The sequence below is a fragment of the Acanthochromis polyacanthus genome, chromosome 17 (assembly GCF_021347895.1).
Source record: "Acanthochromis polyacanthus isolate Apoly-LR-REF ecotype Palm Island chromosome 17, KAUST_Apoly_ChrSc, whole genome shotgun sequence".
NCBI classification, from domain to species: Eukaryota; Metazoa; Chordata; class Actinopteri; family Pomacentridae; genus Acanthochromis; species Acanthochromis polyacanthus.
This window is the reverse complement of record NC_067129.1, coordinates 37,900,699-38,116,357: the sequence shown is the minus strand read 5'-3', so window position 1 is coordinate 38,116,357 and position 215,659 is coordinate 37,900,699. Positions and strand designations below refer to the sequence as shown.

The 215,659-nt window shown below is 40.5% G+C and overlaps 5 protein-coding genes and 1 long non-coding RNA gene across 6 annotated transcripts in view; 3 read left to right on the top strand and 3 right to left on the bottom strand.

Annotated features, from left to right (window-relative positions):
* LOC127530709 (ribonuclease inhibitor-like) overlaps positions 1-20,080 on the bottom strand; it is a 30,755-nt gene extending 10,675 nt beyond the window's left edge. Inside the window, exon 1 of the mRNA XM_051938061.1 lies at positions 19,713-20,080. Within this exon, the coding sequence (XP_051794021.1) occupies positions 19,713-20,080 (368 nt within the window). The remainder of the gene's footprint in view (positions 1-19,712) is intronic.
* Positions 20,081-31,378: 11,298 nt separating this feature from the next.
* supt4h1 (SPT4 homolog, DSIF elongation factor subunit) lies at positions 31,379-39,449 on the bottom strand. The gene is made up of 5 exons (XM_022214993.2): positions 39,263-39,449; positions 38,307-38,413; positions 38,171-38,226; positions 31,826-31,879; positions 31,379-31,709 (listed from the first exon to the last, which is right to left on the bottom strand). Exons 1-5 carry the CDS (start codon positions 39,329-39,331, stop codon positions 31,642-31,644), a joined length of 354 nt encoding a protein of 117 aa, XP_022070685.1. The 5' UTR covers positions 39,332-39,449; the 3' UTR covers positions 31,379-31,641.
* Positions 39,450-40,002: 553 nt separating this feature from the next.
* hsf5 (heat shock transcription factor family member 5) lies at positions 40,003-44,048 on the top strand. Its single transcript, XM_051937485.1, has 4 exons — positions 40,003-40,130; positions 40,584-40,813; positions 41,300-41,554; positions 41,827-44,048. Exons 2-4 carry the CDS (start codon positions 40,600-40,602, stop codon positions 41,862-41,864), a joined length of 507 nt encoding a protein of 168 aa, XP_051793445.1. The 5' UTR covers positions 40,003-40,130; positions 40,584-40,599; the 3' UTR covers positions 41,865-44,048.
* A 500-nt stretch (positions 44,049-44,548) lies between these two features.
* LOC110965831 (E3 ubiquitin-protein ligase RNF43) lies at positions 44,549-171,522 on the top strand. Its single transcript, XM_022214994.2, has 9 exons — positions 44,549-45,906; positions 129,623-129,736; positions 166,372-166,446; positions 166,569-166,700; positions 167,001-167,102; positions 167,194-167,364; positions 167,463-167,565; positions 167,904-169,400; positions 169,589-171,522. The coding sequence occupies exons 1-9, from the start codon at positions 45,688-45,690 to the stop codon at positions 169,612-169,614; spliced, it is 2,439 nt and encodes an 812-aa protein (XP_022070686.2). The 5' UTR covers positions 44,549-45,687; the 3' UTR covers positions 169,615-171,522.
* A 9,354-nt stretch (positions 171,523-180,876) lies between these two features.
* Positions 180,877-190,021, bottom strand: hpda (4-hydroxyphenylpyruvate dioxygenase a). Its single transcript, XM_022208653.2, has 14 exons — positions 189,946-190,021; positions 189,706-189,732; positions 189,353-189,415; positions 188,785-188,889; positions 188,656-188,698; positions 188,493-188,575; positions 186,898-186,987; positions 186,696-186,802; positions 185,087-185,164; positions 183,878-184,040; positions 183,646-183,717; positions 183,412-183,534; positions 183,209-183,325; positions 180,877-181,205 (listed from the first exon to the last, which is right to left on the bottom strand). The coding sequence occupies exons 1-14, from the start codon at positions 189,946-189,948 to the stop codon at positions 181,092-181,094; spliced, it is 1,188 nt and encodes a 395-aa protein (XP_022064345.1). The 5' UTR covers positions 189,949-190,021; the 3' UTR covers positions 180,877-181,091.
* Positions 190,022-192,160: 2,139 nt separating this feature from the next.
* On the top strand, positions 192,161-193,155 carry LOC127530573 (uncharacterized). Its single transcript, XR_007937148.1, has 2 exons — positions 192,161-192,346; positions 192,506-193,155. It is a non-coding gene; the product is annotated as an uncharacterized LOC127530573 (long non-coding RNA).
* The last annotated feature ends 22,504 nt before the right edge of the window (positions 193,156-215,659 follow it).

The following is a 215,659-nucleotide window of genomic DNA, read 5'->3' as shown; positions in this document are numbered from 1 at the left end:
ATGTGATGCATGACACAAGTGCCTCCAAAGTCACCATCTGCATTGTGATGCACTGACACATAAGTGCCCTCCAAATCCCCATTACATGTGATGCATGACACTAAGTGCCTCAAAGTCACCATTGCATTGTGATGCATGACACAAAGTGCCTCCAAAGTCACCATTACATTGTGATGCATGACACAAAGTGCCTCCAAAGTCACATTACATTGTGATGCATGACACAAAGTGCCTCCAAAGTCACCATTACATTGTGATGCATGACACAAAGTGCCTCCAAAGTCACCATTACATTGTGATGCATGACACAAAGTGCCTCCAAAGTCACATTACATTGTGATGCATGACACAAAGTGCCTCCAAAGTCACCATTACATTGTGATGCATGACACAAAGTGCCTCCAAAGTCACCATTACATTGTGATGCATGACACAAAGTGCCTCCAAAGTCACCATTACATTGTGATGCATGACACAAAGTGCCTCCAAAGTCACCATTACATTGTGATGCATGACACAAAGTGCCTCCAAAGTCACCATTACATTGTGATGCATGACACAAAGTGCCTCCAAAGTCACCATTACATTGTGATGCATGACACAAAGTGCCTCCAAAGTCACCATTACATTGTGATGCATGACACAAAGTGCCTCCAAAGTCACCATTACATTGTGATGCATGACACAAAGTGCCTCCAAAGTCACCATTACATTGTGATGCATGACACAAAGTGCCTCCAAAGTCACCATTACATTGTGATGCATGACACAAAGTGCCTCCAAAGTCACCATTACATTGTGATGCATGACACAAAGTGCCTCCAAAGTCACATTACATTGTGATGCATGACACAAAGTGCCTCCAAAGTCACCATTACATTGTGATGCATGACACAAAGTGCCTCCAAAGTCACCATTACATTGTGATGCATGACACAAAGTGCCTCCAAAGTCACCATTACATTGTGATGCATGACACAAAGTGCCTCCAAAGTCACCATTACATTGTGATGCATGACACAAAGTGCCTCCAAAGTCACCATTACATTGTGATGCATGACACAAAGTGCCTCCAAAGTCACCATTACATTGTGATGCATGACACAAAGTGCCTCCAAAGTCACCATTACATTGTGATGCATGACACAAAGTGCCTCCAAAGTCACCATTACATTGTGATGCATGACACAAAGTGCCTCCAAAGTCACATTACATTGTGATGCATGACACAAAGTGCCTCCAAAGTCACCATTACATTGTGATGCATGACACAAAGTGCCTCCAAAGTCACATTACATTGTGATGCATGACACAAAGTGCCTCCAAAGTCACCATTACATTGTGATGCATGACACAAAGTGCCTCCAAAGTCACCATTACATTGTGATGCATGACACAAAGTGCCTCCAAAGTCACCATTACATTGTGATGCATGACACAAAGTGCCTCCAAAGTCACCATTACATTGTGATGCATGACACAAAGTGCCTCCAAAGTCACCATTACATTGTGATGCATGACACAAAGTGCCTCCAAAGTCACCATTACATTGTGATGCATGACACAAAGTGCCTCCAAAGTCACCATTACATTGTGATGCATGACACAAAGTGCCTCCAAAGTCACCATTACATTGTGATGCATGACACAAAGTGCCTCCAAAGTCACCATTACATTGTGATGCATGACACAAAGTGCCTCCAAAGTCACCATTACATTGTGATGCATGACACAAAGTGCCTCCAAAGTCACATTACATTGTGATGCATGACACAAAGTGCCTCCAAAGTCACCATTACATTGTGATGCATGACACAAAGTGCCTCCAAAGTCACCATTACATTGTGATGCATGACACAAAGTGCCTCCAAAGTCACCATTACATTGTGATGCATGACACAAAGTGCCTCCAAAGTCACCATTACATTGTGATGCATGACACAAAGTGCCTCCAAAGTCACCATTACATTGTGATGCATGACACAAAGTGCCTCCAAAGTCACCATTACATTGTGATGCATGACACAAAGTGCCTCCAAAGTCACATTACATTGTGATGCATGACACAAAGTGCCTCCAAAGTCACCATTACATTGTGATGCATGACACAAAGTGCCTCCAAAGTCACCATTACATTGTGATGCATGACACAAAGTGCCTCCAAAGTCACCATTACATTGTGATGCATGACACAAAGTGCCTCCAAAGTCACCATTACATTGTGATGCATGACACAAAGTGCCTCCAAAGTCACCATTACATTGTGATGCATGACACAAAGTGCCTCCAAAGTCACCATTACATTGTGATGCATGACACAAAGTGCCTCCAAAGTCACCATTACATTGTGATGCATGACACAAAGTGCCTCCAAAGTCACCATTACATTGTGATGCATGACACAAAGTGCCTCCAAAGTCACATTACATTGTGATGCATGACACAAAGTGCCTCCAAAGTCACCATTACATTGTGATGCATGACACAAAGTGCCTCCAAAGTCACCATTACATTGTGATGCATGACACAAAGTGCCTCCAAAGTCACCATTACATTGTGATGCATGACACAAAGTGCCTCCAAAGTCACCATTACATTGTGATGCATGACACAAAGTGCCTCCAAAGTCACCATTACATTGTGATGCATGACACAAAGTGCCTCCAAAGTCACCATTACATTGTGATGCATGACACAAAGTGCCTCCAAAGTCACCATTACATTGTGATGCATGACACAAAGTGCCTCCAAAGTCACCATTACATTGTGATGCATGACACAAAGTGCCTCCAAAGTCACCATTACATTGTGATGCATGACACAAAGTGCCTCCAAAGTCACCATTACATTGTGATGCATGACACAAAGTGCCTCCAAAGTCACCATTACATTGTGATGCATGACACAAAGTGCCTCCAAAGTCACCATTACATTGTGATGCATGACACAAAGTGCCTCCAAAGTCACCATTACATTGTGATGCATGACACAAAGTGCCTCCAAAGTCACCATTACATTGTGATGCATGACACAAAGTGCCTCCAAAGTCACCATTACATTGTGATGCATGACACAAAGTGCCTCCAAAGTCACATTACATTGTGATGCATGACACAAAGTGCCTCCAAAGTCACCATTACATTGTGATGCATGACACAAAGTGCCTCCAAAGTCACCATTACATTGTGATGCATGACACAAAGTGCCTCCAAAGTCACCATTACATTGTGATGCATGACACAAAGTGCCTCCAAAGTCACCATTACATTGTGATGCATGACACAAAGTGCCTCCAAAGTCACCATTACATTGTGATGCATGACACAAAGTGCCTCCAAAGTCACCATTACATTGTGATGCATGACACAAAGTGCCTCCAAAGTCACCATTACATTGTGATGCATGACACAAAGTGCCTCCAAAGTCACATTACATTGTGATGCATGACACAAAGTGCCTCCAAAGTCACCATTACATTGTGATGCATGACACAAAGTGCCTCCAAAGTCACCATTACATTGTGATGCATGACACAAAGTGCCTCCAAAGTCACCATTACATTGTGATGCATGACACAAAGTGCCTCCAAAGTCACCATTACATTGTGATGCATGACACAAAGTGCCTCCAAAGTCACCATTACATTGTGATGCATGACACAAAGTGCCTCCAAAGTCACCATTACATTGTGATGCATGACACAAAGTGCCTCCAAAGTCACCATTACATTGTGATGCATGACACAAAGTGCCTCCAAAGTCACCATTACATTGTGATGCATGACACAAAGTGCCTCCAAAGTCACCATTACATTGTGATGCATGACACAAAGTGCCTCCAAAGTCACCATTACATTGTGATGCATGACACAAAGTGCCTCCAAAGTCACCATTACATTGTGATGCATGACACAAAGTGCCTCCAAAGTCACCATTACATTGTGATGCATGACACAAAGTGCCTCCAAAGTCACCATTACATTGTGATGCATGACACAAAGTGCCTCCAAAGTCACCATTACATTGTGATGCATGACACAAAGTGCCTCCAAAGTCACATTACATTGTGATGCATGACACAAAGTGCCTCCAAAGTCACCATTGCATTGTGATGCATGACACAAAGTGCCTCCAAAGTCACCATTGCATTGTGATGCATGACACAAAGTGCCTCCAAAGTCACCATTGCATTGTGATGCATGACACAAAGTGCCTCCAAAGTCACCATAACATTGTGATGCATGACACAAAGTGCCTCCAAAGTCACCATTACATTGTGATGCATGAGACAAAGTGCCTACAAAGTCCACATGACATTGTGATGCATGATACAAAGTGCCTCCAAAGTCACCATTACATTGTCATGCATGACACAAAGTGCCTCCAAAGTCACCATAACATTGTGATGCATGATACAAAGTGCCTCCAAAGTCACATTACATTGTGATGCATGACACAAAGTGCCTCCAAAGTGACTATTACATTGTGATGCATTCCACAAAGTGCCTCCAAAGGCACCATTACATTGTGATTTTTGACACAAAGTGCCTCCAAAGGCACCATTACATTGTGATGCATGACACAAAGTGCCTCCAAAGTCACCATTACATTGTGATGCATGACACAAAGTGCCTCCAAAGTCACCTTTGCATTGTGATGCATGACACAAAGTGCCTCCAAAGGCACCATTACATTGTGATGCATGACACAAAGTGCCTCCAAAGTCACATTACATTGTGATGCATGACACAAAGTGCCTCCAAAGTCACCATTACATTGTGATGCATGACAAAAATTGTCTCCAAAGTCCACATTACATTGTGATGCATGACACTAAGTGCCTCCAAAGTCACCTTTTCATTGTGATGCATGACACAAAGTGCCTCCAAAGTCACCATTACATTGTGATGTATGATACAAAGTGCCTCCAAAGTCACATTACATTGTGATGCATGACACTAAGTGCCTCCAAAGTCACCATTACATTGTGATGTATGATACAACGTGCCTCCAAAGTCACATTACATTGTGATGCATGACACAAAGTGCCTCCAAAGTCACCATTGCATTGTGATGCATGACACAAAGTGCCTCCAAAGTCACATTACATTGTGATGCATGACACAAAGTGCCTCCAAAGTCACCATTGCATTGTGATGCATGACACAAAGTGCCTCCAAAGTCACCATTGCATTGTGATGCATGACACAAAGTGCCTCCAAAGTCACCATAACATTGTGATGCATGACACAAAGTGCCTCCAAAGTGACTATTACATTGTGATGCATTCCACAAAGTGCCTCCAAAGGCACCATTACATTGTGATTATTGACACAAAGTGCCTCCAAAGGCACCATTACATTGTGATGCATGACACAAAGTGCCTCCAAAGTCACCATTACATTGTGATGCATGACACAAAGTGCCTCCAAAGTCACCTTTGCATTGTGATGCATGACACAAAGTGCCTCCAAAGGCACCATTACATTGTGATGCATGACACAAAGTGCCTCCAAAGTCACATTACATTGTGATGCATGACACAAAGTGCCTCCAAAGTCACCATTACATTGTGATGCATGACACTAAGTGCCTCCAAAGTCACCATTACATTGTGATGCATGAGACAAAGTCCCTACAAAGTCCACATGACATTGTGATGCATGACACAAATTGTCTCCAAAGCCCACATTACATTGTGATGCATGACACTAAGTGCCTCCAAAGTCACCTTTTCATTGTGATGCATGACACAAAGTGCCTCCAAAGTCACCATTACATTGTGATGTATGATACAAAGTGCCTCCAAAGTCACATTACATTGTGATGCATGACACTAAGTGCCTCCAAAGTCACCATTACATTGTGATGCATGACACTAAGTGCCTCCAAAGTCACCATTACATTGTGATGTATGATACAAAGTGCCTCCAAAGTCACATTACATTGTGATGCATGACACTAAGTGCCTCCAAAGTCACCATTACATTGTGATGCATGACACTAAGTGCCTCCAAAGTCACCATTACATTGTGATGTATGATACAACGTGCCTCCAAAGTCACATTACATTGTGATGCATGACACAAAGTGCCTCCAAAGTCACCATTGCATTGTGATGCATGACACAAAGTGCCTCCAAAGTCACATTACATTGTGATGCATGACACAAAGTGCCTCCAAAGTCACCATTGCATTGTGATGCATGACACAAAGTGCCTCCAAAGTCACCATTGCATTGTGATGCATGACACAAAGTGCCTCCAAAGTCACCATAACATTGTGATGCATGACACAAAGTGCCCCCAAAGTGACTATTACATTGTGATGCATGAGACAAAGTGCCTCCAAAGTCACATTACATTGTGATGCATGACACAAAGTGCCTCCAAAGTCACCATTGCATTGTGATGCATGACACAAAGTGCCTCCAAAGTCACCATAACATTGTGATGCATGACACAAAGTGCCCCCAAAGTGACTATTACATTGTGATGCATGAGACAAAGTGCCTCCAAAGTCACATTACATTGTGATGCATGACACAAAGTGCCTCCAAAGTCACCATTACATTGTGATGCATGACACAAAGTGTCTCCAAAGTCACCATTACATTGTGATGCATGACACAAAGTGCCTCCAAAGTCACCATTACATTGTGATGCATGAGACAAAGTGCCTCCAAAGTCACCATTACATTGTGATGCATGAGACAAAGTGCCTCCAAAGTCACCATTACATTGTGATGTATGATACAAAGTGCCTCCAAAGTCACATTACATTGTGATGCATGACACTAAGTGCCTCCAAAGTCACCATTACATTGTGATGCATGACACTAAGTGCCTCCAAAGTCACCTTTTCATTGTGATGCATGACACAAAGTGCCTCCAAAGTCACCATTACATTGTGATGTATGATACAAAGTGCCTCCAAAGTCACATTACATTGTGATGCATGACACTAAGTGCCTCCAAAGTCACCATTACATTGTGATGCATGACACTAAGTGCCTCCAAAGTCACCATTACATTGTGATGTATGATACAACGTGCCTCCAAAGTCACATTACATTGTGATGCATGACACAAAGTGCCTCCAAAGTCACCATTGCATTGTGATGCATGACACAAAGTGCCTCCAAAGTCACATTACATTGTGATGCATGACACAAAGTGCCTCCAAAGTCACCATTGCATTGTGATGCATGACACAAAGTGCCTCCAAAGTCACCATTGCATTGTGATGCATGACACAAAGTGCCTCCAAAGTCACCATAACATTGTGATGCATGACACAAAGTGCCCCCAAAGTGACTATTACATTGTGATGCATGAGACAAAGTGCCTCCAAAGTCACATTACATTGTGATGCATGACACAAAGTGCCTCCAAAGTCACCATTGCATTGTGATGCATGACACAAAGTGCCTCCAAAGTCACCATAACATTGTGATGCATGACACAAAGTGCCCCCAAAGTGACTATTACATTGTGATGCATGAGACAAAGTGCCTCCAAAGTCACATTACATTGTGATGCATGACACAAAGTGCCTCCAAAGTCACCATTACATTGTGATGCATGACACAAAGTGCCTCCAAAGTCACCATTACATTGTGATGCATGACACAAAGTGCCTCCAAAGTCACCATTACATTGTGATGCATGAGACAAAGTGCCTCCAAAGGCACCATTACATTGTGATTATTGACACAAAGTGCCTCCAAAGGCACCATTACATTGTGATGCATGACACAAAGTGCCTCCAAAGTCACCATTACATTGTGATGCATTCCACAAAGTGCCTCCAAAGGCACCATTACATTGTGATTATTGACACAAAGTGCCTCCAAAGGCACCATTACATTGTGATGCATGACACAAAGGGCCTCCAAAGTCACCATTACATTGTGATGCATGACACAAAGTGCCTCCAAAGGCACCATTACATTGTGATGATGACACAAAGTGCCTCGAAAGTCACATTACATTGTGATGCATGACACAAAGTGCCTCCAAAGTCACCATTACATTGTGATGATGACACAAAGTGCCTCCAAAGTCACATTACATTGTGATGCATGACACAAAGTGCCTCCAAAGTGACTATTACATTGTGATGCATTCCACAAAGTGCCTCCAAAGGCACCATTACATTGTGATTATTGACACAAAGTGCCTCCAAAGGCACCATTACATTGTGATGCATGAGACAAAGGGCCTCCAAAGTCACCATTACATTGTGATGCATGACACAAAGGGCCTCCAAAGTCACCATTACATTGTGATGCATGACACAAAGTGCCTCCAAAGTGACTATTACATTGTGATGCATTCCACAAAGTGCCTCCAAAGGCACCATTACATTGTGATTATTGACACAAAGTGCCTCCAAAGTCACCATTACTTTGTGATGCATGACACAAAGGGCCTCCAAAGTCACCATTACATTGTGATGCATGACACAAAGTGCCTCCAAAGGCACCATTACATTGTGATGATGACACAAAGTGCCTCGAAAGTCACATTACATTGTGATGCATGACACAAAGGGCCTCCAAAGTCACCATTACATTGTGATGCATGACACAAAGGGCCTCCAAAGTCACCATTACATTGTGATGCATGACACAAAGTGCCTCCAAAGTCACCATTACATTGTGATGATGACACAAAGTGCCTCCAAAGTCACCATTACATTGTGATGCATGACACAAAGTGCCTCCAAAGTGACTATTACATTGTGATGCATGACACAAATTTTCTCCAAAGTCCACATTACATTGTGATGCATGACAGAAAGTGCCTCCAAAGGCACCATTACATTGTGATGCATGACACAAAGTGCCTCCAAAGTCACATTACATTGTGATGCATTACACAAAGTGCCTCCAAAGTCACCATTACAGTGTGATGCATGACACAAAGTGCCTCCAAAGTCACATTACATTGTGATGCATTACACAAAGTGCCTCCAAAGTCACCATTACATTGTGATGCATGACACAAAGTGCCTCCAAAGTCACATTACATTGTGATGAATGACACAAAGTGCCTCCAAAGTCACCATTACATTGTGATGCATTACACAAAGTGCCTCCAAAGTCACCATTACATTGTGATGCATTACACAAATTGTCTCCAAAGTCCACATTACATTGTGATGCATGACACAAAGTGCCTCCAAAGTCACCAAAAATAACCGAGCAGGAATGTTTTTTTTACACGTTTGAAAGAATCAGGCTTCACTACTACTCGTAGGCCTCACTGGTTAAAGGTTTTTAAAAAAATTCAAATTAGTGTTTACATTCAAATTTAATGTATGCCAGACATTTTCAAGTCTGGCATACAGGTTAGAACAAGGTTGAATTTAGAATTTGGTCAAATCTTGGATCAAGTTCAGGTGTGTGTGTGTGTGTGTGTGTGTGTGTGTGTGTGTGTGTGTGTGTGTGTGTGTGTGTGTGTGTGTGTGTGTGTGTGTGTGTGTGTGTTTTCTGATTATCTGCTCCTCGGATCACCATGATCTGGATGTCTGATAATCTGCAAGGACACAACGGGAGAATTAGATTAAAATTAGGATTACGTTGAAGTGTGTTGGACGGTCCTCTGGGAATTCAGGCAATCACATTTCTAAGAAATGTCTTTTCTGAATCATTCAAATAAATTGCAGGTTTTTACTTGGAAGTCTAAGGTACTTTCAACTTCTCCGGTCATCGTGAAGTTTCTGGTTCGTTCACTTGTTCGATGACGGCGTTCACATTAGCCTCTATATCTAGAACCTGTGCAGTTTGGTCCAAATTGGTGAAGGAATGTGTGAGATTTGGACCTTTTTAGCCCGTTTTGAAGCATTTGGACATGAAAGGGTTAACGGTGGAGTGAGAAACGGGGCCGTGCTCGCTCCCCATTTGGGCTAACTCTATGAAAAGAAATATGCAAGGTCAGGGGGTGGTCTAGTAGGAGCGTGTCCGATTGGTGTCGCTAGACCCAAAAATGACCGAGCAGGAATGGTTTTTTACACGTTTGAAAGCATCAGGCTTCACTACTACTAGTAGGCCTCACTGCTTAAAGGTTTGATAAAAAATTCAAATTAGTATTTACATTCAAACTTAATGTATGCCAGACTTGAAAATGTCTGGCATACAAGTTAGAACAAGGTTGAATTTAGAATTTGGTCAAATCTTGGATCAGGTTCAGGTGTGTGTGTGTGTGTGTGTGTGTGTGTGTGTGTGTGTGTGTGTGTGTGTGTGTGTGTGTGTGTGTGTGTGTGTGTGTGTTATCTGATCCATGGTGATGTTTCAGCTCCTCCAGGTTGGACGGTCCTCTGGGAATTCAGGCAAACACATTTCTAAGAAATGTTTTTTCTGAATCATTCAAATAAATTGCATGTTTTTACTTGGAAGTCTCAGGTACTTTCAACTTCTCCGGTCATCGTGAAGTTTCTGGTTCGATCACTTGTTCGGTGACGGTTCTTCAGTGAGTTACTCCTTAGTACCTGGCGAATCTGTCAGATTTGAGCTGAATTCCTCAGAAATTGGACTGGCTGTAGTGACATCATCACTTCAGTACCTTTGATGACAAAGGTTTTTTTAAAAATGCAAATTAGTGTTTACATTCAAATTTAATTTATGCCAGACATTTTCAAGTCTGGGATACAGGTTAGAACAAGGTTAAATTTAGAATTTTATCAAATCTTGGATAAAGTTCAGGTGTCAATGTCAAAAAAAAAAAAAAAAAAAAAAGTCAGTTTTAGCTGAATCTCGTATCGCTTCTTTGAATTAAGAACAAGGAGAGGCTCTTTGCGCATTTCTGGATGGTAAAGATGTTTGTGCTTTTTTACCAACGGGTTTTGGTAAGAGTTTAATCTACCATTTGGCTCCGCTCGTTGTGAAGGTCCCGCGATTGGCTAAAATCAAACCTGTCAGAGGCGTGACATACTGTTGCATTGTCCAATCCGTGCCTTTTTCCTCCGAACGGATTTACATGGAGCGGTCCCAGATTGATATTGTGGAGTACTATCAAGTACTACACAATTATTAATCTGGCTATTGCCAGGTTAATTAATGTGGGTTGGTGGAGCTCTGCATGCACCAGTGCACCATAAAGACCCGCTGTGTTGTGTTACATGTACAAATGTGCATTTGTTTCCAACAAGCTGTTCTTCATCACAACAAATCTCCTCATTTGTAGCTGTCTCCTCTCACAGAAGGACAGGTCCTGCCAAAAGAGATCCTTGGTTTGTTACAGTGCACAGCAGTCACTGGAACCGACAATCACATTTTGCGAAGCTGAAGAAGAGAGTCCGTCCTGGTTGCGCCACATTTTCTACATAAATCCACCGAAAAACGCACCAGAGCGTCAGCTTGAACTTCAAAGGCTGGGCTACAGGTTGCCGCCGCACGACTGCAAGGCATGCCGTCGGATAAAAGGTGCCCAAAAGTTGGATAATGTTTTTTACAACCGAGAAGTTGCGAAAATTCATCTTCGAAGAAACTGTTAAATGCAGCACACCGCTGTCTGTAATTATTAACCGAAGCAAACGGACCGTGGCTGTACTTCACTTATAACTTTGTAACTGAATTTGGTCCCGAACCCAAAGCGACAGTCACTGAGCTCCTCACAGTCGGTCCTCATTTAAACCTGCTCAGCTAAATAAAACGCAGGCTTCCCCGAGTTCAGAGCCTCCGCTGCTTTGGGACAAATTAGAGCTCCTCCAGAGAACGCCGAGGGAAAAATCTATCGTTTATCAAAATTTATCAACTCGTTCGGAGAAGAAACGCTGCAAAAAGTGTGGAATAGAAGTAGTCCAACTTCCACATGGTCTCCGGTTAGAGTCGGTGAAGTGTAGAGGAGCAGTGTTCAGTTATGACACCGTCCCAAAAATCTCCCTCCCGGACTCTGTCGCTCCCCCTGGGATCTCATTGACAGTCTCTACCTGCTCACTGTCCCGCTGCCTTCAAGGCCCTACGGAGATTGGACGCTTATAGAAACTTTGCTACAGAGCCAGCAAATAAACATAAGAGAAAGGGAATCATACAGATAGGCCGTGTAAGTGAAATCTTACTACAGACATTTTATTGTTATACTTTTATGCCACTACGGGAAAAGCGACCTAAAATGTATAACTGTCTGTAACTTTTTCTAGCGTCCGCCAAATTCACTTCAATAATTAAACTGTCATCAAGTACTAATTTTTTTTACAAGCTTTGCTTTATCCACCAAACGTACTTTGAAGTTATAATATATTATTTTAAAGTTTTAAGTTAGCATTGTCAGTGTTTCCGAGTAGTACCTCAAGGCAGCATAAGACAATGAGGGCGGAGCAGCAGGGCTCATCAAAAACAAGTGAATGGCTCCCTCTAGTGTCACACAACCAGCAAACTCCATTAATAAGTCAATACACAAAAACTGCCCATCCAGCTGCAAACTGTAGTCCATTTTACTGATGCTTTGCACAACTGCCCGTTAAACTTGCTAGTTAAAAATAACACACCCATAAGGAAATGCAGTGGGAAAAAAGGTGGAGAAAATACCGCAGCCTGTCAGTCTTACAATAAAGAAAATAATCCATAGTGCATAAAGAACTGACATTTTTAAATATTTCAGTATTTTCTCTAGTTAAAAGATGGTGTCTTCCTTACACGGCACTTTGTTCTGAAACAAACTGTAAAATATGTGCTTATTAAATATATTATGCACAAACTTTACATTGCTCAAAAATTTTCTTTAAAGCCTAAGCCTATCATACATTTTTTAACGTATTGTGGTACAAGTAATTCAAAATCTTACAGAAACAAAATACAGTTTTTCAAAATTAATGATAATAAATAACAATAAAACTAAGTAAAACTCTATGATGTTCAACTAATTTGGCACAGCTTTGAAAGTAAGGTTTAAATTAATAACGTCAACAAATAATAAAGAATTACTAAAGTGAAAAATGATATCTGATCATTATGAGAATTCAAGATCACATCCTGGGGTGGACCAAGACTCCCTGTCATATGGCAATGAAATAAACCACTTGAGATCGAAAAACAAGAAAGACAACAAGCTGTTAGAGAAGTCATCACAATGAGGAGGGGGGCATTGGGTCCAAGGAAGAGTACACCTGTCACATCATAACTGCCTAAATATACTAACTAGCTAAATGTCAACAACTTCCACAACCAGACTCCAACTTTAAACATTCAACCACATCTTACCTAAAGCTCTGCCGCTCTTCCTGTGTTGCTGCTGTTCTGATCATGCCTGGTATCTCCGACTGCATCTGTGCTAACCTCAACACTTACAACCTCAGCCTCCTTTGCATGATCAAAACACAGAGGAAAACCACAGAAAATCAAGTACACGGCTTCTGTTTGGCTATATACATTACATAGCCTGTCAAGCAGGGATGCACAATACAGTATTGGATATTTGCCAAATGTTTTTAGCTGATTGCAAATGCTGATATGTACAGATATTTTTGCCGCCTAATCGCAGAGAACAAAAAGTTTCTCCTATAGTATAATTAACATATAATTACACTTACTCCTACTATGTAGACATAAAATGCAATGCTTTTAATGCTAATGGGAATATTTCTATTTGCAAATCTTTCCTGGTAAACCTTCTCTATTTAATTAAAGATACAGCCTAATGCCTTCAGGAAATCTAACCTGAATATGCTTACCTCAAAGATAACATCATTAGGCATCTGCTCAGGAATTGAAACCAAAGACTGCTCCTCCTGTTTGTATGTAGTTAGATGAGAATAGTTTGACATAGCCATTAGAATGGGTTCAGCACTGAGAGGAATTACTTTCAAGTTGTTGTCACTGTTTTTGGTGTTACAGGTGTTGGAGGAGGGCTCTAACTCAGAGACTGGCTTCTCTGGGATTTTAACTTTAACCAGGCAGTTAGTGCGTGGAGTTTGCATCACGTCATCTGAGTGAATAAACTAAAAATCCCCTACCTGATTATAACCTTGAGGGGAAAGCATCCCCCTCTGAAGGCCACCACCTGACATATTCGGTCCCACAGGGTTCGGATAGTAGCAATGGAAAACTTCAGGAAGGACAACATATAATATTTGGAAAATTAATTAAAGGGTTTGGGCTCCTGTTGAAGTGAAAAGCATTTTTTTTGCTTCGAATTTCATAAATAATGTTGATTAATAATAAATGATTATTACATGATTAAACATATAAATGATTGTGAAAACATTTTAGTACAATACAAACACATTCTTGCCATGGTAGTTATGTCTTCTCACGTATGTCTAAGGTAATGATATATAACAACTGTAGTTTCTCCCTTGTTCCACCTCTAATGATGCCATGCTCACCTGGAGAATAGAAGTCAGGCTGATATGGGGCAATATGAGGATTATAACCAATGAAATTTGGATTTTCTTGGTTTGCAAGGGGCAGTAAACCCCGCTGCGTGCTCACAGCATTTGGGCGAGTGGTAACCCCAGCATAGGGGTGGTCTACAAATGCTGCTTTGTCTATGTTACTAGGAGAAAAAGCTGCACCAAGACCCCACATCAGGTATCGCGGTGGGACTGGGGTTCCATTGAGGGCATTCTATCTCAGTTGTTCATGCGTGTCATTCTTAGGAAAGTGAAGATGATGGTACCCAGATAGAAGAGCAGACAGCAGAACCTCTCACTCTGGCACAGGTGAGACAAAATTGCAGTAGTATACAATAGACTCCCTCACCCTGTCTCTGTTTCTCTTTAATGAGTTGATTATTTGTGTCCTTCTCAGAAAAACAATGAAGATGCCATCCAGATACAAGAACAAAGAGCAGGATCTTCCACAATGGTACAGGTTACAATTACATATCATTACATATAAGGTAATGGGGTTCCATTGAGGGCATTCATGGCAGTTGATTGCTGATGTCTCGGGCAGTGAAGGGCCTTCTGCAGAAACAACAAAAAACAAAGTAGGATCTGTCAGAACAGGACTGTATAAGTAAAACTGCAATTAGATGTTTGGCTGGAATGAAGGTGGGATTCGAGGACCGTTTTCTGTGCTTAAAACGTTTGAAAAATAGTAAATTTTTACATTATTATTTACTTTAACACTTAAGGGAAATGCATGTGATTACTATTACTGTAGGTTTCTTCTATCATGATTGAAATGATTATTCATCTGCAGTGATCCAGTTACACCAGTCTCCTTTCATTGTACCTCTGCTATCTTCGCTCCCACTCACACGCTGATATCTACCAGGAGGAGGTCGACAGTCCACGTACAGACCAGCCTGGAGTTTGGCCTTATTGTCCACGGTGAGCCTCCTCAGTCTCGCAACAAGTTCAGGGTGGCTGCGCTTGAAGTTTGCGTTGAAATAATAATGAAAAGTCGAGTTGCCCAAATTAGGCAGGCTAACATCTACATCTGGCTCGACTTTCCTGAACCCGTACAGATTGAGCTGACGGACGAAGCTTGAGAAGTTGGTTGTTTTGAAGGCGTTGGGGCTGTGGGGGGACATACTCCCCGGAGACAGCACCTGTCTCTCGAAGCGCTGTTGATCAATGACGATCACCCCTCCGAGACTGTCCCAGCGGATAGCCTTGATAGCCGGGCTGTTCACCAAACGCCACAGTTTAGCAGGAAAAGTTTCGGGGTTGATACTGTCAGGAAGTGGATTTTCACCGGCATCCATAGTTTAATCTGTAGAACTGGAGACAATGTTTTCAACACTGAGGTTAGCTAACCTTGCCAGCATAACATCGTTAGTGTACAGTCATAAAGTAGATAATTGAGCTATCATGTCACAGTTTAATAACGGTAAAGTGGTTAAAAAAAGAAACACAAACGCTTAATATTTGAAAGTTATCACACATTATCAAACTCGGCCATTCTCAAAACTTAGAAATTAATGTTAATTTTGTTAACTACTGTGAATATCTGAATCGCGTCTCTGTTAGCTCACCAACTAACGTCTGACATAATTTTTTCGCGCAGTAATGATTGCTGACGTGCACAAAAACTCTTTTGAGACTGCTGCACTGTATATTTTAAGTTATCCTACTGCAAAAATAAATCCGACTGATAACTTTACCTGGATCTTCAAAGAGGACTCTCTCGGTCTCATAAAGAACCGTTTAACAGTGAGCTGTTCGTGTCCTAACGGCTGTATGTGACCGTCAGTATAGACCCCGTCAGAGCCTACGTCATCAACAAGCTGCGTGCGCATCATGGAGCCGGAAGTACTGCTTCATATCATTTACCTGGCATTGTTCGCACCACACGAAGTAGCAAAACTAAAAGCTAACACTGAACTATCGGCATCATAATGTTAGGTTGTTGTGTTTTTGGTTGTATGAACTGAAATACTCAAGGAGGACTTAAGTTCTAGTGCATACCAAGGGGCTCTCGGCTAGGGTTGCCAACTTTCTCACTACTAAATAAGGGACAGGTGCACAGTGCCACTAAAAAACATCCTCTCAACTCTCTATCGTAACTCAGGTAGCAATACTCCTTCCTGTTCAGTGCTAAAGTTATTGATCTGCATAAGCAGCACATGGCTAATTGAATATTCATGAGATAAGCACGGTGGAGCCAGTTAGCATTCTAAAGGCTATCCAGGCTAGCAGCGGTGAAGACGTAAAGCTGATTGGAGGGATAAAAAACAAAGGGACAGCACAAAACTATCAACAAACAGAGGACAACACTGTTGTGTCGTATCGTAAAACAGCAGAGAGAGCGGGAGCCCTGGAGGTTCTAACTTCAACTTTTATTTTCTTACTTCCTGTCTTCTTCTCCCACATCCGTACATACATATATGTTGTATTCCACTGCCACCTAGTGAAACATACGAGACAACACCACATATCCCTCTCATTTAGAACAACCTTCCAGCAATAAGCATTTTTTAAAAAAATGAACACTTGAACTAAACAACTCTGACTTGTCAATGATCAATTAACTGACAGCATATCAAGTATGGCAGGATTATGTCAGAAATATGTCAGAGATTCTTGACTCATAATACAGAAACGCCTGTAATGAAACCCTCTGAGAACGTCAGTGATTTGGCCACAGAATAATCAGCAACAAATGAACAGCAAACGTGCCAAACACGGCAGGTGTCCATCCCGTCCCCAGAATCACCTCATATCAGAACAGTATGAGTTCACGTGTCTTCCCCAATAACAAGTTATTGTCTTCCTTCGTTGCCAAAACAGTCAAACTTGTGAGAATACAGCAGTCCATTCCAAAGGCGAAGAAATGTGTGAGGTGTAAACAGTCCATAAATGTAAACAGTCCATATAACTGTGAAGTGTAACAGTGTGAGGTGTAAACAGTCCATAAATGTAAACAGTCCATATCACTGAACCCATCCCGCTGAAGCTCAGGGAACATAGTCCTCCAACCAAGCAGGAGGGCGAATCCGCCTACGGCCCCGCTGGGGAACAGGAGAGGCACGAGGGAGTGGGGCAGCAGGAGCGGGCATGTAAACGTCCTCTGGCTGAGCCACTGGCTGCGCGCATGCACCAGGGGCTGGGGCAGATGCAGGTGACAAGTGTACAGCATTCCAAACCCTGCCGTCCGACAGTTTGTAGGTCGCAGGGCCTTTCTGCGCCACCACCTGGAGGGGCTGAGTGAACTTGAATTGTCCTTTCTTAGTGATGCCAGGCTTCCTAACCCGGACATAAGATCCAAGCTGAAACGTAGGAGACTGCGCACCATGACGCACATCGGTGTATTTCTTCACTTTGGTTTGCTTCAGCGCCACCGTGCGTCTCAAAGTGTCACACCGAGTAGAAACAGGAGAGGGCGGAAGACCTTTAATGTTCAAGCTGGTGCGGAAAGGACGACCATGCAGCAGCTCAGCAGGAGATATTTGAGTCACTGCATGGGGAGTAGCGCGATACGCCAGAAGGAAATCAGTGACAAAGGGCTTCCAGCGCCTGCCCTCGATGTCAGCTGTCTGGAGACAGTCTTTAAGAACTCTGTTCCATCTCTCAACTTCCCCATTGCTACGAGGATAATAAATGGAACTGCGGCAGTGTGTAATGCCCTGGGCTGTCAAGTAATCCTCAAAGTCAGCAGATACAAAGGAAGAGCCGTTGTCCGTAACCAGTTCAAGGGGGTTGCCTTCACGGCTGAAGACGGTGGACAGGAAAGCAATGACAGTGGCAGACGTCACATCTGATGTGAAAGCTACTTCTGGCCATTTGCTGTAATAGTCCACCAGCGTGATAGCGAATCGGCAGTCGGGTGGAGCAGAGTGGAATGGACCCACTATATCCATAGCAAGTTTTTCCCAAGCAGCATTGGGAAGGGCAACAGGTTGCAGGGGAGCAGCCCGTGTTCTGGCTGTTTTGTCATGCTGGGAACAGGTAACACATGACTTGACGGCAGTTTCAATGTCAGAGTCCATTCCAGGCCACCAGTAGAGTTCTCTCAGCCGCTGTTTGGTCTTGACAATGCCTTGGTGGGTATTGTGAGCCAGGTGTATGAGTTGTGACTGAAGAGACGATGGAATCACAACGTGGTGAGTGCCTCGAATCAGGTAGCCATCCAGCTCAGCCAACTCAGTACGTACACGATAATAGGGTAACAGGGCCGGATCCAGGCCCTTAGGAGTGTGTGGCCACCGCCGGCGAACGTGCTCGGTGACCTGCTGCAAAACAGGGCTGTCTACATAGGCGGTGCGTAACTGGTCAGCTGTGAGAGAAGTGAGGTCAACAGTCACTAGTGCTACAGTGTCCTCCTCCAGCTCCAGCTGATCGAGAACAGGCAGGGGCAGGCGCGACAGACAGTCCGCTACCACATTTTCACGGCCAGGCTTGTATTCCACACTGTAGTTGAACCACATGAGGCGGGCAGACCACCTCGCGATCCTCATTCCTGCTCTCCCGAAGCCTTTTGTGGATAGGAGAGTTGTAAGCGGGCTGTGATCGGTGCGCAGGGTAAAGTGTCTTCCCCACAGGTATGTGCGCCACCTTTCAGCTGCCCAGACACAGGCGAGAGCCTCTTTTTCAATGATGGAGTAGTTTCGTTCACTGGAGGTGAGGGCTCTGGATGCAAAAGCAACAGTCAATTCAGTGTCCCCGTGCATTTGGGTGAGCACGGCGCCTATGCCGTAGTCACAGGCATCTGTAGTGACCATCGTCGGAAGAGTAGGGTTGAACAGCGCGAGTGCTGGGCTTGTAGCAATTAGCTCTTTGAGATGAGTGAAAGCTTGTTGTGCAGCATCAGTCCATTGAAACTGTGCGTCCCCTCTCAGGAGAGCACGTAGGGGCTCCACCACAGACGCGTAGCCGGGGATGAACTTTGAATACCATCCTGTGAGGCCCAGGAAGGATTGGAGGACCGTAGCATCCTCAGGGGCAGGGGCCTTCTCGATAGCAGCAACTTGGTCTGGGTTGGGGCGGATACCTGAGGCAGAAACAACGTGGCCCAGGTAGAACAGTTCAGTCTGCCTGAAAAGGCACTTGTCCATATTCAGCTTTAGGCCACTGCTGTTTAAGCGGTGTAGTACAGCCTTTAGCCTACTCTCGTGCAGCGACGGGGTGTCGGCAAACACCACAATGTCGTCCAAGTAACATTGTACACCATCCAGGCCTGACAGGATCTGTGACATCATGCGCTGAAATGCACTTGAGGCTGAGGCGAGACCGAATGGGACCTTTGTAAAACGGAAAAGTCCATCATGTGTAATAAAACTGGTAAGATCTCTACTTTCAGGGTGAAGAGGTACCTGGTAATACGCATTCTGCAGGTCGATGGATGAAAACATCTGTGCTCCTCGCAGCTCATGAAACATCTCCTCGATGTGTGGCAAGGGGTGGCTATCAATAATCACCGCCTTATTGGGCTCACGGAGATCTGGACATATTCTGAGCCGGCTGGACTTGCGTTTCACCACCACAATGGGCGAAACCCATGGTGAGGAGTCGATGCGCTCAATCACTCCATCCTTCTCCAATCTCTGCAGCTCCTCAGAGACTTGGTCACGTACGGCGAAGGGCAGACGACGTAGCTTCATCTGCACAGGCTGCACATCAGGTCTCACCTTGACTTTGTGGACAAAGCCTTTTACTGTCCCAGTACTCTCTGCATTGACAGTTGGCTCCATCTTGACAGTAGTGTAGTGCACAGGAACCGTAGGTTTTGTAACAGGTGATGTTTTACTCACAGTCACTTTTCCATCTGAAATCTGTAGCCGTAGCGCATTGAAAAGGTCCATGCCCAAGATGGGTGTTCCCGCTGGCATCACATGAATGTGTGCAGAGGCACTGTTTGTCTCGTAGGTCACCTTCAGCTTCATGCAACCAAGCACCTGTATAGGTTTCTGTGTGTAAGTGGTAAGTCTCTTTTCTGGCTTGGAGAGGGTCACATGACTGAAGTGATTTCTGTACATTTGCTCAGGGAGGATGGAAACACCGGATCCAGTATCCACTATCAAATCAGCAGTAACTGTGGGGCCGTCAGACGCCTCCAGGGAGACACAGCACATCAGCTTATTGCACTGTGTCACGTCGTCAATTTGTAATATCGTCACAGTGTCGACACTCTCAATAGCCGTAGTGGACACCTCCCTCACCTTTTGTGATGCAGACCTTCCTTTACAGACTTTGGCATAATGTCCAGTCTTGTTGCATTGTCTACAAAGGACTGATTTAGCTGGGCACTTGGCGTCGTTTGCAAGGTGGTTCGTGGAGCCACACCGGAAGCAAGCCTTACCAGCAGCAGGGCGGGAAGCGGAGGATGAGGCATGTAATTGACGTCTGTGTTTCGCACCACGGAACGTAGATCCGCGCACCATGCCAATTTCTGCAGATGCATGATGTGTAGTCATAGCTTTAGCGCCAGCTACTGCATGTTCGATCTGGCACGCAATTGCAATGGCTTTCTGCAGAGTCAGATTTTCCTCGAGCAGCAGACGTTCTCTTATCCGGGAATTGCACGTCTTTTCAACAATCTGGTCTCTCATCATATCTTCAGCAAGTGCACCAAACTCGCATGTAGTAACCAGTTCACGCAGCGCAGCAGCAAACTCTGCAGTAGACTCACCAGCCCTCTGAGATCTCTGACGAAATTTATTCCTCTCTGCCACGACGTTCAACTTCGGAACAAAGTACGTTTTCAATGCTGCCACAGCATCCACATAGGAATCGCTAGTCACTGGCAGCGTATAGAAGATACGTTGAGTCTCCGCGCCGATGGAATGAATCAACAGCGCGCGCTTCCTCTTCTCCTCCATGTTGTCAGCGAGGGCAAGCACGTAGTTGTCAAACATACTCATCCACGTATCAAAATGGACAGTAGGCACACCCGGGCTGTGCAAAAATGCCGGAGGTGGCGGAATAGCAAGCAGAGCCATTTCCCGTCGTCGCCAATATGTTGTGTCGTATCGTAAAACAGCAGAGAGAGCGGGAACCCTGGAGGTTCTAACTTCAACTTTTATTTTCTTACTTCCTGTCTTCTTCTCCCACATCCGTACATGCATATATGTTGTATTCCACTGCCACCTAGTGAAACATACGAGACAACACCACAAACACCTAACTATTACTGGACCGGAGGAGCCATTTTTCACGGCTGGATGTTTAAGTTTAAGATGAACAGCGGCTGCAGCTAAATTCATTGGCTTATGAAGATCGTAAGATCGTCAATGGGTGAGCGACACAGTTCATTTAAAATGCAGAGTTTGTGTTGGTGTTTTGTTTGGAGGATATGTGGCTGTGAGCTGCTAATCAGAGTTTAAAGGCTATGGGCTAACTGGGAGTTTACTCAGGCTTGGTTACTTAATGTGTGAAATGAAACCAAAGACAGATATGAAGCAGATTGTCATGCTGAATGATCTATTCTATCCAACTTGCAAGCAAATAGATGGAATTATGACTTTTCCAGTCATTTTGGAGTTGTGTTTGTGTGTGATCTGTGTTCACAGACGGGCTGTAGAAACAGGACGGTCAGCTCAGGCTGAGGTTTGGTTTGTTATCGTCTTAAACTCTAGTAAACTAAAATATGTGGCTCCAGCCTTGTTCTTGTGAGACATGATGTTGGATCAGTGTTCGTGTTTCTGTTTTGTTGCTGTTGATTATGCCTGGTAGTTGTTATTGACTGAATTCTGGAGTGTGGTCAGCTGCCAGAGTGTAGCGTGAGCTCTAGACCTATATATTTGACAGTACTCTTGTGGTTCTGTAACGTTTTGATTACAAGCATGTCTGCCGCTGTCTCAGCAGGCAGCATTTGGGAGTAGACGCGCTGTTACACCACAGTAATGGCGGCGCCCACAAATACGGGACATTTGAGATCCCGTATGAGACAAATCAATTTAGCCCAATTTACGGGATGTCCCGGCTGATATGGGACAGTTGGCAACCCTACTCTCAGCCGTTTCAGAGCAACTGAAGGCGGCTGTGGCTCCAGGCTATCAAGCGAGTGGATTGGACGGAGGATACCATCAACAATGCACGTGTGCGCTCTGTTGTGGCAAATAAAGCGAAATCAGTGCAAAATATACTGACGAGCTGTCGGTTCCCACACGATTAGAGCCACTAATAAAAGCCCTGTCGACTGTTGTGACAGGGGGACATAAACAATAATGTGGCTGGAGTCGCCGCCATACAGGTACAGTTTGCTGTGTGAATGTAGTTCTCCACTTTGTTGATGATCACCCATGCCTCATACATCGTAGTCTTCTGCCCTTGCCTTTGGCTGGGTAGGATTTCAGACATCAAAACACAAAACTCTTAGTCAGTGTCCTTGTATAAATTGCATAATCATAGGCCTCTATAGATTTGTATGCTCGCAGCTTCTCTCTAGTGTACATGCTAGGTTTTTCAACTAAATATAAATAAATATCAGGCCACTGAATATTGGGCCACTTACTAACGTCATAGTCCCATTTGGTAAGTGTACAGGGATGTGGGAGCCTCTTGCCATTTGTTAAAGTGAGTTTTTTGAAGTATTTTTCATGATCTTTTACTGATAATGCACCCGCATGGCTTGACAAGCCACTGCGAGCCGCCATACTTCCGGGTCCAGGATGCGCACGCAGTCCTCTTTATTTACCAACAGTAAATGGGTCTATTCTGTCTCATCGTCCAGTGAGTATGCATTTATTTAAAATGTTTTAGTAATTTATATAAAAAAAGATAGCAACATTGCACAGAAGGTAAAGAAAAAAATCTTCTATTAAGCCTGTTCTCGATATTGATACAGAGTCGTGTTTATATAGAAAACAAGAGAGAGTTTGCAGATCAACAGGCTTTTATTAGAAACATAATTTATCAATAACAGACCACAAAAATAAGCAGCATAGCGCACAAACCTCAAATTGTTCAAGTCTGCCTTAGAATACAATTATTATCGGGTAAGGCAATGACGGTCTATATATCCATCCGTCACTTGTCCTTGCTTTAGTATTTGAATAACTGAGAAGTTCTGTTTGGTTGAAATACACTAATTAATGGCCATATAAATAAACATCACTTCTCAGTAAATTCATGACAAATTTCCAGGCACAGCTGAACAACTGTATGGTCTTGACCATAAAAAAATAAATACAAAAACAGTCCCTCCAATTCAGCTCTGTGTGTTGTAAGAAGATTTTTTGGTTGTTTTGTTTGAAAACTGTAGAAATGGTTAAGGTAAGAGTAAATATATTTAAAAGATTTTTTAAAGATAATTTAAATACAGTAATGTAATATTATGGTCATGCATTGTAAAAGAACAAATTTTAAATGTGTACATTATTTACAGATTTGGCCATTTTTTTTGTAGTTCAAGTATTTTTTCTGTGATTTTACTTGTTCTGCTTTTATTATCTGCAATTTAACCAAATGGAGAAAATTCGTAGCATGACAGTAAATTGTACAAAGATATTAAAGTTACAACCTGTTTTGAAAAGCTTTTTTCTTTTGAGTGCAGTACCTTCCTAACCAAGCTTGGAGGTGCTTTACATACCACATACACTCCCAGCCCTCTTTATTAAGTAGATTTTAAATTATTTCTTCCAGGATGAAGAAGAAATCTTATCTTAACTCTACACCAACACAACAGCTCTGCTAAAAAAATAAATACTTTAACAAAGCTTCTACATTTTTTCAGAACAAATGGTGTTAACTGTGCATTAGTTTTGGGATTAAGTTCATAGTGGGTGGTGCTGGTGTTCTGGACCGTGTTACATTTACGTGTTCCTAATATTTAGTACAACTCACTGACATACATCAGGTGGGCAAATATTTGGAACACTTTTCACCACCCACGACAACTTCAGTAATACAGAGAGCAAAACATAGGGAAGAAATACCACCTTTTTTCTTTTTGACAACAAAAACTGAGAACTTAGACGCTTCATAAAAGTGGGATTTATAGCAGAGCTGTTCTGTTGGAAATACATTAGATTTTACAGATGTACTTAAAAAAGTGACTGATGAGTCTCGCTTTCATGAGTTAATACATGAGAAGGTGGAATGTGTCAAATATTTTATCATCGTTTTTATGGAAGGTCAATGTTGAAATTCATTTTAATACTGGGTTTCTATGAGAATACAGTATATTCACAGTACAAACATCTACACTCATCAGCCACAACATTAACACCACTGACCGGGCATCAGTTTGTTACAATTAACGCTCTGCTGGTAAACTTTGGGTTCTGGCAGCAAAATCTGTGTTGACTTCAAAGTGTCGACTTATTCTCTAAACTCCTCTCGTCGTAATCTGAGCATGCATGTATTAGATCTGCTGAAACCAGGCCGACTTACAGAGGCCAAACCCCTCAACTCACAGTAGCCAGAGGTTCCACTGTCCTCTTTCAGACACCACAGGACGCCCTCAGACGTCCGAGTCCATGACTCAGTGGGTCAAAGCTGTCTGCTGTCACAGGAGGGGGTTTTAGTGCTATGGCTGATCGGTGAACATTACACAGAAATGCCTCCCACATTAACATACCATCTGCTTTTTTCTACTGGTCCTCTGGTCTTTCACATGGTGGCATCAATGAGACATTTTTTGGATCTATGCAGGAAGACGATAGTCGCAAAGCTAATGGGTGGAGGAACAGAGGAAAGGTTACAACAAAATGAAACAACTGAAGTAGACAACAGGACCAACAACAACAAGATGAACATAAATGAAAGGTTTTGTGTATCAGCACATGCAAAGCTGCTAGTTGTTGGTTCTGACCTCTGACCTCAGTGAAACAGCAGAAGGAAAGAAAATGTAGCTTGCAATTGGTCTTTTTATTCTTTAGAGCAGAACAGATTTCCTATTTTCATCCTTTAATTTCGTGTGTCTGTTATCTGCACTGCAAGATTAATGTTGACCAGACTTTTCAAATGCACTTTTGTACTCTGTCAGCGTAATACATTTGTATTAATTATACTCTTCTGCTCGTATTCATACACACCTTTAACTTTTATTGGAACCTTGTTTGCGTGCTGATACTGATACTTTTATATATCAAAATAAGTCACCAGTGCAGGTGGAGGATGTGAAATAAGGTGTAGCTGTTGCTTAGTTGTGTGTTGTTTTTTTGAGTTGTAGTTTGACATGTGACCTAGTTCCTTATATGACATGTATCTGCATCTTTTCTCGTAAAGAGATTCTGTCATCATTAAGAACAGATACAGAGATATTTCCTTCTACATTACTTAACCCAGAAACGGCTTCCTTGTTCGTGACAGTTTAAAGAAAGAGTGGTGTTTCAATAATTTAGGTCATGGCTTATGTTTTTGGTCATTCCATCTCTTCCTCCTCTCTCACCCTCTACGAGCCATTGTTGTCTGTCCAGAAACGTAAAATGAGAAATGTTCCTGGATGCAAGAAAATGGGACGACTTTCCTGAATATCATTTTACACATGCATTTCTCTTTTTGTGCAATTTCCAGAACAATTCCATAAGAATAAATAATGGCAGTAAAAATTCATAATAATTAATTTTATTAATTACTTATATTTTTTCTGACTTCTCCATCACTTGTGACCCGTTAGTGTCATACAGTGGATTCACTGTTAAGGTCTAACTACAAAATACCAGCTGCAGATTCCAGTGCAATGAAGCGAGACTGTAGTAAACATGTAAACCATAACATGTAAACCATCACATAAGACAGTGTGCATGGCCCCAATCCTTCAAGTTACACTGAAATCACACAATGCCAGGACCCTCTGGCATTAAACAAGCTTCCTAATTGTAACACAATCCAACAGTACAGAGCTATACCTGCACAGCACCCGATAGACACAGCAACTTACGATGACAACCTTTAAACCTGAGTTGTTTTTCTGTGCCAGCCTTTGTGCAGAGAAACAGTAACCACAGAAATGACTGGAACAAAAGGTCTGACATGTTTAACTGAAGACTGTATTCATGAAACACTGCAGGTGAGAATGTAACCAGATTTACAAATGAATAGTTTGGTCCATGGTTCCCTTCGTCTAAATTGAGGACCCAGTAAAAAGCACCATCTAGTGGTGCAGTTAAGCAACTACAGTCTGTCCAGCCAAACGTAATGAGAAGATCTCTGAGGCCTGTTGAGCAATGAAAGATCACTCTATTAGCTCATGAGTCAAGGATCTAAACATCATTCTGTGGTGATGCATGAGTGTATTTAACTCATTGAAACCATGAAGGAGTGCTTTAAGCAAAAAATATTCAGTACATTGGATCAGTGTGCACACATGATGATGATATCATTAGTTCTGCAAGTGCTTGTTGTTGTTGTTAGAATTTTAGCCTTACTAATCAAAACATTTAATCTGGAGTAGAATGATATTTTATTGAATAATTCCATGTTAGGCACAAAATAACAAAGGACCAGACTTTTCAAGATTGCAAAATCTGGATGACCAGTGCTCTATATGGGACCATAAATGACAATGTAAAGTACCAACTGAGAAAGAACAAGCAGAAGAGCCAGCACAAAAACAAGAAATGGCACAATAAAATGATATAAACATCTTTCATTTTTGCTTTCTTTAAAACAGTTAGACCCCCATCTGACCCACATAAAAATCACAAATACAATATGGATGTTTATTGTTTAATCATCATCCTAAAGTTAACAAGATAAAGAATGCTCAGAGTAGACCGGCCAGCTTTTAAAGCTCTGCTGTTATTGCTGCCATTAATATACAGTGATAAATGACAGTTACAGTGTTTGGTATTGACATTTGTTTAGTGGATTATTTATCAGAAATAAATACAAAAAATGTGTTCCTTACTTTGGAGAGTCTAGTGAGCTAAGCTACCAGTTATACAATAGAAAGTGAAACTTCACTACACCGAAGCTGTCTCTAAAAGAAATGTAGCAGAGTAAGTCACACTAACATGGCCGAAGTAGTTTATTACATTGGAGGCCACTATATTTATATATGTATATTTTATGTTTTGAGGATGGTGGTGAGAGGGCTGTCCAACATATCAGTCCAAAATCTGCCATAGGTATTCAGTTGGGCTGAAATCTGGTATCTGTGAAGGTCTTAACATATGATTCACATCATTTTCATCAAAATGTTCATTGACGCTTCATCAATGAATGTGGGGAATGGATGGACTTTGCATTGATTTGTCGTTACTCTTTCTTCTGTAGTCGACCTAAAGTATTCCAGTCAAATACCCAACAGTGTAATAACAGAGTTACTTGACTCCTCACTGTAGGGTCCAGGGTTCTGGATTTCCCTTAGGTACCTATCTGTATGTGTGACATAATGCCTCATGGCATCATGCACGGATTTTTAATTTGTCCCTTTCAAAATTTCATAAATAAAACTCTTGAACAGCTGCAGCTTTAAGTTCTTTACGATAAATGAAGAAGGAACTTTTAAAACAGAAAAAACAGAAAGGCATGTCTGTATGTAATTATCATCACCACGAATAAACTGTGGATTCAGGGTCAGTCTGGTACAGTTCAATTAACTCATGCTTTAAGACAGCAATTTTAAATAATCTACTTTGCTGGTTAATAACACCTTCTCTGACCTCTCCTTCACCTTTTCTGGCCCTCCTCAGGGCTGCGTCCTCTCACCTCTTCATTCTCTATATCAGTGACTGCAGGTCCATCCACACCCATCGTTGAAATGGTTCCCATCAGGACGTCAGCTCCTCTGTCCTGGATGCAGGAGTCAGAAGTGGAGAGCAACCTTTGTTCCCAGGGATGTTCAGCTCCTCAACTCTCAACCATCACTGCCCCCCGGCTCCAATGGACCCCCTTTGCTCATCCTGCTTGCCTTATATCAAGACATAGCATATGCCATACATTACAGACATGCACCTGCACCTTAAATTACTTTGAAGTGAACCAGCTCTTCTAGAGACAGAAGACCAGGAAAGCATCAGGCCCAGATGGAGTGTCACCCTCCTGTCTAAAGCCTGTGCTGACCAGCTGACTCCAATCTTCACCAGGATCTTCAACAGTTCCCTGGAGCTATGCAAAGTAACATCTACATTCAAACATTCCACAATCATCCCAGTTCCCAAGAAACCCTCCATCACAGGACTGAATGACTACAGACCAGTAGCTCTGACATCTGTGGTCATGAAGTCCTTCGAGAGACTGTTGTTGAGCCACTTGAAGTCTATAGTAGGACCCCTACTGGACCCCATGCAGTTTGGTTATTGCGTAAACAGGTTGGCTGATGATGCAGTCAGTCTGGGGCTGCACTACATCCTGCAGCATCTAGATGGCCCTGAGAGTTATGCAAGGATCCTGTTTATGGACTTTTCCTCAGCATGCAACACCATCCTCCCTAAAATCCTCTTGACCAAACTCTCCCACCTCAATGTGTCTCCATTCATATGTCAGTGGATCACCAACTTCCTGAAAGACAGGAGGCAGCAGGTGAGGCTGGGAGATGTCACCCTAGCAGGGGTGTGTCCTGTCTCCGCTACTCTTCTCCCTCTGCTCCAATGACAGCACCTCCAAGCACCCAGCTGTTACATACCTGAAGTTTGCAGATGACACAACAGTCACCGGCCTGATCCAGGATGGTGACGAGTCTGCATATCGGCAGGAGGTTGAGCGGCTGGTGATATGGTGCAGCCTGAACAGCCTGGAGCTGAACACGCTCAAGACTGTGGAGATGACAGTGGACTTCAGGAGACAGCCTTCGTCACTCTTCCCCCTCACCATCAGCAACAGCCCTGTGCCAGCTGTGGAGTCCTTCAAGCTCCTGGGGGCTACAATCTCTCAGGACCTGAAGTGGAAGACAAACATCGGCTCCATCCTGAAAAAGGCTCAGCAGAGGATGTATTTCCTGCAACAGCTGATGAAACACGGCCTGCCACAGGACCTGTTGATCCAGTTCTGCATTGCAGTCATTGAATCTGTCCTGTGCACCTGTCACTGTGTGGTTTGGATCAGTCACACAGCAGAACAGAAACAGACTACAGTGCACAGTACAGAATGCAGAGAACATCATCGTAGCCCCCCTGTCCTCCATCCAGGAACTGTGCTCCGCTAGAACCAGGAAAAGGGCAGGGGGCATCATCAGAGACCCCACTCACTCCAGACAAAAACTGTTTTCCCCCCCTTCCCTCTGGCAGGTGCTACAGAGCCATGTTCACTAAAACCATCAGACACAAAAACAGCTTCTTCCCTACTGCCATCACCCTAATGAACAGCTGAGCCATTCCTCCACACCTGTGTAACAGACAGTATTCCAATGGACATTTACAGTACCTTTTGCACCATGAACAGTATTCCCTGCTTTTTTTCCCACTGCAGTATGCAATTATTATTTGCATGACTGTGTTCATAGCAATTATCATTTTGCACTACTGTCTTTATATTTTCCTTTCTACCTTGTAAATATCGGTATTATTGTGTTATATTTAATTTCATTACTTCTATTCTTTCTCTCTGTTCTTCTTTCTATAGTTTCTTAATTTTTATTATTCTCATCCATATTCAGGGCTTAAAGTGAAAAATATTCCTGAGCCTGAAGTTTTTTGCTTTTGGGCGGGGGTCGGGGCACAATCTAGCTAGTGAGGATAAAGCGGTGTATAGAGAATGGATGGATGGATATTCCTAGGGTGACACCAATAGCCAAAACCGAATTCCTTGTATGTTGTGTACATACTTGGCCATTAAAGCTGATTCTGATTTGTTGATTCAACTGCTTTATGTCTGTTAAATCCCCCCAGGGGACAAATAAAGTTTTATGAATTGAAAGTTTTATTTAATTACAATTCATCTTAAGAAGGATATGAATATCTAAGTCAGATTCATTAATAAGCCATCTGCTCACTGTAAACAAAATCACAAATGTCAATCTCACGATGACAGCAGAGAAAACCTCACAGGACTACCAAAACCTGTAGGATTCATTATCTAGGGACCTTGAGTGTCTGTAACTACATTTCCTTGCAGTCCGTCCAATAGTTAATACTAACCGGCACTGCCATGACTAGAGCCAAATCACATTTATATACAGTGCCCGGTCAAAAAAAAAACTTGCACTCTAATATTGTGTTGGGCTGCATTTAGCTTTGAGTATGGCACTCATTCGCTGTGGCATCCTTTCACAGCATTTATGTCTCTCCAGAGAGGGATTCATTTTTCACCAAGATCTTATATTGATGATGGGAGAGTCGGACTGCTGTGCGAAGTCTTCTCCAGCACATCCCAAAGACTCTCAATGGGGCTGAGGTCTGGACTCTGTGGAGATCAATCCATGTGTGAAAATAATGTCTTATGCTCCCTGAACCACTCATTCACAATGTGAGCTCCATGAATCTTGGCATTATCATCTTGGAAAGACCTGGTCATTCAGTATATCCAGGTAGTCAGCTGACCTCATTCTTCGGGAACATTACGTTGCTGAAACTGACAAACCCCAGAACATAATCTTAACTCCCACAGGCTTGTAGGCACTAGGTTTGAAGAATGCATCACTTAATCTGCCTCTCTTCTTATCCTGACACACCACTTTGGAACAGGGTAAATCTGGACTCATCAGAACACATGACCGACCACATTTGTTCCTCGAAGATGATGGTTCACCATGGTCCTTCCACGTTTTAACAATACGTTGGACGGTTCTTAACCTGATTTCAGTAGTTTCAGAAATCTCCTTAGTTATTTTCTTTGCTTGATGAGGCCATTAAGTTGACTTTTCTGAGACATAATATCCTTTCTATGACCACTGGATATGTCTTGTCTTCCAACATGGTTGTTTAAGAAATAAGAAGCTACTTACTGTATCAGCTAGGATTAAATAAGTTGTTGCAGCTGAAACAGTAATTATCCAATGGAAGGCTCTTACCTATTTGCTTAATTAAATCCAGGTGGCGACTTTTTATTAGGCCAGGCAGTATATTTGTAAATGAAGTAAGAGCTGTTCTTTTCATGACTCCATTACTTTATTTCTCTTGCGTATGTAGTAAAATTTGTCACTCAATGGTCATTGTTTAGATAGATAGATAGATAGATAGATAGATCCTTTATTAATCCCACAGCTGTGTGCAGCATACATAGCAATTCTACACATACAGTTTTTTGGCAACTGATCAAGTATCTTATAAAACAGACCTTTATTTTTCTGTTAGTCAAAGGAATAAGAAAGATCCACTTTTGATTTTCCATCACATAAAAAAAAACAAACCACCAGATCACAAAGACATCACAGCAGTGGTGTTGCAGTGTGGTACAGCTCTGAAAACATAAACTGAGACAGTCAGAGTTATGACTTTACTGCTGTGTCTCTGGATTTGTACATCACTCCTCTGCTTTTCAGCTCCCTCACCACACCTTTAGAGAAGAAAAATATAATGAGTAACGTAAACTGCAGGGATGTAAAGCAAATTTAATTTTTAGCAAGGAAAGGAATCCAATCAAAGTGTGTGTGTCTTGCTATATGAGTGTACCTGGAGGTAGTCGACCCGTCACAGATACTGCGTATACACCTGGCTTGAAGTTGCCTGCAGGAAGGAGCATGAAATATAAAATAAATTGCGCCTCACCAAATAACTGAAATGTAAAATTACTTGTAGAGGCAGAAGAATTAAAATTTTGTGCTTCAGTAAAATTAGCAGTACCACTATGGAGTTAGAACAGTCTCATAATTCACAAATGCACACAGAAGAATTCACAAATGTAAACTGCAATCCACAAATGCACACAGAAGAATTCACACATGTGAACTGGGGTTCACAAATGTAAACTGCAATCCACAAATAAATTAAGAAAGTTCACAAATGTATTTCTGCATTCACAAACTGCTTTTGTGTGTGAATCTTTTTTGAGACTGCTCTGCCGTCAGCTCGATCCACAAATGCATTTTTTTTTTCAACACGGAAGTTTCTGTAGCCAATCAGATGTCTCCCTCCTTTCAGCCAATCACAAAAACTCACCCCACGTGGGGGTGGGTGTACTGTTCAGCCAATCATATGAACGCGTCCGCACAGCGTTATGCTTGACCGTGTCATTGGGCTGAAGAGTGAAGCTGCCCGTCGGAGAGACCATGGCGTCTGATGGGGACAATAGACCCTTTATTTGTTTACAAACATTGTGACGTTTTTTGTGGCCGGGGCTTATGCTGGAGGCAAAAGCTGAGCGAGAAGTCAAGCGGGACTGGGAGTATATAGTTTGCGCTGGGAGTTTGCAGCGCAAACTCGAGCATTTTTAACCCGTTAAACTTCAGTGTACCGCCGGCGGTACACTTACTAATTTGCATAGGAATTTAAAGAATGTCCGACGGCTGCAAACGCGAATATATAAACATTATACGCCGATGGAAAGCTTAGATTCTCATGAATCCGCCGGTATAAACCACTTTCAGATGTGATTACCACAGCGGGTAATATAAACACACTTGTCCGACAAACAATGAATATCCATCCATCCGTTCTCTATACACGGCTTCAACGTACACAGCGCGACTCACATTTCCGGGTTCATTATTACACACACAAAAAAGATTCCACAAAAAACGGCCATAATCCAACCTTGGACATCCAGACGACACAAGCCAGTAAACTATTTTGTCCAAAACATGTCTTGAAGTCGGTATATAATCCACGAATCGGTCGTTTTCAAGGAAATACACCTCGCGATGCGCGTCCAATATGCCCTGTATTTCTCGTCATATTTTTTTATTTACAAATAGAATATTAGCGATTTTTTGTACTGAAAATGGCTGGAATTGACTGCAATTGATCGTCTCTGGAGAGACAGCAGGTCCGATTTGTGGCACTGGCAGCGAGCAGTGACACTTTTTGTGGCACCGCTGCGGTGCCACGGTTAATGCCACTGTTTGGGCGAGATGCCACTGCCGCAGCGACATTTCCAGTGGCCTCTGGAGATGCCAGCAGAGATACCACGGTTAATGCCACTGTTTAGGGAACATGCCACGGTTAATACCAGTACTTTACCGCTGTTTAGGCGAGATGCCACGGTTAATGTCAGTATCATTGTCACATTGAGCCTAGTCTCAATGTGATAGAGACTAGGCTCTATCAACTTTTCTAAAATGTCGTCCTGCTGTGTTTTTGGATGCCAGAATAGGAGGAATTACATTGGCGAACGCAAATTAAAGTTTTATAGGATTCCACCGAACACTCGGGCTCAGAGGGAACGAAGACAGTTGTGGTTAAATGCACTGAGGCGAAAAGACTGCACAGAGACGATCAGCTGCAGTCAATTCCAGCCATTTTCAGTACAAAAAAATCGCTAATATTCTATTTGTAAATAAAAAATATTAAATTCAATTCAATTCAGTTCAGCTTTATTCCAGACACTGGGTCCAAATACACACACCATAAGGACACAACAAGACACACACACACAAAAATACAATCAAAAACAATAACCCGTTAAATATGACGAGAAATACAGGGAATATTGGACGCGCATCGCGAGGTGTGTACGTTGAAGCCGTGTATAGAGAACGGATGGATGAATATTTGTTGTTTGTCAGACAAATGTGTTTATATTATCCGCTGTGGTAATCACATCTGAAAGTGGTTTATACCGGCAGATTCATGAGAATCTAAGCTTTCCATCGGCGTATAATGTTTATATATTCGCGTTTGCAGCCGTCGGACATTCTTTAAATTCCTATGCAAATTAGTAAGTGTACCGCCGGCGGTACACTGAAGTTTAACGGGTTAAAAATGCTCGAGTTTGCGCTGCAAACTCCCAGCGCAAACTATATACTCCCAGTCCCGCTTGACTTCTCGCTCAGCTTTTGCCTCCAGCATCAGCCCCGGCCACAAAAAACGTCACAATGTTTGTAAACAAATAAAGGGTCTATTGTCCCCATCAGACGCCATGGTCTCTCCGACGGGCAGCTTCACTCTTCAGCCCAATGACACGGTCAAGCATAACGCTGTGCGGACGCATTCATATGATTGGCTGAACAGTACACCCACCCCCACGTGGGGTGAGTTTTTGTGATTGGCTGAAAGGAGGGAGACATCTGATTGGCTACAGAAACTTCCGTGTTGAAAAAAAAAATGCATTTGTGGATCGAGCTGACGGCAGAGCAGTCTCAAAAAAGATTCACACACAAAAGCAGTTTGTGAATGCAGAAATACATTTGTGAACTTTCTTAATTTATTTGTGGATTGCAGTTTACATTTGTGAACCCCAGTTCACATGTGTGAATTCTTCTGTGTGCATTTGTGGATTGCAGTTTACATTTGTGAATTCTTCTGTGTGCATTTGTGAATTATGAGACTGTTCTAACTCCATATACCACAGTTTGGTAATATTTTGATACAAGTAATATCCATATATTTAATATTTTCCTAACTAAAACTACAAAAATCTTATCATTAAAATTACTCACTATACATAATGTCATACCTCAGAAGAATGTATATTGTAACAAAAAAAAATTGGTGCATTACCAATTTAGTATTGAAGCTTGCAAAGGTAATTTAGCTTCTTTACATAGTTTGCACAACAAAGTTTTCCATTACTGTGTAATATGTCATAATTTTCTGTAGGGCTGGACCCGAATATCCCGAATATTCGTTCGCTACGGCACTATCCGGATATTAATTTGGTATCCGAATATTTCGGCTTCTCCATTCGTTTTTGTAAACACCACCCGAATGGCCGGGTGGCTGCCGACTCTGAAGTCACGCTTCACTTCATTGCATAAACACAAGACAAGATGCTGAAGACCGGTGTTTGGGAATTCTTCAGTTTAACCAAAGACTAAACGAGGGCAAAATGTGGACCCGGGAGACCACATGAACGGATCCAAATATTCGGGCCGTCTCCGCCGCCGCCGCGCGCAACCCCCCCCCCGTTCGGACGTTACGGGGCGGAACGAATATCCGGATATTTGTCTTTAATAGGGCCCGAATATTCGGAGGCCAGAAACCACTATTCGGGCCTGCCCTAATTTTCTGTCTATTATAATTTGCATAGTTAAACAAAATCTGTCAAGTAACCAGTAATTAAATCTATTTCGTTACTTTCCACCATTAATTACTTCACATGATTTCAAAAAACTGAACAAGATCATGAATAAGATTGGGGTAAAACAATGCATCAACATTTTTAAAATTGGGTCATTCCATGTCAAATCAACCAATATCCAAATAAATTTCCAGCAGCACCACCACTTTTGATTTCCACCATATTCAGTCTGTGTGTGCCATTAGGTCCCAAAGGAAGGTAGGAAACAGGTTCTCTGTAATATGTGTATGCATTTTGCTTTTACACCCCATTATATGGGGGTAGGTTTAGGCCTACAATTGATAGCCATCATTCTGGTAGGTACTTCACATTGCCATAGTTCTTGAAATATAACAGCTAAAGGCCTGAAATTCACAGGATCATCTCATTTTTCACTACTGATTACAAAACAATCAGACTTTTAGCCCGAGCCTGAGTGAAATTTTTTTTGGAGGGTTGATTTCTTGAAAAAAACTGAAAATCTTAATTTCGCCCATGTCTTTATAGCTCTCTGTATGCCATTTAAATCAATAAATTATGACTCATAGTATTTAATCATTGAGTATGGGTCTTGACTGACATTTTAGAACCACTGTTGAAGTACTCAGCTGTTTAGTTTGTCTGCAGGACCTATTTTAATTAGGGACGAATCTGGAATTTTGTGAAATTCAACCATATTTTTCACCATGTGTGATAAATAGCACCACTCTGAAACTTTCAGCAGTGAATCTTCATATTCCAGTAATAAAAATTTCAAAATATTGAATTGGTGTTCTGGCTCCTTCATATAGAAAATCTATGTCAAATAGGGGCCTGAAAGTGCCCTCGAGCAGCATTTTTGCCATATAACATATATTATTTTGAAGTATCAAATGTGTCATATTGCACCTCAGGTACATCAGCAGATGTTATTAAACCACACTTATTACCTGTTGAGGCCAGCACTCCCAGTCTAGGGACACCACAACTATTTATACTGATGTTGTACTTTAAGGGGAGGGTTTGATACAAGCTCTGAAAATCTCTACCTCAGTCTAATAACTCCCTGCTCTTCTGTGTCTGCATGTAGTCTGACACTAAAAAAAAAGCAAAAATTCCCCATTCATTCAAGTCAACTCACTGCTCTTATCATGCATACATGTATATGCCAGGCTGAATTGATGAAACAGTTTTAAATATGTGTCCTTTGGCTAACATTAGGCAAAAAGAATCTGATATGATGCAAATTTTTTCATCAATGAAAACTTCTCTTCTTTTTTGCTGGCACTGGTCAGTGACTCCGCATATGACAAGCTATAGATGTCTGTTTTCACAAAGGAATTTTGAAGCTTTATCTTTTATCTTTAGAATTTCGAAGCTTTATCAACTTTTCTTTAGGTGTAAGTTTTTCTTCAAAAAAAAAAAACCCTGGCCGAGGGCATTTTAGGCCTCCTTTTGGCCTAGATTTTCAATATGAAGGTGACAGAACACCAATTCAATATTTTGAAGTTTTGACAACTAGTACAGAAAGATTCTTTGCAAAAAGTTTCAGAGTGGTGCTATTTATCACACATGGTGAAAAATGTGGTTGTATTTCATGAAATTTCAGATTCCCCCCTAATTAAAGTAGGTCCTGCAGCAACACTAAACAGCTGAGTACTCCAACAGTGGTTTTAGCATGTCAGTAAAGACCCATACTAAAGAAAGAAATGCTGTTTTAATATTTTTTTTAGATTAACCCTTTAAGCTTCAGTCAATTCCAGCCGTTTTCAGTACAAAAAATCGCTAATATTCTATTTTTAAATAAAAAAATTACGAAAAATACGGGGACTATTGGACGCGCATCGGGAGGTGCATTTCCTTGAAAACGACCGATTCGGGGATTTTATACCGACTTCAGGACATGTTTTGGACAAAATAGTTTCCTGGCTTGTGTCATCTGATGTAAAAGGTTGGATTATAGCCGTTTTTTGTGGAATCTTTTTTTTTGTGTGTAATAATAAACCCGGAAATGTGAGTCGCGCTGTGTGCTTTGAAGCCGTGTATAGAGAACGGATGGATGAATATTTGTTTTTGTCGGACAAATGTGTTTTTCTCACCCGCTGTGGTAATCGCATCTGAAAGTGGTTTATACCGGCGGATTCATGAGAATCTAAGCTTTCCATCGGTGTATAGTGTTTGTATAATCGCGTTTGCACCCGTCGGACATTCCTGAAATTCCTATGCAAATTAGTAGGTGTACCGCCGGCGGTACACTGAAGCTTAAAGGGTTAAAATGGCATACAGAGGCCTTTCAAACATGGGCGAAATTAAGATTTTCTTTTTTTTTTTTTCAGGAATTCCACCCTCCATAAAATTTTTCACACTCAGACTAGGGCTAAAAACATGATTGTTTTGCAACTAGCAGTGAAAAATGAAATGTTCCTGTGAATTTCATGCTTCTAGCTTGCACATTTCAAGAATTATGGACCTCTGAAGTATGTACCTGAATGACGGCTATCAGATTTAGGCCGAAACCTACCCTCTTATAATTGGGTGTAAAAGCAAAATGTGTACACATATGACCAAAAACCTGTTTGCTATCTTCCTTTGGGACCTAATGGCACACTGAAACTGAATATAATGCAAATCAGAAATGGTGTTGCTGGAGCCATTTGTTGACTTGAGATGGAATGACCCAATTATCATCACCACATTACTACATGAGAAATCCACATAGTTCATTGAAAGAGAAACCCACAGGCATTAAGGACCTAACTTTACTCTCTTTCAACTAACTGTTTACGCTTCACAGCTGTTTTATGTGTGGTTCATCTCCTTACCTATTCTCTGCCATTTAGCGACCCAACTGTCTTCAGGACTCATCATGGCTATAACACTGCAGACAATAATGGTAAACAGTTTAAAAAAACTACATAAACAATACGAAGACAGAATCAATGCAAAATCAATATTTACCCATCAAACGACGAACTTGTGCATTCATAAACCATCTCTCGGTTTCCTTTCATCTGAAGGTAAGACTCGCAGTTGTCGCAACCGTCATATTCAAACTGGTCGATGGTCTAAAAAAGAAAAGGAGACGAGAGAGTTGGTAAAAGATGATATGAATCCGAGTTTAACATCCAAGTTAAACACTTGTTAATGATTGAGATTGAGAAATCATGCACATGTTAACTGTTGACAGTTACAATGGTTAATATATTTATGGAAATCTTCTCAATTACTAATGACTACGAACGCCATCTGTACTTCCAACATGTCCTTAGTCCATCTTGACCAGAATTGTCAACAGCGTCTTTTTGGTGGACAACATGAGAAATATCTGCTACACAATAAAGCTGAAAACGTGTTAGTTTTTTGATAGTCTTTAGCAGACTTAGTGGTTTAACGTGTAGGACGGGTTACAGACAAACCTGTCGTCCTTTTAAGCAAGAGGATTGAAACTCATGTAATTGCATTTATTATTTTATTAATCCTTGCCAGGGCTTTATATCGTCTAAAATGAAAGGTTATAACACGGCCAACACCCCGTGCATTCAAGGTGTTCTATCATTTTGAATGTCAGTTTTTTGCATAATTTTTACGAATATGATTGGCCTGTGACTACTAACATCTGAGGTTCAGTTTCCTCAGCTAAATCGTAATCACACATCGACACACACCATGGTCCCAAAATAAAGTGAACATGGTGCTACATACAAGCGTATGACGGTACAAGAAAGACGAACAAACAAGGTCAAGTACCACGGTGTGAACAACTACATAAAGAGTTTAGCATATCTTTGGGTATTACTCGTTGAATAAAATTTGGCAGAAAAGGATTTAATTCACAAGTGAGACGAAACAAAAAGCTGCTACATGGTAGCACAGAAGCTAGCATGAGAGTTTCATTCTCGTAAATCAAGGTTTACCTTCACTAGAGAACAGAGAAGACACGCACGCAGATGGCGAAGGTCTTTAGGGACCGTTTCCAAAGCCATTATGATATTCTCCGACAGAAAATACGGCGAAAATACTAAACAATCAGACTGACTGCGGTTTTGATTTTTTTTTACGTCGCTGGGCAACTGCGTCACTCTGTGAGGATCTAAGAAAGGACCCACAAAGAGGTGTCCCTGCTGTGTGCCTGAATGAAATTTTCTATGACATCAAACACACAGAGCTGAATTGGAGGGACTGTTTTTGTATTTATTTTTTTTATGGTCAAGACCATACAGTTGTTCAACTGTGCCTGGAAATTTGTCATGAATTTACTGAGAAGTGATGCTTATTTATATGGCCATTAATTAGTGTATTTCAACCAAACAGAACTTCTCAGTTATTCAAATACTAAAGCAAGGACAAGTGACGGATGGATATATAGACCGTCATTGCCTTACCCGATAATAATTGTATTCTAAGGCAGACTTGAGCAATTTGAGGTTTGTGCGCTATGCTGCTTATTTTTGTGGTCTGTTATTGATAAATTATGTTTCTAATAAAAGCCTGTTGATCTGCAAACTCTCTCTTGTTTTCTATATAAACACGACTCTGTATCAATATCGAGAACAGACTTAATAGAAGATTTTTTTCTTTACCCTCTGTGCAATGTTGCTATCTTTTTTTATATAAATTACGAAAACATTTTAAATAAATGCATACTCACTGGACGATGAGACAGAATACTGACGGTTGGATCCAGAGTCAGTCACGTGCAGTCGCATGCAGCCGTTAGAACACGAACAGCTCACTGTTCAACGGTTCTTTATGAGACCGAGAGAGTCCTCTTTGAAGATCCAGGTACAGTTATCAGTCGGATTTATTTTTGCAGTAGGATAACTTAAAATATACAGTGCAGCAGTCTCAAAAGAGTTTTTTGTGCAAGGTCAGCAATCATTACTGTGCGAAAAAAATATGTCAGACGTTCGTTGGTGAGCTAACAGAGACACGATTGTTAACTCATGCTAGCTGGGTAATCAACGCTAAAAGTTTGTGTACTTCTCTCCTGGTCTAAACAACATTCAGATATTTACAGTAGTTAACAAAATTAACATTAATTTCTAAGTTTTGAGAATGGCCGAGTTTGATAATGTGTGATAACTTTCAAATATTAAGCGTTTGTGTGTCTTTTTTAACCACTTTACCGTTATTAAACTGTGACGTGATAGCTCAATTATCTACTTTATGACTGTACACTAACGATGTTATGGTGGCTAGGTTAGCTAACCTCAGTGTTGAAAACATTGTCTCCAGTTCTACAGATAAAACTATGGATGCCGGTGAAAATCCACTTCATGACAGTATCAACCCTAAAACATTTCCTGCTAAACTGTGGCGTTTGGTGAACAGCCCGGCTATCGAGGCCATCCGCTGGGACAGTCTCAGAGAGGTGATCGTCATTGATCAACAGCGCTTCGAGAGACAGGTGTTTTCTCCGGGCAGTATGTCCCCCAACAGCCCCAACGCCTTCAAAACGACCAACTTCTCAAGCCTCATTCTGGCACTGGATGCCCGGGTAGATGGAACTCGTTAGCTCAGGCAGGCAATTCATCTCGGAGAGGGACAACTTTGAATAAGAAACCCGGTCCTTCCGGGAAGGTTGGGCGTGGGGTCAGCACCCTCACCCCGGAAAAAAAACTTTTTGCTACAGAAGCATTCACAACAGCCCAAGAAAATAGAACTCCGGTTCTGGGAGAGGAAGGTTCTGCTCCTGCAGGATGTATGACGCGCAGGGCCAAAGCCGAAAGGACGCTTCAGTGCCGACAGCCCTTCTATCGCCCAATAAGACCACTACCATCGCTACATGGAACGTCAGGACCATGTATGAAGCAGGGAAGGCAGCACAAGTGTCAACAGAGATGCGCCGATATAACATCGCCCTGCTAGGACTGAGTGAAACGAGGTGGCTGCAGGCTGGACAAAAAAGACTGGCTAGCGGTGAGCTCTTGTTGTACTCCCTTGTTGTACTCTCTCAAGCTTTGTCCGTCAGCTCAATCTGTACGGGTTCAAGAAAGTCAAGCAAGATGTTAACCTGCCTAATTTGGGCAACTCGACTTTTCATTATTATTACAACGCAAACTTCAAGCGCAGCCACCCTGAACTTGTTGCGAGACTGAGGAGGTTCACCGTGGACAATAAGGCCAAACTCCAGGCTGGTCTGTACGTGGACTGTCGACCTCCTCCTGGTAGATATCAGCGTGTGAGTGGGAGCGAAGATAGCAGAGGTACAATGAAAGGAGACTGGTGTAACTGGATCACTGCAGATGAATAATCATTTCAATCATGATAGAAGAAACCTACAGTAATAGCAATCACATGCATTTCCCTTAAGTGTTAAAGTAAATAATAATGTAAAAATTTACTATTTTTTCAAACGTTTTAAGCACAGAAAACGGTCCTCGAATCCCACCTTCATTCGAGCCAAACATCTAATTGCAGTTTTACTTATACAGTCCTGTTCTGACAGATCCTACTTTGTTTTTTGTTGTTTCTGCAGAAGGCCCTTCACTGCCCGAGACATCAGCAATCAACTGATCCTTACTATCCAGGTGATACCCAGACCGTGAAAGCCCTCAATGGAACCCCAGTCCCACCGCGATACCTGATGTGGGGTCTTGGTGCAGCTTTTTCTCCTAGTAACATAGACAAAGCAGCATTTGTAGACCACCCCTATGCTGGGGTTACCACTCGCCCAAATGCTGTGAGCACGCAGCGGGGTTTACTGCCCCGTGCAAACCAAGAAAATCCAAATTTCATTGGTTATAATCCTCATATTGCCCCATATCAGCCTGACTTCTATTCTCCAGGTGAGCATGGCATCATTAGAGGTGGAACAAGGGAGAAACTACAGTTGTTATATATCATTACCTTAGACATACGTGAGAAGACATAACTACCATGGCAAGAATGTGTTTGTATTGTACTAAAATGTTTTCACAATCATTTATATGTTTAATCATGTAATAATCATTTATTATTAATCAACATTATTTATGAAATTCGAAGCAAAAAAAATGCTTTTCACTTCAACAGGAGCCCAAACCCTTTAATTAATTTTCCAAATATTATATGTTGTCCTTCCTGAAGTTTTCCATTGCTACTATCCGAACCCTGTGGGACCGAATATGTCAGGTGGTGGCCTTCAGAGGGGGATGCTTTCCCCTCAAGGTTATAATCAGGTAGGGGATTTTTAGTTTATTCACTCAGATGACGTGATGCAAACTCCACGCACTAACTGCCTGGTTAAAGTTAAAATCCCAGAGAAGCCAGTCTCTGAGTTAGAGCCCTCCTCCAACACCTGTAACACCAAAAACAGTGACAACAACTTGAAAGTAATTCCTCTCAGTGCTGAACCCATTCTAATGGCTATGTCAAACTATTCTCATCTAACTACATACAAACAGGAGGAGCAGTCTTTGGTTTCAATTCCTGAGCAGATGCCTAATGATGTTATCTTTGAGGTAAGCATATTCAGGTTAGATTTCCTGAAGGCATTAGGCTGTATCTTTAATTAAATAGAGAAGGTTTACCAGGAAAGATTTGCAAATAGAAATATTCCCATTAGCATTAAAAGCATTGTATTTTATGTCTACATAGTAGGAGTAAGTGTAATTATATGTTAATTATACTATAGGAGAAACTTTTTGTTCTCTGCGATTAGGCGGCAGAAATATCTGTACATATCAGCATTTGCAATCAGCTAAAAACATTTGGCAAATATCCAATACTGTATTGTGCATCCCTGCTTGACAGGCTATGTAATGTATATAGCCAAACAGAAGCCGTGTACTTGATTTTCTGTGGTTTTCCTCTGTGTTTTGATCATGCAAAGGAGGCTGAGGTTGTAAGTGTTGAGGTTAGCACAGATGCAGTCAGAGATACCAGGCATGATCAGAACAGCAGCAACACAGGAAGAGCGGCAGAGCTTTAGGTAAGATGTGGTTGAATGTTTAAAGTTGGAGTCTGGTTGTGGAAGTTGTTGACATTTAGCTAGTTAGTATATTTAGGCAGTTATGATGTGACAGGTGTACTCTTCCTTGGACCCAATGCCCCCCTCCTCATTGTGATGACTTCTCTAACAGCTTGTTGTCTTTCTTGTTTTTCGATCTCAAGTGGTTTATTTCATTGCCATATGACAGGGAGTCTTGGTCCACCCCAGGATGTGATCTTGAATTCTCATAATGATCAGATATCATTTTTCACTTTAGTAATTCTTTATTATTTGTTGACGTTATTAATTTAAACCTTACTTTCAAAGCTGTGCCAAATTAGTTGAACATCATAGAGTTTTACTTAGTTTTATTGTTATTTATTATCATTAATTTTGAAAAACTGTATTTTGTTTCTGTAAGATTTTGAATTGCTTGTACCACAATATGTTAAAAAATGTATGATAGGCTTAGGCTTTAAAGAAAATTTTTGAGCAATGTAAAGTTTGTGCATAATATATTTAATAAGCACATATTTTACAGTTTGTTTCAGAACAAAGTGCCGTGTAAGGAAGACACCATCTTTTAACTAGAGAAAATACTGAAATATTTAAAAATGTCAGTTCTTTATGCACTATGGATTATTTTCTTTATTGTAAGACTGACAGGCTGCGGTATTTTCTCCACCTTTTTTCCCACTGCATTTCCTTATGGGTGTGTTATTTTTAACTAGCAAGTTTAACGGGCAGTTGTGCAAAGCATCAATAAAATGGACTACAGTTTGCAGCTGGATGGGCAGTTTTTGTGTATGACTTATTAATGGAGTTTGCTGGTTGTGTGACACTAGAGGGAGCCATTCACTTGTTTTTGATGAGCCCTGCTGCTCCGCCCTCATTGTCTTATGCTGCCTTGAGGTACTACTCGGAAACACTGACAATGCTAACTTAAAACTTTAAAATAATATATTATAACTTTAAAGTACGTTTGGTGGATAAAGCAAAGCTTGTAAGAAAAGTAGTACTTGATGACAGTTTAATTATTGAAGTGAATTTGGCGGACGCTAGAAAAAGTTACAGACAGTTATACATTTTAGGTCGCTTTTCCCGTAGTGGCATAAAAGTATAACAATAAAATGTCTGTAGTAAGATTTCACTTACACGGCCTATCTGTATGATTCCCTTTCTCTTATGTTTATTTGCTGGCTCTGTAGCAAAGTTTCTATAACCGTCCAATCTCCGTAGGGCCTTGAAGGCAGCGGGACAGTGAGCAGGTAGAGACTGTCAATGAGATCCCAGGGGGAGCGACAGAGTCCGGGAGGTAGATTTTTGGGACGGTGTCATAACTGAACACTGCTCCTCTACACTTCACCGACTCTAACCGGAGACCATGTGGAAGTTGGACTACTTCTATTCCACACTTTTTGCAGCGTTTCTTCTCCGAACTAGTTGATAAATTTTGATAAACGATAGATTTTTCCCTCGGCGTTCTCTGGAGGAGCTCTAATTTGTCCCAAAGCAGCGGAGGCTCTGAACTCGGGGAAGCCTGCGTTTTATTTAGCTGAGCAGGTTTAAATGAGGACCGACTGTGAGGAGCTCAGTGACTGTCGCTTTGGGTTCGGGACCAAATTCAGTTACAAAGTTATAAGTGAAGTACAGCCACGGTCCGTTTGCTTCGGTTAATAATTACAGACAGCGGTGTGCTGCATTTAACAGTTTCTTCGAAGATTAATTTCCGCAACTTCTCGGTTGTAAAAAAATATTAGCCAACTTTTGGGCACCTTTTATCCGACGGCATGCCTTGTAGCCGTGCGGCGGCAACCTGTAGCCCAGCCTTTGAAGTTCAAGCTGACGCTCTGGTGCGTTTTTCGGTGGATTTATCTAGAAAATGTGGCGCAACCAGGACGGACTCTCTTTTTCAGCTTCGCAAAATGTGATTGTCGGTTCCAGTGACTGCTGTGCACTGTAACAAACCAAGGATCTCTTTTGGCAGGACCTGTCCTTCTGTGAGAGGAGACAGCTACAAATGAGGAGATTTGTTGTGATGAAGAACAGCTTGTTGGAAACCAATGCACACATGTAACACAACACAGCGCGTCTTTATGGTGCATGCAGAGCTCCACCAACCCACACTAATGACACTGGATAGAACTTAATCAGAGCTCGGTTTATCTCGGAACATATGTGAGAGTTATGCATTTGTTTGACGAGCCTAAATAACTGAATGGAAGTTTCAGGACATTCACGCGTGACTCATTATGGAAGCCCTCCAGCTTTAAAAGTTTGGATTGTATCCGTTAAGCTGTAACAGAAAGAAGTGGGACCTGTGTGGCATTTCTGTGTAAACATACTGAGTTTTTCGGTTTATCTGTGGTGCTTGCCTGCTTTGAAGTCCACCATGTGCGGCTGGGCACCGCCGCTACAGCCGAGGCCATGACCGTCCCCCGGCGCCTGGCCGGGCTCTGGCCGTGGCTGCTCATGGCGGCCCTGCAGGTGGTGCTGGGCCAGCCGGGCCTGGAGTCCGAGCGACCGACCCTCCGAGCGGTCATCAAGGTGACACTGCTGAAGCACGAACCGTCGGGAAAGCCCATCATTTTGGAAGGGGTGTTTGTGGGAGGGAGCGCCGGCAAGGCGGAGGGAAAACTAATGCAGGTAAGGTGTCACTAAACGGTGGTCACATATTGTCACCATGTACCTCCAAACACATCCACCTCTGCACCTCATATCTGAGCTGATTACTGAGTAGCACTAGGGTTGCAGGAAATGTAATGCCTTGCTCAAAGAGACATTAACATAGTTTACATTTGAGTATTTGGTCTTTTAGTCTTTTGTCTGTTGGTCTTTTTTAGTCTTTTATCCGCAACACTTCTCCATTAATTCCCTCCTATTTACTGTTTCCTTCAGTTACAGCAGGATTACTAGACTTAAATCTAATCCTGCTGATGAAACTAAGTGATGTCATGTTTTGGGATCCCCTCTATGGCTCAACAACTTCAATCACCCTGTGGCTGTGCCACATGGAGAGTAACCAAGTCCATAGACTGGAAGGAGAACATGCAGATATAAAGAATTCATATGAAACTATCCTGTCATTCCGTGAATCTGCCATGTTTCTCTAACCTAATAAGCAGTTTACATAACCAAATCTTGGTAGTACCTGCACTTGTGCACAATCAGAATCCTGTCGTGACCATGTGTCAGAGCTGCTCACAGTACCGCACTTCTTACTGAGTACTCAGCATGTGATGACAGAATATCTAAATTCCTTTAACAATAGTGATGACAAACAGGTGTTAATAGGGTTACTTTGTTTTCAATCTATTTTTACCGACCCATGAAAAACAGCGGTTAGATTTAGGCTGCCAACTTTTTTAAGTGCATCTTTCGTTGCTAAGGTGTCAGCACTGTTTTGTAGTAACTATTTTTGGCATCTAGTCTTCTTCCAATCTAGTTAATGCCAAGGTGTGGCTGGTGAAGACTCGCATCATGTTGAGGCTCATGTAAAACTAAGCAAAACCTTTTTCTTTCTTTTTTTTTTTGTTACCATTTAGCTATAGACATGCATGAACGTTAACCCTGTAAAATGTAAAGTATGTGATCTATTCAGTGTGCATATTTAGGATTCAGGAGTGGATTAAGTTTCCTGGGCCATAAAGCTCAGCTATGTCAATTTATTTACTGTCTCCAAAGAAACAGGACCACAGATATGAGGAACTGTAGGATATTGTCTCTCTTCACTCACCAGGTGTGGGAAGTTTTGCGAATGGCGAGCCAGATGCTGCAGTTTGTCATAACTGATAAGGATTTACATGGCTTCTTGACAGAGAAAGCCCAGCATTAGGCACCTTGAAAAGCCACTGCTGTTTTCTTCTCTCGTTGAAGCTGATCTCACTTTAATGTGTCTGTGTGGGATGTTGACAACATGTTATGGATGGGTATCACAGTGCTGAGAGAAAAGGCACTTCCAGCTTTCTGGGATTTCCAGCTTTCTTTTTTTCCCACATAAAACCACACACTCTGCACAGTTTGCAGAGTGAATGGACTTAATGAAGGATGTAGAAGTTATATGTGTATTTTCCTAAAGGTGTGAAAGGAGATGCACCATTGCTACATTTAAACCGATATTTTTTATCTCTGCTAAAGTCAGAATGGCGACAACTGGATTGCCTCTTGATAAGATTCCTCGTGTTTCTTCTTTTTGCTCTCTAAATAGTGTGTATAGTTGATTATGTTTCCTCCTCTGTTTTCTTGTTTCTCTAAGTCAGTTAACTCACTGTGGTTCTGTCTAAGGCTTGGAGGGGCAGTTTAGTTAGATTTTCTTCCTTGTCGGGTTTCACAGTGCACAGAGGTAGTGTTGTGCTGCAGGATGCTCCTTGCTGCAGCTTAGACCTGTTCAAACAGGTCTCCACTGACTCTGCTGGCACCTCTGTGGTCCCACTTTATGTTCCTGTCTTACAATGGATGAGGGAGATGAAGGCTGTGCAGTAACATAGATTCTCTCCCTCACTCTGTCTTTGTCCTAGCTTTTACTTTTTCCTCTGGATGATGCTTGTCTCTGATTATGCTTCATTCTTGCTGGTGGGTATTTAGCAAGTGTTCTGGAAGAGTTTCAGATGATACCCCAGATTTAACTGCAGACCAGGCAGAATCATCACAATTGCTGTTCATAAGCTACAGTTAGTTTTTGTCTTTTGGCAGTTGTACATTTTTTAAGGGTAAAATGTCTCATGTATCATCAAGTCCTGTTTTTATCATGTTTACTGAGATGTGTGGGTCAAACTTTGACTACTTGGGATTGAAGAAGTTCCCAGGTTTCTTTACTGTATCCAAGTCATGAGACTTTACTTTGGTACGGATCTCCCTCTGATCTATTAAACTGTGATCTCCCTGGAAATATGCCCTGTCCTCTGAATGAACACGTTCGCTGGAACACTGGCTGGGCTCTGGCCAGCACTATTTGGACAAATACAAGTGCTGAGGAATTTTAACTGTCTCTTCCTTCCAAAAGGAAGCTTAGTGAGCAGAGGAGAACTCCAAAAGCTTCAGCGATAACTCTGAACTCGAGGATTTTTGTTGAGCTTTCCTGAAGTCTGTGTTGAGAGAAAGAGTTGAGTTTATCCTTTTATCATACACTGTGCCCAAATAAAGGACATCATTAAAGCTCCATCTATTTTCACTTGAAGCTATCTTGACTTTTTCCTTCCCTTTCTGTATTGTATTTTCGTGCCTGAAATGTTGAGTTGACCTTTCAGAACTCCCTCAAATGCATCAGCTGTAATTAAGATGGCCCAGGCACTTCAGTGAACACCAGTTGACTCTGCACCACTTGACATTCCTTCGTCTCCCTTCTCAGTGTTCCACAAGGTACTGAATACCTCCTTGTCTCCCTCCCAGAGGCCTCGGCTGTCTGAGGCTGCTATCTGCATGTCCCCACCCCAACCCACCCTGCCTCACCACCGACCCCGGCTGGCCCTCAGCACAGCCATTTGGGAATGAGAGATGGGAGGGCGGAGTGGGTGCTGAGGGAGAACATCAAAGTGTGTTCAGTTCCGAACGTGAGCTGGGATCATTAAAAGCTGAGGCTGTTTACACTGCACTTCCCATATGGGCCCCCTCCTCCCCCTCCCTCTAGATTTCCTGTCCATACTTCCTATCTCTCTGGATGAGATAACAGCCTGTCCAGGGCTCCTCAGGGGTCCGCTTGCTGCTTCACTTTGCTGGGGTTGCTTCAGTGTATAGTTTTGCTTATGTTTTGTATATGTGACTTACTGTATATATCAAAATTACCTATATGCTTTTCTTAAAGTGTGTGCAGTACTTGGTCCGTTTTTACTTCATATCAAGTGTCATGGTGAGGTTAAAAAAATTCTGCATAATTACATTTACATTGAGAATGGGCTTGCCTCCTATTTCACAAAGCTTTTAGGATTCGGGATAGTTAATTTGGGATAATTAGATGAGCAGCTAATTTTGATAATTGAGAAATAAATGTGCCGGGATCCTTTCCCCACCCCCCCAACAAGTTAAGCCACGTTTATCAACTTGGTAATAAAGTGTTCGTTCTTGTGGACCCCTACTTGCTTATGTATCTGGGACAAGCTTTCCCCCCTACATTTGGCAAACAGATCTGTTCCCTGAGGTCTGATTCCTGTATTTTTACACAATACAGCAACAGTGAAGAGGCCTTCTCTGAATTTTGCAAGAGCCCAGTTCACATTCATGGTGCTCATGTCTGGCACGCAAAGCTCTGCGTTGTCCACCAGTATGGACACCATATGAGACCTCGGTATAAACAGCAATGCAATCACCTCCCCATCCATCCCATCTGCCCTGCAGCAGCACTGGCAGTTACATAAAGGTATGAATGAAATCGCCATAAGCTCACAATTTCCCCCTGCCTTGCCACAGCGCCTGTTAAAAAGGGGGCTGACTTTTCTGTGATTATGTGCTGTTTGTGTAGAAAGGGAGGCCATTCAGGGACAAATGCCAACATTAAAGTCAGCATATAACATTAAAAACATGCTGGGGGTTGTTCATACAGAAATGATATTAATCAATTTATTTGATCAGCAAACACAGACCTGCTGTCGAGATGTTTTTCTTTTTTGTTTTATTCCATATGATCATCAGTTCAGCCTGCCTGTCATTGCTTTGCTACCATCTCCTTCCTTCAGTGAGACTAAAGTTCTATGTTGCCTCTGGCTTATGCCTTGAACAGACCCCCATGTGTGTCCAGGCTATCAGACAAGCTGTGGACTAATGGTTTCTCCTGAGCAGGGATCTGACAAAGCTGCAGCCTGCAGCACAGGAAGCAGAGGCTAGTGCTGTCCTGTCTACCCTCTTCCATCAGAGATGGCTGTTGAGATGTTTCTTAGGGCATTGGGAAGAGGGGAGAGGCAGGTAAGGGAAACATGGCACGTCTCTTAATCCTGCTGGCCCCCTTCTTTTTTAGTCATTAGACCAGGTCTGGAATTCCTGAATGTTATACAACACTTTCTTGTGTCCCTTTCATAGCTCTCTTCATGCAAATAATCAACGAAGACTCCACTGCTATCACTGTTTCATTCATACAGCCACTCCCTCTTAAATTTACAAAAAAATTGTAGACTTAATTCCATGTTTTCTTCTTCGTAGCATACCTATGTCACGCATGCAAAAGAAAAACCACACACACACATGCACACACACTCGCTATGTGTGTGCAGTATGGTAAAGGCATTACCACTGGACTTATGCGTGAACCGGAGCTGGAGGGGACAAAAGAGGAAAAAGGGGAACATCAGCGCAGAGACAAACAGCATTACCAAATTTTATATTAAAGCCAAGGCTTGTTCTTCTGCACCACACTGTTTCCATGTGTGCTCTCACTTTTCCACCCGTCAGGGACCTCTGATGGACTTGAAATGTACATTCACTTAGATGTTAATGATACAGACTTTGCCCCTTGCTTCATTTTGAGCACTTCTCTTGTCTGTCCCTCTAAGAAACCACAAATGCACTGAAGGAGTACCTCTTTTAAGTTGTGCCATTATGTAGCCACCCATCCATTACAATGGAGTGAGTGAGTCACCACCGACTATAAAAGAACACATGCACTCATATACACACACACACTTGCACTAAGCTTTCCTTTGAAGGCAGCGTACCTGACATTGGGCCAGGTCAGGTCAGCATGCTTTCAGGGTCTGTGGAATTCAATTATGTACAATGCCTGGGGTTAAACAGTCGAGAATACCTTGGCATTTTGGCATTCTCATTGAGATGTGTATCTTGTGTGACCTTTCTGAATTTGTCCTGACAGCTCAGGTCAAGTGAAGCACCTGTCTCTTTCCAGTTGAAACCGATCCACTGGGAGTACAGAGGAAAGCCTGCTGATCCATGGCGGGTGTGGAGGCCAAGCTATCCCTTCCCTTAGGATCAAGGCCACATTTATAGAGATTTACAGAGAACCATGTTGCAACAGATGACAATTGTACCACACAGCAGGAGAATCCATATGCTACTGGTGGGAAAGTTTACTGCATCTGTTTTTTTTAATCTTCCAACAGGTGAAAGGTTGTGATCACAGGGATAGGCTGCCTAAAAAGTGTTTTCACAATTATTTTCATCATTCATAATTTATGAATGAAGCTTCTATTATTGTATTTATTTAACTATGCCCCTCATCTGCATGGACTTACAAAAAGTATCAATAGATGCAACTGTAAATGTGTCAAAATAAAGACCATTCCAACCTTTATGCTAGTGACATGGCTGTCAGGATGACAGTGTTAATCGGTTCACATTAATATCTCGACAATCAATCATTGAAATCTGGTGCAGACACTCCTGGTGCCCAGAGAGTGATTCCTAATTACTTCAGCCATCCTTTGTCTTTTTAGTTCAAGATATCCACATCTTAACAATTGATACAAATTTTTTCAGAGACATTCATGCTTCTCAGTCAGTGAATCTTTTTGATCTTGACTGGAAGTTATGACTTCCTGTGCCTCTAAAATACATGAACCCTTTATCCATCATATAACTGCTTTGTTTTACGTAATCGCGTTGCATGCAGTTTAGTTTGTGGACTGACTGCTGTTTTGACACAGCGAGTCTGGCATTTGGCTGTCACCATTTTGGTCACAGTCTTTTAAAAGTAGATGTAGTGAACAAGGGGCTGATCGGTTGTGAACCCAAGGACACTATGCATGCATGCCAATACTGTAGCAACCTGTCAATCACTATGTAGCCACGCCCTAAAACATACCCTACTTTATCCTCCGTTTTACTCTAAATGTGATTATAATTTACTAAATTGGCATCATGCTGTATTGAAGAAGAGTTGGAACTAATGATTGAGAATATAAATCCTCTTTGGATAATTTCTGCTGATATGTTTGTTCTCATTTAGTTCAGAGCTCCACATTAATTATGTACAGCTTTGCAGCTTAGGACTTGGCTATAGATTTTCAGTCTTGTTGATTAGCTGTAGCCCACAGCAGATTGTTGCAGTGCTTGTCTCACCGTAATATGAAAAGTTTAGAGAACAGAGTTCACTTTCCACTTTAACCATATCCCCGGAATAATTCTAAAGTTTCTTCATGTTTGTTTTCACAAGCTTCTTTCAAAGCTTTGAGTAGTGCTAATATTACACCACAAATTATTCTTGTATATATATGGCATATCATTGAAAGTGTACATTTTATTGCAGACTTTTCTGCTCCTGCTAACATCAAAGGCTCAGAAGCTTCTCTGCAGTTTTTCATTTGGTTGGCTGTCCCCTTTCTCCCAACAGCACAGCCTCAAATTCCTCCTCCTCACCTCCTCTCCTGTGACCAGCCCTCTCTTGTTTCTTGACAGCTCTTTAAAATGGTTGTAATTCATTGCATGTGCTTTAGTTTCAAGGACAAAAATGGCTGCATACACTCAAAAGGCAGGAAGTGCTTAGTTTGCTAAGAGGTTGGAGGAAAAGAGTCATCACCATACCACAGATAAATGCTGTCTGACAAACTCCCTCCCTCTCTCTGGCTCCCTGTGGCTCCTTCGTCACTCTCAGACATTTTTTTATGGCTTTGTGCTTGCTGCTCTGGCAAATACAGTCAATAACACCTTCCAGCACAGCAATTTCATTTCCAATTGTTTGGGTTCTGTATGAGGAGCTGAAAATGATTTGTTATAAGTGTTTATGACAGATACATTTGCTTGAGAGCTGCTGAATGATATTAAGAAGCAGAATCTGCAGTGAGTGCAGAGAAGCAAATTCTCTTTCCTGCTTCAACACTCGGTTCAACAATCTGAATGAGGAAGAGCTTTTACCTGTGTGACCATCTGATTCTTTGTATATGTGTGTAAAAGCTTGAGCGTATGTGTGTATGTGTGTGCCCACGTGCACGTGTGCCCACAGGAGGCGGAGCTCCCATACTGAGATCATTTACCAAACTCTATTAAGCAGGATCAAAGTGACTTAGATCTTTCAGTGCCGCATGACTACAAAAGCCATATTGTAACCTCAGATCCATAGAGATAACGCTGCTGACAAAAAATGCTTTATGTCTCAGAAAGTCACATGGTCACTTCCAAACCACAAACAACACGTCCCATTTTTGACCAGTTTTTTTCTTTTTTGCTTCTTTCTCAGAAAGACTTCAGTGTTAGTGGTAATTATGGTCCTTATACTCTCCTGTTCATGCAGAAATGGATTTATTGAATTAGTAAAACTGAATACAATTCAGATCTTACCATGACAAAGATGCTCTGATTCAGCCTCACTGCACACAAAATGTGAAACAGCACTAAAATCTCTTTGGGACATCTTGGAATTGGCTGCTTTTGATTTTGGCCCTGCAGTCCTGTAATACACATTGCCACTTCCATGAAGGCCACAGACCACCCATCACACTTTATTAGTGTTAGTTGGTGCATAAGTGGAGTCAGGTGGGTGTATGCATTCTCTTCAACATCAAATATGTGGTAGCTAAGAAGTTAAACAATAACAACCTGTGAAATAGTGGTCAAAGCATGCAATTTATGTACCGCTTTTCTAGTGAATTGAATCCAACATACTTTCTGTGGTTTATGATTGTATTTATAATGTATGCCAACACCGGGATAGCAATTACAGAGCATGACGTGCATGCTGTGGTAGGTTTTTGCTTTTAGTGCCATGAACCTACAGTCCTTCTATGAAGGTCAAGGTTGTTGTTTTTTTTTTACCCTTATTAACATATCCACATAATGTTTTTGTATTATGGAAGACACATTATGAGCAAAATAAGCAGTCAGCACCATAGCTGAGTATTTCCACTTTGGCACTGCACCGATGACAGTCTCAAAAACAGATATTCAGGCCTCCAGGGCTTTCTGTATCATTCTTCTTCTTCAGAATCAGTTTCTGGTTCAAACATGTATGCCTGAATGACTCCAATATCACAACTTACTATTCTGAAGCATAAAGTAGATGTACAGTGTTTTAGCAGAGTTGTAGGTGAGCTGGTGTGCTTGAGGTACTTTCTCGAACTGCAGATTCTAAAGGTTAGAACTATTTTGAGTTACATCTAAGCCACTTTGAGACACAAAGAGATTGTTTTCATGGAAAAACGCCTTAATATGTAAATTTGATACATGAAGAAGATGTTTCGGGGTTTAGCCAATGACCAGAGAGTGATTCAGTAGTTTCTGGTGTTAACAGCTACTGGTTCAATATTTGTGCTTTGACAGGTAGGGATGTGCATGATTGTTGACTCAACAATTAAACATCGCTATCCTCAGTAATACTACTAACAGAAATGCTAGAATGTTAAGCTTTTTATTTATATTTTATAAATGCAAAATGGTGGTTAGTTTTCTGAAATGTTACACAGCCACTTGTCAGTATCTACAGCTGTTGCCAGGTAGTAATTGACTTTGGAGTTGATTGAACCTCCTATTGAAAATATCAACAGCCACATCTGTCCACAGTGCAGCAAATACATTGTATTTTGTGTCACTGCTTCGGCAGTTTCAAAAGAGTGTGCTTTTAAATGGAGAATATCTACAAAATAACATTATAGTCAAAATGGACTGACACATTATTTCCAATGAATTCTTTATGAGCAGGTTGGTCATTTGTGTGGGAACAGTGATTACTGTCATAAAAACATATTACCATGATTTGTAATTTTATAATTTGAAGGACTTATTCAACAGAATCTGATGTATGACTGCAACAAATTACTGTTTCGTGTGCATAGTTATAAAACTTGAAAGACTGAGATTATGATTTTGCCAGTGCACTGATAACAACTTTAGTGTTTCTCTTGTCTTGTTTTTTTTTTTTTTAAATGCCTGTAATCTACACTGCAAACAGTGAGTAGTAATTTCCCAATATAGCTGGCTATTATTCACTATGGAAAGGTAGTACATTGCAGTATGCAACACTAAATGAAAATAATCTTTGACTTTAATAGCTGTATTTCTTCCCTTTGCAGCTGATTGCCTGTATGTTTGCTGCTTCATTGGGAGGTGATTGTTCTCTGTGAACATAGTTGCTCATTATGCATCCAGTCACATGCCTGCCAGCGTGACAGATAGCTGTTCTCTCCGTTGGACTAAATGAAAAGTTCCTGCTTTTGAACCAGACCAAGAGATAGTACGTCTGCCAGACCATAACTGATGTGCTCATTTCTTTTCTGCAGGGAGAGCTTTTCTCTTCCCCCTTCAGGGAATTTTTGTTGCAAATGCACACTCAGGCCTACAGAGAAAATTCCCATGTGACTTGTTGAGAGAATATGAACTGGTGTCACATGGCCTGGGGCACTACTGTACATGCACCTATGCATGTGCTTACAAATGCATTTCATTCAGTTTTATCAATTCCCATCAATATCACTTTGGTACTTTTGTGAGTTAAGTTGCATCCATGTTACACTTCAGAATTTCAGATCCCAGATCCAAGTCCCACAAATCCTAAATAATTTTGATCAGAGAAGTTCTTTCAGTGAATCAGGTAGGATGTCATTCTGTTGCTACAGGTCTCAGTGTTTGCTGAATCAAATCAAATCAAATCAAACTTTATTTATATAGCACCTTTCATCCATTTAAAATGCAACACAAAGTGCTTCACAAAATAAAAGAATAAAACAACAGAGAGAATAAAAAACATAGTGTAACCAACAATATATATACATATATATACACAAATATACACACACACATATATATATATATATATATACATACATACATATACACATATATACATATATACATACACATACACAACATACAATGTATATACACATGCGCTCACACACACACTCACAAAACACACACACACACACACACATACACACAACACGGTGCTGAGACACGGTAGGGCACTGAGGAACCATGTGGGGAAACACCTATGGGAGCCCTCCACACCGAGATGCGCCACAGCCCACAGAGAGCGCCGCCACAGAGACGACCCAGACGCCGATGGGCGGGGGCAGACCCCGCACTGAATGCAGAGCCGCCCCAGCCCCGCGGGCCCAGGAGGCCTCCAGGGCAACGCCCCCCGCGGGCAGACCGGGCATACATCCCAGTGTGGAGGCCTCCCATGAGGAAACACTGAAGCTAAAAACTAAAAGACTAACGGAAAAAAAAAAAGCAGGTATAATGCATAAAAATTAAAAGCTTTAAGAAAGTTAAAAATGTAGCGATAAAATAGACAAATAAATAAATAATAAATAGTAAATAATAAACAATAATAATAATAAGGTTTTAAGATATAATACTGATAAAATGCAGAAGAGCTATAAGAAAATAAGAAGTAAAAATAACATAATAGAAGAATTAAAAGTTTAAAAGAAATCAGTTAAAAGCCAAATCAAAAAGGTGAGTCTTGAGCCTCCTTTTAAAAACATCAACAGTCTCTGCAGTCCTGATGCTCTCCGGCAGGCTATTCCATAGTCGAGGGCCATAATGGCTGAAAGCAGCCTCCCCGTGGGTTTTTGTATTGACTCTAGGAATAATTAAAAGTCCAGTGCCAGAGGACCTCAGGACCCGCGAGGGTTGATATGATAAAAGGAGATCAGATAAATAAGAGGGCCCAAGACCATTAAGACATTTAAAAACTAATAAAAGAACCTTAAAATTGATCCTGAAGCACACGGGGAGCCAATGCAGCGATTTTAAAATCGGTGTAATGTGAGCCCGCCCTCTGGTCTTTGTCAGCACACGTGCGGCTGAGTTCTGTAGTAACTGCAGATTAGAGATGGTCTTTTGGGGGAGACCAGAGAGCAGGGCATTACAATAGTCTAAACGACAAGAGATAAAAGCATGCATCAGCACCTCCGTGTTAGCTTGAGAGAGAAATGGGCGGACTCTGGCTATATTCTTAAGATGATAAAAACCAATTTTTGTTACATTTTTAATATGTGGAATAAAATTCAGCTCAGAGTCAAAAATGACGCCCAGGTTCTTTACACATTGTGTTGGTTTAAAATCTTGTAGTTTTGGTAAAAGTTTCTCTCTCTTGCCTTCAGGACCAATGACTAAGACCTCTGTTTTGTCCTGGTTGAGCTGTAGGAAATTCTCTGCTATCCATGAATTAATATCTAAAATACACTTAAAAAGAGCATCAATTGGCCCTGTGTCTTCAGGAGACACGGCGATGTACAGCTGTGTATCATCTGTTACAGAACTACGATCTGAATGCCAGTCAAATACCGACCATCAAACTGACTCAAAGGTTTTAAAATTTCCTGTTTGTGAGGAGCCAATCACGACTCAGGAAGTCAGTAGTGCAATTTTTGTAATTTTAGTGTAATTTAGATGATTTTTAAAGAAGTCAAAATTCTACGTTTCTGATATTTTCTTTTGCTCCTTTATGACTGTAAAGTGAATATCTTTTGTGAATTAAACAAGACATTTAGGGACTGCAGCTTTTGCCTTTGGAAAACACTGATTTCAAATTTCATATTTTAGAGCTCAAAGACTAATCCATTATCGAGAAAACAATAAACAGTTAAATTGGCAATGGTACTTATTAATAGTTCCAGCCCTATTAGTCACCAGTGTCTCTCTCTGTAGTCATTATTGTTTAGCACCTAGAGTGTCTGTGTACACTCAGCCTATTGAAGTTCCCTTGAGAGAATCAAGACCAATTAATGGTCGTGTAAGTTTTTAATCTTCCCAGATTCAGTCAGGATGCAGCAGCCCTGTCTGCACATACATCAGGAAAAGAAACTTTTTCTTACACTTTATGAATATGTTGTTTTTTGTTTTTTTTTACTATCATTGCTCCTATTATCAGTTGGATGCACTATTCTTAACTAACTACTCTTATGTTGTTCAGCTAAATATGATAAACAATAGAGCGAGTCTTGTTGCCATCATCTTGTCTAATGTGCATGCATAAACTACGAGCAACCAGCTGACTTGTCTTTCTAGGAAGCAGTTACATAAATTTGGTCAACCCCTCTAGAAAATTTCTGTGGCACCGCATGCTGTTCATTACAATACTTTCACTGGCAATAGTGAAGCTATTTTGGAGTTCTGCTGGCTTCAAACTTGAATGAGCAATGCGGCCACCAACCATTTATTTATTAGTGTTTCGCAAGGTGGAATAACAAATTCAGCAGAGCCATGCAGTGACCTTGTTGCATGCTCTAAAAACAACTAAACCCAAACTGGACTGTGTCTGGTTGATTGTCCCTGCAACTCCAGGAGAGGACTGTGTATCTAGGAGACCTACTCCAATTGGCCATGACCTCCTGACTAGCTGCTCCTAATTAGAACCAGTCCCTCACAGTGCCTCCCTCTCTTGTCCAAAGTAAATACCTTGGCACCCAGCAGGAATGCTGACAGACTGCTGTTTAGGGTGCTGTTACTGAGTCTTGGACAGTCACCGACTCCCCTCACATTTAACCCTCTGAAGTGTGATGCGGCCAACACCAACAACGAACATCAGTCGGCAACACAAATGATCTCAACAGTGAACTCAATCAAAGTATGCATTCCTATCTTGGCTTTTCCATGGCACCACGCTGTGTGGATTTTCCACTTGCTTTCAGATTATTCTCTTCAAATGGCCTTGACCAGAGAATGGGACTTTGTAGGGAAGTGATAGAGGTAGTGGAATATCATCTACATCTGCGTTACATAACTTGCGTATTTACATTTACTTTGCAGCATTAGGCTTCTGGCAGCCTACAAGCAAAAAAAAAAAGAAAAAACGAATCCTTTCAATGTCAGCTGCCCTTGGTGCAGTGCGGCTGACTGAAATAAGGTGGGCGGATCAAAAGATAGTCTGTATTTGAGCGAGCAGGGCCATGATGTCTCATCAGGGCCGTTCACCTGATAACCTCCTCTGTGGGAGCCATGCCAAAGCAACTTGACAGCTAGCAAGGCATGTTTTTAGGGCTGGTTGGAGTTATTTAGGCTCCGTTTCTCCTTTGAGATGGTCAGTTGGTGACTCAAGCTGCCAGGCCTCGTTGCCTCACAGTCTGCTATTTAAATTCCCAGGTTGCTGTGCACGAATGTAGTGCATGGTGTTGCTCTTTGTTCTGGGGCCTACGTTAAGGTTAGCACAGCATTATACCACAGCAGCCCTAAAAGCCAACTCTGAAGACTAAAGCAGAGCTGTGTGTGGTTTGGTCTGCTTGCTCTGAGATTAGAGCAGCAGGCTGGCAGAGGATAGGGTAAATGTCTACCACTTTTTAAGTCCATGCACTGTCTAAGACTGCAGGGGTACTCAACAGCAAGGAGAGCCCTTCTCGCTGTATCAGAGGACCGTGACTATGAATAATCACTAAGACAGTTTAACATTGTGGTAACAGTAAACAACACAATATTTATAATCTCTGCCTGACAAAATGTCAAAAACTAATAGTTTTGGAGAGCCAGATGAAACATATCATTCCATTCATGTCACTGAGTCAAAACTTTGTTTTCCAGAGTGTTAAGTCACAGCCAGTGTTTCATTAGTAAGAAAACAAAGCAATAGGACATAAGTGGAAGTGCCCAATGTCATGTTACTATAAATAAGGTTGTGCTAATAGTCCCTGTGGTACAAATTATGTAATAGGGACTATAATTTTAATCATTGTCCATAAACACAGTAGAGCTTAATGTGTGTTAGTAGTTATGCAGTTATGATTGATGCAATTCTGAATCTGATCCATCATGCTCAAATATCAGAAACAAACAAAACAGTACATCTTAATGTTAAGCCCTGTGCGCAAAGGATCAGGCCAGCACTGATGTGATGACCAGAGACCAGAGAATGTCAATGAATATCAGCATCGTGTAATGATAGAGTGCCAAACTAATCTCTACCAATGACAGCAAAAGATACAGTTGATTGAGGTATTACACCATCACTGAGTTCTCCAAATGTTTACCACAAGGGACCAGTGTACATACTGTGTCTATGGTTCTTTAACCCCATCAAAATGGACAAGAACCATCATCATCTCCAGCAAACCTGAATTGTACAACTGCTCTCACAATTCTTATAAGGACAAAAATATAAATTGTGATGCCTGGGTCTGTTTCTGAAATCACTGGAGTCATTGACTGTTTTTTGTGTCCGTTAGCTAGCTATGGATCTAATGGCCAATGTTATTGCATTCTTTTCCTTATTTCAAGACATGTGAGTTGTCACACTTTCAGTTTTGCAGTTAAATGACACAGCAGCTCTGAGGTTCATCGCAGATGTTGTGATTTTTTTTTGAGTAGTCTGTTTACTCGTGTGTAAACTAAAAGAAATTAAGTGTTGGTGAGTGGTCACTATTGAAGTGTAGACTATTTGACTTAAAATTAGGGAGGGGGAGTACACAACAGGGTTACCAAGGCAACCAGACCCTGAAACGCCCACTGACTACCGACTCTCGGTCACAAGGCGATGCGTGACAAGCAAATCGTATGTGAACAGGGCTGTAGGTTCTTAATTTACTGAATCCTAAAAATGTATCTACACCACATACAAATTTTTTAAAAGTAGACAGAGGGGCTGTTAGAGGACTGCCTACACCCTTCTGTATTTCATGAAGAAAGTTCTTTTGAGTGCTCGTCACATCACTGTGTCCTGTAGGAGTCAACAGCATGTTTATGAAGCTCAAGTCCAAACCTAAGAAGCAGAAACTGAGCCAAGAGCCCAAGCGCAATGCCAGATCTATCTGAGAGGGAGGAGGGGAGGGTTGGGCTTGTGGATAGGGTTGAGGGAGAAGTGGGGGAAGCGGTGTGTCTACTGCAGTTCTCTGACCTACCTCCATGCTGCTAACTTCCACTGTTTGCCCACTCTGTTAACTATTACCAAAAGGCTGTGTACCTTGGCTGCAGCCCAGCACTCTTACACATACTGTGGCCCATTATCAAAGAAGACCTGCACTACAAGCCCTGGAGTCCTTCCAAAAAAGGGCCACAACAAAGTTTCTGCTTCAAAACCTATTCCAGCACTGCCACACTATCTGAGCACTCCCTTCTGTTTTGTCTCCCCATCTCCCTCCCGCTAATCTCCTCCTCCCATTCTCCCTCCTTCTCTTCATCCCCTTGCTGCAACACGTACATGCTGGTTAAACTGTCCTTGGCAGATATCTCATCCACACAGACTTCTTTTTATAATCTCTCATATGTTTACCTTCATTTTCTTTGGTGTGGTTACGAAGTACAAAAACAGGGAATGAGTAAAGCCATGAGTGCTTCACCTCAACTCATGAAATGAAGGATTTAAATCACCTGTTGCAGTTTTGTATTATTAAATGGGCCTGTTGACTCTAATGCAGTGCCACAATATTTTTTACAGGGTTTACAGTCATAGCAGCAACAAGAGAATTTTACTTGATTGACCCTATTGTTTTGTTTTTATCAGAATTGGAAACATAAGAAATTAAAGCTTTTGGCCATAATTTTAAATACGAATGCTTATAATGATTATTTGTACTATTGATTCAATTCTTTCTTGCATAATCAACCAATTTTTAGGTTTATAAAATAAATATATTGTAATTACGTATTTATCCAACCGTCAGTCCATTATTATAAATATAACAGCCTACTTTTGAGAAACTGAAACTGTGAAATGATTGACTAATTTAACAGACTTTAAGTCATTTAATTTACCAGCCAATAATAACCAGATATACATACTTGGAGGCTTCTACCCTTGAACTCACATTTTTGTAAAGTTCCCCTTGAATAAGCACACCCAAACTTAGCTAGTAACTGATCCACAACTGTAACGTCACAGTGAGAAACCTTGGGCTTTATGGATAGGAGACACATTTGAAAATACCGTCATTTTCTGCGGCTTCAAAGCAGACCAGAATGAGATTTGAGAAAGTCCAGCAAAACTGACATTTTTACTTTCATCTCATGAAAACTTTAATGGTTTATTGCACAAACAGCCAGGTTTTCACCCTGTTCTAATAATTCTCAACTGCAGCTCCACCAAATTTAATCTAAAGCACAACAAATGGTACATCCATCTTAGTCACAATAGTATCGGGTGGCCTCTTCGCTGAATGGGCCATTTCTAGTAAGCTTGGCCTTACAAATTGTCAGTGCTGTAGTGGACAACTGTGTAATAGTGACACTGTTTCTACATGATCTCAAACATACCTGGGCATTACTTTAAATTTTTACTACACCGATATGTGCAGTACGCCTACTGCAGCAGTCCAGCTCAAGCCATTTATCCCAGATACTTTTATTCAGTATCGCAATGTTGGTGTATTATTATTATTATTATTATTATTATTATTATAAACAACTGTTTGCATGTCAGATAAGCATGAAAGGTTTTCAGCCTTTTTAATTTTATAGCTTAAAAAGTGAGAACAAAACAATCTAAACATATGTCATTTAAAACAGGCAAGTGCAAAACTAACATGCTGCTTTTCTAATAATGAGACTGTTGAGATTGTTGCTTTATATACTCATGCTGAAAGCACATGTAGTTGCTCACAAATGTTTTATGCTAGTCATCTCGTGTCACATCACAAAGGCACCATCCACAATCCAAATATAGAGACGCTCCACCTCCTGCAATCCAAAACACCAGACTGGGGCCTGCTATTACAATTAAATTATTATCCCAACTTTATTATTTCATTATTCCTTATCATAAATTACAATTTAGTGCATATCTAGCCCATCATTTTGAGATAACAGTTCCATTAAATTGTTGTCAGACACTAATATCTTACGGTCACGACTTTATTATCTTGTTATCTGAAGTTGACAATTTCATGGTTTTGCCACAATCAGCCCAGTAGACTTATTCATGTTGACAGAGTCTATCCATGAGGAAGTACTTGTAGACAGGGAAGTCCACCACTGATCAACAAATCTCATTTTATATCAATCATTCTCTGACTTAAAAGAGAAAAGATTACACAATGAGCAGGCCGACTTGGATAGAATATCCTTTGGCAAGACAGTGAGATACACAGATCACAAGAAAACAATTTTATCTGAAGCAATTACATAAGTTTGTGATTAATAAGGCTTGTGATGACCAGAAAATCCCAATGAGATATTTTAAGATAAGGCAGTAACGTCTAAGTTGAATTTTGAACAAATGTCGATGAAAGTATTCTGGGCATCCAGTTTAATTTTTCATAACTGTATAATCATTATATAATGGGAATAAACTGCATTGACAGACAGTCTTTCGTATTGCATACACAGAGCTGTAATGCATTTTACACTGCAAAAAAGGAAGCTGTTTTTAAAAAAAAAAAATCTTTTTACATAATTGACAATGCATGCTTCAAATAAAGGTCCTCACATAAAGTGTAATGTTTTAAATATTGTAAAATACATTTTATATCTTTGACTTTGGTGCCATCATGTCACAAGGGATTCATTACAACCAAATTCAAAATATTATAATTAAATTGGCCACATCATACAGTGTCACACTGTGGTCAACTAAATTCAGAGATCACAATTTAATGTATTTGTTATGCCCCCTGTTGGTTAGTACTGATATGTGGCTGCCATATTGTTGTAATTTTAGACTGCACAAAGACTGTTGTGTTGTGTGTGACAGCGCATTGATATTTTTCCTTGTTTTTGATTTATTGTGTTGGTGAGAGGAGCTGACAGCAGCCAGGTGAATACTGTGAATGTGTTTCTATTGTAGTGTATTGTGCAACTTATTTGATCAGGTGGCAGTCTGGTCATACTTGAACCAGGTGCTCCCTCCATATTAGGTTGAGTGTGTCTGTACACACGGCGCTCTCTGTGGCACGTAAACATCCCATACTTTAAAGTGTGGATAGTTGCATGTCTATCAAATTTGGACTTGGATTCTTTGTAATTGACATGTCCAGCAAAGGTGTTTTTGAAGCACACACACACACACACACACACACACACACACACACACACACACACACACACACACTGTTCAAGTGTGTGTGTGCGTACATGCGTGCGCGTGTGTGTGGGTCGGACTGTATCTGAAAGTGTGATGTCCTCAGGCGCTGCACTGCTCTGTTGGTTCGTAAGAGCTGTATAGACACACACCTATCACAATCCCTCTTGCTCTCCCAAGCAGGAAGTCCTGGTCTTTTTTGCCTGAACAAAGCAGTGGAGACTGTAGCTTCTCATCTGAGCCTTATCTCTGCAGCTTTTAATTAACTATGAGGTGTTTATTCCCTGTCCTGTCATAGCTGCTTTTAAAGCCAGAGGAGGGCTGATTAGGCGCACAATAGTGAAACTTTATTCCTCGTCTTCATTGTGGTTCACAATGTACACTCACTGGCCACTTTATTAGGTACATCTTGCTAGTAAAAGGTTTGACCCTTCAAAATAAAAATATTGTGGAAAAAAAAAAAGGTTTGACCCTTTGTTGCCTTCAGAACTGCCTTAATTAGGGTCCTAGACACCGACGGTCCAAGGAACCGCGGTGCCTAGGACCCTATTAAAACCCTAGGGTTTATTTATTATTATTATTATTATTATTATTATTATTGTTATTAGGGTCCGAGCACCAATGGTGCCGAGGACAGGCACTGCAAGGGCACCGACTGTCCAAGGCACCGCAGTGCCTTAGGATCCGAGCACCGACGGTACCGAGGACAGGCGGTGCAAGGGCACCGACTGTCCAAGGCACCGCGGTGCCTAGGACCCTATTAAAACCCTAGGATTTTTTATTATTATTATTAGGGTCCGAGCACCAACGGTGCAAGGGCACCGACTGTCCAAGGCACCACGGTGCCTAGGACCCTATTGAAACCTTAAGGTTTTTTATTAGGGTCCAAGCACTGAACGGTGCGAAGACCCTATTGAAACCCTAGGGTTTATTATTATTGTCCGAGCACCGACGATGCCGAGGACAGGCGGTTCAAATCAGCCTGAAACTTTACATGAGTGATCAGAGTCCAGCCCTCATCACATAAACTGTTTGAAATACACTCTCAGTCGCAGTGCCACCTGGTGGATGGACAGGAAATGCTCTATAACTAGTCTGAACATGCTCCAATCTGCCTGAAATATTACATGAGAGATCAGAATCCAATCCTGATCACATCCATGGGCCAATATACACTCTCACTTGCAGCGCCACCTTGTGGTTGGACAGGAAGTGCTCTATAACTAGTCTGTACTTGCACCAATTCTCCTGAAACATGCATGGGTGAGCAGAGTCCGGTCCTGACGATATCTTTAGGCGGAAATACACTCTTGGTCGCAGCGCCACCTGGTGGACATGCGTGGATTTGCCGACCAGCAAGGATGCAAGTACCCATCCAACGCTGCTTGCAGCTTTAATTATTATTATTACTCCGCTAAGGAACGGCGGAGTTATGTGACAATGAGCATACTTTTGTCTGTGATTCTGTTAATCTGTCTGTCTGTGTGAAACATTACTCAAAAATGGACCAACTGATTTGGATGAAATTTTCAGGAAAGGTCAGAAATGACACAAGGACCAAGTGATTAGATTTTGGCAGCGATGCGGCTTATTGTCTGGATCCACGGCTTTGATAAGGTTTTCCTTTTGGGAGTTATAGCTGCCAGCACGGGGTCGTTGTAAGCATGGCATGAACACTGTGTCTGTTACCTGCTAACGATCACATGATTGCGATCCTACTACAAAATGATCACAATTTATCAGTTGGAAATCATACAAGGAACAAATGATTAAACTATGGGGTGTTTCTGTTTTATCAATTCGTGCCGCCCGCTACATATTTAGGTCATGCAATGTAGCAAACTCCAGCCAGACAATGGTGAAGCTCTTGATATTTCAGAAAGCCTTTATTTACGTTCAGCCTTCGGCTTTATTTTGAACACAAATTGACCTTTCTGTCCTTCACTCATTTCTTCAGAGTAAGAGCTTTTTTATTAAAGATTTCATCCGTCAGAAATGAGCAGACTTGGCGGAGAACTGTGCTCTCCGAGTGCTTTTGTAGTTCTTCATAGTATACTTTCAACAAGGTGTTGGAAACATTCCTCAGAGATTTTGGTCCATATTGACATGATAGCATCTTACAGTTGCTGAGGATTTGTCGGCTGCCCATCGATGATGTGAATCTCCTTTTCCACCACATCCCAAAGGTGCTCTATTGGATTGAGATCTAGTGACCAGAGTCATTTTCATGTTCAAGAAACCAGTTTGACATGATCTGAGCTTTGTGACATGGTGAATTATCCTGCTGGAAGTAGCATCAGAAGATGGGTACACTGTGGTCATAAAGTGACGGACATGTCTAGCAACAGTACTCAGGTAGGCTGTGGTGATTAAACGATGCTCAGTTGGTACTAAAGGGCCCAAAACATACCAAGAAAATATCCCCCACACATTACACCACCACCACCACCAGCCTGCACCATTGAATTCTGACCCTACCATCTGAATGTTGCAGCTGAAATCAAGAATCATCAGACCAGGCAACGTTTTCCCAATCTTTTACAATCCAATTTTGGTGAGCCTGTGCAAACTTCAGTTTCCTTTTCTTAGCTGGCAGGAGTGGCACCCGGTGTGGTGTGGCCCCTCTTCTTCAAGGTTGGACATGTTGTGTGTTCAGAGCATAGACTGTATAATAATGGTGGACGTAGCTACCGTGACGTCACCCTTTGGTTTCTGCACTAAGACACTGAAGACCAGATTTTGCTACTTCCTGGTTGACATCTTGGATTTTTGGAGCCAGAGACGAAGAAAAGATTCTGAGAGGGTGGAACTTGAGAGCAGTGATTGGTCAGACTGATTGAGAGATGAGGACTCTCTGTCCCGCCCACATTTTACTGGCTTCTGCTGTTTACCAACGCTGCTGCTAACAATGTTAGCATCACAGGTAAGTATTAAAGTCAACTAGTTGTACTCTTCTTTACACCTGGACAATATCACATATAAAGCAGTGACCTATGTTACTGTAGCTGAAGTTACTGTAAGCTAACATCAGACTGTAACCTCTGACAGGGCTCCAGACTGCGACTAAATGGTTGCATTTTGCGACCAAAATTTGAGCGAGTGCGAGTACATTTTTCATCTACTTGTGCATGTGCAACCAGTACATTTGGTGATTTTTTTTTCAAATTAATATTGAATATTTTTTGTTGCTTACAAACTTCTGCTCCACACTTCAGCCCAGTAGACAGTAATTGCCAGTAAGCCTGGAGGAAACGTTGTTTTAACAATAGTAAAACAAAGCCTTTCCAAAATTGATGAACTGATCAACAGACCTTTACAAGAGTAATTTACACGCGATTTGGTATAAATACATAACATGCACATGCATGACACATGCCTAGCAAGCAATTGAACAGGTGCATCTTATAAAGTGGCCGGTGAGTGTATATTAAGGTTGTATTAGCTTTGTCATGGATCAGAAGCTGGATGGCCATTCACTTTTATTCACTCTTTATGTGATGATCAACAAGAGTATGTTTAATTCAGACTGAAATGACATATGATATACAATCCGATAAGGCCAGTTTCAGTACTCGATCCATGACCCTGCAGGCTCATAGCATGACAGCAGTTTATAGTACTGTGAGACAGGATTTTCCAACTCTGTGACATTCTCTTGGTGGAAATTATTTTATACTTCGTTACAATGATCACATAATTGGGCTGCATTTTTTTCATGCAGAGCTAAAGTTTGTCTGAGCATGGCTTATGAAATGACAATGCCAACATGCTCACAATAGCATTGCTAATAAAAGCTGAGCATGTTTTAATGTCGACCTGTCCAGGGTGTCCCCTGCCTTCGCCCAAGTCAGCTGGGATAGGCTCCAGCACCCCCCGTGACCCTAGTGAGGATAAAGCGGTGTATAGAGAATGGATGGATAGATGTTTTCATGTTAATTGCTAATTAGCACAGTACAGCTGAGGGATGGCTAGTTTTGCTCAGCACATCTAAGGATTCATCATGCAACAAACCATGAATGTCAGCTCAATACCTCATGACCATTCATTAAAAAGTTGTTCAGATTTTTCTGAACCAAAGCAGTGGATTGTCTGACTTGGCAAACAGAACCATAATGCCAGTATTTCTAGTAAGAGAAACTCTAAGCTGTAGTCAACTCCGGAAAAATCTCGATCAACTCAAATCGTCCCTGCTTTTTCAACAATTGAATGGTTACAGGAAATAAGTCTCCATGTTAACTCTTAATGAACCTAATCAGCCATAGTGCACTGAGTGCAGTTTAACTGCTTGCTTTATCAACTTAAATGAATAAAAAACAAACATAAAAAGCGGAGCAGACCAGTGTGCCCCTAGCCATATTCATATGATTTGTGAAGAGACAACCATGTCAACTCCTTATATGAACACAAGCACTATTAAGAAATATCAAGCAGACAATTTAGTCTACTGTTTTTTTGCTAATATGCTATTTTGATTCCTGAGCTGTTTGCAAAGTTTACTCTTGAACTTTTGGCCATCTTCCAGCACCAGTTAGTTTATGGCTGACGCTTGGTAAATGTTCAGTAAACTTTAAATAAGCCTTTATGAGGTTCAAAGTTGTGAAAACAGAGTTGCGTTCACAGATAGTTGCTAGAAATAATAGATTAATCCTGAAGGCTGTTGCAATAGTGCCTTTCTCCTCATGAAAGCAACACCTGCGATTGTCTGAGCAGTAAGAGTTTGGTTTAATCAAAGCGATCAATCAGTGGACCTGGACAGTCCAGTTAACTAACAGAAACCCTCAACTGACTTAAATATGTAGATGAATGTGCATAAACCTGCCCGATTGCTGTGTCAATACTTTGCGTGAAATATGAAAGTTAGGTAGAGATCTTCCAGGCTTTTGCTACAATTAAATTACTTGATTACCTCCGCCAAGGAGGTTATGTGACACCCGGCGTCTGTGTGTCTGTCTGTGTGTCTGTCTGTCTGTCTGTCTGTTAGCAAGATAACTCAAAAAGATTCAGATGAAATTTTGAGGGGATGTACACTATGGTAAGAGGAAGAGCTGATTTAATTTTGGTGGCAATCCGGATAGGATCCTGGATTCTGGATCACTTTGAATTTTTTAGTATGTTTTAGTATGTGGGCCAAAATAGGACAAAAACATCATAGGTTAATATGTTGTCCAACAAGTTGGAGCAAGGTGTCCAGATAGCTGAACTGGTTAAGAAGATGATTTGTCAACAGAACTGTGTCAGAGACGCAGGTTTGATTCCAGCTCATGATCCTTTACTGCATGGGTTTCCTGTTTTCCTCTCTGTCCTTGGCGGAGGTCTGCACTCTCTCAGTGCTTTTGTAGTTTATGTTATGTGGCTATCGGCAGTAATCCCATTTCATTTCAGATGCAGATCTCTTGGTAGCTTGTTATGTAACACTTTGTATATGGCACTGTCCTAAGTGTTTCTTACGTGAGGCCTTTGCTGAAGGGATGGTAAGTGGAGAGCCAGCTTTGACTTTGAGAAGGCCGGCATTATTTGACTCATGTTTGTTGGTGCCCTGAGGACAAACAGTCGCAGCACTTAACAGCTGGGTGTTGCTAAAGACTTCACAATACAGTATACACCACAATGTAGAGGCCACAATCTGGATAAATTACAATCTCCAGTTTAAATGTCTGCACTTTCCAGTGCGTAATTATGTGTAAAATATAGTTACTCACCACCTCTTGAACACAGAGTTATTTCTTTAAAGAGCCTTATTAAACACAACTTGAAAATTGACTGGTGAGATGTCACACATAGCACCCACACACACTGACAGTACAAAACAGAGACATAATATGCTCTGTATTAACCCAGTGGTTCCAGTGTTCATGGCGGGCATGGAACAGAGAGGGCAGTACCCTTCTGAGGGTTTCTCCTCCACGCCTACGACGCCTTTGTTTTCAAGCATAATGATTTCCTTTTGGGTCACCTCTCCTGCCTTTCAGGGCAGTGAAAGTGGATCTGTCCAGGGCCTCTCCATTACATAGCCCATCAGATAGGGAGCGCTAGATAAGTCCCCCCTGTATAATAAATGTCTCATATTTGATCTTCACAGGTGGGAGCGATCTCACAACACTGTAGCCAGGGTGTCTCTCCTGGGACAGCTAGCACAAACACCTGCTCTTTAGGAGGAAAAAGACACATCCACATGCCTTTTCACATATACTGTGTCAAATAAACACACTTTTACAGAAAAACGCACACCCCAATGCTGCTGTTTCCTGTGAGTTAACAATTTTGGTGCATAGAGAGGTGAAAGGTTAACATACCCATGCTTATTCAGCCCAAGCAACCTTTCAGGAAGCTTTATGGTGCGAATCGTAAACGAGTTAACCCCCAACCCAGAGCCCTCTTTGTATAGCTCACCTCCCTACAGTGTTGCCTCGTAGGTTCAAAGTTCAGACTCAGGGCCCGGCAATCATTGAAACAGTACAACAACACCATTTTAATAAAAGGAAATGTGCCAGGAAATCAAAAGGAAATATAAGACGTCTTGGCTCCAGAATAGACAAGCGAGCAGAAATACAGAGGAAAGTAAATAGTAGAGGCAGAATGTCAGACTGCCTTGTTAGCAGGTATAGTATTGCACAACTGTGGTCTGAATGGGAGGCATCGGAAACATGGGAGGCAATCTTAGCTGTGAGTTATGTTTCCCTAGCTGCTTGGGTATACAGTGCTTGTTCCCTCCTTAGCATTCAACAGTCAAAGCTGTGGCTTGTCAATCAGTTTTTTCAGGGTGGCATTTTGTTTGGGGATCATTGGCCACCCAGTGCTGGGGTGTGCTCCACTCACCTCAGTTAAAAGCTCTCCCTCTCAGCTCCACCTATTGCTTCAGTTGACTCTGGGACACTCTGTGCCCTGGTATGGTAGAAATGCAGTGACCTGCTTTTGTGCTGTGCCTGTTTGCCTGCATGTTCCTGACACTGTTTCACTTGTCATTTAACGGAGCTACACATGGCATACATTTAACTGCAGTCAAAGTGCTGGGATAAAGTGAATACTAAAGACAAAAGTGTCCAGAATTCATACAGTAGCACTTTGAATGAAAGGCTGTTGGAGCTATATCCAGATCAGCAGCATTAATTAAAACTATTGGAAGTCTCACAGACCTTTATTTACTCCACTTAAGATATGGCTTTGAAACTTTGCATTGTTCTTTGTTTTACTGTTATTCAGATGGCTTATCTAAAGTAAATAGATGAAAGATTGTCAATATCAGTGAGCTATTTTAAATCAAAGTTTGTTTTTCCGGCAGGGGAAATAGTCAGTTATACTCCCTCTTTAAAGAAACATGGATTAATAAAAAGTGCTATTTAAATAGTTTATATACTGCACTTTGTGTACAACATTATGTACAGGAATGAGTTGACTGTAGGATAATCCACATACAGGCTTCATTCCATAGCAAAGTTAACTGATGACCTCAGGCTTGTGTTGTTGTTGTCAGTGTTTGTATCCAGTAGCAATGGAAACAAGTATTTCCTAGTTTTATCTCTTTCCTCCACTACACAAATTCAGTCATTGTAACTTGCACACTTTTGTCTGTCATCGTCTACCGGCTTCTTTAGCCCCTTATGTTTTTAGATTTAGTTTTAGATTACTTAACTGATAGTGTCATGGCAATGCAAAATAAACAAACCATTTGGATAGCCACAGGTCTTTTGGTTGGAACCTGTCTGTGGCGGCTTTGATCAGAGAGGCCTTTTATTCTGCCAAGAAGCTTGAGACGCTGGGAGGGGGGCTGCAACCACAAAGAGACAGCCAGAAGAGCAGCGGTGTTGCTGAATGTGAACAGAAAGAAATGCAGCTCATAATTCTTAGCAAATTTTTAGCAAAATTTTATTGAACCACCTATATGAAGCTTCAAATGCTGGGATCAGGGTACACAATATTTAGGTCTCATATTATACAGATATTACGAGATGATATGTTGGTGACCAACCAGTCATAAGTTGCTGTCTATCTTCAGGAAGGATGTGTCAGACACCAATTACCAGAAACAAGCAAAGGTATGAATGAAACTAGCTGAAGAATAAAAAATAATAAAACCAAAACAAACTGTGGGTGTGGGGTGTACAGGACCTTTCTGTGACTTCGCTATTTTGTATGTGGCAGAACATTTTGGGGTTCTTTTGGTCAGTAGGTTCTCACTTGGACCAATGCACATGTTGTTGAAGTTGTCACAGCTTTGAATTGGTTCTTGCATCCTTGCTGGTCAGCGGAATCAAGCATGTCCACCACATGATGCTGCAACTGAGAGTGTATGTCGGCCTATGTGTCTGGTGAAGGCCGGACTCTGATCACACATGTAAACTTTCAGGCAGATTGGAGCATGTAGAGGCTGTTTAGACAGCATTTCCTGTCCATCCATAAGGTGGCGCTATGACTGTGACTGAATATTGGCTTGTGAATGTCACCAGGGCGGGACTGTTATCACATTTGTAAAGTCTGAGGCAGACTGAAGCATGTAGAGGCCAGTTACATACCAGTTCTTGTTTCATGATGAAACATTGAAATTCTGCGGTCCACCATTTCCATACCATCAGACTTTTGTGGAACACTGATGATTTTTGATCACCCACGTCTGGCTTACATCCTTGCCAAATTTCACTTTTCTCAGGGTTGCCCAGTTTGAGTTTACAACTTTTGAAAATGTAAAGAAGTTACCAAATATATATGTGTGTGTGTGTGTGTGTATGTGTGTGTGTGTGTGTGTGTGTGTGTCGAGGAAGAGGAGTCCCTCTTCACACACACACACACACACACACACACACACACACACACACACACACACACACACACACACACACACACACACACACACATATATGTGTGGGTGTGTGTGTGTGTGTGTGTGTACACTTTGTACACAAAGTTATTTGGGAGGGGGAGGCTGGCAGAAAAAATTGATAACCACTGGTGTAGTACATATAAATATATTTTCTTTCTGTACACAGAAAGTTGTACGTTCATGTTGATGCAGTTGGGTCCATGAAAACATGTAGCATGTGTTACCACAACATACAAGGTTAAGAAAATCCTGTCTGTCGTGCTTAAGGCATGTTTGGCTGGAGTTGCTGGAGTGTAAACTTCTCCAAACCAAACAAAGAGCAGTTACTCTAAACTCTGATGCAGCATCTTGGCTCCCACAGAGCAGATATTCCAGACCTGCACACGTCACCCCAGAAGCAGCCGAGCCTGAAAGCATTACGATTTCACAGACATGTGTAATACCATAAAATGGTAGAGTGATTACATTTTATATGCAGAATGTAAAAGGTCTGCAGGGACATGCATGTACACTGCACCTTGTCTGGTTGGTGGAGACATACAAGTGTGAGGCGATAAATTCAACTCTAATGTAACGAGTAACTGAGACAGCACAGTACTGGATTTTTCAACAGTATTCAATATGCTGCAGTTTGCCATATCATTTTGGCTGACTGTCAGTTCTGATATATGTACGTATTTTTTTTGTCATGCCTGCTCTTATTTTGATGCTGACAGGTGCAGACAAAAAGTACAATGCTTTTCATATTCAGAAAAGTATTTCAATTAACATGTAAACCATGCTATGTTTTCTAATGTGACATTTTCAAACAAAACTGTAATCTTTCATTCTACTTTAGCAAGCTTGGATGATGCTCTTCCTATACAACAGCCACAGCCTGGGTAAATTTGACCGACTTCAGAAGTTATAAAACAGGAAAATAAATAAACCGTTGTCCCAGGGATGCAGTGTTGAGCATTTTATCTGCCTGTCAATGTTGATTTTGTTCCGATGCCAATATTTCATAGTAAATGATTAGTCAGGCAATGTGATGAAGTGACGATATTGTCATGCATCTTCTGTGGCACTGCTGAATTATGTAGTTAGTTTGTAAGTTGTTCTACTGGAGGTAGGCAGTAAACTATTTAGTAAGACATGCTCACATTTGCAGTTCACACTAGAACAGATTACTACTACTACTAGGGCTCCTGGGAAGGGCAGGGCATCCCGTCCACATGCGCCGAGCCGACTAGATGAACCAGTTTCTTCCACTGCTGGTGGTCTTGTGCCAGCGGCTCTGCATCCTCCACAGCAGCGCCGTGTTGTTTGAGGTCGCCCGCAACGACGTCGAGTCATCGGGTGCGGGGCTTGCCTCGTGGTCATGTCCAGCCTGAGGCCTTCGGGTCAAACTTGAGAATGGCTCTCGTCAGATGGTCAGGAGGAAGGCGGAGGACATGACCGAACCAGTGGGTGCGGCGTTGCGCGGCCAAGCAAGATGCTCTGGGCTGGCAGGTGCGGGCTTTAAGCACTGCGTCGAAAACCTGCTGGGGCCATCTGATGTTTTCGATGGTTCTGAGAGCTCTGCTATTAAAGCCATCTATTCTTGCAGCCAGAGTTTCATTTAAGGGCCATGTTTCCGAGCCATAAAGCAGGATGGAGAGTACTGCTGAGTTGTAAATATGGAGCTTCGTTTTGCGTTAGGTCTGGCCTTGATGTGGCGAGGGGGCTTGTGCGTTCCAGTGACCCTGGAGTGCGATACTGTCTGGATCTTGCCCCTGGTAGGGTCACCCTTGGTGGGCCGGTCTCCAGGGTAGGTTCCAGACAAACAAAGACCCCAGCGTGTCAGTACGCTGCTAGGTGGCAGCCCCACCAACCGACTATCCTGCGGAGGGCTAACAACCAACCCAAGAGAAACCCCTTTGTTATGAAACTGACCAGAACAGATAAACACAGTTAATTTCTTTAGTCTTTGTTTTTTCCCCCTAACCCTCTAAGTGCCAAGTTTGACTTCAGGGACTCCTCTTCCTCGACATTTGGAGATATTAAAACCCTAAAAGGCTGGCCCTGATAGGGTATGGTCGCTATGCTATGACTGGACCATTGCCGTTTGAAGACTGGGCTCAGTGAAAAAATGGATCATGACATTCTGACAAACATTTCATGAAGATATAGTTATGAATTTGACTGTTCGCCTTCAGGTCATGGTAGCACTAAATCACACCTGGATGCAACAGAATGCAAAAATCAGCTGTTGTGCACTGTATCTGTGTCTGCTCCTCACCCACACATTAACCCTATTTCACTTTCAATCACAAAATAATGTTTACATCACTTGTTGCTAGAGCTGTCAGATATAGCAATTAAGTCATCTTGCCAACATCCCAATCACATCTACAGTATGTCCTGGAAACAGTTTGGTGTTTTGATTATGGTTGTTCAAAAGAACATCCTGTTTCTGACAAAAGGCATGCAAGCAACATTTTTTCATGTACCTACTTGTTTGTGCTTCTGTGGTTGCACCTATCATCGTAACTTAGAGCAACTGAGTGACACTGGTATGGGGCGCTGGTGGCAACGGTGGAGTAGGTGTACAGCTGTGAGCTCACAACTCTGTTTCTGTGTGCCAAAATGTAGGTTTTATTGACAATGTGTGTATGTGAAGTTGTGCATGAGGACCGAGCCTCTGCATGGTGAGGTCACCGCTCATTGGCCCTTTTGTGGGGGTAAGGTTGGGGAGCAGTGATGCTTGCTACAGAAGGGGAGTGTGGGAACGAGCAGGCCAGTGCACAGGGGATGGGGGTCGGGGTAAAAGATGAGGTAAATGTTCTGGAGCCCAACAATCAGCATGTTGATGTCTTCACTGGGTGGCCTAGTTCTATGGGGGCTGCAGGACAGAGCAGGTCGCTGGGTCTCAGTGCACTATGGGAGCACGGCACGGCGCTGCTGGATGATGGATGAGCTGAGATGGGGTGTCAAAATATGTACTCCATTTGATACTGAATCCAACAGTATTGATGAACTGAATCATTGTTGGTGTGTGTGTTTGTGTTTTGAGACTGTAATATAGACACTGTGATTTTATGTTAAATCGCCTGGTGTCACCAGGAAATGAAATTCCATTGTCTTTCATCACATAAATGTTTTATTCATAAATATTCAATAATGCTATTATAAAACAATAACAAATGAAGACATATGAAGTGACCTGTAGCTCTATTCTCGTGTGACTGTCTTTACAGGCATTAAGCTTTTTAGCCCCTGTTTGCATTATGATGTTAATACAAACTCAACACTTTCCAGCAGACAGAACCCTTCATTTCTGAACAGGCCTTACATTGGTGAATTTATTTTCATTTTTTAATTTATTTTATTTATTTGAATGGGACAGTGCATATTAATGAATATACAGTCTCATAGTGGTCTACACAAGGTTGCAGTAAATACGCCGGATTTAGCACTAGGCTAATTTCCATCCGTTGTCCCACACATAAGAGATAAAAACAAAAATAAAAAATACAGCGTTGCAGACAGACAAAAACAACATAGTAAAACAAAGACAATGACAATTAAGTTTAGCTAGCATGGACATTGTTGGCTGTCCTAGGAGTTTATCCACCCTTGCTTTCTCCCCAATCTGTATTTGGGGGCCAGCTCTTATTCATTAATTTCGACCATGCCAAAACCATCATCAGAGACCTGGATTTCAATCACCTAATGGTATAATTTGAGGAAATACAGTCAAAGGGTCTGTTGTGAATAAAACACCTGATGTATGTCTTACTGTATAGACAGAATCCTGTCATCGCTGTGCACACTCACTGATTTGTCATCATTCATGTGGTTTGGAAAAACAGCCTCTGAGCATTTTTATATAATACATCAAACAGGCCTCTGTTTATTCCCTCATTAAAAAACATATCCGCTGGTGTGTGCTTTTAACTCTGCTGACACGACTGTAGTCCACAAGGTCGGGCCTTTATTGTGGGTTGGGCAGTGCTATGTTGGCATAACATCACAGATTTTAGTCTTGGTTCTGTGATTTGTAGCTCTGGCAAAGTTAGTTTACAAATAATGATTAGCCTTTCCTTTTCTCTAGAAATAGCATCATTGTGGTGAGTCCTCCCAGCGACTCTGTTGAGGTGGCATCATTCCTCCTTGCTCAACAATACAATATCTCCATCACTCCTCAAGGCCACTCTGTCCCACAGCATATATTTTTATTTTCCAAGCACAGTTGGCTTCTATTGTGACGATGTCAATGCCCCCTCCCACACCCATCACCCCCTTTGGAGTGAAATCTTTACTGCCAGCACTCAAAGCCTGTCAATGAAAGGCCAGCTGTTCCCCACCCTCTCCTGGCCTGTGCGGGCCTCCGCTAGATGCTCGATGTTGGACCCCCACCCTTAACTCTCACACGCTCTCACAAACACACACTCACGCACTGACAGCCCAGGCTTGTGTTAAAGCATGAAATGCCATTACCAGTGAGCGTCAGGTTACGTGGGCACAGCACCAAGCTATGCCCCCACTGCTAGCGAAGGATGTGGTGAGAAACTTTTATGCTACATGCTACAGTTCTCAGCATGGCACTGTCACACACAAACACACAGCTCTCGAGGCCGCCAGCCGTTAGAGCAAAATTCTGTAAAACTTAACCATATGACAGAAATAGAACACAGCAGTCTTTAATGTTAGAGGCTCCTCAGGAAAACACAGGCTGCTGATGGGACCCCTTGGAATAAATAAAGACTTATGTGGCCACTTCATATGTTTCTGTAAGAGAAGAGATCTCTGACTGTTTTGAAGCGGTGGCTAATCAAACACACTGTGTGGGAATGTCGCTGCTAGACAGTTTGACATTTATAACAGCGTAGTTTCATCTTTTGGCTTTTCAGCCATGCTAGCAGCATGGCTAAGTACTAGTGAAACAGCCTCAGCTGTACTTTATTTGATTAAATCAAACTATCCGAAGTTTTTTTATGCAGGTGAAGCTAGAGTGTTCACAAATGTGTTTTGTTTTCATTTGTATACTTTCTGCACCTTCTGAAAACTTTGATGAAACATCTTAAATAAGTTAGGAGAAAAAAAATCACCTGAAGCTCCGTGAAGTCGAAGGACAGTAATACAACACCCCAGTTATATAGACCTGGACCCAAATACACTGCAGTGATGGACCATTTTAATACTATTATCATTTGCATTTGACTGATGGCTGAGGAAACACTGAAACTCCTGCCCTAAACAAAAACTGTCTAGTTATAGTAGCTTCTAGGCTCAGGATAATAAATTGTACTTTCATCGGCTGACTGTCTTTTGCCTTATTTTGTCTATACTTAAGTGGTTAGATCACTTGATACCACCACTGCAAAAACAGCAAAACAGCATTTTTTTAGCAAAACTGAAGCGGCTCTCTGATAATCTACTTCATATGCCTGAAGAAAATCTTTGGAGGAAACGATATTTGCAAGAAGTGAAAATGTGTGAACATGTCTTCTGATGTCTGGTTCATCCTAACCTCAACCCAATGACTTTACTCAGAAACTGTGAATCTGAGCAGCAGCTTATGTGAAGGAAAACTGTCCCTGTCTCAATTTGGAAACAGAATAGGTCTCGCTGCCCCTGTGATACTGCAGCTGTGTAGTAAAGCCAGAAAAAGATGACATTTTTTATTTGTTTGTTTACCACAATACAGCATCTATAAGTGAGTTGGGGATGTTGTGATACTAAAGAAGATAAAGCTGATTTCCAGCAGGATGTGATTTGGATGTCAGGAGATGAAGGTCAAATTTTAAATTACATTCTTTAAAAGTTTAATAGCAATTTCTAAGATTAGGAATCCCAAGACACAAAAGGTTTGTAGTGACCAAGAGGATATTCAACGGGCTTTTGAACTATATTATAAAGACCTATATGCACAACCGGACATGGCAGATATTACAACAATAGAGACTTTTTTAAATTCACTAGACCTACCATCTATAGGCGAACAACAGAATAAGGAAATTATGGCGGAGATAACAGCAGAAGAACTGAATAAAGCTATTTCAAGATTGAAAACTAATAAGGCTCCAGGATCAGATGGATACCCGTCTGAATGGTATAAAACATTTAAACTCCAAATAATACCTGTGTTGCTTAATTGTTTTAACCATACATTGAGAACAGGGGAAGCCCCCCAATCATGGAAGGAAGCGGTTATCTCTATCATCCCGAAAGAAGGTAAAGATAAAAAGGAATGCAGCTCATACAGACCAATTTCAGTTTTGAATATAGATTATAAATTATTTGCTTCAATCCTATCTAAGAGATTGGAATCTATTGTACCGGAGCTGATAGCTTTAGACCAAACAGGCTTTGTACTAAATAGACAGACACAGGATAATTTAAGGAGAACGCTACAAGTGATGAGTCATATTACATCAGAAAACATCAGTGCAATGCTGGTTAGTCTGGATGCCGAAAAGGCTTTTGACTCAGTGGATTGGAAATATCTGTACAAGGTACTTACAAGATTTGGCTTCAAAGATGATTTTATTAAATGTATTAGAGCGTTATACTTATCACCAACAGCCAGGATTAAGGTTAATGGACACTTGTCGCAAACCATTTATTTGGAAAGAGGGACTCGCCAGGGCTGTCCCCTTAGCCCGACTTTATTTGCATTTTTTATTGAACCCCTGGCCCAAGCAATTAGAGAGGACTCTGAGATAAAAGGGATTACGATCAGAGGAGAGGAACATAAGACTTGCATGTTTGCAGACGACGTCCTGCTTTTTATTACAAGGCCTGACTCAAGCATTGCTAAATTGATGTCCCTCCTAAACAAATATAACTCATATTCTGGGTATAAGCTAAACATCCAAAAAACACAAACCCTCACATATAATTATACCCCCCACCCAGAAACAAAAAGGAAATATGATTTCAAATGGGATTCGCCCAAAATAAAATACTTAGGAATAAACCTAACTAAAGACATGTCAAAACTTTTTGAAAGCAACTATGGCCCCATCAATAAAGATATCAAATCTGACATTTCTAGCTGGACCCTCCTCCCACTAGATATGAGCAATAGAATAGAAATAATTAAAATGAATGTGTTGCCACGGCTTCTTTATCTCTTTCAGTCTCTCCCTTTGGAGGTACCTCAAAAACAATTTGATGAGTGGAACACCTGGATCTCAAGGTTCATTTGGAACAATAGAAAACCTAGGGTTCAATTTAAGATATTACATTTGAAAAAAGAGAAGGGAGGAAGAGCCTTACCATGCTTACAGGATTACTATTATGCCGCACAATTGAAGCCCTTAATATACTGGTGCGCTCCAAATTATGAATCTAAATGGAAATTTCTAGAAATCTCACAGCTAAAAATTCCAATACAATCTATAATAGGAAATAAAAGCCAAGCCGAAAAACATTATAACCGCTTAAATAAGTGGACTTTGTTCACTCTCAAGCTTTGGTTTAAGGTCTTGAGGAAGTTACAAATAGAGAAGCAGGTTGGGGTCTTGAATTGGGTAGCATATGATCCAGAATTTGAACCTGCTAGATTAGACAGGGGCTTTAAACAGTGGGTTAAGAGAGGTATCACATCATTTTGTTCCCTCACCTCAAACAACAAATTTCAGAGTTATGAGTCAATTTCAGACAAATATGGATTGGAAAAACAGGACTTCTATAGATACCTGCAAGTCAGAGACTATTATAATAAAAAACTACAGACCAAAGAGGAGGGGGAATATAATCTGATTTCCATATTTCATGATGTGTATCAAAAAGAAGACAACAAAAAGTTGGTCTCAAGGATATACGGAAGTATACAAGCTTCTAAAAATCATTCTACGACATACATTAAACAAAAATGGGAGAGGGAGTCAGAAACACAAATATCAGAAGAGACTTGGATGGAAATATGCGAAACACAAGCGACCACTGCAAACTCAAGATCGTTGAGAGAGTTCGGCTGGAAGAATGTAGTGAGATTTTTTATAACTCCTAAAATAACAGCACGGCAAACAGGCGTACAGAGCCGAGGTGTTTGTTGGAGGCAATGTGGTAACTCTATGGCTAATCACTTTCATGTGTTTTGGGCCTGCCCGAAAGTCCAACCATACTGGAGGGAGGTGGCAGCTGAGATAAATAAAATAATAGGGGTGGATTTAGATTACTCCTTTGTTACTTTATATCTTGGTAAAATACCAGATACAGTTCTACATAGGGACAAATATTTATTGAAAATACTTTTGGCAAGTAGTAGGAAAGCTATAACCCGGAAATGGTTGCAGTCGGACCCTCCAACATTGGACCAGTGGCATGGGATCATTAAAGAAATTTATTGCATGGAGAGACTTACTTTTGTTTTGAGACTCGAACTGGAGAAAGGTATCAAACGCTGGAAAAGATGGATTGTGTATGCACCTTGAATGATGTGACATTATAATGTGATGTATGTGTAAAAGAATCTTTGATGTAATTGTGACACCCATGATGATCTCATGTTCTGTTTGTATGTGTAAATGAATAAAAATTTAAAAAAAAGTAAAAAAAAAAAAAAGTTTAATAGCAAATATGATAGATATGCTAACTGATATGCTTAATTGGCCTGTTATAATTATTGCTGTTACACCCACTTTTTTGTTGTAAAATAGTGCCTTCAAAAGTCATGCGTAACAGTATAGTCTTCAATACATGAATATTACCAGGCACACTGTATATTTTAGAATTCATTTTGGGACATTAAAACAACATCAAATAATATTGGCTACATGGTGAACCCTTATGGGCATGTCCACAGTGTTTTACAGCTGGGATTTAAAATCCATCAAGATAATTTTGGTGTCTTAATGAAATGATAATTGCACCCTTTCTGTGTTTAAAGTAGTATAGTTTAGACAAGATAACACAAGATAACTGTCAGTTCTGTTTTACTCTGCACATGTGTTTTAATTACATCATGCATGACAACAAAACTCCATCTGGGCGGCTGATACCACACTGTTGTGGCTGATAGCAGTGGTGGTGTTTTTGACAGCGAGGAGAGATTGGATATTTTTCCGCATGTGGGAGACAAACTCTGCATAGGACACAAACCCAGATATCTTTTCAATCTGATATCGGCTACTATCATTTCTTGAGTCTCGTCCATGACAGACTGCATATTGTCTTCTCACCAGAGCCTTTTCTCTGGTTCTATCTCTTATCTGTCAAAGATGAGTATTTCCAGAGTGAAATTTGTTTAGGATCAATTTAAGGAGATTTATTTTTTCAATACTTTTGTCCTGCTCTTAATCGCTCTCTGCGCTTGTCTTTGTCTGAGGCGGGTTAGCTTTAATGAGTGGACTCCATTGTTAGTTGGGGCGGCCGCCTGCTTGCAGCTGTGGACGAAACTATCTGGTGTATTTGGCATGGCGCCTGTCTTCGGCCTCAGTTTCTTACAGGAGGAGGCGAAGGCCAGTGCATTGGATGTACTTGATGTGGACTGATGGACAGCAGACAGCTTGCCATATCTCCGGGAAAACAAGGCTGCTTTCCTAATCTACTTAGACAGGAATCCACAGAAACCAAATGCTGGATGGAGAGTTACACAAGAGCAGAGACTGCCTAACAGTACTTGAAGTGAAAGTAACTCTGTTGTGCAAAATTGTGCATTTTTGGCAACTCTTCCATATTATATCTCTGATGTTTTACTTGTTTCCTTACACTGTTTGCACGGTTGTCATGCTGTAGTATGTGACAACATTCAATGACAATGTAAACTAGGCCTTCACCTGTGCACTCCACTGCCCGCTCAGACATTATTTTGGCTCATCAAATGCTGCTGACAGACAAAGCACCTTTTTAATTTTATCTGTCCAGTTCATTACTTTGGTTAGTCAATGGGGTAAGCTTCTCTTGGGCTTTCCTAGTATATTTTATACTTGGTAAATCTCCTTTCCAAAATCCTCATGAGTCTTAGCAAGTTGAAGGCACTGTCATGGAACTCCCATATTGCACATCACTCAAATACGGTAATGTGTGAATTCATCCACGCTTTCTTGAGCTGCATTGAGCACTGTTAGATTTCTTCTCAGATGAAGAAGAAATGTTGTATAATAAAATAATACAACTCTAATGTTGCATCACATTATTGTTATTTAGAGATTGATGTGTTATTTCACAGGACCAGCAAGGTGATTAAAATGCCATTCTCTCAACTTTGGATTAAAACTGGCCGAACCTGGATTCACAAATATATTTTTAACGTGGGATGAACAATTTTTCAGATTTTCATTGTCATCACGATTTTGGCCTCCCACAAATAAATGAACATGATCAACTGCAATACTGACATTTAAAATGGTATGCTCATAGAAAACAGTCTATATAGATCAAATCAATTCACTGTGTGTAAATCTGAAATTAGAATGCCTCATTTCACTCCTTTTAAAGTAACTTGTGGTCACACACCTGTCTGAGCTGCTGTGCTGCATTAACTGAGTGGAGACTAGAGGCTTCTCCATGCATAACCACCGTTCACTATAGCTTGCATGCTCAGCAAGTGAGGTGTTTTAGATTACATTTTAATTATATTTTGCCTCCGTGAGATGCACTAAATTCAGATGAAGAAGAGGTTTATTTGAAGTGTTATTTGGATAGAGAATAGCACAACATGGAACTGAAGGCGCTCTGCTTATACAAATGTCAAAGTGGAAAAAAATATTATGATAAACAATTAGGATCTCAATATTAATCTATAAAATTATAGATAAATTACTATATATAAATTACTATATTCATGCCCTTTTTCAGTGTCATATAACATTGAACATTGATTGAATTTCCCTTCGAGGATGAATAAAGTGATTCTATTCTATTCTTCTCTAAAATAAAAGCATGTGGTGTAGGAGGAAGACTGGAAAGGAGTCTGTATACATGTGTGTTGGCAGTATCCTGAAATTCCATTATCTAGGGATTTTCTTTATTTGTTCCAAAACACAGTACAGCCTGGGCAAGTGAGTTGTTTTAGTGAGTCAAAATATCTGAACACCTGGAGAAGTCATTGCTGAGTCATTGGTATTTGTTACAGTCATATCGTGTCGTTTTTTGGTCAACTGTAATACAATTCTGTTTAGTGGCCCATTTTCCTTTTTCTTTTTTTTTTTTGCAACATACTATATGCCCACCCATACATCAGAATGTGTATGCAGGTATGGGCATTATAAAGACCAGTATGCCATCAGATTGTCGACATGCTCAGTGGTTTGGCTGCTGGAGTACTTTTTTATCATGTGAACTGTCTTTTGTGTTGTTTGTGTACAGTATATTGTGTCTGCACAGTTTCCATGCCACTCTGATCAGCAGCAGAGCAGAGCTACTGTAAGTAACCAGGATGGAAATAAAGAATATGAAAGAGGACAGATTACATTTTCATCTGCCTCATTTAGAGGCAGTGAAGCCTAAAGAGGTGCCTGTAGCAGTGCACTGACGAACGAGTGATTACTCACAGGTGCATCTATGAGACACACAAGCACCTCTGCCTTCACCCTCAATCTCTGCTCTCTATACCATACTCTTTCTTTCTTTCCATTTCAGATGCTTGTGTTTCGCCACCTTCAGCTTGTTGTTTTTAATCATAAGCCCTCATCTCCCTGGTCTCGGCGCGTTTCTGCATGTACAGTCTTTGTCTCTTATCACCAATCTGCAAGGCTTATCAGTACCCTTTTATGTGCAGAATTTTTCTTTTTTGCCTTGTCTGTTGTCTGCAGGCTTTTATTTTTCCACAGTTACTCATAATAAAGTCCTTCATAGGAATGTCCTGCTCCAAGGCCAGTGATGTTTCTCTTGTCAGTGAAGGGGCCCAGTACAGCCTGTGATGTCATGTAAAACACAAGAAGTCGACAGATAAGGGAAACTGTAATTTTTACTCAGTAATTGTAGGGAAATCTTTTTTTTTTCTCCAGTGCATTAAGCAGCTTTACACTGTTTGGCCTTCAGACAAATACCTGAACCAATACAGGCCTCATGTGGTTGGTCTAGTTTACGTTGTCCTAGGTTAGCATTTTATTCATGTACAACCAGTGAAACCCTTAAAAACTATACTGCTTCTCTCTTGTCATTACCTGCAATTCAATCATTGTAGATTTGGGTATTTTTTGGTTAGTACTAGCCATGTAGCTTTGTGTTGCACATTGGCGAGCTATCGTGCGATTTCGGAACGAGATTTGCTTTCTAGTGTCCTGAGCTTTGCATACAGACCACAACAAAGAGCGATCGCCAGGTAATGTGGAGGTTTTCGTTCACTTCTCATCTCTAGTATGTTGTGGGACACTCGTTGAGACTATCCGAGCCGGTCAGTGTGGGGAAAAAAAGCACGATAGGGCGGACTTTGACGCGGGGGGGCCTCTTGCCCCATACTTTTCGCTAGCTGAGCTGCTAGCTGAGCTGCTAGCTGAGCTGCTAAGCTGCCTGCCTGGCTAAATACTGGAGCTATGTTGAAAATTCATTTCTCCATCACTCACATGTATGAAATTACATATGAATACAGACCCCAGGTTGAAAAAAAAATGAAGTTCCCCTTTAAATGAACATGAGTGACTGCAATATTGACGTTAAAATTCCTTTGCTCACATACACTGCTTAATATACACTTGTTTTCAACTTGGATAAATCTGTCTTTATAATATTTTTAATATTGATGATTATCTTTGTGACCAGAATTATGCCACAACCTTGCAGTCTTGATATACTTGGCTCTTCTACGTCACATTTGTTCTAATCGTTTAACTCAATGTGCTTTTTATGCATTTGCAGCACTTGAAAAGGAGACATTGAAATATGATGTTTTGGAAAATTACTCTACAAGTAAAAGTTGTCTGCATGCCTATTCATACTAACGTGTGCAATAAATGCTCCATCATGTGAGAACTCTGCAAACAGGGCAGGAGACTTGGTCATATCCATTTACTGCCTCAGCATACTCTACGCATTCATTTTACCATGTACTTCACCTGTCAGAGCATATTGTTTGTCTCTTTTCCACCTGTTCTCTACACTGACTACAGCAGTGTGTGAGAGAGCTCTGGTGCCCTCTCTCTGTAAACCCAAAAGATTCCACTATTGCAGGTGACCAACTGGCTTTGCATCACACTGTCAGACCCACAACTGATAAAAAGTAATGAAAACTACTAGGTAACATTCAAGTTCACTCAAAGTTCAACATTGGAAGCCATCCAGTCACTACTGAGAACATGTCTCTTGGTCCAACAGCTTTTCTTGTTCCCACATGTGCTGTGACTGAACAGTAGTGTGCAAACCATTGGCAGCTTTGGGTTTGTGCCTGTGTGCAAAAATAAAAAATAATTCAATAAAAATTGAAAGCTCTGGAAAGAATGTGACACAATTCTAGCCTCCTGTTATGCAGTAGACTTTTGATGCTCTATTTTTGACCCTGGACTTCAAGTGATTTCCTGCACTGTTTATGGACTGTCTGATAACAAGGTCAGCATTGAAATTACATCAGTCACGTCTTCTATGACATTATCAGTCAGATTTACCGCCTCTTAAATACGGAGATTGTGCAGTGGCACGCTTGTTGATTTTATGTGGAGGATTTCATTCATGAAATATAATGTAGAACAACATTTAGGTAAAACTCCTTGAAGACACAGAACCCAGCTAAGAAACAGTTTGGCACACAACTCCCAAACCATGTGAAGCCAGAACTTGTTTTTGTACAGATTAAACTGGAAGATTTGCGTGTTTATCAATAAGCATTAATCTTTAAGCTAAGCTAACTGTCTCCTGGCTGCAGCTTCGCATTTAGACAGGAGAGTGGCATTGATCTTCTCATCTAACGCTTGACAGAAACGCAATTAAGCTCAATTCCTAAAATCTAAAAACATTTTTTCTTTTTTGGACCACAGGTTCGTGAGCAGAAGTGCAAAGTGTTGCAGTCTGGCTCTCCTTCTCTCAGCTTGACAAGCATGTTTTTGATTCGTGACTGATCTGCTTACCTGCTCCTCTTCCACCTTTTTCCTGATTGGCCTGAAGGGCCAAATAGATGGCATGTTTCTGAGCAGATCTACACCAAAGGAGTGCAGCAGCTCAGCTGTCGTGGGTCTGTGCCTACGGCCAGGTCCATCGCGTGCAACCAACTCAGCCTCTAATTAAGCTTCTGAAGGGAGTGACAACCTTTATTAAGAATAGAGATATAAGTCAGTGTACCACTGTTTTCTCTGTATTCAATGCCCCGGCTGTGAAGAAAGGCAGAAAACCAACTGGAGGACCCTTCCATTCAAGCCCCGTTTTAATCTTAGTGGAGCTCGTTTATAGACTATCTTCTTGTCATTATACTTGTGGATGAAAATGAGTGTGTGGATCTGATAGTGCTTTTGCCTCATGTTAGGATGTGGTGATTGGATGGGGGGCTGTAACCACTGGACGGGGATGACTACGCCAGATGATCCTGTGTGTAGCAGCAACAGCAACACAGCTGGAATGGTTATCTACTTTGATATTAGGGCTGCATGTAATGTGGAAAACACCCTGGGCTGACTCCACTTCCTCCTCAGATGATAGGGGTTTCACATGCCAGTCGTTTTTTATAATCCTCTTGAGATTTGTAGTTTATTCCACTGAATTCAACCTTAGCTATGTTAAATATTTCCCTGCTGCTGTTGTGCTGAAAAAAAGAATACAGGGAACTCACTCTCAGAGAATTAAGCCCCAAAGTCAAAGTTGCTGCTTCAAGAAAATTGCCTAATCTGCATCTGTGGTAAAACTGGAAAACGTTTGACAAAGTGACTGACCAAGTAGGTACAGCAGCATAAATAACAATCATGTTGGCATATTTTCCTCTGGGCCTTTGCCACTGATCCAGCGCGCCCATGTGATGAATGTCTGAGAGTCTCGGCCTGTCTCCCGAGCCTAACAACATATTCCTTAGATGGGAGTACAGGGGAGGAAGTGCTTTGGATGTCATTGCCCATCTACCCAGAGGGGCTGCATGTTGAGACACACCCCTCCCTCCTCCTCTCTTTCCCTTCCCGCCTTCCCTTCACACCCCTTCCACTGATCTTCCAGCCCATCCATCGCTCCTGAGGCGACAGTCACGTCTCCTTTACTAGAGCTGTCTGGCCTGTGGGGTCTGCATAGTAAGACAAACACTCCCCTTAAAAGCGCTGCCAACATCACTTCAGCAGTCTAAGATATTAGAGACTTTCTCATGTTGGTGCCTCTGTAATGGTGTGTGAAGTATGTATGTGTATTAGTTTATGCCAGGGGAATGTCTAAAGTAAACCAGGGATACAGAGTCAGGTCTGGACAGCTGTTGTAGGCCTCTGCAGACACAGATGTTTGCTGTATCTCAGCAGTGATCACTGGATGGCTTGTTATCTTAGTTCAACGTACCCCATATATGTAAGTGTTGATTTGTTTCCTTTTTGTAAAACTTTTGGGGTCACTATTACCCATTCCCTCAAGGATTATGATACCTGTGGTACTACACACATTTTTTAACAGCACCATTTCCCTTTTGAGAGTGTAATTAGCACAGATATTCAAATAGATGCCATCCAAGCAATTTAGGATTGCTGTTGTGTCAGTAACATTGAAAGAATGACTTGATATGTGATAAGTCACTACATATTAAAAAGTGATTTCATTAGTTTTCAAAAGCAAAAGGAGTGTGTTTGAACAATGTCAACAATGAGATGACATGAACAATGACAGCATGCAGTAGTGCTGTCACAGACTTTAGATAAAATATGGGTGTATCCTTTGAGTCTGAAAAATGAAACCAATGTGGAAGTGCCCTAAACCTGCATTTTCTTTCCCTCACAACCGGCAAGGTGCAACTCCTCTTGTTCCAAAAGGAAGTCTAATTATTTAGGAGTCTAAAAGAAAACAATTGTACTTCTCACTGGATTTATTACTGCAGTGAACATTTATCTTATGAGTTTATAGTCTCAGCTCCTACTTCCCACTCCCGCCTAATATAGCTTGGTGATCATTTAATAAATTATGTTCCCGTTTATAAGAAAATAGATGAAAAAACAGGATTTGCTTTAGGGAAGAGCTAACGACAAGTTGCTACCATATAGTCATGTATCGTGGCCCCGGGTTCTCAGTCAAATTCACCTCCTGCTTTTTTTGTCCATTTTCAGATCATGAAGGCTTTTTCCTTATGCTAAGCTAAGCTAACGAGCTATAGGCTCCAGCTTTATGGAGGACAGACATGAGAATTATATCTAATCTCTTTTTCATGCAATGTTAAGTTTTCGTTACTGAAATAGTGTTAAATGTTTGTTGTAGCCAGAATTGTCCAACAGCTGTAGTTTTTAATTTTCAGCAAAATAATGAGCTACTGTCTTCAGATGAGCCAGGGATTTAATGGCATACCTTGCATACCATGCAAAATAATAAATCTTTCATTGTGTGGGAGGTTGAAAGAGTTGGGCTGACGTTCTACTCTAAAAAAAATCTTACCTTCAGAAAACAATGAAATATATAATAGCTAATTATTAATTTTTTTTAAATAATAGGGAATGAAAAGCTACGTTAAAATGTCCCTCTAGTATAGTAAAAACAGAGTAATACAACAAGAGAAACTCGTTTAGAGTTTCATCTTCAGACCTCTGTCAACGAAATCTCGATGATTTATTTTCATTCTACTCTTCTATATCATTTATAGTATTTTTCTTGCCATTTAAAAAAAATATTCATTTAAACAGGACATTGAATTAGAAAAATTGATAATTTTTCTGAAATCCAAGTTCTGGCTGGTTTGATTATGTGGTTCTTTCCACGGTCATTTTGATGGCAATTTAATAAACAAATAACTCTTGAGAAAATAATTGTAAGCATTAGGATTTACGGCAGCAAGACTAATGATATTGCACTGTTTGGATAACCTGAATGATGCATTTAGCTGGCATCTTGGTGAAAAGTCTATCTTAAGTGTGTTTATGGGCCAAGAATCACAGAGAGAGTAGAGATAACCACTTAAGTTCATGGTAATGCTGCTTAAGCTTGAACAGTGCAGCAGTCTGTCTATCAGGATGACTCATACAGAGCTCGCAGTGATAATAAGCTGGCACAGTGTCAGCATGACTAAACATCTGCTTGAATCACACGTCTGCCGCTATTGATTTAGTAGTTGATTCTAGGCTCCAGGACCGGTCTGAATACTAAGATGTATAGAGGGACACACCTACAGCTTACCTAATGCTTTATGAGTGTTAGACTGATTTAATTCCTCTGCAATTACTGAGCTTATTGAATGTAATGAGTCAACCTTCACAAGCACATGAAATCAATTGAACTAAATAGAAGCATATGGGAAAACAAACATGTTGAAATAATGAGCATGAGATTTTTATTGTCACATTCTAGGATTCTTGTGCTGAAAGGAGCACTTTTTTCATGTATTTGAGAATGGTCAGATATACCCACACAACAACTTAATATTCAGTCTGTTGACATTTGCTCTGTTGTCACTAAAACATGCCAGACCAAAACTAATGAAAGTTTGTAACTACATACAAGTGATTGCAAGATTGCACCCAATATCATGTAAGGACAATGTGTCCACATTATATATGTGCAGTATGTATCAGAACAGTGGTAATGCCATCATAGTAATCTAATAAAAATAACTTTGAAATTATGGCAATATATGCTACAAGAAATAACCCACAGTGCTGCATGTTGAGATGTCAGCACTGTCAGCATTTTTAGCAAAGACAATAACCAAACATTGCTGACACTTCAGCAGAATCAGATGATCATTCACTTTCTCAGATTTTAAATGAGTTCATCCCTTACTTATAGTTTTAATGCTCCTCACAGACTTTTGTCTACTCTTTGCTGTTTCATCTAGAATGCAGCAGAATGCATTTGGGCTGAGTGCCATTTTGACTGAAACAGAGATGCATTAATTGGTGACCTGATTCAGTTAGAATTTTTATGAAAATCTAATTGTCAGCTGCAGATTCCCACTTGATGGGTTTCTGCTTTTCTGTGTTTTATGTATATCAGTATTTGTGTTTTGGATTGTTGTTCGGAGAGAACAGCACATTTGACGATTGGGGTTGACATTTTCTTCGAAGTTTTAAAATTCTATAAAACAAATAGTAAATAAATAGTCAGCAGATTATTCAGCAACTTATACAATCATTAGCTGCACCTAAAGGCTGCAGCATTTATGGCCGAAATGACAATCACGATAATTTTAATTGATATTGAGACCACAAGTATTTATCACAAGTATTCATTCAGTTTTTGGGCACAAAATATAAATACATTTGTCCTCATTCAATGATTCCACCACACACCACTGAAGTCTATGCGAAGTCTATACTCAAAAATCTATTTGAAAAGGTGAATTATTCAAATGTTTGGATTTTAACTACATGGCCCTTTTCTATGAGTATTTGAAACCCATATCACAGTTGATCATATATATTCAGTTGGGTAAAGTCAAACGCATCATCAATATTCAGCCATTTTGCAGGCCCAGCTTCAGCTACAGAAACATGCTTGTGCTAGAAAACAATAAACTGAAAGACAGTAGCCTGCAGTGACTCAGAATTTAAGGTATATTCAGGGAGTTTGGGAGCACTAGCAAATCCTGGAAATATTTTTTAACTACTTTGGTTCTTGGGCTGCTCCCAGAAATATATTTTTATATTTAAATATGTGTTCATTTTACTTTAAAGTTTGTTGTCAGTATGTTTCATATATATATATATATATATATATATATATATATATATATATATGTTTCTCGGTGTTACTATAAAGTCACTTCATCAAAACATGTCTTGTAATGATTAAAAATCTGAAAATGTGGGTGTTTTCCTCACCTGTGTTGTTAACATTTACAAAACACCCGCAAGAGCTTATTTGGGCTGTTTAGCTAAATCATTTCAGGTTGATGCACTGCCCTCCTTTACACTGCTCTGTCATTTCATCATTATCCTGCAATGATAAGCAGGTGTGAATGGGAGGGATGTGACACTCAGGAGGTGATGAGTGGTGTTAAAGGTCACAGTTGCTGTTGATCTGGCTGTGATGTGGTGAACCAGGAGAGCTGGAGTGTGATGCAGTTTGGCAGAATGGCAGCTGGCCTTTGCCACACAGCACCGATTCTTGTAAAGAGCTGGTTGTGATTTACAGCCCACCCACATAGCTGCAAAGCTTAGATGGACCTAACTGAGGAAATGCTGTGCTTTCCCTCAGCCTTTATCATTTTCCTGCCAGGAGTTTAATTTTATGCTTTTATTTACTGCCGTCTACACTTGAGTTCCATTGCTTTTTTTTCTCTCCCTCTCCTCCTCCTTTCCACTGAGTGCAGGTGTGTGTTCACTCGACCGAGGAGATGTATTGGCTTGTCTACAAAGGCACTGACATAAAAATGGATCAGGAAATTCTGGTTCCACTTTATACTGAGTCCCTCCCCTCACATGGCAGTAAATGCCACAATCCAACCCACCCACAGCTGCAGGACAAAGTGATGTGAAGTTGTTGCCACGTTGTTGTTGTCACCTGCCTGCTGCTTTCTAGTGGTCTTCAATTAGTGGTAAATTTCAACAATTTGATCAGTCGGGCAGAAGGTAGGAAAATCCCATTACAGGAGGTTTTTTCTTTGTGCTGTAGGCATTTCTGCAGACATACTTGACTCAGGTGACAGTAGACCCTGCATTTGACTCCAGCTGAGACAGGATACTCAAATCTCTTTTCATGTCATATGAGGTCAGTCTCTTTTGTGTTCATTGCACACACACACACACACACACACACACACACACACACACACACACACACACACACACACACACACACACACACACACACACACACACACACACACACATTTGGTCACAGAGACTCAGTCATGGCAACCTCAGGGCCAGAGTAGTAGACCCAGCAGAGGAAGTGTTAAGGTCTAATATGAGACTGCTTAGTGACTCTTGCTGGGCCAGCTAGGTCAGTATTGTAGAGACGAGTTTATCTGTCTTGGTGAATGGGCCTTGCGTCCGTCAGTTGGGTCCTGTTTGCGTCGTGGACCCATGGACCTGCCTGTAGGCGCTAACTGCAGAATGCTGCCGTGGAAATTTGAATTCCTTTGTGCTGCAGAGGAATGCCATTCAGGATTTTACAACTTGGAAAAAGACACTGGACCCAGTGATTCATGACAACATAACTTTATTGTCTGGTCTCATGTTTTTCCTGGGAAACAGGAACTAAGGAAAGGTTGTTGAGATCAGCAAATCAGTACAACCTGAGACACATGTTAACGATGACAAAATGCATTTTTATTTTTCTTTAACTAGAACTTGACACCAAATCTTTCAAATGCATTTAAATCCAGAACTCTGCTGAAGATCAAAGCTGTGATGTTACTTACCACTGCTGTACAATATATATTTATATATATATAATTTTCATTATCCATTTATCTGTCAAATTCTAATATCTATGCATTGCAGTCATTACAAACATATTGATGGATGCTTTTCCAACTCTGCAAATAGGCTTCCGTATGTAAACACTTCTGAACATAGTGAATGAAATAATGATATTTATTTCCATCTCTATACATATTTTGCCCTATCTCCAAGTCTCCAAGTATTGCCAGAATCCTCTGTACAATTCTGAAAAAATATATCCTTTGCCAGTACTTATTGGTGAAATACATATAAAAACAAACCATTTCATGGTTAAAAAAAAGAAAAATTATTTCGTCTTGATACAATGACTAAAATAAAAAAAATCTGCTTATATTATCATATTAAATCATGGAAGACCTTGATAGTCAAAACTAATCTGAAACAAACAAGAACCAGCATGTTTGACCAACCCTCATAATGACCAAGATAAGTGCTTAAAAGTAAATATAGTTAAATTACACTGAAAATAGCCTCGGGCTCATAGGGTTAATAGACTCATTTAAAAGAACAAAGGAGCTAAGTCTGTATCCCTAAAGACAAGGCAAAGCCAGAAGGCTGAATGTGTTGATGGGGCCCAGAAAAAAGGACTCAGGAGTGAAAAGACTGACCCCATGACGAGCTGAGATTGAAATAAATATTCCAGTAGGAAATGACTTAAGGAGCTTCCTGGAACTGACCCCAGACTGGTTTAGTCATTTGCCAGAGGCTAAAAGACAGCAGCAAAATAAGGAAGACACACTTTCCATCAGGAACATAAGTTCTCTTTTTGACAGAGGACACAGCGCAGAGGATTCAAAATCTCTGTTTACAGTGAACGCTAGCCAATGATAGTAAGAAGAAAAAAGCACATGCAAAACCTGCTCTGTTTGCCTGTGATTGAATTTGGAGGATTTCTCTGTTTCTGCCAGGAATCTGCAAAAATACTGAGTGTTCTGTCCGCAAGCCGACAGAGCTTTAAGAGGAGAGTGCCTGCATGACTCACGGAGATGAACTACTGCTTGGACTTTATGTACCTGAAGGCCAGTTTATGGTTTGGAAGTGGACGCAATTGTCCTCGAACTACAATAAGTACACGTTGATCTCCTATGCACACGGTCACATTGTCCCTCATATCACACACAGAAACACACACAGGGCTCTCATGGATGTTTCTCAAAGGCTGGCTGTGACTTTGAATTTTGACTGCTGGTTGCATGTGGGGCTTTAGCACTGTGAGTTTTTCTGAGGTGTGTTGAGCACAGTGGATGGACATAGCACAGGATCTTTGGAGAATTTAGAACTTCATGCTGTGTTTGGGCACCAACTGTGGATAATCTCCTGGTACAACAAGCATTTGTTCAAAGTTCCATTTGTTTTCCTTGTGCATGCACAGTCAGTGCACGTGGACGTCTGCAGAAGGGTCTGTGTGAAACCTTGTGGACTTGGGTGGATAACAAAGTTTACATCCTGTGAACCATTGTAGACACAAAAAGCATGACTTTGCCTTTCCCCTCCTGACCAATGTAGGCCAGTATTGGAGCGGTGCCTACTTGTGGTATCGACTGTCCCCTAAATCACAAAAAGTAAGTCTCTTTCCTGCGTGAGAGATTTATCTAACTGGTACACGAATACACCAGCAGACCTGCTATGCCAAACAGCACAAATACCAATGTACAAGCTTCCATATGATATGACAATGTAGCAGTGACAGGCCACCCTCTATTTTGGGCACCACTACCTTATATCCCATAGAATACGGAGGGACAGTCACAAAGTCACGAAACCTTTAAAATAGGAAGTACTGCACCATAAAATTGCCATTGCAGTGAAAGGACGCCTTGAGCTTTGTTGTCAGATTGAGTCTGTCTCAACATATGATTCTGTAATTATGCACCAAATATATTTTAATGAGGAATGATGTCTAAATAAATGGCATTTGTACATTCAGTTCTCTTGCACTGCTGAAAGATATGTTGGCTGTTGCTCCTTATAGATAATTTCTTTACCACTGGTGCCCAGACAGACTTACAGAAGGTGAATGCTGTGGAGTTCGTTCATTGGACTCAGGGCTGTGTGCTGATGTTCAAAGACGCTCTGACTCTCCTCCTGAGATGACACAACTCCGTGAAAATGAAATCCCTCTGCTGGCAGACAGCAGCAGCAGCCACGACTCAACTGTACTTTGTTAGTGTCTTTGTGCGTGCTGTATACATACTGTTACCAAGTAGGACAAATGATTTATGTGTATATACACTATAGAGACTTTTATGAGTGTATGAATGGATGTGTTAAGTGCGTGCCGCTGTTGGAGCAGACAGATGTTATGTGATGATACAACCTTCTGCGTTCAGTATTCAAGACTTCCGTTGCTGAAGACAAGCACTGTTTGTCATCTATTTATGTAATAGTGTAATCCACAAATTGCGCATTCATTGCATTCAGTTCATTCAATTTTCTGTGTGACTGAACATGTTTCTACTCTACCTTCCGACAGATTTTTACTGGAAATTTCTTATTAATGAGATGATTATGTGCACTAAATAATAACAGTGTTCTACAGTTACTTTCAAAAGAAAGTTTTGGCAGTGTGTCAATTTGTGACTGTTGGCGAAATGTGGTGCATTAGTCAGGTTAGTCTGGCCAGGATCATCTTTATGGCAATTTTAAATGAGAAGCCAGAGAGAAGCATTAATTACAGAGCAAAGTAAAGCATAACTTCCGGGTTCTGTTCCAGGACAATAAAACTGAATGCTACTTTTTCTGACAAAGGAAAGCATAGAAATGTTTAGGCAGCAGAAGTTGCAGCTTAAAGGGAAAATGCCATTAATAGAAAATAAGGTGAGAAAGCTGTAATTGCTATAGTGGGCCAGCTCAAAAATTCTTTAATGGTGTCATATCAATAAATGTTCAAATGATCCAGTATCTCACCAAAGTCAAAGATAAAAGAAAAAGTAAAACATCAGAAAACAGATGTGTGTATCAGAACTTTCTCCCCTCTCGTTAGTCATCTCAGACTTATCTGCTGTTTCTCCAAATAAAACATTATATAAAGTAGTTCAAACCTGCAGCAGCTCCAACAGTAATAGGCTGCTCACACACTGATGCTTCACTATTAATAATCTAATGATGTCATATACAGTGGATATACAAAGTCTACACACCCTTGTTCAAATACCAGTTTTTTATGTAAAAAATGACACCAAGATAATTTCCCAACTTTTTCCACCTTTAATGTGACCTATAACCTGTACAAAGCAATTGAAAAACAAACTGAAACTTTTAAAGGGGGAAAAAAAGAAACTTAAAACAACCTAGTTGCATAAGTATGCACACCCTTAAACTAGTACTTTGTTGCAGTACCTTTGGCTTTTAGTACAGCACTACAGCACAGTCTTTTTGGGTAGGAGTCTATCAGCGTGGCACATCTTGATGTGGCAATATTTGCCCATTCTTCCTCGCAAAACTGCTCCAAATCTCACAGATTGTAAGGGCATCTCCTGTGCACAGCCCTCTTCAGATCGCCCCACAGATGTTCGATCAAATTCAGGTCTGGACTCTGGCTGAGCCATTCCAAAATCTCAGTCTGGTTCTGGTGAAGCCATTCTTTTGTTCATTTGGATGTGTGCTTTGGGTCATTGCCATACTGAAAGGTGAAGTTCCTCTTCATCTTCAGCTTTCTAACAGAAGCCTGAAGATTTTGTGCCAACACTGACGGGCATTTGGAACTTTTCACAATTCCCTCCACCCTGACTAAGACCCCAGTTCCAGCTGAAGAAAAACATCCCCAAAGCATGATGCTGCTACCACCATGCTTCACTGTTGGTATGGTGTTCTTGTGGTGATGAGCAACATTTTTACACCAAATATACCTTTTGGAATTATTGACCAGAAAAGTTCAACCTTGGTTTCATGGGACCATAACACATTTTCCCACATGTGATTGGAAGATTTCAAATGTGTTTTTGTGAAATGAAGCCGGGCTCGGATGCTTTTCTTTATAAGATAAGGTTTTCGTCGTGCCACCCTACCCCATAGCCCAGATATATGAAGAAGACACACGTGTTATACAACCAATACTTGCCAGAAATTAGTGCAGCTCCTTCAATGTTGCTGTTGACCTCTTCACAGCCTCCCTGACCAGTTTTTCTTCTCGTCTTATCATCAATTTTGGACAGACGTTCTGTTCTTGGTAATGTCACTGTTGTACCACATTTTCTCCACTTGATGATGACTGTCTTCACTGTGTTCCATGGTATATTTAATTCCTTGGTAATTCTTTTGTACCCTTCACCTGACTGATATCGTTGAACAATGACATCCCTCTGATGCTTTGGAAGCTCTCTGCGGACCATGCTTGTGCTGGAAGATGTGGCTACAAAAATGTCACAAAAAGCCTACTAGAACAGCTAAACTTTATTTGAGGTTAATCAGAGGCACTTTAAATGGTGACAGGTGTGTGCTGACTCCAATTTAACATGTCAAAAAAAGGTTTCAGTTTGGTTTTTCAATTGCATTGTATAGGTCACATTAAAGGTGGAAAAGGTTCTGAAATTATTTATCTTGGTGTCATTTTTTACATCACAAAAACTTTTCATTTGAGCAGGAGTGTGTAGACTTTTTATATCCACTGTATAATAATTTTGTAAGAGGGACCAAACCAGGACTTTTATTTTAATATTTTACACACATTTTTTTCTGTTAATACGTAAGTTCTTTTACTTGCAAATTATTTTTCTTGTGGGACTTTTACTTGCAATAGTATATTTTAATATTCTTGTTCTGATACTTTGAAGTAAAGGATCTGAATACCTTTTCCACCACTGATCATTGGTTTGATTGCCAAACAGGTAGGATTAAAACTGGGTGGAGAAAGTGAAAATGCAGCACTTGCTTCTCCCTCGTTATCACTCCTAAGGTACCCTTGAACAAGGCCATTGACCTGAGCCGCTCCACTAAAAGCTATGGTACTGGGAGCACTGGGAAGACTCCAGGTGTGAATCTGGGAAAAGTGAAGTTAGGAAATATGGCCAGGAAAAACACTATTGCTCTGAGTAAAGCTTAAGTTTTATATTAAAATAGACTTTTAGACTGTTAGATTCAGAACACTAAAAAATTAATTCTTTTTAAATTTATTATAACCACAAACGGGAATAATTTGAACAGACAGGCTAAGTGCAGAAGGCTCTTGGAGTGATAAAGACTGAGTAAAACATAGTTATTATAAAGAAGCAGGTGTTATTACTCACTGATTTCGTTTCGCAGATATAAAGGTTAGATAATTGCTCATAAATTAATGGCTTACAAGCTAAATTATGACTGAGTAAATTAATCTCCATTTAACAAAACTGTTTAAAACATTTTTTTCCTGTATATTTATTACTCGACTCTGAAGCTCTGGAACTCTCTCTATAAAGTAAATGCCCTCCCAGAGTTCACACTCCTTCGTCAGCTTCTTGACCTCCTTCATTGGGGCTCTTTTTTGTTCATTCTAGTTGTTCTTTCCATCTTAAACTGAGTCTTTGTTTTCCTTGTAGATTTCTTACTTGGTGGCTGGCAAAAATGCAACATGAAATAAAGGCTTGTAGGTAAACCAATCTAAATACTGATGGTGTCAACATTCTATAGACTCTCCATTGTGCAATCAGTATTTACTTTATATTAACGTAAAGTGAAAAACGTGGTCAATGCTCACATTTGGTTTAATTGACTAACTTAAAAAAAGCATATTTATGCATAAATTATGCACCACTCATGTTGAAAATATCAAAGTTTATTTTCCCTTCAGCACTGTCAAGCTATTCTAACAAAACACTTTCTGATGTTGAACCCTCAATATTGCATGCTATCACACTCCTAGTAGGGAGTAGTTTGGGTGTAACACTTACATAGTCACTCTGTTACACACACTGGTAGTAAGAGAGAGTGGCGTTCCAAAGGGCAGCAGTGTTTACCTGCCCACTTGAGTGGATTCCTCAGCCGGCTGGCTCTGACGCTGAGGTACAGGCTCTGGTGCCTTCGTGTCTACTGTCTACACCAGAGACATTCTTAGCCTGATAGCTTTGCCACACGCTCAACAAAGATGTTGAAAGGGTAGGGGGTGCAAGAGGTAAGGATAGGGAGGGAGAGAGATGGACTCAGTTCATAAAATTCACTGTAGGCAGTGGGGGCCGAAAGCCTTTGAAGTGTTGCGCTTGCATAGGGAGAGCAGGTGTGAGCTTCTGTATATGTTGTGCGGATGTGCTGTATGTGGCTGCACAGGTGTGTGCGTGGGTGCATTTGTGTGCTTATGTGCTGTCGTGAGTGCATCTGTGTTCCAGCCAGGCGGACGTTGAGCCACGCAGAAAATGCACTCGAGCTTGTGTTCATGCAGCTGACCAAACACTAGTTAAAATCATGCTTTCATGTGTGTGTCTGTGTGTGTCTGTGTGTGTGTGTCTGTGTGTGTGTGTATGTGTGTCTGTGTGTGTGTCTGTGTGTGTGTGTGTGTGTGTGTGTGTGTGTGTGTGTGTGTGTGTGTGTGTGTGTGTGTGTGCGCACGCGCTTGCCTATGAGTGATAGGGAGATGGAGCAACTTCAAAGCGGCATGGCGGCATTCTCTCAGCCCAGCCTGTTTGCACTGTTCAGTGGAGTCTGCATTCCTCTGTCTCATTTTTCCATGGCATTCCACGAACAGCTCAATGCTCTTGGCTGTGTGCCCTACAAAGTTTACCCCACCCCCTCCCAATCACCCCTACACATATAGTGCTTACATCCTTCTGTACACACAACTGTACACTCCATTTGGCCATTAAAACAAGACAGGAACCAGCTGGGAGTGAAGCTGCCACTAGCAGGGTAAGTTTAGGGAAGAGGAGGGAAAGAAAAAGGAGGGATCACATGTACTGCAGCACTGCAGGAGTGGCAGAAGATTCAGCCGCACAGGACTTACTCCCCTCCCTTGTTTCTGACAGATTCAGGTAGATCTCCAGATGCAAAAATGTCACTGTGTCTCTCCAAAATGGGACAGAAACATCTGCACTGGTGTCTCTTCAAAAGTTCTCAGTGCATTCCCTGACAATAAATCAGGCAGCCTCTCTGCTTGCCTTGCAGCCAAGGTGAAATATAGCAGTGCAAAAGAAAACAATTATGCTGCCAATTACAAGGTGTGTTGCAAGCCACATCAGAGAGCTTCTGCGCCGATGTTTTGTGTCTATTTACTGCCAGGGTTGCTACGGATGCATCATGCCCAGGCAATATGGTCGCCTAAACATTCACGATGAGTAAAAATAACAGCAAAAAAATCCCTTAGTTGTTGTGTTTACTTGCTCTTTGCCTTTATGACTGCGTTTCTCCAGCGACAGCTACAGGTGGCTATGGGATTCCCTGTGGGGTGGAACAGAGGGATGGTGGCAGACGGTGACATCTGTGGAGAAATATGTCACTGTTTCTCGTTTTTCTTTCCACTGGATCCTTCCTTAGATTAAATTAGAGATCTTATATGGCATAGTAGGTAATGACAACTTCACAGGAAAAATATCCATCTGAAGAAGGATTTTAATCTAGTTTGGATCCTCCAAATATTTTAAAAATGTGGGAGACTTTGGGGGGTGAGATCATCTTACAAAGTTATGTTTCAGACTGTAGTGAAGTAGAAAAATAAGTGGTACACAAAAATAAGATTTAAGGCTTATCAAGTAACTCCATGACTTTAGATTTTGCAGAGTATAGCAAGTGTAAATAAACCAGGACAAAGAATCAGCTATAAGAAAAGAGGAAGTCAGTGGATGAAGTCATTTTTGTTTGTCATTTGTTCTGCACAGATGGGAGGATGAAGAAGACAATGATTTACACCAACCCTGATAACCATACCTGAGTGTTTCTCTGCAACCATTTAGAGTTAATTCACATTTGTGCAGGTAAAACATACTAGCTGCTGCCAACTCGTAGGCATAATGGAATACAGTACTGTTCATTAAACACAACCAAAATAGTGACACTCGTACAAGGCACACTGCACAAAGCAACGTTCCATTTTAGCCTATGCATATAATATCAGATATAAGGTCTTGTATTACATACCAATGATTACATCATTGTAGTTAAATGTTTATGACCTGCATCAGCTGGGTACAAATGACTTTGTCGCTCATGCTGCAAGTCACAATCAGCTAAAGCTGCATGTTTTGGACTGGCATTGCATTTGTGCAAATCAGTTTAAAAAGCAGTAGGTACTTCACATTTTGAAATGTCTTCACTTAATCTTAATACATTCATAGCATTTTTGGCAGAAATAAGTAAAAATATGTTATGATCTTTTTTACCAAAAATTTAAAGATGATAATCAATATCAAAGTATGACATGGTGATAAATGGGAGAAATTTCTTTCCAAAAATTGAGCATGTCTTCTTAAATTTAATTTTTAGTATTGATTTTTTTTAAATGGAACATTTGCATCTCAGAGTTCTCTCTAACTACTTGCTGGTTTGAAGAATACTCCACCAAACATTTCCACATTCATGGTTAACCAATTTGTTTTTGATAGACACATTCTTCTCCCTTGTGAAAACTGCGGGTGATTTGTGCAAATAGCAGCTTAATGTAGCCTCGAACAACTAACATCAAGCTTCTCTCCAAGACCTGAGAAAAGGCTTTGATGTGTATAATCAGAAGAGTTCCCTTTGAAGCTTCCACAGTAGGGGTTTCAGGCTGTTCCTGCCATCACACACTGAACAAATATAAATACATTAGTGTTTAACACTTAAATTTGAAAAAGAGAAAAATGGCTCCCTCTCATATGCCATTATAAACTTTGACCTCTCTTTAATAACCACATATTGCAACAAAAGATTCATGTTGGAGGGTGGATTTGGTGGGGATTGCATTTCCAAATTAAAGAGTGGTGGTAAAAACAGCCCCAGCAGTCTACTGTTTTCATTTTATGTGCCAGTGTGTAAAAAAGGCACCTGTCTCTCGTGAAACTCTGCCGTGGTGTCCTGTACTGTCTGTGGAGAGACTTTCACACAGTGCTTTTATTTTGAAACCGTATCCTCTGACAGTCGGTTGAGCTGATCTCTACTCAGACTCTTATCTTCGATGAAGGTCCTCAGACGTGCTTAACCTTTGTAGCTGCTAAAAGTCCAACATTCACACACCATTTGGCTCAGTGGTGATGGTCACATATGTTTTTAGCTACACTAGCAGCATGGGCCTAGGTTTGGTTGGTTCACCACTTTGGTCTTTACTGAAATATCTCAGCAAGCATGGGATGGGTTGGTTTGAAACTTTGTATAGATGTCCATGTTTACAAGTTAAAAAATTTCCATGATTCTAGTGATCTGAGCATTTCCTACATCACTATCATTATACCAGTTTGATACTCTTTTTTTTTTTTTTACTACAGAGTATGCTTTTTTGAATTGAGAGATGAGATTGTGTAAATACATGATTTACTGAAATGTTTAGTCTCTAAAATGTAAAAGAAAAATGCTGTTATGTCATGCATTTCTCTCTTCCTGTCTCTTCACCATCATGACTCATGTACAATTCAACTTTTACTGATTTCCGAGTCTTGTATGAGGGAGATTAGTCACTTTAAAAATTTTGTGTCTGTTTTTTGTTATTAAAAAAAATGAGCTTCCTCAAAAGTTCACACACTGACTACTTCACTCCTGCTGAGATACTCTTTCTGTAAACGGAGGTTGGAGACTTTTGTAATATTAATTGTCAAAAGCAGAATATGACCTTTTGCATTCATGTTTTTGTTGCCATTAAACATCCAATCACCTGTGCTAACAACCAGGTCTAAGCTGATGTAAAACTTACTTTACTGGGGGATAAATGGAGTGATTATATAAAATAGCACAAGTCGCTATTATAAAAATAACCATGTAATAATACGCGTTGGCTTATAACAGCTCATCCTCCTATTTCTTTGCCTCATAATTCCCTTTGATTGATTCTTCTGTGTCTCTGTCTTCCATAATTTAAAGTTTCCTTCAGTGAACACCCTTCCTCATTCCCTGGCTAATCACTTTCCACATCACTGACCTTAAGTTGCCAACCATAAGTTATTAGCACGCCGAACAGTCTCTGACTGATGTTGTGGAACCTGAGAGAATTTGAGAGCTGTCCTGCAGACCAGGGACGGTCTGGAGGAAGCCTGGAGGCCGTGTGGACGTGTCGACAGGGAAGAAGGATCACTGCAACACTAACAAACTGCTGGGCTGCCAAGCCACTGACTTGTTATGACAGGGAAGTGCTGTGTTTATGTTTAACTCGGAGCTTTGAAATGTATAGTTGGCCTGAGGCTGATGGAGTGGCCTTAGTTGTTATTGGTGTATGTTAATGTGTGTGTGTGTATGCAAGCATGTGTTTGTGTTAGCAAGACCACAAAACCTGTGCATGAAGTGTGGACAGGACGTAGGGCTCCATCTTTAAACTGTTCCCATGTCAGTCCCAGTGCAACTGAAACACTTGTTTCACTTGTCTGTTGAGTAGCTGGACGTGCCTCATCACCAGACAGAGAACCAGCAAGTCATCATTCTGCTATGAGTAGGGCCAGACCAATATGAATTTTTTGAGGTCGATGCCGATTCCAACACACAGTGAGTTGCTGTTACAGCCTGTTTCACGTCCTAGTATTTTCTGACAGAGTACAACTAAAAGTGACATGAGATCATGATGGTTGCTTAAGATGGACAGTCATGTTAATCATTTAAACTGAATACACCCACTCCCCTCTGTCTTCACATCGCTCCTTCTTAAATGTGCCTCAACACACAGGTGACGGAGTGATGAATGGTTGTTCTGTATTCTCAAATATTTTGTACACTTAGGTTTTTCTTTTAACTTATTTTTATTTGAACATCCAACACACATACATCTATAACTTGCCACAATTATCACATTTTTCCCTTTTATCAGTCCTTTAATTTTAGATGTCCTTTTTCTTCTTTTTTCCTCCCCCGCCCTCCTCCAATCCCCCTGTAGTCCAGTCATTGTAGTAGTTGTTTAAAGAACAGAAATATGCCCCGCTTCACAAATACAATCAATACCGACTCATAACTCATACGACAAACTCCACATTCAGTGCTAATGATAATAAGGATAATGGTAGTAAATAATAATAAACACGCTCCGCTTAAAACATCCCCCGCCTTATATATCTAAGTGCAAGAAATAATAATATATATTGGACGATACACCTACAAAATGATACATCTTCACTACAATGAAAACAATCAGGTCAAGGTCATGCACCAAAAAATGCAGATCTACATTATCCACAGGTGGCGTTGGTGCAATATGCATGAAATCCTTCAAGTAGTTTCTGACATATGCTCCAGAAACAGAATCAAAAAATATTTGAAGTGCCTCACAATGACCTTGAAAATAAGGTCAAGGTCATACACCCGAAAAAGCACATCTACATTACTAACAGGCTTAGTGTGTGCAATATGAAGGAAAACCTTCAACTGGTTTCTCAGATATGCTCCGGAAACAAAAAAATATTTGAAGTGCCTCACAATGACCTTGAAAATCAGGTCGCAGTCATACACCCAAAAAGGCAGATCTACACACGTGGACAAAATTGTTGGTACCCCTCAGTTAAAGAAGGAAAAACCCACAATTCTCACTGAAATCACTTGAAACTCACAAAAGTAACAATAAATAAAAATTTATTGAAAATTAAATAATCAAAATCAGCCATTACTTTTGAATTGTTGATTAACATAATTATTTAAAAAAACAAACTAATGAAACAGGCCTGGACAAAAATGATGGTACCTCTATAAAAGATTGAAAACTATTTGACCAGAGTGACATGATTAACTCAGGTGTGTCATTTAATTGACATCACAGGTGTTTCCAAACTCATAATCAGTCAGTCTGCCTATTTAAAGGGAGACAAGTAGTCACCGTGCTGTTTGGTGAAAAGGTGTGTACCACACTGAACATGGACAACAGAAAGCGAAGGAGAGAATTGTCCCAGGACATTCGAAAAAAAATTATAGACAAACATCTTAAAGGTAAAGGCTATAAGACCATCTCTAAACAGCTTGAAGTTCCTGTGACAACAGTGGCTCATATTATTCAGAAGTTCAAGACCCACGGGACAGTAGCCAACCTCCCTGGACGTGGCCGCAACAGGAAAATTGATGACAAATTGAAGAGACGGATCGTTCGAATTGTATCCAAAGAGCCCAGAGCAACCTCCAAAGAAATTAAAGGTGAACTCCAAGGCCAAGGTACATCAGTGTCAGATCGCACCATTCGTCGTTGTTTGAGCCAAAGTGGACTTCATGGGAGACGACCAAGGAGGACACCACTGCTGAAAAAAACTCATAAAAAAGCGAGACTGGAATTTGCAAAAATGCATGTTGACAAGCCACAAAGCTTCTGGGAGAATGTCCTTTGGACAGATGAGACCAAACTGGAGCTTTTTGGTAAGGCACATCAACTCTATGTTCATAGACTCAAAAACCAAGCATACGAAGAAAAGAACACTGTCCCTACGGTGAAACATGGAGGAGGCTCAGTAATGTTTTGGGGCTGCTTTGCTGCATCTGGCACAGGGTGTCTTGAAAGTGTGCAAGGTACGATGAAATCTGAAGACTATCAAGGCATTCTGGAGAGAAATGTGCTGCCTAGTGTCAGAAAGCTTGGTCTCAGTCGCAGGTCATGGGTCTTCCAACAGGACAACGATCCAAAACACACAGCCAAAAACACCCAAGAATGGCTGAGAGAAAAGCGTTGGACTATTCTAAAGTGGCCTTCTATGAGCCCAGATCTGAATCCCATTGAACATATGTGGAAGGAGCTGAAACATGCCATTTGGAGAAGACACCCATCAAACCTGAGACAACTGGAGCTGTTTGCTCATGAGGAGTGGGCCAAAATACCTGTTGACAGCTGCAGAACGCTCATTGACAAATACAGAAATCGTTTAATTGCAGTGATTGCCTCAAAAGGTTGTGCAACAAAATATTAAGTTATGGGTACCATCATTTTTGTCCAGCCCTATTTCATTAGTTTGTTTTTTTAAATAATTATGTTAATCAACAATTCAAAAGTGATGGCTGATTTTGATTATTTAATTTTCAATAAATTGTTATTTATTGTTACTTTTGTGAGTTTCAAGTGATTTCAGTGAGAATTGTGGGTTTTTCCTTCTTTAACTGAGGGGTACCAACAATTTTGTCCACGTGTGTACATTATGCACAGGTGGTGTGGGTGCAATATGCATGAAATACTTAAGGTAGTTTCTGACATATGCTCCAGAAACAGAATCAAAAACATATTTGAAGTGCTTCACAATGACCTTGAAACTAAGGTCAAGGTCATGCACCCCAAAAGGCACATCTACATTACCAACAGGCTTAGTGTGCGCAATATGAGTGAAATCCCTCAACTAGTTTCTGAGATATGATCCGGAAACCAAAAAATATTTGAAGTGCCTCACTATGACCTTGAAAATGAGGTCAAGGTCATGCACCCCAAAAGGCACATCTATAATATATAGAGATGGCCTGGGTGCAATATGAATGAAATTCCTCAAGTAGTTTCTGAGATATGCTCCGGAAACGAAATGTGGACGTACGTACGTAAAGACGGACAGATGGACGTGCCCATGCCAATATCCCCCTTCATGCCTACGGCCGGCGGGGGATAAAAAGGAGGGGGGGGGAGGGGGGGGATGAATTAATATTAGTAAATAAATAAATGAAAAGCGGAATTTTTTTTACCAAAAACCAGATGCAGAAAGGATTACTCATACATACACGAATCAGGAAATCAAACCTCAGGAGTACATATCATATATCATTGCAGTATCAGAAGCATCACAGGCTTCCATCTCTTTAAAAAAAAAAATCTTTTTGAAGTCTAACAGCATAGGTAATTATTTCTATTTCATAAATCACCCATACCTTCAAAATCCAGTCATTATATGAAGGGGGTTCAGGTTCCAGCCATTGAAATGTAAAACTCTTAATGGCTGCAGCTAGTAGGATTTCTAACAAATATGCATTATCTCGGCCTGTGACACCTTCTGGTATTATACCAAGGAGAACCACTATGGGTTCTTTGAGTATCTCACTATGAAAATTTTCTTTTAAAGCATCAAAGACCTCCTTCCAATAATCCTCTAATTTTGGGCATGACCACATTATATGAGTATGGTTTCCTATGTGCTGACCACAATGCCTCCAGCATTTGTCTGACCCTGTTTGATTCCATTTAGCTGTTATATGTGGGGTTCGGAAATACCTTGTTATAATTTTCCACCTAAATTCTCTTCAAATATTAGAACTGGTTACTAAATGTGCTTCCTCACAACCCTGTGTCCAAGTTTCAATCGAAATAATTGTACCAAATTCAGTCTCCCATTTTTCTTTAATATGCAGAGTATTATTTGGGTCCATGGATGAAAATATGGTGTACGCTTTAGAGACCACTCGTTTAATATTGTGATTTGATTGTATTTCCTGGAGAAACACCTCAAGCTGAGAGGGGTTTTTAACTTTTTCATATTCTTGATGTGTTGTTAGAAAGTGTCTCAGTTGCAGTTATCTATAAAAATTAGTTTGTGGGAGTATAAAGTCATGTCTTAGTTGTTCAAAAGATTTAAGATCACCTTTAGAAAACAATTGGTGTACATATCTAAGACCAAACTGAGACCAGTTTTTGAAACCCATATCACTTTGAGATGGTATAAAGTCCCCCAGATATCCTAACTCAGTCAAGATAGAGAGTTTCTTTGGTAAATTAAAGAATGCTTGTATAGTTTTCCAAATTTTCAATGTCATTTTTGTCCACAGACCCATCTGGATATTCTTCAAGGGTAGACTAATATTGAAAAGAGCATAAGCTCTTCTCGATATTAATCCATCGGATATGTACCTGATCCTCCATCCACGAGATCACTGGTCTCACTTGAGCGGCCCAGTAATAATATTGTAAATTTGGAAGTCCCAATCCCCCCCGGGATTTAGATAATTGTATAATTTTAAATCGAATTCTAGGGCGTTTCCCCTGCCATATGAATTTTGATATTAATTTATTTAATCTATCAAATGCTAATTTTGGGACCTCTACAGGCAGCACTTGGAACAGGTAACGTAATCTAGGTAGGACGTTCATACGTACTGATTCGATGCAACCAAGCATGGTCAGTGGTAGTGTTGTCCAGCGTTCCAGGTCCTCGCTTATACTTTTAATAATTTTGGGGTAATTTGCATCATATAATTGTTCTAGGGAATGAGGAAGAGTGATGCCAAAATACAGCATACCCCCCCCCCCCCTCCATTTAAAACCGCTTTTATTTTTAATATGTTCTGGTATTTGACCACTAAGGTCAATAGCTTCGGTTTTTTCAATATATACTGCACTGCCACTGCAGGCACGCAGCTGAGCTGCTGCTTTTTATCCACTTTTATCCAGTTTTAAAAGGTTTTTAATGCTCTTAATACATTAGGCCTTAACATAGAGCTATTTTTAACTTGTGCTTTTACTGGATAAAAGGTTTTAGTCATCGGACTTCTGGATTTTAATGACCGAGTGCGCTACCACTCGCACTTGACCGAGTGCGCTACCATGGAGGCAAACGCTATGGATACCTTCTTACCTGCAGAGGTAGGACACCAGCTCAAAAAAGCCGAAAAAAAGATCGCTGATCTTCTTGAGGACATTGGGCGGCTATCAGACGAGCTGCAGTGGAAGGACTCACTCCTGGCCACCTTCAAATCTCGGCTCCCGGCGTTGTCCAGCTGGTTGGAGACCACGCAGACCGGTGAGCTGAAACAGCATAGCGCCGCTACACTGAGGGACACCGTCATCTGGGAGCCTCCCTCCTCCACCCGTCAGCGGCCCTCCTGCTCTACCCCGAGCGGTGGGACTTCATGGTCCGAGGTGGTGGTCCGCAGGCAGAAGAGGGCTCCTGTCGTGTCTTCTGGCGGGGCTTCGTGCAGGGTTTCCCCCTCCATCGGCATCCCCCTTACCAACAAATTTTCGGCTCTATCTATGAGCGCGGAGCCGATGCTCCGGGGCCCTGCTGATCCCGATGCCTCCCATCAAATGAACACTGTGCCCCCGCTGACTGACACCACAGCCTTCCCACCACTCACGGCTGCCAGTGCCCCAGGGGATGATCGTCCAACACCGGGCCGCTCACCTCCGTCCTCCCGCCCCTCGGCCCAGCGAAAGCGGCTCCTCAGGGACGCAGTGCGATGGCACACGAGGTGTCCTCACCCCCGGGCGCCTGGCTGGGATGACGGGTTTGCAGAGCCGGCTGCCCCCCCAAAACAGCAGGCTAAGACGCTCGTCATCGGGGATTCCCTCGTCAGAAATGTCCGTCTGAGGGGGGCGTTCACCCTGTGTTTTCCTGGCGCCACAGTCTCTGACATTACTGAGAAAATCCCAGCCGTCCTGAGCTCTCACCCACAGGTAAACAGGATTGTCATACATATGGGCACCAACGACACCCCCAGACAACAGTCTGAGCTTTTAAAACGTGACTTCACGCAGCTTTTTAACAAACTCTTACAGCACCAGCTGAGGGTCATTATCTCCGGCCCCACCCCCACCTGTGGCAGGGGCATTGGCCGCTTCAGCAGGCTGCTCAGTTTGAACACCTGGCTCTCCTCAGCCTGCAGCTACCACAATGTTGGCTTTGTAGACAATTCAGTTTTTGGGAGAGGAGACATCTTTTTACTTCAGACGGTCTCCACCTGAACAGAGCCGGGGCTCGGCTACTGTCAGCCAACCTTGCATATGGAGTACAACACACTAAACCCACACTCTCCTCCCATCACCTGAAACATGCTCTATCTGACCAGTCCCCCACTGAATGATGTCCCCCAGGTCCCACTTCTTATGTTTTTAGTTCCACTTTTGACGCACACAATACTGGACTTGGGCCCCCTGTTTTCACAACCCATTCATCAATTCCTGTTATCATTACTCAATGTCTCATAACCAGACCCCACCATGTTCACTCTGTGAATTTTAATAACCTCAGACCTCTCCCAAAACATCAACAGTCCACCCATACAGTCTGTAAGTCACCTGTCACCATCAACATGGCACTTTTAAACATTCGCTCCCTTTTAAACAAATCTTTTATTATCCACAACCTGATTTTAGACAACAAGGTAGACTGCTTGTTTTTAACCGAAACGTGGCTGGGTACAGATGCGCCAATTATTCTCACTGAGGCCTCCCCATCAAATTTTAACTTTACATTCTCCCTGAGAAGTGGCAGGAAAGGTGGTGGTACTGCATCAATAGTTAATAATTCACTAAAGCCAAAAGAAATTAAATTTGATCAGTACACCACCTTTGAGCACCATGCTATTGTTTTTAACAGCCCGTCAATTCTTTGTATCACTGTTTACAGACCTCCCAAATATGATTCTGTTTTTATCAGTGAATTTTCTGAATTTCTATCTATTATCTATTATCTATTATCATTATATCTGGTGATTTTAACATACACATAGACAATCCATCTTATTTTATGGCAAAAGAGTTTTTAAATTTACTGAGTTGCTTGGATTTTAATCAGCATGTCACACAGCCAAGTCACAAAGGAGGACACACACTCGATTTAGTCCTCAGCTATGGCCTGTCAGCCAGTGTGTCCTCTGTTGTTGACTTGGCTGTGTCGGACCATTACTGTGTGTTTTTTAATATCACCAGTTTTATTCAATGGGAGACCTCGGTGCAAACTGTCAGGAAACGCTATTTTACTTCAGAAGTGGCTGCAAATTTTATCGAAATCTTGGATAAGCATCCTCCAGCTCCTTCACCTGCGTCCTGTGATTTTATCGTTGAACATTTTATTAATAAATTAGAAAAAACTATTGATCTTGTTGCTCCACTGACCACAAAGAAAGTGTTGCCTAAGCACTCACCCCCGTAGAGAAACGAAGACATCAGAAGATTGAAAAGAAATTGCAGAGTAGCTGAACGGAGATGGAGAAAAAATAAGATAACAGTTCACTATCAGATATACCGTGAACAACTAAAAATGTACAACAGTGCTCTCAGGCACGCAAGAACAACGTACTTTACTAACATAATCACTGCTCAAAAAAATAACCCTAAAATCCTCTTCAACACCACTGATCTTTTAATCAACCCAGATTTTAACAGACACCAAATCACTCCCTTGGACTCTCTTTGTGAAGCCTTTGCAGACCACTTCAGGGGTAAAATTGATTTTATAAGATCCTCTATTTTTTCTAATCAGAATACTGTTTCTAATACAGTAGAAAGCTTGTTTTTACCAGAGGAAGCACTGGACAGTTTTGTACTGGTTGATGCTGAGATGCTTGGTAGAGTTTTCTCCCAAGTAAAACCAACAACCTGCCTTTTAGACCCAATTCCCACATCACTTTTTTTTTATGATTAACATTTTTTATTGAAATTTCCAGAACACGTACAATGACCCACCATAACATGTACATGTATGCATATATAAAGATACAAATATACACTTGCTCACACAGATATACATATCCAAATATATATATAGACATATATAAACCCATACATGTATACAACACATGTCATTAAAGGTTAATAAGAGGCCAAAAGAAAAACAAATGAAAAATAAGTAAATAAATCAAATATCAAAACAAAAAAAAAGAAGAAAAAAAACAAAAAAAAAGCCCAACAACAACAAAAAATAGAAATAAAAATGGGGAGGGGAGGCGACTCTATACGATTTCAAGAGTATCATTCAGTAAGGATGAAACCAACTCCTAAATATGTCAAGGTCCAGCCTCTCCAACTTCTAAGGTGATCCTTTTATTCTTAAAAGGTATGAGTCCCACTTCCTGTGGAAGGACTCTGTTCTGTCAAGCATTCTGTACGAGAGACGTTCCAGAGCTGCTAGTCTTCCTAGTTGGTTGTGCCAGTGGGTGACAGATGGTGCAGAAGAATTTTTCCACTGTGAGATGATGGTTTTGCGCCCCAGCATCAGGGCTGTCTGTACCCAATCAGCAGTGTTAGGTGGATGGTCTTTCAGGGGTGAAGGGTCCCCTAAAATAAACAATCTCGGCAAGAAGGGAATTTCTTTTCCAGCCACTGTCTGGACAAATTGGTGCACCCCAACCCAAAAGTCCTGGATTTTGGGGCATTCCCATAGCATGTGTATGAGTGTGCCAACCTCAGCCTGGCATCTCCAGCATTCAGGGGTCTGGATGAGCTTTGCCCTACTTAGCCTGTGTGGGGACCAGTGAATTCTATGCAGTAGTTTGAACTGCGTGAGTCTTGTTCTCAACTCCCTGGACATTTTTTTCAAATTCTGTAAAATCATGGACCATTCTTGGTCAGTAAAGGTCAGCTCAAGGTCATTTTCCCAGGCTGAGCGTAGGTTGGGGAGACCCCTATCTGTACCCTTTAAATGCATTAAGTAAAATCTGGAGGCTTCATGACCCCCGCTCGCAATTTTTCTAATGTGGCCAAGCCAGCCTGTAGTCGGGGGGCGTGTTGAGCCAAAGATCTGGGTTAGAAGGTGTCTGAGCTGCAGATATTTCCAAAATTGACTTTGTGGGAGATGGTATTGGTTTTTAAGTTCATTGAAAGATTTAATAGTTCCTTTTTCATATAGATCTCCAAGAACAAGGACTCCATTACGAGCCCATAGCCTCCAGAAAAAGGGGGACTTACCAATGCAAAGTTTAGGGTTGAGGCATATGGAAGCATCAGTGTGGAGGTGAGAGTTGAAATTTAGCTTCAAAGCTACTTTCTTCCAAACTTCCTGCAGGAATGAAATGATGGGATGTGTTTTTGTATCTGGTGGTAGTTTGATGGTTATAATATGCATTAAGGGAAGCGGTGCACACAGGGGGCTCTCAAGACTAAACCAAGGAGGGACTCGCTCTGGGGGCAAGGCCCAATGAATGATCTGTCGAAGGCTAAAAGCATAGTGATAGAGCATCAGGTCTGGGACTCCCAGTCCACCCAGTTCAACTGGCCGCTTCAGCTTTCCAAGTTTTATTCTTGGGCGTTTGCCATTCCATATGAATAGGTTACACAATTTATCAAATTGATGGAAGTACTTCAATGGAACTTTTAACGGGAGTGCTTGTAATAAGTAATTAAATTTGGGGGCACAGTTCATTTTTATAATATTAACTTTCCCCCAAAGAGAAAGAAATAGAGGTGACCATCGAGCTATGTCGGATCTAAATTTTTCCAGTAAGGGCTCAAAGTTCACTCGAACCAATTCTGCCAGCGAGCGTGGAAAAGTGATGCCCAGATATTTAATTCCTGACCTCGGCCAGCTGAATTGTCCTGGTTGGAATAATGTTTTGGGGCAGGAAGCTGTTAAAGGGAGCGCTTCAGATTTTGGCCAATTTACTTTGTATCCAGATATATGGGAAAACAAATTAAGGATTCTGAAGAGCGCAGGGAGGGAACGTGATGGTTGCGTTACTAGGACCAGGGCATCATCAGCATAAAGCATAATTTTATGATTAGTGTTGTGTGTTTTGATGCCAGGGAAATCGGGGTCTGCCCGAATCGCTGCTGCGAGAGGCTCTAAGGTCAAGGCAAATAACAGAGGGCTCAGTGGACATCCTTGTCTTGTGCCTCTGTATAGGTTAAAGGGCGGTGATATGATACGATTAGTTGACACCGAGGCTTGCGGATTAGTGTAGAGGAGTTTGACCCAACCAATAAATTTTGGACCTAGGCCAAATGTTTCTTGAACACTAAACAAAAAGTTCCACTCTACCCTGTCAAACGCTTTCTCTGCGTCTAGGGAGAGGGCCATAGCTGGGGAAAGGTCAGAATTAACGGGTTTATTTTGGGCAGTCCACATTATATCAATTAAACGTCTGATGTTATCGGCTGAGTTCCGAGCTCTAATAAAACCTACTTGGTCTGGGTGTATAAAGCTATTCATAACTTTATCTAATCTTGATGCCAGGATCTTTGCTAGTATCTTGCAATCACAATTTATCAAACTTATTGGTCTATAACTCCTACAGTCTAGCGGATCTTTGTCTTTTTTTAAAACAAGGGATATTAGAGCCTCAGTTAGCGTTGGTGGTAGGCTGCCTTTGTCTAGGGCCTCATTGAACATACACAAAAGTAGGGGCGAGAGTTCTTTGGCAAATACTTTGTAAAACTCAGATGTAAATCCATCTATGCCTGGAGCTTTGCTAGTTGGGAGGTTTTTGATTACTTCTGAGATCTCTCCAATTGAGATTGGAATGTCTAAAGAGTCGATTTGCGTGTCTGAGAGAGTTGGAAGTTTTAGGGGTAAAAGGAAGTTCTTAATTTCTTGAGGACTTGCTTGTGATTCAGAGGAGTAAAGTTCCATGTAGAATTTTTTGAAAACGTTGTTAACCTCCATGGGTTTAGTCACCAAAGTGTTATCCTGTTTCCTAATTGCTGGTATGGCAGCCCAAGCTTCTTTCTGTTTAATGTAACTAGCAAGAAGTTTCCCCGTTTTGTCCCCATCTTCAAAGTGTTTTTGTCTTGCCCGAAACAGGGAAAATTCAGCCTTTTGGGTCAAAATAGTATTAAGTTCATATTTGATTCTAATTAAATGAGTCAGATTTGTAGGACTCATATCAGCCTTAAAGATTGATTCTGCAACATCAACTTTCTGCTCCAGATCTGCCTGTTTAGCCCGGTCGTTTTTTTTCTTATATGAAGAGTATTGGATTATAAAGCCCCTGATGAAAGCTTTTAAGGCTTCCCAAGCCACACCAGCAGATGGGGCGGAAGGAAGATTTGTCTCTACATATAAATCAATTTGATTTCTTGTGGTTTTAACAAAATTGGGTTCACTCAATAAACTAGCATTAAACCTCCATCTTGGAAATTTGGGGGAACTGATGAATGGATTTAGATATAGGTACACAGGAGCATGGTCAGATAGGAGTATGTTACCAATTGAGGAGGACACTGCCGATGATATAATTGATTTTGACATGAGAAAGTAATCGATCCTTGACCAGGTGTTGTGTGGGGTAGAGTAAAAGGTATAATCTCTACCAGAAGGATTGAAAATTCTCCAGATATCTATTAGGCCTAAGGACTGGCACATTCGACTGAAAACAGAGGCTGACCTAGTGTTATGGTGTGAGGGTGTGCTTCGATCCAGGATGTTGTCCGCAACTAAATTGAAGTCCCCCGCCATCAAGATAGGGTGGTCCCCCATGTGACTGAGCCTGCATTCCAATTGCCCAAAAAAGGTAGGGTCATCTATGTTTGGTGCATAGACATTAGCTAAAATCAAATTTTGACCTTGAATTTCCACCAATAGAAGCAGTATCCGCCCAAGCTCATCTTTATCCACCCTTGTACATTTAAACCCTAGCTGTTTGTGGATCAATATGGCCACGCCCCGACTCTGACTGCTGCCAGATGAAAAGAAAATATGTCCCACCCAGTCCCTGCACAGCTTATCTGCCTCCTTAGGTAACAAGTGGGTTTCTTGTAGAAAGACAACATCGGGTTTCCTAGATTTAATAAATGCCAAAACTTTCTTTTTCTTAATTGGGTTGTTGAGACCTTTTACGTTCCAGGACATCAAGGCAAGGTTTTTTTTGCAGTCTGGCACCATCACACAGCTAAAGTCAAGCTAGTGGTGGCAGTGGGAATTATGATTAACCTAATGTAGCCACTGAGTGAATAATATGCAGATGAGAGTGAGAGAGTCACCAAAAGAGAGAGGGAAAAAAAACCCCACAAAAAAGTAAATGTACAACAATCAGTGTAATAATGAACAAAGTTTAAGATGAATAAGAACTTTCCCCTACACCAGGCAGCCAACAGCACCAAAATCCGCACACATAATTCTTGGTCCATGACTTTAACCAGCCGGACAGACTGAACACAGAAAGCCCGCGCAACAGCAGCATGAATAGTCAGTTATTAATCCGGAGCTCCGATTGTCAGGTGAGAGAACAGAATACACCCTAAGGAGCTGGAGCTCTTTTTACTTATTTTTATTTTATTACTTTTAAATGATATTTTAGCCATTTGTTAGTACTTTATATTTTATTTAATATTTTATTTAACTGTACTTATTTATTTAGTTTTATGTTCTTAGACTTTGTAGTTTTGCGTTTTTATTCCATATCTCCAGTGTTTCCTCAGTGGGGGCCGGCTGCACTGGGGGCTGCAATTGACCCTGGTTGGGATGTCTCCGTCTTGTGGCTGGCATCATCTTGGCCAAGTCGGGGGTCTGCAACACTGTTTTACTGTGTGGGCCCCTCACTGTCCTTGTGGCGGGGCATGCCCGGGCAGAGGCATCTGGCCCTGTGCTGTAGGCAGCGCCCCATGCAGTCGGCCCCCTAGCGTTTACTGACCTGGCTCCTCTGTACTCAGTCACGCGCTTTTAAGATCACTTCATCTGTGTGTGTGTGTGTGTGTGTGTGTGTGTGTGTGTGTGTGGGTGTGTGTGGTGTATATTTGGTGTGTGTGTGTATGTGTTGGGGTTGGAGATGGGGCGGGGGGAGGGGACTGTTTTTAACATGTATAGCACTTTGTGCTGCATTTTAATGTATGAAAAATGCTCTATAAATAAAGTTTGATTTGATTTGATTTATATCCTGAGATGAAGCTATACTGCGAGATCAGTTTTTAAGGTGTGGAAATGTTGTTTCCGGTTCTGCTATAAAAGCAGCCCATCATCAGCATATAGCGATAATTTATGTTCATCTGTATTGATTTTAATACCTTTAACTGATAAGTCATCTCTAATGAGCTGGGCCAGTGGTTCAATACTTAACGTGAACAATAATGGTGATAATGAACATCCTTGTCGGCACCCCTGTTCCAATGCAAAGTTTTGTGATCTAAATCCATTAACTTTAATGGACCCGAGTGGAGCTGAATATAATGTTCGAACCCAATTTATAAACCCAGGACCAAATTTAAACCGTTCCAATGTCTGAAATAAATATTGCCAAGAGACACGGTCAAATGCTTTATATGCATCCAGTGATAGTAACATAGCGTTCTCCCCATTAAGGTTTACATGACTCATTATATTAAGTGCCCTTCGGAGGTCATCCCCATAAAACCTCCCTGCTATAAAACCAGTTTGATCAGGTTGGATTACGTGATTAACGATTTTATTTACTCTTTTAGAAAGTATGGGGGTAAGTATACGCAGGTCACTGTTCAGTAGGGACACTGGTCGATACGATTGACATTTTACTGGGTCTTTACCTTCCATATGCAGTATCACTATGGTCGCTTCTCTCCATGATGGTGCCATCTCACCAGATTCCAATGAGTGATGATATGCTCTTAAAAGGAGTGGTGACATAATTTCTTTTAGTTTTTTATAGAATTCAGTGATGTAGCTAGCCATCAGGGCCAGGACTTTTATTATTCTTCAACATTTTAATTGCTTCCATTATCTCATGCTGCCTAATTGGTTCATCCAATTCCTTTCTCATTGAATCTGTTAAATTAGTCAGTTTTATATTTCTTAAAAAGGAAGATAAGACTGTATCATTTACACAGGTATCTGAATTTTTGTAGAGATTTATAAAATTCTGCAAAAGCCTCTGCAATTTCATCAGGTTTAGTTAGTACTCGAGGGGAATTATCAGGTATTATTTTCAAGATAGTGTTAGAGGCTCGCTGTTTTCTTAATCTAATTGCCAGAAGTCGACTTGCCCTGACCCCATATTCATAATATTTCTGTCTAAGAAATCTCATATTATATTCAATCTTATCGTTGTTTAGGCTATTTTATTCTCTTCTGACGTCTTTTAATTTGTTCAGTATTGTAGGGTTTTGGGTTTGTTTATGTTGTGATTCCAAATTCTGAATAGCTTGTTCCAGTTCTATTTGTCTTGCTTCTCTTTTTTTCTTTCTGTTTGCTGTATAGGCAATAATTCTCCCTCTGAGATAAGCCTTTGCACAATCCCACAGTATAAGCGGTGAAATATCTAGAGTATCATTTGTCTCTAAATAGAACTTCAATTCCGCTGTAATAAAAGAAACAAATTCTTTGTCATCTAAGAGAGAGGCATTCAGTCGCCACTGTTTAGAAGTTGACCTATTCCCTATATCCCATAGTAATTCGATAGGCAAATGATCTGAAAATGTCACTGATAAAGTTTTAATATCCGTTATTCTGTATACTTCTGCCTTGGGGGTAAAAAAATAATCTATCCTGGAATAAGAAGCATGCCTATAAGAATAAAAAGTAAAGTCCCTGCTATTTGGATATTTACTCCTCCGTACATCTACCATGCCCAATTCAGTAGTTTGGTATTTCAGCATTTCGCTCATCCGGAAGAGTGGGGTGTTGGACAGTGGTTTTCTATCCACATATTGTGACATAATGCAATTAAAGTCCCCCCCCCTGCCCCATAAGTAATATTTCAACACTATGTCGTACCATCGTATTGAACACTTCTGATAAATCCCGGCTCATCCTCATTAGAAGCATATACATTCATAAGAGAGACCTCTACGCCATCAATTTGACCATTTAATAAAATAAATCTTCCCTCTGTATCTTTATGAATTGACGTCAAAGTGAAATTTACTTGTCTGTGTATTAAAATTGCAACCCCTTTTTTTCCTTCCAGATGGATGAGAGGAGTAGTAGACCTTAACTGCCCAAGATTTCCTAAGTTTGTCATGCTCAAAGTCTGACAGATGTGTTTCTTGCAGAAAGGCTATTTCACATTTAATCTGTCTCACCTGTCTCAATATCTTTTTCTTCTTCATGGGGTTGTGAAGACCCTTCACTTTATAACTTAATACTTTTATAGCTCCCATTATCTAAGGTTAGGTGTATATAATATGAGATATATTGCATCTGAAGGAGTAAGGGAAAGAAAAAGGGGGGGGGGGGGGGGGTAGGGACTTTAAGATGACATCGTTGGCATTGTAATGAACATAAAAACCCCAAATGGAACTCCAGGGCAACCATAAACAGTCAAAAAGGGCGTTCTCATAACTTCCGAACAAGAAAGAGTCCAAGTCCCTGCGGGAACTAGTCCCTAAAAGCAGTAGTTCCACTTCTTTCATTAATGTAGCAACTGTGGCTTACAGTGCTGTCGTTTCGTCTGACCATGCTGAAACCCCCTCCTCCACGTCCTTAATGCAGTGTTTTATTGATTCAATCTCCGTGCGAGTAGCGGAAGCATTGTTAGCAATTTCCGCCCGTAGAGCCTGTAGCTCACTTTTTATCACAGCAAAAGTTTCTGCTAGGGTACCTTTTAACTCTTCTTTTATCGCCAATAAGATGTCCGCTCTCAGAGAAAAAACAATGTCCATTTTTAATGCGACGGTGTCCATGTTTTTGTCCTCGTGCATTGTTTGTCTCGTAGTTGTAGTGGCAGTTCGATTAGCATTTCCAGGACCACTCGGTCTGGCCCTAGCTATGACTTACCAAAGCAGCTGTAACAATTGTATCAACCCAAATAATTCAATGAGTAATGTGCTTTGTGGGACTTAAGTGGACCTGAGAGTCAGTCTGGAGGTTTGCAGACAGAAATGAGTAATAATGTCTTTCAACTGGTAAGTAGACCAGGTCGTTATTGAAAATGAGAACTAGTTCTCTACTAACTTACCTGGTAAAATATATGTAAAATAAATAAATACAGTAGAAAGACATTGTTAACGATATCAGGTTTGCTGATTAATCTGTAGATTTTTAGATTACTGTCTTAAAAATGTCACATTCTACACAGCTGATCATCAAATATTTTCCTGCTGATACTTGATGCATCCAAAAGGTTCTGGGACTGTTCATTGTGTGTGTGCACAAAGAGCATCACAGTCACGCAGTGCAACATGTGCAAACTGTCCCGAGTGAAGAGGCCACATGACATCATGCTCTCAGCGTCAGGACCTGTGCTGCAGATGTTTTTGTGACTACTGGTAGGTGCCCACTTGCGATTTTTCCATGGACTGCAAACTGGAGCAGAGAGTAAACATTGCATTCTGTGTCAGTCAGCTGCAGCAATGATCCAATGTTAACGTCAAGGGTCATCAGTGGTCACGAGAAGTGGGTCTGTGGTTCTGACCCAAAGACCAAACGGCAGTTTTCACAGTGGAAGAGCCTGCAATTTCCAAAACTGGAGAAGTCGCGTGAGGTCAGGAGCGCAACAGTACCATGCTTGTTGTTTTCTTCAGCACTTCCATGATTGTACACTGCAAATTCATCCCCGACTGTCTCTGCTGCCAATGTAGAGTTCTAGCTTAAGGTCCTGAGGTGTCTGAGAAAATATTTGGTGCAAACAACCTCAACTTTTGCACAATGGCATGTGGATGTACCAATATGGAGTGCACCAGGTCACAATGCAGTGATTAGACAGAGTTTGTTTGACTACAACAACACAACTGTTGCTTCCCATTCACCCCACTCACCAGATTTGGCTCCTTGTGACTTCTTCTTTTTCTGCAAATTGAAACTCAGGTTTAAGGTTCTGTGTTTTGGCACAGTTTAGGAGATACAACACTAATCACAGATGAATGTGTTTACATAAAATTACTTCCAGGGAGTGCTAGAAGCCTTGCAGAAGTGTTGGGAGTTGTGTATTGCTGCATAAATAGAAAAATTTAACGGGTGATCGCCAAATTTACATCAACCCATCTTTTTAGAGCTCTTTGGAGTTAAAATGCCCTTTGTGAAATGGACATTATAGAACAAAGTTGTTTTGTTCTATGTCTGAACAAAAGAACTCAAAGCTAATGTTAAATCAAACCCATTTTATGTTAAATCAAACCCATTTTATGTTAAATCAAACCCATTTTTTTGATTTTTACTAAACTTTTTGATCTCACCTCTTAGATTTGTTTTCATTCTGGGGTTTAGACTTTGTATACAGGCCAGCTTTGCTTTAGCTGCCCATCTGTGTCCATCCAAATTCTGTCTAACTTTTTCTATAATGTGTGTTTGATGTATACAAAGTACAGTGAGAGTTAAGGTAAGAACTCAACTTAATACATACATGTACAGGCAAATTTATACATAAACTATTGTTTTCACAAAGGGCTTTAAAACTCCAAAGAGCTCTAAAATGCACTATTTTCAGTAACCTTTTTCTGAATGAAAATCTGCTGCACTCATGAAAGTACAGGTGTGGCTGGACCCAGCTCTTCACCTCAGTGTTCAAAGTTCATCCCAATTGAACTTTACTTCTGCCTGTTATCTTATAGAAGCAAGGGACACAGCAAATGAAGAGGGCAAACAAAAATGTGCAAAAGTGTTACATGTCATATGTGAGCAGCACGGTCTGTGGAAATATGATGATTCACAAAAATGGAACAGTTATTCCCTCATGTGGCATTCCTCCAATGCACAACTCACTCTTCAGCTTCCTTTCTTTAAAACCAACTCGTCTTCCCACTCCAGGTTCTTTCTTCTCCGCCTAATCCCTTTTATAGAACGGAGAGACAGTCTGACAGGCCTGGAGATGGGGGAAAGCACTCCTACTTAAAGAAAGTGCCCGGGTAAATTTGGGGCAGGTGGTAATTATTTGGGCCTCATTATGGGATCACATTTCCTCAAATCATTCTCTGTGGTAACTGTTACTGGATATAGGCCTGACACTGTCAATAAAACGGAGGGAAAGATGACACGCTTTTTGTTTTGACAGGACTAAAGCAGCATTTGCAAAGAGAGAAAATGCAAGGGCCTCAGAGCCCACTTTTCCACATGCTCCGACAGAGAACGACCCTCTGCTTTATTTCCCTGGCACTGGGCAGTCCGGCATCACTCTCATATTAGCATTTCATGTAAATCTACTTAGTTTAGGGTCACAACATACCATGATGTCTGATTGAAGAATGTGTATCTGTGCGATCTGTGGCACTGAGAGCTGGACCACAGAGTGTGTGTAGAAGTCAGCGTTCCTGTATCATTGGACAGATATAATCTTAGGAAAAGCTGACTGTCTTTGGCTGTCAGCACCCTCCGAAGCAACCACCCAGATTGAGACACACACTCCTGCACCTAGCACTGTGTTATTCACAGAACCATGCAGGGACTTTTTGCACAAGTGGATCAGTAAACACGCTCATGTACACATATGTTGACATGCAAGCACTTGCTCAGATGCCTCAGCAACAATATATAGTTGTTCGCTCACTCTTTAACCCACCCTGTTGCACAGACTCTCACATGCTGATGTCACGCAGACTTGTTACCTGATGTCTTTCCAAGAAGCAAAGAGTCAGCATCTCAACTCATCCTGTCACCTCACAGTCCATTATGTCTTTATCTTTTGATGTGCAGTGTGGGTCAGGAGATGCCCACTTTCCATTGAATTTGGGTCACTTTTGACCCATGTTGTGCATCAAAGGGTTAAAAGAAAAATGCATGGACCAGATGGTAGCAGGGATCCACAGTGTGTGTCACCCAGTGATCCCAGCAGCTAGTTCATTTTCAGCTATCACATGCTGTCTTGATGCTTCTTTTGGCAGCCACTGTTCCTGGGCTTAAAACAAACATTTGCTCTCATTGTAGAATCTTCTGCCAAGTTGAATGAGAGAAAACTCCGATTCAGACATTCAGAGAAAACAAAATGTGATCTGGAACTTAGAGGGAACGGATTCAGGTGCTTTCAGTTATGATGTGCTATAAACCTGTGTGTATGCAAGAGTAAAACCAGAAAGAGTTTTATCACCCCACCAGCTGTCATTGAAGATTATTAGCGTGTGTGCATAACAGGTGCGTCTTGAAGGCTTCAAGAGAAGGAAAGAGACAAAGCGATTTAATTCAATGTACAGCCAGGATGTAAGAGTCACTGGCTGAAGAAGTGGGTCAAAACCCAGGAAGCATATTTTTTTGCATTTATGTGTGAATGTGTGTTTTTGCAGGCTTTCATGTGACAGGGTTGATTGAATTCTTCCCTGATATGCACAAAGCTGGCAGGCTTTCCGGCCTCGAGGCAGAGCTCCATAGAAGAAGCCTTTTTCCTTTGTCACTCTCAGTCCTGTCTGCTATGATAGAATAATGAGCACTGATGTACTTCTTGCATCTCCTTCGACTCCAGTCTGTTTCATCCTGGTTTTTTGCATAGCATTTGTGCAACAAGTCCTCAAACTTTTACGACCACACAGGTTGTATGTAACGTGCCCCGGAATACGACCCATGAGAGAGTATTTAGGTTAGCGCCCCTACGGGAGACAGGAACGCATTACGGGATTTAATTCACAAAACGGCTTTTCCCTCGCGAAACGGCTTTTTCCTCACTTTCGCAACACGGGTTTAAGGTTATGGTTAGGGTTACGGTTAGGGATAGTGTTAGGTAAAAGTTTGTTCACGGTGACGTTTCAGCTGAGACACCGGAGTGTCGATATTTACTCAACCGCTAGAGGTCGCTTAATGTCAAAACGTAACACTCCGTCGTAATACGGGCGTGTACAGACGACCTATGTGATCGTTTTTTCTTTGAGGACAGGTTCCATTTTTGCGTATAGTTCTTCAGAAGCCCTGTGACCTGAGCAGCTGGTAATTGAGTGGTAGAGTTTGATGAGAGGTGCAAGCTGCTTTTGCTTCCCCCTTTAACACACACTGACATAACTGACTGGGCCCAGTTCCCTGCTGGCAGGAGATGAACTAGAAAACTCTCTTGCTGATTATTGGCGGATGAATAAAGGAGATCCGCAGGGCTAAGCGAGGGGAAAAAATATTATTGACTTCTCACCGCAGCTACTCTTTATTTTCCCCCTTTTTCTGTCCATGTATTTGTTTTTGAGGCTCTTAGATTCTTTCCTGGGAATATTTTTGGTGTAGTCTTTGATTGAGCTGGAAAGGAATGCCTTTAATCGTGGCTACAAAGGAACCGAGGGACATGTCCCCGTCAGTTTAGCAACAGATCTAGACAGATGAGGAGGAGGAGGCGGAATGGAGGAGTGAGCATTGTTAACAGTCTGTGGGGAACTGTTTGCGTGCCCTGTGGTTTCTAGTCCCTGTGAAATGGAGACTCAGTGATTTGGTTTCCCAGGCCCCTTTTTCTCAGGGCCATACAAAAACCAAATGAAGACGTTTCAGTCTGTCTTGGTTGCTGTTTATAGTCCAGTGTGTCTCTAAATGGTAGATGGCACCAATGGTGGCACATGTTCACACCGCCATCTGATTGTAAGTGGTGTGGGCATATCTAAAATAGAAGATAATGCTTAGTCTTGTCGACGTTGCAAACATAGTCACTGCGACCATTGAGGTGGTTGCCCTCAGAGCCTCAGAAAGCCAGAGGAAAGTAAAGCAGCCAGTCCTTCTGAGCCTGCTTGGCTCAGCTTTATTAGGTATTATTGCTTAGTCTCATGCATAAACATGTTTAAATATCACAGTATGATCCAAAAATCATCATGTAAATCTAAAGACTCAAGTGAGGGATGTTGTTTTTCAGTAAAATTTGGTTTACTTACTGAAAGTTGCTCTTTCTCAACATTTCCCACCAATCTCCAGCAAGAAAGAGCAGAGGTCATAGCATCAGTGAAGTAGTGTCATTAAAGGATTTTTTAAATTTTATTTTCTTTCTTTTTCTTCGTTAAGGGCCAAGTTCAACTGTAGGCCTTTAATTTGAGCCTAGTAAATGCAGCCTGGTAGAGGCAGCTGGCAGCGCAGAATGCAGGCCAGGCCAGGCCAGGGCGTCATGCTGTCCTGCTGCCTGTCTTCCCTCCTGAGGAGGGCAGCCATGAAGGCAACATGCAAGTGAAAACATAATTCAGGACAGAATTCTCAACAGTTTCGATTTTCAGTCTTGTAGAGTCACAAATTGCTTTTAGTGACTTATTTCAACAGTTTGTTCATTACTTTTAACTAATTATTTGATTTTTTTTCCCACAGTGACTCACAGCAGGATATTTGAACAGTTCTTTCTGTAATTTAGCTAACTATTTTAAATGTTTAACCTTTACTTACGGCAAATATTTGAGTGGTTTCTTTGTTCCTTTCATTCATTATTTGAACAGTTCACTCATCAATTGTCAATTTTAGCCATTACTTTTAGCTAATTATTTGAACCGTTTCAACGTGGCTTGAAGCAAACTGTTGATTCACTGCTTTAGGTACCCATTTTGACAGTTTGAAAAGGACTTTTCATTTAAATTATTTATTCATGAATTTAGTGTAATTTTTCAATAATTCATTATTTTTAATTATTGAAGCAGTTTCTTCATAACTTCAACATATTACTACAACTAAATAGTTTTAGCTAACCGAAACATTTATCTATTTATGTGGAGTTAACAATTTAGTCAATTTTTTATTCATTACTTATAGTTAACAATTTAACAGCAATTAAATAATTTAAACTTTTTAACCCTTATGTGTAGCTCATTACAAAATCTATTTATGCATGAATTTACCACTTTTTATAGCTAATTGTTTATTGCTTTTAGCTTATCGTTAGAACTGTTTAACCATTACATTCGGGTTGCTATTTTTCATTACTTTTGGTGAACGTTTTGAACCAGATGAGTCCCCGTAACTGGTGGGTTAATGACTATTGTGCCTGTACATTCATCAAGGATTACCTGCCCCCCCACAATCATTCCATGAAGCCCCTGGACAGTGCAGAAGTAACCCCCAGAGGTGCATGTGCACGTGGTTAGGAATCACTGATGTCTTGGTCGTACTGATGTTTCCTGTGGAAACACTAATGGTGGATGTCATGTTAATTCGCTGCCGCATTTATTAGTTATTAATCCACTGCACAGCACAATTGTAACACCCTAAGTGTTTCCCTTCCATCAACCCCCATCTCTCATTTCTTTCCTCTTTTTTATCTTCCTGTCCCACCACAGTTCCCCAACTCTCCTGTCTCTTCTTGTCTCCGCTCCTTCTGACAGATATGCACCAGCCCTTGCAGAACATTACGTCAATTCCTTGCCTAGGGGTGCCAGCTGTTGATGTCACCCTTGGGTCTTTTTAATTTAGGGATTTCCGCTGGGTGAGATGAGGGGAACCCCATGACCTCAGCCTATAGCCACATGAAGAAGCCCACCAGGACAGAACGAGGCCGGGATGGGCCCATAACCAGGCTGGGAAGAGCAGGGCAAGGCAGGGTACGGTGGTAGCGCTCTGCTGCGGTGTGGGTGAGCACAGAGGCGGGGTGCTGCAGGGTGATCTGTGAGCTTTAACAAGGGCTGATCTGACAGCGCTGTTTTAGGGGGTGTCATCATTCATGTCAGGTGGGCAAAGTAGTGATATGTGGAGATGTTTCAGTGCCCCCTCTCTGACTGTCGTGCAAGTCCTCGTACCCGTGACAGCTTGTCTGTGACTTGCAAACACTGCTGCTATCCTTTGAGCTCTTAAATACAGCCTTTCAGCAGCTAAGAATTTCCTCCCTTTCAGAGGGGATCAAATGTTCCTACCAAAGACTATCTCTCATTCTTTCAGTCCTCAAGGCTTTGAATGGGAGTGAACATCACCATTCCATGTAATTGATTTTGTAGGGTGCCACAGTTTTTCCTCTTTGTATCAGCTGGGTATAGTTCAGAGGAAATGCCTTCATTTATGACATAAAGGCGTCCAATAAGTGCAAGTGTTGTTCTCTAAAAGTGTGAAAACAGCTTTAGCGTCTCTGTCCAGACCATCAGAAATGGTTGTCTTGAACTTTTCTTTATCTGATTCTCAAGTTTGATTGTGTCTTTTGTGTTTTTAAGGTCATATACTATAGAGGAGGTGTTGTGTTTGTTAGTACATATGGACAACTGTATGGAATGTACTGCATGATATTTATTTGTAGCTTTTTCAACCCACCTAACTTCTTAAGAAGTTAAATTAATTTATTCTTCAAAACAATTTCTAAAGAAGTTTTTTCTCCCAATCTCGAATCTAAACCTAAATACGAAATAATTCAAATTTAATTCCTACCAAACTACACTGAAGTATCTCAGTAAGTTTTTTTGATTCTATAACCTATGATTTTGAAGTGATATTCTACTACCTGTTTAAGGGGATGCATTATGTTTTCCTTATTTCGTGTTACATGTTGGACGTTCATAGTAAACATAGTCAAAGTCTTTATCTCTCATCAGTACACGTGGCAAAACCTATTAATCTATACATTTGGGGTCCAGCTGGACCCCAGTCGTATTTCAACTTTTTCACATTTCTGTACCTGTCCATATCCTCTCAATATATATTTTCTTAAAACGTGTGTCGTCTATGGATACAAATATGGAAAAAAAACAATGAAACTTGAGTGACTTATGATGTTTTTATACAAGACAAAATGACATGAAAGTAACACAACTTTCGCTATTTTCATCCTTTTGTGATTTTTATTGCAGAATCGTGTCTCATTATAGCTCGGATGGTACAAAGGAGACATTAATGGTTTGTAGTAGAATAACATATACAATGGATATAAAAAGTCTACACACTCCTGTTCAAATGCCAGGTTTTTGTGATGTATAAAAATGACAACAAGATAAATAACTTCAGAAGTTTTTCCACCTTTAGTATGACCTATAACCTGTACAACGCAATTGAAAAACAAACTGAAACCTTTCAGGGAGGTGAAGTAAAAATAAACAACTGAGATAATGAGGTTGCACAAGTGTGCACACCCTCTTCAACTGGGAATGTGACTGTGTTCAGATTTAACCAAGTACATTCAAACTCATGTTAAATTGGAGTCAGCACACACCTGTCACCATTTAAAGTGCCTCTGATTAACCTCAAATAAAGTTTAGCTGTTCTAGTAGGCTTTTCGTGACATTTTTGTAGCCACATCTTCCAGCACAAGCATGGTCCGCAGAGAGCTTCCAAAGCAGGGTTAGCAGGATGTCATTGTTCAACGATATCAGTCAGGTGAAGGGTACAAAAGAATTACCAAGGAATTAAATATACCATGGAACACAGTGAAGACAGTCATCATCAAGTGGAGAAAATATGGTACAACAGTGACATTACCAAGAACAGAACGTCTGTCCAAAATTGATGATAAGACGAGAAGAAAAACTGGTCAGGGAGGCTGTGAAGAGGTCAACAGCAACATTGAAGGAGCTGCATTAATTTCTGGCAAGTATTGGTTGTATAACACGTGTGTCTTCTTCATATATCTGGGCTATGGGGTAGGGTGGCACGACGAAAACCTTATCTTATAAAGAAAAGCATCCGAGCCCGGCTTCATTTCGCAAAAACACATTTGAAATCTCCCTAACATGTGTGGGAAAGTTTTTTGTGGTCCGATGAAACCAAGGTTTAAATTTATGGCCATGATTCCAAAAGGTATATTTGCGGCAAAAACAACACTGCTCATCACCACAAGAACACCATATCTACAGTGAAGCATGGTGGTAGCAGCATCATGCTTTGGGGCTGTTTTTCTTCAGCTGGAACTGGGGTCTTAGTCAGGGTGGAGGGAATTGTGAAAAGTTCCAAATGCCAGTCAGTGTTGGCACAAAATCTTCAGGCTTCTGTTAGAAAGCTGAAGATGAAGAGGAACTTCACCTTTCAGTATGGCAATGACCCAAAGCACACATCCAAATGAACAAAAGAATGGCTTCACCAGAACCAGACTGAGATTTTGGAATGGCTCAGCCAGAGTCCAGACCTGAATCCGATCGAACATCTGTGGGGCGATCTGAAGAGGGCTGTGCACAGGAGATGCCCTTACAATCTGTGAGATTTGGAGCGGTTTTACAAAGAAGAGTGGGCAAATATTGTGACATCAAGATGTGCCACGCTGATAGACTCCTACCCAAAAAGATTGAGTGCTGTAAAAAAAAAAAGTCAAAGGTGCTGCAACAAAGTACTAGTTTAAGGGTGTGCATATTAATGCAACCAGGCTTTTTTAAGGTTTTTATTTTGTATTTTTCCCCTTTAAAAGTTTCTGTTTGTTTTTCAATTGTATTGTACAGGCTATAGGTCACATTAAAGGTGGAAAAAGTTGGGAAATTATCTTGGTGTCATTTTTTTACATCACAAAAACCTGACATTTGAACAGGGGCGTGTAGACTTTTTATATCCACTGTGTATAGTCCTTCTGATTGCAACTGTCCTCTTTGCCACTGGGGTCCATGTGTGAAGTGCGACTGTGCTTGTTTGTCCTGCTTTAAGTTACTGTAATGTTTTTTAGTTATTCTCTTGTTTTTTCACTGTGAAGCACTTTAGTCGCCCTTTGGGATGTTGTAGTTGGGCTATAGAAATAAACTTTGATTGCCATAGTTCAGATGATTACTACTAATGATTACTGACATGTATTGCTTACTACTCCTGAATTGAAATGAAACACAATGCAAATGAAGCAGCCATCACAAGAGCAGCATAACACAAACATACATAAATAAAAGATGCACACCTATACTGCAGTAGTTGTTGCAATGAAGCTTCTTTGTTATTTTAAACTTCAGATTTTCACAAGTACTTATTTTCTTGTGTTTTTTTCATTGCATTCTTGCAGTACCACCCTCTGTCTCTGTGCAACACAAGTGAGGATGAACGACAAGAGAGTGACTTCATCACCATTGTCAAACTGGAGCACAGGGTTCCTCGCTGTAAGGCGCTTCACGATAAGGTACGGATCACACACAATTTAACACACAAACGTGGTGCTGAATGCGTCATGCATTTTTCTCAGTTGAACACTCTGAGAAACTCCCCTCTCTGTGACCTCTTCCTCTGTCAGACATGGCAGCAGACAGAAAGACCATCTTGCCATCTTGTCTTCTCTCCAGTACCCCTTCCGCTCTTGGATTTAGACTTTAAAGAGAAGATGGTTTTAGAAGGAATTATTTGGCAGGAGCTTAATGTTTTGTTCAGGACAGTGATCTTTCAGAGTTAGGACTCCGACAGGAGGGGGTGGACTTAGCTCAGTGCTGCTATGTAGCAAGTGGCAATGAGCCCTGGCTTTGGATGTAAGGCTTTCAAGCCCCAGCTGTCACTGGTCCGATCCCAGCCAGCCAGCCAGCCAGAACCAGACACTGACTCTGCTTTTCTCTAGTATGAACGCAGCCAAAGCTCCATAGATTCCATCCACAATGGTTTATATGTATGTGTAATTTTGACAGACTTGACCTAAATCTCCCTTGTGTGTAGGTATTCTACCCTACACACTGGCTGGCATGCCCCAGCTTTAAAGTAGTGTGATTTAAAGCTGTTGCTATTTTTTCCTCGTTTTTCAAGTGGTGACAAATTAGCAGGCAGGAGTATAGTTAGACGACTGCCTTTTTTTAGCCTGTGTTTTCTTATCCCCTAATTTAAAGCCATGTTTAGGAGCAGCCCGCCATGGCGACGATGTTCAGACATTCCCACACTTCCCTGCTCCTTTCCTCCTCCTGTTGCTCCTTCAGTGGGAACCAAACCAGTGAGGAGGGGTGTCACTCAGAGCTGACTCCACAAAACAGTTTTGATTAAAGCCTTAATGGCAACACTGTGTTGTGCCATAAATAAAACATGCACTCTCCCCCATGCAGATGTACCCTTGAACAAAAGGTTGTTGCTTCCGAGTGCTTTCTCTCTCCCAGGAATCGCCTTTGAAATCAAGAGAAGGAGGGAGGAAGTGTGTGCGTGCGTGTGTTTGTGTGTGTATGGGCGTGCGCGCGTGTGTGTGTGCGCATGTGTGTGCGCTGGACTCTTTCTAGTTGTTTTGGTCGTGTGGAAAGTATGTATTGCAATAAACTCCACTCCAGCCACCTGCATCCTTGCTTCCTTCGCAAGATTCAAAGCTTTTGGTCGTGGTGGATTTATTGGGGATTCAAGTTGCAGCTGTTGAGTAGTTTGCGCTCAGCCTTTTGAAGAGGATGAATCAGATGGTTTGGGATGTGTGGTGATGGGTCAGCCATGGTCTCTAGCTGAGACTTGTTTACAGTTTAGTCTGACTGTAACCCGCCCCGCCAATCTATAGATACTTTGACGGCCACAGAGGGTTCCTGTTTCACCACATACACTCAGAATAGACCATAAACCAAACAAAGTGAAATTCAAATCCTTCAAGGATAAGGTTTCATTGTTGTTCTTTGTTCAGATATTGCAGGGACATGTCTTTGCTGATTTGCAGTGGTTTGTGCTTTCTCTCTAATGTTTTTTACTGGATAATTCTAAACCAGTCTCCAATCAATTTGGAAAATGAAATTTTAGCTCTCTGCATGTGTCTGCTGCTTTTTTAGATGTTTTAATAATGCAGATAATCTTACAATAAAGAGGATCACATCTTATGCACTTCTCTGGATACCTCTGCATTAGACCTTTAACCATCGCCCTTTCCGGGTACTTTGAGCACTACTGACCATCACTCCCCCACATGCACACATTGTACTGAGACGAGCTGTAGGATGAGCTGCTACTCCCTTTGACTTTTTATTGCTGCAAATTTTGAGATAGTTTTCATCACAAGTAACTCGACTTTGCTCAAAATACTTTATTGCAATTAAGAGGGAAACATAAAAAAACAATATCTGAGAAATGATGTTTTAAATGAAATGTTAAATTTCTTTAAAATCTTTGTGATTTTTCTCTAAAGTAACTTTAATATGCAATCCTTAAGTATGCCATTTTTCATGTAGCTCATTAAAACTGGGTATCTTGTTCTAAATTCTTAATATTGACTCTTGGCCTCATTTTTTTGTGATTTTATTTCATTCTTAGTTCTCATGTTGACATCACAGAACTAAAAAGCAAACTGAATACATGTTATTATGGTCTGAGCACTGAATGGTGCGAAGACTCTATTGGAATGCAAGGAATTCTTATTCTTATTAATATACTTTTTTGGTCCTTCAAAACAATCTCAAATTTGGCGGCCTAAACATTCCCCAAAATGTGTGAAACTTTGCAAACACATCAGGATCTGCGAAAAACTTAAGATTTTATGGGACTTGCGCATGTATGTGCCAAAATGGTGCCATAGCGCCCCCTACAAAATTGCAAAATGTGATTACTAACCCAACTCGCAAGACGTTTTATCTACAGCTACAACATTTTGTAGGCATATGTAGCACATCAGTACAATCAAAAAAGTCATTATTACAGCCAATTACAACCAAACTGTAAACCTAACAGGAAGTCGGCCATTTTGAATTAGCTGTGAAATTTTTTGAGATAAATTCCTCATCAGGGGTAACCCCGAGAGACCTCAAATTTGGCCAATATATGCAACAGGCCTTACTGATGAAAAGTTATCAGATTGTTCCACCAAAGTCAAAGGGCATGGCCATGGTGGCGAAAAATCTTGATCCTTTGCCATGAAACAGGAAGTGCTGCCTAAATCTACATGCTCAAATCTGCCTGAAACTTTGTATGTATGATCAGAGACCTGTCCTAACGACATCCACATGGTAATATACATTCACAGTTACAGCACCACCCTGTGGTATCATGAAATAGCCATTGTTTACACTTTGATGTACTATTCTTAGCCACTTGATCATATTCACCTCATATGTGGTGACAAAATCCTTAAGATGTTGATGATGATTCCCGGAGAAAATGGTGACTCATGTGTCTTTGAGGGCGTGACGAATTTCAATGTCTCGCCATGAAAATTGAACTTTTTATATCGCAGCTGCAAATGATCCAGTCTGATCCAAACTTCACATGCTGGATAACAGTTTTAATCTGAACAAATCAACATTCAAAAATGTAAAAATACTCATAGTGCCATCTATTGGCAACAGCAAGTTATTGTCATTGCATTTGCATGTGCCATTGCCCGAAACTTTGTCATATCTTTCTGAAAATTGGTCAGCTTATTCTTCATACCTTGATGATGCCACAGTGTGAAGATTTTAACCATTCATAAAATGTTGTTGCCGTGGCAATCCATCGTTGCTGTGACAAATGAAATACTTTTTGACAGGTTAGGAATGCTCAAAAACTCGCCAAAAATTGCCACACACATCAGAACTGGCGAAAAAAAATTATATTTTAGGGGAATTGCACATGTGTGTGCTAAGAAGGCTCCATAGCGTCACCTGGAAATTTTCAAACAGGAACAACGGCCAGTACATGTCATCTTCAGCTATGAAATTTGATAGGCATATGTAACTCCTCAAGACTCAAAAAAATGTAATCGACATCCATACCCAAAATACAACAGAATGTCGGCCATTTTGAATTATGTTTCATATTTTTGACAATTTTGGGTCATTTTTGGAAAAAGAGTTACAAACTCAAACAGGGTAATCCCAAAAAAGCTGAAATTTGGCCAGGGTGTACACCGGGCATGGGTGATCAAAAATTTTCAAAATGCTCCACAAAAGTCGGAGGACCTGGAAATGCCAGCCCCCAGAATTTCGCCATGAAACAGGAAATACTGCGTAACTAGCCTGTACATGCTTCAATCTGCCTCAAACTTTACGTGTTTTGACTTCCGCTCTGACGACAGTCACAGACCATAACACAGTCACAGTAATAGCGTCACTTGATGGATGAACAGAAAATGTTGTCTAAATATCCCTAACATGCTCCAATTTGCCTGAAACTTTATACATGTTAGTCTGGCCTTCACCAGATACATAGGTCGATATACACTCTCAGTTGAAGCGTCACCTGGTGGACATGATTGAATTTGCCGACCAGCAAGGACACAAGAACCCGTTCAATGCTGCTGGCAGCTATAATTTGTTTTTTGGTTTTTTTGGTGGTGAATGACAATATTCAGGTACCTTCAAACAGCATTTAATATGAGCACAGTGGACTCAGTAATCAAAATAGAAGGGGTTTGGAAGATATTTTGCGTTCGACCACTGAATGGTGCAAAGAGCCTATTGTAACCTGTGAATTATTTTCCTGTTTTTTAAAACTCAAATTTGGCAGCCTATAAATGCTCGAAAACACATGAAACTCTGCACACACATCAGGACTGGTGAAAAATTTGATATTTTGGGGCAATTGCATAGATGTGAGCTAAAATGGCTCAATAGCGCCACCTGGAAAATTTGTAACATCTACTGCTGGCAACATGTTATATTATGGAGCATTAATTAATTAATATATAGCATTAATTAATCAATATTACAGCACATTTAATTTTCATTCGGGAATTAATATAATCATTGTATTGTATTGTATGTTTCAACTACAGCTGCTTAATTTGGTAGGCGTATACAGCATGTCAGATTGAACAAAAAAATCAGCAGCACCCATATCCTAAACCTAACAGGATGTCTGACTTTTTGAATTGACTGTTTTGAAATTTGATGTTTTTTGCTCATTTTCAAGAGCTATAAACTCAATGGGCATAACTCCAAATCACCTTAGATTTGGCCAGTACATACAACAGGCCTTAGCGATCAAAAGTTATAAAAATATTCTGCAGAAGTCAAAGGGCGTGGCCATAGCGGCCTCTGGAAGCTTGATCTGTCGCCATGAAACATCAGGTGCTTTGTAAATGAACTGAACATGCTCCAATCTGCCTGAAACTTTACATGTATGATCAGTGACCTGCCCTGATCCATATGGTGAAATACATTCACAGTCATAGTGTAAAAAATGACATTTTTTGTTGCCATTTCTTATTGCACATATTCATCTCAAATGTGGTGACATAAGCCTGAATACACTGATGATGATTAATGGAGAAAATGGTGACTTGTCATCAAAGGGCGTGTCTGTAACAACATTGCGAATTTGGATGTCTCACCAAGACTACTGAAGTGTTTATATCTCAGCTACACATGATCATATCTGGGCCTAATTTCATATGTTGTACACCAAGCCCAGTCTGAAGACATCCACACTCAAAAATTTAGTTATAGCGCCCCGTACTGGTAAAAGGAAGTTTAGGCATTACATTTGCACTTTCCATTGCCTAAAATTTTGTCAAATAATTCTGGAAATTGGTCAGCTCAATCTTCAGCTCTTGACAATGCCGCAGTGTGAAAATTTTGACCTTTGATCTAAAAGCGCCATTGTTGCCGTGATAAAGTACTTTTTGACAGGTTGAAACTGCTGAAAACCCAACCAAAATTGTCACACACATCACAGTCGACCAAAAAAAGGACACTGTATGCATCTGGCCACTGCATGTGACCCCCAACAACATTTTCATCAAATAGCCCCCCGCAGTACCTTTCACCTACATCCACGAAAGTTGGTTGGCATACAGAGCACATCAGGACGCACAAAAAGCCTTTTGGAGCCATTCCCCTTAACCCAATAGGACAGGGGTCGGTGGAGTACTGCGCTCTCTCAGTGCTGTTCTTGTTAATTGACGTGACAAGCCATGAGCGTGTGTGTGTGAACACGTGTGTGCCAGGAAGTGAAATTAACTTTTTAAGCTACAGACAGATATGTACAAATATGATTCATTCAATAGTAAATTAGCAATTTGTGCCGCAAGTCTACCAACCACTTCATGTTAAACCAGTATCTGGCTGCTGCTAACGTCCCACCATGGTGTGCCAGCTTGTGGAAATAGGTTGGAACGTTAAATAATTAATTTCGGAATAAATATTGTCAATTACAGTGTTGAAACAGGTTCTACAACCTGGAAAAATGCAGCGTTTTAGCAGTAGTCACTCTCTCCCGCAATTTCATCACAACAAATAAGCTTAAAACGTCACAACTTTTATCGCAACTTATAAGAAAACAACAACAATCACGAAAAACGCCCACGAAATCGTGGAGGGACTGAATGTTTTAAGCTGCACTTTCTCCCACACACTTTACTTTGATGAAACACCATGAATGTGAAGCTGTTTTGTGAAAACAGCTCTTGCAGTGATTGAGTCTTTGGCCCATGCCTGAACTTGTTGACTCTCATAGAAAAGCCTAGCATATTGATTCTGTTCCTCTCAGATGAAAAGGGTTCCTGGCCTGATTGCACAGTAATACCATTTTCTTTAACTAGGCTTTTCATGTGCATGTTTATGCATACAATGTGATACATTACTATGTTACTTTAAATGTACTTTCCCAGTTTTTTGTTAACCTACTCACTGTACAAGACAGTGCTCGAAGCAGATGACACTGATAGCGTGTCTGGAGTATTTGTAATGTTTATAGTAAAAATGCTCTACAACAAGATAATTGACATTAATGTAACAGTGTTCATTGTTTTTGGTGTTTCAAAAATCTGCAGCTTGACATGTAGCTGAGTTGCTGTAGGTGAATCTTCTTTGTGTCTCTGCTGTCCTGCTGGCTATTGATCATGTTTATTCTATTAAGTTTTCTCTACAAACAATGTTCGCTGTGTGATTCTGTGCACGATAATGTTGGTAAGTCAGTCTGCCCACCAGTTTGATCTACAATGAAATATGTCAAATCGATGAATTAGCAGCACTTAGTAGCATTTCGTATATTTATGGTCTCTGGATTGTAGGGTGTTCGGGTCTGTGGGACCCGTTTTCATTTTTGTATAAAAGAAAAGTAGTACGATAATTTTTTATTTCAAACTCAGATTCATTGGACTTGGCTCATTTCCTGTGAAGAACATATATCAAAACACATTTTCAATGACCACACACCGTGCACCCCCCCCCCCCCCCCCCCACCCCCACATTTATATTAGATACAGGATGTTCAGGCCAATGAAAGTGTGGAAATTTTAGGTCCTGTGTATCTTCACTCTGTCGTCCTCCTTTCTGGGCCTCCTGTGTGTGTGTGTGTGTGTGAGAGACAATATTGGAATTGTCCGTCCTGCCGTTCCTGCACCAAGTTGCAGCATTGTTGCAAATTTCAAGCAACGACACCCTCTGTCTTGCGTGAACAAATCTTTATTTTCTCACACTCTATCCCAGCTGCAAATTGGTGCTGGGACACAATAAATACAGCTTTGCCAGTGTGGTTCCTTTTTACAACTGATCAAGATGGCCAAAAGATTCTCTGTTCAGAGGGCCTCACAACTGATTTTGGAAGAGAGGGAAACATTTGATAATGACGTAGAGGAAGAGGTTTGAAAGTCTGAGGATCGCATTTCTGAAAAGTCAGGGTCTGACATTGAGTTTGAAGAAGAGAATGAGAATGAGTATCAGCTAGCTCCAAAACAAAGATGAGCCACAGGACCAGGCCATCAGCAGCCAGTCCCAGGACCCGAAGAAGCCCATCAGCAGCAAGTGAAGAAATATGGATGTCAGTAAATGATAAAATTAAATGGTCTTCTTGCCCAAAAAATGAGCCATCCCACATGGCTGCCAAGGTGATAGGGATGCCACCAGGGCCAACGTGCATGGCAGTTACTCATGTGGAGGATATCAAGTCTTCTTTTGAGCTTTTCATCACGGATTCCATCCAGAAAATTTTTCTGGATTGCACTAATTCAGAAGGAAGATGTGTTTTTGGAGAGAGGTGGAAGGAGATAGACCAAACCCATTTACGTGCTTATTTTGGGGTTCTTATCCTTGCTGGAGTTCTCAGGTCCAATGAGGAATCCATAGAATCCCTGTGGGATACCAAAACTGGCACAGAACAATGTCTCTGGAAAACTTCCACATAATTTCCAGGATCTTCCGGTTTGATAACCAAGACAACAGACCAGCTTGACAGCAGAGACAACCTAGCTGCCATCAGGACAGTGTGGGACAAGTGGGTACACTGCCTTCCCCTGTTTTACAACCCTAATGTCACTATGATGAGCAGCTGATGCCATTTTGGGGCTGCTCCCCCCTTCAGACAGTATATACCAAACCTGAAAATATGGTATAAAGATCTGGGCTGCCTGTGATGCCACTTGCATCCAGTACAAGAAGTACATATGCAGCACACACACAGTATAACTCTGCCCCTCATGTGTTGTATAGGCTGACATGAAAATGTTTTAAATGGGGCTGATGTGCTTTCTTGACTGACATGGCTACTGTATGTGTTGCATAAATTGACCTGAATAGGTTAAATTTCTGATGAAGTTCAAAAAACAAAGTCAGTGGTTATGAAAAACCTTCCTTCATTTTTAAATGTTTATTTTTTCTGCTCTTACCGTGATTAGAATTGATTTCCTTTTTTATCACATTTTATCAATGAAATAAACAAAAAACACTAGCACTTTAATTCATAAATGTGATCTAACAAAGGTAAAGAGCAAATATTTACCATTTATGTTGTTTATATTGCTTGTAATTGGAATGAAGAAAAGATCTGTTGAGTATTTTAACATAAAACTATTTGATTGTGTTGAACTGAAAACCTCAAAATGCAATGGGTCCACCAGACCCGTGAACACTGGCTGAGTAACAAAAATATGAACACCCCACGAGGGTTAAGAAACCTACTTTGAAAATCCCCTCAGCCTTGACCTTCTGGTTGTATAACAACCAGAAGGTCAAAGTTTTCACTAGTCCTATCAGATATTCTCACATTTACTAGATGGACTAGTGGTAGGTTCATAACTTTGTTCATCCCCTGACCTTCCGTATAGCACCACTGTGAGGTTCACATTTTTATTTCTCAGAGAAATATCTGAAAAACAACTACTAATGGACCGATACAGGATTTTTTGCTTTTGGTTAATTTTAGTATCATTGATGATCCACTGATGATCCATCGTTAGGAAAAAAAAATTAATTTGTATCTAGGGTTGATTGATTTTGGGAGAATATGTCATTGTAATTTTTCTGATAGACATTGCAGTTTGATTATTGATATAATATTTTAAAGTCTTGTTTCAGGTAAATATTCACAGTGATTGTTTTTAATCATGTTATTGAACCTTACCTAATGAGACACTGTCAAAAGTGTGACCGTCACACAAGGAGGGTGTCGTGAATGTGAAGAATGAGACTGATTAAATCCTGGGTTTGACACACTGCGTAACATGTATCCTAAATTGCAGCGATTGCATTTTGCTGATTGCATTTTTTGAAATGCAATTTTTATGTTTAAATTAATTAATTGTTGAGCCCTGTTTGTACTGCTTCAAATATGATCAGTCAGCCTCTAATCAGCAAATGGTAACATGTTCATATGCCAGACTGTAGTAATTAATGTACCCTCTCAACACAGTCATGCCAGCATTGATCTGAGCTTATAGACATTTTCAAAATACAAGTGGAATGACTTGAATGAAGTTAATTAAATGAGTTGTACGAGTGTTAATATTGGATCTTCATGTACTGGCAGCCATCCTGCAAACAATTCATCAATGTGTCAAACAGAACTTTTTAAGCATACCCTATTTTATTGTCAGTTTTATTCTAAATTAGACTATAATTTACAAAATTACCACCATGCTGTGTTGAAGGAGGCATAGAACTAGCGATTGAGACAATGAACTCATTAGGAAAATGTTTACTGAGATAACAAATAAATGTATAAGTAGGGTCATTTTCTCATAGACGTCTGTACAGCAGACTTCTTTGTTCAATCAGTGGAGTGGCCTCCTGCTGGTAAATGGAAAGAATTGAGGTGTTACGTACTCTCATTTATTGCTTGACTTTTTAGACCCAGAGCCTACATCCATTTTTTATCTACAGTCTATGGAAGTGGCAGCCAAGTACACGTTTTTCAGTTTTGTGGATGTGTCAAGCTCATTTTTTATCATTTTCATGGCTAAATTTGCCTAAATGCAACTGTAGAACACTTGATAACAGAATGGGATTAGAAAGAATCCCATAGCATATATTGTATTTGAGCATCTTAGAATTTCTAGCAGTCATGATTAATAGTATTCACTGCTTATTTCCCCTTAAAATATGGGACTGTCCATGTCATGACACACTAAAAGTTTTGGAGTCTCACGGCAAGTTTATGTCAGAGAGAACAGATTGTTGTCTGCAATTTGCAGCATTGAAACAGAGCTGAAGCAGCTCAAATAAACAGTTGTGATTTTAACCCTTTAAGCGCCAAAGTCGCAATATTGTGACAAGCAACATTGCTGAACATAGCAAGCCACAGCTTCAAATAGTGCCTCATGTAGTTACTACTTTATACCAGGAGATGGCAGACATCTGGAATTTCAATCTGAGCATCATTTGTGGGCGTGTTTTCATTCAAAGTTTAGGAGTTTATAGAGTTTGAAAACCGAGGAGACGAGACTCGTAGTCGGAGCATAACAGAGCGCAAGACGGCGCATTTTAGAGCGAGAAAACTCACCATACAGAGAGGTCTGGTCAATGCTGACAAAGTACTTTGTCAAGTAATGGCTTACTGAGATTCTGAAGAGGAATATTCACCCTCTGATGAAGATGTTCAGTCGTCAAGTGAGACAGAAAGTGACGCTGCGTCTGTGCTTAACGGCAGCGGGTCGGTGCGCCATGACAGTCCACAAGCAGCACATAATGGAGCTGATGGTTTGCTTCACCGGGATGGCAGGAGGGGACGTGGTGGGTGTAGCAGGGGTGGTCAAAACACCACTAATGGTGAGGGGGATCCAAAAAAACCGCGGAAATAGCAGCAGACGTGGAAGAAAATGCCGTGATAATCACGGTGGAGGCTGCAGTGGCGTTCATGGCCCCGTCGTAAATGACAATGATGATGGCTGGGTTTGCTTGACAAATGAGGAAGTGTATCACAAGTGGATCAGACATTTTTATGAGCCTGTTGGGTATCGTGGAGACAGAGATCTGACAAATTCTGAGCCAAACAATGCCATCTTGATCGATAAACATCAATAAAGTTATGTAATCTATATGTCCGCCGCCTGGTGACGTCATAATATGCAAATTAGATGAGTGAATTTACTCCCATCACAAACTTTGGGTCATACTGATGATTTTTCTCATTTACAGTTTGCCTTTATCTCTAACCTTTTTCGAGTTACAACCTTTTGAAAAAATGACATCAAAACTGAATATTTTATTGAAAAAACTCTGGCGCCTAAAGGGTTAAGTTGAAATCACATTTTTAGACACATCAATGCAACAGTCATGACTGCTTTTGTGCAAGATAGTGCACAATTTTATTTACCGCCGGCGGTACACCTACTAATTTGCATAGGAATTTCAAGAATGTCCGACGGGTGCAAACGCGATTATACAAACACTGTACGCCGATGGAAAGCTTAGATTCTCATGAATCCGCCGGTATAAACCACTTTCAGATGCGATTACCACAGCGGGTGAGAAAAACACATTTGTCCGACGAAAACAAATATTCATCCATCCGTTCTCTATACACGGCTTCAAAGCACACAGCGCAACTCACATTTCCGGGTTTATTATTACACACAAAAAAAAGATTCCACAAAAAACGGCCATAATCCAACCTTTTACATCAGATGACACAAGCCAGTAAACTATTTTGTCCAAAACATGTCCTGAAGTCGGTATAAAATCCCCGAATCGGTCGTTTTCAAGGAAATGCACCTCCCGATGCGCGTCCAATATTCCCCGTATTTTTCGTAATTTTTTTTATTTAAAAATAGAATATTAGCGATTTTTTGTACTGAAAACGGCTGGAATTGACTGAAGCTTAAAGGGTTAAACACCACAGTGTTATATGCACATATAGGAAAGTAAATTACAGAAATTAACGTGAACTCATGGTATTTGGTAGAGCTGTAGTTTTGGGAGGGAGAAAAGCAGCTCAAAAAGTGCAAATCATAACATTTATTCAGAGCATAATTTTAGATTGCAGCATAGTCCTCAAAGGTATCGCTTCACTGCCTTTTCTTGTTGAGTTAAGTATTGCTCTGTGACTTAACTTGAGACAATCTGGGAAATAAATATTTCCCTGCTGTAATCATATTGTGACATAAATCTGATCCTGCTAATGATCTACAAATAAATTAGAATTTTTAAAATAACACTCTTTTATCTCTGGGAACACCACTATAAAAACGAACCTGAATAATCTCTGTCACATCATGTTGGTGATCACAGTAACATGTCTTCTTCCAGGCGACACTTAAAAAGACTTAAAGAAGAAGGTGATTTGTACAGTTGTTGCCCTGGTTACCTGCTGTTTTGGAAGGAGATTCCAGGAAAAGATTGGAAGGATGGGATCATCCTGAAGGAGTTACACAGAAAAGTTTTAATTGATCTAAGATTTTTCATGGGACTGCATGTACTATTCCATTGTGTCAGTACCCAGCTTGCCTGTTGATCTGCAGTAGAATAATTAATCAAAATGGCAGGTTTTAAAGAGCATGTTATCATGACGGCTCCTGTGGTTACTTTGAAACACCCTGATCCGTGTTCCACAAAGTTTAAGTGGATGTGCTGTAATTGTGGCTTAACGTTGCTCCAGCCAGAAGCAGAGAAAGTAAAGATACCTGCAGCCTTCAGATTTCGGAAAAGAGAGTCACCAGTGCATACCAGTTTGCTGCATTTCACCCCACAGTTCAAAAACATTTGGTCTGTATCCAAATCTCAGGATGCTAGAAAGCAAATCTCGTTCCGAAATCGCATGATAGCTCGCTCCAAAACACCGGTTTTGGCGTGAGCTATCGCGCGATTTCGGAACGAGATTTGCTTTCTAGCGTCCTGAGATTTGGATACAGACCACAACAAAGAGCGATCGCCAGGTAATGCGGAGTCTTTCATTCACTTCTCATCTCTAGTATGTTGTGGGACACTCATTGAGACTATCTGAGCCGGTCAGTGTGGGGAAAAAAGCACGTTAGGGCGGACTTTGACGCATGGGGGCAAGTTGCCCCATACTTTTCGTTAGCTGAGCTGCTAGCTGAGCTGCTACGCTGCCTGCCTGGCTAAATACTGGAGCTATGTTGAAAATTCATTTCTCCATCACTCACATGTATGAAATGACAAATGAAAACAGACCCCAGGTTGAAAAAAAACGAAGTTCCCCTTTAAGCTACCGATATGTTACGTAATGTTAGCTGGTCATCAATATTTTGCAAATATCAGTTTAAATTGTATAGTATATTATGAGTTATTTCAAGCTAATAACTTGCCCTATTTTCCAAGATGACAATCCTCTGACTCTCTGACCTGGTGCTTGGTAATGTGATGTCACTTTCGAGGCAGGGCTCTCGTGAGTAATCACCATCATATTAACCCGACATATCAAAGAGTAGATACTAAGTAAGATAGTAATCTGTGCTTTACCTTAGTACTCGTGAGTGCCCGATACAGTGCAAGACTCTGCTCTGAAGGTGGAGACGTGTGGTGATGGTGTGTTTGTGACAATTTTAAAAAGAAAGAAATTTGAAGGAGCGGTGGCTAGGATTTAGGAATGGCGGCCCGCCATTCCTAAAAGAATGTAGGAAACACTGGGAGCAATTGAAACTAAATCCATGATTTTGAGATGGGTCTTGATACACTGCAGCTTTAAATTGGAAATGCTCAGTCATGGTGTTGATTTTTATCATATGTCTTCCAGCATATTAAAAACACCATATGGACATGTTACCATGGTGGGGATTCCATACATATTCAGTATAAAACTCCCCAAAAACCATTGTGGTTTTGTTTTGTCTTAGGAAACAGATACCAGCAACAAACTCTTAAATCTATCTGTAGCTTTAGAACAAATAACTAAAGAATGAATAATGAGAACAAGTTATTGTTTAACCATCAAGATATAAAACAAAATTAGTTAAATCAGTCTTCCACTGTGACCTAAGCTTTCGGGCCAGGAAGAGCAGTCCCAGTGACAGGAACTGGTTGAAAACAAGGGAAGCCCATTGAGGGAGGAATAAATCATGGCATCATGACAAGGTTTTTGTCTTATTGTCTGTAAGGGGTGACACTGACCTCAGGCTATTCCTGCCTGCTGTTTTTTTTAGCAAAGACTACTCCTGGAAGTGTAATGGCAGCTGCTTTTGGCTGCTTTTCCTTTGGTAGCTGAGTCCAACTTCTCCAGCTCATCTGAGACAAGTGAAGGAACACAGGAGAACATCTGGAAAAGGGCGATATTTCAGCTTTTAAAAGTAAATGCAAAAAGCAGCAGGTACACAATGGACGTTTTGGCTGGTATGAAATGCATCAGTGTTCGCAGACTTCTGAATTTGCTTTGATTTCCATCCCAAGAAAATTCATTATTTGCTCATCTATGCCAGACAGTTCCACAGCCACCTTCAAAGGGATAAACTATGTATTTCTGTTTCTTTCTTCTGCTAGTCTAAACTGGAATCTCTAACTTTCGAGACCTTGGCCTTGCTTTGCTCATCGATTGGCAAGCTCCATGCACCTCTTAAAATATTGCATGCAATTTAAAATATTCTTTTTAATCTCTGAAGCATGCAAAAACACACACACCACCACATTCCTGTATGAGATGAACTGTAAATCACAGCATAAAAAATTTGAAAACCGCATTGGGATGGTTTAAAATTGTTTTTTCTGTACTTTGAGGAAAAGGTACAAGCTCTTTCTTTCTGCTATCCTGAGGGTAGTGTTTCTTCTGCACCTTGTCAGATAGGCTTACACACCTTTGATCATTTCATCTTGAATGCAACTGCTTCAGAAGTGATATAGAATTAGCTCTGGGCTTATCTCTCTCAAGATTCCTTTTCTATCAGGCAGCATAATAATTGGACACCCTTGTTCCCATCATACAGTGCTGAACATAAAAATGTCCCAAAATATTTTTTGGGTTTTAAATGCTCAGTCCATTTTGTTGTCCTCATTCCACCCTTTTTTGCACTATATGTCCTTCCTTCGTATTTAAAACCACAGCATTAACGAACTAACAAACCATACTCCTCTGCTTGTGCCTGTTTGACCCTGAAGACACATTTTTTTCTCTCCCATTTCCCCTGTAGCTAAAGTTAGGACCTGTCTTCGCTCATCATATCACCGTGAAGATAACTTAGTAGGAAGTATTTAGCTTTGAGTCCAGCAGCCTAATGACTGCCTTCTTTTCATTCAGTGCACTCATTACAGCTCTGATTGTAGCCTGCCCTTGATGTAATTTGTAGTTTGATTAGCCTATCTCCAAGGAATGTTTACTTTATTTTGTCTTTGAGTTCAATGGTGCTCTGACTGTGGAGGTATTTGCCTGAGCCACAGTCTTCTGTCTCTTGTTCCTTTCACGAGGATGCAAATATTAAGCACTTGCAGAGTTTTCAATAAAGCCAAACAATGGGCACCTTTGTCAAGCTGTTCCCTTGTCCACCTACACAAGCAGTATCATAATCCCACCCCCTTTCTTCCTGTGGTGTTGTGTTTCAGTTAGTACTAGTAATTGTGGTGTGCATGTTTGTAAGTATGTTCATGCAACTGTGTGTATTCTTGTGTGTTAGTATCTAAGACTAAGACATTGAAAATGAAACCTGATCTGTATGATATGGGGCATGTAATTCTTTAGTTGTTAACTGGTTGTGTTAATCACCAATAGTTGGTTAATTATTTAAAATGAAAAAGAAACCAAGCACAGTTTCCCCTAATACCATTGCCACATGTCTTCAATGCCCTGTAAAACTGTATTTTAGATATTAAAGAATGGATGGTAGAGAATTTTTGACAAGTCAATCAGGGCAAAACTTGTTAAAAGTCTTGTTCATTAGCACTAAAACACTTCAATAAACTTGTTGTGAAACTACAGCACTGGCAGTGAAGTCTTATCAGCAAGTGACAAACCTTGGAATCATCTTTGAATTAGATCACAATTTGGAGCATCACAATGGACACATAAATATGAATGCATTTTAGTATGCAGTAGAGACACTACGGTATGCTTTTATTACTTGTGGGATCATAATGTTCTGCTATCTGATCTCCCCAAGAACTCAGCTGCCTGTGTTTTGACTAAGATCAGAACGAGAACACATATTACATCAGTCCTAAAGTCTCTGCAGCGGCTCCCGCTCTGATTTAGAATCCTTTCATTGGCCTGTAAAACTCTAATGGTCTTGATCCTACCGATTTGTCAAATGTGCTTTTAGGAATCCTCTAGAAACCTCAGGTTATCTAGGAGTGCTTTTTCATGATACGGAAAGTTAGAATAAAAACCCACAATGTTGTGTTATTATGGCCTGCATCTCTGGGGCAGCCTTCCTGAAGACCTAAGGGCAGCAGAGAATGTAGATTCTTTTTTAAAATGTGCTGGCTTGATTTTTAATTATTTCATTCATTTATATGTCTTCGTACACATTTTTGTCTTTTTTGTCTTCTTTTCACTCTTTGCTTTTCTTTTATTTTCTGATTCAAGCTACATGTCCTTAATCAGCACAAGACTCACATTAAATAGATATCTGAGACAGAAAATTATGACTAAACCAATAGTGTTTGTTTAAACTGCTGTTGTATAAAATAATACTGGTTCTGCTGAAGCTAGCAACTGCTTGGTGGGAATATACATAGTACGACATTTACGTGTTTACATTGTACCTTCTGATACTGTAAAGACACAACTGACAGTGACATGACTTCTTTTCCTGCTCATCACCAGAAGTCCCTTTGAGATATGTCAGAAAAATTTGTGTGCAGTACTGAGGAGGGAGTCTCTCAATCATAATGCAATACAGCAAAAATAAACAGGCTGATATGTAAGTTGTACTGTATCATATTTTGGTTTACTTTTCACCTTTGAAGTGGAAACAGGCATTTTAGATGCTAACCCTATGCTCATTTCCAACCAAAAGCATTGTCATTTTGGTCTGTGCACCTCTGTTGCATCAGGAATTATTCAAGTGTAGTGCAGAGATATACTCACGCACATTGAGTAAATGGAGAGCAAGGACAAAAAGGAGAACCTGACAACAAAGTTTGAGAGAGCACATCAGCTGCCAGTTGGACTCAATGTTCGTGATGAATCTGCTCTGTTAGAAGTCCAAGGACAGGAAAACAGAGTGATAAGTGTTGAGTTGTTGTCACACAAGCATGAGAGAGCATTCTCATGGGACTCCGCCAAAAAATATTTTGAACAAAGAAGGGTCCTGAGCACCCAGAATGTTTTTCAAGCTCCACCTACCAAAACTACCCTTGGGTTGCTGCTTGTTGACCTCAGCTTGTCTGTGGAGGGCTGGAGGCACATTTTCTGAAAGATTTTCCTGCTCATTACTACAGACAGTTTCTGTATTATACTGTGCATGTTGGTTATGTTGGTGTCCTTTTTTAGCCACCTGTGCGCCCAGTTATCAGGCAGAAATGTGCTGCAGAGGTCACTGGCTGCTTACAGTGAGAGTTCATAGATGAGGTTGAATCTGTGGACGGGGGAGTGGCTGTAACTACACTGCACAGAGGTGTACATTTAATACTAGGCCTGTGCAACCCAGGAAGAGATTAGCCTTTATTGTAGGGGGAGACCTTTCACAGAGGGCTTGGCTTTGTGAGCAGCTCAACAATGAGAGGAATACTTCAGGTTCTCCTGCTTAATTGAAAAGTGCATTCCTTTTTTTTTGTCACTACTTTAAAAGCAAGTGGTGTGCTTTGCATTTTACAATCCTGTGTGATTTTTGGAACAGTGATTTTGGTGGATTTGGAGAGTCAATAAACAAACGAAATTCAATTTTCCGTTTAAATGAGAAGGTGGAACACAAAAGGACAGTGTGGTTACAGAAATATCAGTGGATGAAAGGAATTAGGGCCTGCTGTCTCGCTGGGGGTTGTAGGAAAATAAGCTGGGCTGCGAAGTGAGACATTTTTGACATCTGGAACAATAAGGTGAGTCTACATCAAGATATATGGAAGATGAATTGTTGTTGTCAAGTTTCTGCTAAAAGGACATGGCTGAAATGGAATCATCTCTGTTCATACTTCATCTTAGGTTTTGGTTAAACAAGAAGGAGATGTGCATCTCACAAGTGCATTCCACTATTTACAAAACAGTACTATAGCTAGATAGATAGATAGATAGGTAGATAATTTTAATGTCTGTTCCAATTAAAAACAGAAATTCATCTTTTGTTCCGGCTGTAAGAATAAGTTTTAAAACCCCACTCAAACATTGAAAGCACCCTCACACATTAAAAACACAGTACAATAAATAAAAAACAAGTAAAGCACATAAAAATAACTAAAAACACACATGTCCATAGAGGTGTTTTTTATACACAAAGGGTTGTGCTGCAGATGACTGACAGATGTTCTCCAACTGGGAAGCAATACAGACTACACTCTCCTGCAACCAAACACTGGCTGCACCTGATTGGACAAACACTTCTACACGTAGTTGTCTGCTCCCGGATTTCTACTGAACCAACATGACGACTCATTTGGAACCTTTTTCTGCTATTAAAATAGTCCACCAAAATGTGTCTCTGAAAACATTTGTGGAGAAGAATAAGCTGTACAGCTGCTGAACCTGTCATCCTTTTAGATCAAATGTCAAGAGGTTATGAGTTATGAGTTTTTAAAGATGGAGAGTCAGGCTGAATGTATAAAGTAGCCTGAATTTCAACTTCATGCAAATGTGAAGCCAACGAGAGGCTTCAACTCTCGAAATGCAATGCAGTGCTACCAGAATAAATTGAAAATCATAGCTGCTTATGTAGAAGATAAATAGGAAGCATAGAAATGATGAATAACTGCTGCAAACACAGGTGTGAGTGAGTCAGCATATATAGGTTATTAAAGGTCAGTCACATGCATTTCAACCTGCTCGTGACTGAGAGCATTTCAGCACAGAGACTCAAACTCAGGTTCGGCAGGCCCACAAGTCACAGCTCAATAGATGTCACCTTGACCTGCAGTTTTATTGTCATTTAGTTCAGCGCTGTCATCACTCCTACCAACAAGGTGTGAGTAATTTGCAGAGGGTCTGCCTCTCCCCACTCATCCTGCCATGTCTTGTTGGTTTCTCGTCTGATGCCAACGTTGCTATGCTAAACACTGACTCTGCGCTGATGGCACAGTAAGGTCAGCTCACCACATGTATGTAAGATCTGGAAGACATGCTGTTTGCTTTGAGAGGTGATGTTTTCAGATACTGGCCCTCTTTTCCCAGTGACTGGCGATTAGCAGGTTGTTGCTCCCACTTTCTCACTTTTCTGCTCTTCCCTTTTTCTCTTCCCTCACTGAAATGACACATTGGGTTATGTACTGGCTCTGCAGAGTTTCTGTAGGCATGTAGACCTAACACAGTCTTCTGGGATTCTGTAGTCCAATTAGAATTTGTCGACAGCATCACCACAAAACTTCTGTACCCAAACAGTGAGATGTCTGCCGTGGTGGCTAGTGGAAAGTACTTCTCCAAAATAGAAGCAGTTGGGCTCTCACCTGCTTGTGTATGTGTGTGGATTATAAAATATGTCCCTATTGACATGTTCCACCATAGAGTTTGTGTTATTTTTTATGAAGAGAAGTGCACATCTGACACAAGGTTCAAAATTCTGTTATACTTGTTGCACAAATTTCTTTGTTTTTTTATTTTTGCATCAACTGAATAAATACACTGCTGAGAGTTCACTTATCTCAAAAAATAATGCCTGACACTGTTTCTCCACCTGTCTATATAGACATTCTTGCTTTATATAAGAACTTTATTTAATATTTCGACAATAAAGATATTTCAGTTTTATTTCTTCTGTTAGGGGGATAACCATGTTTTAAGCTTTAGCAATGAAACAGAGTGGGTCTTGTTTTAGCCTACATTTATTTGCATTTTGGCAAATTGAAAACATCATAAACAAGTAAGCTATATATGGTTCCTGTCTGCAGCGTATCTATGTGCGCGCTAACGTTCAGATTTTACTTGGACTGATACTGAAAACATCTCAAAAGGAGAGTTGTAGAGTTTTAGGGATCACATTTTTCCATTGATTTCTAAATAGATTAATGGCATTTATTCACAGAGGACATGTTAGAAAATATCCCAATAAAATCTACTAAATCTGAAATCACTCACATTTTATTTTATACATGTGTTTTAATTTAACTCATTCACAATTTAAAGACAGAGCACAAATTTGAATTACAGAACCTGAGCTGCCTCCGTCACTGCAGCCCCATCTGTTATAGGGATCACACGATACCAGAAAAGTGTTAGTCAGTACCAATACCACTGAAACTGCAGGATTCACAACACCATTTTCAATACCACAGCAAATCTTAAATCAATAATTACGTATGTATTTCAACATCAACTCTTTTAGTTTAAAAAAAACTTGGAAAGGAACTTTTCACTATTAAAAAAGACATTACTGTCACTTTAAACAATGTTGTACTAAAAATGTGCTAAGCATTTGTGCTGTAGCTGCCTGATAAAATAAGAATGCTAATAGTAAATAGGCACGGTGCAAAAAGTATGTGAAAAATATTAACATTGCAAAACGCTGGAATTTGTCTTTAAGTATTTGTAAGAATTTGTGTTCTAATGCTCATTCATCTGGTTTCCTTGTGAGGACTTTGATGTGTTTTTGTAATATTTTCAGAATTTCTGGAATATAGTTTATATATATTTGACTGTGTGTTAATACAAAATTGAAACAACTGAAACTGTGAGCTTGTATTCTGTGTACAGATCTAGATATCAGTTTTTGAGCTGATTAGACCAGTTTGAGATGTTTGCTCTGTTTGTTCAAATGTGACACTGTTTGTATTTTGACTTTTGGTTGTCTGTAACTGTTTCCTGGTAATTGTCTCAAAAACTAAATATCTCCAAGGAACCAAGGAATTTAAATGTACATTTAGAAATTAAATACTACTTCTTTTCAGGCATCAGCATAAACCAAATCCGCATTCTCAATAAATACTGTTTGCCATTCATGTACAATGCTCTTGCATTACAGAACAAATTCCATCAATTAAACATGTGACATAGTGCAAAGCTCCTTGCCTTAAACTTTGTATGTCTTGCTTGTGCAAGTATTATATTGATGAGGTTACAGCTAGATTATTTTCTTTTCTGTGTTGAACCAAAAAAAAAAAAAACAGATCAACTTCCAGTCATCAGTCAAAACCATATCATCATTCGGGCACTTCTGAAGTAGGTCATCCATAAAGGAGATATTACAAACCCTCCACCCATCTGTGTCTGATTTTATTGTTAGTGAAATGGGACAAATCTGTTGTCCAAACTGCAAAAACTAACTTCCCTTTGCAATTAATGTAGGCCTTAAAAATTGATTGATTTCAAATCGAAAATGCAATTTCAAAGCAATGCAGTCTACAATTTGTAGTGGCTGCATTTTTGTAGATGCAACAGTGTGTCTGACTGTCATGTCAATGTTTTTATTTATTCATATCATAATCCTTGTGTGACCATCAAGCTTTTGATGTTATGTCATGTGGAAATAGTCGTCACATTTAAAATCTGTTACACAGTAAGTTTTGAACAAGTGGTTCTGCGTTTTTAGGCTGAACCAACTTTTTACAGTGTCCTCTCCCACTATGAGCCTCATAATAAGCTGATTTACACAAAAAACACGACGTTATCTCAGCTGTTGGACACACTTGTTTACTAATGGAGACCTCTAATGCAATGCCTCCAATTGAAGGGAGAGAATATAATCTTTCATGCACTACTGTGTATTCATGACAAGGCGCACACACATTTAACATGCATTCACATTGTACTTTTGTTCAAATGAGCATTTAAACACGCTATGCTGTTTATCTGCCGCCTGAGGGCAAACACTCCCCCCTCTTTCAGAGCTGCTGCCGATATTCAAGAATGAAAAGTGCTTGCGTGTCAAAGCGTTTGTGTTAGGGTGGCACATCTCTCACTTGTCACTTCAAAGGCAGCGTCGGGGTCAAGGTTTCATCAGACTGTCGTTGGCGCACATGATCTGAGAGAAATGCTGCTCTATAAATAGGATGCCGTGTCTTGCTCATCAAGAGCAACAGAGCCCAGATGACATCAGTCTGTGCCATATTTCTGCTATTAAAATGCCTCCATTCTCAAGCAGTTGGGAGACACCTTCAGCTGGTTAGTGGGAGGGGGAGGGTGGTGGTGAACTATAGGAGATTTGGCCACAAAGACAATGTTTTCGTACTTATCAGTTCAAATGATTGACAATAATGGTAAGAGTTCATCCCTCATTCCAGCTCCTGCCTGCAGAACTGAAGATGTTTTTCCACATGGGCATGTCAAATAGAATCATATGATAAGTGCCTAATGGCCCTGCAGTTACAGCTGTACTATATCACTGCCTCTCCCTGATGAATGAGGCGTTCATAGGGCAGTAACTTATTATTATTGCAGTATTCGTCCTTTGATCTTCCAGCAGTTTTAACCCTGGAGTTTTTTAGCAAAATAGCTTTGCAAATGGGATCGGGCCTGGTCTTGCCCCAGCTTTGGGAAGAGGAGGCCTGGAGGTGTGCTGAAGCACCAGCGTGTGGGAAAACCTGGCTATAGAGGCATCACACCTCAAGTCTTATGGATGTTTAGGTCGTAATTTCTGAAAAAAATCAAAGAAATTCTATATTTTGTGACTGATCTGTGGTATTTTTGTTCACTTCCTCTGCATGGAGATTGATGATTCTTGTGCCTGCTGTGGAAGGTTTCATTTAAAAGGGGGAAAGCCCAGTTTGTTCTTCAAAGAAACTGAATATAGAGGTGCTGCCCTTGAATCCTTGTTCAGGAGCCACAATAAACCACAAGATGCCATTCTTGCCAGGACATTCCTCTATTAATGACAAAGGCGAATGGTAAGTCTCATGGTGAAAAATGAAGAGGGAAAGGAGAAGGAAACGGGCGAATCAGAGACATGGAGAAGTGAATGGGTTGATTCAGAGAAATGGCAGACAAGGTCACAGGGCGACCCACCCCGTTCCTGTCTTTCTGACTGCTTCAAGGTCAGGTCTACCAGGTCTGTTGACAAGAAAATTTGTTGCTTTGATTTGCCTCTTTTGAATCCCTTTTTGTTGTCACCAGCCCCTCTGTGCTGCTCACATTCTCTCCTGTTTACCTTCCTAATTCTCTTTCCACCCTCCCATCCTCCATTACTCTGTCTGGCACATCCCAGTTCTCATTGTGCAGCCTGAGCCGCTGGCCCTCTTTAAGATCTGCATTAGAATGTTGTTTTTATATAGCAGCAAGCGGAGGCATGTGGAGCCTCTTTTGAACTGCTCGGCAAACAGATGGAGGTTTTCACGCTGCCTTTATGAGATTAAGTGAAACATTCCCATAAAAAAGACATTTCCCAGTGTCCCTTCACCCCTCTCACTCTCCCTGTCTCTCTCTTTCTTTCTGTCTTCATCTCTGCCTCTGTTACTTTCTGTTTTTTTATGTCTGACTCGCCTCAGGCTTGGGCAAGGGCACACTGCTGCTAAAAGTGAAGTGGAAAGTAGACAGGTTTGTGTTACCAGTAACTGCTTCCCCAGGCAAGCAAGCGAGCACCTAGCATCTCTCAGAGTTTAGAGGAACACCAGCAAACAGACCTTGTGAGTGCGACCCTGCAGGCAGGGAGAGCAGGTCTAGTTTCTGCTCTACAGTGTGAACCTCTTTAACTCTGACTCAGGTAGCCTCATGCCAAATGCCCTCTCTGTTTTTTAACAGGGGTTTGACAAAACAGATTCACAGGGCAGACAGTGAGGCTATACAGTATGAATTCACCAGGATACAATGAGACTATTTAGACTCTGGTTTACATGGGGTAGATGCCTGACAGCTACCAAGCATGGTTCATTTAAAATTGGCTTTTTTTTTACTTTATTTTGAGCAACATGATGTTGTGTTTGAGACCAAATCAAGCTGAATTCTGGCTACACAGGTATATATGTGAGCTGTACTGACTTACCTTTGATCCTAAAGTAATCGTTTTTTCTGACCTCTTAGTATCTGTTCTGTTTTTTATTTTATTGTTTTTTGCTTTTGCTTTAACTGTGGCACTGTGGCTCTCTGGATGCTGGTCCTCCACTGTGATCCAGACTGAAATATCTCAACAATATATTTGAGATATTTGCCAGGAAATTTTGTGCAGGCATCTGTGGTCCTCTTTTAGACTGAATCCTACTGACCTTGTGTGATCCACTGTTTTTTCTGCAGCGCCACCACAAGGTTGACATTTGTGGAGTTCAATGAAATTTCTTTACGACTGTCAGATGGATTGCTGTGAAAACTGCATTTATGTCATCCACAGGATGAATTGTAACATAATTGTGATGACTGATTTTTTGTTTTTGTCTAATGCCATCATCAGGTCAAATTTAAAATTGGTTCAGCTTCAGCATCAGTGCTTATTGAGAGATGCTAATGTGCTAAGCTATGATGCTGAACATTTTAGAAATGCTACATCACCATTTTTATCATTGTCACCATGCGCATGTTTGCTCATGTTAGCATTTATCCCAGTGCTTAAGTGCAGCCACACAGTGTTGCTTTAGGCTGTTAGTTTTGTTATTACTGATGAAGTAACTTCAGCCCCAAGATCTACTTTCTGCTTCCAGAACTGAAGAATGAACATCCACCCAATCGTTTGTTATCTACACCTACTTTATTCTGTGTGGAGCTTGCTCACCCTTTCTGTGTCAATAGTTACATCTCAGCCATTTTGAGGCAGGAAGGGATTCATTTTATGGAGAGAAGAAACGTGTAAATATGTTGTTAGTTCATTTTCTCAAATGCTGCACTGAAGTTCAGTTCTGAGTATTTCTAGTTGATACTGCTTTATTCTTAAAGTCTACTGTATTGTTTGGCAAATCTGTTTTACAATACAATAATTTCATTAATCCCCGAAGGAAAATTCAGTTGTCTGGGGTCTCATCTGTTTACCTTAGAATTAAATAGTGTAATTGATGATGGTAAGAAAGATTTTCTGAATCTTTCTGTCCTGGAGCTCAGGGATAGGAGCCGTCCACCACTGATGTTTCGTTGTTCATTGAAGCAGATATCAAGTGGATGATCCATGTTTGTCAGAATGGCCTCCATCTTGCTCAGTGCCCATCTCTCCACCTCATCCTCCAATGAGTTCAATCTGATTCGACTACAGAGCCAGCTTTTTTAATCAGTTTGTTCAGACGCCTTGCGTCCTTGTTTTTTAAAGTCCCCCAGCAGACTGCAGCATAAAACAGGACACTTACTACCACAGACTGATAAAACATCTGCAGCATCTTACTGCAGATGTCTAGTGATCAAAGTTTTCTGAGGCAAAAAAAGTCGGCTCTGGCCCTTTTTGTAGATTAAGTCTATGTTTTTAGATCATTCCAACTTATTATCAAGGTGGACACCTAAATATTTATATGATGTCACCACCTCGATGTCCACGCCACAAGTGTTGACTGGCTGAAGAGGGGGTTTGGATCTGCGGAAATCTATGATCATTTCCTTTGTTTTTGAGGCTTTGAGTAGCAGGCAGTTTTTGTGACTCCAGTCACTGAAGGCACTTATCACATCATTGTATTCGGCTTCATGTCCATTTCTGATACGTGCCACAATAGCAGTGTCATCATTTTACCTCATCATTTTATGAAAAAGTATACATTGGTGTTAATTTAACTTTTCAGCAGTATAACAGCTCCATCACACATTTTAATGCATCAGTAATAACGCTAATACAGTATAAAATACATACCAATATATATAATAATGTACATTAGGAAGGCACTCATAAAGAGCCTTTTATTTTTCTACTACTGTGTATCAATAGCTGAGGATAGGTTTTTCTAAACTGCCATACTGAATATAGGACTTCTAGACTGTGGTATTACTACTTGTATACAAAGTAAGGCTGTGAATGTTTCTTCCACCACTAGCAGTACATGATTTGCATGTGTTTCCATTATTACTGCCATTATTTGAATGATGCAAACAAAAACGAATCTGCATTATTACCAGGGGATATAAAAGAATTTGTGATGTGAAAAAGTAGTTGTATAATTTCTAACTTTAAACAAATGTCCCATTGACTTAACTGAAATGAGATTCACATCATTTTAATATAGCAGATTGTAGTGTATGATATTCTTGCAATTTCAAAATAAACAAGTTTTTAAAAACTTATTTGTATCTAGGTTAACCTCATTTACAGACAGCATGTACGTTCATTTGTCACTTTGCTGCTTGTGTGTGTATTTGTGCGCACGCGCGTGTGTGTGTGTGTGTGTGCGCGTGTGTGTGTGTGTGTGTGTGTGTGTGTGTGTGTGTGTGTGTATGTGTGTTTGCTCTGCAGAAAGACATGGCTTACTGCATGGCCTGTTCCAAGAATGAATTCCTGAAGGCTTACAAGAGCTGTTGAATGAGATGGAAGGCTCAGAGCTGGAATGATGGGAAGGAGGGAGAGGAAGGAGGCTGCTCAGCACTGAAGGAGGGGTGTCAGCCTCTCACTTACAGCCCTGATTAAATAACAGGATGCTTTTTGAAAACAAGAACATTATCTGCCTCTTAAAAGACCGGGAAAGGCCCTCTAATTGGCTTCCCCTGAGTCTCTGTGTTGCCGCCCACCGGTACGAGCCAGTCACAAAAAAATTAGTAAATTTTCAACCTCATCTAGTTAATGCTGTCAGCAGCACCATAGGAATGTATCAACATACCAATACCAAGTCTGCAAAAAATCTTTTTCCATTCAAAGAAGGATTCCTCAGAGATGAATCTCTTGATGGAGTGCAATGCAAACAATAAAGAGATAGTGTCTCCTCTGTGTCATCGCATGGGCTTCTCATGTGGCAACTTTCACAGTTGAAAATTTTTTTTTAAAGCCCCTCTAGATGTTCAGAGAAATGAGAAGAAAACATTGGAGGTAGGGTTTGATATGTTTGTGTTCCCTGGTAGATCAGAAGAGTTCGTGCATCCAGGGATCTAACTCTTCCATCGCCCTCCCTGCCATCTAACCAGGTGGTTGACTTAATTATACTTATTACAGTCAACTGTTGCTGTATATCATGATAGTTACATCTGCAGTTAATTTTAGAACCATTTCAAATGCTTACACATCTTCAGTGGATTATAGTGATTGTTTAGAGGAGCGGTAGTCATAGTGTTTGTAAAGCATCAGGGGACTGAAAATGTCAAATATAGTAGTACACGTCAGCGCTAAAGATGTGGCTGATGTGTTTCAATTAAAAAAATCAGAGGCTGGTTTCTGGTTGTGTCGAATAAAGATGTAGTTGTACAGTTATTAGTGTCAGTACTGCTTTGTACTTTTTAAATTTTCTGGTTTTCCCAATCTGCTCTAACAGTAAAACGTGATTAATTGATTAATTAAAAAACAGCAAAGTAATAATTAATGTTTCAATTAATTATTGAGTGGCCTTATTATAATCATAAACTTTATTATTTATAAGCCTTATCAACAGTCTGTAGAAAAATTTGTAGAAAATTTCCATCTTTGCTGCCCCCCTGTGGTAGTTTGATAAAAGACATTGTGTAGACATCAGTGTACTTTACTTATGTCATTGCTTCTTTCCGGATTTCACTCTTCTTTCTAATGTGTATGTGTATATACATATGTAATTACCTGTTTTAGACCTTTTTGCTGCAAAAGTATTTTTTTTCTTTGCAATTCCAAAACGATTTTTAGCCAGCTTTAAAATGATTGAGCAGAACTAAAAACATTTTCAACAGACAATTTGTTTATGAAATGGTCAGAAATAACAGGACAAGGCATAGTTTTCTGTCAGATAAATTGTGTAGTCATCTCCCACTGGCCCATACTGAATTTTTTTTCTTTATAAACTTGGGATGCTTGTTCTGGTCAGGTGAAATTGCTGTGGTTTAGCAGGATTGAAAAGAAATTTTAGTAAATGCTAATAAGAAGACGTGTATTCACTTTCTTGCAGCTTGTCAGATGACAAAATCAATTGTGATCCAGCATCTGTTCTTTTAATTTGAAGCTAGAATGAGGAGAAAATTTCTGTCAAACAAAATGATTGCATTAGTCAGAGGTCTTTGTTGAAATGTTTTTTCTTTCGCCTTTTGTCAGATTCGCCCTACCTGATCCGCCCTGCTTTCAGACTTTATGCTAAGCTAAGCTAATCATCTACTGGCTCTTGCTCCATATTCAGCATGGGAGTGGTGTAAGCCTTGCACTTCTCCTTTATGGAGCAGTGTAGCTCACAGTAGCAATTTTTCTTCTTCTTGACACATTTACTCACTGTTAACTGTCTGTTCACTCTCAGTGTACCACCATTGGGATCCTTTGGTTTACAGAGTGATGTATAAGGTCATATGGTGGAGTGCTTCAGTGGAGTCAGGCCTCCATCATCTCCATCATCGGTGCTGTCACCAGTGGCCACATCAGTTTCATCTGTCCCCCTCAGGCTGCTGACCATCATTGCTCGGCCCTTTGATGTTTCGAGGATGTGTTTAGTGAGCGATAGTGTATCAGATGACATTGGTCTTTCTCTGTCACCTTGTGCTTTGCATTTCAAATGTGTGTCACAGTGCAGGGCCTGCTAACGAGAGGGGAGAGGAGGGAGAGACAAGGGAGAGAGAGAGAGAAAGGGACAGGCTCAACTTCAATACTGTGAGTTCTCTAAGTGACCTTTCTTACCTCCAGACAGGCAGATCAGGTTTTTAACTTTTTCCAATGCGTTTCTCTCCTCCGCACGAGAAAGGTGGCCAAGCCCAGCTTCTGGATTTATGGAATCCCTCTCTCTTTCTCTTTCTCTTTCTCTCTCTCTCTCTCTCTCTCTCTCGCTCTCTCACTGTGTGTGCGTGTGTACGTGTGTGTGCGTGTGTGTGTGTGTGTGTGTGTGTGTCAGGATGAATGGAAGGTAGCAATAGGAGGAGTGTGTGATTCAGGCCCACCCCCTCAGGCTCAGTACTTTTTCTGAGTGTAGAATCTACACACCTGCCCTGACATGCCTGCCCAGATCCCCTCTCCCTCCTTTCTCTTCATACAGTACATGCCCCACCCCCACCCCCTAGCAGCCCCACATCAAAGTACCTCTGTGAGTAATGGATATCCAGCAGCACCACACCCTTCCCTCCTCCAACCAGCTCAACTGCCGCTTAGCCAGTAGCAAACACCCAGCAAGCACGCAGCAATTATTCGCATACAATTAGACTTTAATATAGTTTTTTTGTTTGTTTGTTATGTAATTCACTGAAAATAAGAAAAAGCAATAGGAATATAGCCACTGGGAAGATTTTGAACTCACCAACCTCTTATTCAGTTTGGCTCAGGGTAGTTTTCGTGAGTGAATAGTAGAAGTATTTACAGGAATTCTACAATACAGAGTTTGGGGTTGATGGTGGATTTTGGATTGATCAACTTGAAACAAATCAAGAATGTATTTTTTATTGGAATCTTTATTTACAAATGTCAATTGTGAAAGTAATCCTTTGTCCGTTATCATAACTGAGTCCCACTATTGAAACGGGAAGTCCCTTCGAGGTGCTGAAACAACTGACAAAAACGGTGATGCATCTGCTCCATAAATGCATTGAAGTAAAAATCAACATTGAAAAAGGCAGCAGGATTTTCCCTAGGTTTAAATGTTGAAAACACAGACACTGACATCATCCACATTCCTCTAGCCATGATCTGCAGTTGTCAGTTCAACATGTACTATGAAAACTGAGATGATCATTAATACATATTGTCATGCATGAAATTACTTTTTATGACTTTACATTCAGTAGTGAGGCTTTATTGTGTTTATTATATTTCTGTGCTTATGGATTAGTTATTAAATGATAGCATGCCATGTTGGTTGAGTCTAATTATCATCAGGCCCCCGCAGATCACTATGCAGTGGCTTTGTTTAGACTGTATGCAGTATTCCATCAAATGCCAAGTTTTGGGATTTTTTTTTAATATTTTCAAATTTTTTCTATTGAAAATTCAGTAACTGGGAAATTTCGTTGAGATATTGCTGTTCCCCTCATGATTAATTGCAATAACTTCATCGAGACCTTTAACTTCATGCCCCGTTTCCTCTGTCTTGCTGTTTTATTTTTCAGTTATTGAGTGAGCACATTTTAGTTACTGCAAATTGAATCCAAACATTATGGAACTTAAGTTTTAAGTTTTCAACTGTCCAACACTTTGGTGTCAGCTGTACTTTAATGAATGCTTGCTTTGTCTCAACTCAGGTGACATACTCAGGGAATATCAGCAGCAAACCATCATATTGTCACTGTGTGTCTATGCTGTTGTCATTAGCATTTAACTGCATCTGTGCACAGTGTCACAGAATTGCTTGCATGGCTGTAAACACTTAGTCTTCTTTAATAGTTGGTTTTCGAGCTGCTATCCTTTCAAATTTTGGCAATTTCAGCAACTGTGCATAGCATTAGGGCTCTCATAATTACTACATAATCACCTGATTACAATTCTTTGGGCTGATCATACTTACTTTGCATAATTGCTTCCACTCACCCGTATAAAAACAGCTGAAAGTAACAGAAATATCATTTTTGTATCTAGGTTAACCTAATTTACAGAAAGTAGATGTTAATTTGTCACTTTTTCAGTTTAAAAGGACTAACTGTATGTGCTGAAATTCAAATTTTTTGATAAACTATATTTTACTGAACATCTATTGACACAGATTTTTTTGGATTTAGTTGCAAAGCTTAACATTTGTCATTTTGTCCAATTTGCAACAAAAAGGTGACCCTCAAAGGTGCTAATGTGAGTAATTGACCTACAAAATGAAATTCACAATTAAGTCATTAATTGCAATTATTTGTATGACAATTAAGTACCAACTAAAACATCAAGATCTTGACAGCCTAACGAAGCAGCTCAGCCAACAGTCTCTCAGTGACAGCTGGTCTGATGTCACTGCTCACATCACTTATCAGGTAAACAGGCCAGTCAGAATGACTCTGGATATCACTGATTACACCTCTGGTGATTGTTGCTATTAGACAAAAAGAGGTGCACAAATCCCATAGCCCTGAAGGGTCGTCTAATACTTTACGTTAGATTGGAGTAAACACAGTGTCCAGACTGCACCTGTTTTCTGTGCCACTTGGCCCCCTCTATCATCACCAGCCCCCGTCTGCTCCTCATTTAGCCGTGTGGTGTCTCCCAGTGCCTCAGTAATGGTTCCAGTGTGCCGTGCCAGTCAGGAGAAATGACAGAGCAGAGAGTCGGCCTCAGACCTGTAGGCCCAGAGCTCTGCACTCTGTCATTAGACACTTTAATGCAGCAGCACCACAGCCTGCTCGCCTCACTCCTCTCCCGCCCTCCCTCTCTGTCTTTCTCTTTTTTTCACTCTCACTCCTTATTCCCACACAAATTATTCCACGGTATAATTTGCTCTTGCACTGAATGATGTGGATAGTCTCGCTGGGAAAATAGACGTACCGGGTTTCCACAAGTACCATAAAGTTAGATTGAGTTAAACAGAGTCTGTTTTTATCAGCGACAAGCAAAGTGCAGAATCAGTAGGCTTCTGGTCAACATGAGAATAAATAGGGATTTTGAGCTTCCGACTTTAAAAAAAAATCAATAAGTTAAAGGTTACAAAGCTACTGGGTGACGCTCTGAAAATAATTCTGTAATAACAGATGTTCAACTAATATTGCAGAAGGCAGGATTCAGTATGTCTATGTGTAATGTTGTCATAATTGCCCTTTCCCTTTTTCTTCTGTTACGTGGATCCTGACTGCAGATGAAGGGAGTTTGCGTGCTGGACAGAGCTGGCCTGAATGTGCCACCACATGAAACCCATGACAAACACAGAGAGATTAACAGGCAAAGAGTCCTGTCAGGAGAAAACCTCGGCCCCTCTCTTATGTGAAATAAAGACATCGCAGCAGTGTGTTTTGTTTCTGCTCCTTTGAGAACACACTATGATGCCAGGCCTGGCTCACAGACCACACTTCACCCAGGATGTCAACAAAACAGCGCTGCCTGGCACTGAGTAGGCCACCCACTGCAGGAGAGGGCAGGTCACTGGCTCTAGTTGATGTTTACACAAGATGAGCTGTGGTTAATACTGCATCTAGCTATGTGCTGCTCGTAGTACGGTAAAACATACAGAGATGTTGGATTGGTTTGTACTTGTGAGTCATTTTCTTCTGTCATCTAATCTCTTCTGCAACTTGAAGCCTTTATAACCTTTTTCTATGTATGATTGAAGTATCTTTCTAAGACGTTTTTGTGTGTAGACACATTTGTTGTTTTTACCCAGTTGATCCCAAATTAGTTTTATCATAAGATCCTTCGTCAGTAGACAGAGTTTAGTTTAGTTTTAATTCAGCAGGGTTTGGGAAACAGGATTACAAATTATAGTTAAATAAGGAAAAAAAAATTCTGGTAGTTTGTGACGCATCAAAATGTGGACTTTAGGGATAAGGGATGCCCATATGGAAACATAAAGAGAATTAATATTGTAGGTATTTTTTTAAACTAACAAGTACTTATTCTATTTTTGTGTGGCACAGTATTCATTTCAGATTTACTTAAAAGCTAAACCTTTTGATATGCATTATCTCATATTCAATAAGACCTGCTGAACTACAAACCTTGATTTGGAAGGAATTTAAAGAGCATTTAGAACTTAAGTAGGTGCAAAAGAAGAAGCAGTAAATAGGGAAAACGTTAAACTAAAAAATAAATAAAAGCTGTAAAAGCTGCATCCTGGATGATCCATTCATCACGTATATCCACTTTGTCTTATGTCATGGGGGTGGAGTCTATCCCAGCTGACACTGGGCGAGTGGCAGCATACATCCTAGACAGGATACCAGTTTATCACAGGCCAAACACAAAAAGACAGGAAACCATGTATCACCAATTAACCTACCATACATATCTTTGGCCTGTGTGAGGAGAAAACAGCGACTCCTGTGTTTTTCCTGTTATGAAGATGTCTGCTGTGAACAAAGGACTTCAGCCAACCTAAAGATAATATAGCTCAACGGGTTAAGTGGGCGACCTGTGTACATGGGCTTCCCAATGCAGCAGCCCGGGTTGGATTCCCGCTCGCGGCCCTTTGCTTCATGTTTTCCACTGCAAAAGCATAAAGAAAAAGCAAAAAGAAAACAACACATAACTGAATATGTCAGAAAGCCCCTCGTCGGATGATAACTTATGGGTTATCTGTGTTTAATGCATACCGGTGTGCCCTCACAGTGCCTGACTCTGTGCCCTCAGGTGCTTTTGTGTTAATGACTTGCAGAAACCTCCTCACTAACTGCTTTCACTTCTCTTCCTCCGTTTCACAAAATACAGCAAAACTTGACCCATGTTTGCCCACAAACTCCATCTAAAAACCCAATAGTGTTAAAAGTACTCTAGAAACCACAGTAAGTTCCGATGCTGCAGTTGTTTCGGCTTGCATGCCAAATAATGTGTAATCACGTGTCAAATTGCACCTCATGAGGATGGGTGTTTACCTAACCACAGCCATATCTGTTTCATTTCTGACCAGGACAAACCTGGAGATGTTGAAACGCTCATGCTGCTAGCCCTTTCAACTGTCTTGTTAGCATCACTCCTGCAGTTTCATTGCACTTTTAAAGGTTAAATATATCTCCTATTAATCATGTAATGAGATCTCTCAGGCCACTGCCGGACCTGTGGCTCAGCAGAGGCACATGGTTTGGCAACCACACTGTGGTGCCACTACTAATACTGAGATATAATAAGACCATAGCAGTAGTCATTTTAGAAGTATATTATGATATATTTCTGAACTGGCCATCACTAGTCTGAAATGCACAGGACTGTCTGTGTGTGTTGGACCACAAGAGCGGTTGTCTCTGCATTTATCACCACGATTAGAGGATGTTTGGGCTCAGTGCTACATAGGGAAGTTATTGAACCCCAGGTAAAGCAAATTCCCACATGTCTAGCATCAAGCATTTCTTTTTTCCTCAAATGTGACCGCACCCCATTTAGGCCTGTGCATGTACTACAATTACTGTTCTTATGATACAATGGCAAGGCTGTTGCACCAGAGTTGCAAACCAAGTGATGTCTTCCTGACGAATAATACTATATCAGTACTTTGGCGTTTCAATACCACCACAATTCTGTGGGACTCTTCATTGCTCTGAGGAAATAAGTGTAAATGGGTTAAGCTTCTGACATTTGGTGTATACAAAGGAAATTTCAGTTTCTTCCTTGTCATGCATTGACTTTCTTTTTTGAAAGTGTTAAGAAGTGATCTGGGTTCAGTGACGGCTCTCCTCAAAAGAGACTTCTAACTTGATTAATGGATTAACTGAGTGATGCTTTTCCCTTTATTTCTCTAGTGAATGTCTTGTGTGAGAGCATGTGCACCTCCCTGCTTGCAGCCTTGGCTGCTGTAGGCGAGGGATCCCTGTTTAGTGTTGTGTTTGACCCGGGCCATTAGATGTTTAAACTTGTGTCTCCTCATTAAGCGTTGGCAGACGCCAGACACTTGAGAGGATATGATGAGACATTGATGAAACGCCTGGTATTTGTTTTCTCGCTATCTTCTGGTGATGCTGCCGGAAGTATTTCTGGGCTTTTTGTAGAGCATGCTGATGACAACAACATCAGTAACATAGAAATGCCTGATACAGAACATGACATCAGGGCAACCCGGCTCATGACACTGAGGACCTGGTGCACAGCACACACACACACAGGGACACACACACTCTTAATGTGCATTAAAGATGTTAGCAACTCTTCCTCCCATCAGGTTCTCTACAGGTCAGCAAGAAAGATATCAATGAGCGTCATTCACACCTTGACATTGACGCCATTAGCCATACAGCACACACTCACATGCTCATGTTAACATTGCACAATCTTCTCTTTCTTTAAAAGAAAAGATTACAAGATTACAAATGATGCATTGTAATCTTAACATAGACTGAATGACTGGCTGCTTCCTCCTTGTCATATTTGAAGTGCGCTGTTGATACAGTATTTATATCTATCGAAATATGGAATTTACAGCTTTCATCTGTAAACATTCCTCCGGTGACTGGAGTGCATCACTGTTTGGCTGATAAAATGACACTACAGATACTAGTTCTGATCAGGTGAAACTGCTGTGGGCTAGCAGCATTGAAAAGAAGTTTTAGTAAATGCTAAAAGTAAGATGTGTACTCACGTTCTTGCAGCTTGTCAGATGACAAAATCAATTGTAATCCCGTATCTGTTCTTTGAATTTGAAACTAGAATGAGGAGATATGTAGTATCTAACCTAAGATGTAGAACAACATTCGTTATTTTCCAGCTGAAAATGCACCCTTCATCGAACAGTTACACCTAGGACTTTGGCTACAAAGCAATTACTTGGTCTGAGACAACCAGTGGCTTATGGTGGCTTATGTTACATAGGTGTCAGAAAAATTTTGATAGATTATGCTTTGTTACTGATGATGTTCATCTAGTCCAGCAACAACTGAACCCCATGACTCTCTCCTACATATGCAATATATTTCACATGGTTTCAACATTTAGCATTACTATGTTATTGTCACTTGTGTTTAAAAGTGCAATATTCAAGATTTTGAACGTACAAATAGTATTAATATAGCAGCAGCTATGTGCCATGTAAAGATATAGGGTAATAATAATGTTCACTGTGTGCACTGTAGTCCAAGCCTCTCTGTTTTGTCTTTTGAAAGCCAGCTCGGTAATGCGAGCATGTTAGCGCATGTTAGTGCATGAGAGTCCCTCTCTTTGAAGTTGTTGACCATCCCATCTTGCAAATAGTCCAGTGGCCTCCAGCACTACAGTAAAATAGCAAAGGGTAGTCCAGCTAGTGCCCTGAACCCTTCAAAAAAAATGTATTCATAGTATTAGATCTATTTTCTTCTTTTTAGCTCAGTGTGTGTCTGCTGCTGTTTTGAGGCTCTCTTCTCCTTCTCTGCTCGTGTCTGTTATGCTCCAGTGACTGTGTGTCTGTTTCTATATGTGGGTCAGGAAGAGGAGACAGGTGAAATAAAGATAATGTTACTCAAGTTGACAGCAACTTGCAACTTGTTCCTTAATTATAGATATTCATTTTTCCTCCAAGCTGTTCATATATTGAAATGCCACACAGTGCATTAAGATGAAGGGATTTAGGGATACTGTTTGGCGCTATAACTTTAATCAGGGAGTGTGCAAATAAATAGCATGGGAGAGATGCAGCACACGTTAAGGGCCCAGTTTGCCTATAAAATGTGCCTTATTTGCATGTCAGGCTGATACTGCACTTATTTTCTTACATTCAGGATTTCCCCCTTTTGTTTTACTTAATCAAATGATCTTTTCATCCATTCATATTCTCTCGACAAATTGGACAAACGTTTAGATCAGACTGAAGATTGTGTCAAGGCCTTATCACTTACACACTCTGGTGTCCAGAGTCAGATGATAAAGTGGCAGGAGGAGATGTACTTTGGTCTGCATTGTGAGGCCTGAGGCCCATGGCATGACTGCCATCTAGTGATGCTTTGAGGTACTGACACACATATTCATGAAGAGTCCACTGTATAACTGACCTCTGTGAGGGTGATGTTGAGTGTTGCTTGGGTGACGAGCTGCCTGCTGAAGATGCACTTTTTCACTCTTATTCATATCAGATCCATTCAACAATTCTTCACAAATTTTACAGGAGTGATTTGGATGCATTGCTGTCTGTATGTTTTGTGTTTTAACTGTCATCTGTCCTGTGCTGTTTCCTTCAGGCTCGCATGGCGCTGGATAAAGGAGCTCAAGCTGTTATCTTTGATGTCAGCGATGACGTCAATGCTGCTGCTGAGGTGAGCGTGTAGGCACAGCTACAACTTTATTCTTTTATAAAACACAAGAAAAACAAAAAATAGCATGAGGAGATGTCACACTCATAGTGTTGCTGTATCTTCTTCCTCCTGCACATACACAGCTGCGGGAAATAGACTCCCTTCCCCGTCCAGTTGTTCTGGTGGAGGCTGATGATGCTGAGGAGCTGATGGGTTTGGTCAACAAGAACGAGGAGGCCAAAGTTGTCATTGAGATCAAGATGGAGGCTAAATGGGTAAGCAATAAAACGTAGAAACATCTCTGATTTTTCTTTCACTGGCTGAAAAAGGAGGAATTCCTGTGGGAAGTAGCAGAACAGAAAAAGGAAAAATGTACGTCATCTTAGCCGAGAGGTAATTTGTAAATGTTTTGGTGTGAAACACATTGATATTGATGTGGACTGAATTTTTCCCAACTGTGAAATTGGGCAAATTCATGTAAAGGCCATGCTAGTGTTCTAAGTTTTAAAAGAGAGTCTTTTATTTATGCGAGATGTGTCAAAAGAGTATAATTTCTGCTCTTTTTCCTTTTTTAGCCACATTATGATGTTGGTATCCTGCTCACTATCGTCCTGGCTATTCTCACCATCGTCCTAATCTTTGCTTTCCGCTACAAATGCAAGTCCAACAGAACCTGGGTGAGTGAAAGTAACACTGTTTGTAGGCAATAGATAGCCCGCCAGAGATCTTTCAGATGTTTTTTCTAACTTTCCTCTCTTGTACTCACAGGACTCTGTCCATCAGCAGACTATGCGGGCCATCAGTAGATTGGAGACTAAAACCTACAGTTCTCAGGGCTGCTCAGGCTCACAGCGCCACCGTGGGACCTGGGGTTCAGCCAGCAGCTCCAACTCCAGCCCCGTATGTGCCATCTGCCTGGAGGAATTTCAGGATGGGCAGGTAAGAGGAGAGAGAGTAACAAATATACTGTATATGATTCAGCTGTTTCTTGTTAGTTATTTATCGTCAGCTCTGCCTCTGGCTCATTTTCATCCCAGCATCTGAGGATAATCTCCTGTGCTCATGAGTTCCATAAAGACTGTGTCGACCCCTGGCTGCTGCAGCACCGTACCTGTCCCCTCTGCATGCACAACATCATGGGTGAGGACAAGTAGATTTCTGGTTCTGGTAGAGATGGCACAGATGCAGGAAGATTGAAGGAATCTTTCTATTTTACTGGCTACATCAAAATACTAAGGTCATTTTTAAAGTTTAATTTTGAGCAGGAAAATTTTGCCAAAGGAAACTTTGCAAAGTTTGTGTATTTCTTTTCTTTGGGAAACAGGTCTGTGCAGCTCTTTGGAATTTAAAATTTGGAATTTAAATATATTTACAATTTTAGTAACGACAGCCACTGTAAGGCATGACATAACTCACAGTTTGTAACTGCTGTACAAAATGAAATTACCACTGTATTCTGACACTGCTGTGCTCCACAGGGACCGAGCGACAGGCCCAGAGGAGCAGACTCCAACAGAGTCCAGAGCAAAGTCAAGGGTTCCTGCATCCTCAGCCTTACAGTGGCCCTCATAACCACCCCTTTCCCCAGCATGCTGTTCCCTTCTCTATGAGGCCTCACTATCCTCATGGGCCCTCTGGACCTTATCCCAATCTGGGCCACTACAATGGCTCTTCTCCCATGGACACTCAGAATTTACGTTTCCTCACCAGCAGGCCACTGGGCTCAGGCTGTGGGTACCACCTTTCTGCAGAGGGTCCGGGGAGGCCCCACAGGATTGGAGGTAACTGCAGGACTTCCACATACCACTACACCCCCCGTCGGTCATGCCACAACTATCGCTCATCCTGTCCAGCCCAGCGCAGCGCATCCAGCTCGAGACTACATCACTCTGTCTCCGTCACACCACAGGCCCGTGGAGCACTGACCCACAGCCGGCAGGACGATGGTAGCTGCTCAGGAGCCAGCTATCACACAGAGCGCAGTGGATACTTGGCTGACGGGCCAGCAAGTGACTCCAGCTCTGGGCCATGCCACGGTTCCTCCAGTGACTCAGTTCTCAACTGTACTGATGTGTCCCTGCAGGGAGTTTATGGCAGCTGGTCCACCTTCCGTAGCTCTCTAAGTAGTGACTATGATCCTTTGGTGTATTATGGGCCGGGTCCTGGGCGCGCTCCTCGCAGAAACAGTCTGGAGGCTGGTTCCCAGACCCGGCCCAGGTCTCTGGATTCTGTAGTGAACAAAGCGGGCTGCCCTGAAGAACAGCCGCAGACTGTATTCAGCCACATCCACTACCACCGCCACAGACACCACCACTATGAGGAGGGGGAGCACAGCCAAGGCCCCAACAGAGGCTCAGATGAGGAGCAGGGAGCAGCTGCAGCTGCCCCTGCTAACCTTGTCCTGGACAAAGACTCCCCTGTGTGCCCTCCAAAGCACAGCCCCTGCCACTGCCCCAAACCAGATCCCACTGATCTGCCCAGTCCTGTGATGGAGTGTCAAGACCATGACCCCAGCAGCCCCACAAGACCTCCTGTCCTCGTGTCCCCCATTCCCTTACAGCTCCAGCCCCACTGCTGCCACCAGGGACATGCTGCAGCTCCTCTTGGGCGAGTGGGGGGCTGTGTGCTTGATGGTCCTTCTGTTCGTTTCCACCAGAGCCTGGATATGCAGGACGATCGTAGCATCCACATCCACTACGGTCAGGGCCAGGGGTTCTGCTGCTCTCCCCCTGAGCTGCACCCTGCCTTGCTCCCTGTACCCCTCATTCTGGACTCGGGGGGGATGGATGACTGGTCTTGCTGTGCCGGAGCCCATGTTGTTTGGCAAAAACAGGTGCAGCAGTCCCACTCGGAGCCTCAGCTCCTGGGACCTGGGATCTCGATGGACCGGTCACCCTGCAGGTTCCACCAGGGGCCTGCTGCTGACCACAACACAGACATTTGTTTATACTGCCAGTCATTACACCACAGTCAGGGTGGGTGTCACCTCTGTATCTTTAATAATCAGTTGTCTGATTTTAAACCATAATTTCCACTGACTACAATCACGGTCTTGCTTTCTTAGCTTTGACCATCATTTGTGTTGACTTTGTGACTCTGTCGTATTGATTCTTTGTTTTTCATTGTAATTTAAGTGTGACTTGATGTGTTTTTGTGTCCACAGGATCAGAAGAGGAGTCTGGAGTGTGAAAACTTGTTGCATCCCCATTATCACACTGCTACACAGGAGCCATACTAGTATAGCCTCTCATCGGCTCCCACATCTTCTATATAATTCCACCAGCAAAGCCTTCATTCAGATGATTCCCCAGCTGCCTCCAGGATTCCAAGCTATAATGATGAAATGATCTTCATTACGAAAAGTGAAATTAGAATAATACTGAACCTTTTGTGATATTTAATATCAAAATATACTTAATTAATTGAACATGTGAAGACAGGGTGTTACTGGGGAACGCACCTCGTCAGTTATAGGAAGAATATTTACAAAATCATAAGTTCCCAAGCTCCTTGGTGACATCTAATGAATGATCCTTGCTTTGGGTGTTGAGCCCTCATGAAGTGAGAATCCATCTCTGCATCGCTCACTCTTTTACAAAATAACTTGATTTGTCTTTGAGGTACTTAACTCTTACATGCGCAATCTTCACCTTCCTTCGCTGAGTCCAGTCTCAGCTGAGAGATGCTTTTCTCTCCAGCCTACCTCAGCAAAGATTTCTTAACACGCCTCACACAGGGAGTCTTTAAAGGTACTGCTGTAGTGATTTTTTTCTTTTTTTCTTTTTTGTCATGTAGCTCACATAAACTCAACAAAAAAGTTATCCTCCCAGCAGTCCACCTTGTCCAAAAGGAGAGGAAGGTTGATGCTCAGCCCCTCAAGCAACAAGCATTCACTGAGGTTGCTGAGCTTGCCTTGCATGGGGCTTGTTTTCATTATTTCAATAATGGCAGCTGTTTTGCTTATGTTTGGATTTTTTTTATTTTTTATTTTTATTTTATTTTATTTTATTTTATTTTTTGGGGGGAGGGGGTATTATGCCCACCAGGGTAATTTTTTTTTGCAACTTTCTAAAGGAACTAGTTTGACTGAATTTTGTTATTGTCATTACAAGCTATTGTCTTGATTTTGTCATTTCTCTTGCCAGTGGTTACTTTACATGTTTGACCTCGGTGCTGTTTAATCCCGGGATCAGTGAATAGGCTTCATCAGAAGGATAACAATTATATCCTCGACTCCTCTAACTCATCACAATGTTTTATTATCCTCCTAAAAGGTTAAAATTGTCTTCCAGCATCTAAGGCTCTAGGTAAAAGCTTCCATACTGCAGCCATAGAAATGACATAATGACCATAAGATAGCATAAGTGGAGTAAAGCCATGCTAGATAGACCCAATAACATCAGCTCGGTTTGTTGTTGTAGCAGTTTAACTAAAGCTTAGTGTGCCTTTCCCATAATTTCAAAGTGTAATGAGTAGTCCCTGAAAAATATGTCCAGAACCATCAAACACTGGAAAAATGGGAAGAATTCATCTTAGTTACAGTAGTAATACCAGAATCAGTGAAAATCCTTTGTTGTGGTAAATGTGCATTGCCAGTCCCTGTTTTTGAGCTTAAGGCACTTGAAGGAAGATCCCCATTGAAGCAGAAATCAGAGGTGTTGGAAAGACTTTTTACAGTGTGATATATCTAAAAATGTTTAATCATGTCAAAACTGCGAACAGCCAAAACAAGGTTTAGTCTTTTTTACCTAATACTCCCACACTGGCAAAAAGTGTTTATATTCCAAGAAAATAATTGCGGTTAAAAGTAGGCCTCACTATGCCATCAAAGATGGCTCACTTATCTTCTGTTTAACCACTGATTTCTTCATGCTCACAGACTAACTAATCTGAGATCAGAGGGGTAACTATTCTGTTTTTAGAGCAGACTTTCCCTTAAAGGCTCACTGGAAGTGTGATTTATTTTTGCAGTCAGACTGCAGATACAGCCGAGAAAGCACTCATGGATGTTGCAGTTGCACTTACTAAAACCTCACATGACCCTCATTTATTCATTCAAACTGTTCATAATCCTAAATCAGGACCCCCCCCCCCCAACTCACAAAGCTCTTACCTGTCTAACCAAAGAGGCAAAATCTTTAACACTTTGTTGTGTGTGTTGTGCCTTTTTCCTGCTCCAGGCCTTTCTTTGAATCTCTGCATGATTCTCTGTGCTGACAAGAGAGAACATGCTAGAACTGAAGTGCAAGTCATTTTGAACTCAATAGTTTTGGACAATCATGCAGAATGTTTCACCTGCAGTCCCTCATACTAATACCTCACTTTGAATGTGTCAACACAGCGTCCTCTAGCTAAAGTATCAGGGTTTCCTTTTCATACCCAAACAGTCTCAGAAACTGAGATGGAAATGACTGAATTACAAGCAGCACTTTGGCTTCAGCAGATTTTTATATAAAATGAAAAACAACATAAAATCATAGTATTAATATAAAGTAAGCCCGAAACCATCAGCACATGAAAAAAAAAAAAGCTTTTTGTGATGCTGCAGAATATCTGGTGTGATTTCATCTTGTTCAAGATCTTTGTCTTTGTGTTGTTTATGTGTTTGTTTTTATGTTTTTCAAGAATAATGAGCTGAAACTGCCTTTTTCTAATAGAGTAACAAAAAAGTCCTTCCAGAACTTTAAGGGATGTGTCAGTATATTTTGGATACTTTGTGTACAAAAAGAGAACAACAAAAACACAAATGAAATAGTGTTGTATTTTATATATAATAGAACATTTCAATATAGTGACATGTCACTAATATATTTATTTACTAATATATTTATCCATTTTGTCCAGGTTTGAAAGAAAGAGTGGTTTCTGTATAGACTGAATGTTTCTATATGGAAACTGACTGGTGCCATTACAGATGTATCAACCTGTCTTCATTCCAATTATATGCAAATAAATTATTTTGAAATAAAATCTCTGTGCTGAATTTTTTTTTCAGGAGAATACAAAGAGAATGTTTGCATGCCAGCATTGTGAATAAAATGATACACCTGAAGTCAGCCTGATAGTTTTGGGTCTACTTCCCAGAAAATTAATAAAGATAATTTATTAATAATTGCTAATTTTATTTGATCTCAGATAAATTCTAGGAACAAAGTTTTCTCTGAACACGGGGAATCTCTCTCTCTCTCTCTTGCCATGCCTCTAGTAAAACCTGCCAAAGGTGTTCTTGGGAAGTTGGACATTTCTTTCTGACCTTACGGTCCAGTTCGTCCCAAAGCAGTTCAATCGGATTTAGGTCTGGTGACTGGGCAGGCCATTCCGTGATAGATAACACTCCAGCTGACTGTTTGCTCTCTAAATAACGCCTACAGAGCTTGGATGTGTGCTTGGGGTCATTGTCTTGTTGCATGGTGAAGTTGGTTCCAATTAGCCGCAGTCCAGATGGAATTGCATGGCGTTGAATTATGGAATGGTAGCCATGTTGGTTCAATATTCCTTTCACTCGGAATAAGTCTCCAACCATCCCTGCTCCAAAACAGCCCCAAACCATTACGTTTCCACCTCCATGTTTGACTGTAGGTGTGAGGCAGTCTGGTAACATTTTCTCTCCTGTTCTGCGTCTCACATACGTTCTTCTCTTAGAACCAATAATCTCAAATTTGGACTCGTCTGTCCACAGAACTTTCTTCCAGTCATTCACTGTCCAATTCTTGTGTGCTTTCGCCCACTTTAGTCGCTTTGCTTTATTAGCAGCCTTAAGGAGTGGTTTCTTGCAGGAAATTCTGCCCATCAGCCCTGCATCTCTGAGCCTCCTAGCAACAGTTGATGTTGACACTGGTACATCACGTGTATCATTGAGCTCTGCTGTAAGCTGAGGACGAGTTAAGTGTCTGTTGCGAAGGCTGGACACCCTGAGATACTTGTCCTCTTGTGGAGTGGTACATTTTGGCCTTCCACTCCTTTTTCTGTCTTTGTTGGACCCAGTACTGTTTTTTCTCTGCAGGCAGTAGTAAACGCCTTTTAATGAAATCTTCAATTTCTTGGCTATAGCTCGCAAAGAATAGCCTTCATTTCTCAAAACAACTACAGACTGGCATTTTTAAATAGAGATTTGATTCTTTCCTGCCATTTTTGAAACTACTAACACTAAACAAGATGTGTCACTGCCTTATATACTACCCTGTTTCAATGCTCAAAGACCAACCTGTTTTCCATGCATCAATGCACTAAATCATGGTCTATAAGGCATTTAACCTACATGCATATAATGAGTTAGTATGTGCTCAAACCCTGTTGTAAACAGAAACATATGAAGTGGATCAAAATACAGCTGCATGTATTTCATCCAAAACCTACTGGTAATGACTGAGGTGACAGTTTGATGAAAATTGACCTTTTTGTACCAATATCTGTACATTTTTATATTTATTTGATCAAAAATAAATCTTAATACTGTTAAATAACCTAGTTTGTAGCAGATAAACAATAGAATCATGCATATGTACTATTGGGCTGCGCAGCTTAGGGCCACAATGTTTTGGTTTTCTGAAGATGTCCACTTGCCCTGGCTAGAGGTTGAAAAGCTTAGCTCAAAAGGATTAGCACTGGATAACTATCTATTTTCCGCTTCCTTTAAAACTTTGAATAAGAGCACCACTAATCCTTTCATCAAAAACACTATTGTTGTTTGGAACGCTGTTCAGAGATTTTTAGGTGACTCCCCAGGGTTATCATGTTTCTCCCCCATTTGGGGTAATGAGCGCTTTGCTCCAGCAAAAAATGATATGGGTTTTAAAACATGGTTGAACAAAGGTATAGTGAAACTTCAAGATGTATACAAAGATTATACTCTAATGTCATTTAATGAGTTAAAAGCAAAGTATGATATACCGCAAAAACATTTCTTTAAGTACTTACAACTTAGAAGTTTTATTCTGGCAAACTTAAACAATTCAGTTCAACAACCTCCACTCTCCATTCTAGAAACCCATGTTACAAAAAACTGCTTTGGCAAAAGACTGATTTCTATGTTCTATAACATGATAGTGGAAAGGCATAATGAAAACTCTGACAGTAAGAGACAGGAGTGGATACGAGATTTACAAAAAGATATAACAAGCAGTGAATGGGCTAAAATATGTTTAAAAATACACACTCAAACTATCAACACTCGATTAAGAATGATACAATTTAACTGGATAATGCGTACATACATCTCTCCTGTACAATTAAATAAGTTTGACCCTAACATACCTGATTTATGTTATAAATGTAACAAGCATCAAGGTACTTTATATCACTGTTTGTGGAATTGCGAAGAGATTCAAAAATTCTGGAACTCTGTTTTAAAGTATATCTCTCAAATTACAACATCCCCTGTACCACTATGTCCTAAGCTGTGCATTTTAGGCATCTATCCAGATAAATGTGCTCTATCTTGTAAAGAAAGAAAAATGGTTGACCTATGTTTGCTACAGGCCAAACGTTGTATTGCACTATACTGGAAAAATGTTGGTTGCCCCTCTTTTACTCACTGGTTAAACAACGTAACCTCAGCCCTTGCTCTTGAGAAACTGACCTATATTATCAGAAAGAGGGCTTCTGAATTTTATGAAGTTTGGAAGATGTTTTTGGAACTTTTGAGAACTGGAGACATAGAGGAGACAGTGGAGGAATAGGACAATGGAATAACAATCAGGAATGCATGAGGCCACAGACATTTGAAAAGGTGTTTTTTTTTTTTTTTTTTTTCTCCCCTTTCCTTCATTATTGTTATTAATTGTGGAACTTTAAGACTGTCTACGTACATTTATCCTTATTATTACCTCCTTTGATCTGATTGATTGATGGTTGTTTGTGTGTACAATGTGTGCTAATGTAGTTATTTGTTGTATTCTATTTATTTAACTATTTATTTTCTACTGCCATTTGACTGGGTGTTTTGGGTGTGAATGTTGTTGAGTTTTGTTATATTGCAAAAATAATAAATATATGTTCAAAAAAAAAAAAGAATCATGCATATGTCTCTCAAAAATCATAAAAAACTAGGTGTTTCCAAACTTTATATATATAAATATATATAAAGTTTATATATATAAACTTTATATATATATATATATATATATATATATATATATCATTTTCTGCTTTCATTGAAACTTTCATTTCAAAATTAAATATTTCTACATAGTAAAGCCAATTCTTTATGAATATACACTACTGGTCAAAAATTTTAAAATACCCCAATTATTTCAGTTTTTTATGATACATTATGCATTTTCATGTCTTAATGTACTTTCAAATGAAAGCATAGAACAAATAAAACAAATGAAGTTAAAAAAATCAGTATAATAACCAAAATGTATTCTAATCTTTTGACTTATCAAAGCGGCCACTGTAGAGGCTAATCTTTAATTCGTTGCTTTCTTTGTTTCTTAATTAACCTCTTCTTGGGAATGACTGACACTGAGACTTATCTTTTACGTGTATGAAAAATGTCGCCATCGCACCACGGCACGCACGACACACCACGACTGGCTGCTCCGTCGGCCATCGTTTTATTTTCTCAAGTCAAAACAGAACAATTTCATCTTCATCGGTAATAACAGATAGAACACAAATGCGCCCTCTACAGCAAAGCTGCATGCACTGATTTTCTTGCAAACAACCCTGGAACTCCATCCAATACATATGAAATGCAACATCTCTTTCAAAGCAACAAATACAAATGCATGAACACATCAAAACATCAATATATAAACCAATCATTCATGTAATGCGCAAACCTTATAAAATGGTGCTTAGAGGCACCTTTGGCAGATCTAACAACAGAACACGTGTCATTCTTTACATAATGGAAATCAAATATTCTTCAGAAAGTTCTTCCAAACTCTGTTGTAGAAGTTCCCAGAAATGTGTGGTACTTGTAGGCTGCCTTGCTTTTACTCTTCTGTCCAGTTCATCCCAAACCAGCTCCATGAGGTTTAAGTCTGGAGGCTGTGCTGGCCATGCTGTGGTTTCAAGCTGGACTTCTTCTTCTTTCTTTCTAAGGTAGTTCTTGCATAGCTTGGACTTATGTTTTGGGTTATTACCTTGCCCTGACCAACTAGGAACATACCAGAGGGTACTGCATGGTGCTGCAGAATGCTGTGGTAGTCATTTTAGTTAAGGGTACCTCTCACTCTGTACAAGTCAGTGACCTTAGATCCAGCAAAACAGCCCCACATCATCACGCTTCCTGCTCGATGTTTGATAGTTGATGTCCCACACTGTCAAGAAAGGTTGGGACATCCGTAGGATTTGGTAGCACCAACTTTCAAGGCTTGATCAACCTCCATTGCTGCAGAACAAATTTAAGTTGTTAACCCTTTTCTTGTTCCCTGAAAAAAAGACGTTTTGTATAATTCTGAAATGTACATTATTTTTCAGTTTTGCATAACTTCACCTTTTTTTAACCTCTGGCAGTTCACCTCTTACCTTTGTATCATTCCAAGCTATTCTTTGGGCTTTAACTACTTGAATTTCAATAAAAAAAAATGAAAAATTGGGGCATTCTGAAACTTTTGACCAGTAGTGTATAGAGATGTATACATCAGCATTCAGTAGTTGCATCTTTGGCCGCAATTACAGCATTGAGCCTTTGCAGATAGTCTCAGTCAACCTTGCACATTTGGACTCTGTAATTTCACCAAATTCTTTTTTTTTGCAAAACTGCTCAAGCTCTGTCAGGTGACACAGGGATCATTAGGGATCGATCCTTTTTAAGTCCGGCCACAAATTCAGAATTTGTTGATCTCTGGACTCTGACATGGCCACTTCAGAACACCTAACTTGTTGTCGTTCAACCATTTCTGTATAACTTTTACTTTATACCTATGGTATAAAGTAAAACAAATCTTATCCTAGGTCACAGTTCTTCTTGCACACAGAATCAGGTTGTCCTCCAGAATTTTACTCTGCTGTATTCATTTTACCCTCATTATTTACAAGCCTTCCAAAGACTGCTCCCCACATCATGATGCTGCCACCACCATGCTTCATGTTGAGGATGGTGTGTTGTTATGATATGCAGTGTTTGTTGTCAACCAAATATTGTGTCATAGTGTCTGATGTAGTTATACAATTATAATGATTTTCAATGTTTTCTGCTAGAACCCTTGAGAAGGTTCTATTTAAAGAATCAGAGAAATATCTATTAAAAAGTACACAGTATAATATGCTGCTCAAAATATTAATTGTGAAAAAAATGTGCAGAAATCTAAAGCAGGAGCTCTGTTTTATAGTAGGGCTGCACATTGGAGTAGTGGTTAGCACTTTTGCCTTGCAGCAAGAAGATCCCCGGTTCAAATCCCAGCCTGGGCCTGGGATCTTTCTGCATGGAGTTTGCATGTTCTCCCTGTGCATTCGTGGGTCTTCTCCGGGCACTCTGGCTTTCTCCCACAGTCCAAAAACATGCTGAGGTTAATTGATAGCTCTAAATTGCCCGTAGGTGTGAATGTGAGTGTTTGTCTGTATATGTAGCTCTGTGACAGACTGGCGACCTGTCCAGGGTGTCCCCTGCATTCGTCCGAATCAGCTGAGATAGACTCCAGCACCCCCCGCAACCCTAGTGAGGATAATGCGGTGTATAGAGAATGGATGGATGGATGTTTTGTGGTAACTAATACAAAATGGAAGAAGAACTTGTATCTCACATGTATCCTGGACTATTACAAAATCTGTGAGACATACAGGGAAAACTGACACAATTACTTTCCAAGTGATAATACTTTAGAAATTATAAAATTTCTTACTTGTTACAAAAAAATATTCCCACTTGAGCTACACTATATTGTCAAAAGTATTTGCTCACTCATCCAAATAATCAGAATCAGGTGTTCCAATCACTTCCATGGCCACAGGTGTATAAAATCAAGCACCTAGGCATGCAGACTGCTTTTACAAACATTTGTGAAAGAATGGGTCGCTCTCAGGAGCTCAGTGAATTCCAGCGTGGAACTGTGATAGGATGCCACCTGTGCAACAAATCCACTCATGACACTTCCTCGCTCCAGATATTCCACAGTCAATTATCAGCTGTATTATAAGAAAGTGGAAGTGTGTGGGAACGACAGCAACTCAGCCACCCAGTGGTAGGCCACGTAAACTGATGGAGCGGAGTCAGCGAATGCTGAGACGCATAGTGCCAAGAGGTCACCAACTTTCTGCAGAGTCAATCACTGCAGACCTTCAAACTTCATGTGGCCTTCAGATTAGCTCAAGAACAGCGCGCACAGAGCTTCATGGAATGGGTTTCCATGGCCAAGCAGCTACATCCAAGCCATACATCACCAAGTGCAATGCAAAGTGTTGGATGCAGTGGTGTAAAGCACGCCGCCACTGGACTCTTGAGCAGTGGAGACGCCTTATCTGGAGTGACGAATCGCGCTTCTCCATCTGACGATCTGACAGACGAGTCTGGGTTTGGTGGTTGCCAGGAGAACAATACTTATTGGATTGCATTGTGCCAAATGTAAAGTTTGGTGGAGGGGGGATTATGGTGTGGGGTTGTTTTTCAGGAGCTGAGCTTGCTCCTGTAGTATCTGATCTGACATGTATTACTCAATAAGTTAGCAGAATGGAATCTGTTTTGTCTGTTGTAGTATCTGACCAGTAACTTGTGGGAAAACATACATTTCCTTTTTGCCTATGCAAGCAGGTGGTCTCTGATGTGAGATGTGTGTTTCTGTTTTGGTTTGGTAATGTTTATGTTAAAGTGACTTCTGTGTCTGGGAGATTGTAAAATGACGTGGGGCCTGTCATTGAAGGAAGCCATATGTTACGTTAGGTTTCCATGCATGGACCGATATCAGTGAGTGCCTTCTGTTATCCTAGACGAGAAACTCTGTGCTATGTTGATTTAGGGGTGCATCCTGTTTATCACCAATTCAATTCAATTCAATTTTATTTATATAGCGTCAATTACAGTCAAATCGTCTCAAGACGCTTTACAGAATCCACAGTCGTCAGATGTTGAGATCATATCCTTCACCAGAAGGGTATAAAATGACCACTAGCCCATCATTCTGGGAGATGTTCGTATTGGCTGTGAACCTCCACAGGCAAACCATGGGAGCTGTTCAGATGCTGTCTTTTTATAATAAAATCATATTAAAAGCAACAGTGTCACCGGACGTGTTATTCAACCTCGGCACATCTAAGAGAAACCATGACATTCCCTTTAGTTCCATTGAAAGGAAGTCTGAATGCTTCAGCATACCAAGACATTTTGGACAATTCCATTCTCCCAACTTTGTGGGAACAGTTTGGAGCTGGCCCCTTCCTCTTCCAACATGACTGTGCACCAGTGCACAAAGCAAGGTCCATAAAACATGGATGACAGAGTCTGGATTGGATGAACTTGACTGGCCTGCACAGAGTCCTGACCTCAACCCGATAGAACACCTTTGGGATGAATTAGAGCGCAGACTGAGAGCCAGTCCTTCTGGTCCAACATCAGTGTGTGACCTCACAAATGCACTTCTGGAAGAATGGTCAAAAATTCCCATAAACACACTCCTAAACCTTGTGGACAGCCTTCTCAGAAGAGTTGAAGCTGTTCTAGCTGCAAAGGGTGAACCGACGTCATATTGAACCCTATGGATTAGGAATGGGATGTCACTTACGTTCATATGCGAGTCAAGGCAGGTGAACGAATACTTTTGGCGATATAGTGTATATCATATTGTATAGGACAGTAAATTATATTTTCAATCTAAGAAGCTTTTTACAAAAAAATAAATGAATAACCGGAGAAATCAGACCCCAAGTTATCAACTGTTGTTGATATTGTTTATACAACACCTGAAGATAGTAACAAAATGTATAGAAGACTGCTGATGACGCAACATGAGACCTTATGGCAGAGAGAACTAGATGTGAGCTACGATACAGTAATCATGTGCTGAATGCTTCCTTTTTTTTAGTGAAGAATTGCAAACCAAACCCCAAACCTTAAAATTAGTCTTAAAAAATCCAGTATCTTAATTTGTGATGGTGTTGTAATTATGCAACCTCCAAAATCACTGCACAATGTTACATAAACTTTAATGAATGTGATCTCTAGTAATGCATTGAAACTCTGAAACTGAGTCTGTTTTTCAGAATTTGAGAGATTTCACAGATTTGAATGATGTGATGCAGAGGAGGTAATGACTCCAACTGCAGTCTGAACGTTACTTGAGGTCATTCTGTGTTTAATTAACACCACAGATTCACACATTTGAATCCAGCTGTTTTCCACTTTTCTTGGTCATTGTGTTCAAGTAAGTCAGCTGTTTTCTGGCTGCAGCTTCAGAATTTAGGGCAAAGAGATGAGAGCAGTGCCAATTGTCTCCTGTAGCTCTCCAGTAGAAAGCAAGTAAGTGTCAAATATTCATACCTTCGTTTCCCAAACACACTTGCCAACCCACACCAACATGAGTTTCTTTATTTAGCCATACACTGTGCAATCTACTGACAGCTTAAAGCATATCTCATAACATTTGCAGCTTGTCACATGCAGACATTCAACACTCTGCATTTGTGTTTGATACATTTCAGTTGTGGTGGAAGCCGCTGATGGCCTGTGAAATGCACAGCCATATATAACAGTCTCGGTGTGTGGTTTGGCAGCAGCAGTTGGAGGATCAGTAGAAAGCTTTGGCCTTCCCTTCAGGTGTCAACACAGTGAGGTTGCCCCTGGCGTCTTGGTCCTTCTCAATGGCCTCAAAGAGAGACTTGAAGTTTCCTGCCCCAAAGCCCTGGAGAGAGAACAGACACACACAAATGGATAATTACCCAAAGATCTGCCTTCTTCTGTGTCATTTGCTATGGCTCTGGGGATCCTCTGTCAGATGGAATTTGGGGTGTTTAACACTTTGATGTCAGATCACAAACGGCAGATAAGTATCCCCCCTATACACACATTCACACACACACACACACACTCTGACAGGGAGCTGCGCTGCACCAGGAGCTTTCAAATTAATCATGTAAATATTTTCATAGATAATCAAAAGATCAAGTGTTGGTGGTTCCTCTGAGAGATTCTTTCATGTGGTTCTGATTCGGTTTCTCACTTTCATGCATCGTATTCACATCTGTGGACTCTGGAGAGTGACAAAAAGTGCGTGTTCTGACAGGCAGAATGGGTGCTAGGTGTTAAAAAGTTAGTGCCACGGGGTGCAACCCAATCCAAAGATCTCCCTTGCTGTGAAGCAGGCAGCCTTTTAATCTGTATCTCTGATAGATTTACTGAGCTTTTACAAGTGGGCTGCTCTTCCACAGCTCTCACTAGGTGGGAGCAGCAAACAGGTGTTCCAGCTGCTGTTTCTCCTTCTGTGAGGTGGTGAAGGTGGGAAACAGGACCGCAGGCCTGTAAATACCAAGGCTGCATTACAAACCAGGCAAAGTAGGCAAGTCTCCAAGGGCTCCAGCCCCTGCAGGCGCCCCATTAGTCTTAGTATTATTAATTACAAATTTGTCAGAAATTTGCACTACTGAAATAAAACATTAAGTGCGAGTAGTGCAGAGAAACCTCATCAACACCTGGTTTCATACTGAAGAGCCCAAATTCTTCACAGGTATTTCCCTTTCGTTCTCACTATAACTGCTTCCTCTAGAGCTACATCACTAAACTTATAGATCTGGAGTTACAGAACGTTATCTTTCCTTAAAAGAGACAGGAGCTAAAATGAAGCTTTTCACGTGGAAGGTGAAAAGACGTCCTACAGAAATGAACAGTATGAGAAAAATAAAGTGTTCTGCGAATACTAAAGCATTTGAACAAATTCTAGTGCACCCACAAAATATAATGATGAACCCGTAACGCGCATGATACGGGCTCTTTAAGCTAAGTTGCTGTAAATTGTCTTTATAGCTTAAATTTTTTGTGTTTAAGTAATTTATACACAGAGCATCCATTATTCCATCATGATATGCTGTAACCAACAATTATCTTCATGGTGAGCTGATAGTTTACAGAATAAATGTCTGAAAAATAAGATATTAATATATTCTGTCAAAAAACAGTAGTTGAAACCTTGAAACTAGAAAATCTTTACACACCAGAAGCTTGTGTCACTGAATCTGGCCTCTTGAAAAAAATAGATGAATTACAAATACATTATAATAAATGAATGAACCAGTCTTTTCAGCTCTCTTGTACTGGTCAGTTCGATGGCAGGAATGAACAGTGTGAGAACTACATCGTGTCCTTTGGGGAGATAACTTATTTTTCTGTTGTAATGTCTTAAATAGACAGATACAACATTTAGGAGGACAGGAACACTGTGTACACACGAAGCTTTCATTTGTTTTTTTATTTATCTTTATTCCAATCAGTCATAAGATTTGTACTCTAGCTTCTGCTCTGTAGCTCTGTCTGATGCTGACTACAAGACAGCTGACTGAGGGGAAGAGTTTCTTATTTTCCTGTTTGGTTTAACAGTGTTTAGTATCAAGAAAGTAATTTTTCATGATATTATGCCGGCCACAGTTACACATGATACATGATTGTACCCTCCCAAAATCAAGTTTTCAGGAGAGCTTGTGTTTTCCTAAGAGGAGTTCAGCTCCCTCTGGCTCCCTTCTAATTCACACCATGGGGGTCAATAGGTGCCTAACAACAACTTCTTGTCCACTGAGCAACCCAGAGGTTAATCCAGCCATCTCACCAGTGTCAGGATGAACACAGCAAAGACAAATGCAAAAATTACCCTCAGCTTACCACTTAAACCAGTAGATTGCCTAACTGGTCACTTACAAAATGGTTATTCCTCTGTATAACCTCCAGGAAAAGTGTTGGCCTGTCCTGCACAGGCTTAGTGAAGATTTGAAGAAGGTAACCTTTGTCATCAAAATCAACTAGGATTTTCAGTTCCTAAAAACAAAACACAGATGATTTATATTTTAGTATTTATTAGAAGAAGACTGTTAGAAAAATCTGTCTCACTGAAATCTCCTCACCTGTAAACAGTCAAGATCCTCCTTCACCTTGATTTTGGCAGTTTTGAGGCTCTCCCTCAGGGTGTCGTAGTATGTGTCAGGAGCTGCGAGGAACTCCATCCCTCTGGCTCGCAAGTTCACGATCTGTTTGAAGACAAACACTGGAAAAAGTCGGATCTCAAACCTGCCTTGAGAACATGAAACTGTAGGTTAAAGTATAAGTTTAATCATAATGAAAAAACATGGGAGACTCACGGTTTGAATAATGTTTGTTGTGTTGAGAGCAATGTGCTGAACACCTGGACCCCCGTTGTAGTCCACATATTCCTGTCAGGACATCAGAGCAGGACACTCAATAGACATATTTTATTACTACAAACATTCTCTTTAGAGTTCGCACAACTGCTCCTCAGGCTGCTGGAGTTACAGAACCGGTTACAGAACAAACCTCTGGGAGAAACAGAGAAAATAGGCTGAGAGGTCACACCTGGATCTGTGACTTCTTCTTTCCCACGGCAGGTTCATTGATTGGCATCTTAATGGTCTCTTCGTAGTTGGTCACCACTATGGACCTGAGTGCACTGTACTGAGTGTGGATCTGCTTGTCATCTATTGACCAGAACCGGTGGAACATCAAACACTTCTCATACCTGGAATTTGAACACAAACAAGAAAAGTGATGATAAGCTAAAATAACAAGTCATACCATGTTCGTTGCATTTTGGTTCAGGATTTTTAATTGTAATTAAAACAAGTGCTGGCATTGGTGGAATGTAACGGCACAAGGTACATTGACTCAAGTATTATTTTTCATTTTAAAGTTAAGGTGCATGTCTTTTGCTTAATTTTTCTTTCCATAACGCTTTCTACTTTTACTTCACAACATCTCAGAGAGAAATATTTCTTGTTTTACTTCACTGTAGTTATCTGACAACTTCAGTTACTTTAGTTATTTTAGTTAACTACAAATTAGTATTTTTTCACACAAAACATTTAAAGATCTTACAAAATAAAATATTGTGTAATTCACTGAACTACCCAACACTTCATACAAGCACAGTTGAAACAATGAGTCAACTAGTTAATCAGCCAGTTGACAGAAAGTGATATTGATCATTATGTAAAGCGCCTGTGAAAGCTGTTCTTAAATGTTCCTAATTTTCAGAGATCAAACAATTAGTTGATTCATTGAGAAGATAATTAATAAATTAGTCCATTATGAAAATAATCATTAGTTTCAGTTGGACACAAAGTAGCTCAAAGTGAAAAACCTCCACCTCGGCCAACTATAACAGTAAAATCTTTTTTTTTTCATTAATGCACGAGTAATAATGATCTAATGAAATGAAATAATTAGATTATTAATATTATAGTATAATAGCATAGCAGATACAGGAAACATCTTTTGGCTTTAAATATTTTTACCATTGTTACTTTATGCACTTTCACTAAGCAATATTTTCAATGCAGAACTAGTACTTGTAACAGTACTTGTAACAGTACTTTTAAAGTGTGGTGTTACTACTTCTGCTTAAGTAAAATATGTGAATATTTTCCCTGCTTTCTGAATATGTGCACTAAAGTCACCCTGCGACAGTATTGCAGCAACTGTTTATGCAGTGTTTACTTGTCCTTTTGCCCCTGTGTGTGTCTGCTGTTCCTCCTGTGTGTACGTGAGTTCAGACAGGAGTCTTACCAGTCTGAAATTGGCACCATTTGGTCATCTGGCTGGTTTCCCACAATGTGATCGATAAAGTTCAAACCTCCTGGTGGACTACAGAGAAAATGGGGGAAAAACACTGCATGGGTACTTTTCCATTGAAGTGAAATGAAAAAAACTGAGACCACGCCAGAGATATACATCAGATCCTCACTGACTCTAAATACATTTTCATGTGTGATGAAATTTGATCAAAATACACATATTCATTATTTTGTGTTAAAACAGGGTAAAATGTTTGTCTTTGATCAATGTCCATATTTTTATCTGACTTTCACAGGAAAGGATAACTCTACATTTATAAAGCAACTCTCTAAAGCAAATTCCGGCAAAAAAAAAAAAGGTCAAATTATACCAGTATCCATATAACGGGAAAATTATTAATGGAAAGTAAATAAGTCTAGTTATACAACTTTTGTAATTAAATACAATTTTAAGACAATTTAATTCTACTTTCTACCTCTGTTATGTTGCATTTTACAGGAACATTGTACATTTTACCATTATTTAACTGACACAACCTTATTAAAATACAATAAATTGCAGCAACAATAGACCAATTGTGATAGATAGATAGATAGATAGATAGATAGATAGATAGATAGATAGCTAGATAGATAGATAGATAGATAGATAGATAGATAGATAGATAGGGGCACTCCTAATATGCCAACACGGTCTCACGGGGATTCGTGAAACTGTTACGTAAATTTTTTGTTTCTTTTTCGTGCGCACCAACACGATTTCGTCATGTTTTTCGTGCCGCTCACCACGAAATGTTTTTCGTGTTGCTCACAACGAAACCCGCTGTGGTAATCACAGCTGAAAGTGGTTTATACCAGCGGATTCATGACGATCTAAGCTGTCCATCGGCGTATACTGCTTGTGTGATCGCGTTTGCGGCCGCCGGCCGCCGGACATTCTTGAAATTCCTATGCAAATTGGGGAAAAAAAAAAAAAAAAAAAAAAAAAAAAAAAAAGGTAAGTGTACCACCGGGTTATGGTTATGGTTAGGGTTATGGTTAGGGACGATGTCATGCAAAATATAGCGTTGGATTCGCCATGGTTTTACATTAAAAATATAATACACACATTCGTTTGAAATACGTTCTGGGTGGCACGAAAAGTCCGCCGTTTAAAATACATTGGTGCGCATTTCGTGGTGAGCGGCACGAAAAACATGACGAAATCGTGTTGGTGCGCACGAAACCGAAACTAAAACTTACGTGACAGTTTCACGAATCCTCGTGAGATCGGGCTGAATATGCATATACATTTATACATATGTTTGACAAAGCTAGTGTTATTTGTATATTATTGTAAAGCGCTTTTGGTACCTTGCAGGTATAGTAAAGCGCTATATAAATACAGACCCTTTACCTTTTACCTTTATTAATAGTGGTGGGTTAGATTATTTACCTCAAATAAAATATGATTTCAGTACCAAATATTCCTTTTACATTGGGTCAGTATTATCATATTTTAGTATTATCATATCTTAATGAGAACTTCCTTAATTGTATGTTATTAGCAGTGTGTTTTGGTTCTGTTTCATTGCAGAAGGTGTGTTATGTAAGAGACTCACAGTTTGGCTAACAGAGGATCCCTGAACAGAGGCTCTTTGTAGTTTGGCAGGAAAAGGCCTTTGTAGGGTCCAAGGTACTCAATGAGTGTGTGTGTCGTGTCTCCGTACTGCGGACAAAACATTTGCACAACATTATTACTCATTTCCACTTTCTGGAGTGTGTTTCCACGAGGCTTTCCAATGTGAGTCACTCTTTATGTACCGTCTGAATCACAGCATACTTGACACTCCCGTGGCTGTCCTGCTCCACCCAGGGCTGCTTTATGATGACAGCTCCTCGCTCCATGGCGGTCTGTCAGAGAAGGGGTGCAGGAGTCAGTTTGGAAAAACACAAACTCACTACTACTGTGTTTCTGCCTCTAGATGGTTCCTGGAAGCCCTCCAGTGGCTGAAGTAAGAATATTTTCCTATACACTGTTGCAGCTGTGACATGCTCGCCGATGCATGTTAGAAAGCTGATAAGCTGCAGTATTGACCTGCATAGTATGTCACTAATGACTGTGTCTCTGCAACCACCTGACAGACACAGAGTTTATCTGAACTTTCAGTCTGACCTGGACTGAGTTCAAATGAGATGCTGAACCTCAAGGCTGCACTTCAGTAGAACCTGTTACAATGCTTGCATTTTTACTCCTATTACAACACACAAGAGAGCACCATGCACATATTACTAAATGTGAGTTTGTTTTATGATGAAAGAAACAGGTACACAACCAGTAGAAGTTAGGGAATTTGAAGGCCATGGAGCTCAAATCAATTATTTCTATTTATTTTATCACACTATTTTAAAAGTTGTGGAAAAATGTTGAAGTTCAGAACAAGTTTTGAGGTATCTTTGAGGGAATTTCTTCATTTGCTTAATTGTTTTACTCTACTACAGTTTAAAGGAAAGTCTTATATGTTTTACTCCACTGCATTTATCAAATAAGTATATTTACAAAAACATGATCAAAAAATGATCGATTTTCATCATTGGATATGATAAGTTAAAATTTGTTGATTTAACCTAGAAAAACTCATCTCTGTTTAATGTATATAGAGGTTTTCGTCTCTTTAAATATTCTGTTCCTACACTGTTGTGTCTTGTAGAACGTGCAGATCTATGAGGCCTACGCATCTCTCTTTTCACCTCTCCCCACCCACTGCAGCTTGAGCACATCTGCTCACCTACAGCTCGGCTGAAATACTGTAAAGCTGAATACTGCAAATTGGAGTATTTCAGCAAGTATTGTTCAAAATGGAAACTGATTTTGGTGAAAAGGAATGATATGGAGCTCCACCCTGCAAGTTGGCAGGACTTGTTCTTCAGGTTTGTTCCAAATGAAACCATGGAAGTCTGAATCTGTGTTTTTGAGACTTGTATTGTGTCTTCTAGCATATAAAAGAATCATAGTTACATGTTAGCAAGTCATTTGCTAACTCTCATTTGAGAGTTAAGATAGAAAGTTACTCAAAATAACCCCACTATTACCAGCTGCTACAATAAAGTGATGGACACTTTAGTGCAGCAATAGTGTTAAACTAATAACATAAAAAACATTATTCTGAAACTGGTCATCTGCACAATAGCTAATTTTAGATTTTAAATGTATTTGGATGTGAAAAATTTTGTACTTGTGTAAAATTTTGAATGTAGTGCTTCTACTTTGATATATTTCTTACCCTTTCCACCACTTTATAGAAATGTGCAGCTCTGTAAAATGATGTTTATCTGTAAGTGTATAATTTTTTAGTAACATGTCGCACGAGTCGTTCAACACATTGAAGTCACACACACTGATCCTCCATTAATGTTACCTTGACTAAGAAATCACAGTCCTCAACTTGGAAAGCGACATCTTTGACTCCGTCTCCATGTTTAATCAAGTGTTCTCCCATCTCTGCAGGCAGACAAAGTTATATTGAAACACAGTAATTTCATCATTCATACAGTATCAGGTGTCCCGATGAGAAACCTCACCTTCATTTCCTGGATTTAATGGAGACTGAAACACAAGTATGATCTGGGAGGGGAGAGGAGGAGTGGTCGTGTTTATACAGAAGATGGATATAGTTTAAATTCAAACACTCAGGATGTTAAACTTGGTACCTTATCCTGTCTGATGACATGAGAAACCACCTCTCTGCTGCCAGTCTCCAGACCTTTGTAGGCCAGAGGCTCGAAGCCCATCTTATCACAGTAGAATGAGGCTGCCTGGTGATTGAAGTGACACTTACTGTAGTTACAATGATTAGAAGAAACAGTTCTTTACATGAAAGGCAGTCAGATATATTTCTATTATCTCCTTCACAAATCATAATCAATTTTATTGAAATTCAGTGAACCATGATAAAATTTCAGTTTTCATTTTTTTACCTATTAGGCGATACATAATTTTGTCTACAGTATGTCCCAATACTGATGAAAACATAAAATGACACCAATTATGCGGACAGTGACTTCACATAGCTTGTTGTTATGCAATCACCTCTACAAACAGTACAGAAACATGAAGGTAACATTGAATTTTCAAATGCAATTCCTCTGGGATCTCAAAATTTAATCTGAACTTCAATATGAATGATACAGATAACCTTTGCATTGGTGCTGAAACCAAGAAAATATCCCATATGACAAAATAAATTCCCAGTCTTGTGTGCAGGTTTTGGATACTGACCTGTTTGGCGTTGCCGACCCAGAAGGTGACATGATGAAACCTGAGAAACTTTCCCCTTGCAGGCTGAAAAAGTAAAAGTACAACAAAGAAAATAAAATTAGCAAAGTAGTTACAGAATCCTTTAGGTAATAAGTACCAAAGTGACTCAAAGAGATTTTTTTTTGTTTTAAATATGATATCAAGTTTTAAGAGTAAGACTGGAGTGATTTATTTATTCCTGAATCTTTCAAGCACTCATGTATGATTCAATCATTCCTTTTTGTAGAACTAACTACTGTCATTGTACACATCAAACTGCATCAGACACCACAGACTCCTGCCCTCTAAAAATTTTTAGAAATATATAATCTCACCTTCTCTCCTTTATCTGTGTAGCTTGTCTAAGAAGGAAAGATAAGACACAATTATTATAACTTCATTAGCAAGCGCTCAGTGTGACCTGCAGCCAACAGATCTCAGATTTATAAAATGACTTAACTGGCTCTTAACCACAATTATTATCTCCACAATTACTCAGCTGTGAAACCGCTCCGTCATACAGCTAAGAACATCTGCTCATCACAATGCTTTCTGATGACAAGGAAGTCTCTTACCATGCTGGGATTGCAGATGGGTCTCAGTTCAGAGAAGAGACAGATCAAAAATCAGTGCGCAGCACGACAGCTTGCAGATAAGTACTGACCTGACGTCCAGCTGTGATTGGTCCTTTAGGATGTACACCCACCTGTCCGCCTCCTCACTTCCTCATGCACTTTAGCTAAAAAGTTCAGCAGCACTAAATCAACTTCTGTCATCTCTCCTGAGTCCTTGGATTAATCAGTCCTCAGAGACACAGTCATCGTAGAAACATGGACACATTAACCTTAGGAAATAGAAAACAAAGCACACATGCTGTGCTGTCAGTCTAGTCTGGGATGTTTTCTGTGAAACACAGAACAAACCCCTCATATGAACAAGCAAACAAAGACAGAAAAATGTTTTGTTTCTAATGTAACTGAGGCTCATGAGGGCTTGCAACAACCATGATGATCCAGAATGTGAGATACTGAACTTGGAGCTCTGCAGTCATTAAAAATGCAGTGACAGTGATGATGAGGGGAAATAATGAGAGGTAAGCCTGTCTCACAGCAGTCCCTCTGAGAGCCTTGCTGGTTTCTGATTTCTACCACCAGAGGGAGCAACTCTGTCTGACATAAACCACAAACCCTGAAACACAAGCTGATGAGCATGTACCAGAAACATGGCTTTCTACTTGTATGCAATCGGAGCTTGAATGACTCCCATGAATGACCTGTATTCACTGTTTTTATTGACTACTTTTACATTCTTTTAACAGTCTTTCATTTACTTCGACAAAAATGTTTAAAACTGGTTATAACACCTCAAGCAGTATTAGTTAACATCGCGGTGTGTAGCAAATAAAAATCCTAATAATTATTGAAAAAATGTACACATACAGTTTTTTTTGTATTCTCCCTGGGCATGTTTTGAAGCTGAGGACATAGAACAAAAACAGTGTGTGGCCACAGCTACGGTGTTATAAACTGAATGAGCATGTCATATATCTTTACACATGGGCCAGCCTGTCAGGCTGCTTCGTGACAAACATTAATTGTGCAGTTAGCTTTTCTATAAGTCTGCATAAAGACTTGAAGATTTGTTTTTTCTAATGTACTGTAACAACTGGGAGTAATCAGTTCATTCAGAATCCAACTAAAGATTATTTCAAGGCCTGCTGCTTGGATTTAATTGGTTTCCCTGTATACTTCTGTGGGGTGGTACCATAAGTTCTAAATTAGTCTGGTTATTCTCCATAATTTGTAATATTGCCGGGTCTTAGCCTTAATATTTAGATTAGTCAAATTAATTTCAATCATTTATATTACTGTAGAGTCTTGGCCTTCATATTTATTATAGTTAGGTAAAATTTCATTTTATGTAATTTTCTGTAGCTTTGTAGTCTTTAAATATTTCGATTGCTCAGTTAAAATAACACTGTAGGGTCTTATTCTGAATATATTAATTTCTTAAGTTGCTTTGTAAAATCTTAAATATATACATATATGTATGTATATGTGTGTATATATACATACATATATATATATATATATATATATATATATATGGCATGCCGTTTAGGAAATTATATATATAATGAAAGTCGATATATATATAATGAAACTTGATATATATATACATATATATATATATATATATATATATATATATATATATATATATATATATACCGCGGTCCGGACACCGGATCACTGATTAGAGGTTGGCGTTGAACTATTGTTTGCCAGCCAGTTAGCCGCTGGTAAGCTAACAAGCTATGAAACAACTCCTTATAAAACCGGAGGAAAGCAGCAGCAATATTTCATTACCAGACCTGTATTCAAAACCTCCCACGCTGTTACACAATGACCCATTAATCATATTACTGAACTATATGGTTATCATTGAAATTTTCCTTGAAGAATCAGTGAACTCTTTGCGAACACATTTTAATTTATGTGTTGATTATGTTTCGTATCAGTAATACAAGTCTAAAAAACTGATTCAAATGATCAAGTTAACACAATGAAATAAAGAGTACTGGTCATCTGCAGCTATTTTCATAATTTCAAGGTAAAATTCTGATTGTTGTGTGATTTTCTAGCTTTGCAGATGTGGAAATCCAATGCACTGATTTCTTATACACAGATGCTTTTGGTGTTTTTTGTTGTAAAATAAAACAAGGCATTTATCACTGTTGGAAATTATTACAGGTATTATTTGTAACACTTTCTAACATTGTATGGACAAAGCAATAAATCAGTTAATGGATAAAATCATTTGTATTACAGATGCTATCAACAGCATGTCTTGTTCATTTTATTTAGTTGTCGGCCTTGGATGATGAGGTCCAGTTACCAGGAGCACTAGTCTGCAGCTTACTGGTTCCGTCCTGCAGCTCCTCCACGCTGTCCTCCTCTCTACAGACCAAATCAAGTAAGATCTGTTTAGACTATGCAGACATCAACATGATCAGTATGTTATCTTTTGACCCATCCTAAAATCACAAAATAGAACATTTACTTTAAGTTAACTGTGTTTATGAAAATAGAAAATAATTACTGACAACTAGTACTTTTTGGTGCTTTTATGCAGGAAAAGGGAACCAGGAAGCTGCTTTGGATCCTCTGCAGTGTCTGGAGAGGTCAGAGGAACGGTTCTTGGAACAGATCGGAGGACACCAAGACGTGACCTCTGCCATGCTCCAGAACATCCAGAAGATGAATGAAAACCTTGGTTGCACTGATGGGACGCATGGTGTCGGTGCTGGAGCAACTGTCCCAGAATTAAACTGCATTGTTGACTGTTCGCTTTTCTAGAAAATAAATCTTTTTTAGTACTTCACCTGTTTTGTATTTTACCCATGCACTTTGGGTGAATAAACAGAAATTTGTGATGAGAGATGCAAATTTTGTCTATAATCTACAGAGACTTTATTCAGTGTTCAGTGCACACTTTTGTTACACACATTTTGACAGATAAGCAGTTGTGCTTTTCAAGCAGATTTTAGTCAGAAACATCAGTAGCATATATTGTTGTTTTTTTACTGTTACACCAATCTAGGTAGATAAACTGCACTACTGCAGCAGACATATTATTGAAATGTGCTTCTATTATGTGTCTACATACACTGCTCACAAATAGTTATTCAACTTTTGGGTGAAATTGATGGAAAATATAAAAAGTGCATGCTGTAGTGATATATCATAAAAGTAGGGTATTTAACTAGAAACATGCAATAGTGATTTCCTTATTTCAAAAAAAATTATTGAATCAAAAGCTAACAACAGTGGAGGGTATGTCACAATAAAAATGTCTCAGTTTGGACAGAACAGCAGCCTTCAGCTGAAATCCAGTACAATTGTGTCCCACCAGTGGCGTGATCATGGATGTGTCCAGGCAGCAGCTGACCTCTGCCTCGTAATTAGCCTTAAGACCAGCTATAAAGATAAACATAGATATTATCATTGGTAGTGTCTACAGATACGGACCCGTACCCGTAGCCTGTGGCCTACGGATACGGCACTTTCCCTTACTATAAATATTAATGAGACGTACATGAATATTAATGAGCCGGCTGATGAACGCGCTTTGTGATTGGCTGGTAATCTGACGTACATAAATATTAATGAGCCGGTTTGGTAATCCGAGTGATGAAGGCGCTTCCGTGATTCGAGGTGAATCTGCGTGCCGAACAAAACAAATGGCGGAACTAAAAGCCAGCAAACTACAAGTATTTTTTTACCTTCAAAAGTAGCGACAGACTATTACATATTAACAACCTAAACAAAACCCTGACGTATTTTCTACGTCTGTCAACACAGACACTGCACGTCAGTCACTTTAATGTTAGCGGACTCTGTTGAATGGCTAAGTTACATCACCACAAACAAATCTCACAATATCACAGTAAATCGAGTTTGTGGTTTGTTTTTAAATTCATGCCGAATTAAAGAGCTGCTCCTCACCATTCACGAGTGTTTGTTTCATATTCGACATCCTTAATTTTATCTTGTAAATTAGCGTCCGATATTAAATGGGAACATTTGCAATGGAGTTCGTCAGCCGCTTCCACCACTGAACGCGGTAAACTAATTAATAGGAACTGGACTTCAAACACTTTAGACACGGCGTCTAAAAGCGTAAAAACTGCAATGTCTAAAGTGTGAGAGGAGACGGTGTATTTTTGGTTAAATTATACAATTTTCACCGTCAAAGTCATTCATACAAACTGCCTGTAATGTGCAGCAAATAGTAGTTAACCGGCGCCAGCTCTTCAGTGACCTTAACGGGTCCGTACCTCTAGTACAGATGCTACGGGTACGGACCCGTACCTGTAGTACCTGTAGCATCAACCATTATCATTATCATCAACATATGGTGCATGTGTTTAACCTTTAAGCTATGTCGGGATGCAAATGTAGTCGAAGCTAAGTAGCTAAGCTAATGCTAACACGTTCAGTGTTCAGAATCAAAACATCTCTAAAAATTACCTGTTTTCTCAAACGTAGTCGCCGTTCCCTGTGACAACCATGAAGACAGATAGATAATCACAGAAGAGCTCATCTGAAGAGCAAATGTCCAATAAGGTTCCTGTTTTGTTTGCCATGTCCTTCCAGGGCTCAGTAGGAAAAAGTCTGAATATATAGAATGAAACTTTGAATAGATGGAATGAAAATCTGAACATTCTATATTCCGACTTTCATTATATATATATCAACTTTCATTATATATATATCAACTTTCATTATATATATATATATCAACTTTCATTATATATATATCAATTTTCATTATATATATATCAAGTTTCATTATATATATATCGACTTTCATTATATATATATATATATATATATCAAGTTTCATTATATATATATCAAGTTTCATTATATATATATATCAAGTTTCATTATATATATATCTAGTTTCATTATATATATATCGACTTACATTATATATATATATCAAGTTTCATTATATATATATCAAGTTTCATTATATATATATATATATCAAGTTTCATTATATATATATCAATTTTCATTATATATATATCAAGTTTCATTATATATATATCAAGTTTAATTATATATATATATATCGACTTTCATTATATATATATCGACTTTCATTATATATATATCAAGTTATATATATCGACTTTCATTATATATATATATCGACTTTCATTATATATATAATTTCCTAAACGGCATGCCATACGCATATATATATATATATATATATTTGTATATATATATATATAGAGAGAGAGAGAGAGAAACTAAAAGAAATCTAACAAAGGAAGAAAGAGTACTGGAAATGTTTCAGTGAAGTCCAAGATAGTCTGTGCGGCAAGCTAGTCGTGAGGTAGGCATTACAAAATCATCTGTCAGTCGCATCATGAAACGTTGTCAATGGAAAAGTTACATTCCAAGATTAGTTCATGCTCTTAATGACGATAATCCAGACCGAAGAGTACACTATTACGAGTGGTACTTGGGACAATGTACCAAAAATGCAAACTTTCCCGCAAAGATTGTGTGGAGTGATGAGGCCACATTCAAATTAAATGGTTCAATTAACTAGACTTCTTTTTATGGGGATACCTAAAAGACAAAGCCTACGCAGTGAGACCTGCAACAGACACTGAATTGAGAGCAACCACTGAACGTGAATGCACAAAAATACCAAATATTCTATCGCTTTGCATTGCTGGCAGTGTCTGCACCAGAACGGACGTCAGTTTGTGAACAGCCGGTGACAAAACAGTAGAATGATGTTTGTAATTTCTTTTACATGTTTAAAACTAAACAAATTATAATCAACACCTAGTTTACAATTATTTAAAGTGTGTATACATTTTTTGGGACACCCTATATATATATATATATATATATATACGGTGCCCTCCATAATTATTGGCATCCCTTCTTAAGATGTGTTCTTTAGCTTCTAATAAATTCATTTTTTTTCCTAAATAATATAGGACCACAATAAGAAAAGAGGAACATCCAACCTTTCACTCAAGTGCAGTTGGAGAAAAAAATCACACATTAAGCAATAATTATTTTACATCAAATTATGTGTGCAACAATTCTTAGCACCCCTGATGTCAATACTTTGTACAACCCCCTTTTTCCAACAAAACAGCATCTAATCTTCTATAATACATTTTTCAACAATTTTCAGTGTGACAGTATGCTTCTGCAATAAAAATGTAATTTATTTTAAGGTTTTCAACACATCTTAACCAGGGGTGCCAATAATTATGGAGGGTGCTGTACACACACACACACACACACACATATACACACGTGGACAAAATTGTTGGTACCCCTCAGTTAAAGAAGGAAAAACCTACAATTCTCCCTGAAATCACTTGAAACTCACAAAAGTAACAATAAATAAAAATTTATTGAAAATTAAATAATCAAAATCAGCCATCACTTTTGAATTGTTGATTAACATAATTATTTAAAAAAAACAAACTAATGAAATAGGGCTGGACACAAATGATGGTACCCATAACTTAATATTTTGTTGCACAACCTTTTGAGGCAATCACTGCAATTAAACGATTTCTGTATTTGTCAATGAGCGTTCTGCAGCTGTCAACAGGTATTTCGGCCCACTCCTCATGAGCAAACAGCTCCAGTTGTCTCAGGTTTGATGGGTGTCTTCTCCAAATGGCATGTTTCAGCTCCTTCCACATATGTTCAATGGGATTCAGATCTGGGCTCATAGAAGGCCACTTTAGAATAGTCCAACGCTTTTCTCTCAGCCATTCTTGGGTGTTTTTGGCTGTGTGTTTTGGATCGTTGTCCTGTTGGAAGACCCATGACCTGCGACTGAGACCAAGCTTTCTGACACTAGGCAGCACATTTCTCTCCAGAATGCCTTGATAGTCTTCAGATTTCATCGTACCTTGCACACTTTCAAGACACCCTGTGCCAGATGCAGCAAAGCAGCCCCAAAACATTACTGAGCCTCCTCCATGTTTCACCGTAGGGACAGTGTTCTTTTCTTCGTATGCTTGGTTTTTGAGTCTATGAACATAGAGTTGATGTGCCTTACCAAAAAGCTCCAGTTTGGTCTCATCTGTCCAAAGGACATTCTCCCAGAAGCTTTGTGGCTTGTCAACATGCATTTTTGCAAATTCCAGTCTGGCTTTTTTATGAGTTTTTTTCAGCAGTGGTGTCCTCCTTGGTCGTCTCCCATGAAGTCCACTTTGGCTCAAACAACGACGAATGGTGCGATCTGACACTGATGTACCTTGGCCTTGGAGTTCACCTTTAATTTCTTTGGAGGTTGCTCTGGGCTCTTTGGATACAATTCGAACGATCCGTCTCTTCAATTTGTCATCAATTTTCCTCTTGCGGCCACGTCCAGGGAGGTTGGCTACTGTCTCGTGGGTCTTGAACTTCTGAATAATATGAGCCACTGTTGTCACAGGAACTTCAAGCTGTTTAGAGATGGTCTTATAGCCTTTACCTTTAAGATGTTTGTCTATAATTTTTTTTTCGGATGTCCTGGGACAATTCTCTCCTTCGCTTTCTGTTGTCCATGTTCAATGTGGTACACACCTTTTCACTAAACAGCAGGGTGACTACTTGTCTCCCTTTAAATAGGCAGACTGACTGATTATGAGTTTGGAAACACCTGTGATGTCAATTAAATGACACACCTGAGTTAATCATGTCACTCTGGTCAAATAGTTTTCAATCTTTTATAGAGGTACCATCATTTTTGTCCAGGCCTGTTTCATTAGTTTGTTTTTTTAAATAATTATGTTAATCAACAATTCAAAAGTAATGGCTGTTTTTGATTATTTAATTTTCAATAAATTTTTATTTATTGTTACTTTTGTGAGTTTCAAGTGATTTCAGTGAGAATTGTGGGTTTTTCCTTCTTTAACTGAGGGGTACCAACAATTTTGTCCACGTGTGTATACATACATATTTATAATGGCAACGTGACACCACCATTAATTACTCATGTTCACTATCACATATACACTGTCCGGCCAAAAAACAAGCTGCACACCAATATTTTGTTGGACTGCCCTTAGCTTTAAGTATGGCACTAATTTGCTGTGGCATTGTTTCAATAAGCTTCTGTAACGTCACGGCATTTATTTCTGTCCAGAGATGCAATAATTTTTCACCAAGATCTCATATTGATGGTGGGAGAGTCAGACCGCTGCACAGTTTTCTCTAGGACATCCCAAAGATTCTCAATGGGGCTGATTTCTGGACTCTGTGGAGGCCAATCTATGTGTGAAAATGACATCTCATGCTCCCTGAATCACTCATTCACAATGTGAACATCATGAATCCTGGCATCATCATCTTGGAATATGCCCATGCCATCAGGGAAGAAAAACTCCTTTAATGGAAAGACCTGGTCATTCAGCATATTCAGGTAGTCAGCTGACCTCATTCTTTGGGAACATAACGTTGCTGAACCTGACTAATACCTGATCACAACTCTAACCCCCACAGGCTTGTAGGCACCATAATAAATGTATCACGTCATTCGCCTTTCTTCTCACCGTGATGCAGCCATCACTTTGGAACAGGGTAAATCTGGACACAGACCACAAGATGATGACTCACCACTATCCTTCTAGGTTTTAATAATACAGTGGATGGTTCTTAACCCAATTTTAGTAGTATCAGAAAACTCCTTAGATTTTTTCTTTACTACATGCAGGCCAATACAGTTTTTTATGATTGCATTTAGCCTAAATAAACCTTTATTTCTACCGCTTCATGTCCTGAGCATGGTGTTTTCCTTTTTTCTGTGTAGTGTTTAGTGACTGCTCAGTAGAGTAATTAATTTAGAATAACTTGAGGCATGATTTGACAGCATAGTTCAGTTTTGAGCAGATTGAACTGTTTTGGGATGAAAGTTCGGTTTTGCAAGAAGAGTCAGAGGTTTTGTGAATGTAACTTGAAAATTGGGGTTTGTGTTCACAGTTTAGGGAAAAGGACATCAGCTTTCCAGGAATGTGTCTTAGCAATCGAGAAAAACTATAATTGTGACAGCTGTATTGGAAAAGTGTCTGAATTCTGCCCCCTAGTGTTCACTTTTTTTTAAATGTGTGCTATGAGTGAAATGTGTGTTCAAATAAGCAAAAAACGTGTTCAGTCTTTTGCAAAAAAGAATACAAGAGTTTTGGAAACTGTATGCAAACCATGAATAGTGTTCAAGGTTTTGACACAAGAGTCCTGCTTTAGGGAAATGTGTGCAGTCAATTGGGTGCTGTGTGCAGTGAACAGAATTTGGTGATTATCAATCAAGAAAATTGTAACATCCTTTCCATGATGTATCTTCCAACATGGTTGTTTAAAAAAAGGGAAGCTTTTTACTGCATGGCTAGGGTTAAATAAGTTGTTGCCAGCTGACACATGTTCATCACTGCTGTAATTATCCAATGGAAGGCTCTGACCTATTTGCTTAGTTAATTCCAGGTGGTGACTTTTTTGGCCAGGCAGTGTATATCTCAATATACTCCATTTACAATCACAGACAAAACCACTAAATCATTGCATTTGAGAAACTAGAACCTGAGACATTGAAAAGACTGAATGACTAATTTTCAGAATGTAATGAACTAGTAGTTTGTATTTCTCTTTTCTCTTTCTGCTTCTTTCTCCATTTGATTCAATTTCTGCTGATTGTATGCTTTCATTTAGTTAAATAGCAATAATTTTGTCATTTAACACCAACGTTTAGGATTTTTTTTAATGCCACTTAATAAATAACCTTTTTTGTGGTTTAGTTTTTATTTTATAATGAAACCATGCTTTGGCTATATTAACATGATGTGCCATGCACGTGTATTGAACTGAATTGACGTGAAATTTGAAATATGAATATGTCTGCTCTCTTCTGCCGAAAGTGTGTGTGTGCGTGCGCCCGCGCGCGCGCGACTGTGCGCACATACCGCTCTGTGTATGTGTGTATCCAGCTTGTGCCGCGCTGTGATTTTCTATTGGTGCGTTTTATGCCCTCAGGAGCGTCTGATTGGCTCTGCTGTGGGTGTGTGAGAAACACTGACTTCCTATTGTCTCATGTCATTGGCCAGCACGACTTCTATTGCGCCATTGGTCTACACCGCTCAATTTTCTACTTGACGATTGGCTGGCGCTGTTGTCATCACTTAAAAATGCGGAAGTTTTGTGGTCTACTGAGTCACCGTTGTGTCAGCTGATTCTTTCTGAGTGAGTAACTCGATTTAATTTTTAAAACGAAGTAACTTCTGAATAATGTATTGTGTGTGACATATTTCCGAGCGACCGGACTTGTGTTGGACTTGTGAACTTCGAGGCGTTTTGCCGTTTTCTTTGGGCAAATTAGCGAATTTTACAGTCCTGCTGTAGAAATGTTGCTATCCGGTAGCTAGCCCGATGCTAACAAACACCGCACATACATACACGTACGCACACTTTCGGTTTGTCAACTAGTCGCCTCGTAGCACAGTATCAGGCTATCTTGAGGCTGTCGTGTACTTTCACTTTCACCATACGTGTCTTTTAACTTTATCCCGCGTGCCTTTCGTTCACACCTGTTGTATTGTCACCAGTCAACAGAGCACCTGTTATTCTGTTTGAATGCAGCTCACGGGCTCGCCGTGGAACGCTGGAAATTTCTAGACTGGTGGTTTTTGACGAGAGGAAATCATCCTGGAATCCCCCACGGTACTGGGACATTATTATAGATTCATGAGGAAGAGAAACTGGTTTTGCAAAAGGATCTTTATAGCTGCCACTACATACTTCACTAGCTATTGGTTGGATTCGTTGTCCCTTTTACATAAGTTCTCTGTTGCACTGACTGTGCTCAAAATTAAGTCTTGGCCCATTTTCAGAAACAATTTTTGTATGTTTAAGTCAAGTCCCGAATATAGAATTTTTTCCTTCAAATTTTAGTACGATTTTTATAATTAATGTTTATCTCAGTACTCCGATACAACAGTTTTAGTTAAACTCTGTTCAGTCTATCACCCACAACTAGTCTAGTATAGCCAGACTACTCTCTATTGCAGGCACAGTTCAGTGTAGAATGGTCTTACAGCACCTCTTTATTATTCTTCAGATTCTGTCCAGTTTGTATTTTTTTTAAACCTATTAAAAACGTCTTGGGCGAAGCAAAGAATAGGATGCTGTGACATGTTTCCTCAAAATAGTGTCAGAGGAATTGTATTGGTGGAACATTTTCATGCACGGAGACAAGCACTGTCATTAAAACACATAGCTCACTGAAAAGAAAACAGAACGGCTGTTTTATTACACTGCAGACCTTAGGCAAAATTTTCAGTATGTAGTTTGTTGTTGCTTCCCATAGCGAAGCAGATTTTGAAAACAGTAATGCGTAGATAGCATAGCAATAGCAAGCTGATACTTATAGCCAATATCCCATGAGTCAGACTACGTTGACAAACACCAGAGTCTCAAGCTGACACTAGCACATTTTTTTATTTGACTTGCAGGATTAATTGATGAAGTAGTTACTGATTTATTTTCTGTTGACTGAATGGCCTGTTTATCTCAGTTTGAATGTCTGAGTTTCGATATTTATTGACATCACCTTTGCTCGGCTGTATAATTTTTCAGAAACGGAACTTCAGCCATGTATTTTGATTAATGCTTGATCTGCAAATTAGTCAAAATTCAAATCAATCATTTGTTTGTTTAATGGCAAATGCCAGATGTAATCTCCAACAGCCTGTGGCAATCTACTTTGATTAGCTTATTTTGTGTGACCTGCTGTCCAGAACTAGCCTAGCCACGCTACACCCGTGTTTCTGACGGCACAAGGGTCTAGGGAAGCTCGACAGGGAGGGAGGCGGGCTAAAAGGTTGTCTATCAAATCCCTCTGCAGCAATTGGGTAGGTATACAACCAATCAATGCAACGAATAGGCTGACGTAGTTCCTAGAGCACCAGCGGATTGTGGCTAAGTCCCATTAGCTTCCCAACCAGTGGAGCCGCGGAGCCAACTGGTGTATTAAGGATTTACCATATCCTGCCGGCATAAGTCCAAATACGTCTTTCTTCTCAATGAAACACTTCAGTGCCGTCCTTTGTTTATCTTTCAAGTTGAATTTTAGCTTCAAATCTTTAAGGGCTGAGTCGAAAGATAACTGTTTATTGTGCGCTAGTTGTTTCTGTCAGAATCGTTACGCCCGCCTTCTGACTCTACACTTCATAGTGATTGGTCCGGCCAGTTTTAGGAGAATCCAGCCTCGAGCCTTATGGAGGGTAACTAGACCCACCCTGGCAGAGAATTAAATTCGTTGCCGTGGGTTGTCTAGCGCGGCTAGGCTAGTCCAGAACCCAAAGAGAGTAAATTTTCCTTCATATGTGATGCAGAAAAGCAAATGACCAGATTTGAGAAGACAAAAGCATAACATATTTGCCTTTAACAAAATAAATGTTGGTTAAGTTATACTTGGAAGTAACACAAAATTTATGTGCAGAGAAAATTGCTTGTTTTGAATATTGAACATGCCTGAATCTAATTCATCTGGACTTCTATTATGTTTTTAGGATCTTTTTAATATTTAAGAACAGACTAAAAGTATCCAGCAAGCATAGATAATGGGCTGAACACGTGGTTTAAAGTATTCCGGCAACGTGCCAGAATTCCAGTGCTGGCGTTTGGCTCAGTCAAGTTCGTCTACCAGTGGAATAAGGAGAATGCAACTTTTGCTCGCAACCAACACTAAAGGTGCATGTCCACTAGATGCGATTTTCCTGCACGTCAACGCGCCGCATCTGAAAATCGCACGGATGTGGGCGGTCACTAGCGGACCACAATATTGTCACTAGGGCTGGCCCGAATAGTGGTTTCGGGCCCTATTAAAGACGAATATCCTAATATTCGTTCTGCCCCCTAATGTCCGACGGGGGTGTGTGGCGTGGCTCGGTGCCGCAGCGGCTTGTGACACAGACGGCCCGAAAATTACATGATGATGTGGGCCGAAGGCGGAGGGAAGACGGCAATGCGGTATATTAACGTCGGAGAGGGGAGGGGGGAGTGGAGTGTGGGGGGGGGGGGGGGGGGGCGAATATTCGGATACCAAATTAATGTCCAGATAGTGCCGTAGCGAACGAATATCCGGATATTCGGGTACAGCCCTAATTGTCACGTGACAGAGCTCAAGCAACAGCGGACCACTACGTGGTCAAATGAGGTCTTGGTAAACACACCAGATCGCAGCTGGCAACCTGACTAGCATCTCACACGCAGTGTGTTTCCAGCTGTGATCCGTTGTGTTTACCTGGAGCAGGTTGAAATAAAAGAGAAAGCTTGCGGCCGAGGCGCTATGTTAATCCGAAACATCTACCGGACTGTCAAGCGGAAAGCACAGTCACGTAACCACGTAGTGGCCCGATGTTGCTCCAGCGCTGTCATGTGACAATGTTGTGGTCCGCTAGTGACCTGGAGGGTGGGGGGAGGGGGGAGATTCAGCTTACCAGTTCTTGTCGCACTGTAAATGTTTTTTTGAATTAAACTGTAGTTTTCTGTAGTAAACTGTATTTGTTTATTTTCAATTTTCTGATTATTTAAGTTACCAGTTCTTAGAGCACTTTAATGTTTTTTGTGATTTGAACTGAACTATAGTTTGCTATTATTTTTATTAGTTGTTTTTTTTTTGCACTGTAATGGTTTACATGGTTGTCTTTCAGAATAAATAGTTCAAATGATGCACATATTGTTAAAAGGTGAATTAATGTCCTTTTCGATGTCTATTACTGATTGGTTGTTAAACAACATATTTGCACCATGCTGTAGTCAGATGGAGCACCTACCACGACCTACTGAACTTTATTGGATTACTATAATCTGTAGTCTGAGTTTATGAAGGCAGATATGTTAATTTCTTATTAGTTAGCTAGATTGTACCCAGACCCCCACCCAAAAACAAAAAAGTTCAGGCTCAGGATTATTTTTACTTTAAGCCCTGTGAACAATATACTGTTTAACCTCAGTACTTTGATAGCACTAACCAAAGTGTTTCCAGAGTACAGGCTTGAAATGCTTGATGATTGCATTTGTTGAGAAATAAATATTTGTCCATCTTTTGTAAACATGGATAATAATTATATGTATGCTAACTGAAAGCACTAAATCGTATTGTGGCTCCACAAACCATTTTTTGTCTCTTTCACCTCATTGTTTTTGTTTCATAGCCTAGAATTTTCCTGCATGATTCATTCAAGGATTTGACTGATCAGTTTCCTTCAGTGCTGATACTGACCATTAGTAATCAAACAGGCTGAAAATAGAGATTTCAATCTGATATATGTTTTAAAATAACGCAAAACTCAATATAAAGCTCAGTTTAAATGCTTTTGTTTATGTTTTGTAAGTGCTTTTTGAAAAGAGAACCTTCAGAGGTAGCAGGTTATTATTCATGGTGTGTAACAATAAGACAGTGGTGTGTGTGTGTGGGACATTACTTGAAAATACATTGTGGTGACTGTAGACAAATATAGGCAGCTACATAAGAGCTAAAGCAGCACATTAAAATTTTATTTTATATTGGTAATCGGGCTGCATGGCGAGTAGTGGTTAGCACTTTCGCCTTGCAGCAAGAAGATTCCTGGTTCGCATCCTGGCTTTGCTGGGATCTTTCTGCATGAAGTTTGCATGTTCTCCCTGTGCATACGTGGGTTCTCTCTGGGTACTCCTCCCACAGTCCAAAAATATGCTGAGGTTAATCGATTATTCTAAATTGTCCGTAAGTGTGAATCCGAGTCTGATTGTTTGTCTGTATATGTAGCCCTGCGACAGACTGGCGACCTGTCCAGGGTGTCCCCTGCCTTTGCCCGAGTCAGCTGGGATAGGCACCAGCTCCACCATGACCCTAGTGAGGATTGAGCGGTGTATAGAGGATGGATATTGGGAATCCAAAAAACAAAGATAACAAGAATCCGAAAAATGCTGAAGATCAGATTCAATAATTCCGTCTCAGGGTTTTACTAACCTACACCTAAATGCTTTTATTTTTTGTACACATTTAGCATAGTTTAATATTTTGACTGTTTTTGGTGAGCCAGTAGATCCAGCACTCATATTTGAGTGTAATGTAGTACCCTTTTCAAAGCAATTTTAACTGCTTTCTGAATCTGTTGATTTTCACATTTATGACGGATTGGTGATCAACACCATCCCTTCTGATAAAACGAGTCATGGGAGGCCTGTAGTATGGCTTCTCTCAGGAGCCTGGCATTTCAAGAGTGGGAGGGAGACGGAGTAAGCAATAGAGAGGGAGGGAGGGAGTGAGGCATGTCATGCACTGGATTACGAGTATGTGTTTGGGAGACAGAGACTACTGCTACTTTGCAAGACGCAGAGCTTTAATTCAATTGTAGACAGAAGTTTGAACACAGTTTGGTTCAGCACTTTGTACAGGTAAGAGAAGTTTACTGTAAATAGAATTTTTTTTTTTGTGTGTGTGTGTGGAGCTGTGTGCAAAAGGGGGTGTGTCTGGGGGAAATGGCAAGCGTAGGGAAGTGAAATGAGAGCACTGCACAGTAAGAACAACAATCCAGTTTGAAGTTTTGTCTTTACAAGCATTGAGTTAAGTCTAAACACAAGGAGGTGAACATTGCGTCCAAGTTTTGTCTGATTGCCTGTGTTTGGGTTACTCTCTGTATTGTAAACTTAGACTGACCGTGCTCCACTCCCTCCTGACTGAGGTTGCGTATTCACAGGAAGGAGTGCTGTTACTGTTAATACAGTCATTCAGTGAAGTAAGTGTTTGGTTTCAGGCTGCTCAGTGTCACTCTCTCTAATCATGTATTTTAAATGTTTAAACTTTTCTTATGCACTGATATCTGATCGTGCTCTGTGTCTGTGCTTCCACGTTTAGGAATAGTATTGAACTGTAGGTACCTGTGTTTTTACAGTACGTCAATGTAGTTGCATATGTAAAACGTCAGAGAATTGATTTGAAGTATAATAATATGCTTTGGCTCGCGTTTACATAGTTTGCTGTTTGGTGTATCTGAAGTATTTCAAACCTTCACAGACCTGACTTTGGAACATTAGTATATCTATCTCGGCACCTTTTAGCGTTTTGGGTATGGAGAGTTGTGGAGTTTGTCCATGTCTCCTGTCTTTTCCTCCTGCACTTATCTGTTTGACTGCTGATAATCTAATAAAGAATGTTGAGTTTGCATTTTCTTAAAATCAGAGTGTCTTCCGTCAGGTCAGGACAGCTGATCTGCTTCAAGGTTTATACTGTGGTGTCACACCCCACACATGTATGTACATGTCTGTCTGCAGTACTTCATCTGTGCACTGTGTTTACACTAAGTTGACCTCATTTGCTGAGAGCACTTCTTGTCCCAGGCAACCACTTAAACCATCACTCTCTATGGATTGAACTGATACTTTTTGATCAACTGATGGATCGTGTTGTTTGGAAGTTAATGTTAGGTCAGTACTGTAAAATAAAAGTGCATTAATGCTGAAATCCTCAACAGCTTTGTTATTTTAGAGCCAGCTCTTGTTCTGATTGCAGTACTTTAGACGAAGAAGGTCTGGCATCCAGCCCTTTACGCAATCGCACACACTCCACAACCGCCCACGTACACACAGCTCTAAAGGTAGTGTGTTTTTATGTTGGCAGGAGACATCGCTGGCACGACAGAACCCAGTAGACAGGAGGAGAGGGAGGGATCTGAAGAGGAGCACCCAGACTCACTGTCTACAGCACTGACTGGCAGCATGGTAAGCCAATCACACTAGTGAGGAGGGGAATGTGTAAGTTTGTATACTCTGCTGCAGATTGGTGTCTGCTTTTAAGTTGGGTACCTGATCTGAACTCCCTACCTGATTTCTACAGAGTAAAACGGCAAATTGGAACATCACTCTCACACAGGAAATGGCACAGTGCAGCTGCAGGCCTTAACCAAGCGCACTGTGTAGCAACATGTTAAACAACACACTTCTTAAACTTTTTTTTTTGTTGTGTTTTTTTTTTTTTTTTAAACTTAAAGGGGAACTTTGTTTTTTTTTTCAACCTGGGGTCTGTTTCCATATGTCATTTCATACATGTGAGTGATGGAGAAATGAATTTTTGACATAGCTCCAGTATTTAGCCTGGCAGGCAGCTTAGCAGCTCAGCTAGCGAAAAGTATGGGACAACTTAAAACTCCAGTAATACAGTCTGTGCTGTTATTTAATAAAATAGGATGCAAATTAAAAATTGTTTGTTTGGTCTTAGTAAGCAAGACTTCATTAGTGATAAACATTTCTTGGAAAACTAGTTACATTTTACCATCAGATATGTCCCATTCAGACCTTCCAAGTAGTACCTCCAGCTTTGTCTTGAATTCTAACAAGTGTGTCTGGGTATGTGTTTTTTTGTTTGTTTTTTTAAATGTGGGAAACCAGTGAAAGATTGTGCATGAGTGACACCTACTTTTTAACCTGCGGGAGGGTATCTGATCCATCCCGAGCACATACAAGGACTTACAGAAAATTATTCAGAGATTGCAAGATTGTCCTCAGGCAGCACTTTTTCTCAGTCATAGTTATCTCTGCAAGGTCACTGCTTTATTGCGCTGTTGTTGAGATTTGTACATGCGTCTGCATTAGTAAAAGTGCTGTTCAACAGGTAGCAGATATTACATCTCTCTGATGTAACTTGCTACTATGCCAGGGTTCTCTCCAGCGCATTTCAGCATAACGGCCTGTTACGCTGTCTAACGGGCCGTTACGTTGTCAGTTTAAAAGATTACGCTGTGATTAGGACGTGCGCGTGCAAGAGGACCTGCCGTTACTCTGAAAAAAAAAATCCTGGTGAAAACCCTGTACGCGTCTTCTATACATCTCTTTTAGAATCTACAGTACGGACATTGTTCTTACATTTTGAACCCTGCAGCTTACACAATGATGCGGCTAAGGTATAGATTTTTACGGGCAAGCATTATGTCATCGGCACATTTAGCCTCGTCGCATCAGAATGAAATTACCGAGCAGGTCACAGTGGACCAATTAAATTATTTGAATTAAATCAAATGCACTCACACTAAATTCTTCAAATCAGTCATTTTGCGCTTCATGCACACACCCTCATTATGGGAAAACACACAGAAATGCATATGATGCGGCTTTGAAGTTGAAGGTAATCGATCTGCCTGTCGAAGGACAGAGCTGCTGCACGTAATCTTGGCCAGTGTTGCCAACCTGGCGACTTTCTTGCTAAATGTGGCAACTTTCCAAATCCTCCTGGTGACTTTTTTTTGTCAAAAGCGACTAGCGACAAATGTAACTACTTTTTCTCGTATTTTGGAGACTCTGACATGAAAGCTTGGATCATTCTGCAGTTACTGTCTTCAATGAGCAGTAGGTGCTGCTGTAAACTCCTCCCCATCCCAAAGCACCGGCAGTCAGTCTAGTAACCCCGCAGCAGTCCCACTGTCTGATTCGAGGAGGCTCACATTGCTCCGCGGCCAGACGGCAGATGAAGCGCACATGTGCATAGTCGCTGCAGATCCCGTCCTGGCTTACAGAGCGGGATATAAATGAAAATGTTTCTTCACTCTCATACCAAAATAAATTACTGCATTTAGCCTCTAGTTCAAAAACATTTTGGGTGTTTAATACACACTTTTTGTCTCTCCCACCACATTATTCCTCTCTCCCTACAATGTTGATTACAATTACATGCAAACGGGAAATTATGCAAATTAGGCGATGACATCATTTAGTGACTTTTAGGACAGCCGATGGCTACGTTCCGTACTGAGGAGTTGGCAACACTGAGCTTGGCGTCAATGAATCAATGGTGAGATGTTGGAGTCAGCAGCATGAACTGACTTAATGCGTTTTACTGCCGTGTTACAGGCACTGTTCGGAGAAAAGCATTTATTTAATTAAAAGTTTAAAAAATCTCTGTGTAAATATGTCATGTTACAATGTGGACACCTGTGGCTTATAGTCAGGTACAGCTTATATATGTACAAAATCTTTTTTCTTTTTAAATTTAGTGGGTGCGGCTTATATTCAGGTGCGCTCAATAGTCGAGAAATTACTATACACTCTTGTGACCTCCTATTCACATAAAGAAACTCACTGTATGACATGTAATTTTTCTGAAGATGTCCTGAAAAAGGCAGCAAACATTCAGTAGTTGTTCGTTTCTTGAAGTGCTAGTGTAACAAGTGGTGAATGCATCCACCCAAGAGGACCAAGGCAGCAGTCTGCAACAGTAAATGCTAAGGTTGTCTGTTTATCGTCTCCTTGCCCTCTAGTGGATGCTGCAGGCTATTTAAATCTAAGGCAAAACTAAGACAAAATATTTTTGGGTCATTTTACGTTGTCGTCAGTAAGTAATTGGATCAGAAAGATGGAGGCCAGATCGTAATTGTGCTGCTTTGTGCTCTTACAAGCACTTTTGTTTGAGTCGGAGTGTTTCTCTGGGAATACTGAGTGTCAGAATTTGCTGTATGTGAGAGAAGCAGCAGTTTGTCTACTCATGCTGCATTCATGGCCCTGAGGGTTGTAATTCTACTGGAGCACAGTAAAAATAATGTGCAAACTGCAAGATTACTTGCAGATCAAAATGCTGCTTAAATTTCTAATTAGCCACATAAGCTGTGCATTTTACAGTAATTGATATGACTATATTAACCTGATCAGTGTGTACTATATATCTGACTTCATTTTCTGAGGTTAGGAAACATGTATAGACATGTAGGGCTTCTCAAATTAAAGAGCTAAATGCATTTTAGCATGGAATATACAAAGTACTTTTGCAATATACTTTGTGAGGTTTATAGTACCTTTGTACCCAGTAATTATGGAGAACCCAGGGCTGAGGGCTTGTCTGTTTATTCTTTGCTAGTGAACATATAGTAAACGTGCATCAGCCAGAATAGGCAGTGCTTTAAGTAAGGGGAAGCAGTGACCAGATGAGTGACAAATTCCTCTTCAAACTAATGGTAAGAGCCTTTATGGGACAGAAATAGGAAGTGTAACAGGAGAATGTGTGTCCCAGTGTTCTGGTCAACTGGGTTTACAGAATGTCACAGTGGCAGAGTGCCCAGCTCTCAGCCTTTTTATGGAAACTCTGTGCTTAATTGATGGTGGTGCTGTTGAACAAATAACGTGCCCCCCGAGACACGTAGACCTCAGTGAGCCTGGAATTAGTCCTGTGTTGAAGTACAACTTTTTGTATTTTGCTGACTTCAACTTGCTCAGTGTGTTATACTTGGGTGTGGTCAGAGGCATGACTTGCTAGCAATGGCAGGTGTACTAAACACATCCAATACTTCAAGCACGACAGATCAGCCCAAACCCACGAAGAAGGATCCGTGTAAACTGGTCTTTGCTTTAGTGCGTTAATAATGTCAGTACCTCACAGTCATTACGTAGGAATGATTTCGGGCACACAGACTTGCTCAGTCTTGAAATTTAGATTTTCAAACACATGCACATTGATAGCAATTATAATTTGTACAACATTAAATTTTAAGTGTTTGTACACGTATGGTATAAAACTACATTACCTTTTTAAGTGGCTCTGTGGCCACAGCTAATGATATTTCTATTTGACTTTAGCTGCTGTTGATGTAAGGGTTATATTCTCAGGTGGGATTGTAAGATGTTTGTTCCAGCAGTTTGTTTCACAGGTAATAAGAGCCTTTCAATCCTGTCCTGTGAAGCAGTATTTAATTGCTTCCCACCCTAAAGCTTTTTTTTCTTCTTCACTGAAACAGCATGGGAAGTATTGAGTTCATACTGTTGTCTACTCATGCTGTGGTATTGTTAGCAGGATAATGTGAGCATGAAAAGCAGAACAATGGGGTTGTTTTGTTTACCCCACCCTCACTATTGCAACAAATTGTAATGCAATCTTGTATTGGAATTGGAAAGAGAAATTAGTATGACAGCACCATGCAAAGACTGACATTTGTGTCAGTGCTCCAGATGATGTCACCTTGCACACAAGGACCAAGTCACCTGGATTTTTTTTTTTTTTTTTTTTCAAAACACAACAGCTAGCCACCAGAGGTTCTCAGGTAGGGTTGTAATTCAAGCCAGATGGTTCACTCAAGGTTGCTATTACTGATCTGACTGCAGTTCTACTTGAACTGACCTACGCGTCTGTCATCGTTTGACTGTACCCTAGTTTCTGAAGTCTGACTGTCAGTTGTCCTTTGTTTAATTAATTTCAAATATTTGTAACTTAGTCATTTAGTTCAGTCCTGTGTGTGAATCTTTTTTCTGATGCTTATTTGATATTTGTGATATAAATGTTTGATGGTTGCCTGGCAGCCAGTCAGAAAAGTTAAACTGCTGAACAAATATAGTCAGTGAATTGGGTCATCCAGATGTTAATGACTGACTGAATGATATGTGAATATATCATGGCACTGCAACAACTAGCTTTGACAAACCATTTAATACATATATTGGCTGTATATTTCATTTTACCTAAAAAGTAATTGTAATGGATTGGAAAAACAAATCAAAATGCCTGGATTTTGATATGTTGTAGCCTCCAGATTGCAGAATAGTCAGTGTTGGTTCTGTGTATGAAAGACATGCAAATTATGTGTTGTAGTCATGCGCTTTTACAGAAAGCACAGTGGCCCCTAACTTAAAATTTTAGGAGTGCAAGCAGAAAATTTAGGCACACCAAAATCGACTTGCAAGGTAAATATTCACATTTCCTCTCATTTTCACTGTATTGCTGATAAATATTTGAACAATAAATGCAGAAACTATGTTTTCAATTCGCATGTTATTGTGCAGCAGTTGACACAACATAATAAGAAAAGCACTCAGAGCGCAGTACTCCTTCAAGGCTGCTCAGTTGACGTATCATTTCTGATGGATGAAATCTTTAATAAAAAATAATTTTGTGCTGAGCACAGGCATGTTATGCATGGATATCCCGAATTGCGTGTAAATTACTCTTATAAAGGTCTGTTGATCAGTTCATCACTTTTGGCAAGCCTTTGTTTTGCTAGTGTTAAAGTAATTCCCTCCAGGCTTTTATTTTGAAGACGTATAGTTAATGTTCCGGGTTTTTATTTTGTCACCATTCCAGCGATGCAGGAAGTGTTATCTAAGAAGAGATTTCTTGATAAGATGAAGATGCTGCTGAAAACTGCGAAAATTTACGTTAAGATGGAAGAAAACGGTTCCATGCTGTTGCTGTCTAGCTAGCAAAGGATGTGTATAAACTTAGAAGCAGCTGGAATGAGGACAAGCTCTTCTGGTGTTTCTTGAAAAAAGGAGTGAAGGACAGAAAGGTGCATTTGTGTTCAAAACGTAAATAAAGGCTTTGTAAAACATCATGAGCTTCACTGTAATTTGCCCCCCCCGCTCTCACACACATTGGCCTGCCTTCTTCTTCTTTTGGCGTTAATGTCAGTTGGTAAACCAGCTCATTTGCACATTACTGTCAGCTGCTGGGCTGAAGTGTGGAGAAGAAGTTTGATGGCAACAATAAAAAATTAAATAATTTTTTTTTAAAAATCGGCAAATTTACTCGTCACATATGCGTGAGCAGATGAAAAATTTACTCTCACTGTCTCAAAGTTTAGTCGTAAAATACGACCATTTAGTTGCAGTCTGGAGCCCTGCCTCATGTCTTATTCACATCCCGCTTCTATAGCTGTGTGTCAACATGTAGGCTGACACCCTGCATTGGTGACTCGCTGCCCTCCTTTCCTAAAATAAAACCTGAGACACAGGAGGCCAAATCTGGTTCTCACTTTTGGCTGGTTCATGCAGGGCTGGGCACACTGAGTGGGGAAATTTAAAGCCTAGTATTTGGACTGTGGAACAACTCCTCTGTTTTTACCTTTTTTTTTTTTTAAAAATATATTTGCACATTTCTTTCTTATGTGAATACACTGACTAGATTATCGCTTAACTTTTTGTACACTGTGCGATCACAATAAAGGAATTCTGTTCTGTTCAGGCTGTAATTTAAAAGTGTTAAATGTCCGTCCGACTAGTGTGTGTTTTTTTTTTTTTATTTATTTATTTTTTTTTTAAAGTGGTTGGCCATGGATAAACTGCAAAAGTATTCGAAAGCCTAAAGTGCGCACCTTATATTTAAAGGTTAATAGTTAGAAATTCTAAGTAGCAAAGAGTTTTCGGATTGCTTTTAAAATATCAAAGCTTGATGTTTACTGTATTTACAAAACTTGTGTTCAGTCTACAGTTAAATAATTTTTGATCAATGTACCTGGAGAGGTATTACTGTCAGTCTTAATAAAAGCTTAAAAAAAATCACCTGGCAATGTTTTATAGTCTCACTGATATTATTTAGGGAAAGCCCTCCACATTCCCAGAATTGATGAAGTGGTACTTGTCAGGGATATGAGTAGTCTTAATTTGCCAAAGTAAAAAACATTTGAGAGTAAGGTACTGAGCGGTTTTCTGTCATGACATTACAAACTAGAGGAGAAGGTCTTCTACAGTATAGCTTTTTCTTCTCCAGCACCATAAATGTAAGCTACAGCATTTATGCAGTGGAAGACAACTGCACTAATAAGAAGATAATTCTTTTTAAAGCACAAATGTGTAGATCCAGCTGTCATGTTCTATTTCACTTCTTCATTTTGCTTGTGGAAAATTAGTATAATGGGTTACAGGTGCAGCATGTCACATGAAAATGATTCTCAGTAAGGTTCTGCTTGATTTGTAGAAGTGCATCTACTTGTAGCAAATGCATGCATCAATTTACCAGATGAAATGTAAATGACAGATATAGATTAAACCTTTATTGATCCTGCAGAGGGGAAATTTTCAATGATACTGAACACAAGTGCAATACATCATGTCTGCTCCTTTCTTGTATGTAGCCGTACGAGCACTAAACAAAATACAATGCATTTAGGAAATGTGCATTTTGGTAATGTATTAAATGCATTTGTCAATGCTTATTTTTATGTTCAAAGGCCAGCATCCGCTACAGCTATAGAACAGAATAACCCTGAAATGAGTACAATATATTAATGGGTACTAAAACATTCACTTACATTAACACTAGGCATCTCTGTACATGTTTTGTCTGGGAAGAAAAAAAGTAAAATGCAACTTCCCCCCTCAAATACTTACCAGTATTCAAGAAAACTGCCAAATAATGCCCTTAATATTAGCAAACACAAACCATAAAATAGTAGTTGAATTATGTTCATTTGTTGTTTCTTATTATAGAATAGCGTTACTTTTAAACTGACTACTAAATGAGGAAAGTATGCAGATGCAGTCGAAACATGTCATCAAGGTAAAACCATACTTTCCTTATTTAGTTGTCAGTTTAAAAGTAATGACATTCTGTTGGACTTAGAGTAAATAGTCAATTATTAAATGTGCAGGAAAAATACATTTAAGCCATCAGGTTGAATGACATGTGGATTCTTGCTGTGTATAAAATATATCTGGTATGTCACATACTTATGGCTGCGTTATCTATATTTTTAATTTACCAGACCTCAATTTTCTGTAAATCCTGTATTAATGTAATTTTTAAGCATGGACATACAGCAATAAATAATCTTCATTGTTTGCTGAGGACTATCATTTCATGAAAATTGTAGATATGCGTCCGTTAGTATACATGGCTGTTTTGGGAATTAAAGCTATAAAGATGCACTCCATTTTTAGAAGTGCAAAAGTGTTAACATCATTTGTTCGCCATTGTAATTTTACTGAGTTTTCTGGTCATATTGTTGCTTGCAGCACATTACATTCAAAGATATGTGTTATGCTTTAAGCATAACTTAAATGTACTATTAAAATTAACTACGTGCTGTCCTGTTTCCAGGCACATGTAAATGTTTTAAAATTAATAATCATTGTCCAAGTATCTGTTCACCCTCCTTTGTATGGATAAAAAAAAAAATTAATGAAGAAATATAACTGAGAGCATGTTCCTCTACAGAGCAGTAAAACTAATCAGTTTAGCTGGATTCAAGTTCTAAGAATGAATATCGAGGTCAAGTGGAGAAATCTGCTTGGTTTGAATGGTTTCTTTACACCTGACTATAATAAATAATATTAATTACCCGAAAACGCCATGAAAATTGATCTTTTTATAGTGAAGCCCTACCATGTTAAAATTACATTACAGGCCCTCCCTCAAAAAAATGTATATTTTATAGTGCTACGTTGTGAATCCAGCTTATGCTGTGCGTACTATGCTATGTTGCATAATATGGGGTCATATAGCTGAGACTGTCACGACTCTGCCAGGGAAGAGGTTGGGGTAAGACAGAGGAGGGACGATATGCTGTACAAAACATTGCATACGCCAGATACTTTCAGTGACCTTCCACATTTCATAGGAACAGTAAGGTGCTGCATGCATTGCTCAGTGTAAAGATATATCGGATGGCGCAAAGTAGACGGAGACAGCGGAGAGCAAGAATTTGTCTGTAGAATGCTATGTCACCGGAGATCTCTGCATAGATTCATTCTTCTCAACACGCTCCCTCCCTCCTCTGTCCTCTCCTATGTATTTGCCTTGTGCACAAGATCAGTTGATGCCAGTGCAACGGTTTTGTGATGGGACACCGTCCAACAACTGGATGATGTGTCCCCCTGCACTCTGTGTTGGCTTCAGGTTGTGTTTTTGTGTTCGGTACAGTCCATGTACACAGTCAGTCTGCTTGAGCAATGACCGTAGTGCACTGCAGTGGATGTTAGACGGTGCATGTGTGGCAGTCAGAGCATCTACCGTTCGCTGTTGATACAC

Bases quoted from the DNA above. Each gene is read 5' to 3' on its own strand.
- supt4h1 (XM_022214993.2), bottom strand. From the start codon at position 39,331: ATGGCTTTGGAAACGGTCCCTAAAGACCTTCGCCATCTGCGTGCGTGT. The intron at 38,227-38,306 runs GTAAATATTGAT...TATTGTCTGCAG, and splicing joins ACAAGTTCGTCGTTTGATGG to TGTTATAGCCATGATGAGTC. The intron at 31,880-38,170 runs GTAAGGAGATGA...TCCTTCCTGCAG, and splicing joins CGCTAAATGGCAGAGAATAG to GCAACTTCAAGCCAGGTGTA.
- LOC110965831 (XM_022214994.2), top strand. From the start codon at position 45,688: ATGACCGTCCCCCGGCGCCTGGCCGGGCTCTGGCCGTGGCTGCTCATG. The intron at 166,447-166,568 runs GTGAGCGTGTAG...GCACATACACAG, and splicing joins ACGTCAATGCTGCTGCTGAG to CTGCGGGAAATAGACTCCCT. The intron at 167,566-167,903 runs GTGAGGACAAGT...TGTGCTCCACAG, and splicing joins CTGCATGCACAACATCATGG to GGACCGAGCGACAGGCCCAG.
- hpda (XM_022208653.2), bottom strand. The intron at 186,988-188,492 runs GTAACATTAATG...CTTCTCTGACAG, and splicing joins ACTGTGATTTCTTAGTCAAG to ACCGCCATGGAGCGAGGAGC. The intron at 183,535-183,645 runs GTGAGTCTCCCA...GTCTTCAAACAG, and splicing joins CAACAAACATTATTCAAACC to ATCGTGAACTTGCGAGCCAG.
- hsf5 (XM_051937485.1), top strand. From the start codon at position 40,600: ATGGATGCCGGTGAAAATCCACTTCATGACAGTATCAACCCTAAAACA. The intron at 40,814-41,299 runs TCTCAAGCCTCA...CTTGTTGTACTC, and splicing joins CGCCTTCAAAACGACCAACT to TCTCAAGCTTTGTCCGTCAG. The intron at 41,555-41,826 runs GTACAATGAAAG...TTGTTTCTGCAG, and splicing joins TGGGAGCGAAGATAGCAGAG to AAGGCCCTTCACTGCCCGAG.